The sequence below is a fragment of the Lissotriton helveticus genome, chromosome 3_2 (assembly GCF_964261635.1).
Source record: "Lissotriton helveticus chromosome 3_2, aLisHel1.1, whole genome shotgun sequence".
Lineage (NCBI taxonomy): Eukaryota > Metazoa > Chordata > Amphibia > Caudata > Salamandridae > Lissotriton > Lissotriton helveticus.
In genome coordinates, this window is record NC_136062.1 from 489,973,007 (window position 1) to 490,261,364 (window position 288,358).

General features: G+C 52.4%; 1 protein-coding gene across 2 annotated transcripts; it reads left to right on the forward strand.

Moving 5' to 3' along the window:
* The first annotated feature begins 32,274 nt into the window (after window positions 1-32,274).
* Window positions 32,275-196,509, forward strand: SPI1 (Spi-1 proto-oncogene). Of its 2 annotated transcripts, none has more exons than XM_078684450.1 (5): window positions 32,275-33,626; window positions 130,008-130,104; window positions 141,138-141,325; window positions 187,037-187,190; window positions 194,944-196,509. In XM_078684450.1, exons 1-5 carry the CDS (start codon window positions 33,582-33,584, stop codon window positions 195,258-195,260), a joined length of 801 nt encoding a protein of 266 aa, XP_078540576.1. In that variant the 5' UTR covers window positions 32,275-33,581; the 3' UTR covers window positions 195,261-196,509. The 2 variants fall into 2 exon arrangements, with proteins under 2 accessions (XP_078540576.1, XP_078540575.1); XM_078684449.1 differs by having other exon boundaries at window positions 32,278-33,626; window positions 141,138-141,385.
* The last annotated feature ends 91,849 nt before the right edge of the window (window positions 196,510-288,358 follow it).

The window sequence follows — 288,358 nt, forward strand, 5'->3', positions numbered from 1 at the left end:
GTAAAACACAGGCAGCAGAAGTGCAATGTTCACACTCACACAGCCCATGTAAAACACAGGCAGCAGCAGTGCAATGTTCACACTCAGACAGAGACCATGTAAAACACGAGCAGCAGAAGTGCAATGTTCACACTCACACAGCCCATGTAAAACACAGGCAGCAGCAGTGCAATGTTCACACTCACACAGACCATGTAAATCACAAGCAGCAGAAGTGCAATGGTCACACTCACACAGCCCATGTAAAACACAAGCAGCAGAAGTGCAATGTTCACACTCACACAGCCCATGTAAAACACAAGTGGCAGAAGTGCAATGCTCACACTCACACACAGACCATGTAAAATACAAGCAGCAGAAGTGCAATGCTCACACTCACACATCCCATGTAAAACACAAGCAGCAGAAGTGCAATGTTCACACTCACACAGCCCATGTAAAACACAAGTGGCAGAAGTGCAATGCTCACACTCACACAGCCCATGTAAAACACAGGCAGCAGCAGTGCAATGTTCACACTCAGACAGAGACCATGTAAAACACAGGCAGCAAGAGTACAATTTTTTTAAACATTTTTACATTTTATTGATTTTTCAAGACAAACACAACACTCATAATTACAGCACATGATAGCCAGGGGCACAGTTCTTGGTACTTTTGCATTGGCTCATATCCACCATCTGGAGTTGCTTAGACGGTTTGGTCTCCATTATGCTGTTCTTTCGGTGGCACCTACCACTGCATAACAGCCTCAATGTACCTTTGCACCATAACATCATGCATCTCTGTGTCAGCCAGGATCTGCGCTCCCCAAATTACTTGGCACCCCCCTCCCTTTTCCCTCCCTAGCCCCGTCCACCGGTGTGTTCTGGTTAACATAATCAAAGAATTATCCATTTTTGTAACTTTTCAAGGTTGTGTTGCTCTCCTACTCTCCCAGGGTGGCTACCTGGTCAAGAACATACATAATTGCGCAATATTGTCCTCCTGATCTTTAGGAACCCCTTGACAAGCTGTCAATTCAGGGGTTACCCATTGGTGCATCCAGTGACTCAATATCCAATTCTGGATCAGGCAACGTCAACAACGCGACCAGAGCTTCCCGCACTTTTGCCGTTTCCAGCGCCTTCTCATTGTTAACTCTCCTAGCTTGCTGGAACCAAACTACGCTCTCGCTGGCTGCCCAAGTGGCGAACTCCACCCGCCAACGCTCAATTCTGGGACCCTGCCTGGCTTTCCATTGCCTCGTTAATGCCCTCTTGGCTAGCAGCAACCCCAGGTCTAAGAACTTACTCGTGACTTTTGTCCGCACCGTGTGGGGAAACCAGTGTAATAAGCATGCTCCCATGTCAGGTCCTATCTGCCTATCCGTCACCCCGCACAGTACATCAACCACATACTCCCAATACGCTCCTAGCTTCGGGCAACTCCACATCATATGGAGAAAGTAAGCTGCATCCGAGTGACATCGGGGGCATTGGGCTGTATCCACATTAAAGTATGTATTTATCCGCGCTGGAGTTAAATACGCCCTATGTAATATGTAGAAATGAATACATTGGAATCTAGCATTACGCGTGCTCGTCCACGCTCTTTCCACTATCTTAGCCCACGTCGCTTCTTGAATGTCTTTACCCAGGTCTGCTTACCACCTCCCCTGCAATTGACTCAGCGGTCGCAGTCCCTCTTCCACCATTCGCCTATATAAGCACGTTATAGCTTTGACTGTCCCCGCTGCCATTGCGACATATTGACATGTTATAGACGTCTGCGGTTCCGATAACCCTCCTCCCCAATGCCGTTGGATCGCTGACACTAGGGCTGCATGCAGTAGGAAGTCGACCTTGGGTAGGTCACATCTATCTTGCAATGCCTGATAAGGCAAAGGGACTCCCTCCTCGTACAGGTCTCCAATCATTTCCAACCCCGCTCCTCCCACACGGCTAACGTGAACCAGTACCCCCGTGCGGAAGGGCCATACACATGCCCAAAGGAATCTCCGGGGCATATGGACAGGTAACCCCACCTCTACGCCTGCATCGGTTCCAGCATGATCTCAGTGCTCGCTCTTCGTGAGTCAACGATCTGATTCTCATTCGCTGGCAAAGGATCACAAAGGATAACACATGGCGTGGAAACCATTGGTCCATCGGGCCATCCGGGCCCCTGAACTCCCTAGCCACCGTTTGGGTAAGCCACTGCAATTGAGCAGCCAGATAATACAATTCAAAGTCTGGGACCGCCCATCCTCCCTCGGCCCAGGGTCGCATAATCATGGCCAGTGCTACTCGCCATCTGACTTTCCCCCATAAAACCCCCCGTCATGGACCGAAGCATCCCGAACACCGAGCCTGGAATCCAGATCGGGAATGTCCTGTAATAATATAGCAGTCTAGGCAGTGCTACCATCTTTAAAAGTGCCACCTGGCCTGCTACCGATAGCGGCAGCGTCCCCCAGAATGCCATGCTCCCTTTGATCCCTCTTACGGCCTTGCCCACATTACCCTCCAAGAGGTCCTCCTGCCTATCATAGATATTGGTCCCTAGATAAGGCAAGCAGTGAGGTTCCCATCGTATGCCTTCCAAATGAGCGGGACACTCCATCGCCTGGTGTACTGGGAACAGGCAAGTCTTTGCCCAGTTCACTCGAAGCCCTGAGATCACACCAAACCTTCGAAGGAGCATCGTCGCTCCCAATAAGACCTCTCCTGGGGCAGCCAGAAACATGAGTAGATCATCAGCATAAAGCGAAATATACTGCAAGTCCCCGCTTAACTCCAGACCGACATAATGCTTCCCTGACCTGGTTTGTGCGGCCAATGGCTCAATCACAAGCGCGAACAGCAGTGGAGACAGTAAGCAACCTTGTCGCATCCCGCACTCCACTAAACAGGGCGATGATACCATCGCCCCCGTGAGCACTCGGGCCATCGCTCAGCGGTATAGAATCTGGGTCCACCCTATTAATGCCTCTCCCAGACCCATCATTCGCATGACTTAAAAATGAAACGGCCATTCCAGGCTATCAAAGGCCTTCTCAGTGTTGACTGAGAGAACCATTGCGGCAGATGGCAAACCACGCTCCTCCTCTAGAAAGCGAAGTAATCGCCGCACATTAAGAGACGTGTTCCATTTAGGAATAAAACCCGCCTGGTCCAGATGGACTAGCTGTGACATGTACGGGAGGAGCCGAGACGCAAGGATCCTACTCAAAATTTTGTAATCAGTCGTCAACATTGAGAGTGAGCTATATGCCGTCATGTCAGAGGGTTCCCTCCCCGGTTTCAGGAGGGGAACAATGTTGGACTTGGCCCTTCTGGCAGGTTCACCCCTGAACTTTTTGCTTTTCATATGCGACCTGGGGATGGTGATTCTTGGTTTCTGCGCCCTTTCACTGTGTCCCAGTGGAAAGTGCGTGCGCACTCTGAGTGCATGTGAATTCTTTGTTAACAAAGTATCTTCAGTTTATGACTCTTTTAAAAGCCATAACACAGATATGGCAGATCAGGCCACCTTACACCCAATAAATCTAGTGGAACAGTCAGTTCAACCCATATTGTTCCATTTCATCCCACCGACAGCAGATCAAATCCAGAAAGAGGTGCTCACCACTAACTCAGGCAGCCCAATGGACCCTTGCCCACCCAAAGTAATGCAAATCTGCCCAGAACAGCTGAGCCTGGTACTAGAAAAACTATTTGCTCAAATTCTCGGAACTAACACCTTTCCAGATGACTGGAAAATGATTTCGATTAGGCCTCTATTGAAAAAACCAAATCTAGATTGTGAAGAACCAAGCAATTACAGACCAATAGCTAGGATTCCTTTCGCCGCAAACATTTTTGAGAAACTTTTAAACAAAGAGTTATCCCGCTACCTGATGGATGGTAACTGGCTGGACCATTCTCAGTTCGGTTTTCGCGAGGGACACGGAACGGAGACTGCTCTAATTACAGCTGTGGAGAAACTTAGGAAAGTGTTGGACAATGGAGCGAAGGCCGCCTTGGTGCTACTTGACCTATCGGCGGCCTTCGACACGGTCAGCCACGAGATTCTCCTAACTCGTTTGAGAGCAGCAGAAATACATGATTCAGCATGTACCCTCATCGCTTCCTACTTAGAGAACAGAACCTTCTCGGTAGAATTAGGAGGAGCTAAATCTAAACCATTCAACTCACCATGCGGGGTCCCGCAGGGGTCCTTGCTGAGCCCCACCTTTTTTAACTTATATGTTTGCCCTCTTGCAGAAATTATAAGGGACTGTGGCTACACCCCAATATCCTACGCTGACGATACCCAATCGTGGTGTCTATCAGCAAGGATGTGAAGGACACAGAAGAAAAATTTCAACTATGCATGATACAGGTCAGCCAATGGATGAAAAAGAATTGCCTAAAGCTTAACGGGGACAAGAGCGAGGTGATGATACTAGGGGGTGACACAAATATCTGGTCCCCGCTTGGTGGCCCAATAATCTGGGTAGATGCCCAGATTCATCAGAAAAAGTGAAGAATCTGGGCATTACTCTTGACACCAGTCTTTCCTTTGACGCCCAAGCCAGCAAGCTGGCATCAACACTCTGGTTCATCTTAAAAATGATAAAGAAGATATTGCCTTACCTACCACAGGATTCGTGTAAGACAGTGGTGACAGCTTTAGCCTTGTCAAGACTGGACTACGGGAATGGCCTATATGCTGGAGCGAGGACAAAGATCTTAGCCAAACAACAACGCCTGCAGAACGCAGCAGCCAGGCTGGTACTCGGCGTACCTAAGTTTGAGCCAATCAGCCACAAACTAAAAACCCTGCAGTAGGAAGACTTATAGAGGGGGCCCGGTCCGGTCTAACACGGTCTTTAACAGGCTCAAACGGGCCCGTCCTTGGCCCAGGCTTCGCCCGGGCTCGTCCCGCGTGCGCGTATATGGGCGTAACTAAAGTAGGTAGGAGGAGGGGTGCGGGAAGAGGCCCCAGCTGTGGCCAATGATGTCAGGCAAGGCCCGCTGGTCCTCGCAGTCCTGACCCGGCTGTTATTCCTGAAGTACTCTGCCCCTCGCTTGGTAAATGTTCTGTAGTCAGCCTTCCTTTAGCCGTGGTAAAAAGGAGAAATGAATCGCCCAGTGTCCGCGCCTGCGAGCGGCACCAGATGTGTGTATATTCAATACAACTTCAAGAATCAAATAATTTTTTGTGTGGAGTAACTGAAGTGTTGATGGCTTGCACTTGGTTTGTTGTGATTTTATTTAATTAGGGGTCCTTCCCGCTAGAAAACGCGCTGGCTCTGGTCACTGAATCTGATCAACATACTGGCCCACATGCATCATTGTGACATTTTGCACTTCCTAATTTGCGAAAAATAAGGAATCGCAAATTAAGAAGTGCAAAATGCTATGCATCATTATTTTCGGTATTCATTTGTGATTCGGTAAAAATCGCAATTTTTACCGAATCCCAAATGAATACCGAATTCTTACGTTAATTTTCGCAATTCCCATTGATTCCTATGGGCCAAAAGGCCTATAGGAGTCAATGGGAAGGCATTAGCAAATTGCGAGTGGCACTTTGAAAATTTCATGGGTGCACCCCTGAAATGTATTTTTCGCATCATGTTTCACACACACATGTCCTTAGGACATGTGTGTGTGAAACATGAATGTTGAAAAAAAAACATTTTCAGCATTTGAAACACTTTTTCCAAATTTGGCACCCTAATTGCGAATTTACACTTTGAAAAGTAATGATGCATTGCTTTTAAGAAATCGCACATCTGCGACTTCTTAAAAGCACCCGCAATTTTAGAACTTGCAAAAATGTTACGAATTCTAAAATTGCTTCATGCATCCCAAAAAGCACTTTTGCATTCGCAAACGGCCGATTTTAAGGAATCGCACCGTTTGCGACTACAAAAATGCTTGATGCATGTGGGGGACTGTATGTACAATATATTATGATATAAAAAACACGAACAGACAATCCCTTAATCAACTCAGTCTGATTAAACTAGGCCGTAGAAAACCAATGATAATCTGGTTTTAGTGATGAAAGCCTGAATAAGAAAGCATTGTTTTCTGAAATGTGTATTGACCCCCGAGGCGAACCCTCTCTCTATCAGTGATTATTACCTAAACAATGCAGTAAAAGACTTGGGAGCAAACCATGTGGCGTCAGGTTTGTCGAATTCCCTTTACCAGCTGTTCTTCAGATCGAAGTCAGTTAAGAAATGCAAAAAAAAAAAAATGTTCCCCCCTGTTGATTGGGAACCTAATAAAATAGTCATTTGCATTTGTGGCACTCTGCACTTCCTTAGGCTTGTCTTGCCGGGCAGTTTTTAACTTGATTCACTGGTAGCATGCAGTTGGCAGAAAACAGAAATTCCCAAAGCTGCATGTTCGCAGCAGTCTCGACCACCATCAGTACAGTTGCTGGGCAGTCACGATTCCCGACAGACATGTGCGGCCATATGTATCAAGCTAATTAGCATTCGCAAAGGCCGAAATTCTGCGAATTTCGGCCTTTGCGAATGCTAATTAGCTAAATGGTATGTATGTAACAAGTTTGATGCAAAATAAGGAATCGCAAAATTTGCTATTCCTTATTTTGAGATTGCACTTAAGGAATAGCAAATTTTGCGATTCCTTAAATGCAATGTATCAAAGAAAAAATATTCAAAAAATGCCATTAAGGATTCGCAAATTACCACCAACTTCTAGTTGGTGGTAAATTGCAAATTCTCTCAACAAAGCTTTTTTAAAAAAAAACCAAAGGTGCCATATGACGCCCATACATGCCCTTAGGGCATGTATGTGCGCCATATGCCCCCAAATGTCTTTTTCAGGGGTGCAGCAGGGTGTTCTTGAGACACCCCTGCACCCTTGAAAATATTCCTAATTTGTGATTAGCAAATTGCTAATCGCAAATTCCCCCTTCATTCCTATGGGCCTCCTGGCCCATAGAAATGAATGGGTAATTTGCGATTAGCAATTTGCTAATCACAAATTAGGAATGGTAAGGAATCGCTATAAAAATGCGATTTTGTACATACATACCGTTTTGCGAATTCTAAATAGCGATTCCTTAAAAATCTCTATTTAGAATTCGCAAAACGGAACTATGATACATATGGCTCCTAATTTCTAAAGTTAGTTAAAACCTGGTCAAGTTGAAAGTTATCGCATTGAAAAAGTTTGATCCGAACTCATTTATTTCAGAAAAAATTATAATCTGGGAATTAATCCGGCAAACAATATTTTAAATGCACGCGCAAGCAATACATGATATCTTTCCGTGTTTGTTATTGTGATTTGCTTTGATGAGGTCGACGCTTTAGACTTGGCCTAGCAGCTATCAAGGTCTAAATTTATTTAGAGGCAGGCCACGGAATGGAACGTTAAAAATGTTCTATGTTACATTTATAAAATACTATAATCAGCCATTGGAATAATATGTGATTTTGCAGATGCAGCCGTTTTTCGCATAGTTATGCATTTGCCGCATTTGTCAAACAATTCATCAGGACAGTCCCAGCACTTCACAGCAGCTCTATGGCGCTCTCAGTGGAAAGCACCAGCATTTCTAAGCATGTCTACAGTACCTTTAGAAAGAAAGACAGAAACAGCCTGGGTCAAGGCACAGAACCCGCCGTCTCCGCAAGGCAGTGAACCTCGCTCAGCTTGGAACACGATATTTACTGCCAACTTTACACAAACATTTCCTGCTCTGGGGAGTAATAGCTGCAAATTGGACAATAATCATCACCTGGGGGTGTCACCCCATGTGATGGTGTCACCCGGTGCGGCCCGCACCCCCCCGCACCCCCCTAGTGGCGCCACTGATTTCAACAAGTACAACTTCCATTCCATTGTTGATAACTCCTTCTTTTTAGGAGTAGAGTCTTCGAATGTTATTAATCTTTCTATATGAACCTACTGTATGGTAGCAAGAGGAGATCTGGTGCTACCCAGGAGCCCAAGCAGCCTACTATTGAGTATTGGCCACATATTGAGGTTTAACCAGATCAATTGAGACAAATCACTTTTCTTTCTTGTTCCTTCAATAGCCAAGACAGGTACAGGTGCTCTGTAATATGGTCCAAACTCTTTTTTGTCCACAATTTATTCTCTGGCGAGGTGCCCAATCTTTGGGACCCAGGTAGGTCTTGCAGGTAAATCTTTCACTTCTCCAGTGGCGCTGCATGGTGGACGTGCTACGGTAGAACCTTTCATCTGCTGACAGATGTTGCACTGAAGGCAAGCCTTTTTTCAGCTGTGCCACCCATTCCCAAAGCAACTTGTACTTTATTGTGCAACTTTGGACTCTCTAAACCCATTCTGGCCCTAATAGTGAAGATTTCATTGTATGACTGGACACAATAAAACAAATCACACACATAACGAGTGTGTTGAATTCCCGATCTGTATTTTTTAGTGGAAGTATCAGGGCTTTCAGTTCTGCCAGGCGGTGCAATCTACTAGAGACTGCGTCTGTGTATTGCTAGGACCCAACTTGCCGTCCCGCATACATCCTTTCACAATCGCACACACCGGACTGTATTGCTGTTTATCTTTCTACGGCAGGCTAGACAGATCCGTCTGTGATATGGTCCCGCTATCCTTCCCGCCAGGACTGGGCCCTCTTAGAAACGTACCGTTATCTTGTTCGCCAGGAGTAAGCTCCCTCAGACATTTCCCTGAGTCGGGAACCAGTCCCGGAGCAGTAACCATGACTATTAGACCCCCGCCCTTCTCTGTCTTGCAGGAACCAACCGGAGGCCGGCAACGACAGGAAGCAGTTCCCTCTGACCCCGGTAGTCCCACCCCCATGGCAGCACCAGAACAAGTAAAAACCAAACACGGAGCCCAGGACACCGTCGGAGCATCGTGGCAGGACACTCGGACTGGCGCAGAAGACGGAGAGCAGGCGAACACCGAAGAAGACGTGTGGACGGAAGATTGGTGGAGTCCCTAGGAGGTTGCTGCGGACCGTGTGAGTACCCGTAAACCCACCCTCAGAGCACGCTAGGGGCTCTTTGTACATACCCTGTAAATAACTCTCTTAGGCACAAGCGTCGTAATAGTTGCACTGTGTATATTTGTAGAGCACCCTCACTGTGTAAAAAGCCTTCCCCCCTCACAACCCTACCCGACACTCTTTAGCTGTATACCTATCCTTTCCCCCTCGATACCTCCCTTCCTCATGGTCTCTCTCCATCCCTCACTACACGGGTGTCGGTGAATGCTGTCTCTGGAGTCCCAGACAGGACTAACGGTACCTTTGTTTTCTCTTATTGCCCTCCTAGGATCCTCCCCAACGCCAGACCCACCATCTGTCCCGAAGAAAGAACCAGACACCAGCCCCGAAGAGGACCCGGACACTCGCCTTTGGAATTCTTCTGTTTAAAGCCTACCTGTCTTTTGACTTGTATATAATAAAACACCGGAATAGCCCACTATATCCGGCCTCCTTGCCTGATTTTCCAGCCTGCGGCACACCCAGGATCACACCGTCATTGTAAATTATGTATTCATATTGATCTGGAGGCATTGTTTCATTTGGGAGGGGATAGTCTTGTTCCTACTACAGACATGCTTGTGTTTTTAATGTAGAGTCAACTTTGTAATTGACATCTGTTGCAGTGAGAGAATTCGCCCATTGTATCCATCACGGATGCAGTGCTTTTGCATTGTGAACGCTTGTTTTGGTAACAGTCTCTAAGGTTGGTACTGGAGTCACAACAGTTATGCATTTTCCTTGAGCTAGTGCTCTTTCTCTCACTACAGCAGTCTGTATTTTTATTTGTATTTATTTTTAAAGTTTTATATAGCGCTAGCTTAACCCGTAGGTATCAGAGCGCTTTATATACACACAGTAAACAGCAGAAGGACATTACAATACATTGTAGGCAGGAAGTAAGGAAGCAAACCTCAGAAAAAATACAGCATGGGAAATAAATATGCAGTGCACCGGAGGGGGAGAGAGCAATAAAAGAAAAGGTGCGAATGACATAGTCCGGTCACCCACTATCCTTGAATGTCCAGAGAGACAGGAGACAACTCGGATAAGGAAGACTAGGTTAGTTGACTTTGGCGTTGTATCTTTTCTGTGGCTGCAAAACGCATTTCAACATTTGTGATTTGAATGCAATGGGTACAGTTTTGCCTTCATTGAAGGTGAGATAAGTGTACCCTGATTGTAAGCGCTTGGAAGCTATCATGACAGCTTGTACGAAGAATGTCTGTGTGTTCCTATGTCCAATGGTATATTGAAAAATCAGGTCTGATTAGGTCGTAGATGGGTTTTCCCTTTCCTGTCAAAATGTATGAATCCTAAAATGGATCATAAGCCTTTCAGTGTCTTTGGGGGTTGGAACAGAGCACATTTGTTTAAAAAAAAATAGCTGCCAGGCTTTTACTTTCACTTGATAACTCATATCCCAAAAATAGGACATTGCGGTGGGCAATTTTAGATTTTCTAAAGTTACATTTGTAGCCCACTATGGCGAATCCCAAAATAATGTTGTTTACCCTGTGCAAGTGATCCAATAATTCATCGTCTGTCAGATAAATATCATCTACATAGGACAATCCATCCTCATCAAGATTTTAAAGTAACTTTGTTACTGTTGCTGAGAACAACCCGGGGCTATTCCTATACCCTTGAGGCAGGTTGGAGAGTTGGCGGTGAGAGCCTAGAGCCAAGAATGCTGTCCAAATTTCTGATTCCAGGTGCTATATTTTGGCAGAAGAATCCATTTGAGATATCTAGTGTTGTCTTGTATTTGTTCTGCACAATGTTATTTATTAATGTGGCACTGTGTGTATTCCGTACTGCAAATGTTTTCGTGCATGTGTTCAAATGCCTTTAGTCTAAAACTAAACAGTATGAATTATCGGATTCATTACGGGAAACAAAGGATTATTTATGGAAGAGTTGCAATTCTCAATCACACCTTGGTACTTAAGTTGGTCTAAGATTTCCCAGACCTGTTTCTTGGTGTCATGTTTTATTGGGTACTGCCTCTGTGGAGTGGGAGTAGATTTTAATGGGATTTCATAGTGAGGTGACTCAGCATCTCGCAATACATGATTGCAGTATACTGTGGAAGCTAACGAGGTCGAAGAAAAGCCAGTAAAATGACATCTCCCCCTTTGGGCACTTCAAGAAATACTCCGGTGGCCTCTCTTTTTCAGCCAAAAGGATATTGTATCTATATATCAGGTTCTCCCAAAAGAGACCTTTTACTTTCCTGGGGATGTCCCTCTCTGATCGGAGCATACATTCGTGTAAACACTGTGGGGCACTCATCTCTTGTATCTGGTGTCTTCACTGTGATATGCTCATTCAACTCCGCTGTCACCAGAAATTCCATCAGATTCTGTCGAGCTATTGTTACTTCTGCTGAGCTGTCTAGCATTGTCAGAGCCCATTCCCCTTTCAGTAGTAGAGTCCTCAGTAGCCTAGGCATTTCTTATTTTAAGGCCAGCTACCTTCTTCTTTTTAAATTGAGGTTTACTTTTGGGTTTATCGTCTTGTTTGATAATGTAGTAAGCATGGGCCAAAAATCCGTTCCTCTCGCCAAATTTGCGGATTTTCGCCAATTTCGCGATCCGCGATTATCGCGAAATTGCAGAAGAATTTGCAAATTCGCTCGCGGGCGGATTTTTTTTTTTTTTTTTTTTGATGGCCAGCTCACTCAAGGGACCAAAGTTACAGCCGCACACGGTCACTGGAGGCAAATCTTCTGGCCCTTTATGCAGCTGCAGTGTAGGAAAAGCACTATACATTTACCCAACGAGGTGGCACTTACTGATTAGCCAGTAAAAGTACTCCAGTTGAGTAGAGGTATGGCACAACCGGTGGGATCATCGTGGCTAAATATGCAGGCAGGACTCATTCTGACACGATGCTTCTGTCACAAAAATTAAATCTCAACAGGAAGCACTTACAGATATTAGCAGGTGCCCGAGTTGAAGAGCTCAAATTCAGTTGCGCATTATAATCAGCCAAAACAATTAGTGAGCACGGTCCAGGTGTGCTTTCTCCCCATATCTACCGCCTACAATTAGATGCAATCCTTGATGGGGGTCTTTGCATCCACGAGTTTCTCAAGCGCAATCCCTGTGTACTTCCTGTGACCAGGAGGCTGCTTTCTTCTCATCTGCTGCTCTGATCGGTCTCTGCCCCTTATAAACAAGAGGCATGTGAACTCGCATAGATGCCCCGCCCTTTTGGCCCCGCCACACACACACTAGGGTATGCAACGTCTTCCCGCCCTTTCCTCACTGTGATGGACAGCTCACTCGAGGGACCTCGGCGCCTTTCGGCGTGGTGGCAAAGTTACAGACACACATGTCACATTATTTGTGCAAATGGCCCAAAAATCCGCGAGCTCGCGGGAAAATTCACGAACTCGCTGATTTTTTTGCCGTTTCGCGTGAATTCGTGGACCGCGAATCCGCAAAATTCGCCCATACTTAGTGAAGTGCGATGTGCATCTCTTCGCTTGGCTATCGCTTCTGATGTGTATCCTGACTGTCCTTCCCTCTCCAAGTTTTTTAATGAAGCCTGAAAGGAACAAAAGGAACATGTATGAGTATCCTGATACCTGTGAAGCTTTTTTGATATTATCATGGTTTCTGAGGTTGTGTTTTCTATCAGAGGGCTACTGTTGTGGAGACCTGGACCGGGATTGTGAAGCATTCTGCTTATTTGTTTTGATTGTTTGTTATCCCATTCCTTTTGTAAAAGAATTGGGTGCTTGCTTTGAGTTATCCTTTTCAGGATTGCTCATTATTTATGGTTTCCAAGGTATAGCTCCTAAATTATCTCTACCCAACAAAGCATAAATGTATTTGATAATCTTAGAAAGTTTTTGCTCCTGCTGTGCAGGAGTGACTTCCCTCAGGTGTTGGCGTATAGCCATCGCTGTTGCCTCCTCTTTTATGTTACCTAACATAATTGTTGCATTAAAAATGCCTATCAATTACCTTCCCAAGTCCATGACAGGTTCTGCCCCTACTCATTCTGTATTAGTTTCTTAAATGTGGCATCTCCAAGCATACACTGCAGAACACTGTTGGACCTGAGGAGGAACAGAAGAGAACTGGACCTGCTGTCTGCGACCTGAGTTGAACCCTGAAGGACTAGACGCGCCACAACTCGTACCCAGGACTTCAAGCTACTGAGATACAACAAGCTACGAGCAGTGGAACTGGAGCCGGACTGGACCCTGCTGTTGACCTCTGTCGGACATTGTGTGAGTCTCTAAAGGCCTCCTCTAAGGTTCTTGGGGGCTTTAAAAGTGTACTCCTGTCCTGTGGTGGATCAGGTCTAAAAGCACTAAGACTGAAGGTAAAATATTTGATAAGGATGAACTTGGTTGTAGTATCTGACCTGCTCTCCATTGCAACAAACCTCCAAATTGCACCTTGGTCCCAGTCTATTGCGACGATTGACTATCATTGGCACTTTGTTCTTCTTAGCTTTGTTCCTACTCAAAACTTTAAAAATCCATATCTCTGATTCCTCTTATTGGTACTTTTTGTTTTTGGTGTCATTTTGTTTATTGAATTGAAGACTATATTGTTTTATTAGGTGTAGGATTTGCATTGTTTTTTACTTTGCAATTTATTATTGCTTTGGTACTGCATAGCTACAGATTGCACTAAGATGGCCCTGTCTACTTCATGCCCTAGAAACCAGGCTAGTTTTGTGACTTTGGAGGTTCACTCTGACAAGCGTTGGGATTATTCTTTGAGATCGGAAGTCTCCCACCCCAAATCAAAATCTAATTTCTAACAAATAACATGGGCTGCCCTTGGCAAACTGCGCCATTTATAGAACCAGATGCAATATTTAAAAAGCCATAACGACCAGCACCCCTACTTATCTTGCAGACAAGCTCCCCATCTCTGGTGGTTCTCAGCACCCCTGCTTATCTTACAGACAAGCTCCCCATCCCTGGCGGTTCTCGGCACCCCTACTTATCTTGCATACAAGCTCCCCATCTCTGGTGGTTCTCGGCACCCCTACTTATCTTGCAGACAAGCTCCCCATCTCTGGTGGTTCTCAGCACCCCTGCTTATCTTACAGACAAGCTCCCCATCCCTGGTGGTTCTCAGCACCCCGCTTATGTTACAGACAAGCTCCCCATCTCTGGTGGTTCTCAGCACCCCTACTTATCTTAAAGACAAGCTCCCTTTCTCTGTTGGTTCTTAGCACCCCTACTTATCTATCAGACAAGCTCCCCATCTCTGGTGGTTCTTAGCACCCCTACTTATCTCACAGACAAGCTCCCCATCTCTGGTGGTTCTCAGCACCCCTGCTTATCTTACAGACAAGCCCCCTGTCTCTGGTGGTTCTCAGCACCCCTGCTTATCTTAAAGACAAGCTCCCCATCTCTGGTGGTTCTCGGCACCCCTACTTATCTTACAGACAAGCTCCCTTTCTCTGGTGGTTCCCAGCACCCCTACTTATCTTGCAGACAAGCTCCCCATCTCTGGTGGTTCTCAGCACCCCTACTCATCTTCAGACAAGCTCCCCATCTCTGCTGGTTCTCAGCACCCCTACTTATCTAACAGACAAGCTCCCCATCTCTGGTAATTCTCAGCACCCCTGCTTATCTTACAGACAAGCTCCCCATCTCTGGTGGTTCTCAGCACCCCTGCTTATGTTAGACAAGCTCCCCGTCTCTGGTGGTTCTCAGCACCCCTACTTATCTTGCAGACAAACTCCCCATCTCTGGTGGTTCTCAGCACCCCTACTTATCTTCAGACAAGCTCCCCATCGCTGCTGGTTCTCAGCACCCCTACTTATCTAACAGACAAGCTCCCCATCTCTGGTGGTTCTCAGCACCCCTGCTTATCTTACAGACAAGCTCCCCATCTCTGGTGGTTCTCAGCACCCCTGCTTATCTCACAGACAAGCTCCCCATCTCTGGTGGTTCTCAGCACCCCGCTTATCTTACAGACCAGCTCCCCATCTCTGCTGGCTCTCAGCACCCCTACTTATCTCACAGACAAACTCCCCATCTCTGGTGGTTCTCAGCACCCCTGCTTATCTTACAGACAAGCTCCCTGTCTCTGGTGGTTCTCAGCACCCCTACTTATCTCACAGACAAGCTCCCCATTTCTGGTGGTTCTCAGCACCCCTGCTTATCTTACAGACAAGCTCCCCGTCTCTGGTGGTTCTCAGCACCCCTGCTTATCTCAAAGACAAGCTCCCAATCTTTGGTGGTTCTCAGCACCCCGCTTATCTTACAGACCAGCTCCCCATCTCTGCTGGTTCTCAGCACCCCTACTTATCTCACAGACAAGCTCCCCATCTCTGGTGGTTCTCAGCACCCCTGCTTATCTCACAGACAAGCTCCCCATCTCTGGTGATTCTCAGCACCCTGCTTATCTCACAGACAAGCTCCCCATCTCTGGTGGTTCTCAGCACCCCTGCTTATCTCACAGACAAGCTCCCCGTCTCTGGTGGTTCTCAGCACCCCTGCTTATCTTACAGACAAGCTCCCGTCTCTGGTGAATCTCAGCACCCCTGCTTATCTTACAGACCAGCTCCCCATCTCTGGTGGTTCTCAGCACCCCTGCTTATCTTACAGACCAGCTCCCCATCTCTGGTGGTTCTCAGCACCCCCGCTTATGTTAGAGACAAGCTCCCCATCTCTGGTGGTTCTCAGCACCCCTGCTTATCTTACAGACCAGCTCCCCATCTCTGGTGGTTCTTAGCACCCCTACTTATCTCACAGATAAGCTCCCCATCTCTGGTGGTTCTCAGCACCCCTGCTTATCTCACAGACAAGCTCCCCATCTCTGGTGGTTCTCAGCACCCCTGCTTATCTCACAGACAAGCTCCCCATCTCTGGTGGTTCTCAGCACCCCTGCTTATCTCACAGACAAGCTCCCCATCTCTGGTGGTTCTCAGCACCCCTGCTTATCTTACAGAGCAGCTCCCCATCTCTGGTGGTTCTTAGCACCCCTACTTTTCTCACAGACAAGCTCCCCATCTCTGGTGGTTCTCAGCACCCCTGCTTATCTCACAGACAAGCACCCCATCTCTGGTGGTTCTCAGCACCCCGCTTATCCTACAGACAAGCTCCCCATCTCTGGTGGTTCTCAGCACCCCTGCTTATCTCACAGACAAGCTCCCCATCTCTGGTGGTTTTCGGCACCCCTACTTATCTAACAGACAAGCTCCCCATCTCTGGTGGTTCTCACCACCCCTGCTTATTATACCTTCGCCTCACCCAGAATCACCTAGCGTTCAGAAAGCAGCTTAAAACGTGGATATTTGACAAATAATCCTCCTCCCCTCCTAAGCGCCTTGAAACCCTCTGGGTACGTAGTGCGCTATATAAATGCTATGACTTGACTTGACTTGACAGACAAGCTCCCCATCTCTGGTCGTTCTCAGCACCCCTGCTTATCTTACAGACAAGCTCCCCATCTCTGGTCGTTCTCAGCACCCCTGCTTATGTTAGACAAGCTCCCCGTCTCTGGTGGTTCTCAGCACCCCTACTTATCTTGCAGACAAGCTCCCCATCTCTGCCGGTTCTCAGCACCCCTACTTATCTAACAGACAAACTCCCCATCTCTGGTGGTTCTCAGCACCCCTGCTTATCTCACAGACAAGCTCCCCATCTCTGGTGGTTCTCAGCACCCCTGCTTATCTCACAGACAAGCTCCCCATCTCTGGTGGTTCTCAGCACCCCTACTTATCTCACAGACAAGCTCCCCATCTCTGGTGGTTCTCAGCACCCCTGCTTATCTTACAGACAAGCTCCCCGTCTCTGGTGGTTCTCAGCACCCCTACTTATCTCACAGACAAGCTCCCCATCTCTGGTGGTTCTCAGCACCCCTGCTTATCTTACAGACAAGCTCCCCGTCTCTGGTGGTTCTCAGCACCCCTGCTTATGTTACATACAAGCGCCCCATTTCTGGTGGTTCCCGACACCCCGCTTATCTTACAGACAAGCTCCCCATCTCTGGTGGTTCTTAGCACCCCTGCTTATCTTACAGACAAGATCCCCATCTCTGGTGGTTCTCAGCACCCCTACTTATCTCACAGACAAGCTCCCCATCTCTGGTGGTTCTCAGCACCCCTGCTTATCTCACAGACAATCTCCCCATCTCTGGTTGTTCTCAGCACCCCCGCTTATGTTAGAGACAAGCTCCCCATCTCTGGGGGTTCTCAGCACCCCTGCTTATCTTCAGACAAGCTCCCCATCTCTGGTGGTTCTCAGCACCCCTACTTATCTTCAGACAAGCTCCCCATCTCTGGTGGTTCTCAGCACCCCTGCTTATCTTACAGACCAGCTCCCCATCTCTGGTGGTTCTTAGCACCCCTACTTATCTCACAGACAAGCTCCCCATCTCTGGTGGTTCTCAGCACCCCTGCTTATCTCACAGACAAGCTCCCCATCTCTGGTGGTTCTCAGCACACCCACTTATGTTAGAGACAAGCTCCCCATCTCTGGTGGTTCTCAGCACCCCTACTTTTCTTGCAGACAAGCTCCCCATCTCTGGTGGTTCTCATGACCCCTACTTATCTTCAGACAAGCTCCCCATCTCTGGTGGTTCTCAGCACCCCCTGCTTATCTTACAGACCAGCTCCCCATCCCTGGTGGTTCTCAGCACCCCTGCTTATCTTACAGACCAGCTCCCCATCTCTGGTGGTTCCTAGCACCCCTACTTATCTCACAGACAAGCTCCCCATCTCTGCCGGTTCTCAGCACCCCTGCTTATCTTACAGACAAGCTCCCCATCCCTGTTGGTTCTCAGCACCCCGCTTATGTTACAGACAAGCTCCCCATCTCTGGTGGTTCTCAGCACCCCTGCTTATCTTACAGACCAGCTCCCCATCTCTGGTGGTTCTTAGCACCCTTACTTATCTCACAGATAAGCTCCCCGTCTCTGGTGGTTCTCAGCACCCCTGCTTATCTTACAGTCAAGCTCCCCGTCTCTGGTGGTTCTCAGCAGCCCCCGCTTATGTTAGAGACAAGCTCCCCATCTCTGGTGGTTCTCAGCACCCCTACTTATCTTGCAGACAAGCTCCCCATCTCTGGTGGTTCTCAGCACCCCTACTTATCTAACAGACAAACTCCCCATCTCTGGTGGTTCTCAGCACCCCTGCTTATCTTACAGACAAGCTCCCCATCTCTGGTGGTTCTCAGCACCCCTACTTATCTTCAGACAAGCTCCCCATCTCTGGTGGTTCTCAGCACCCCTACTTACCTTCAGACAAGCTCCCCATCTCTGGTGGTTCTCAGCACCCCTGCTTATCTCACAGACAAGCTCCCCATCTCTGGTGGTTCTCAGCACCCCCGCTTATGTTAGAGACAAGCTCCCCTTCTCTGGTGGTTCTCAGCACCCCTGCTTATCTCACAGACAAGCTCCCCATCTCTGGTGGTTCTCAGCACCCCCGCTTATGTTAGAGACAAGCTCCCCGTCTCTGGTGGTTCTCAGCACCCCTACTTATCTTGCAGACAAGCTCCCCATCTCTGGTGGTTCTTAGCACCCCTACTTATCTCACAGACAAGCTCCCCATCTCTGGTGGTTCTCAGCACCCCTGCTTATCTTACAGACAAGCTCCCCATCCCTGGTGGTTCTCAGCACCCCGCTTATGTTACAGACAAGCTCCCCATCCCTGGTGGTTCTCAGCACCCCGCTTATCTAACAGACAAGCTCCCCATCTCTGGTGGTTCTCAGCACCCCTGCTTATCTCACAGACAAGCTCCCCATCTCTGGTGGTTCTCAGCACCCCTGCTTATCTCACAGACAAGCTCCCTTTCTCTGGTGGTTCTCGGCACCCCTACTTATCTTACAGACAAGCTCCCTTTCTCTGGTGGTTCTCAGCACCCCTACTTATCTTACAGACAAGCTCCCCGTCTCTGGTGGTTCTCAGCACCCCTACTTATCTTACAGACAAGCTCCCTTTCTCTGGTGGTTCTCAGCACCCCTACTTATCTTACAGACAAGCTCCCCGTCTCTGGTGGTTCTCAGCACCCCTACTTATCTTACAGACAAGCTCCCTTTCTCTGGTGGTTCTCAGCACCCCTACTTATCTTAAAGACAAGCTCCCCGTCTCTGGTGGTTCTCAGCACCCCTACTTATCTTACAGACAAGCTTCCTTTCTCTGGTGGTTCTCAGCACCCCTGCTTATTTTACAAACAAGCTCCCCGTCTCTGGTGGTTCTCAGCACCCCTACTTATCTTACAGACAAGCTCCCTTTCTCTGGTGGTTCTCAGCACCCCTACTTATCTTACAGACAAGCTCCCCGTCTCTGGTGGTTCTCAGCACCCCTGCTTATCTTGCAGACAAGCTCCCTTTTTCTGGTGGTTCTCGGCACCCCTACTTCTCTTGCAGACAAGCTCCCGGCACCCCTACTTATCTTACAGACAAGCTCCCCATCTCTGGTGGTTCTCAGCACCCCTACTTATCTTCAGACAAGCTCCCCATCTCCGGTGGTTCTCAGCACCCCTGCTTATCTCACAGACAAGCTCCCCATCTCTGGTGGTTCTCAGCACCCCTGCTCATCTCACAGACAAGCTCCCTTTCTCTGGTGGTTCTCGGCACCCCTACTTATCTTGCAGACAAGCTCCCCATCTCTGGTGGTTCTCAGCACCCCTACTTATCTTACAGACAAGCTCCCTTTTTCTGGTGCTTCTCAGCACCCCTGCTTATCTTACAGACAAGCTCCCCATCTCTGGTGGTTCTCAGCACCCCTACTTATCTTACAGACAAGCTCCCTTTCTCTGGTGGTTCTCAGCACCCCTACTTATCTTGCAGACAAGCTCGCTTTCTCTGGTGGTTCTTGGCACCCCTACTTCTCTTGCAGACAGGCTCCCGGCACCCCTTCTTATCTTACAGACAAGCTCCCCATCTCTGGTGGTTCTCAGCACCCCTACTTACCTTCAGACAAGCTCCCCATCTCTGGTGGTTCTCGGCACCCCTGCTTATCTCACAGACAAGCTCCCCATCTCTGGTGGTTCTCAGCACCCCTACTTATCTTGCAGACAAGCTCGCTTTCTCTGGTGGTTCTCGGCACGTCCCCAGCCAGGACACCTTCAGACTGTAGACTAAGAAGTACAACAAAGGAAAAAAATAAGACTACAGGCCTTTTCTATCGATGCACCCCAGATGTAGAACAGCACAGCACCCCCTTATCCATCAAGACGCCCAATGCTGCTCCAAAGGAGGAACACGTTGAAGACGCACCTCTTTAACGAGCCTTACGTCACCTCCTTAACGAGCGTTACGTCACCTCTTTAACGAGCGTTACGTCACCTCTTTAACGAGCGTTACGTCACCATGCATTCGCTGTCCACAACTCGGCTTTCGCTCCTATCACTCGTTGACTTTATGCTCGACTTTGACCCTGTACAGTGCTCCGCTGCCTTTTGGCTAGGTTTGAGTCTTACAAATACCCTATACGTACATACATACATACACTCCAAGCACGTATGTCGCACATAGAAGATAGATATCGCATATCTGCCATCCCTGTCCCATTAGATGAAAGTAAGGACCTGATTTCAAGGAACTGAAAGACCGATTTAGAAATACAAGAGCGGCCTGTAGGCAGCTCTTCCTGGGAGTGACCAAAGGCCTGGCCGGTCCCCGCTGCCAACCTTCATCCTCCCGGTGCACAGACAGGAGTATGTGAGCAGCCCGGTGGCAGTGGGCTTGCTTACAGGAGCTGAGAGCTGCGTCGGAGCATTATAGTTTTAGCGCGCTGTCACGCTGACTGAAAAGCGGTGACACGCATTAATTTTTAAATTGCGATTTTTTTGTCTAACCTGCACTGAAAATTCACAGGTACCCCCTAACTTCCTACCTTATCTTCTAGGGGCTCAGCGGGGCTGGCTGGCAGCTCATAACATCCGAGGCTCCCAGCGGTAGTGGCCGCCATCTTGGACCGGGCTGGTTCGTCCAACCCCACCCACGCCACTCCCCCCACGCTGCTCCTCCATTTAGGAGTGACCCTGACGTTTCCCCAGCGATTGTGAGCAGCCCGGTGGCAGTGGGCTTGCTTACAGGAGCTGAGGGCTGCGTCGGAGCATTATAGTTTTAGCGCGCTGTCACGCTGACTGAAAAGCGGTGACACGCATTAATTTTTAAATTGCGATTTTTTTGTCTAACCTGCACTGAAAATTCACAGGTACCCCCTAACTTCCTACCATATCTTCTAGGGGCTCAGCGGGGCTGGCTGGCAGCTCATAACATCCGAGGCTCCCAGCGGTAGTGGCCGCCATCTTGGACCGGGCTGGTTCGTCCAACCCCACCCACGCCACTCCCCCCACGCTGCTCCTCCATTTAGGAGTGACCCTGACGTTTCCCCAGCGATTGTGAGCAGCCCGGTGGCAGTGGGCTTGCTTACAGGAGCTGAGGGCTGCGTCGGAGCATTATAGTTTTAGCGCGCTGTCACGCTGACTGAAAAGCGGTGACACGCATTAATTTTTAAATTGCGATTTTTTTTGTCTAACCTGCACTGAAAATTCACAGGTACCCCCTAACTTCCTACCTTATCTTCTAGGGGCTCAGCGGGGCTGGCTGGCAGCTCATAACATCCGAGGCTCCCAGCGGTAGTGGCCGCCATCTTGGACCGAGCTGGTTCGTCCAACCCCACCCACGCCACTCCCCCCACGCTGCTCCTCCATTTAGGAGTGACCCTGACGTTTCCCCAGCGATTGTGAGCAGCCCGGTGGCAGTGGGCTTGCTTACAGGAGCTGAGGGCTGCATCGGAGCCTTATAGTTTTAGCGCGCTGTCACGCTGACTGAAAAGCGGTGACACGCATTAATTTTTAAATTGCGATTTTTTTGTCTAACCTGCACTGAAAATTCACAGGTACCCCCTAACTTCCTACCTTATCTTCTAGGGGCTCAGCGGGGCTGGCTGGCAGCTCATAACATCCGAGGCTCCCAGCGGTAGTGGCCGCCATCTTGGACCGGGCAGGTTCGTCCAACCCCACCCACGCCACTCCCCCCACGCTGCTCCTCCATTTAGGAGTGACCCTGACGTTTCCCCAGCGATTGTGAGCAGCCCGGTGGCAGTGGGCTTGCTTACAGGAGCTGAGGGCTGCGTCGGAGCATTATAGTTTTAGCGCGCTGTCACGCTGACTGAAAAGCGGTGACACGCATTAATTTTTAAATTGCGATTTTTTTGTCTAACCTGCACTGAAAATTCACAGGTACCCCCTAACTTCCTACCTTATCTTCTAGGGGCTCAGCGGGGCTGGCTGGCAGCTCATAACATCCGAGGCTCCCAGCGGTAGTGGCCGCCATCTTGGACCGGGCTGGTTCGTCCAACCCCACCCACGCCACTCCCCCCACGCTGCTCCTCCATTTAGGAGTGACCCTGACGTTTCCCCAGCGATTGTGAGCAGCCCGGTGGCAGTGGGCTTGCTTACAGGAGCTGAGGGCTGCGTCGGAGCATTATAGTTTTAGCGCGCTGTCACGCTGACTGAAAAGCGGTGACACGCATTAATTTTTAAATTGCTATTTTTTTTGTCTAACCTGCACTGAAAATTCACAGGTACCCCCTAACTTCCTACCTTATCTTCTAGGGGCTCAGCGGGGCTGGCTGGCAGCTCATAACATCCGAGGCTCCCAGCGGTAGTGGCCGCCATCTTGGACCGGGCTGGTTCGTCCAACCCCACCCACGCCACTCCCCCCACGCTGCTCCTCCATTTAGGAGTGACCCTGACGTTTCCCCAGCGATTGTGAGCAGCCCGGTGGCAGTGGGCTTGCTTACAGGAGCTGAGGGCTGCATCGGAGCCTTATAGTTTTAGCGCGCTGTCACGCTGACTGAAAAGCGGTGACACGCATTAATTTTTAAATTGCGATTTTTTTGTCTAACCTGCACTGAAAATTCACAGGTACCCCCTAACTTCCTACCTTATCTTCTAGGGGCTCAGCGGGGCTGGCTGGCAGCTCATAACATCCGAGGCTCCCAGCGGTAGTGGCCGCCATCTTGGACCGGGCTGGTTTGTCCAACCCCACCCACGCCACTCCCCCCACGCTGCTCCTCCATTTAGGAGTGACCCTGACGTTTCCCCAGCGATTGTGAGCAGCCGGTGGCAGTGGGCTTGCTTACAGGAGCTGAGGGCTGCGTCGGAGCATTATAGTTTTAGCGCGCTGTCACGCTGACTGAAAAGCGGTGACACGCATTAATTTTTAAATTGCGATTTTTTTGTCTAACCTGCACTGAAAATTCACAGGTACCCCCTAACTTCCTACCTTATCTTCTAGGGGCTCAGCGGGGCTGGCTGGCAGCTCATAACATCCGAGGCTCCCAGCGGTAGTGGCCGCCATCTTGGACCGGGCTGGTTCGTCCAACCCCACCCACGCCACTCCCCCCACGCTGCTCCTCCATTTAGGAGTGACCCTGACGTTTCCCCAGCGATTGTGAGCAGCCCGGTGGCAGTGGGCTTGCTTACAGGAGCTGAGGGCTGCGTCGGAGCATTATAGTTTTAGCGCGCTGTCACGCTGACTGAAAAGCGGTGACACGCATTAATTTTTAAATTGCGATTTTTTTTGTCTAATCTGCACTGAAAATTCACAGGTACCCCCTAACTTCCTACCTTATCTTCTAGGGGCTCAGCGGGGCTGGCTGGCAGCTCATAACATCCGAGGCTCCCAGCGGTAGTGGCCGCCATCTTGGACCGGGCTGGTTCGTCCAACCCCACCCACGCCACTCCCCCCACGCTGCTCCTCCATTTAGGAGTGACCCTGACGTTTCCCCAGCGATTGTGAGCAGCCCGGTGGCAGTGGGCTTGCTTACAGGAGCTGAGGGCTGCATCGGAGCCTTATAGTTTTAGCGCGCTGTCACGCTGACTGAAAAGCGGTGACACGCATTAATTTTTAAATTGCGATTTTTTTGTCTAACCTGCACTGAAAATTCACAGGTACCCCCTAACTTCCTACCTTATCTTCTAGGGGCTCAGCGGGGCTGGCTGGCAGCTCATAACATCCGAGGCTCCCAGCGGTAGTGGCCGCCATCTTGGACCGGGCTGGTTCGTCCAACCCCACCCACGCCACTCCCCCCACGCTGCTCCTCCATTTAGGAGTGACCCTGACGTTTCCCCAGCGATTGTGAGCAGCCCGGTGGCAGTGGGCTTGCTTACAGGAGCTGAGGGCTGCGTCGGAGCATTATAGTTTTAGCGCACTGTCACGCTGACTGAAAAGCGGTGACACGCATTAATTTTTAAATTGCGATTTTTTTGTCTAACCTGCACTGAAAATTCTCAGGTACCCCCTAACTTCCTACCTTATCTTCTAGGGGCTCAGCGGGGCTGGCTGGCAGCTCATAACATCCGAGGCTCCCAGCGGTAGTGGCCGCCATCTTGGACCGGGCTGGTTCGTCCAACCCCACCCACGCCACTCCCCCCACGCTGCTCCTCCATTTAGGAGTGACCCTGACGTTTCCCCAGCGATTGTGAGCAGCCCGGTGGCAGTGGGCTTGCTTACAGGAGCTGAGGGCTGCGTCGGAGCATTATAGTTTTAGCGCGCTGTCACGCTGACTGAAAAGCGGTGACACGCATTAATTTTTAAATTGCGATTTTTTTGTCTAACCTGCACTGAAAATTCACAGGTACCCCCTAACTTCCTACCTTATCTTCTAGGGGCTCAGCGGGGCTGGCTGGCAGCTCATAACATCCGAGGCTCCCAGCGGTAGTGGCCGCCATCTTGGACCGGGCTGGTTCGTCCAACCCCACCCACGCCACTCCCCCCACGCTGCTCCTCCATTTAAACGTCACCTATGTGTCAGCGCAGCGGACGAGCGCAGCGGGCGTGCCGTAGGCTCGCCGGAGTCACGCCAGAGTCCAGCCCGTCTGCGCCCGTCCGCGGCAGGCCGGGGCAAGGGGCGCCTCCTCATGTCGCACCGCTGTCATACTCATCCCCTGGCCTTCTCTCCTACTGGCTCCCAGGTACCATCAGTCCGCACGTGTCCAACTTATTGCAAAGTCTAAGTCTTCTTTCGAGTCCTTCGACTACTCCACCTACTGCTATATCAAGTTCTTCCCCCTTGTCCCGCGCTGTTACCCCCACACTCTCCCCCTCCTCTGTTCCCCTCACGCCGACCTTTAACACCACCGCTGCGCTTCTTAACACCAGATCAGCAGTCAGTCACCAGCATGAGCTATTTGATTACCTTGACACCCATAACCCGGATCTCTTGTTTTTAACAGAGACCTGGTTTAAGGCCGACTCCCTGCCTCACGTCTTAGCCGCACTTCCTCCCTCATATTCCATCATCCGTGCGGATCGACCGGAGGGCAGAAGAGGTGGTGGAGTAGCCCTGATAGCTCACACTGACTCTCACTTTCAGACTCTTCCTTCTCCTTCCATCCCTGAAGTTGATTGTCTGATAATTCGCGCTAGCTCTCAATCGGCCCCCCTTACCGTTGTCCTCATCTATCGCCCCCCACACCCCACCCCCACTTTTGTTTCCAGTCTCCAGGATGTCCTTGCAACACTGGTTGTCAACAACTCATCAGTGCTGGTGCTGGGTGACTTTAACTTCTGGCCCAACGATCCTGCCGAAAATCCCCAATCCAAAGAATTTACCGACCTTATGACCAGCCTTAACTTCACCCCCCATGTTCACAGCCCTACCCACGTGCAAGGCCACCTGCTCGACCAGGTGTGGACCTTGAATGTTTCCACTACTTCCCCTACCATCTCCCCCTGTTCCTGGTCGGACCACTTTTTAATTTCTTTTTCACTTTCCTTAGCTCCAGCTACCAAACCCCCCCCCCTTCCCAAGAACACCTGGGTCAGAAAATGGGGTAAGGCAGATATGCCAACTTTCTGCTCATCTCTAGTTAATTCCTGCCCCGACCTTTCAGGCCTCACTGCCACGGCCCAACTGGCCACTATCGATGGCTGGCTGACCCAGGCAGGTGACGACTTTGCTCCTTTGAGGCGGATCACGGTCAAGCGAGCTCATGCTGCTAACCGCTGGTTCACCTCTGACCTTAAGGAGAAGAAACTGGCCGCACGCAGAGCAGAGCGTGCATGGAGAAGAGAATACTGCCCCGTAAAAAAAACTACTTATCTCTCCGTGCTCAAGACGTATAAGCAAGGCATCCTCGATGCTAAGACCCTGTTTTACTCTAACAGGATACTGGAAGCAGAATCTCAATCTAAAGAAATCTTTGCTACAGTACACGAGCTTGCCTCATCCAATAGAGCCACGGTTTCGATCCCCCCTTCCCAACCGCTCTGCGACTCACTCAACAACTTTTTTGTTGACAAGGTCGCAAAGATGAAGGCCAATATCCCTCTCCCTTCCCCCACTTTCACCAACCCTTCCCCACCTGCTGCCACTTCCAAACTCACCTCCATTCCCCCCTTGACTGAGGCTACACTTTCATCCCTGCTTCAAAAGGTAAAGTCAGGCTCCCCCCTAGACTTTGCCCCTGCCCACATCCTGAGAGAAATCTTCCTAAACTGCTCTACTCCTCCCCTCACCCTTCTGAACGACTCACTCAGTAATGGAGTGGTCCCCACTGCTCACAAATTTGCGGCTGTTATCCCTATTCTAAAAAAGCCCGGTGCTGACCCTTCATCCCCTTCCAATTACCGCCCCATCTCCCTTCTGCCTTACCTGGGCAAGGTTCTAGAAACCCACGTAACCAGCACCCTGAGCACCTACGTGGAAACCAACCACTGCCTCTCCCCCCGGCAGGCGGGCTTTCGCCCCCTCCACTCTACGGAGAAGGTGGTGACCTCAGTGATGGACAACCTACGCGAAGGCATTGACACTAACCTACCGCAGGCCCTCATCCTTTTAGACCTGTCCGCCGCGTTTGACACGGTGGACCACTCCATCCTCCTCACCCGTGTCAGGGCGGCGGGCATAGAGGGCCTGGCCTTCGCCTGGCTTGAGTCCTTCCTGAGCGATAGGGCTCAGGCAGTCTATCTAGCTGGTTTTACTGCTGCCCCTCGTAAGGTTGTATGTGGAGTCCCCCAAGGTTCCTCACTCTCCCCTCTTTTGTTTAATTTATACATCTACCCCCTTATTTTTATGTTACAGCAGCTCGAGGTCACGGTGTTCAATTACGCCGATGACCTCCAGCTAATTTTTAACCTTTCCCACTCTTCCTCATCCTCCTTGAACGTCCAATCCGTCATGTTGTTCATCCAGGATTGGATGAACTGCAACCACCTCAAACTCAATCCGGACAAGACGGAATTAGTCCTGATCGGAGGTGGTTGCAGTCCCTGGTCCCCTTCCCATTGGCCTTCCTCACTTGGTGTCCCCCCGCTCCCTGTCCCCAAAGTCAAAACCCTTGGTATTTTCCTGAATTCTTCACTTTCTGTTCACTCACAGGTTAACTCGGTTGTCTCCTCCTGTTTTTTTCCCCTCAGAACCATTAGGAAGATCTCTTGTTTTTTCTCTCTACCCGCCCTAAAGATCATTGTGATGGCCATGGTGCTCTCGCGCCTTGACTATGGTAACATCATTTACAATGGCGCTCCAGCCTACGCCATCCACCGGTTGCAGCTAGTGCAGAACCAGGCTGCCCGCCTGATTCACGGCCTGCCCAAATTCCACCGAGTTACTCCTTTACTGCAGGCCCTGCACTGGCTGCCGGTGAAAGAGCGAGCCTTGTTTAAGCTTGGCTGTACCACCTTTCAGGCCAAAATGGGCACCGCCCCGGAGTTCATTTGCTCCGCCATCAAATCTTACACGCCGGGAAGAGAGCTTCGATCCACTCATCAGGCCCTGCTAACTACTCCCCGTTTCAGAAAGAAAAAGGCGGGCGGAACAAAATTCTCAGTTCTCGCTCCTGCGTTCTGGAACTCCCTTCCGATGGAACTCCGTATGACGCCTTCTTACATCGAGTTCCGGAAAGGCCTTAAAACCCTGCTTTTCTCCCAAGCCTATAATGTCTAGCCTCCCTCTGATCCTGTTTGTCTCCTTGCAATCCTAAAGCGCCAAGAAACCGCACGGTAGAAGCGCGCTATACAAATGTTTTTAAATTCAAATTCAAATTCAAATTAAAGATCAGCAAAGGAGGGTGCACGGGGGGTGCCTCAGACCACAGAGCTCTGCTGGGGGTCGCAGGTCGTGGTACATGAAACCCTCAATGCACGCGCGAGATTCCCAAATATACCAAGGCAAAGAACTCAAAAACGTACAGAACTCGCTGTGGTGAACTCAAGGCGGGGGGGGGGGCGGATCTCCAGACCCATGCAAGGGTACAGCGGCCAAGATCCATGCAGAGGTACACGGCTCCAGAGCCAGGCAGGAGTAAAGGCTTTGGAGGGACGCCGGGGTACACGCTCTCCAGACCCATGCAAGGGCTCTCCTAGAGCCATGCAGGAGTACAGACTATCCCCATGGCGCTGAGGTGCCCATAGGGGCACATGGAGGCCTCGGCACTCTTCACTAGTGCTCAGACCTCCATGGCGCTGAGGTGCCCATAGGGGCATTTGGAGGCCTCATTACTCTTCACTAGTGCTCAGACCTCCACGGCGCTGAGGTGCCCATAGGGGCATATGGAGGCCTCATTACTCTTCACTCGTGCTCAGACCTCCATGGCGCTGAGGTGCCCATAGGTGCATATGGAGGCATTGGCACTCTTCACTCGTGCTCAGACCTCCATGGCGCTGAGGTGCCCATAGGTGCATATGGAGGCCTCGGCACTCTTCACTCGTGCTCAGACCTCCATGGCGCTGAGGTGCCCATAGGTGCATATGGAGGCATCGGCACTCTTCACTCGTGCTCAGACCTCCATGGCGCTGAGGTGCCCATAGGTGCATATGGTGGCATCGGCACTCTTCACTCGTGCTCAGACCTCCATGGCGCTGAGGTGCCCATAGGGGCACATGGAGGCCTCGGCACTCTTCACTAGTGCTAAGGTCTCCACGGCGCTGAGGTGCCCATAGGTGCATATGGAGGCCTCGGCACTCTTCACTCGTGCTCAGACCTCCATGGCGCTGAGGTGCCCATAGGTGCATATGGAGGCATTGGCACTCTTCACTCGTGCTCAGACCTCCATGGCGCTGAGGTGCCCATAGGTGCATATGGAGGCATCGGCACTCTTCACTCGTGCTCAGACCTCCATGGCGCTGAGGTGCCCATAGGGGCACATGGAGGCCTCGGCACTCTTCACTAGTGCTAAGGTCTCCATGGCGCTGAGGTGCCCATAGGGGCATATGGAGGCCTCGGCACTCTTCACTGGTGCTAAGCCCTCCATGGCGCTGAGGTGCCCATAGGGGCATATGGAGGCCTCGGCACTCTTCACTAGTGCTAAGCCCTCCATGGCGCTGAGGTGCCCATAGGGCATATGGAGGCCTCGGCACTCTTCACTGGTGCTAAGCCCTCCATGGCGCTGAGGTGCCCATAGGGCATATGGAGGCCTCGGCACTCTTCACTGGTGCTAAGCCCTTCATGGCGCTGAGGTGCCCATAGGGGCATATGGAGGCCTCGGCACTCTTCACTCGTGCTCAGACCTCCATGGCGCTGAGGTGCCCATAGGGGCACATGGAGGCCTCGGCACTCTTCACTAGTGCTAAGGTCCCCATGGCGCTGAGGTGCCCATAGGGGCATATGGAGGCCTCGGCACTCTTCACTGGTGCTAAGCCCTCCATGGCGCTGAGGTGCCCATAGGGGCATATGGAGGCCTCGGCACTCTTCACTAGTGCTAAGCCCTCCATGGCGCTGAGGTGCCCATAGGGCATATGGAGGCCTCGGCACTCTTCACTGGTGCTAAGCCCTCCATGGCGCTGAGGTGCCCATAGGGGCATATGGAGGCCTCGGCACTCTTCACTAGTGCTAAGCCCTCCATGGCGCTGAGGTGTCCATAGGGCATATGGAGGCCTCCGCACTCTTCACTAGTGCTAAGACCTCCATGGCGCTGAGGTGCCCAAAGGGGCACTATGGAGGCCTCGGCACTGTTCACTATTGCTAAGGCCTCAATGGCGCTGAGGTGCCCATAGGGGCACATGGAGGCCTCGGCACTCTTCACTAGTGCTAAGCCCTCCATGGCGCTGAGGTGCCCATAGGGGCATATGGAGGCCTCCCCACTCTTCACTAGTGCTAAGCCCTCCATGGCGCTGAGGTGCCCATAGGTGCCCATAGGGGCACTATGGAGGCCTCGGCACTCTTCAGTAGTGCTAAGCCCTACATGGCGCTGAGGTGCCCATGGGGGCATATGGAGGCCTCAGCAATCTTCACTGGTGCTAAGCCCTCCATGGCGCTGAGGTGCCCATAGGGGCATATGGAGGCCTCGGCACTCTTCACTAGTGCTAAGCCCTCCAAGGCGCTGAGGTGCCCATAGGGGCATATGGAGGCCTCGGCACTCTTCGCTGGTGCTAAGCCCTCCACGGCGCTGAGGTGCCCATAGGTGCATATGGAGGCCTCGGCACTCTTCACTAGAGCTCAGCCCTCCATGGCGCTGAGGTGCCCATAGGGGCATATGGAGGCCTCGGCACTCTTCACTGGTGCTAAGCCCTCCATGGCGCTGAGGTGTCCATAGGGCATATGGAGGCCTCCGCACTCTTCACTAGTGCTAAGACCTCCATGGCGCTGAGGTACCCATAGGGGTACTGTGGAGGCCTTGGCACTCTTCACTAGTGCTCAGGCCTCCATGGCGTTGAGGTGCCCATAGGGGCATATGGAGGCCTCAGCACTCTTCACTAGTGCTCAGCCCTCCATGGCGCTGAGGTGCCCATAGCGGCATATGGAGGCCTCAGCACTCTTCACTAGTGCTCAGCCCTCCATGGCGCTGAGGTGCCCATAGCGGCATATGGAGGCCTCTGCACTCTTCACTAGTGCTCAGCCCTCCATGGCGCTGAGGTGCCCATAGCGGCATATGGAGGCCTCTGCACTCTTCACTAGTGCTCAGCCCTCCATGGCGCTGAGGTGCCCATAGGGGCATATGGAGGCCTCCGCACTCTTCACTAGTGCTAAGCCCTCCATGGCGCTGAGGTGCCCATAGGGGCATATGGAGGCCTCGGCACTCTTCACTAGTGCTAAGGTCTCCATGGCGCTGAGGTGCCCATAGGGGCATATGGAGGCCTCGGCACTCTTCACTAGTGCTAAGGTCTCCATGGCGCTGAGGTGCCCATAGGGGCACTATGGAGGCCTCGGCACTCTTCACTGGTGCTAAGCCCTCCATGGCGCTGAGGTACCCATAGGGGTACTGTGGAGGCCTCCGCACTCTTCACTAGTGCTAAGGTCTGGGTCTCCATGGTGCTGAGGTGCCCATAGGGGCACATGGAGGCCTCCGCACTCTTCACTAGTGCTAAGCCCTCCATGGCGCTGAGGTGCCCATAGGGGCATATGGAGGCCTCGGCACTCTTCACTAGTGCTAAGGTCTCCATGGCGCTGAGGTGCCCATAGGGGCATATGGAGGCCTCCGCACTCTTCACTAGTGCTAAGGTCTGGGTCTCCATGGTGCTCAGACTTTCCTAGGGCTTAAGCTTACATGGTGCTATGGCCTCCCTAGTGCTAAGACGTCTACAGGGCTATGGCCTTTTAACTGCACACTCCTCACTAGTGCTAAAACATCCATACTGCACTTGTGCTATAGCCTCCATGGTGCACCATCTTCACAAGTGCCAATTCATCCGTAGTGCACATTAGTGCATACTCCGCAGTAGTGCTGCGGCCTCCATGGTGCACCATCTCCACAGCTCTAAGGCCTCCGTAGTGCACACTAGTGATGGGGCCACTATTCCACATGACCTCGATGGGGTCTCCGGACACATCCACAGCGAACGCCCACCTGAAACCAGCATCCGAGACCCCTTAAAGACATCTTCTCCATCGACTCCCCACTCCCTGTTGATGGTAATTCTAGTCCGACCCCCCTAGAGCCCCCCTCCGTGACCGACCCTCTCTTGACCCCTTCACTGGGCCTCCGGTTATTGGTCCCACGGTGCATTAAGCCCTGTTAAGAACCCACCTCTCATTCAGGCGCCCTATGAGTGTCCCCCCTCCCCATACTTGACCCCACCTGGACACTGATGCACCCTGTAACTGCCCCCGCCCCTGTAGAAGTCTCCCTCCCACTAACCCCCTGCCCTGTAGATATCTCCCTCCCACTGCCCCCCCCGCCCTGTGGATGTCTCCCTCCCACTGCCCCCCCCGTCCTGCTGACGCCCCTCTGTGGTCCTTACCCCCCACCCTTTGCCCCCCTCTGCTGCCCACAGGTCGGGCAGCCACTGCCAGGCTTCCTGCCCGTCCCAGGCTTGATTGATGCGCCTGGGAGGCGCGGTGACGTCACGGGGGCCGAGAGAGCCTCCCTCGTGGTGCTCGGGCCCCGGCAGAAAAGAAGGAACTTGCTGGGGAAGCGGCGTCTTCCTCTGAATCACTGGGGCGAGGCAGAGAAGGAGAACCGAGCTCCCCTCCCCCCCGCACCAGCTCAAGGGGGGCCACTGGGCCGGGACCTCAGCTTTGGGGGTGCTGCTAAGGGCTCTCAGCCTCTGTGGGGTCCTCTTAGGCCTTTGGAGTCATGAGTTCCTGAGTGGTGGCCTTTGAGGTTTCGGGGGTGTCTCTGCGCGCCTCTGAGGGGCTCTCAAGCCCTGTGAGCTGTCTTGGGGGTGCAAAGGTTGTTGATAGAATCTTGTGGAGCTTTGAGGGCCTGCAGCGGTGTCTTCTGGGTCCAGAGGGGCTTCTCTGAGCTACAGTAGGGAGCTGTTGAGGTCCAGAAAGATGTCTTTAAAGTCCCGAATGGTGCTGTCGACGTCCCTTTGAGGTTTGTACGCCCTAGATGGTGTCTCTGAGGTCCCATAAGGTGTTGTTGAAGTCCCTTTGATGTTTGTTCGCCATACCTGAGGTCCCGTAAGGTGTGGTTGAGGTCTCTTCGATGTTTCTACTCTATAGGTGGTATCTCCGAGCTCCCGTGAGGTGTTGTTGAGGTCCTGTCAAGATTTCTACTCTATAGGTGGTGCCTCTGAGCTCCCGTAAGGTGTTGTTGAGGTCCTAGTGAGATTTCTACTCTATAGGTGGTGTCTCTGAGCTCCCGTAAGGTGTTGTTGAGGTCCTAGTGAGATTTCTACTCTACAGGTGGTGTCTCTGAGCTCCCGTAAAGTGTCGTTGAGGTCTATTCGATGTTTCTACTCCATAGGTGGTGTTGCTGAGCTCCCGTAAAGTGTCGTTGAGGTCTATTCGATGTTTCTACTCTATAGGTGGTGTCTCTGAGCTCCCGTAAGGTGTTGTTGAGGTCCTAGTGAGATTTCTACTCCATAGGTGGTGCCTCTGAGCTCCCGTAAGGTGTTGTTGAGGTCCTGTCAAGATTTCTACTCCATAGGTGGTGCCTCTGAGCTCCCGTAAGGTGTTGTTGAGGTCCTGTCAAGATTTCTACTCTATAGGTGGTGCCTCTGAGCTCCCGTAAGGTGTCGTTGAGGTCTCTTCGATGTTTCTACTCCATAGGTGGTGTCTCTGAGCTCCCGTAAGGTGTCGTTAAAGTCCTGTGGAGGTTCCTGGGCTCGCTGTGGGGTTTATCTTAGGTGCCTTGATCTGTGTGGTGCTTTTAAGCTCCGGTCACCCTCCCTCCATGGAGTTTTAGCCGCAGGGTCTCCCTGCCACACCCTGGAGTTGGCTGCGCTTGCTACTCTACGTCGTTGCAAATGTTACAGGCTCACTCGATGGAAGGGTTCACCATCATCTCACCGGTAAGTGCCTTGGTCTTTCTTCGGCATGAGTCCTTTTCAATTTTGGGAGGGGGCACAGAACGGTTGATATTACTAGGTGTTCTTAAAATGTATCTTTTTTCCACTAGTGTGTGTCAATGGGGTGTGGGGATGAACTCACAGTCTGTTTTAGGGAAGTTCTAGAAGGTGTTAATCTCTCGTGGAGGTCTTTTGAACATGCTGTGTCTTTTAGTGAATACACAGTGAGTACTGGCGGCTTTCTGGGGTGTGTTGCACATGCAGTGTGTTTGCGTGAGTTTGTGACTACATGGTGTGTAAGGTGTTTAAGTTAAAAAGAGGGATATTTATTTATTGACAATGAAGTAGGTGTTGAAGAAACTGGGGGATGTGCTGGTAGGCCTGAGGTGTGTGATTGGTGATGTTTGTCGCTGAACACGCAGCATGTTGTGTGGTTGAGGTGGGGTGTGCTGGTAGGCCTGAGGTGTGTGGTTGATGATGTTTGTTGCTGGACACGCAGCATGCTTGGTGGTTTTGGTGGGGTGTGCTACTAAACCTGGAATGTGTATTTGGTGATGTATGTTGTCAAACATGCTGCATGTTTTGTGGTTGTGTGTGGTGCGCTGGTAAACCTGAGGTGAATAAACACGCGGCATGTTTTGTGGTTGTGGTGTGCTGAAAAACCTGGATTGTGTGTTTGGTGATGTTTGTTGTTGAACATGCATCATGGTTGGTGGTTGTGGTGGGGTGTGCTAGTAAACCTGGCTTGTGTGTTTGGTGATGTTTGTTGTCGAACACGCTGAATGATTTGTGGTTGAAGTGGGGTGTGCTGGTAAACCTGATGTCTGTGGTTGGTGATGTTTGTTGTTCGAACACGCAGCATGTTGTGTGCTTGAGGTGGGGAGTGCTGATAACCCTAAGCTGTGTGGGGCGACATATGTTTTTGAACATGCAGCATGTTTTATAGTTGTGGTGGGATGTGCTGGTAAACCTGCAATGTATATGATGATGTATGTTGTCAAGCATGTGGCATGTTTGTGTGCTGGTAAACCTAAGGTGTGGTTGATGATGTTTGTTGCAGAACAGGTGGCATGGTTTGTGGCTGTGGTGGGGTTTGTAGGTAATTCTATAAGCCTAGGGGTGTGTTTGGTGATGTATGCTGTTGAACACACTGCATGCCTTGGGGTTGTGATGGGGTGCAATTGTAAAATTGGGATGTACGTTTGATGATGTATGTTGTTGAACAGGCAGCATGTTTTGTTGTTGTGGTAGGGTGTGCTGGTAAACCTGGAGTGTGTATTTGGTGATGTATGTTGTTAAACATGCAGCATTTTTTTTGTGGTTGTGTGTGGTGTGCTGATAAACCTGAGGTGCATTTTAGGTGATGTATGTTGTTAAACACACGGCATGTTTTGCTGTTGTGGTGGGGTGTGCTGGTAAACCTGGGTTGTCTGTTTGGTGATGTATGTTGTCGAACCCGAAGCATGTTTGGTGGTTGTGGTGGGGTGTGCTAGTAAACCTAGAGTGTGTATTTGGTGATGTATGTTGTGAAACATGCGGCATGTTTTGTGGTTGTGTGTGGTGTGCTGATAAACCTGAGGTGCGTATAAGGTGATGTATGTTGTTGAACACACAGCATGTTTTGTTGTTGTGGTGGGGTGTGCTGGTAAACCTGGGTTGTCAGTTTGGTGATGTATATTTTTGAACACGCTCCATGTTTTGTGGTTGTGGTGGGCTGTTTAGGTAAACCTAGGCGGTGTGCTTGATGATGTATGTTGTTGAACATACAGCATATTTGTGGTTGTGGTGGTGTGTGCTGAAAAACTTGGGAAGTGCTTGGTGATGTATGTTGTCAAACATGCAGCATGTTTTGTGGTGGGGTGTGCTGGTAAATCTGGGTTGTGTGTTTGGTGATGTATGTTGTTGAACATGCAGCATGTTTGTGGTTGTGTGTGGTGCGCTGGTAAACCTGAGTTGTATAAACACGCAGCATGTTTTGTGGTTGTGGTGTGCTGGCAAACTGGATTGCGTGTTTGGTGATGTATGTTGTTGAACACGCAGCATGTTTGGTGGTTGGGGTGGGGTGTGCTAGTAAACCTGGAGTGTGTATTTAGTGATGTATGTTGTCAAACATGCAGCATGTTTTGTAGTTGTGTGTGGTGCGCTGGTAAACCTGAGGTGTATAAACACGCAGCATGTTTTGTGGTTTTGGTGGGGTGTGCTAGTAAACCTGGAGTGTGTATTTGGTGATGTATGTTTTCAAACATGTGGCATGTTTTGTGGTTGTGTGTGGTGCGCTGGTAAACCTGAGGTGTATATTAGGGGATGTATGTTGTCGAACATGCGGCATGTTTTGTGGTTGTGGTGTGGTGTGCTAGCAAACCTGGATTGTGTGTTTGGTGATGTATGTTGTTGAACACACAGCATGTTTGGTGGTTGTGGTGGGGTGTGCTAGTAAACCTGGAGTGTGTATTTAGTGATGTATGTTGTCAAACATGTGGCATGTTTTGTGGTGTGTGTGGTGTGCTGATAACCCTGAGGTGCATATTAGGTGATGTATGTTGTTGAACACACGGCATGTTTTGTTGTTGTGGTGGGGTGTGCTGGTAAACCTGGGTTGTCTGTTTGGTGATGTATATATTTGAACACGCTCCATGTTTTGTGGTTGTGGTGGGCTGTTTAGGTAAACCTAGGCGGTGTGTTTGATGAAGTATGTTGTTGAACACACAGCATGTTTGTGGTTGTGGTGGTGTGTGCTGAAAAACTTGGGAAGTGCTTGGTGATGTATGTTGTCAAACATGCAGCATGTTTTGTGGTGGGGTGTGCTGGTAAACCTGGGTTGTGTGTTTGGTGATGTATGTTGTCGAACATGCAGCATGTTTGTGGTTGTGTGTGGTGCGCTGGTAAACCTGAGTTGTATAAACACGCACCATGCTTTGTGGTTGTGGTGTGCTGGCAAACTGGATTGTGTGTTTGCTGATGTATGTTATTGAACACGCAGCATGTTTGGTGGTTGTGGTGGGGTGTGCTGGTAAACCTGAGGTGTATAAACACGCAGCATGTTTTGTGGTTGTGGTGGGGTGTGCTAGTAAACCTGGAGTGTGTATTTGGTGATGTATGTTTTCAAACATGTGGCATGTTTTGTGGTTGTGTGTGGTGCGCTGGTAAACCTGAGGTGTATATTAGGTGATGTATGTTGTCGAACATGCGGCATGTTTTGTGGTTGTGGTGTGGTGTGCTAGCATACCTGGATTGTGTGTTTGGTGATGTATGTTGTTGAACACACAGCATGTTTGGTGGTTGTGGTGATGTGTGCTAGTAAACCTGGAGTGTGTATTTAATGATGTATGTTGTCAAATATGCGGCATGTTTTGTGGTTGTGGGTGGTGCGCTGATAACCCTGAGGTGCATATTAGGTGATGTATGTTGTTGAACACACTGTATGTTTTGTTTTCGTGGTGGGGTGTGCTGGTAAACCTGGGTTGTCTGTTTGGTGATGTATATTTTTGAACACGCTCCATGTTTTGTGGTTGTGGTGGGCTGTTTAGGTAAACCTAGGCGGTGTGTTTGATGAAGTATGTTGATGAACACACAGCATGTTTGTGGTTGTGGTGGGGTGTGCTGAAAAACTTGGGAAGTGTTTGGTGATGTATGTTGTCAAACATGCAGCATGTTTTGTGGTGAGGTGTGCTGGTAAACCTGGAGTGTGTATTCGGTGATGTATGTTGTGAAACATGTGGCATGTTTTGTGGTTGGGTGTGGTGCGCTGGTAAACCTGTGGTGTATATTAGGTAATGCATGTTGTCGAACACGCAGCATGTTTTGTGGTTGTGGTGTGCTGGCAAATCTGGATTGTGTGTTTGGTCATGTATGTTGTTGAAAACGCAGCATGTTTGGTGGTTGTGGTGGGGTGTCCTAGTAAACCTGGAGTGTGTATTTAGTGATGTATGTTGTCAAACATGCAGCATGTTTTGTGGTTGTGTGTGGAGCGCTGGTAAACCTGAGGTGTATAAACACGCAGCATGTTTTGTGGTGTGGTGTGCTGGCAAACCTGGATTGTGTGTTTGGTGATGTATGTTGTTGAACACACAGCATGTTTGGTGGTTGTGGTGGGGTGTGCTAGTAAACCTGGAGTGTGTATTTAGTGATGTATGTTGTCAACCATGTGGCATGTTTTGTGGTTGTGTGTGGTGTGCTGATAACCCTGAGGTGCATATTAGGTGATGTACGTTGTTAAACACACAACATGTTTTGTTGTTGTGGTGGGGGGTGCTGGTAAACCTGGGTTGTCTGTTTGGTGATGTATATTTTTGAACACGCTCCATGTTTTGTGGTTGTGGTGGGCTGTTTAGGTAAACCTAGGCGGTGTGTTTGATGAAGTATGTTGTTGAACACACAGCATGTTTGTGGTTGTGGTGGTGTGTGCTGAAAAACTTGGGAAGTGCTTGGTGATGTATGTTGTCAAACATGCTGCATGTTTTGTGGTGGGGTGTGCTGGTAAACCTGGGTTGTGTGTTTGGTGATGTATGTTGTCGAACATGCAGCATGTTTGTGGTTGTGTGTGGAGCGCTGGTAAACCTGAGTTGTATAAACACGCACCATGTTTTGTGGTTCTGGTGTGCTGGCAAACTGGATTGTGTGTTTGGTGATGTATGTTGTTGAACACGCAGCATGTTTGGTGGTTGTGGTGGGGTGTGCTAGCAACCCTGGAGTGTGTATTTAGTGATGTATGTTGTCAAACATGCAGCATGTTTTGTAGTTGTGTGTGGTGCGCTGGTAAACCTGAGGTGTATAAACACGCAGCATGTTTTGTGGTTGTGGTGGGGTGTACTAGTAAACCTGGAGTGTGTATTTGGTGATGTATGTTGTCAAACATGCGGTATGTTTTGTTGTTGTGGTCTGGGGTTTGCTGGTAAACCTGGGTTGTCTGTTTGGTGATGTATATTTTTGAACACGCTCCATGTTTTGTGGTTGTGGTGGGCTGTTTAGGTAAACCTAGGCGGTGTGTTTGATGAAGTATGTTGTTGAACACACAGCATGTTTGTGGTTGTGGTGGGGTGTGCTGAAAAACTTGGGAAGTGTTTGGTGATGTATGTTGTCAAACATGCAGCATGTTTTGTGATGAGGTGTGCTGGTAAACATGGAGTGTGTATTCGGTGCTGTATGTTGTCAAACATTTGGCATGTTTTGTGGTTGGGTGTGGTGCGCTGGTAAACCTGAGGTGTATATTAGGTGATGCATGTTGTCGAACACGCAGCATGTTTTGTGGTTGTGGTGTGCTGGCAAATCTGGATTGTGTGTTTGGTGATGTATGTTGTTGAACATGCAGCATGTTTGGTGGTTGTGGTGGGGTGTGCTAGTAAACCTGGAGTGTGTATTTAGTGATGTTTGTTGTCAAAAATGCAGCATGTTTTGTGGTTGTGTGTGGAGCGCTGGTAAACCTGAGGTGTATAAACACGAGGCATGTTTTGTGGTGTGGTGTGTTGTCAAACCTGGATTGTGTGTTTGGTGATGTATGTTGTTGAACATGCAGCATGTTTGGTGGTTGTGGTGGGGTGTGCTAGTAAACCTGGAGTGTGTATTTGGTGGTGTATGTTGTCAAACACGCCGCATGTTTTGTGGTTGTGTGTGGTGTGCTGGTAAACCTGAGGTGTATATTAGGTGACGTATGTAGTCGAACACCCGGCATGTTTTGTGGTTGTGGTGGGGTGTGCTGTTAAGTAGGAGGTGTGTGTTTGGTGAACAACGTGCAATTGTTGGTGACTCAGTGGTGTGTGTCTGAGGACACACAGTGTGTTTTGGCAGAGGTGACATAAATGATTGTGGGTCTGAGGTGAGTTAGTGAATTTCATGCAGCTGCACCATGAATTATGTGATGTGGGGGGCAACGTACAGCGCCCCCTCCTGGCTGAGGATCCCACGCTCTTAGCTAAACAGCAATGATGGACAATAAGTAATAGAAGCTGTGGGCTTCACCTTCTCAAAGGGAGTCTGCAGGCTCCCCCCCACAATCAACCTCCTCTGGGGTCCAGGCTCAAAGGGCAGCAATGGGGGCAGTCCTGGCTCCTGCCCTTCTCTCATTGGCAGATCCTAAGGGGATCAGTGGTCAAGAGAGGGGTGGGTGTCAGACCCTTCTGGGGCGAGGGCCCCTTTATAGTGGCACCGTTGAGGCCATATAGGGGCTGCGTAATGAGAGTTTCTCTAGCGCGTGGATCAGTCCTGAGAGCTGCCCACGGGCTGAGACTAGCTGACTATCCTGTAGGATTTGATGTGGGTAGAGGCCTGACATGGACTGGGAGGAATTCTGATAGTTGGGTCAACCCTATGAAGACTGGGGGAGTCTATGTAGGGTTCCGTAAGTGTCCGGAGAAGCCTGGTAGCTGCCTGAAGCCCCTATAGAGACTGAGGCTGGGGGGCATGTAGAGTTCCTTTTGAGTCTGGAGAAGCCTTCTGCCTGCCTGATGCCTCCATAGAGGCAGAGGCTGGGGGAGGGGGCATCTGTAGGGTTCCTTTAGGATCTGGAGAAGCCTGATGGCTCCCTGAAGGCCCTATAGAGACTAAGGCTGGGAGGGGGCATTTATGATTCCTGTAGGGTCTGGAGAAGCCTAGTAGCTGCCTGAAGGTCCTATAGAGACTGAGGCTGCGGGTCCATGCAGGGTTACTTTAGGGTCTGGAGACGTCTGGTAGCAGTCTGAAGGCTCTATAGAGGCTGGGGGCCCATATAGGGTTCCTTTAGGATCTGGAGAGGCCTAATAGCTCCCAGAAGGTTCTATAGAGAGTGAGGCTTGGGGGCGGGGGGGCATGTATGATTCCTTTAGGGTGTGGAGAAGCCTGATGACTTCCTAAAGGCTCTATAGAGGCTGGGGGCCCACGTAGGGTTCCTTTAGGATCTGCTGAAGTCTGTAGCAGTCTGAAGGCCCTATAGACTAAGGCTGGGGCTCATGCAGGATTCCTTTAGGATCTGGAGACGTCTGGTAGCAGTCTAAAGGCCGTACAGAGACTGAGGCCCGGGGAAGCCCATATAGACTGCTGCTTGTCACCCGTGCTTAATTTGAGCAGGCAGTTTCCCATGCTCAGCACCAACCCCTAATTGCCAACACCGGGTCTCAGGATAGTCTGCCACAGGGTGGCGCTGTTTGCATTTTTTAGAGATGAGCACAACAACAGTTGTTTATTAATTCAATATACATTAAAATGACTAATACCTGCCGTCCAATCCTCCTCATAGCTTTGGGGACTGCAACAGTCTGAAGTGCCACACTTGAAGTAGTGTGAAGTTCGTAGGTGTGTTTGTAGGGTCACCGGCAGCGCTGGCCGAGGCAATGGGTGCTGCAAGCTGCAGAGGCCGGCTGACGACAGCCCTGGCACTTACATTTTTACTAATTAAGCACGGGCCAAGCACTGAGTAGGCTGGGCAAAGGCCCTAGACTGGCTGAGACTGGGTAGGGTCCCATAGTGGCAAAGGCTGGGTCAAGAATTCAAGAAATGAGGAGAAGCACTGAGTGGAGGTCAGCCCAGGATTCGACAACTTTGAGGAGAATTATAGGGGCTGAGACTGGGTGGAGGCCCTATAGGGTCTGAGACTGGGTGGAGGCCGTATAGGGTCTGAGACTGGGTGGAGGCCCTATAGGGTCTGAGACTGGGTGGAGGCCCTATAGAGTATGAGACTGGGTGGAGGCCCTATAGGGTCTGAGACTGGGTGGAGGCCCTATAGGGTCTGAGACTGGGTGGAGGCCCTATAGGGGCTGAGACTGGGTGAAGGCCCTATAGGGGCTGAGACTGGGTGAAGGCCCTATAGGGGCTGAGACTGGGTGAAGGCCCTATAGGGGCTGAGACTGGGTGGAGGCCCTATAGAGTATGAGGCTGGGTGAAGGCCCTATAGGGGCTGAGACTGGGTGGAGGCCCTATAGGGTCTGAGACTGGGTGGAGATCCTATAGGGGCTGAGACTGGGTGGAGGCCCTATAGGGTCTGAGACTGGGTGGAGGCCCTATAGGGCCTGAGACTGGGTGGAGGCCCTATAGGGTCTGCGACTGGATGGAGGCCCTATAGAGTATGAGGCTGGGTGAAGGCCCTATAGGGGCTGAGACTGGGTGGAGGCCCTATAGGGGCTGAGACTGGGTGAAGGCCCTATAGGGGCTGAGACTGGGTGAAGGCCCTATAGGGGCTGAGACTGGGTGGAGGCCTTATAGAGTATGAGGCTGGGTGAAGGCCCTATAGGGGCTGAGACTGGGTGGAGGCCCTATAGGGTCTGAGACTGGGGGGAGATCCTATAGGGGCTGAGACTGGATGGAGGCCCTATAGGGTCTGAGACTGGGTGGAGGCCCTATAGGGTCTGAGACTGAGTGGAGACCCTATAGGGGCTGAGACTGGGTGGAGGCCCTATAGGGGCTGAGACTGGGTGAAGGCCCTATAGGGGCTGAGACTGGGTGGAGGCCCTATAGAGTATGAGGCTGGGTGAAGGCCTATAGGGGCTGAGACTGGGTGGAGGCCCTATAGGGTCTGAGACTGGGTGGAGGCCCTATAGGGTCTGAGACTGGGGGGAGATCCTATAGGGGCTGAGACTGGGTGGAGGCCCTATAGGGTCTGAGACTGGGTGGAGGCCCTATAGGGGCTGAGACTGGGTGGAGGCCCTATAGGGGCTGAGACTGGGTGAAGGCCCTATAGGGGCTGAGACTGGGTGAAGGCCCTATAGGGGCTGAGACTGGGTGAAGGCCCTATAGGGGCTGAGACTGGGTGGAGGCCCTATAGAGTATGAGGCTGGGTGAAGGCCCTATAGGGGCTGAGACTGGGTGGAGGCCCTATAGGGTCTGAGACTGGGTGGAGATCCTATAGGGGCTGAGACTGGGTGGAGGCCCTATAGGGTCTGAGACTGGGTGGAGGCCCTATAGGGCCTGAGACTGGGTGGAGGCCCTATAGGGTCTGAGACTGGGGGGAGGCCCTATAGAGTATGAGGCTGGGTGAAGGCCCTATAGGGGCTGAGACTGGGTGGAGGCCCTATAGGGGCTGAGACTGGGCGAAGGCCCTATAGGGGCTGAGACTGGGTGAAGGCCCTATAGGGGCTGAGACTGGGTGGAGGCCTTATAGAGTATGAGGCTGGGTGAAGGCCCTATAGGGGCTGAGACTGGGTGGAGGCCCTATAGGGTCTGAGACTGGGGGGAGATCCTATAGGGGCTGAGACTGGGTGGAGGCCCTATAGGGTCTGAGACTGGGTGGAGGCCCTATAGGGTCTGAGACTGAGTGGAGACCCTATAGGGGCTGAGAGTGGGTGGAGGCCCTATAGGGGCTGAGACTGGGTGAAGGCCCTATAGGGGCTGAGACTGGGTGGAGGCCCTATAGAGTATGAGGCTGGGTGAAGGCCCTATAGGGGCTGAGACTGGGTGGAGGCCCTATAGGGTCTGAGACTGGGTGGAGGCCCTATAGGGTCTGAGACTGGGTGGAGGCCCTATAGAGTATGAGGCTGGGTGAAGGCCCTATAGGGGCTGAGACTGGGTGGGGGCCCTATAGGGGCTGAGACTGGGTGAAGGCCCTATAGGGGCTGAGACTGGGTGAAGGCCCTATAGGGGCTGAGACTGGGTGGAGGCCCTATAGAGTATGAGGCTGGGTGAAGGCCCTATAGGGGCTGAGACTGGGTGGAGGCCCTATAGGGTCTGAGACTGGGGGGAGATCCTATAGGGGCTGAGACTGGGTGGAGGCCCTATAGGGTCTGAGACTGGGTGGAGGCCCTATAGGGTCTGAGACTGAGTGGAGACCCTATAGGGGCTGAGACTGGGTGGAGGCCCTATAGGGGCTGAGACTGGGTGAAGGTCCTATAGGGGCTGAGACTGGGTGGAGGCCCTATAGAGTATGAGGCTGGGTGAAGGCCCTATAGGGGCTGAGACTGGGTGGAGGCCCTATAGGGTCTGAGGCTGGGGGGAGACCCTTTAGGGGCTAAGACTGGGTGGAGGCCCTATAGGGGCTGAGACTGGGTGGAGGCCCTATATGGGCTGAGACTAGGTGGAGGCCCTATAGGGTCTGAGACTGGGTGGAGGCCCTATAGAGTATGAGGCTGGGTGAAGGCCCTGTAGGGGCTGAGACTGGGTGGAGACCCTATAGGGTCTGAGACTGGGTGGAAACTCCACAGGGTCTGAGACTGGGTGGAGGCCCTATAGGGTCTGAGACTGGGTGGAGGCCCTATATGGGCTGAGACTAGGTGGAGGCCCTATAGTGTCTGAGACTGGGCGGAGACTCTGTAGGGGCTGAGACTGGGTGGAAGCCCTATAAGGGCTGAGACTGGGTGGAGGCCCTACAGGGGCTGAGACTGGGTGGAGGCGTTCTAGTGTCTGAGACTGGGTGGAGACCCTGTAGGGGTTGAGACTGGGTGGAGACCCTATAGGAGCTGAGACTGGATGGAGGCCCTATAGGGGCTGAGACTGGGTGAAGGCCCTATAGGGGCTGAGACTGGGTGGAGGTCCTATATACGTTGAGACTGGGTGGAGGGCCTATAGGGGCTGAGAATGAGTGGAGACCCTGAGCTGGCTGAGACTGGCTTGAGACCCTATAGGGGCTGAGAATGGGTGGAGACCCTATAGGGGCTGAGACTGGGTGGAGGCCCTATACAGGTTGAGACTGGGTGGAGGTCCTATATAAGTTGAGACAAGGTGGCGGTCCTGTAGAGGCTGAGGCTGGGTGGAGACCCTAAAGGGGCTGAGACTAAGCAGCAGCCTTTTAGTGCTGAGGATGGGTGGAGACTTCCTAAGGTTTTACACTGGGTGGTACCGCCGAATGCGATGAGGCTGGGTGGAGCCTTAGAAGTGCTTTGGACTTAGGTTGGTGCTACAGGGGCTGAGACCAAGCAGAAGCCCGATGGGTTGTCGGGGTGCACGGGCTCAGGCTGGGTGGGGCCAAACAGGGCCCGAGACGTGGGGGGCGACTTATCTCTGGCCTAGTGCTTCATCCTGTTACCACTCACACTTTCTTTCTTCTTTTCTTCATCAATGGCAAGCACCATCTCTTCGTCCTTCCTCTATCTCCCTTTGTCTCCCTCTGTCCCCCTCCTCATCCTCTCTATCCCCCTCTTTGTCCGTTCTCAGTCTGCTTCTGTCCCCCCTTCACCCTCTCTCTGTCCCTCTTCACATCCTCTCTGTCCCTCCTTCTCCTCTCCAGGTCCCGATCCTCATCCTCTCTCTGTCCCCCTCTGTTCCGATCCTGATCCTCTCCCTGTCCCCCTCTTTGTCCTATCTCTGTCCCTCTTTGTCCTCGTCGTCATCCTGTCTCTGTCCCCCTCTTCGTCCTCTCTCTGTCTCCCTCCTTCTCCTCTCTCTGTCCCTTCTTCGTCCTCTCTCTGTCCCCACTATCCCCCTCTTTGTCCTCTCTCTGTCCACCTCTACGTCCTCTCTCTGTCCCCGTCTTCATCCTCTCTCTGTCCCATTCTTCTTTCTCTCTCTGTCTCCCTCTTCGTCCTCTCTCTGTCCCCCTCTTTGTGCTCTCTCTGTCTCCCTCTTTGTCCTCTCTCTGTCCCCCTCGATCCCTCTCTGTCCCCCTCTGTCCCCGTTTCGTCCTCTCTCTGTCTCCCTCTTCACCCTCTCTCTGTCCCCCTCTTCATCCTCTCTCTGTCTCCCTCTTCGTCCTCTCTCTGTCCCCCTCTTTGTCCTCTCTCTGTCTCCCTCTTTGTCCTCTCTCTGCCCCCCTCTTCATCCTCTCTCTGTCCCCCTCATCATCCTCTATCTTTCCCCTTCTTCATCCTCTCTGTCTCCCTCTTCGTCCTCTCTCTGTCTCCCCCTTTTTCCTCTCTCTGTCCCCTCTGTCCCCCTCTTCATCCTATCTCTCTCTCTCCCTCTCTGTCCCCCTCTGTCCCCCGCTTCGTCATCTCTCTGTCTCCCTCTTTGTCCACTCTCTGTCTCCCTCTTTGTCCTCTCTCTGTCTCCCTCTTCGTCTTCTCTCTGTCCCGCTGTTCCCCCCTTCATCCTCTCTCCGTCCCCGTCTTCGTCCTCTCTCTGTCCCCCTCTTCGTCCTCTCTCTCCCCCTCTTCATCCTGTCTCTGTCCCCTTCTTCATCATCTCTCTGTCTCACTCTTCGTCCTCTTTCTGTCTCCCTCTCCGTCCTCTCTCTGTCCCCCTCTTCGTCCTCTCTCTGTCTCCTTCTCTGTCCCCCTCTGTCCCCCTTTTCGTCCTCTCTCTGTCTCCCTCTTCGTCCTATCTCTGTCCCGCTGTTCCCCTCTTCATCCTCTCTCTGTCTCCCTCTCTGTCCCCCTCTGTCCCCCTCTTCGTCCTCTCTCTGTCTCCCTCTTTGTCCTCTCTCTGTCTCCCTCTTCATCTTCTCTCTGTCCCGCTGCTCCCCTCTTCATCCTCTCTCTGTCCCCCTCTGTACCCCTCTTTGTCCACTCTCTGTCCCCCTCTTCGTCCTCTCTCTCTCCCCCTCTCCCTCTGTCCCCTTCTTCATTCTCTCTCTGTCTTCCTCTTCGTCCTCTCTCTGTCTCCCTCTCGTCCTCTCTCTGACCCCCTCTTCCTTCTCTCTCTGTCTCCCTCTCATCTCTCTGTCCCTTCTTCGTCCTCTCTCTGTCCCCTTCTATCCCCCTCTTCATCCTCTCTCTGTCCCCTTCTTCATTCTCTCTCTGTCTTCCTCTTCGTCCTCTCTCTGTCTCCCTCTCGTCCTCTCTCTGACCCCCTCTTCCTTCTCTCTCTGTCTCCCTCTCCTCTCTCTGTCCCTTCTTCGTCCTCTCTCTGTCCCCCTCTATCCCCCTCTACGCCCTCTCTCTGTCCCCGTCTTCATCCTCTCTCTGTCCCATTCTTCGTCCTCTCTCTGTTCCCCTCTTCGTCCTCTCTCTGGCCCTGTCTTTGTCCTCTCTCTTTCTCCCTCTTCATCCTCTCTCTGTCCCCCTCTGTCCCCTCTTCATCCTCTCTCTGTCCCCCTCTTTGTCCTCTCTCTCTCCCCCACTTCATCCTCTCTCTGTCCCCCTTCTCATCCTCTCTCTGTCCCTCTTTCTCCTCTCCCTGTCCCCCTCTGTCCCGATCCTCATCCTCTCTCTGTCCCCCTCTGTCCTGATCCTCATCCTCATCCTCTCCCTGTCCTCCTCTTTGTCCTCTCTCTGCCTCCCTCTTCGTCCTCTCTCTATCCCGCTGTTCCCCTCTTCATCCTCTCTCTGTCTCCCTCTTTGTCCTCTCTCTGTCCCGCTGTTCCCCTCGTCATCCTCTCTCTGTCCCCCTCTTCGTCCTCTCTCTGTCCCCTCATCATTCTCTGCTCTGTCCTTCATCTCTTGCTCCGCATATTTTTCTGCTTTCTTCAAGCTCTTGCGCTCTCTCTTATTTATGCTGTTTCTCTCTCTTACCATCTCCCAGTCTCTCTGTTTCTGTCTCTTCATCCCTACTAGGAAGCACACCCTTTCTCCTTCTCTTGATACCCGCTGTATGCGTTTGTAGAGCGGTGTAAAAAGGGGACATTGCCTCGGACCACTCTCAGCAATCCAGCTGTGTGATGCTTACTGGAGGTACTTGGTGGGCTAGTTGGCCCCCTGAGACCCTCAGGACTCAAGGGGATATAATCTCCCAACCCAGAATGCACCAGGAGGCACGTTTGCAGAGTGGTGGAGAAAGGGAGTGTGACCTGTGTCCACCTGTCAGCAATCCCACTATCGGGGGAATACTGGCGGTATCAGGTAGGCTAGTTGGCTCCTAAGGAGCCCCAGCGGTGAAGGGGATTGTAATCCCCATCCAAGAGCGCACCAGGACGTGTGTTTGCAGAGTGGTGGGGAAATGGGGCGTGGCCTGCTGTGAGAACTTAGCAATCCCGCTGTGTGGAGCTTACTGGAGGTAGTAGGAGGGGTCGTTGGCCCCCAAGGATGTACTTGGGGGCCAACTACCCCTCATCTTACCTCCAGTAAGTCCCACACAGTGGGATTGCTAAGAGGTCTTCGGAGGCCACGCCCACCTTTCTCCACCACTCTGCAAATGTGCCTCCTGGCACAGTCCTGTTTGGGGGATCAAGTCCACTTTACTCCTGAGGGACTTTGGCAGACAAGTAACCCCCCTGGTACCTCCTCTAAGTCTTACGTAGCGGAATTCCTGAGCACTGGCCGGAGGCCCAGGCCCCTTTCTGCACCACTCTGCAAACGCGACTACCACGTTATAGTTAGCAATTAGCATTTGAAAAACCTTAGAAATTCACTGAAAAAAACACCGGTTTCAGGGACGTTATAGTTATAAATTAGCATTTTAAAAACCTTGGAAATTCACTGAAAAAACCACAGGTTTCAGGCACGTTATAATTAGTTGGACATTTCACTTATACAAAACCAGAGAAATTCGGCCGTTAATGTTAGTTGAGCTAACTATAACTTGTGCCCCAGCAATGCACTGCTGATTACGTCACATATTACATCACTCATGACATGGTCAGTGACATCAGAGGTATCTTATCGGTAAATCTTTGCACCTCGCTTCTGACTTTGGTTCATTGTATAGCTGTCCATAGGATTTATTTCATTTTTTTTTACATTTATTAAATACATACTTTTATTCAGAGAAAATCTTCTGTTTATCACCAAAAAGTAATTCAATTATATATGCAAAGATTTGTTAAAGAAACATACGTGTAAAAGGGACTTAAATTGTAATGAACATTCCACTGGTAAAGAATATATGTTGGAAGCTTAACATTTTCAAAAATACTAGGAACTCACTTTTAATTGCCTTTTTTATCCTGTGGATTGTTGAGCATGTTTTGATTACATTCCGCTGGGGCACAGGAAGTACCACAGATCTAGGCTGCCTTTTACACTCACTCTGGGTTTTTAAAATATCCACTGCATTTTTTTACAATATTTGAGAATGAACTCTAATACAAAGAGACTGGTGAAAGCTGTTTTTTTGTTTTATTAGCTGCTAGCATCACATGTAAATTTGTACAAAGATAATGATGCTGACGTGCAAATACAAAAATAAAAAAACAGTGTCACTTTCCTCACATACATGCAGTTTTATGTAGCACACACTTGACCGCAAGGCACTGGAGCGCTTAACAGGAGCACCAGATAACTTTACAAAAGGTCGAATTCATGTTTCTTAGGCTCAGGTAGATTAAGTGAAGTGCCCAGAATCACAGGATGTTGAGGTGACGCCGGGACTTGAACTGGTTCATCAGTTCCAAAGTCGCTGAGGCCACAACCTCTCCCCGTTGACGGCAGTAAGTGATACCAGCAGGCACAGGGGACCAGAAGAGGGTTATTTATCTTTGTCTGTCCCAAGGAGGTGAGGAGGAAGGAAGGAAACTGAGGGGCCCCCTGTTGGCCTCAGCAATCCCCACCACTACGCTTCGCCAGTGCGCCCCCCCGCCCCGTCCTCTTCATAGCAAGTGATAATGTCTTCCCATTAGCAGCTCCTCGAGGCCTCTGTAACACCTGGCAGTGCCAGGGGGCAGGGACACCCCTTGCTGGGAAGACCAGGAGCAGCGGTGGTCACTTTGCCTCTGACACTTACCCAGCCGTGCATCCCTCGCGGTTAGTAGAGGTACACAAGTGTGTGCTCGCCATGGAGATGGCCCAGGGGGGTGGGCTACTCATTCCACCAAAAGAACGGCCCACCTACTTTCCTTGGTCACAGGCCCATGGGCGTATGTCCTATTGCCCGCCCTGCCAATCCGTCTCTGATGCCTCTTCTGGGGATCTAGTACTTGCTCCTCTGTGAAGCCAGGACCACGACCTTGCAGTCGAATCCACATTATAGCGCCTTGTTTTTCCTCATAAGCAGGGTGTGCAGAACCAGATCACATCTTCTCGGCGGCCCTGGCCGCTTTGTTCGCTTCGGCTTCATTCTCAGATCTCCCTGAGTCTCCCTTGTTCCATCTCCTGCCCGTGACCTCTGACCAAAGGTTACAGAGAGGTGATACTTAGGAAATAGAATTTACAAAAACCTTATAAATTCACTTAAAAAACCAAAGGTTACAGGGACTTTATAATTAGGCTCACATTTCACTCCTACAAAACCAGAGAAATTCAGCCGTTATAGTTAGTGAGCGAACTATAACTTATGCCTCTGCGACACACTGCATATGGACTCACATATTACATCACTCATGACTTCATCAATGCCATCACTCATGACATCTCAAATAACATCACTGATTACATCATCTACAGAACCACCCAGACAACCACTCACACCTCCATAGACCCTCTCACACCCCTACTGCCACACAACCCCATTCACACTCCCATACCACTACTCACACAACAAATCACTCATCTAAAGAGCCACTCACACCCTCTCACTCACTCATAGAGCCTGGTCATACAACCTGCCACTCACCAATACAGCCACTCATACAACCACACACCCACACAGCTACTGACACACCCTAACCTATATAGCCACTCACACCCCACTCACTCACACATACCGCCTCTCAACAGAGCCACTCACTCACCCATAAAACCACTCACAAACTCACTCACACAACCACTTACATACCTATCCACACATCCATAAAATCACACACTCAGCCACTCACTCACCCATTCACACTCCCATACCACTACTCACACAACAAATCACTCATCTAAAGAGCCACTCACACCCTCTCACTCACTCATAGAGCCCGGTCATACAACCTGCCACTCACCAATACAGCCACTCATACAACCACACACCCACACAGCTACTGACACACCCTAACCTATATAGCCACTCACACCCCACTCACTCACACATACCGCCTCTCAACAGAGCCACTCACTCACCCATAAAACCACTCACAAACTCACTCACACAACCACTTACATACCTATCCACACATCCATAAAATCACACACTCAGCCACTCACTCACCCATTCACACTCCCATACCACTACTCACACAACAAATCACTCATCTAAAGAGCCACTCACACCCTCTCACTCACTCATAGAGCCTGGTCAGACAACCTGCCACTCACCAATACAGCCACTCATACAACCACACACCCACACAGCTACTGACACACCCTAACCTATATAGCCACTCACACCCCACTCACTCACACATACCGCCTCTCAACAGAGCCACTCACTCACCCATAAAACCACTCACAAACTCACTCACACAACCACTTACATACCTATCCACACATCCATAAAATCACACACTCAGCCACTCACTCACCCATTCACACTCCCATACCAGTACTCACACCACAAATCACTCATCTAAAGAACCACTCACACCCTTTCACTCACTCATAGAGCCTGGTCAGACAACCTGTCACTCACCAATACAGCCACTCATACACCCACACACCCACACAGCTACTGGCACACCCTAACCTATATAGCCACTCACACCCTCTCACTCACTCACAGAGCCTGGTCACACACCCAGTTATTCACCTATATAGCCACTCACACCACCACTCACTCACCAATACAGCCACTCATACACCCACACAGCTACTGGCACACCCTAACCTATATAGCCACTCACACCCCACTCACTCACACATACCGCCTCTCAACAGAGCCACTTACTCACCCATAAAACCACTCACAAACTCACTCACACAACCACTTACATACCTATCCACACATCCATAAAATCACACACTCAGCCACTCACTCACCCATTCACACTCCCATACCAGTTCTCACACCACAAATCACTCATCTAAAGAGCCACTCACACCCTCTCACTCACTCATAGAGCCTGGTCATACAACCTGCCACTCACCAATACAGCCACTCATACACCCACACACCCACACAGCTACTGGCACACCCTAACCTATATAGCCAGTCACACCCTCTCACTCACTCACAGAGCCTGGTCACACACCCAGTTATTCACCTATATAGCCACTCACACCACCACTCACTCACCAATACAGCCACTCATACACCCACACAGCTACTGGCACACCCTAACCTATATAGCCACTCACACCCCACTCACTCACACATACCGCCTCTCAACAGAGCCACTCACTCACCCATAAAACCACTCACAAACTCACTCACACAACCACTTACATACCTATCCACACATCCATAAAATCACACACTCAGCCACTCACTCACCCATTCACACTCCCATACCAGTACTCACACCACAAATCACTCATCTAAAGAGCCACTCACACCCTCTCACTCACTCATAGAGCCCGGTCATACAACCTGCCACTCACCAATACAGCCACTCATACACCCACACACCCACACAGCTACTGGCACACCCTAACCTATATAGCCACTCACACCCTCTCACTCACTCACAGAGCCTGGTCACACACCCAGTTATTCACCTATATAGCCACTCACACCCCACTCACTCACCCATCCAGCCTCTCAACAGAGCCACTCATCCATAAACCCACTCACAAACCCACTCACACAACCACTTACATACCCATCCACACATCCATAAAATCACACACTCAGCCAGTTACTCACCCATTCAGCCAATCCCAGACACTCACGTTCTATAAGACAGTCACACACCAACTCACTTAACCAAACCCCCACTCACCCGTACAGCCACTTATACACCCAAACAATCACTCATAGAGTGATTCAGACACCCATTCACCCACCCATGCAGTCACGGACACACACACTCACCCACCCATACAGCCCCTCACACAGCCACTCATTCACCCACCCATACAGCCATCGACACATCCACTCACTCACTACTACAGCTACTCACACAGCCAATAAGTCACCCACATGATTACTCAGACACCCACTTACACACCCATACAGCCACTCACATGCCTGTACAGCCTCTAAGACACCCACTCACACACAGATGCACCCACTCACACAGCATCTCACATAAACTATGTTTAAACAAGGAATCACTCATTAGTAGTACACAAAGTATACCAATTTAACTTTTGTGCCACCGTACTATAAACGTTAACACCCAAAATGTTTTAGAAAACACTCACGATCACTGGATGATGTCATCATTCAAATCACCAGTGGTGTCATTTGAGATGTCATCAGTGATGTCACTGACCATGTATGGAGTTATGTAATATGTGAGGTCATATGCAGTGTATAGTGGGGGCATACGTTATACTTAGCTCGGGTAGCACTGCTTACCCTGAGGAATAGGTGGAGGGACACTAGGGCAGGGGGGTTGGAATCCTCAACTAACAGGAGATGCCTGGGTTGCATTTCAAAGGTGGCATCGCCTTTGAGGCTTCCCGCTCTACAATACCATTCTGTCCTGGAGGAGGTGTGTAAACCTCTGCCCAGAGCAGGCATTGTTTCTGGCCTCTGAGGGTGTGGGCTCCCACCCCATGAGGTCAGACATGTCTGCGGTGGCAGGCTAGCAGGACTAGCAGAGACCACACCAGTGCTTGGTAGGCTTTCAAGGAGCACCTCTAAGTTGCATTCTGTGTGTATTTATTATTAAATACAACACTAGCATCAGTGTGGATTTATTAAGATGAGATGTTTGGTACCAAACATCCCTGGGTGCAGTGAAGCCATCATGGTGCTACGGAACTCGTAATGATGGGTGTCCAGCCCATGCACTCTGTATGACTTCCCTGTGCACTTGAAACATCCAAGACTGGATTTAGCTATTGTAGGGCCCTCTCTGCCCAGACTGATAGTATCACACATGGGATATAGTGCATCGTGTCCCAGGGCTTTAAGGCCAGCAGTAGGGGTGATATTAGGGCTTCCTGTCTTAAAGCTGTAAGGGCTGCAGTAGTGGTGGTTTACCTATGCCTTATGCAGTGTCTGTGGGCAGGGCACAGAGACGTGTGCCATGTCCACACTTCAGTTTTCTCTGCATCAAGGCATGCAGCTTGCAATGGCCGTGTGCGTGGTCTTGGTCAGGGGTCCCTGGGGCGGCTCAATATATGCTGCATCCTTAGTGGACCCTCTTCTGTTCCAATGCCCTCGGTACCAGGGGTACCATTTACTAGGGTGCTGAAAAGGTGCCAATTGTGGAAAAATCAATCAATGAATCATGGGCTTTTAAAGCAAAAACTACTCACCCGGAACAGGTCTCAAGGCGCTGGGGGGTAGGGGATGAAAGGTGGAGAGGGGGTTTACAGCAATCTGGATGGTGATCACTGAGTTCCATAGTAGAGCCATGCCTCAAGGTCCTTTAGGGACGTAGGTAGCGATGTGGTCTGTCAGAGGTGGAGAGGAGTTCCATGCCATGGCCGCGAGGAGGGAGAGGGCGTGTCCTCCTGCTCTGGTTTTTGTGATCCAAGGTAGCGTGGTGAGGGAGAGCTTGGCCGAGCGGAGAGAATGTTGGGGGTTTGGAACGTGAGGCGGTGGTTTAGGTTGGCAGGTTTGGTGTTGTGGATGGTCTTGTGTGCGTGGGTGGGAAGCCTGAAGGTGATTCTCTTCTCGAGGAGGAGCCAGTGTAGGGTCCGTAGGTGTTGGATGTGGCAGAGTTTCGGTAGGTTGAGGACTAGTCGGGCGGCGGCGTTCTGGACGTTCTGTAGTTTGCGGGTGAGGTCCTTGTTGATCCTGGCATAGAGTGCGTTGCCGTAGTTCAGTCTGCTACTGAAGAGGGCATGTGTGACGGTTTTCCTGTGGTCAGGGGGATCCAGTTGAAGGCATTTCGTAGCAGGAGGAGGTGATGGCGTTGACCCGGCGGTCCATTTTGAGTTCGGAGTCCAGGATGATTCCAAGATTGTGTGCGTGGACTGTGGGAGCAAGGGGGCTGAAGGCAAGGGTCCGCCAGGTCTTGTTCCAGGCGTTGGGGTGTGGGCCCATGATGAGCACTTCGGTTTTGTCCGTGTTGTGTTGTAGGCAGCTGTTCTTCATCCATCTAGCAACGGCTTCTATACCGACTTGAAAGTTGCTTCTGGTGATGTTGGATTGGTTGGAGAGGGAAAGGATGAGCTGAGTGTCGTCTGCGTATGATGTGATGTTAAGTCCAGGTGCTCTGACGATGCATGCGAGGGGGGCCATGTAGATGTTGAACAGGTTCGGGCTGATGGAGGATCCTTGTGGGGCTCCGCAGGTGGTTGGTGAAGGTTCTGAGTAAAAGGAGGGAGTCTGATTCATTAGGTTCTACAGAGAGGAAGGAGATGATATAGTTGAGGGCTTTGTTCCAGATACCTGCTTCGTGGAGTCTGTGGGCTAGGGTGCAGTGAGAGGCAGTGTTGAAGGCCGCAGAGAGGTCCAGGAGGAGAAGGGCCACCGTCTCTCCCATGTCGAGTAGGGAGCAGATGTCATCCGTAGCCGCAAGGAGAGTGGTTTCAGTACTGTGGTTCTTCCTGAAGCCTGGTTGGGAGGAGTCGAGGTTGTTGTTTTCTTCTATGAAGGAAGCGAGTTTACTATTGATGGCTTTTTCAATGACTGTGGCTGGGTATGGGTACACGGAGATTGGTTTGAAGTTTTTGAGGTCGGAGGGGTCTGCTGATGGTTGTTTCAGGAGAGCGTTGATTTCAGTGTTTCCAGTCGTCGGGGAAGGAGGCGGTCTCAAAGGATCGGTTGATGATTCTTTGGAGTTCGGGGCGATGATGTCTGCAGCTCTGCGGTAGACGTGGTGGGGGCTGGGGTCCATAGGGGCTCCAGAGTGGGTGGTTTTCATTATCTTCAGAGTGTTTTCTGTGCTAAGGGCAGTCCAGCTGTCTAGCATAGGTTGTGTGGTGTTGGGAGCTGTGGAAAGGGGCTCCTTGTAGGGGTTGTCGTCATCAAAGTTGCCGTAGGTGGTCTTGATTGGGTGATGGAAGAAAGTGCTGAGTCTGAGTGTCATAGAGGTCCTGGGAGGGTGGGATGCCTGTAGTCTCGCTGTGAGGTTGGACTAAGTCTTTGATGATGTTGAAGAGTTCCTTGCTGTTGTGTGCATTGGTGGAGACTCTGTCCTGGAGGGCTTTCTTCCTGGAGAGTCTGATGAGTTTGTGGTCGTCAGGCGGCAGCTGTTTTGAAGTTGTTGAGGTCTGTCAGGTTTTGGAGTTGTGGAGTTCCTCTGGAGTTCCTCCACAGTTTCTGAAGTCATCTACAGGTCCGTCTGGAGTCTTGGAGTGCGGGGGAGAACCGGCTGGCTTTCTTGGCATGAGGTTTTCAGGCTTTCTTGAGGGGGGTGATGGTGTTGGCACAGTCAGTGATCCTCTAGGCTGGGGATTCTTGGTGGCGATGTTCCAGGTGAGCTCTGTTAACCTGTGGCTTGTAGGGAATCCACTCTTTGTTCCTCTTGAAGCAAGCTACAGCTAAAGAGCTGTAGGCTAAGATAACGCAGCAGGCGCAGTCAGTCGGAATTCAAGGCCTGATGGTGCAAATCAAGTTTCCAGGTTGGTAAGCCTTCTCCTTCTCTTATTTTCAGGCAGCAGGTCTGAGAGGCTCTGCACCGCTCCCATATTTATTCAATGTTCTCTGGGGCCAAGCATAGGAGCTCTCCTGTCCAATGTGGTGCAGGGAAACACCCCAGAGCATGACCACTTCCTCGAAGGTGTGGCATAATCTTCTCCCAGAAAGCACTATTCCTCCACAATGCAGTATGGCTGAAATCTCAGCAGAGGAGCAAGAGCTAGGTAAACCAGCCTCCAGTATCACTCATTTCCATACCTCTCCTCCCCATGCCATATGCAAATTCCTGCTATAAGCCTGCCATCTGGCTGGGTCAGAGGACTGGGGGTCGATGGACGTGGCCTTCCCTGCCCGTCCTATTCTTTCTTTAACGCTCATGCTTTGCAACCCCTCCCCTGCTCTGGCATTCCTTTGTAGCAGAGCTCTCTCCATCAGACAGCCTCTCTTCGGGGTGAGCCACTTATCACTTCATCGAAGCAGCCTGGCTAATCCTGTTAACTCCGACCAATCAGGGAAGACCACTGGTAGGTTGAATTTGGCTTACAGACAAAAAAGGCTTATGACTTTTTTTCTGTATATTTTTGGATAAATTCAACAATAGCATATTGCTGGATTTATCAATACCCTTCTCTTAAGTCCTTGAATGATATTTTGATTAATTCCTAGCAATAGGTATGCGTTCATAGACTAGTGCAATGTTATCCTATGCGGCTGGAGATCTACAATAGAGAATATGTGCAATTTCTCCATCATCGTTTATAAGGACCCTGCTTATAGATACATGACCCCCCCCCCATCCCTAGGACACCTGGGGGAGACGTTAGGGGTCCTGAATATGATAAATGATTGTATATCCTCACTCCACAGTGCTCCTAGCACCAAAGTCGATTTTGGAAAGTGCTTCACTACACCTGGGATAGTGAAATGTTCAATTTCTCTAACCCCAGGGCATAGAAGACCTCTTTTTATAAGGGCCCCATTATAAGTACATGACCTCTCACCCCTGTGACACCTAGGGGAGGCCCTGGGGGTACCTAATATACCAAACTGTTGTATTCTATCACTTTTAAGTGCCCCTACCACCAAAGTCGAGTTTGGGCACAATCTGCATATTAAAAGCAGTCACACAGCCCAGGGCTGCTTTTACACTGACCTCAGGCCTCAGCAGTGCACACATGCAGGTGCAAAAGGGCAGCTGGCCTCTTAACGGCCCGGCTATTATGTACTAGGAACTTAAAGGGAGTTTTAATCCCCTGTCCTATTATCCACGAGGGCCTGCCAGTCAGGAGTGGACCCTAATATATAGTGTACCCTAAAGTATGCGGGTGTTTTCAGCAGAGCACTTGCCCCGGGCCTGCCCGACAGAGCCCAGGGCACTCGAGGAGTCGGAACAACCAGCACCCAGGGGTCTCACATGGGGCAAACATTGGGGGGACACTGCAAACCGGTCCTAGCTTCCGACACATGCACCATGTTTTGTCTGTATTGCTGTTGCGATGGGGCCCGTGGTCGCAGCGCTGCTCGGCGGTTTGGCGTTTATCATCTGTAAAAGGCTAAAGAAAGGTTTAAAGAAAAATGATGCCTTTCTCAGGACAAATATGAGACAAGTTCGAAGCTGAACAATAACAAAGGACAAAATGAGCTCTCACACTTCAGACCCCTGTAAACTCAAGCACAGCACAGCAAAGACCCAGTGCTGCATAAAAAGAAGGCAACGCGAAACACGTCACGTAGCACGTGTCCTGTTAGCAGATTTAAAGATTTGTGGCACAGAAAAAAAGGTGCAAACCCCACCTGGCCCAGCCTGGAGGGCAGTATTTGGCACGCTGCTTCACACACCCTCAGGGGCCCTCAGGGGACTTCAGAGCTGACAGAAGAGAGCGAAAGAAGGTTCTAGATCTTCAAGGACAGACTTGGCACCAGCCTCCGCCGCCTCTGGAGCAAGGTTGAAAGTTTGCTGGCCCTTGAATTAGCCGAGCTTTAGGGGGTCGGTTCGCCCCGGACTGTCTGTGACTGCTCACTGCTGCCAGACCCCGCGACCCCCCGACCCCCGCTCAATCTCAGCCTCTCATCCTTCAGGCACCTTGAAAGCCTCCCCTGTGCCCGCCTAAAGAAGTGCCCGGTGCCCGGGGCTGGCAGTGCCCTCGCCTCCCCTCCCATGTGCCCGCCTGCAGGGGTGCCCGGGGCTGGCAGTGCCCCCGCCACCCCCCCCCCCCCCCTCCCATGTGCCCGCCTGCAGGGGTGCCCGGGGCTGGCAGTGCCCCCGGCCCCCCCCCCTCCCATGTGCCCGCCTGCAGGGGTGCCCGGGCTGGCAGTGCCCCCCGCCCCCCCCTCCCCTGTGACCGCCTGCAGGGGTGCCCGGGGCTGGCAGTGCCCCCGGCCCCCCCCTCCCATGTGCCCGCCTGCAGGGGTGCCCGGGGCTGGCAGTGCCCCCGGCCCCCCCCTCCCATGTGCCCACCTGCAGGGGTGCCCGGTGCCCGGGGCTGGCAGTGCCCCCGCCCCCCCTCCCCTGTGCCCGCCTGCAGGGGTGCCCGGTGCCCGGGGCTGGCAGTGCCCCCGGCCCTCCTTTGATGTGGCCTCAGCAGCCGCCGCGCGCCCCTTGTGCGTAAAGTGCAGATGTCTGGAGCGGCCACTTGTGACGGCTTCAAAGAGCCGCTGTCCTGGGGACGACTGACAGACACTCAATATCTAAAGTGAAGGCTGAAAGACTGGGCCTGGCTCCTTTCAATAGCACCGCAGAGTGGCGTAACGGCCAGACCTGCCACCTTTGGAGCTGGGGAACCAGGTTGGAGTCTCAGCGTCAGCTCAACATCGTGTGATCCTGGGCAAATCACTTCATCTCCTGTGCCTCCCAAAAGTAATGACTGTGTCCTGGTGTGATGTAACTGGTGCTCATGTATGGTGCTCTGATACCTTCGGTCGAGTTTGTGCTATATGAAAAAACTGCAAAAAAAGGTTCATAATGAGGGGGTGTTCGGGCTTCGGGGGTTCGGAAGCAGCTGTGACCCGACTCACAGACACAGGTATTCTTGTGGTCTTGCGACAGACAGCCTCAGCTGCTTGTCGCAGGAAGTCTCTCAATCAATACATGAAATAGCTCCTCAGAGTGGGCTTCGGGTCTGCTCTGGACCGTGATTGGACAGCTTGCCTGTCTCTTTCAGCTCCCAGCTCCTGATTTGATGGCCTTCCACCCTCGTTTTAGGTCGCACCTAGGCCGCGTGCAGGCGTTGTCTGCTATAATCGCTATACATAATCGCTATACAGAGTGTAATCCCGCCTGCTGCTTGCAATTGGTTCAAACCATCGTTGCTTTTATTTCCTGGCTCCTTATTGGTTGGCGCTCCCAATACATCACTTCCGGTTTTAGCTAAGGAGCAATGGCCCGCTACAGTTTCCTTGCATTTGTAGGCGTTTATTTGTTCCTTTGGGAACTACTTGTTTCATTTTATTTCCTGCTAGTGTTACTGTGTGGCGTGAGTGCCTGTTCCTTGTACATTGCGCTGTTTACTTCATCATCTTGGCACCCACTTTATGGGCCACCGCACGCATAACTTGTATGTACACAGGTGCCATGCTTCATGTGTATTCACGGCGCCCTCTTTCATGTGTCTTTTGCACGTGCATAACTTTTATGCACATGGTGATGCACTTTATATTAAGCACAGTGCCTGATTTTATAATGTTTTGTATATCCTAGCGCCCACTTCATCGTCCACCAGAATCATACGTTTTAAGAACTCAGGTGTCGTGCTTTGAAACTGTTTGCCTGGAGTGAACATGGCGCCAATCCCTGGTGAGCTCCTATGTTTACATAATAGGATGAGTTTAAACCTGTTTGCCTGGAGTAAACATGGCGCCAATCCCTGGTGAGCTCCTATTCCCACATAATAGAATGAGTTTAAACCCGTTTGCCTGGAGTAAACATGGCGCCAATCCTTGGTGAGCTCCTATTCCCACATAATAGAATGAGTTTAAACCCGTTTGCCTGGAGTAAACATGGCGCCAATCCTTGGTGAGCTCCTATTCCCACATAATAGAATGAGTTTAAACCCGTTTGCCTGTAGTAAACATGACATCAATCCCTGGTGAGCTCCTATTCCCACATAATAGAATGAGTTTAAACCCGTTTGCCTGTAGTAAACATTGCACCAATCCTTGGTGAGCTCCTATTCCCACATAATAGAATGAGTTTAAACCCGTTTGCCTGTAGTAAACATGACATCAATCCCTGGTGAGCTCCTATTCCTACATAATAGAATGAGTTTAAACCCGTTTGCCTGTAGTAAACATTGCACCAATCCTTGGTGAGCTCCTATTCCCACATAATAGAATGAGTTTAAACCCGTTTGCCTGTAGTAAACATGACATCAATCCCTGGTGAGCTCCTATTCCCACATAATAGAATGAGTTTAAACCCGTTTGCCTGTAGTAAACATGACATCAATCCCTGGTGAGCTCCTATTCCCACATAATAGAATGAGTTTAAACCCGTTTGCCTGTAGTAAACATGACATCAATCCCTGGTGAGCTCCTATTCCTACATAATAGAATGAGTTTAAACCCGTTTGCCTGGAGTAAACATGGCATCAATCCTTGGTGAGCTCCTATTCCTACATAATAGGATGCGTTTAAACCTGTTTGCCTGGAGTAAACATGGCGCCAATCCTTGGTGAGCTCCTATTCCCACATAATAGAATGAGTTTAAACCCGTTTGCCTGGAGTAAACATGGCGCCAATCCTTGGTGAGCTCCTATTCCTACATAATAGAATGAGTTTAAACCCGTTTGCCTGGAGTAAACATGGCATCAATCCTTGGTGAGCTCCTATTCCTACATAATAGGATGCGTTTAAACCTGTTTGACTGGAGTAAACATGACATCAATCCCTGGTGAGCTCCTATGTTTACATAATAGAATGAGTTTAAACCCGTTTGCCTGGAGTAAACATGACATCAATCCCTGGTGAGCTCCTATGTTTACATGATAGAATGAGTTTAAACCCGTTTGCCTGGAGTAAACATGGCGCCAATCCTTGGTGAGCTCCTATTCCCACATAATAGAATGAGTTTAAACCCGTTTGCCTGGAGTAAACATGGCGCCAATCCTTGGTGAGCTCCTATTCCCACATAATAGAATGAGTTTAAACCCGTTTGCCTGGAGTAAACATGGCATCAATCCTTGGTGAGCTCCTATTCCTACATAATAGGATGCGTTTAAACCTGTTTGACTGGAGTAAACATGGCGCCAATCCCTGGTGAGCTCCTATTCCCACATAATAGAATGAGTTTAAACCCGTTTGCCTGGAGTAAACATGGCGCCAATCCCTGGTGAGCTCCTATTCCCACATAATAGAATGAGTTTAAACCCGTTTGACTGGAGTAAACATGGCGCCAATCCTTGGTGAGCTCCTATTCCTACATAATAGAATGAGTTTAAACCCGTTTGCCTGGAGTAAACATGGCATCAATCCTTGGTGAGCTCCTATTCCTACATAATAGGATGCGTTTAAACCTGTTTGACTGGAGTAAACATGACATCAATCCCTGGTGAGCTCCTATGTTTACATAATAGAATGAGTTTAAACCCGTTTGCCTGGAGTAAACATGACATCAATCCCTGGTGAGCTCCTATGTTTACATAATAGAATGAGTTTAAACCCGTTTGCCTGGAGTAAACATGGCGCCAATCCTTGGTGAGCTCCTATTCCCACATAATAGAATGAGTTTAAACCCGTTTGCCTGGAGTAAACATGGCGCCAATCCTTGGTGAGCTCCTATTCCCACATAATAGAATGAGTTTAAACCCGTTTGCCTGGAGTAAACATGGCGCCAATCCTTGGTGAGCTCCTATTCCTACATAATAGGATGCGTTTAAACCTGTTTGCCTGGAGTAAACATGGCGCCAATCCCTGGTGAGCTCCTATTCCTACATAATAGGATATGATTTTACCCTGCCATGAATCATAAGTGCCGTCACCAAAAGTTTCTTGAATCAATGGTGGCAACGTCTGAAGAGAAGAAGTAAACTGGGAAATTAAGTCTGGTTTGCACTGTCAGCCATTAATGCCTCATTTTATACCGAATAAAAAAATGCTAGCTATTGCAACAAGAATGTCCAATTTTATTACAGACACAGATGCACCTTACATTGACTCTGGAAACCTCCGAGCTACATTCTGGAACCTACTCTTGATACTGCTCGGAACCCGCAACACAAAATTAATGTGAGGTACCATTGCCATTCCTTACACTCTGATACCAGGGGCAAGTAAGTACACCACGTCACTATATACCAATGATAATTAAAACAAGCGGAGGCATGTAAAAACCGCATAACATGTATATTATAATATCGAATTAATATATTACGTATGAACCTGGGTGGGATAATCCTCGCCTCCGTGTCCTGAAGAGAATTGAAAGTTCTTGCTGCGATAGATGGCACACCTTTATTCTACGTCAGGACCAGAAGCGCTGATTATTCTTGTTTAAAGCTGATCCACCACCACTGACGCACAAGAATAATAGATTTATAATAAAAATGCTCAAACATTGAATCCGAAGACCAATCAGCTGCCTTCAATATGTAACCGAACATGGAACCCAGGGTGTAAGCTTTCGAGGCCAGGGCTCCTGTAGCAGGAAATCCTGAGTACTACTAGAGCTGCTAGTTGTATCTTCTCATCGGCGTCCCTCGCGATATCATCGCAAACGGGGGAAACGCATACTTAAGGTCTGTGGACCAGTCCTGTAGAAAGCATCCGTTGTCTTCGCCAACGGGTCCGGCCTCCAACTGAAGAATGCGTTCAGTTGCCCGCTCAGTCTGGATGCAACGAGGCCGATCCCGCACGGGCCCCGAGAGCTCCTGATCGAGGGAAACGCCTGCCGGAATGCAGCTGCCAGTGTAGCTCGAATGTGAATTCCCTAATATGTCATTAGTGGACTGCACATCATTTTGCTGCCATTACAATACTGTTGCTCAAATATGAATTTACCTTGAAAAAATGAAAGACAAGAAGCCTTTGGCAAAACAAGAACAGTTGGTTGGTTTAATTCAACGCAGCGACCGGGAGAGCAGGCGACAGTCGGGGTCTGAAGACTGTCTCAAAGCACATTGGTTTTGGCCACCATTTTATACATTTGCAAAAGTGTAATAAAGCAGGACACAACAGTTGTTTTTCTTTCATAAGAGGGTCTTTATGGCAAATGACCCCACCAGTACTGCCATGTCATTGATGTGTCGTTCAATCTCTGCCTGAGACCGCCTGTCTCCTGTGGAGGTGCTGCTGCATCTTGTGTCCCAACCCCACCGGCTGCCATCGTCTCGGTGGATTTTCGCGATGGCGGGCTAGCAATCAGCTCATGGATGTCCAGACATCGCCTCCAATTGAATTCCACAAAAATGGAGGTGGTTGTTTTTGGAAACGTATTATTATAATTATGGCAGCTTATAAAGGGGAATGGTTACTCCGATACGGAGTGTCCCCTGCCTGGTCCTCCTGCCGGTGGCCAGAAAAACGGGGACCTCCTCCTGAGCCAGTGACCGAGGGAAACAATCTGGGTGTCACCTTAGATGACAAGTTGACTTATAAAGGCCATGTCCACTCTCTGGTCTCCACTGGATTTTATATTCTTAGAATGGTAAAGAAACTGTTCCCTTTTATTCCAGTTGAAGCTAGGAGCACAAGCATTTCCGCTTTGGTTATGCCCTAAGTGGAATATTGTAACAGTTCATTGATCAGTGTCCAGGAATCGGTTTTAAAGAATCTACAGATGGTACAGAATGCAGCCCCATGAATGCTTTCTAGCACCCCTTAAATGTAATTCTGTTTCTAAAGTTATCAGACAACTCCACTGGCTGCAAGTTAGAAGCAGAATACAAGTTAAGGTGCTGGGCATTGCCTATAGGGCGATTACACACCCAGCAGATCTGCGCTCCTTTGGGGCAAACCTGCTGACCATCCCCAGAACCTACAGAACCAACTGGGGTGACGGAAGCTTTGTGATCGATACGGCAAAGTTACGGAACACCCTTCCTCCCCAGATCTGAGTTCGTCCCACTCTTATCGCCTTCAGGAAACAATTAAAAACCTGGCTTTTTAACAAGTAGGCTTTTTTCTGTACCAGGAGCAGTCAGCGCCAAGACACCTTTTTGGTATACGTGCGCTCTATAAGTTGTTTTAGCGAGGACAAGGGAACAGCACGCACGCGCGCTATGCTGCTGTAATTGTAGGCTGCAGCGCTGGTTATTTTAAAAATTACCGGGTTTTTATTTGCTTTCTTTTAAATTGTATTTAGCCCTGTTGTTATATCTGCCTGTAAGCGCCCACACACTTGCACACTAATTGTGCCCCTCACCGCGTTTTGAGCTGATTTGTGGTCTTTCTGCTGTCGTTCTGGCGCGTGGCCGCCATCTTGGGGGTGGCTAGTGTGCTACTTGTTGAGCGCTCTAGCGCTTATTTCATCCACAGGTGTGCCCTACTTAATGCTCGCTCTATCCGCGCAGCGGTAGCGCCTGGTCGGCGCCTGAGTCAAGCCAGAGTCCTGCCCGTCTGCGCCCGTCAGCGACCCGGAGGTGCGCGGGGCGCCGGGGCAGGCTCGGCCACTCATTATGTGCCGGGCAGGATCTTCATCGCTGCGCTACACTGCCGGGGAGCTTCACGCTCTCCACTCTGCTTCCAGTGGCTGCTGTACTGTCTTCCCTGGGCGTCACCGCGGTAAGTCCATCTGCCCCGGTTGCGGTTGGCGTCCCTCACGTGCTCTGCCATGGCCCCCTGGCAATACCAGCGCCAGTGTGAGTTATCCCTGCATGCTACTAAATACTAGATCGGCATGCAGGCATGCACAAGACATCTTTGAGCTTCTGGACACGGTCAAGCCACTGTGTCTCATGCTTACCGAGACATGGTGGGGAGATTTTTCGAATCCAGACGTCGCCATGGCAATCCCGCCTGATTACAATGTCTTCAGGAAGGACAGAGCTAAGGGTAGGGGCGGTGGAGTGGCACTGGTGGTGAGGAAAGGTACGGCTTGTACTATCTTGCCAGTGGAGGATATTCGTGGTTCGGAGGCCCTCGCTTTTTCCATCGCTTTGGCTCCGCATCAATCTGTCAAGGGGCTATTGGTCTATAGACCACCTGGCCCACCCGGAATGTTTTTTGAAGATCTTGACTCCGTCTTACTGAGATTGGCCCTGAAAGCAGAACACTGCATTGTGGCAGGGGATTTTAACTTCCGGATGGATGATCCTTTGGACGCGGCCGCAATTAAAATCTTAGAGGCTACGGCACCATTGGGATTGCTTCCCTATTTACATGGGCCGACGCACGACAAGGGTCACACTCTAGACCAGGTTTTCTCGACTTCCCCTTTAGAGGTGTTGGAGATTATCCCGGTACTATGGTCAGACCATCTGCTGGCTAAATTTTCAATCAAAGGCACAGTCAAATCGGCTACTGCCGCCCCACAGCAGTATGGTCGAACCCATAGGGCGTACCATCGAGTGACCCCTGAGATGCTAGCTCAGGCTGCTCTGGATCATCCCTGCCCTCTCTCTGGAGACCTGACGAAGGATTTGGAGTCCCTGCAGGTGTGGCTGGCTGATAGGATTAACGATCTTGCCCCGGAATTAGCCCCCCGTCTTACTCCCAAACGAGTTTCCGCCCCTTGGTTTACCGTAGCACTGTCGGCTAAGCGGCAGCAGTGCAAGGTAGCTGAAAGAGCTTGGCGGATAAAATATAATGCGGAGGCTAAGGTGACTTTTAAGAGCGTGGTGAAGGAGTATCACCGGGACATTCGCCTGGGTAAGAAAGCCTACCTGGCAGGGAGGATAGAAGCTGCCTCCAACTCCTGCAAGGAGATTTTCGCTATAGTCAGGGAATTTACATCTCCACGGATAAACACTGCTGAGGAGAGGCCCTCTGACTCTTGGGCTGCGGATCTTGCCGGTTTTTTCACTAGCAAGATCCAACTTATACAGGCTTCCTTTCCATCGGCTATACCCGCGGAGCGGACTGTTACTGAGGCTAATCAATCGCCCCCGGCTTCGCCTGGCCTGACACTGGGCGCATTTCCACCCATATCGGCGCCCGCCTCCTTAGCACTCATGGGCAATTTGAAATCTGGTTCGCCCTTGGACCCTTGCCCTGCTAAAATTCTGGCGAAATTGGCTGAGGTGATTAATCCATTGGCCAACCCGTTGCTGAATCTCTCGCTGAGCCAGGGAGTGGTCCCGCAGGCTTGGAAGCAGGCAATGGTCATCCCGCTGCTCAAGAAGCCTGGTCTGGACCCCAAGGCCCCTGTTAACTATCGGCCTATCTCTCTGCTGCCGGCTCTTTCGAAAATTGTTGAAAAGCACGTGCAGACAGTGCTTTCCAATTTTCTAGAGTCGAATGAGATTCTCCATGCCACCCAGTCAGGTTTCCGCCCTAATCTTAGCACGGAGACAGCGCTCCTCGAGGTCTCCGAAACAATCAAGGGGATTTTGGATTCAGGGGGCAAAGCCATGCTGGTGATGTTGGACTTGTCGGCGGCTTTCGACACCGTCCCCCATGAGGGCCTTCGCGCAAGACTCTATGAGATAGGACTTCGGGGGACGGTGCTCAGCTGGTTTTCCTCTTTTCTAGCTGGCCGCCGGCAAACGGTCTGGGCCTCGCCAGATTCCGCCGTGATGCCGCCTCTGGGAGTCGGGGTCCCTCAGGGCTCTATTTTGAGCCCGACCCTCTTTAATATCTTCATGACCCCTTTGGCGGCGTTGGCGGAGTCGTTTGGGGCCCGGATCGTATCCTATGCCGACGACACCCAGCTCCTCTTCTCTTGTAAGAGAGGTGGAGATTTTGAGGGGGAGAGTATCCGGGATTGCCTTGGGGCTGTGTTTCAATGGTTCCAACTGCACAGCCTCAAGTGCAATTCCGATAAGTCCGAGGTACTCTTCTTTGGGTGCGATTCGGAGCCAGACTGGCAGACTTGGTGGCCTATTAACATGTTCCCCCCAACATGTCCGTCCCAAATGGCTAAGAACTTGGGTGTTAAGCTGGACACGGGGTTGACAATGAAGGCCCAGATCCTGGGGGTGTCGGGCATTTGTTTTGGCCTCCTCAGGATGCTGCGGAGGTTTCTTCCCCTATTATCGGAGGAGCACAGGAAGCTGACTGTGCAGGCCCTGATAGGCTCCAGGTTGGATTATTCAAACGTTCTATACCTGGGCCTGCCAGAGTACCTGTTACAGCGGCTCCAAGTTGTGCAGAATGCTGCGGCGAGAGCAATCTATGGACTGAACAGACGCGCCAGTGCTGCGGGCTTGCTCCAGACTCTGCACTGGCTTCCAATCCGTAAGCGGATCGTCTTTAAGGCTCTGACCCTGACATACAAGGCCCTCCATGCGACGGGAGCTAAGTACCTCCAAAGGAGATTGGCCTTTTACCAACCGACTCGCTCCCTGAGGTCAGAATCCTTATTTTTGGCGACTGTCCCATGAGTGAAGAGAGCGCGCCTGGGAGGTCGCTCCTTTGGATTACTGGCGCCCCAATTGTGGAACTCTCTGCCTCTTTCACTTCGGGCAGCCACTTGCTTACTAGCTTTTAGAAAGGACCTTAAGACTTGGTTGTTCAGCCAGTAGGCCTTCTCTTTTGTTGTCTTTCGTCTGTGTTACTTTCTCTTTTAATGTGTTATGTTAGTTTACTGCAGCCTGTTTCAATTAAAAGCGCCGGGACACTCTTTTTGAGTAGCCGTGCACTCTACAAAAACCATTTTAACATAACATAACATAACATAACATAACATAGCATAGCATACTACGACAGGAGACTCCACGAGCAGATCCGAGTCCCTGCAGCAAACACCTTCGAAGGGGAAGCTAGGGGAATAAGGGAAGGCACTTTGTCACTCAAGGCTTTTTTCGGAGACCCTGTTCATCAGGCCGCGTCGCATCTGGCCTGACGGACAGGTCCAAACTACCAAATATGGGAATAAAAACCTATGCTTAGCCAATGATTCCAGGATGACACATCCCACAATAATAAGATACCATCAAAAATCAATCAATCAATCAATCACAGACATTTGTATAGCGCACTACTCACCCGGAGGGTCTCAAGGCGCTAAAAACATACCCTAAAATAGATAATAACTATCAGCAAAGTAAGGAAACTGGGCAGCACATATCTGGGCTGCCGAGCAGCAAAGAAAGAGGCAGCAAGATGGCGTCTTCCACTTTTGAGAACTTGTAAGGGTGATGATTGGTTGAAGTAGATGCTGTGTTCTTGATGTTTATGGGAGTTGTGGTTCTTTGTTCAACTTCTTCTGGCTGCTGTTTTTGTTAGTGAAGAAAGAGAAGTGAAATCTAGCCTCCAGTCCTGATATAGAACTTGGGGACATATTATCAAGAAAGGGCGATACATTATCACCACTTTTATTGGCAGGAAACTGCCGCTAAAGCGGCGATAATGGGCTTGATAATATGCCCTTGAGAATTCCCATAGAAGCCCAGGTTCTGGTGTTGATCCTGGGCTCCTGATCAACTGTATCTCCTCTCTAGGTATCAGGAATATGGCAACATCTCTGCTGACATCCTTCTTAATGTATAATATATAATATGTATAATAATATAATATGATAATGTATCGCCATTTCTTGATAATATGGCCCAAAATTTCTCCGACTAGCTGCCTCTTCCATTAACACGTTCCCCACTAGACTAACGTTCCTATGTCAATTCAAAGACCCAACAAAGATAAAACTCTTTTAAATACAGCACAATACGGGCAAAAAATAAATCTTATCAATCGCTTGGTTCAGGATCAACAAGAAGTGTCCAGGGTTAAGAGAGGAGTTGGCCTAAGGGCTAGGGCGGTCGACTTCCAATCTGGGGAACTGGCTTCGAGTATCGGCAATGATGCTGAACATCCTGTGATTCTGGGCAAATCACTTCATCTCCCCGTGCCTAACAAAAATGAATGCGTCCTTGTGTAACGCAACCGGTGCTATGTAAAGCGCTCTGATACCCGATACCCTCGGGTCACTTTCATACGATATAAAACGCTGTAAAATAAATAAAATAAAGTAAAGCGCTGCTCCAGACTTTCTTCTCTTGGTGATCATTGATACGTCAGCACCAAGGGAGCCTGATGGAAGTCTCGCCTAAGAGGCCTTCCTAAGGAAGGTCAGAGAGTGACTCCCAAACCCGACTTCAGAATCTTTAAGGGGTCTTCACTGATGCTGAACTGATGTCAGTCGTACCGCTTAAACACGCCGCGGTCCTCCCACTGTTCGTGAAACACTCGTCAATAGACCGCTGTCCCTGCTTCCATCCCCGCCAAAGTCCTAAAGAAACTCGACAGCAAACACCTCCCCAACCACCTCAATGACCACTAACTCCTCAAAGTCACACAGTCCAGCTTCAGACCCAACCACTGCTCAGAAACCGCCCTCATCCCCGACACAGATGACATCAGCATGATCATGGACAGAAGAGACGCGGCGGCCTTCAGCCACCTGGACGTCTCCGCAGCATTCGACACGGTCTACCACCCGATCCTCATCTGATGCGTTCACGACCTGCCGGCCGATGGATGTGCTTCTTCATGACGGGCACTTCACGAGCAGTCAACCCGGGCCCCTACTCTTCTGAGAGCCACAACCCCATCTGTGGAGTACCGCAAGGATCGTCACTCAGCTCGACCCTCCTCAACATATACGGGACTCCTCCGGCCAGTGTGCTCCGCTCTCACTACTTCAACATCCTCACCGTACGCCGATGACACTCAACTCAAACTCTCCCTTGGACAAGACGACAAACACCCGTAGCAAGGTCACCTCCTGCATGACAGAAGTCTCCAACTGGGTGAAGAACAGCTGTCTCAAACTCAACACTGATACAACACCGGTTGTGGTCTTCGGAACTCCACCTGGTGGCCGGCCGAGCCAGGACCCAGACCCACCTCTGGCAGCCAAGCCAAGAACCTCAGGATAGCCGTCGACTACAAACGCCACATGAGGTCAACACCATAACAGCCACCCGCTTCCACACCCTGAAGAAAACCTTCAAATGGCTCCTGAGAAGGGCCTGCAAAACCGTCACACAAGCCCTCATCACTAGCACGCTGGACTAGGGTAGCTCCCTCTACGCCGGGATCAGCAATCGACTCACCAGATGACTGTAAACAAAGTTCAGACACACTCCTGCCCTCCCATGCATCACACACGGAACGTCAGTTCAAGCTCCTCACCCACACCTTCAAAGCACTACACCACACCGGTGGAGCCAGCCTCAATAGTTGCATCTCTCGTCACTATCCAGAAACCTCTGGTAGCCGTTCTCATAGGTGCACACATTCCAAGTGTACGCAGAGCCAGATCAAGAGTTCCGCCCTTCCCCTACACCGCCTCCCACGCGTGGAAGGACTGCCCACTCCACACCCAAAGCTCCTCCCTTCTTGAGGTCTGCAAGAAGCTGTAAACCTGCCCTTCGAATAAAGGCGTGGCTAGACGCGCACCTTTTCCGCGCCAGGACCTGCCCTATGAATGAAGACGTGGCTAGACGCGCACCTGCTCCGCGCCAGGACCTGTCCTCTGAATGAAGGCGTGGCTAGACGCTCACCTGCTCCGCGCCAGGATCTGCCCTTCGAATGAAGGCATGGCTAGACGCGCACCTTTTCCGCGCCAGGACCTGCCCTCTGAATGAAGGCGTGGCTAGACGCGCCGCGCCAGGACCTGCCCTGCGAATGAAGGCGTGACTAGACGCGCACCTTTTCTGCGCCAGGACCTGCCCTGCGAATGAAGGCGTGGCTAGACTCGCACCTGCTCCACGCCAGGACCTGCCCTTCGAATGAAGGCGTGGCTCGACGATCACCTGCTCCGCGCCAGGACCTGCCCTTCGAATGAAGGCGTGGGTAGACGCGCACCTGCTCCGCGCCAGGACCTGCCCTTCGAATGAAGGCGTGGCTAGACGCGCTCCTGCTCCGTGCCAGGACCTGCCCTTCGAATGAAGGCGTGGCTAGACGCGCACCTTTTCCGCGCCAGGACCTGCCCTCTGAATGAAGGCGTGGCTAGATGCGCACCTGCTCCGCGCCAGGACCTGCCCTTCTAATGTAGACGTGGCTCGACGATCACCTGCTCCGCGCCAGGACCTGTCCTCTGAATGAAGGCGTGACTAGACGCGCACCTGCTCCACGCCAGGACCTGCCCTTCGAATGAAGGCGTGGCTCGACGATCACCTGCTCCGCGCCAGGACCTGCCCTTCGAATGAAGGCGTGGGTAGACGCGCACCTGCTCCGCGCCAGGACCTGCCCTTCGAATGAAGGCGTGGCTAGACGCGCTCCTGCTCCGTGCCAGGACCTGCCCTTCGAATGAAGGCGTGGCTAGACGCGCACCTTTTCCGCGCCAGGACCTGCCCTCTGAATGAAGGCGTGGCTAGATGCGCACCTGCTCCGCGCCAGGACCTGCCCTTCTAATGTAGACGTGGCTCGACGATCACCTGCTCCGCGCCAGGACCTGTCCTCTGAATGAAGGCGTGGCTAGACGCGCACCTGCTCCCCGCCAGGACCTGCCCTTCGAATGAAGGCGTGGCTAGACACGCACCTTTTCCGCGCCAGGACCTGCCCTTCGAATGAAGGCGTGGCTAGACTCGCACCTTTTCCGCACCAGGACCTGCCCTTCGAATGAAGGCGTGGCTAGACTCGCACCTGCTCTGCGCCAGGACCTGCCCTTCGAATGAAGGCGTGACTAGACGTGCACCTGCTCCGCGCCAGGACCTGCACTGCGAATCAAGGCGTGACTAGACGTGCGCCTGCTCCGCGCCAGGACCTGCCCTCTGAATGAAGGCGTGACTAGACGCGCACCTTTTCCGCGCCAGGACCTGCCCTTCGAATGAAGGCGTGGCTAGACGCGCACCTTTTCCGCGCCAGGACCTGCCCTCTAAATGAAGGCGTGGCTAGACGCGCACCTGCTCCGCGCCAGGACCTGCCCTTCGAACGAATGCGTGGCTCGACGCTCACCTGTTCCGCGTCAGGACCTGCCCTTCGAATGAAGGTGTGGCTAGACGCGCACCTTTTCAGCGCCAGGACCTGCCCTCTGAATGAAGGCGTGGCTAGACGCTCACCTGCTCCGCGCCAGGACCTGCCCTTCAAATGAAGGCATGACTAGACGCGCACCTGCTCCGTGCCAGGACCTGCCCTTCGAATGAAGGTGTGGCTAGACGCGCACCTTTTCAGCGCCAGGACCTGCCCTCTGAATGAAGGCGTGGCTAGACGCTCACCTGCTCCGCGCCAGGACCTGCCCTTCAAATGAAGGCATGACTAGACGCGCACCTGCTCCACGCCAGGACCTGCCCTTCGAATGAAGGCGTGGCTCGACGATCACCTGCTCCGCTCCAGGACCTGCCCTTCGAATGAAGGCATGACTAGACGCGCACCTGCTCCGCGCCAGGACCTGCCCTTCGAATGAACGCGTGACTAGACGCGCACCTGCTCCACGCCAGGACCTGCCCTTCGAATGAAGGCGTGGCTCGACGATCACCTGCTCCGCGCCAGGACCTGCCCTTCGAATGAAGGCGTGGCTAGACGCGCACCTGCTCCGCGCCAGGACCTGCCCTTCGAATGAAGGCGTGGCTCGACGATCACCTGCTCCGCACCAGGACCTGCCCTTCAAATGAAGGCGTGGCTAGACGCGCTCCAGGACCTGCCCTTCGAACGAAGGCGAGACTAGACGCGCACCTGCTCCGCGCCAGGACCTGCCCTTCTAATGTAGACGTGGCTCGACGATCACCTGCTCCGCGCCAGGACCTGTCCTCTGAATGAAGGCGTGGCTAGACGCGCACCTGCTCCCCGCCAGGACCTGCCCTTCGAATGAAGGCGTGGCTAGACACGCACCTTTTCCGCACCAGGACCTGCCCTTCGAATGAAGGCGTGGCTAGACTCGCACCTGCTCCGCTCCAGGACCTGCCCTTCGAATGAAGGCGTGACTAGACGTGCACCTGCTCCGCGCCAGGACCTGCACTTCGAATCAAGGCGTGCCTAGACGCGCACCTTTTCCGTGCCAGGACCTGCCCTCTGAATGAAGGCGTGGCTAGACGCGCACCTGCTCCGCGCCAGGACCTGCCCTTCGAATGAAGGCGTGGCTAGACGCGCACCTTTTCCGCGCCAGGACCTGCCCTCTAAATGAAGGCGTGGCTAGACGCGCACCTGCTCCGCGCCAGGACCTGCCCTTCGAACGAATGCGTGGCTCGACGCTCACCTGTTCCGCGTCAGGACCTGCCCTTCGAATGAAGGTGTGGCTAGACGCGCACCTTTTCAGCGCCAGGACCTGCCCTCTGAATGAAGGCGTGGCTAGACGCTCACCTGCTCCGCGCCAGGACCTGCCCTTCAAATGAAGGCATGACTAGACGCGCACCTGCTCCGTGCCAGGACCTGCCCTTCGAATGAAGGCGTGGCTTGACGCGCACCTGCTCCGCGCCAGGACCTGCCCTTCGAATGAAGGCGTGACTAGAAGCGCACCTTTTCAGCGCCAGGACCTGCCCTCTGAATGAAGGCGTGGCTAGACGCTCACCTGCTCCGCGCCTGGACCTGCGCTTCGAATGAAGGCGTGACTAGAAGCGCACCTTTTCAGCGCCAGGACCTGCCCTCTGAATGAAGGCGTGACTAGACGATCACCTGACCCGCGCCAGGACCTGCCCTTCGAATGAAGGTGTGGCTAGACGCGCACCTGCTCCGCGCCAGGACCTGCCCTTCGAATGAAGGCGTGACTAGACGCGCACCTGCTCCGCGCCAGGACCTGCGCTTCGAATGAAGGCGTGACTAGACGCGCACCTGCTCCGCGCCAGGACCTGCCCTTCTAATGTAGACGTGGCTCGACGATCACCTGCTCTGCGCCAGGACCTGTCCTCTGAATGAAGGCGTGGCTAGACGCTCACCTGCTCCACGCCAGGACCTGCCCTTCGAATGAAGGCATGGCTAGACGCGCACCTTTTCCGCGACAGGACCTGCCCTCTGAATGAAGGCGTGGCTAGACGCGCACCTGCTCCGCGCCAGGACCTGCCCTGCGAATGAAGGCGTGACTAGACGCGCACCTTTTCCGCGCCAGGACCTGCCCTTCGAATGAAGGTGTGGCTAGACTCGCACCTGCTCTGCCCCAGGACCTGCCCTTCGAATGAACGCGTGACTAGACGCGCACCTGCTCCTCGCCAGGACCTGCCCTTCGAATGAAGGCGTGGCTCGACGATCACCTGCTCTGCCCCAGGACCTGCCCTTCGAATGAACGCGTGACTAGACGCGCACCTTTTCCGTGCCAGGACCTGCCCTTCGAATGAAGGCGTGGCTAGACGCGCACCTTTTCCGTGCCAGGACCTGCCCTTCGAATGAAGGCGTGGCTCGACGCACACCGGCTCCGCTCCAGGACCTGCCCTCTGAATGAAGGCGTGGCTAGACGCGCACCTTTTCAGCGCCAGGACCTGCCCTCTGAATGAAGGCGTGGCTAGACGCGCACCTGCTCCGCGCCAGGACCTGCGCTTCGAATGAAGGCGTGGCTCGACGATCACCTGCTCCGCGCCAGGACCTGCCCTTCGAATGAAGGCGTGACTAGACGCGCACCTGCTCCACGCCAGGACCTGTCCTCTGAATGAAGGCGTGGCTAGACGCTCACCTGCTCCGCGCCAGGACCTGCCCTTCGAATGAAGGCGTGGCTCGACGCTCACCTGTTCCGCGTCAGGACCTGCCCTTCGAATGAAGGCGTGGCTAGACGCGCACCTGCTCCGCGCCAGGACCTGCCCTTCGAATGAAGGCGTGGCTTGACGCTCACCTGTTCCGCGTCAGGACCTGCCCTTCGAATGAAGGTGTGGCTAGACGCGCACCTTTTCAGCGCCAGGACCTGCCCTCTGAATGAAGGCGTGGCTAGACGCTCACCTGCTCCGCGCCAGGACCTGCCCTTCAAATGAAGGCGTGACTAGACGCGCACCTGCTCCGTGCCAGGACCTGCCCTTCGAATGAAGGCGTGGCTCGACGCGCACCTGCTCCGCGCCAGGACCTGTCCTTCGAATGAAGGCGTGACTAGACGCGCACCTTTTCAGCACCAGGACCTGCCCTCTGAATGAAGGCGTGGCTAGACGCGCACCTGCTCCGCGCCAAACCTGCCCTGCGAATGAAGGCGTGACTAGACGCGCACCTTTTCCGCGCCAGGACCTGCCCTTCGAATGAAGGCGTGGCTAGACGCTCACCTGCTCCGCTCCAGGACCTGCCCTTCGAATGAAGGTGTGGCTAGACGCTCACCTGCTCCGTGCCAGGACCTGCCCTGCGAATGAAGGAGTGACTAGACGCGCACCTTTTCCGCGCCAGGACCTGCCCTTCGAATGAAGGTGTGGCTAGACTCGCACCTGCTCTGCGCCACGACCTGCCCTTCGAATGAACGCGTGACTAGACGCGCACCTACTCCTTGCCAGGACCTGCCCTTCGAATGAAGGCGTGGCTAGACGCGCACCTTTTCCACGCCAGGACCTGCCCTTCGAATGAAGGCGTGGCTCGACGATCACCTGCTCCGCTCCAGGACCTGCCCTTCGAATGAAGGCGTGGCTAGACGCGCACCTTTTCCACGCCAGGACCTGCCCTTCGAATGAAGGCGTGGCTCGACGATCACCTGCTCTGCGCCAGGACCTGTCCTCTGAATGAAGGCGTGACTAGACGCTCACCTGCTCCGCGCCAGGACCTGCCCTTCGAATGAAGGCGTGACTAGACGCTCACCTGCTCCGCGCCAGGACCTGCCCTTCGAATGAAGGCGTGGGTAGACGCGCACCTTTTCAGCGCCAGGACCTGCCCTCTGAATGAAGGCGTGGCTAGACGCTCACCTGCTCCGCGCCAGGACCTGCCCTTCGAATGAAGGCGTGGGTAGACGCGCACCTTTTCCACGCCAGGACCTGCCCTCTGAATGAAGGCGTGGCTAGACGCGCACCTGCTCTGCGCCAGGACCTGCCCTTCGAATGAAGGTGTGGCTAGACGCGCACCTTTTCAGCGCCAGGACCTGCCCTCTGAATGAAGGCGTGGCTAGACGCTCACCTGCTCCGCGCTAGGACCTGCCCTTCAAATGAAGGCGTGACTAGACGCGCACCTTTTCAGCGCCAGGACCTGCCCTCTGAATGAAGGCGTGGCTTGATGCGCACCTGCTCCGCGCCAGGACCTGCCCTTTGAATGAAGGCGTGGCTTGATGCGCACCTGCTCCGCGCCAGGACCTGCCCTTCAAATGAAGGCGTGACTAGACGCGCACCTTTTCAGCGCCAGGACCTGCCCTCTGAATGAAGGCGTGGCTAGACGCTCACCTGCTCCGCGCCAGGACCTGCCCTTCGAATGAAGGCGTGACTAGACGCGCACCTGCTCCGCGCCAGGACCTGCCCTTGTAATGTAGACGTGGCTCGACGATCACCTGCTCCGCGCCAGGACCTGTCCTCTGAATGAAGGCGTGGCTAGACGCTCACCTGCTCCCCGCCAGGACCTGCCCTTCGAATGAAGGCATGGCTAGACGTGCACCTGCTCCGCGCCAGGACCTGTCCTTCGAATGAAGGCTTGGCTAGACGTGCACCTGCTCCGCACCAGGACCTGCCCTTCGAATGAAGGCGTGGCTTGACGCGCACCTGCTCCGCGCCAGGACCTGCCCTTCGAATGAAGGCGTGACTAGACGCGTATCTGCTCCGCGCCAGGACCTGCCCTTCGAATGAAGGCATGGCTAGACGCGCACCTGCTCCGCGCCAGGACCTGCCCTGCGAATGAAGGAGTGACTAGACGCGCACCTTTTCCGCGCAAGGACCTGCCCTTCGAATGAAGGTGTGGCTAGACGCGCACCTGCTCTGCGCCAGGACCTGCCCTTCGAATGAAGGCATGGCTAGACGCGCACCTGCTCCGCGCCAGGACCTGCCCTGCGAATGAAGGAGTGACTAGACGCGCACCTTTTCCGCGCAAGGACCTGCCCTTCGAATGAAGGTGTGGCTAGACTCGCACCTGCTCTGCGCCAGGACCTGCCCTTCGAATGAACGCGTGACTAGACGCGCACCTTTTCCGCGCCAGGACCTGCCCTTCGAATGAAGGCGTGGCTCGACGCTCACCTGCTCCGCTCCAGGACCTCCCCTTCGAATGAAGGCGTGGCTAGACGCGCACCTTTTCCGCGCCAGGACCTGCCCTTCGAATGAAGGCGTGGCTCGACGCTCACCTGCTCCGTGCCAGGACCTGCCCTTCGAATGAAGGCGTGACTAGACGCGCACCTTTTCCGCGCCAGGACCTGCCCTTCAAATGAAGGCGTGGCTAGACGCGCACCTGCTCCACGCCAGGACTTGTCCTCTGAATGAAGGCGTGGCTAGACGCTCGCCTGTTCCGCGCCAAGACCTGTCCTCTGAATGAAGGCGTGGCTAGACACGCACCTGCTCCGCGCCAGGACCTGCCCTTCGAATGAAGGCGTGGCTAGACGCGCACCTGCTCCTTGCCAGGACCTGCCCTTCGAATGAAGGCGTGGCTAGACGCTCACCTGCTCCGCGCCAGGACCTGCCCTTCAAATGAAGGCGTGACTAGACGCGCACCTGCTACGCGCCAGGACCTGCCCTTCGAATGAAGGCGTGACTAGACGCGCACCTGACCCGCGCCAGGACCTGCCCTTCGAATGAAGGCGTGGCTAGACGCGCACCTGCACTGCACCAGGACCTGCCCTTCGAATGAAGGCGTGGCTCGACGCTCACCTGCTCCGTGCCAGGACCTGCCCTTCGAATGAAGGCGTGGCTAGACGCGCACCTGCACTGCACCAGGACCTGCCCTTCGAATGACCGCATGACTAGACGCTCACCTGCTCCGCGCCAGGACCTGCCCTTCGAATGAAGGCGTGGCTCGACGATCACCTGACCCGCGCCAGGACCTGCCCTTCGAATGAAGGCGTGGCTAGACGCGCACCTGCACTGCACCAGGACCTGCCCTTCGAATGAAGGCATGACTAGACGCTCACCTGCTCCGCGCCAGGACCTGCCCTTCGAATGAAGGCGTGGCTCGACGCTCACCTGCTCCGTGCCAGGACCTGCCCTTCGAATGAAGGCGTGGCTAGACGCGCACCTGCACTGCACCAGGACCTGCCCTTCGAATGAAGGCATGACTAGACGCTCACCTGCTCCGCGCCAGGACCTGCCCTTCAAATGAAGGCGTGACTAGACGCGCACCTGCTCCACGCCAGGACCTGCCCTTCGAATGAAGGCGTGGCTAGACACGCACCTGCTCCGCGCCAGGACCTGCCCTTCGAATGAAGGCGTGGCTAGACACGCACCTGCTCCTTGCCAGGACCTGCCCTTCGAATGAAGGCGTGGCTAGACGCGCACCTTCTCCGCGCCAGGACCTGCCCTTCAAATGAAGGCGTGACTAGACGCGCACCTGCTACGCGCCAGGACCTGCCCTTCGAATGAAGGCGTGACTAGACGCGCACCTGCTCCTTGCCAGGACCTGCCCTTCGAATGAAGGCGTGGCTAGACGCGCACCTTCTCCGCGCCAGGACCAGCCCTTCAAATGAAGGCGTGACTAGACGCGCACCTGCTACGCGCCAGGACCTGCCCTTCAAATGAAGGCGTGACTAGACGCGCACCTGCTCCGTGCCAGGACCTGCCCTTCGAATGAAGGCGTGGCTAGACACGCACCTGCTCCTTGCCAGGACCTGCCCTTCGAATGAAGGCGTGGCTAGACGCGCACCTTCTCCGCGCCAGGACCTGCCCTTCAAATGAAGGCGTGACTAGACGCGCACCTGCTACGCGCCAGGACCTGCCCTTCGAATGAAGGCGTGGCTAGACGCGCACCTTCTCCGCGCCAGGACCTGCCCTTCAAATGAAGGCGTGACTAGACGCGCACCTGCTACGCGCCAGGACCTGCCCTTCAAATGAAGGCGTGACTAGACGCGCACCTGCTACGCGCCAGGACCTGCCCTTCGAATGAAGGCGTGGCTAGACACGCACCTGCTCCGCGCCAGGACCTGCCCTTCGAATGAAGGCGTGGCTAGACACGCACCTGCTCCTTGCCAGGACCTGCCCTTCGAATGAAGGCGTGGCTAGACGCTCACCTTCTCCGCGCCAGGACCTGCCCTTCAAATGAAGGCGTGACTAGACGCGCACCTGCTACGCGCCAGGACCTGCCCTTCGAATGAAGGCGTGACTAGACGCGCACCTGACCCGCGCCAGGACCTGCCCTTCGAATGAAGGCGTGGCTAGACGCGCACCTGCTCCGTGCCAGGACCTGCCCTTCGAATGAAGGCGTGGCTAGACGCGCACCTGCACTGCACCAGGACCTGCCCTTCGAATGAAGGCATGACTAGACGCTCACCTGCTCCGCGCCAGGACCTGCCCTTCGAATGAAGGCGTGGCTCGACGATCACCTGACCCGCGCCAGGACCTGCCCTTCGAATGAAGGCGTGGCTAGACTCGCACCTGCACTGCACCATGACCTGCCCTTCGAATGAAGGCGTGGCTCAACGCTCACCTGCTCCGTGCCAGGACCTGCCCTTCGAATGAAGGCGTGGCTAGACGCGCACCTGCACTGCAACAGGACCTGCCCTTCGAATGAAGGCATGACTAGACGCTCACCTGCTCCGCGCCAGGACCTGCCCTTCAAATGAAGGCGTGGCTAGACGCGCACCTGCACTGCACCAGGACCTGCCCTTCGAATGAAGGCATGACTAGACGCTCACCTGCTCCGCGCCAGGACCTGCCCTTCAAATGAAGGCGTGGCTAGACGCGCACCTGCTCCACGCCAGGACCTGCCCTTCAAATGAAGGCGTGACTAGACGCGCACCTGCTCCACGCCAGGACCTGCCCTTCGAATGAAGGCGTGGCTAGACACGCACCTGCTCCCCGCCACGACCTGCCCTTCGAATGAAGGCGTGGCTAGACACGCACCTGCTCCTTGCCAGGACCTGCCCTTCGAATGAAGGCGTGGCTAGACGCTCACCTGCTCCGCGCCAGGACCTGCCCTTCAAATGAAGGCGTGACTAGACGCGCACCTGCTACGCGCCAGGACCTGCCCTTCGAATGAAGGCGTGACTAGATGCGCACCTGACCCGCGCCAGGACCTGCCCTTCGAATGAAGGCGTGGCTAGACACGCACCTGCACTGCACCAGGACCTGCCCTTCGAATGAAGGCGTGGCTCGACGCTCACCTGCTCCGTGCCAGGACCTGCCCTTCGAATGAAGGCGTGGCTAGACGCGCACCTGCACTGCACCAGGACCTGCCCTGCGAATGAAGGCGTGACTAGACGCTCACCTGCTCCGCGCCAGGACCTGCCCTTCGAATGAAGGCGTGGCTCGATGATCACCTGACCCGCGCCAGGACCTGCCCTTCGAATGAAGGCGTGGCTAGACGCGCACCTGCACTGCCCCAGGACCTGTCCTTCGAATGAAGGCGTGGCTCGACGCTCACCTGCTCCGTGCCAGGACCTGCCCTTCGAATGAAGGCGTGGCTAGACGCTCACCTGCTCCGCGCCAGGACCTGCCCTTCGAATGAAGGCGTGGCTAGACGCGCACCTGCACTGCACCAGGACCTGCCCTTCGAATGAAGACGTGGCTAGACGCGCACCTGCACTGCACCAGGACCTGCCCTTCGAATGAAGGCATGACTAGACGCTCACCTGCTCCGCGCCAGGACCTGCCCTTCGAATGAAGGCGTGGCTAGACGCGCACCTGCACTGCCCCAGGACCTGCCCTTCGAATGAAGGCGTGACTAGACGCGCACCTGCTCCATGCCAGGACCTGCCCTTCGAATGAAGGCGTGGCTAGACGCGCACCTGCACTGCCCCAGGACCTGCCCTTCGAATGAAGGCGTGGCTCGACGCTCACCTGCTCCGCGCCAGGACCTGCCCTTCGAATGAAGGCGTGGCTAGACGCGCACCTGCACTGCACCAGGACCTGCCCTTCGAATGAAGACGTGGCTAGACGCGCACCTGCACTGCACCAGGACCTGCCCTTCGAATGAAGGCATGACTAGACGCTCACCTGCTCCGCGCCAGGACCTGCCCTTCGAATGAAGGCGTGGCTAGACGCGCACCTGCACTGCCCCAGGACCTGCCCTTCGAATGAAGGCGTGACTAGACGCGCACCTGCTCCATGCCAGGACCTGCCCTTCAAATGAAGGCGTGGATAGATGCGCACCTGCTCCACGCCAGGACCTGCCCTTCGAATGAAGGCGTGGCTAGACGCGCTCCTGCTCCGCGCCAGGACCTGCCCTTCGAATGAAGGCGTGGCTAGACGCGCACCTGCTCCGCGCCAGGACCTACCCTTCAAATGAAGGCGTGGCTAGACGCGCACCTGCTCCACACCAGGACCTGCCCTTCGAATGAAGGCGTGGCTAGACACGCACCTGCTCCGCGCCAGGACCTGCCCTCTGAATGAAGGCGTGGCTAGACGCGCACCTGCTCAATGCCAGGACCTGCCCTTCGAATGAAGGCGTGGCTAGACGCGCACCTGCTCCGCGCCAGGACCTGCCCTTCGAATGAAGGCATGACTAGACGCTCACCTGCTCCGCGCCAGGACCTGCCCTTCAAATGAAGGCGTGGCTAGACGCGCACCTGCACTGCACCAGGACCTGCCCTTCGAATGAAGGCATGACTAGACGCTCACCTGCTCCGCGCCAGGACCTGCCCTTCGAATGAAGGCGTGGCTCGACGCTCACCTGCTCCGTGCCAGGACCTGCCCTTCGAATGAAGGCATGACTAGACGCTCACCTGCTCCGCGCCAGGACCTGCCCTTCGAATGAAGGCGTGGCTCGACGATCACCTGACCCGCGCCAGGACCTGCCCTTCGAATGAAGGCGTGGCTAGACGCTCACCTGCTCCGCGCCAGGACCTGCCCTTCAAATGAAGGTGTGGCTAGACGCGCACCTGCACTGCACCAGGACCTGCCCTTCGAATGAAGGCATGACTAGACGCTCACCTGCTCCGCGCCAGGACCTGCCCTTCAAATGAAGGCGTGGCTAGACGCGCACCTGCTCCACGCTAGGACCTACCCTCTGAATGAAGGCGTGGCTAGACGCGCACCTGATCCGCGCCAGGACCTACCCTTCAAATGAAGGCGTGGCTAGACGCGCACCTGCTCCGCGCCAGGACCTGTCCTTCGAATGAAGGCGTGGCTAGACGCGCACCTGCTCCGCGCCAGGACCTGCCCTTCGAATGAAGGCGTGGCTAGACGCGCACCTGCTCCGCGCCAGGACCTGTCCTCTGAATGAAGGCGTGGCTAGACGGGCACCTGCTCCGCGCCAGGATACCCTGCGGGGTGACAGCACGCTCTACGGATACACAAAACGTAACATAACATGACATGCCCAATACAATACACCATAACAGAACATAACAAAGCCTAACATAACATATAACACAACACAACATAACACAGGCAACACAATACAATACAATATAACATAACATAGCATAGCATAGCATGGAATAGCATGACATAACCTAACATAACAGCATAGCACAACAAAGCATAGCATAATATAGCATAACATAACAAATAACACAACACCATACAATACAATAAACGATAATGTACATACCATAGCCTGTAGCGCGCCCCACGCCGCCGGCTTGGCAAGCCGTGCTCCATACTGTCTGCGGGAGGGCCCCCCCCCCCCGCCCCCCCCGGCCCCCCCCCCCCCTCAGCGTTACACAACAGAGAGGAAGCAGCTTGCTGGGCTGGGGTCCCTGGATTCTGTGACACAACCGCTGTCACGAACTGAAAGAGGAACAAGGGGGGCCTCAGGATTGTGAGGCTCGGACTTGAGAAACAGGAAGCGGCGCCGGCGGTGGATCCGGGTTACTCAATGTGGGACTTTCTGCACAGCATGGGGGGGGCAGGAGCAGCCTCACTGATGGGGAGGGGAGAGCTTCCCCTGGGGGACCCCCCCTCCCCCACCTCTGCTGCTCACAGGAACTGCACCCCTGGGGAGCCCTGTGCTCAGAGCCTGGACAGACCCCTGGGGACCCCCACCTCTGCTGTACACAGACAGGAGCTGCACCCCTGGGGAGCCCTGTGCTCAGAGCCTGGACAGACCCCTGGGGACCCCCACCTGCTGCTGCACACAGGAGCTGCACCCCTGGGAGCCCTGTGCTCAGAGCCTGGACAGACCCCTGGGGACCCCCACCTCTGCTGCTCACAGGAACTGCACCCCTGGGGATCCCTGTGCTCAGAGTCTGGACAGACCCCTGGGGACCCCCACCTCTGCTGCTCACAGGAACTGCACCCCTGGGGATCCCTGTGCTCAGAGTCTGGACAGACTCCGGGGGACCCCCACCTCTGCTGCTCACAGGAGCTGCACCCCTGGGGAGCCCTGTGCTGAGAGCCTGGACAGACCCCTGGGGACCCCCACCTCTGCTGTACACAGGAGCTGCACCCCTGGGGAGCCATGTGCTCAGAGCCTGGACAGACCCCTGGGGACCCCCACCTCTGCTGCTCACAGGAGCTGCACCCCTGGGGAGCCCTGTGCTCAGAGCCTGGACAGACCCCTGGGGACCCCCACCTGCTGCTGCACACAGGAGCTGCACCCCTGGGAGCCCTGTGCTCAGAGCCTGGACAGACCCCTGGGGACCCCCACCTCTGCTGCTCACAGGAACTGCACCCCTGGGGATCCCTGTGCTCAGAGCCTGGACAGACCCCTGGGGACCCCCACCTCTGCTGCTCACAGGAACTGCACCCCTAGGGAGCCCTGTGCTCAGAGTCTGGACAGACCCCTGGGGACCCCCACCTCTGCTGCACCCCTGGGGAGCCCTGTGCTCAGAGTCTGGACAGACCCCTGGGGACCCCCACCTCTGCTGCTCACAGGGGCTGCACCCCTGGGGAGCCATGTGCTCAGAGCCTGGACAGACCCCTGGGGGACCCCCACCTCTGCTGCAGACAGGAGCTGCACCCCTGGGGAGCACCGTGCTCAGAGCCTGGACAGACCCCTGGGGACCCCCACCTCTGCTACTCACAGGAACTGCACCCGAGGGGATCCCTGTGCTCAGAGTCTGGACAGACATCCCCTGGGGACCCCCACCTCTGCTGTACACAGGAGCTGCACCCCTGGGGAGCCCTGTGCTCAGAGCCTGGACAGACCCCTGGGGACCCCCACCTCTGCTGCTCACAGGAACTGCACCCGAGGGGATCCCTGTGCTCAGAGTCTGGACAGACATCCCCTGGGGACCCCCACCTCTGCTGCACACAGGAGCTGCACCCCTGGGGAGCCCTGTGCTCAGAGTCTGGACAGACCTCCCCTGGGGACCCCCACCTCTGCTGCAGACAGGAGCTGCACCCCTGGGGAGCCCTGTGCTCAGAGCCTGGACAGACATCCCCTGGGGGACCTCCACCAGTGTCAGACACAGGAACTGCACCCCTGGGGATCCCTGTGCTCAGAGCCTGGACAGACATCCCCTGGGGGACCCCCACCTCTGCTGCACCCCTGGGGACCCCCACCTGCTGCACACAGGAGCTGCACCCCTGAGGAGCCCTGTGCTCAGAGCCTGGACAGACCCCTGGGGGACCCCCACCTGCAGCACACAGGAGCTGCAACCCTGGGAGCCCTGTGCTCAGAGTCTGGACAGACATCCCCTGGGGGCCCCACCTCTGCTGCAGACAGGAGGGGAACCCCCTTGAAGAGCCCTGCCTGCTCAGAGCCTGGACAGACCTCTGGGGGACCCCCACCTCTGCTGCTCACAGGAGCTGTAACCCTGGGAGCCCTGTGCTCAGAGCCTGGACAGACCTCCCCTGGGGGCCCCCACCTCTGCTGCAGACAGGAGCTGCACCCCTGGGGAGCCCTGTGCTCAGAGCCTGGACAGACATCCCCTGGGGGACCCCCACCTGCTGCAGACAGGAGGGGAACCCCCTTGAAGAGCCCCGCCTGCTCAGAGCCTGGACAGACCTCCCCTGGGGGCCCCCACCTCTGCTGCAGACAGGAGCTGCACCCCTGGGGAGCCCCGTGCTCAGAGCCTGGACAGACCTCCCCTGGGGCCCCCCCCCCTGCTGCACCCCTGGGGAGCCCTGTGCTCAGAGCCTGGACAGACCTCCCCTGGGGGCCCCCACCTCTGCTGCAGACAGGAGCTGCACCCCTGGGGAGCCCCGTGCTCAGAGCCTGGACAGACCTCCCCTGGGGGCCCCCCCCTGCTGCACCCCTGGGGAGCCCTGTGCTCAGAGCCTGGACAGACCTCCCCTGGGGGCCCCCCCCTGCTGCACCCCTGGGGAGCCCTGTGCTCAGAGCCTGGACAGACCTCCCCTGGGGGCCCCCACCTCTGCTGCAGACAGGAGCTGCACCCCTGGGGAGCCCCGTGCTCAGAGCCTGGACAGACCTCCCCTGGGGCCCCCCCCCTGCTGCACCCCTGGGGAGCCCTGTGCTCAGAGCCTGGACAGACCTCCCCTGGGGGCCCCCACCTCTGCTGCAGACAGGAGCTGCACCCCTGGGGAGCCCCGTGCTCAGAGCCTGGACTGACCTCCCCTGGGGGCCCCCCCCTGCTGCACCCCTGGGGAGCCCTGTGCTCAGAGCCTGGACAGACCTCCCCTGGGGGCCCCCACCTCTGCTGCAGACAGGAGCTGCACCCCTGGGGAGCCCTGTGCTCAGAGCCTGGACAGACATCCCCTGGGTGACCCCCACCTGCTGCAGACAGGAGGGGAACCCCCTTGAAGAGCCCCGCCTGCTCAGAGCCTGGACAGACATCCCCTGGAGGAGAGGGGTGTGAGGGGGGGTGCCCAGTCCTGTAATGTGGCTGTGAATAGATTGGCATCTGTAGGTGTGTTAAGGTCAAAGATCAAAAGGGAATGGACCACTCGTACCTGTGTGACCAGGGTCATGGATGGTTGGTACCTTTATAAAACCCTCATACATGTACGCAGGTGGACAGGCGGTATATCTTGGTTCTCCGCCTCTTCATGACGTGACAGCATCATCATAGGGTTGTTTTTGGTACGCTGACCTCCACCAGGAGGTAGACCCACTGGCACCTTTATTCTATGGAGATGTGAAAAGTTTGAAACAGAGGTGTGCGTGTGTAGATAGCGTTACTAATCGTACGCACTAGTGAAGTCCATATATGAGGTCGACATGTTTCAGCCCCATTCTGCCCACCCGGGTCTGGGGGCCTTCTTCAGGACCTATAAAAGTGAGCTGTCGCTATTTATGAAATCGGTGCCCTCAGAGCGAGCACAAGCGAGCACTCCTGAAGTTGCAGTAGGCTGGGAGAGTCTCGCCGTCCCCCGCGGAGGCCCGAAATAAGGATCCTTCAGGTACAATTGACATGATCATCAAGTGGTCAGTCAACGACCCGATTCACACTCTTGCACAAATAGCGTTTTAACCTTTTCACATCTCCACACAATAAATGAATTCACAAAAATGAGCATGTAGACATGTTTGACCCCACTCCACTTGAGCACTTCACTTTTTCAAAATGTTTTGGTCTCTGGACGCTACTGTAGTACCAGTGGGTCTACCTCCTGGTGGGGGTCAGCGTACCAAAAACAACCCTGTTATGACGCTGCCACGTCACGAAGAGGTGAAGAACCAAGATATCCCGCCTGTCCACCTGCGTACGTGTATGAGCGTTTTTATGAAAGGTACCAACCACCCTTGACCCTGGGCACACAGGTACAGGTGGTCCATTCCCTTAAGATCTTTGGACATTATATGGAAGCTGAATGGACCATCGCTTCTCCCGCCCTCCCCTCCTTGTGATTCTACAGGGTGTGTGGAGGCCGCCAGAGGCCGGCGGCGGGCGCACTGTCAGCCAGGTCAATGTCCGTTCGCACGATGAGTAAGAACAGCCATAATGAGATTTAACTCCTTGCGTGCTGATGACGAGCTCAGCTGGTCATGAAGCACGGTGGCCGTCTGCTGATGACGAGCTGAGCACGTCATGACACGCACGGCGCTCACACGCGGGGCTAATTCCCCCGTGGTGCTGAGCGTTCTAAAAAACGGGCGTGGTCATGACGAGCCCAGCTCGTCATCAGCACAGCGCCACCGTGCAGCGTGACGAGCTGAGCTCGTCACGTGAACCGTGGCGATGCGCGCGCCCCCCTCACCCCCAGCGCCACGGGGGAATTAGCCCCGCGGCGAAGGGGTTAACAACGTGAAGGGGAATGACAGCGAAAAGGATGTAAGTTCCGATGGAGTCAGACTCTGTTGCTTTAGAGTAGAGGGGCGATCCTTGCACCCCCCCTCTCTGCTTCTCCCCCCAATCAATCACAGCATTTATATAGCGCACTACTCACCCGGAGGGTCTCAAGGTGCTGGGGGGAGGGGGGCCGCTACTGCTCGAACAGCCAGGTCTTGAGCTGTTTCCTGAAGGCGAGGTGGTTCTGAGTCAGTCGCAGGTGGACGGGCAGGGAGTTCCATGTCTTAGCCGCCAGGTAGGAGAAGGATCTTCCTCCGGCGGTGGCTCTCTGGATGCGAGGCACGACGGCGAGGGCGAGGTTCGCTGATCGCAGCTGGCGGGTGGGCGTGTAGAAGGTCAGGCGGTCGTTGAGGTACCTAGGGCCCAGGTCGTGGAGGGATTTGTGTGCGTGGGTGAGGAGTCTGAACGTGATCCTCTTGTTGACAGGGAGCCAGTGTAGGTCTCTCAGGTGGCTCGAGATGTGGCTGCGACGGGGGATGTCCAGGATGAGTCGGGCGGAGGCGTTCTGGATGCGCTGGAGTCTCTTCTGAAGCTTGGCTGTTGTTCCGGCGTAGAGGGTGTTTCCATAGTCCAGTCTGCTGGTGATGAGGGCCTGGGTGACCGTCTTCCTTGTCTCGGTGGGAATCCATTGGAAGATCTTGTGGAGCATGCGGAGTGTGTGGAAGCAGGATGAGGAGACGGCGTTGACTTGTCTGGTCATCGATAGGGAGGAGTCCAGGATGATGCCCAAGTTGCGTGCGTGGTCAGTTGGCTTGGGTGCGGCGCCTAGGGCTGGGGGCCACCAGGAGTCGTCCCATGCGGAGGGCGATGTTCCCAGGATGAGGACTTCTGTCTTGTCCGTGTTCAACTTTAGGCGGCTGCTGTTCATCCATTCGGCGACGTCTTTCATCCCTTCGTGAAGGCTCGCTTTGGCGGTGTCGGGGTCTCTGGTGAGGGAGAGGATCAGCTGGGTGTCATTGGTGTAGGAAATGATGTTCAGGTTGTGATTGCGAGCGATGGCAGCTAGTGGTTTCATGTAGATGTTGAAGAGAGTGGGGCTGAGCGATGATCATTGCGGGACGCCGCAGATGACTTCGGTGGCCTCCGAGCGGAACGGCGGGAGGCGTACTCTCTGTGTTCTTCAGGAGAGGTATAAGGTGATCCAATCCAGGGCCTTCCCCTGGATGCCGGTGTCGTTGAGTCGTTGGACTAGGGTGCGGTGGCAAACAGTATCGAATGCAGCGGAGAGGTCAAGGAGGATGAGTGCCGCTGTTTCACCGTTGTCCATCAGGGCTCGGATGTCGTCAGTGGCTGCGATGAGGGCGGTCTCGGTGCTGTGATTGGCTCTGAATCCGGACTGCGATGGGTCGAGGGATCCGTTAGTCTCGAGGAAGGCGGCCAGTTGCTTGTTGACGACCTTTTCGATGACTTTGGCCGGGAAGGGAAGGAGCGAGATGGGGCGGAAGTTCTTGAGGTCGGTGGGGTCCGCTGTTGGTTTCTTCAGTAGTGCGCTGAGCTCGGCGTGCTTCCAGCTCTCAGGGAAGGTGGCTGTGTTGAAGGAGGTGTTGATGATGTCCCGGAGATGGGGTGCGATGGTGGGGGCCGCTTTGTTGAAGATGTGGTGGGGGCACGGGTCGGTCGGCGATCCAGAGTGGATGGTGTTCATTATGCTTGTCGTGTCTTCGGGTCACGTGTTTTACATTTTAAGGCAGCTCTACTCATTACATGGCAAAGAATGAACATAAATATTAATGCCTTATGTGGGTTATTGATTATCATATGTAAATGGATTTCTGAATACGAAGTACAGGTTCACTGATGAGTTTAGCTGCTGCATTCGGTCAGCAGAGAAAAAAGATGACGCTCCCTCCCCTCCCCCCCCCGGGGGCCTCCGTCTCTCCTTCTAACTCCAGAGGAGGAGGCGTCGTTCTCCGCTCCCTGCATCTCTTTTCCAATCCTCTCCATTTTCCAGTCTCTTTACAATGAGTTCATTTCCCTCCTCAAGCGGCAGACACGGGGCAGAGTTACGTTTCCTGGAGCATCCCTGCAAATCAGCAGGATGCGCCAGGAAAGATGCGTGACGCAAGTCTACCCTCGCGCCACCACAGATGCACCGCATTTACAATGCGGCGCATCATGGCGCTTGGATGAGAAAATGCGTGTTGCATCTGCTGGCGTAAGGTTGGTGCAGCGCTGCGCGATGCAACTCCATCACTGTTCCAACCCCGCCTATGTCCAACATGGTGCGTCACGCCTTACGGCTGCTTCAAGCACGCGCAGGGTTTTAACGCAGCGTGGGCCCAAAAGTGACTGAGTGAAATCTTGTAGATATCACTCAGCAACTTTTAGGAGGCGTTCCTGCTTCGGAATGCCCACTCTGCGCCGGAACGCCCACATGAAACCTGACGCAGGGTTCATGTGGCGCCGGGCTTTACAACGTGATGCATCTTCCTAGATGCGTCACGTTGCAAATAGGGCGCAACGTGGCCCATGGTTTACGCCGCCGCTGCATCACAAAAGTGACGCAATGGCGGCATATAAGTGTCTTAAGGGGCTTGTAAATCTGCCCCACGGTATTTACTATTTCATGCCTGCTACGGGTTTGTTCCTTCTCCTGCTGGTATTTTGGGGGCCTTTATGGGATCGCCTGTACTATTGCTTCCCACCCCCTCCTTGAACCCTCAGAAGGCGCTCCTGCCTGCGGGGCCCTGATCTGGGGGCCACCCTTAGCGATGGTGACAACTGGACCATGAGTGGCCCTCAGAAGAGGACCGTCGTCATGAGCTAAATTAGAAGACTGGGGGCACCTGGAATGAGGCGAATTCTGGACAGGTCTTAAAACATTCAGGACAAAGGGTCGATTTTATGAACACATTTGAGGCGGAGGGGCTCCTTCTTACAATACATCATTAGTGCATTGATTTACACTTTATTTTTAGCTTTCTATCATTCCTTCACTGTGCTCTGTGTAGGATTGCCTCTTGGCGCTATATCCTTCTCCAATAGTAACCGATGCCCCAGAGCACTGTCAGGGGGCGCAGCACCCGCAGACTCCGCCCCGTCTTTCTTGGAGAGAAAGGAACAGCGACATTTTGATTCTGTTTCTAAACACTTTGAAACCCACAGGATAAAGTTCTGGAAACATTAACGTCTGGTAGTTAAGACGGGTTGAACAAAAATGTCCTCGCTGCCTCCCTGAGACTCTTGTGACTGCTTGCCCTCGCTGCCTCCACGGCTGAGGCCGGCAGACCCTGACTGCCTCAACGGTTGAGGCCCTGCAGACCCTGCCTGCCTCCACGGCTGAGACCGGCAGACCCTGCCTGCCTCCATGGTTCAGGACCTGCAGACCCTGCCTGCCTCCACGGCTGAGGCCGGCAGACCCTGCCTGCCTCCACGGCTGAGGCCCAGCAGACCCTGCCTGCCTCCACGGCTGAGGCCCGGCAGACCCTGCCTGCCTCCACGGCTGAGGCCCGGCAGACCCTGCCTGCCTCCATGGTTCAGGACCTGCAGACCCTGCCTGCCTCCACGGCTGAGGCCGGCAGACCCTGCCTGCCTCCACGGCTGAGGCCGGCAGACCCTGCCTGCCTCCACGGCTGAGGCCCAGCAGACCCTGCCTGCCTCCACGGCTGAGGCCCGGCAGACCCTGGCTGCCTCCACGGCTGAGGCCCTGCAGACCCTGCCTTCCTCCATGGCGGAGGTCGGCAGACCCTGGCTGCCTCCACCGCGGAGGCCGGCAGACCCTCCCTGCCTCCACGGCTGAGGCCCGGCAGACCATGCCTGCCTCCATGACTAAGGCCCAGCAGACCCTGGCTGCCTCCATAGCTGAGGAAGGCAGACTCTGCCTCCCTCCACAGCTGAGGCCCAGCAGACCCTGGCGGCCTCCACGGCTGAGGCCCGGCAGACCCTGCCTGCCTCCATGGTTCAGGACCTGCAGACCCTGCCTGCCTCCACGGCTGAGGCCGGCAGACCCTGCCTGCCTCCACGGCTGAGGCCGGCAGACCCTGCCTGCCTCCACGGCTGAGGCCGGCAGACCCTGCCTGCCTCCACGGCTGAGGCCCAGCAGACCCTGGCTGCCTCCACGGCTGAGGCCCGGCAGACCCTGCCTGCCTCCATGGTTCAGGACCTGCAGACCCTGCCTGCCTCCACGGCTGAGGCCGGCAGACCCTGCCTGCCTCCACGGCTGAGGCCGGCAGACCCTGCCTGCCTCCACGGCTGAGGCCCAGCAGACCCTGCCTGCCTCCACGGCTGAGGCCCGGCAGACCCTGCCTGCCTCCATGGTTCAGGACCTGCAGACCCTGCCTGCCTCCACGGCTGAGGCCGGCAGACCCTGCCTGCCTCCACGGCTGAGGCCGGCAGACCCTGCCTGCCTCCACGGCTGAGGCCCAGCAGACCCTGCCTGCCTCCACGGCTGAGGCCCGGCAGACCCTGGCTGCCTCCACGGCTGAGGCCCTGCAGACCCTGCCTTCCTCCATGGCGGAGGTCGGCAGACCCTGGCTGCCTCCACCGCGGAGGCCGGCAGACCCTCCCTGCCTCCACGGCTGAGGCCCGGCAGACCATGCCTGCCTCCATGACTGAGGCCCAGCAGACCCTGGCTGCCTCCATAGCTGAGGAAGGCAGACTCTGCCTGCCTCCACAGCTGAGGCCCAGCAGACCCTGGCGGCCTCCACAACTGAGGCCCGGTAGACCCTGCCTGCCTCCACGGCTGAGGCCCGGCAGACCATGCCTGCCTCCACGACTGAGGCCCGGCAGACCCTGCCTGCCTCCACGGCTGAGGAAGGCAGACTCTGCCTGCCTCCACGGCTGAGGCCCGGCAGACCCTGCCTGCCTCCACGGCTGAGGCCCGGCAGACCCTGCCTACCTCCACGGCTGAGGCCCGGCAGACCCTGCCTACCTCCACGGCTGAGGCCCGGCAGACCCTGCCTGCCTCCACGGCTGAGGCCCGGCAGACCCTGCCTGCCTCCACGGCTGAGGCCCGGCAGACCCTGCCTGCCTCCACGGCTGAGGCCCGGCAGACCCTGCCTGCCTCCACGGCTGAGGCCCGGCAGACCCTGCCTGCCTCCACGGTTGAGGCCCGGCGGACCCTGCCTGCCTCCACAGCTGAGGCCCGCAGACCCTGCCTGCCTCCACGGCTGAGGCCCGGCAGACCCTGCCTGCCTCCACGGGTGAGGCCCGGCAGACCCTGCCTCCCTCCACGGCTGAGGCCGGCAGACCCTGCCTGCCTCCACGGCTGAGGCCCGGCAGACCCTACCTGCCTCCACGACTGAGGCCCAGCAGACCCTGCCTGCCTCCACGGCTGAGGCCTGGCAGACTCTGCCTGCCGCCACGGCTGAGGCCCGGCAGGCCCTGCCTCCCTCCACGGCTGAGGCCCAGCTGACCCTGCCTGCCTCCATGGCTGAGGCCTGGCAGACCCTGCCTGCCTCCACAGCTGAGGCCCGGCAGACCCTGGCTGCCTCCACGGCTGAGGCCCGGCAGACCCTGCCTGCCTCAACAGCTGAGAATGGCAGACTCTGCCTGCCTCCAAGGCTGAGGCCCGGCAGACACTGCCTGCCTCCAGGGCTGAGGCACGGCAGACCCTGCCTCCCTCCACGACTGAGGCCCGGCAGACCCTGCCTGCCTGCAGGGCTGAGGCCGGGCAGATCCTGCCTGCCTCCACGGCTGGTGCCTGGCAGACCCTGCCTGCCTCCACGGCTGAGGCCCGGCAGACCCTGCCTGCCTCAATGGTTGAGGCCCTGCAGACCCTGCCTGCCTCCACGGCTGGTGCCCGGCAGACCCTGCCTGCCTCCACGGTTGAGGCCCTGCAGACCCTACCTGCCTCCACGGCTGAGGCCTGGCAGACCCTGCCTGCCTCAACGGTTGAGGCCCGGCAGACCCTGCCTGCCTCCACGGGTGAGGCCGGCAGACCCTTCCTCCCTCCACGGCTGAGGCCCGGCAGACCCTGCCTCCCTCCACGGCTGAGGCCCGGCAGACCCTTCCTCCCTCCACGGCTGAGGCACGGCAGACCCTGCCTCCCTCCACGGCTGAGGCCCGGCAGACCCTGCCTGCCTCCACGGCTGAGGCCCGGCAGACCCTGGCTGCCTCCATGCCTGGGGCCCGGCAGACCCTGCCTGCCTCCACGGCTGAGGCCCAGCAGACCCTGCCTGCCTCCATGGCTGAGGCCCAGCAGACCCTGCCTGCCTCCACGGCTGAGGCCCGTCTGACCCTGCCTACCTCCACGGCTGAGGCCCTGCAGACCCTGCCTACCTCCACGGCTGAGGCCCGGCAGACCCTGCCTGCCTCCATGACTGAGGCCCGGCAGACCATGCCTACCTCCATGACTGAGGCCCGGCAGACCCTGCCTGCCTCCACGGCTGAGGCCGGCAGACCCTGCCTGTCTCCACGACTGAGGCCTGGCTCCCTGCCTGCCTCCGCGGCTGAGGCCCGGCAGACCCTGGCTGCCTTCACGGCTGAGGCCCGGCAGACACTGGCTGCCTCCATGCCTGAGGCCCGGGAGACCCTGCCTGCCTCCACGACTGAGGCCCAGCAGACCCTGACTGCCTCCATGGCTGAGGCCCAGCAGACCCTGCCAGCCTCCATGCTGAGGCCCACCTGCCTGCCTCCACGGCTGAGGCCCGTCTGACCCTGCCTACCTCCACGGCTGAGGCCCGGCAGACCCTGCCTACCTCCACGGCTGAGGCCCGGCAGACCCTGCCTGCCTCCACGGCTGAGGCCCAGCAGACCCTGCCTGCCTCCATGGCTGAGGGCCGGCAGACCCTGCCTGCCTCCACAGCTGAGGCCCAGCAGACCCTGGCGGCCTCCACAACTGAGGCCCAGCAGACCCTGCCTGGCTCCATGGCTGAGGCCCAGCAGACCCTCCCTGCTTCAACGGTTGAGGCCCAGCAGACCCTGCCTGCCTCAACGGTTGAGGCCCTGCAGACCCTGCCTGCCTCCACGGCTGGTGCCCGGCAGACCCTGCCTGCCTCCACGGTTGAGGCCCTGCAGACCCTGCCTGCTTCCACGGCTAAGGCCTGGCAGACCCTGCCTGCCTCAACGGTTGAGGCCCGGCAGACCCTGCCTGTTTCCACGGCTGAGGCAGGCAGACCCTTCCTCCCTCCACGGCTGAGGCCCGGCAGACCCTGCCTCCCTCCACGGCTGAGGCCCGGCAGACCCTGCCTGCCTCCACGGCTGAGGCCCGGCAGACCCTGCCTCCCTCCACGGCTGAGGCCCGGCAGACCCTGCCTGCCTCAACGGCTGAGGCCCGGCAGACCCTGGCTGCCTCCACGGCTGGGGCCCGGCAGACCCTGCCTGCCTCCACGCCTGAGGCCCGGCAGACCCTGCCTGCCTCCACGGCTGAGGCCCAGCAGACCCTGCCTGCCTCCACGCCTGAGGCCCGGCAGACCCTGCCTGCCTCCACGGCTGAGGCCCAGCAGACCCTGCCTGCCTCCACGGCTGAGGCCCGTCTGACCCTGTCTACCTCCACGGCTGAGGCCCGGCAGACCCTGCCTACCTCCACGGATGAGGCCCGGCAGACCCTGCCTGCCTCCATGACTGAGGCCCGGCAGACCATGCCTACCTCCACGGCTGAGGCCCGGCAGACCCTGCCTGCCTCCATGACTGAGGCCCGGCAGACCCTGCCTGCCTCCACGGCTGAGGCCGGCAGACCCTGCCTGTCTCCACGACTGAGGCCTGGCTCCCTGCCTGCCTCCGCGGCTGAGGCCCGGCAGACCCTGGCTGCCTCCACGGCTGAGGCCCGGCAGACCCTGGCTGCCTCCATGCCTGAGGCCCTGCAGACCCTGCCTGCCTCCACGGCTGAGGCCCAGCAGACCCTGCCTGCCTCCATGGCTGAGGCCCAGCAGACCCTGCCTGCCTCCATGGCTGAGGTCCGGCAGACCCTGCCTGCCTCCACGGCTGAGGCCCGGCAGACCCTGCCTACCTCCACGGCTGAGGCCTGGCAGACCCTGCCTGCCTCCACGGCTGAGGCCCAGCAGACCCTGCCTGCCTCCACGGCTGAGGCCCGGCAGACCCTGCCTGCCTCCACAGCTGAGGACGAGCAGACCCTGGCGGCCTCCACAACTGAGGCCCAGCAGACCCTGCCTGCCTCCATGGCTGAGGCCCAGCAGACCCTGCCTGCCTCCATGGCTGAGGCCCAGCAGACCCTGCCTGCCTCCACGGCTGAGGCCCGTCTGACCCTGCCTACCTCCACGGCTGAGGCCCGGCAGACCCTGCCTACCTCCACGACTGAGGCCCGGCAGACCCTGCCTGCCTCCACGGCTGAGGCCCAGCAGACCCTGCCTGCCTCCATGGCTGAGGCCCGGCAGACCCTTCCTCCCTCCACGGCTGAGGCCCGGCAGACCCTGCCTGCCTCCACAGCTGAGGCCCAGCAGACCCTGGCGGCCTCCACAACTGAGGCCCAGCAGACCCTGCCTGCCTCCATGGCTGAGGCCCAGCAGACCCTTCCTGCCTCCATGGCTGAGGCCCGGCAGACCCTGCCTGCCTCCACAACTGAGGCCCAGCAGACCCTGCCTGCCTCCATGGCTGAGGCCCAGCAGACCCTTCCTGCCTCCATGGCTGAGGCCCAGCAGACCCTGCCTGCCTCCACGGCTGATGCCCGTCTGACCCTGCCTACCTCCACGGCTGAGGCCCGGCAGACCCTGCCTACCTCCACGACTGAGGCCCGGCAGACCCTGCCTGCCTCCACGGCTGAGGCCCAGCAGACCCTGCCTGCCTCCATGGCTGAGGCCCGGCAGACCCTGCCTGCCTCCACGGCTGAGGCCCAGCAGACCCTGCCTGCCTCCATGGCTGAGGCCCAGCAGACCCTGCCTGCCTTCATGGCTGAGGCCCAGCAGACCCTGCCTGCCTCCACGGCTGAGGCCCGTCTGACCCTGCCTACCTCCACGGCTGAGGCCCGGCAGACCCTGCCTACCTCCACGGCTGAGGCCCGGCAGACCCTGCCTGCCACCACGGCTGAGGCCCGGCAGACCCTGCCTGCCTCCATGGCTGAGGCCCGGCAGACCCTGCCTGCCTCCACGGCTGAGGCCCAGCAGACCCTGCCTGCCTCCACGGCTGAGGCCCAGCAGACCCTGCCTGCCTCCATGGCTGAGGCCCGGCAGACCCTGCCTGCTTCAACGGTTGAGGCCCTGCAGACCCTACCTGCCTCCACGGCTGAGGCCTGGCAGACCCTACCTGCCTCCACGGCTGAGGCCCGGCAGACCCTGCCTACCTCCACGGCTGAGGCCTGGCAGACCTGGCTGCTTCAACGGTTGAGGCCCGGCAGACCCTGCCTGCCTCCACGGCTGAGGCCCGGCAGACCCTTCCTCCCTCCACGGCTGAGGCCTGGCAGACCCTGCCTGCCTCCACGGCTGAGGCCCTGCAGACCCTGCCTGCCTCCACGGCTGAGGCCCGGCAGACCCTTCCTCCCTCCACGGCTGAGGCCCGGCAGACCCTGCCTACCTCCACGGCTGAGGCCCGGCAGACCCTGCCTGCCTCCACGGCTGAGGCCGGCAGACCCTGCCTGTCTCCACGACTGAGGCCTGGCTCCCTGCCTGCCTCCGCGGCTGAGGCCCGGCAGACCCTGGCTGCCTTCACGGCTGAGGCCCGGCAGACACTGGCTGCCTCCATGCCTGAGGCCCGGGAGACCCTGCCTGCCTCCACGACTGAGGCCCAGCAGACCCTGACTGCCTCCATGGCTGAGGCCCAGCAGACCCTGCCAGCCTCCATGGCTGAGGCCCACCTGCCTGCCTCCACGGCTGAGGCCCGTCTGACCCTGCCTACCTCCACGGCTGAGGCCCGGCAGACCCTGCCTACCTCCACGGCTGAGGCCCGGCAGACCCTGCCTGCCTCCACGGCTGAGGCCCAGCAGACCCTGCCTGCCTCCATGGCTGAGGGCCGGCAGACCCTGCCTGCCTCCACAGCTGAGGCCCAGCAGACCCTGGCGGCCTCCACAACTGAGGCCCAGCAGACCCTGCCTGGCTCCATGGCTGAGGCCCAGCAGACCCTCCCTGCTTCAACGGTTGAGGCCCAGCAGACCCTGCCTGCCTCAACGGTTGAGGCCCTGCAGACCCTGCCTGCCTCCACGGCTGGTGCCCGGCAGACCCTGCCTGCCTCCACGGTTGAGGCCCTGCAGACCCTGCCTGCCTCCACGGCTAAGGCCTGGCAGACCCTGCCTGCCTCAACGGTTGAGGCCCGGCAGACCCTGCCTGTTTCCACGGCTGAGGCAGGCAGACCCTTCCTCCCTCCACGGCTGAGGCCCGGCAGACCCTGCCTCCCTCCACGGCTGAGGCCCGGCAGACCCTGCCTGCCTCCACGGCTGAGGCCCGGCAGACCCTGCCTCCCTCCACGGCTGAGGCCCGGCAGACCCTGCCTGCCTCAACGGCTGAGGCCCGGCAGACCCTGGCTGCCTCCACGGCTGGGGCCCGGCAGACCCTGCCTGCCTCCACGCCTGAGGCCCGGCAGACCCTGCCTGCCTCCACGGCTGAGGCCCAGCAGACCCTGCCTGCCTCCACGCCTGAGGCCCGGCAGACCCTGCCTGCCTCCACGGCTGAGGCCCAGCAGACCCTGCCTGCCTCCACGGCTGAGGCCCGTCTGACCCTGTCTACCTCCACGGCTGAGGCCCGGCAGACCCTGCCTACCTCCACGGATGAGGCCCGGCAGACCCTGCCTGCCTCCATGACTGAGGCCCGGCAGACCATGCCTACCTCCACGGCTGAGGCCCGGCAGACCCTGCCTGCCTCCATGACTGAGGCCCGGCAGACCCTGCCTGCCTCCACGGCTGAGGCCGGCAGACCCTGCCTGTCTCCACGACTGAGGCCTGGCTCCCTGCCTGCCTCCGCGGCTGAGGCCCGGCAGACCCTGGCTGCCTCCACGGCTGAGGCCCGGCAGACCCTGGCTGCCTCCATGCCTGAGGCCCTGCAGACCCTGCCTGCCTCCACGGCTGAGGCCCAGCAGACCCTGCCTGCCTCCATGGCTGAGGCCCAGCAGACCCTGCCTGCCTCCATGGCTGAGGCCCGGCAGACCCTGCCTGCCTCCACGGCTGAGGCCCGGCAGACCCTGCCTACCTCCACGGCTGAGGCCTGGCAGACCCTGCCTGCCTCCACGGCTGAGGCCCAGCAGACCCTGCCTGCCTCCACGGCTGAGGCCCGGCAGACCCTGCCTGCCTCCACAGCTGAGGACGAGCAGACCCTGGCGGCCTCCACAACTGAGGCCCAGCAGACCCTGCCTGCCTCCATGGCTGAGGCCCAGCAGACCCTGCCTGCCTCCATGGCTGAGGCCCAGCAGACCCTGCCTGCCTCCACGGCTGAGGCCCGTCTGACCCTGCCTACCTCCACGGCTGAGGCCCGGCAGACCCTGCCTACCTCCACGACTGAGGCCCGGCAGACCCTGCCTGCCTCCACGGCTGAGGCCCAGCAGACCCTGCCTGCCTCCATGGCTGAGGCCCGGCAGACCCTTCCTCCCTCCACGGCTGAGGCCCGGCAGACCCTGCCTGCCTCCACAGCTGAGGCCCAGCAGACCCTGGCGGCCTCCACAACTGAGGCCCAGCAGACCCTGCCTGCCTCCATGGCTGAGGCCCAGCAGACCCTTCCTGCCTCCATGGCTGAGGCCCGGCAGACCCTGCCTGCCTCCACAACTGAGGCCCAGCAGACCCTGCCTGCCTCCATGGCTGAGGCCCAGCAGACCCTTCCTGCCTCCATGGCTGAGGCCCAGCAGACCCTGCCTGCCTCCACGGCTGATGCCCGTCTGACCCTGCCTACCTCCACGGCTGAGGCCCGGCAGACCCTGCCTACCTCCACGACTGAGGCCCGGCAGACCCTGCCTGCCTCCACGGCTGAGGCCCAGCAGACCCTGCCTGCCTCCATGGCTGAGGCCCGGCAGACCCTGCCTGCCTCCACGGCTGAGGCCCAGCAGACCCTGCCTGCCTCCATGGCTGAGGCCCAGCAGACCCTGCCTGCCTTCATGGCTGAGGCCCAGCAGACCCTGCCTGCCTCCACGGCTGAGGCCCGTCTGACCCTGCCTACCTCCACGGCTGAGGCCCGGCAGACCCTGCCTACCTCCACGGCTGAGGCCCGGCAGACCCTGCCTGCCACCACGGCTGAGGCCCGGCAGACCCTGCCTGCCTCCATGGCTGAGGCCCGGCAGACCCTGCCTGCCTCCACGGCTGAGGCCCAGCAGACCCTGCCTGCCTCCACGGCTGAGGCCCAGCAGACCCTGCCTGCCTCCATGGCTGAGGCCCGGCAGACCCTGCCTGCTTCAACGGTTGAGGCCCTGCAGACCCTGCCTGCCTCCACAGCTGAGGACGAGCAGACCCTGGCGGCCTCCACAACTGAGGCCCAGCAGACCCTGCCTGCCTCCATGGCTGAGGCCCAGCAGACCCTGCCTGCCTCCATGGCTGAGGCCCAGCAGACCCTGCCTGCCTCCACGGCTGAGGCCCGTCTGACCCTGCCTACCTCCACGGCTGAGGCCCGGCAGACCCTGCCTACCTCCACGACTGAGGCCCGGCAGACCCTGCCTGCCTCCACGGCTGAGGCCCAGCAGACCCTGCCTGCCTCCATGGCTGAGGCCCGGCAGACCCTTCCTCCCTCCACGGCTGAGGCCCGGCAGACCCTGCCTGCCTCCACAGCTGAGGCCCAGCAGACCCTGGCGGCCTCCACAACTGAGGCCCAGCAGACCCTGCCTGCCTCCATGGCTGAGGCCCAGCAGACCCTTCCTGCCTCCATGGCTGAGGCCCGGCAGACCCTGCCTGCCTCCACAACTGAGGCCCAGCAGACCCTGCCTGCCTCCATGGCTGAGGCCCAGCAGACCCTTCCTGCCTCCATGGCTGAGGCCCAGCAGACCCTGCCTGCCTCCACGGCTGATGCCCGTCTGACCCTGCCTACCTCCACGGCTGAGGCCCGGCAGACCCTGCCTACCTCCACGACTGAGGCCCGGCAGACCCTGCCTGCCTCCACGGCTGAGGCCCAGCAGACCCTGCCTGCCTCCATGGCTGAGGCCCGGCAGACCCTGCCTGCCTCCACGGCTGAGGCCCAGCAGACCCTGCCTGCCTCCATGGCTGAGGCCCAGCAGACCCTGCCTGCCTTCATGGCTGAGGCCCAGCAGACCCTGCCTGCCTCCACGGCTGAGGCCCGTCTGACCCTGCCTACCTCCACGGCTGAGGCCCGGCAGACCCTGCCTACCTCCACGGCTGAGGCCCGGCAGACCCTGCCTGCCACCACGGCTGAGGCCCGGCAGACCCTGCCTGCCTCCATGGCTGAGGCCCGGCAGACCCTGCCTGCCTCCACGGCTGAGGCCCAGCAGACCCTGCCTGCCTCCACGGCTGAGGCCCAGCAGACCCTGCCTGCCTCCATGGCTGAGGCCCGGCAGACCCTGCCTGCTTCAACGGTTGAGGCCCTGCAGACCCTACCTGCCTCCACGGCTGAGGCCTGGCAGACCCTACCTGCCTCCACGGCTGAGGCCCGGCAGACCCTGCCTACCTCCACGGCTGAGGCCTGGCAGACCTGGCTGCTTCAACGGTTGAGGCCCGGCAGACCCTGCCTGCCTCCACGGCTGAGGCCTGGCAGACCCTGCCTGCCTCCACGGCTGAGGCCCTGCAGACCCTGCCTGCCTCCACGGCTGAGGCCCGGCAGACCCTTCCTCCCTCCACGGCTGAGGCCGGCAGACCCTTCCTCCCTCCACGGCTGAGGCCGGCAGACCCTGCCTGCCTCCACGGCTGAGGCCCAGGTGGTGCTGAGAATCCCTCTAAGATGAGGGCCGGAACCCCAGAGGGGCCTGAAAGGAACAGACTCACTGCAAGAGCCCCTGACACTGGGCAGCCTCGATAACTGCACGTGAAGATACACGGCAGAGAGATGGCGTGGGAAAGGATCTCACACCTCACGTCTGGGTGTGAGATACCCACAACATGCTGTGGCCTAACACCCCAAGAGGGGAGGCTGCTGGGTAAGATGGCGTGCCGAGGACTCTGGGCCCGATTCACAGAACTAAATCAAGTACAAATTTTAAACTTACTACCAATTTGGTATTCACAGAAGTAAGGACTCTTCTGTGAATTTCGAAATGAGTAAGGGCCATATGTATCAAGGCAAAATGGGTTCGCAAACGCCGAAATTCGCAGAATTCTGGCGTTTGCGAACCCATTTTCGCTAAATGGTATGTATGAAACATTTTTGGTGCAAAATAAGGAATCGCTAAATTTGCCATTCCTTATTTTGGGATTGCATTTAAGGAATTGCAAATTTTGCGATTCCTTAAATGCAATGTATCAAGGAAAAAAACATTCCAAAATGCCATTAAGGAATCGCAAATTACCACCAACTTCTAGTTGGTGGTAAGTTGCAAATTCTTTTAAAAAAGCAATTTTTTTCAAATCAAAAGGTGCCATGTGACGCTCATACATGCCCTTAAGGCATGTATGTGCGCCATATGCGCGCACATGTCATTTTCAGGGGTGCAGCAGGGTGTTCTTGAGACACCCCTGCACCCTTGAAAATATTCACAAATTGCGATTCGCAAATTTCCCCTTCATTCCTATTGGCCTCCTGGCCCATAGAAATGAATGGGAAATTATTCCTTAATTGCGATTAGCAATTTGCTAATCGCAATTAAGGAATTTTAAGGAATCGCTAAAAAGAAGCGATTTCCTACATACATACCATTTTGCGATTGTTAAATAGTGATTCCTTAAAAATCGCTATTTAGGAATCGCAAAACGGAATGTTGATACATATGGCCCCAAGCGCCTTCTGTGAATTCCGAAATGGTAGTAAGTTTAGGATTTTGTCTTAAGTTAGTTCTGTGAATCGGGCCCTCTCAGAAGTGGGAGCCCCAACCACCAGACAAAGACACCCCAAGAGCAGGATGAAATGTGGATCAGATGGGAGAGCCACGTCAACTGAGGAAAAGGTTCAGTGCTTAAAAAATGTTTGAAAGGTTTTTCCCAGCACAATCCAGGAACATGCACCCCATGTATAATATGGCGCCCCCTCTTTAGAGTGATATCATGAGTGAATCAAAGGAGCTCATTCATTGTCCGGGACAGTCTCCAGGGCTCCGGACAGTCTCCAGGGCTCCGGACAGTCTCCAGGGCTCCAGACAGTCTCCAGGGCTCTGGACAGTCTCCAAGGCTCCAGACAGTCTCCAGGGCTCCAGACAGTCTCCAGGGCTCCGGACAGTCTCCAGGGCTCTGGACAGTCTCCAGGGCTCCGGACAGTCTCCAGGGCTCCGGACAGGATCCAGGGCTCTGGACAGTCTCCAGGGCTCCAGACAGTCTCCAAGGCTCCAGACAGTCTCCAGGGCTCCAGACAGTCTCCAGGGCTCCGGACAGTCTCCAGGGCTCCGGACAGTCTCCAGGGCTCCGGACAGTCTCCAAGGCTCCAGACAGTCTCCAGGGCTCCAGACAGTCTCCAGGGCTCCGGACAGTCTCCAGGGCTCCGGACAGTATCCAGGGCTCCGGCAGTATCCAGGGCTCCGGACAGTCTCCAGGGCTCCGGACAGTCTCCAGGGCTCCGGACAGTATCCAGGGCTCCGGGCAGTATCCAGGGCTCCGGACAGTCTCCAAGGCTCCAGACAGTCTCCAGGGCTCCAGACAGTCTCCAGGGCTCCAGACAGTCTCCAGGGCTCCGGACAGTCTCCAGGGCTCCGGACAGTCTCCAAGGCTCCGGACAGTCTCCAGGGCTCTGGACAGTCTCCAGGGCTCCGGACAGTCTCCAGGGCTCCGGGCAGTCTCCAGGGCTCCGGACAGTCTCCAGGGTTCCGGACAGTCTCCAGCGCTCCTGACAGTCTCCAAGGTTCTGGACAGTCTCCAGGGCTCCAGACAGTCTCCAGGGCTCCGGACAGTCTCCAGGGCTCCGGACAGTCTCCAAGGCTCCAGACAGTCTCCAGGGCTCCAGACAGTCTCCAGGGCTCCGGACAGTCTCCAGGGCTCCGGACAGTCTCCAGGGCTCCAGACAGTCTCCAAGGTTCTGGACAGTCTCCAAGGCTCCAGACAGTCTCCAGGGCTCCGGACAGTCTCCAGGGCTCCAGACAGTCTCCAGGGCTCCGGACAGTCTCCAAGGCTCCTGACAGTCTACAGGGCTCCGGACAGTCTCCAGGGCTCTGGACAGTGTCCAGGGCTCCGGACAGTCTCCAAGGTTCTGGACAGTCTCCAGGGCTCCAGACAGTCTCCAGGGCTCCGGACAGTCTCCAGGGCTCCGGACAGTCTCCAGGGCTCTGGACAGTCTCCAGGTCTCCGGACAGTCTCCAGGGCTCCGGACAGTCTCCAGGGCTCCAGACAGTCTCCAAGGTTCTGGACAGTCTCCAAGGCTCCAGACAGTCTCCAGGGCTCCGGACAGTCTCCAGGGCTCCAGACAGTCTCCAGGGCTCCGGACAGTCTCCAAGGCTCCTGACAGTCTACAGGGCTCCGGACAGTCTCCAGGGCTCTGGACAGTGTCCAGGGCTCCGGACAGTCTCCAAGGTTCTGGACAGTCTCCAGGGCTCCAGACAGTCTCCAGGGCTCCGGACAGTCTCCAGGGCTCCGGACAGTCTCCAGGGCTCCGGACAGTCTCCAAGGTTCTGGACAGTCTCCAGGGCTCCAGACAGTCTCCAGGGCCCCGGACAGTCTCCAGGGCTCCGGACAGTCTCCAGGGCTCCGGACAGTCTCCAAAGGCTCCGGACAGTCTCCAGGGCTCCGGACAGTCTCCAGGGCTCTGGACAGTCTCCAGGGCTCCGGACAGTTTCCAGGGCTTCGGACAGTCTCCACGGGTCCGGACAGTGTCCAGGGCTTCGGACAGTCTCCACGGGTCCGGACAGTGTCCAGGGCTCCGGACAGTCTCCAAGGCTCCAGACATTCTCCAGGGCCCAGGACAGTCTCCAGGGCCCCGGACAGTCTCCAGGGCTCCAGACAGTCTCCAGGGCTCCGGACAGTCTCCAGGGCTCAAGACAGTCTCCAGGGCTCCGGACAGGCTCCAGGGCTCCGGACAGTCTCTAGGGCTCCGGACAGTCTCCAGGGCTCCGGACAGTCTCCACGGGTCCGGACAGTGTCCAGGGCTTAGGACAGTCTCCACGGGTCCGGACAGTGTCCAGGGCTCCGGACAGTCTCCATGGCTCCGGACAGTCTCCAGGGCTCCGGACAGTCTCCAAAGGCTCCAGACAGTCTCCAGGGGTCCGGACAGTCTCCAAAGGCTCCGGACAGTCTCCAGGGCTCCGGACAGTCTCCAGGTCTCCGGACAGTCTCCAGGGCTCCGGACAGTCTCCAGGGCTCTGGACAGTCTCCAGGTCTCCGGACAGTCTCCAGGGCTCCGGACAGTCTCCAGGGCTCTGGACAGTGTCCAGGGCTCCGGACAGTCTCCAGGGCTCTGGACAGTCTCCAGGGCTCCGGACAGTCTCCAGGGCTCCGGACAGTCTCCAAGGCTCCAGACAGTTTCCAGGGCTCCAGACAGTCTCCAGGGCTCCAGACAGTCTCCAGGGCTCCAGACAGTCTCCAGGGCTCCAGACAGTCTCCAGGGCTCCGGACAGTCTCCAGGGCTCCGGACAGTCTCCAGGGCTCCGGACAGTCTCCAGGGCTCCGGACAGTGTCCAGGGCTCCGGAAAGTCTCCAGGGCTCTGGACAGTGTCCATGGCTCCGGACAGTCTCCAGGGCTCCAGACTGTCTCCAGGGCTCCAGACAGTCTCCAGGGCTCTGGACAGTCTCCAGGGCTCCGGACAGTTTCCAGGGCTCCGGACAGTCTCCAGGGCTCCGGACAGTCTCCGGGGCTCTGGACAGTCTCCAGGGCTCCGGACAGTCTCCAAGGCTCCTGACAGTCTCCAGGGCTCCGGACAGTCTCCAGGGCTCTGGACAGTCTCCAGGTCTCCGGACAGTCTCCAGGGCTCCGGACAGTCTCCAGGGCTCTGGACAGTGTCCAGGGCTCCGGACAGTCTCCAGGGCTCTGGACAGTCTCCAGGGCTCCGGACAGTCTCCAGGGCTCCGGACAGTCTCCAAGGCTCCAGACAGTTTCCAGGGCTCCAGACAGTCTCCAGGGCTCCAGACAGTCTCCAGGGCTCCAGACAGTCTCCAGGGCTCCAGACAGTCTCCAGGGCTCCGGACAGTCTCCAGGGCTCCGGACAGTCTCCAGGGCTCCGGACAGTCTCCAGGGCTCCGGACAGTGTCCAGGGCTCCGGAAAGTCTCCAGGGCTCTGGACAGTGTCCATGGCTCCGGACAGTCTCCAGGGCTCCAGACTGTCTCCAGGGCTCCAGACAGTCTCCAGGGCTCTGGACAGTCTCCAGGGCTCCGGACAGTTTCCAGGGCTCCGGACAGTCTCCAGGGGTCCGGACAGTCTCCAGGGCTCCGGACAGTCTCCAAGGCTCCAGACAGTCTCCAGGGCTCCAGACAGTCTCCAGGGCTCCGGACAGTCTCCAGGGCTCCGGACAGTCTCCAGGGCTCCGGACAGTCTCCAGGGCTCCGGACAGTGTCCAGGGCTCCGGAAAGTCTCCAGGGCTCTGGACAGTGTCCATGGCTCCGGACAGTCTCCAGGGCTCCAGACTGTCTCCAGGGCTCCAGACAGTCTCCAGGGCTCTGGACAGTCTCCAGGGCTCCGGACAGTTTCCAGGGCTCCGGACAGTCTCCAGGGGTCCGGACAGTCTCCAGGGCTCCGGACAGTCTCCAAGGCTCCAGACAGTCTCCAGGGCTCCAGACAGTCTCCAGGGCTCCGGACAGTCTCCAGGGCTCCGGACAGTCTCCAGGGCTCCGGACAGTCTCCAGGGCTCCGGACAGTCTCCAGGGCTCCGGACAGTGTCCAGGGCTCCGGAAAGTCTCCAGGGCTCTGGACAGTGTCCATGGCTCCGGACAGTCTCCAGGGCTCCAGACTGTCTCCAGGGCTCCAGACAGTCTCCAGGGCTCTGGACAGTCTCCAGGGCTCCGGACAGTTTCCAGGGCTCCGGACAGTCTCCAGGGCTCCGGACAGTCTCCGGGGCTCTGGACAGTCTCCAGGGCTCCGGACAGTCTCCAGTCTTCAGGCGAGACCGCCTGGCCTGGCAGTCAGAAAGATTAAAATGACAGACGAATACTGTCCGGTGAAACTTCAGTAACAGATGCCAGACATTAGGGAGCATTAAGGGACAGTAACAGACCGGTGGTCGCCCAAGAAATGAGCTAGTTCAAGTTGTAAGCTGTCCATATAATTCTAAAGAAATGTTTAACGTTGTGAAGGAAATGGAGAATTCTGGTTCCAGTGACAAGTCCCCCGGCTCCCCCTGAGCCCACGTCACTAGTCCACCCCCCTTGGTTTGCACCATCGCCGCCCCGGGGACGTACAAGTGGAGAAGGTTCCTTTGAATATGTGATGTACAGTGCAGCACACATGCAGAGTGGGAAAGTGTTCAAATGTGTCAAAGCACAGAATGTTGTGCCGGAGGATAAACCTTCCAGTGTTGAACCCAAGCCGCGGATTGGACCAGTAAGAGGCGTGGCCAAGCGCCACGCACAGGAAGAAGCACCTATAACCCTCTACAGGTCTCTTCATAGCTAGAAGTCCACACCTTACGGCACCTGCAGGGGGTGTTAGTGAGGTTGGGGCTGCACAGAGTGTATAAAAGTCCCTCGTTTGTGTGGGCCTCGCTTATATCTCGCTGTGTTATCTTGGTCTAGAGCCGCACTACCGTTCTCTGATCTGGGATCATTCATAGGATTTGATTTGATTTCATGTGATGTTATTATGAGATCTAGTACATGTGATGTCCTCTCCAGTGTTGTCCTCATTACTCTATTCTTAGGTGGAAGCCTCACGGTGCAGCTGACTGGTTTGTTAAAGACATCTCGGTGGCTTCCCTGGGAGTACTTTCCGCCCGTTGCGTACCACTGGCTTTGTGGTTTATAACTCCCATTTACTTTCTTTCTATTTGCTGTTCTTATTAAGGCTTTCCAGTCTGTCACTGTCCTTCCCATGGAGCATAGCCTGTACACTGTATGGTATGTAACGTTTACAACGCAACTTTTACAATGCACTACCATTAAAACGAAACATTTACAACGCAAAAACTATTACAACGCATACATTTACAACGCATGTTTTTACAACGCAGATACCTTTACAACGCATACCATTACAACGTAAGTATTGGTAAGTATATAATTATATTTAAAGTGTTATAGTTTTGGGTTTTTGGGTAAAGGGGTATTTTTAGGGTTCAGGGTCAGTTTGGGGTTTTTGGGTAAAGGGGTATTTTTAGGGTGCAGGGTAAGTTTTTGGTTTTGGGGTAAAGGGGTATTTTTAGGTTTCATGGTCAGTTTTTAGTTTTTGGGTAAAGGGGTATTTTTAGGGTTCAGGGTCAGTTTTTGGTTTTTGGGTAAAGGGGTATTTTTAGGGTTCAGGGTCAGTTTTTGGTTTTTGGGTAAAGGGGTATTTTTAGGGTTCAGGGTCAGTTTTGGGTTTTTGGGTAAAGGGGTATTTTTAGGGTTCAGGGTCAGTTTTGGGTTTTTGGGTAAAGGGGTATTTTTAGGGTTCAGGGTCGGTTTTAAGTTTTTGGGTAAAGGGTTTTTTTTAGGGTTCAGGGTCAGTTTTGGGTTTTTGGGGTACAGGGGTACAGTGTAAAAATAAAGTAAAATTACATTTAAATTAAATTAATTTAATGAAATTAAATTAAATTAAATTATATTATATTAATTTTAATTAATTCACATTAAAAAAATTATTATATACTTACCAATACTTATGTTGTAATGGTATGCGTTGTAAATGTATATGCATTGTAAAAACTTGCGTTGTAAATGTATGCGTTGTAATAGATTTCGCGTTGTAAAAATTTCGTTGTAAAGGTAGGCGTTGTAAAAGTATGCGTTGTAACGTCATACATCCACACTGTATACTTCCATGAGTACTTGCTTTATGTAAACAGGGATTTCAATGTTGTTTTTATCTGGTCACATTTGTTGTGCATTCAAAGACAGAGGTCAAATGTCAGGCTCTGTCTTCGAGGAAGCTTGGTGTTTACTTTTCTTTCTCTGACTTCAAAGTGAGAGGATTTTTCTGACAATCTGGGGGTATGAAAGAAAAGGCTTTTTTCAAGCACACTGCAAGATGTAAATGTCTGTAAATTAACTGTGCAAATGTTTCAGAATATATCAGAAGAGAGGAAAGCACAAATGGATCACACGTTTTGTAATTCTGAATTGTGGTGGAAACAAATATTTGAATCAATCAAAATAAACCAATGCACTAGGTGATGCCATGACAGACCATGGCCCTCATCCTACTGGATCAAAGTGCGGCATTCGACACTGTAGCACACACCACCTGCTACAGTGTCTGAATAATGGAGGAATATCGGGCACTGCACTTAGATGGCTCCAGTCCTTCCTGACGGGAAGAGGCTTCCAGGTCCGGCAGGGTGAATGCTATTCCGGGGAGATCTGCTTGGGACAGGGCGTGCCCCAGGGCTCGTCCCTGAGTCCGACCCTGTTTAATTTATATGTCTCCCCGGTGGCCTCTATTGTGGAGGGCCATGGTCTGAATATCGTATCCTACGCCGACGATACGCAGCTGGCAATCTCCCTCTCGCGCGCACCCGGTCTTGCGGCGGAACAATTTAGAACATGTATGCAGGAGTTGGCAACCTGGATGTCCGCCAATTGCCTCAAATTGAATGGCAATAAGACGAGGTGCTCGTGGTGGGGGGTGGTCCATCTGTGTGGTCGTCGGCGTGGTGGCCCTCTTGCCTAGGCGAGGTCCCAACCCCCTGCCGGGAGGCCAAGAATCTTGGAGTCTGGCTTGATGCCGATCTGTCCTTTGTACCTCAGATAGGCCGTGTGGTGGGTGTCTGTTTCAGCATCCTAAGAGGTCTGCGGAAGGTACTAGATCTTCTTCCCATGTCGGCTCGCAGGACGCTGGTGCATGCCCTCGTGACATCGCGCCTAGAGTACAGCAACCTGCTGTACCTTGGAGCTACCAGTAAGGTGCTAAATCGTCTCCAGGTACTGCAGAATGCAGCAGCTCGCCTTATTCTGAAGCGTCCTAAAAGATCGGCCTCCAAGGCAGCACTTCAGACTCTTCACTGGCTCCCGGTGAAGAGCAGGGTGGAGTTTAAGGCCCTCTGTACCTGTCACCGTATCCTTAATGGGAGGGCACCAGCACCACTCCAGAGTTTGGTCTCCAGATACGAACCCACGCGAGCGTTGCGCTCCTCCCATGGTGGCCTACTAAAGGTACCCAGGACGAGGAAGGCTCGCATGGGAGGCAGATCCTTCCGCTATTTGGTGGCGAAGGGCTGGAATACCTTACCCTTGGACCTTCATCTAGAAGTATCTGAAGCCGACTTCAGGAAGAAGCTAAAAACACAACTTTATGCACCACAAACCTAGCTGACTCTGTGGCCCGTTTTATGAGTTTCTATCTGTCTTAGCGCAGGGACACGCTAGCTTGCGTAACCGCGCGCTTTATAAAACTCCCTTATTATTATTATTATTAGTATGTCTACATATTATCTTTAATGAGCTGAATAATTGTGCCAGTAAAACGATGTCTGTTATAATGTAATGGTCATTTCAATTGAAAATGTGGTGTCTGTAAAGGAAGTGTGTTATCACACCATGCATTGTCCACCCTATGCAACTCCACTCTGTGCCACCCCACTCTACAACGCTATACTCTATTCTATGAACTTCTACTGTACGCCACTCTACGCCACTCCACTCCACACCACTCCGGGACACTCCACGTCACTGCACTCCACTCTAAGCATCTCCAATCTCTACCACTCCACTCTACAACACTATACTCTATTCTATGCAGGTCTACTGTACGCCACTCTACGACACTCCACAGCACTCCATGACACTCCACGTCACTGCACTCCACTCTAAGCATCTCCACTCTCTACCACTCCACTCTACAACACTATACTCTATTCTATGCAGGTCTACTGTACGCCACTCTACGACACTCCACAGCACTCCATGACACTCCAAGTCACTGCACTCCACTCTAAGCATCTCCACTCTGTACCACTCCACTCTACAACACTATACTCTATTCTATGCACGTCTACTGTACGCCACTCTACGACACTCCACACCACTCCACTCCATGACACTCCACGTCACTGCACTCCACTCTAAGCATCTCCACTCTGTACCACTCCACTCTACAACGCTATACTCTATTCTATGCACGTCTACTGTACGCCACTCTACGACACTCCACACCACTCCACTCCATGACACTCCACGTCACTGCACTCCACTCTAAGCATCTCCACTCTCTACCACTCCACTCTACAACACTATACTCTATTCTATGCAGGTCTACTGTACGCCACTCTACGACACTCCACAGCACTCCATGACACTCCACGTCACTGCACTCCACTCTAAGCATCTCCACTCTGTACCACTCCACTCTACAACACTATACTCTATTCTATGCAGGTCTACTGTACGCCACTCTACGACACTCCACTCCACAGCACTCCATGACACTCCACGTCACTGCACTCCACTCTAAGCATCTCCACTCTGTACCACTCCACTCTACAACACTATACTCTATTCTATGCACGTCTACTGTACGCCACTCTACGACACTCCACACCACTCCACTCCATGACACTCCACGTCACTGCACTCCACTCTAAGCATCTCCACTCTGTACCACTCCACTCTACAACGCTATACTCTATTCTATGCACGTCTACTGTACGCCACTCTACGACACTCCACACCACTCCACTCCATGACACTCCACGTCACTGCACTCCACTCTAAGCATCTCCACTCTCTACCACTCCACTCTACAACACTATACTCTATTCTATGCAGGTCTACTGTACGCCACTCTACGACACTCCACAGCACTCCATGACACTCCACGTCACTGCACTCCACTCTAAGCATCTCCACTCTGTACCACTCCACTCTACAACACTATACTCTATTCTATGCAGGTCTACTGTACGCCACTCTACGACACTCCACTCCACAGCACTCCATGACACTCCACGTCACTGCACTCCACTCTAAGCATCTCCACTCTGTACCACTCCACTCTACAACACTATACTCTATTCTATGCACGTCTACTGTACGCCACTCTACGACACTCCACACCACTCCACTCCATGACACTCCACGTCACTGCACTCCACTCTAAGCATCTCCACTCTGTACCACTCCACTCTACAACGCTATACTCTATTCTATGAACTTCTACTGTACGCCACTCTACGCCACTCCACTCCACACCACTCCGTGACACTCCACGTCACTGCACTCCACTCTAAGCATCTCCACTCTCTACCACTCCACTCTACAACACTATACTCTATTCTATGCAGGTCTACTGTACGCCACTCTACGACACTCCACAGCACTCCATGACACTCCACGTCACTGCACTCCACTCTAAGCATCTCCACTCTGTAAAACTCCACTCTACAACACTATACTCTATTCTATGCAGGTCTACTGTACGCCACTCTACGACACTCCACTCCACAGCACTCCATGACACTCCACGTCACTGCACTCCACTCTAAGCATCTCCACTCTGTACCACTCCACTCTACAACACTATACTCTATTCTATGCAGGTCTACTGTACGCCACTCTACGCCACTCCACTCCACACCACTCCATGACACTCCACGTCACTGCACTCCACTCTAAGCATCTCCACTCTCTACCACTCCACTCTACAACAGTATACTCTATTCTATGCAGGTCTACTGTACGCCACTCTACGACACTCCACAGCACTCCATGACACTCCACGTCACTGCACTCCACTCTAAGCATCTCCACTCTGTACCACTCCACTCTACAACACTATACTCTATTCTATGCAGGTCTACTGTACGCCACTCTACGACACTCCACTCCACAGCACTCCATGACACTCCACGTCACTGCACTCCACTCTAAGCATCTCCACTCTGTACCACTCCACTCTACAACACTATACTCTATTCTATGCAGGTCTACTGTACGCCACTCTACGACACTCCACAGCACTCCATGACACTCCACGTCACTGCACTCCACTCTAAGCATCTCCACTCTCTACCACTCCACTCTACAACACTATACTCTATTCTATGCAGGTCTACTGTACGCCACTCTACGACACTCCACAGCACTCCATGACACTCCACGTCACTGCACTCCACTCTAAGCATCTCCACTCTGTACCACTCCACTCTACAACACTATACTCTATTCTATGCAGGTCTACTGTACGCCACTCTACGACACTCCACAGCACTCCATGACACTCCACGTCACTGCACTCCACTCTAAGCATCTCCACTCTCTACCACTCCACTCTACAACACTATACTCTATTCTATGCAGGTCTACTGTACGCTACTCTACGACACTCCACAGCACTCCATGACACTCCACGTCACTGCACTCCACTCTAAGCATCTCCACTCTCTACCACTCCACTCTACAACACTATACTCTATTCTATGCAGGTCTACTGTGCTCCACTCTACGACACTCCACAGCACTCCATGACACTCCACGTCACTGCACTCCACTCTAAGCATCTCCACTCTGTACCACTCCACTCTACAACACTATACTCTATTCTATGCAGGTCTACTGTACGCCACTCTACGACACTCCACTCCACAGCACTCCATGACACTCCACGTCACTGCACTCCACTCTAAGCATCTCCACTCTGTACCACTCCACTATACAACACTATACTCTATTCTATGCAGGTCTACTGTACGCCACTCTACGACACTCCACTCCACAGCACTCCATGACACTCCACGTCACTGCACTCCACTCTAAGCATCTCCACTCTGTACCACTCCACTCTACAACACTATACTCTATTCTATGCAGGTCTACTGTACGCCACTCTACGACACTCCACTCCACAGCACTCCATGACACTCCACGTCATTGCACTCCACTCTAAGCATCTCCACTCTGTACCACTCCACTCTACAACGCTATACTCTATTCTATGCAGGTCTACTGTACGCCACTCTACGACACTCCACAGCACTCCATGACACTCCACGTCACTGCACTCCACTCTAAGCATCTCCACTCTCTACCACTCCACTCTACAACACTATACTCTATTCTATGCAAGTCTACTGTACGCCACTCTACGACACTCCACAGCACTCCATGACACTCCACGTCACTGCACTCCACTCTAAGCATCTCCACTCTCTACCACTCCACTCTACAACGCTATACTCTATTCTATGAACTTCTACTGTACGCCACTCTACGCCACTCCACTCCACACCACTCCGTGACACTCCACGTCACTGCACTCCACTCTAAGCATCTCCACTCTCTACCACTCCACTCTACAACACTATACTCTATTCTATGCAGGTCTACTGTACGCCACTCTACGACACTCCACAGCACTCCATGACACTCCACGTCACTGCACTCCACTCTAAGCATCTCCACTCTGAACCACTCCACTCTACAACACTATACTCTATTCTATGCAGGTCTACTGTACGCCACTCTACGACACTCCACTCCACAGCACTCCATGACACTCCACGTCACTGCACTCCACTCTAAGCATCTCCACTCTGTACCACTCCACTCTACAACACTATACTCTATTCTATGCAGGTCTACTGTACGCCACTCTACGACACTCCACAGCACTCCATGACACTCCACGTCACTGCACTCCACTCTAAGCATCTCCACTCTGTACCACTCCACTCTACAACACTATACTCTATTCTATGCAGGTCTACTGTACGCCACTCTACGACACTCCACTCCACAGCACTCCATGACACTCCACGTCATTGCACTCCACTCTAAGCATCTCCACTCTGTACCACTCCACTCTACAACGCTATACTCTATTCTATGCAGGTCTACTGTACGCCACTCTACGACACTCCACTCCACAGCACTCCATGACACTCCACGTCACTGCACTCCACTCTAAGCATCTCCACTCTGTACCACCCCACTCTACAACGCTATACTCTATTCTATGCAGGTCTACTGTACGCCACTCTACGACACTCCACTCCACAGCACTCCATGACACTCCACGTCACTGCACTCCACTCTAAGCATCTCCACTCTGTACCACCCCACTCTACAACACTATACTCTATTCTATGCACGTCTACTGTACGCCACTCTACGACACTCCACAGCACACCATGACACTCCACGTCACTGCACTCCACTCTAAGCATCTCCACTCTGTACCACCCCACTCTACAACACTATACTCTATTCTATGCACGTCTACTGTACGCCACTCTACGACACTCCACACCACTCCACTCCATGACACTCCACGTCACTGCACTCCACTCCAAGCATCTCCACTCTGTACCACTCCACTCTACAACACTATACTCTATTCTATGCACGTCTACTGTACGCCACTCTACGACACTCCACACCACTCCACTCCATGACACTCCACGTCACTGCACTCCACTCTAAGCATCTCCACTCTGTACCACTCCACTCTACAACACTATACTCTATTCTATGCAGGTCTACTGTACGCCACTCTACGACACTCCACAGCACTCCATGACACTCCACGTCACTGCACTCCACTCTAAGCATCTCCACTCTGTACCACCCCACTCTACAACTCTATTCTATGCAGGTCTACTGTACGCCACTCTACGACACTCCACTCCACAGCACTCCATGACACTCCACGTCACTGCACTCCACTCTAAGCATCTCCACTCTGTACCACCCCACTCTACAACACTATACTCTATTCTATGCACGTCTACTGTACGCCACTCTACGACACTCCACAGCACTCCATGACACTCCACGTCACTGCACTCCACTCTAAGCATCTCCACTCTGTACCACCCAACTCTACAACGCTATACTCTATTCTATGCAGGTCTACTGTACGCCACTTTACGACACTCCACTCCACACCACTCCATGACACTCCACGTCACTGCACTCCACTCTAAGCATCTCCACTCTGTACCACTCCACTCTACAACACTATACTCTATTCTATGCACGTCTACTGTACGCCACTCTACGACACTCCACACCACTCCACTCCATGACACTCCACGTCACTGCACTCCACTCTAAGCATCTCCACTCTGTACCACTCCACTCTACAACACTATACTCTATTCTATGCAGGTCTACTGTACGTCACTCTACGACACTCCACTCCACAGCACTCCATGACACTCCATGTCACTGCACTCCACTCTAAGCATCTCCACTCTGTACCACCCCACTCTACAACGCTATACTCTATTCTATGCAGGTCTACTGTACGCCACTCTACGACACTCCACTCCACAGCACTCCATGACACTCCACGTCACTGCACTCCACTCTAAGCATCTCCACTCTGTACCACCCCACTCTACAACACTATACTCTATTCTATGCAGGTCTACTGTACGCCACTCTACGACACTCCACTCCACAGCACTCCATGACACTCCACGTCACTGCACTCCACTCTAAGCATCTCCACTCTGTACCACTCCACTCTACAACACTGTACTCTATTCTATGCAGGTCTACTGTACGCCACCCTATGCCACTCCACTCCACACCACTCCATGACACTCCACGTCACTGCACTCCACTCTAAGCATCTCCACTCTGTACCACTCCACTCTACAACACTATACTCTATTCTATGCAGGTCTACTGTACGCCACTCTACGACACTCCACACCACTCCGTGACACTCCACGTCATTGCACTCCACTCTATGCATCTCTACTCTGTACCACCCCACTCTACAACACTATACTCTATTCTATGCAGGTCTACTCAACGCCACTCTACGACACTCCACTCCACACCACTCCACTTCACTGCACTCCACTCTAAGCATCTCCACTCTGTACCACTCCACTCTACAACACTATACTCTATTCTATGCAGGTCTACTGTACGCCACTCTACGACACTCCACAGCACTCCATGACACTCCACGTCACTGCACTCCACTCTAAGCATCTCCACTCTGTACCACCCCACTCTACAACGCTATACTCTATTCTATGCAGGTCTACTGTACGCCACTCTACGACACTCCACTCCACAGCACTCCATGACACTCCACGTCATTGCACTCCACTCTAAGCATCTCCACTCTGTACCACTCCACTCTACAACGCTATACTCTATTCTATGCAGGTCTACTGTACGCCACTCTACGACACTCCACAGCACTCCATGACACTCCACGTCACTGCACTCCACTCTAAGCATCTCCACTCTCTACCACTCCACTCTACAACACTATACTCTATTCTATGCAGGTCTACTGTACGCCACTCTACGACACTCCACAGCACTCCATGACACTCCACGTCACTGCACTCCACTCTAAGCATCTCCACTCTGTACCACTCCACTCTACAACACTATACTCTATTCTATGCAGGTCTACTGTACGCCACTCTACGACACTCCACTCCACAGCACTCCATGACACTCCACGTCACTGCACTCCACTCTAAGCATCTCCACTCTGTACCACTCCACTCTACAACACTATACTCTATTCTATGCACGTCTACTGTACGCCACTCTACGACACTCCACACCACTCCACTCCATGACACTCCACGTCACTGCACTCCACTCTAAGCATCTCCACTCTGTACCACTCCACTCTACAACGCTATACTCTATTCTATGAACTTCTACTGTACGCCACTCTACGCCACTCCACTCCACACCACTCCGTGACACTCCACGTCACTGCACTCCACTCTAAGCATCTCCACTCTCTACCACTCCACTCTACAACACTATACTCTATTCTATGCAGGTCTACTGTACGCCACTCTACGACACTCCACAGCACTCCATGACACTCCACGTCACTGCACTCCACTCTAAGCATCTCCACTCTGTAAAACTCCACTCTACAACACTATACTCTATTCTATGCAGGTCTACTGTACGCCACTCTACGACACTCCACTCCACAGCACTCCATGACACTCCACGTCACTGCACTCCACTCTAAGCATCTCCACTCTGTACCACTCCACTCTACAACACTATACTCTATTCTATGCAGGTCTACTGTACGCCACTCTACGCCACTCCACTCCACACCACTCCATGACACTCCACGTCACTGCACTCCACTCTAAGCATCTCCACTCTCTACCACTCCACTCTACAACAGTATACTCTATTCTATGCAGGTCTACTGTACGCCACTCTACGACACTCCACAGCACTCCATGACACTCCACGTCACTGCACTCCACTCTAAGCATCTCCACTCTGTACCACTCCACTCTACAACACTATACTCTATTCTATGCAGGTCTACTGTACGCCACTCTACGACACTCCACTCCACAGCACTCCATGACACTCCACGTCACTGCACTCCACTCTAAGCATCTCCACTCTGTACCACTCCACTCTACAACACTATACTCTATTCTATGCAGGTCTACTGTACGCCACTCTACGACACTCCACAGCACTCCATGACACTCCACGTCACTGCACTCCACTCTAAGCATCTCCACTCTCTACCACTCCACTCTACAACACTATACTCTATTCTATGCAGGTCTACTGTACGCCACTCTACGACACTCCACAGCACTCCATGACACTCCACGTCACTGCACTCCACTCTAAGCATCTCCACTCTGTACCACTCCACTCTACAACACTATACTCTATTCTATGCAGGTCTACTGTACGCCACTCTACGACACTCCACAGCACTCCATGACACTCCACGTCACTGCACTCCACTCTAAGCATCTCCACTCTCTACCACTCCACTCTACAACACTATACTCTATTCTATGCAGGTCTACTGTACGCTACTCTACGACACTCCACAGCACTCCATGACACTCCACGTCACTGCACTCCACTCTAAGCATCTCCACTCTCTACCACTCCACTCTACAACACTATACTCTATTCTATGCAGGTCTACTGTGCTCCACTCTACGACACTCCACAGCACTCCATGACACTCCACGTCACTGCACTCCACTCTAAGCATCTCCACTCTGTACCACTCCACTCTACAACACTATACTCTATTCTATGCAGGTCTACTGTACGCCACTCTACGACACTCCACTCCACAGCACTCCATGACACTCCACGTCACTGCACTCCACTCTAAGCATCTCCACTCTGTACCACTCCACTATACAACACTATACTCTATTCTATGCAGGTCTACTGTACGCCACTCTACGACACTCCACTCCACAGCACTCCATGACACTCCACGTCACTGCACTCCACTCTAAGCATCTCCACTCTGTACCACTCCACTCTACAACACTATACTCTATTCTATGCAGGTCTACTGTACGCCACTCTACGACACTCCACTCCACAGCACTCCATGACACTCCACGTCATTGCACTCCACTCTAAGCATCTCCACTCTGTACCACTCCACTCTACAACGCTATACTCTATTCTATGCAGGTCTACTGTACGCCACTCTACGACACTCCACAGCACTCCATGACACTCCACGTCACTGCACTCCACTCTAAGCATCTCCACTCTCTACCACTCCACTCTACAACACTATACTCTATTCTATGCAAGTCTACTGTACGCCACTCTACGACACTCCACAGCACTCCATGACACTCCACGTCACTGCACTCCACTCTAAGCATCTCCACTCTCTACCACTCCACTCTACAACGCTATACTCTATTCTATGAACTTCTACTGTACGCCACTCTACGCCACTCCACTCCACACCACTCCGTGACACTCCACGTCACTGCACTCCACTCTAAGCATCTCCACTCTCTACCACTCCACTCTACAACACTATACTCTATTCTATGCAGGTCTACTGTACGCCACTCTACGACACTCCACAGCACTCCATGACACTCCACGTCACTGCACTCCACTCTAAGCATCTCCACTCTGAACCACTCCACTCTACAACACTATACTCTATTCTATGCAGGTCTACTGTACGCCACTCTACGACACTCCACTCCACAGCACTCCATGACACTCCACGTCACTGCACTCCACTCTAAGCATCTCCACTCTGTACCACTCCACTCTACAACACTATACTCTATTCTATGCAGGTCTACTGTACGCCACTCTACGACACTCCACAGCACTCCATGACACTCCACGTCACTGCACTCCACTCTAAGCATCTCCACTCTGTACCACTCCACTCTACAACACTATACTCTATTCTATGCAGGTCTACTGTACGCCACTCTACGACACTCCACTCCACAGCACTCCATGACACTCCACGTCATTGCACTCCACTCTAAGCATCTCCACTCTGTACCACTCCACTCTACAACGCTATACTCTATTCTATGCAGGTCTACTGTACGCCACTCTACGACACTCCACTCCACAGCACTCCATGACACTCCACGTCACTGCACTCCACTCTAAGCATCTCCACTCTGTACCACCCCACTCTACAACGCTATACTCTATTCTATGCAGGTCTACTGTACGCCACTCTACGACACTCCACTCCACAGCACTCCATGACACTCCACGTCACTGCACTCCACTCTAAGCATCTCCACTCTGTACCACCCCACTCTACAACACTATACTCTATTCTATGCACGTCTACTGTACGCCACTCTACGACACTCCACAGCACACCATGACACTCCACGTCACTGCACTCCACTCTAAGCATCTCCACTCTGTACCACCCCACTCTACAACACTATACTCTATTCTATGCACGTCTACTGTACGCCACTCTACGACACTCCACACCACTCCACTCCATGACACTCCACGTCACTGCACTCCACTCCAAGCATCTCCACTCTGTACCACTCCACTCTACAACACTATACTCTATTCTATGCACGTCTACTGTACGCCACTCTACGACACTCCACACCACTCCACTCCATGACACTCCACGTCACTGCACTCCACTCTAAGCATCTCCACTCTGTACCACTCCACTCTACAACACTATACTCTATTCTATGCAGGTCTACTGTACGCCACTCTACGACACTCCACAGCACTCCATGACACTCCACGTCACTGCACTCCACTCTAAGCATCTCCACTCTGTACCACCCCACTCTACAACTCTATTCTATGCAGGTCTACTGTACGCCACTCTACGACACTCCACTCCACAGCACTCCATGACACTCCACGTCACTGCACTCCACTCTAAGCATCTCCACTCTGTACCACCCCACTCTACAACACTATACTCTATTCTATGCACGTCTACTGTACGCCACTCTACGACACTCCACAGCACTCCATGACACTCCACGTCACTGCACTCCACTCTAAGCATCTCCACTCTGTACCACCCAACTCTACAACGCTATACTCTATTCTATGCAGGTCTACTGTACGCCACTTTACGACACTCCACTCCACACCACTCCATGACACTCCACGTCACTGCACTCCACTCTAAGCATCTCCACTCTGTACCACTCCACTCTACAACACTATACTCTATTCTATGCACGTCTACTGTACGCCACTCTACGACACTCCACACCACTCCACTCCATGACACTCCACGTCACTGCACCTACACTCTAAGCATCTCCACTCTGTACCACTCCACTCTACAACACTATACTCTATTCTATGCAGGTCTACTGTACGCCACTCTACGACACTCCACTCCACAGCACTCCATGACACTCCATGTCACTGCACTCCACTCTAAGCATCTCCACTCTGTACCACCCCACTCTACAACGCTATACTCTATTCTATGCAGGTCTACTGTACGCCACTCTACGACACTCCACTCCACAGCACTCCATGACACTCCACGTCACTGCACTCCACTCTAAGCATCTCCACTCTGTACCACCCCACTCTACAACACTATACTCTATTCTATGCAGGTCTACTGTACGCCACTCTACGACACTCCACTCCACAGCACTCCATGACACTCCACGTCACTGCACTCCACTCTAAGCATCTCCACTCTGTACCACTCCACTCTACAACACTGTACTCTATTCTATGCAGGTCTACTGTACGCCACTCTATGCCACTCCACTCCACACCACTCCATGACACTCCACGTCACTGCACTCCACTCTAAGCATCTCCACTCTGTACCACTCCACTCTACAACACTATACTCTATTCTATGCAGGTCTACTGTACGCCACTCTACGACACTCCACACCACTCCGTGACACTCCACGTCATTGCACTCCACTCTATGCATCTCTACTCTGTACCACCCCACTCTACAACACTATACTCTATTCTATGCAGGTCTACTCAACGCCACTCTACGACACTCCACTCCACACCACTCCACTTCACTGCACTCCACTCTAAGCATCTCCACTCTGTACCACTCCACTCTACAACACTATACTCTATTCTATGCAGGTCTACTGTACGCCACTCTACGACACTCCACAGCACTCCATGACACTCCACGTCACTGCACTCCACTCTAAGCATCTCCACTCTGTACCACCCCACTCTACAACGCTATACTCTATTCTATGCAGGTCTACTGTACGCCACTCTACGACACTCCACTCCACAGCACTCCATGACACTCCACGTCATTGCACTCCACTCTAAGCATCTCCACTCTGTACCACTCCACTCTACAACGCTATACTCTATTCTATGCAGGTCTACTGTACGCCACTCTACGACACTCCACAGCACTCCATGACACTCCACGTCACTGCACTCCACTCTAAGCATCTCCACTCTCTACCACTCCACTCTACAACACTATACTCTATTCTATGCAGGTCTACTGTACGCCACTCTACGACACTCCACAGCACTCCATGACACTCCACGTCACTGCACTCCACTCTAAGCATCTCCACTCTCTACCACTCCACTCTACAACGCTATACTCTATTCTATGAACTTCTACTGTACGCCACTCTACGCCACTCCACTCCACACCACTCCGTGACACTCCACGTCACTGCACTCCACTCTAAGCATCTCCACTCTCTACCACTCCACTCTACAACACTATACTCTATTCTATGCAGGTCTACTGTACGCCACTCTACGACACTCCACAGCACTCCATGACACTCCACGTCACTGCACTCCACTCTAAGCATCTCCACTCTGTACCACTCCACTCTACAACACTATACTCTATTCTATGCAGGTCTACTGTACGCCACTCTACGACACTCCACTCCACAGCACTCCATGACACTCCACGTCACTGCACTCCACTCTAAGCATCTCCACTCTGTACCACTCCACTCTACAACACTATACTCTATTCTATGCAGGTCTACTGTACGCCACTCTACGACACTCCACAGCACTCCATGACACTCCACGTCACTGCACTCCACTCTAAGCATCTCCACTCTGTACCACTCCACTCTACAACACTATACTCTATTCTATGCAGGTCTACTGTACGCCACTCTACGACACTCCACTCCACAGCACTCCATGACACTCCACGTCATTGCACTCCACTCTAAGCATCTCCACTCTGTACCACTCCACTCTACAACGCTATACTCTATTCTATGCAGGTCTACTGTACGCCACTCTACGACACTCCACTCCACAGCACTCCATGACACTCCACGTCACTGCACTCCACTCTAAGCATCTCCACTCTGTACCACCCCACTCTACAACGCTATACTCTATTCTATGCAGGTCTACTGTACGCCACTCTACGACACTCCACTCCACAGCACTCCATGACACTCCACGTCACTGCACTCCACTCTAAGCATCTCCACTCTGTACCACCCCACTCTACAACACTATACTCTATTCTATGCACGTCTACTGTACGCCACTCTACGACACTCCACAGCACTCCATGACACTCCACGTCACTGCACTCCACTCTAAGCATCTCCACTCTGTACCACCCCACTCTACAACACTATACTCTATTCTATGCACGTCTACTGTACGCCACTCTACGACACTCCACACCACTCCACTCCATGACACTCCACGTCACTGCACTCCACTCTAAGCATCTCCACTCTGTACCACTCCACTCTACAACACTATACTCTATTCTATGCACGTCTACTGTACGCCACTCTACGACACTCCACACCACTCCACTCCATGACACTCCACGTCACTGCACTCCACTCTAAGCATCTCCACTCTGTACCACTCCACTCTACAACACTATACTCTATTCTATGCAGGTCTACTGTACGCCACTCTACGACACTCCACAGCACTCCAGGACACTCCACGTCACTGCACTCCACTCTAAGCATCTCCACTCTGTACCACCCCACTCTACAACGCTATACTCTATTCTATGCAGGTCTACTGTACGCCACTCTACGACACTCCACTCCACAGCACTCCATGACACTCCACGTCACTGCACTCCACTCTAAGCATCTCCACTCTGTACCACCCCACTCTACAACACTATACTCTATTCTATGCACGTCTACTGTACGCCACTCTACGACACTCCACAGCACTCCATGACACTCCACGTCACTGCACTCCACTCTAAGCATCTCCACTCTGTACCACTCCACTCTACAACACTATACTCTATTCTATGCAGGTCTACTGTACGCCACTCTACGACACTCCACACCACTCCGTGACACTCCACGTCATTGCACTCCACTCTATGCATCTCTACTCTGTACCACCCCACTCTACAACACTATACTCTATTCTATGCAGGTCTACTCAACGCCACTCTACGACACTCCACTCCACACCACTCCACTTCACTGCACTCCACTCTAAGCATCTCCACTCTGTACCACTCCACTCTACAACACTATACTCTATTCTATGCAGGTCTACTGTACGCCACTCTACGACACTCCACAGCACTCCATGACACTCCACGTCACTGCACTCCACTCTAAGCATCTCCACTCTGTACCACTCCACTCTACAACACTATACTCTATTCTATGCAGGTCTACTGTACGCCACTCTACGACACTCCACTCCACAGCACTCCATGACACTCCACGTCACTGCACTCCACTCTAAGCATCTCCACTCTGTACCACCCCACTCTACAACACTATACTCTATTCTATGCAGGTCTACTGTACGCCACTCTACGACACTCCACAGCACTCCATGACACTCCACGTCACTGCACTCCACTCTAAGCATCTCCACTCTGTACCACTCCACTCTACAACACTATACTCTATTCTATGCAGGTCTACTGTACGCCACTCTACGACACTCCACTCCACAGCACTCCATGACACTCCACGTCACTGCACTCCACTCTAAGCATCTCCACTCTGTACCACTCCACTCTACAGCGCTATACTCTATTCTATGCAGGTCTACTGTACGCCACTCTACGACACTCCACTCCACACCACTCCATGACACTCCACGTCACTGCACTCCACTCTAAGCATCTCCACTCTGTACCACTCCACTCTACAACACTGTACTCTATTCTATGCAGGTCTACTGTACGCCACTCTACGCCACTCCACTCCACACCACTCCATGACACTCCACGTCACTGCACTCCACTCTAAGCATCTCCACTCTGTACCACTCCACTCTACAACACTATACTCTATTCTATGCAGGTCTACTGTACGCCACTCTACGACACTCCACACCACTCCGTGACACTCCACGTCATTGCACTCCACTCTATGCATCTCTACTCTGTACCACCCCACTCTACAACACTATACTCTATTCTATGCAGGTCTACTCAACGCCACTCTACGACACTCCACTCCACACCACTCCACTTCACTGCACTCCACTCTAAGCATCTCCACTCTGTACCACTCCACTCTACAACACTATACTCTATTCTATGCAGGTCTACTGTACGCCACTCTACGACACTCCACAGCACTCCATGACACTCCACGTCACTGCACTCCACTCTAAGCATCTCCACTCTGTACCACCCCACTCTACAACGCTATACTCTATTCTATGCAGGTCTACTGTACGCCACTCTACGACACTCCACTCCACAGCACTCCATGACACTCCACGTCATTGCACTCCACTCTAAGCATCTCCACTCTGTACCACTCCACTCTACAACGCTATACTCTATTCTATGCAGGTCTACTGTACGCCACTCTACGACACTCCACAGCACTCCATGACACTCCACGTCACTGCACTCCACTCTAAGCATCTCCACTCTCTACCACTCCACTCTACAACACTATACTCTATTCTATGCAGGTCTACTGTACGCCACTCTACGACACTCCACAGCACTCCATGACACTCCACGTCACTGCACTCCACTCTAAGCATCTCCACTCTCTACCACTCCACTCTACAACGCTATACTCTATTCTATGAACTTCTACTGTACGCCACTCTACGCCACTCCACTCCACACCACTCCGTGACACTCCACGTCACTGCACTCCACTCTAAGCATCTCCACTCTCTACCACTCCACTCTACAACACTATACTCTATTCTATGCAGGTCTACTGTACGCCACTCTACGACACTCCACAGCACTCCATGACACTCCACGTCACTGCACTCCACTCTAAGCATCTCCACTCTGAACCACTCCACTCTACAACACTATACTCTATTCTATGCAGGTCTACTGTACGCGACTCTACGACACTCCACTCCACAGCACTCCATGACACTCCACGTCACTGCACTCCACTCTAAGCATCTCCACTCTGTACCACTCCACTCTACAACACTATACTCTATTCTATGCAGGTCTACTGTACGCCACTCTACGACACTCCACAGCACTCCATGACACTCCACGTCACTGCACTCCACTCTAAGCATCTCCACTCTGTACCACTCCACTCTACAACACTATACTCTATTCTATGCAGGTCTACTGTACGCCACTCTACGACACTCCACTCCACAGCACTCCATGACACTCCACGTCATTGCACTCCACTCTAAGCATCTCCACTCTGTACCACTCCACTCTACAACGCTATACTCTATTCTATGCAGGTCTACTGTACGCCACTCTACGACACTCCACTCCACAGCACTCCATGACACTCCACGTCACTGCACTCCACTCTAAGCATCTCCACTCTGTACCACCCCACTCTACAACGCTATACTCTATTCTATGCAGGTCTACTGTACGCCACTCTACGACACTCCACTCCACAGCACTCCATGACACTCCACGTCACTGCACTCCACTCTAAGCATCTCCACTCTGTACCACCCCACTCTACAACACTATACTCTATTCTATGCACGTCTACTGTACGCCACTCTACGACACTCCACAGCACTCCATGACACTCCACGTCACTGCACTCCACTCTAAGCATCTCCACTCTGTACCACCCCACTCTACAACACTATACTCTATTCTATGCACGTCTACTGTACGCCACTCTACGACACTCCACACCACTCCACTCCATGACACTCCACGTCACTGCACTCCACTCTAAGCATCTCCACTCTGTACCACTCCACTCTACAACACTATACTCTATTCTATGCACGTCTACTGTACGCCACTCTACGACACTCCACACCACTCCACTCCATGACACTCCACGTCACTGCACTCCACTCTAAGCATCTCCACTCTGTACCACTCCACTCTACAACACTATACTCTATTCTATGCAGGTCTACTGTACGCCACTCTACGACACTCCACAGCACTCCAGGACACTCCACGTCACTGCACTCCACTCTAAGCATCTCCACTCTGTACCACCCCACTCTACAACGCTATACTCTATTCTATGCAGGTCTACTGTACGCCACTCTACGACACTCCACTCCACAGCACTCCATGACACTCCACGTCACTGCACTCCACTCTAAGCATCTCCACTCTGTACCACCCCACTCTACAACACTATACTCTATTCTATGCACGTCTACTGTACGCCACTCTACGACACTCCACAGCACTCCATGACACTCCACGTCACTGCACTCCACTCTAAGCATCTCCACTCTGTACCACTCCACTCTACAACACTATACTCTATTCTATGCAGGTCTACTGTACGCCACTCTACGACACTCCACACCACTCCGTGACACTCCACGTCATTGCACTCCACTCTATGCATCTCTACTCTGTACCACCCCACTCTACAACACTATACTCTATTCTATGCAGGTCTACTCAACGCCACTCTACGACACTCCACTCCACACCACTCCACTTCACTGCACTCCACTCTAAGCATCTCCACTCTGTACCACTCCACTCTACAACACTATACTCTATTCTATGCAGGTCTACTGTACGCCACTCTACGACACTCCACAGCACTCCATGACACTCCACGTCACTGCACTCCACTCTAAGCATCTCCACTCTGTACCACTCCACTCTACAACACTATACTCTATTCTATGCAGGTCTACTGTACGCCACTCTACGACACTCCACTCCACAGCACTCCATGACACTCCACGTCACTGCACTCCACTCTAAGCATCTCCACTCTGTACCACCCCACTCTACAACACTATACTCTATTCTATGCAGGTCTACTGTACGCCACTCTACGACACTCCACAGCACTCCATGACACTCCACGTCACTGCACTCCACTCTAAGCATCTCCACTCTGTACCACTCCACTCTACAACACTATACTCTATTCTATGCAGGTCTACTGTACGCCACTCTACGACACTCCACTCCACAGCACTCCATGACACTCCACGTCACTGCACTCCACTCTAAGCATCTCCACTCTGTACCACTCCACTCTACAGCGCTATACTCTATTCTATGCAGGTCTACTGTACGCCACTTTACGACACTCCACTCCACACCACTCCATGACACTCCACGTCACTGCACTCCACTCTAAGCATCTCCACTCTGTACCACTCCACTCTACAACACTATACTCTATTCTATGCACGTCTACTGTACGCCACTCTACGACACTCCACACCACTCCACTCCATGACACTCCACGTCACTGCACTCCACTTTAAGCATCTCCACTCTGTACCACTCCACTCTACAACACTATACTCTATTCTATGCAGGTCTACTGTATGCCACTCTACGACACTCCACTCCACAGCACTCCATGACACTCCATGTCACTGCACTCCACTCTAAGCATCTCCACTCTGTACCACCCCACTCTACAACGCTATACTCTATTCTATGCAGGTCTACTGTACGCCACTCTACGACACTCCACTCCACAGCACTCCATGACACTCCACGTCACTGCACTCCACTCTAAGCATCTCCACTCTGTACCACTCCACTCTACAACACTATACTCTATTCTATGCAGGTCTACTGTACGCCACTCTACGCCACTCCACTCCACACCACTCCATGACACTCCACGTCACTGCACTCCACTCTAAGCATCTCCACTCTGTACCACTCCACTCTACAACACTATACTCTATTCTATGCACGTCTACTGTACGCCACTCTACGACACTCCACACCACTCCACTCCATGACACTCCACGTCACTGCACTCCACTCTAAGCATCTCCACTCTGTACCACTCCACTCTACAACACTATACTCTATTCTATGCAGGTCTACTGTACGCCACTCTACGACACTCCACTCCACAGCACTCCATGACACTCCATGTCACTGCACTCCACTCTAAGCATCTCCACTCTGTACCACCCCACTCTACAACCCTATACTCTATTCTATGCAGGTCTACTGTACGCCACTCTACGACACTCCACTCCACAGCACTCCATGACACTCCACGTCACTGCACTCCACTCTAAGCATCTCCACTCTGTACCACTCCACTCTACAACACTATACTCTATTCTATGCAGGTCTACTGTACGCCACTCTACGCCACTCCACTCCACACCACTCCATGACACTCCACGTCACTGCACTCCACTCTAAGCATCTCCACTCTCTACCACTCCACTCTACAACACTATACTCTATTCTATGCAGGTCTACTGTACGCCACTCTACGACACTCCACAGCACTCCATGACACTCCACGTCACTGCACTCCACTCTAAGCATCTCCACTCTGTACCACTCCACTCTACAACACTATACTCTATTCTATGCAGGTCTACTCAACGCCACTCTACGACACTCCACTCCACTCCACTCCACTCCACTCCACAGCACTCCATGACACTCCACGTCACTGCACTCCACTCTAAGCATCTCCACTCTGTACTCTTCTGCTCTATGCCTCTCTACTCCACATCACTCCACTCTACAACACGCCACTCCACTCTACTACACTCTACTCCACTCCATGCCACTGTGGACTCCCCTCCACTTTACAACACTCTACAGCACTCTACTATATGGCTCTCCGTGACACGCTACACCACTCCACTCTACACCACTCTACACCCCTGTACTCTATTCCACTGCACTCTACTCTCTACCCTACGACACTCTATGCCACTCCACTCTACTCCACTCTACTCCACTGCACTCCTCTTGAATCCTTATCTCACTGCTGCACTCTACTCCACTACTCCACACTGCTCCAATCTATGCCACTCTATGCCACCCTGCTCTAAGACACTCTATGCGACTCCACTCTGTGACACTCTACTCTACTTTACTCTATGCTGCACCACTCTACGCCTCTAACCTCTATGCCCCCTATACCACTCCACTTTACACTACTTCACTGTACACCACTCTACAAACACTCCACTCTACTACGCTCCACTCTAGGCCACTCCACTCTACCACACTCCACTGTAATCCACTCCACTTCACTGCAATCCACTGCACTCCACTCTACCACGCTCCACTCTAGGCCACTCCATTCTACAACACTCTACGCCACTCTCCGTCACTCTACTCTAATCCACTCCAGTCTAGGCCACTCCATTCTACAACACTCTACGCCACTCTCCGTCACTCCTCTCTACTCCACTCCACTTCACTGCAATCCACTCCACTCTACTCTACGCCACTCCACTCTCCTCTATGCCACTAACTTTTAGCCATGCTGAACAGCAGCCACGCTGGTGTAGAACATGGCTAAAACACATTGGCAAAGTCCATAGGTCTTGCGTAGGCACAGCCTGTTGGTTTTGCCAATGCTTATTTATGTTTGGCCCTTTCTGAGATGACAGCTGTTTGTCCACAGGCATGGCTGGTGAGCACCAGGGGACAGGGTTCTTGAGGGACTCATGTGTCTTCTGTCCCCTCTCCAGCCACACTCCGAGGACATCATTCCCTACGAGCACGAGCTGTACCGCCAGCCGCACGACTACTACCCGTACCTGAGCAGCGATGGGGACAGCCGCAGCGGTGAGTCCACCCGCAGGGGGCGCTGGAGAGGGATGGAGACGGGGCGAATGAGAGAGGGCATTGGAAGAGAGCAGAGGGGGAGATGAGCAGGGAGGGAAAGGTACCTGAGCAGCGATGGGGACAGCCGCAGGGGTGAGTCCACCAGCAGGAGGCGCCGGAGCACTGGAGAGGGGTGAATGAGAGAGGGCATTGGAAGCGAGGAGAGGGAATGATGATCAGGGTAAGAAAAGGGATGAAGGGTACTGAGAGGGAGAAGGATGGTCAGGGAGAGAGCAAAGGTGAAACAAACAGAGAGTGAGAAGGAGAGAAGAAACAGAAGAGTGTGAAAGAAAGTGTGTCAGAGTTTGAGAGAGAGAGGGCAGGATGGGTTTTGGAAAGACAGAGAGGAGAAGGGATAGAGGAGGGAGAAGAGCATACTGAGCAGAGAGGGATGGAGAGAGCGATGTGTCTGTGAGCTGAACTGGAGAGAGAGCAGAGGGAGGCAGAGAGGAGGGTTGGGAGAGAGAAGTCTAGGCCGAGAGGACGGTTGGGAGAGAGGGGTCTGGGCAGGTGCAGATAGAAGGGATGGGACACAGAAGTCTGGTCAGATAGAAGGGTTCGGAGACAGAAGTCTGGGCCGATAGAAGGGTTCGGAGACAGAAGTCTGGTCAGATAGAAGGGTTGGGAGACAGAAGTCTGGTCAGATAGAAGGGTTCGGAGACAGAAGTCTGGTCAGATAGAAGAGTTCGGAGACAGAAGTCTGGGCAGAAAGAAGGGTTCGGAGACAGAAGTCTGGTCAGATAGAAGGGTTCGGAGACAGAAGTCTGGGCAGAAAGAAGGGTTCGGAGACAGAAGTCTGGTCAGATAGAAGGGTTCGGAGACAGAAGTCTGGTCAGATAGAAGGGTTCGGAGACAGAAGTCTGGGCAGAAAGAAGGGTTCGGAGACAGAAGTCTGGTCAGATAGAAGGGTTCGGAGACAGAAGTCTGGTCAGATAGAAGGGTTCGGAGACAGAAGTCTGGTCAGATAGAAGGGTTCGGAGACAGAAGTCTGGTCAGATAGAAGGGTTCGGAGACAGAAGTCTGGGCAGAAAGAAGGGTTCGGAGACAGAAGTCTGGCCAGATAGAAGAGTTCGGAGACAGAAGTCTGGTCAGATAGAAGGGTTCGGAGGCAGAAGTCTGGTCAGATAGAAGGGTTCGGAGACAGAAGTCTGGTCAGAGAGAAGGGTTCGGAGACAGAAGTCTGGTCAGATAGAAGGGTTCGGAGACAGAAGTCTGGGCAGAAAGACGGGTTCGGAGACAGAAGTCTGGTCAGATAGAAGGGTTCGGAGACAGAAGTCTGGGCAGAAAGACGGGTTCGGAGACAGAAGTCTGGTCAGATAGAAGGGTTCGGAGACAGAAGTCTGGGCAGAAAGAAGGGTTCGGAGACAGAAGTCTGGTCAGAAAGAAGGGTTCGGAGACAGAAGTCTGGCCAGATAGAAGAGTTCGGAGACAGAAGTCTGGTCAGATAGAAGGGTTCGGAGGCAGAAGTCTGGTCAGATAGAAGGGTTCGGAGACAGAAGTCTGGTCAGAGAGAAGGGTTCGGAGACAGAAGTCTGGTCAGATAGAAGGGTTCGGAGACAGAAGTCTGGTCAGATAGAAGGGTTCGGAGACAGAAGTCTGGGCAGAAAGACGGGTTCGGAGACAGAAGTCTGGTCAGATAGAAGGGTTCGGAGACAGAAGTCTGGGCAGAAAGAAGGGTTCGGAGACAGAAGTCTGGTCAGATAGAAGGGTTCGGAGACAGAAGTCTGGTCAGATAGAAGGGTTCGGAGACAGAAGTCTGGTCAGATAGAAGGGTTCGGAGACAGAAGTCTGGTCAGATAGAAGGGTTCGGAGAAAGAAGTCTGGTCAGATAGAAGGGTTCGGAGACAGAAGTCTGGTCAGATAGAAGGGTTCGGAGACAGAAGTCTGGTCAGATAGAAGGGTTCGGAGACAGAAGTCTGGTCAGATAGAAGGGTTCGGAGACAGAAGTCTGGCCAGATAGAAGGGTTGGGAGACAGAAGTCTGGGCAGAAAGAAGGGTTCGGAGACAGAAGTCTGGTCAGATAGAAGGGTTCGGAGACAGAAGTCTGGTCAGATAGAAGGGTTCGGAGACAGAAGTCTGGGCAGAAAGAAGGGTTCGGAGACAGAAGTCTGGTCAGATAGAAGGGTTCGGAGACAGAAGTCTGGTCAGATAGAAGGGTTCGGAGACCGAAGTCTGGTCAGATAGAAGGGTTCGGAGACAGAAGTCTGGGCAGATAGAAGGGTTCGGAGACAGAAGTCTGGCCAGATAGAAGGGTTGGGAGACAGAAGTCTGGGCAGAAAGAAGGGTTCGGAGACAGAAGTGTGGGCAGATAGAAGGGTTCGGAGACAGAAGTCTGGTCAGATAGAAGGGTTCGGAGACAGAAGTCTGGCCTGATAGAAGGGTTGGGAGACAGAAGTCTGGGCAGAAAGAAGGGTTCGGAGACAGAAGTCTGGTCAGATAGAAGGGTTCGGAGACAGAAGTCTGGTCAGATAGAAGGGTTGAGACACAGAAGTCTAGGCAGAGAGGACGGTTGGGAGACAGAAGTCTGGGCAGATAGAAGGGTTCGGAGACAGAAGTCTTGGCAGATAGAAGGGTTCGGAGACAGAAGTCTGGGCAGATAGAAGGGTTCGGAGACAGAAGTCTGGCCAGACAGAAGGGTTGGGAGACAGGAGTCTGGGCAGAAAGAAGGGTTCGGAGACCGAAGTCTGGTCAGATAGAAGGGTTGGGAGACAGAAGTCTAGGCAGAGAGGACGGTTGGGAGACAGAAGTCTGGTCAGATAGAAGGGTTGGGAGACAGAAGTCTGGTCAGATAGAAGGGTTGGGAGACAGAAGTCTGGTCAGATAGAAGGGTTGGGAGACAGAAGTCTGGGCAGAAAGAAGGGTTCGGAGACAGAAGTCTGGTCAGATAGAAGGGTTCGGAGACAGAAGTCTGGGCAGAAAGAAGGGTTCGGAGACAGAAGTCTGGTCAGATAGAAGGGTTCGGAGACAGAAGTCTGGTCAGAAAGATGGGTTGAGGCACAGAAGTCTGGTCAGATAGAAGGGTTCGGAGACAGAAGTCTGGGCAGATAGAAGGGTTCGGAGACAGATGTCTGGTCAGATAGAAGGGTTCGGAGACAGAAGTCTGGTCAGATAGAAGGGTTCGGAGACAGAAGTCTGGTCAGATAGAAGAGTTCGGAGACAGAAGTCTGGTCAGATAGAAGGGTTGGGGGACAGAAGTCTGGTCAGATAGAAGGGTTCAGAGACAGAAGTCTGGTCAGATAGAAGGGTTCGGAGACAGAAGTCTGGCCAGATAGAAGAGTTCGGAGACAGAAGTCTGGTCAGATAGAAGGGTTCGGAGACAGAAGTCTGGTCAGATAGAAGGGTTCGGAGACAGAAGTCTGGTCAGATAGAAGGGTTCGGAGACAGAAGTCTGGGCAGATAGAAGGGTTCGGAGACAGAAGTCTGGTCAGATAGAAGGGTTCGGAGACAGAAGTCTGGTCAGATAGAAGTGTTGGGAGACAGAAGTCTGGACAGAAAGAAGGTTTGAGACACAGAAGTCTGGCAGAAAGAAGGTTTGAGACACAGAAGTCTGGCAGAAAGAAGGGTTCGGAGACAGAAGTCTGTCCAGAGCTTAGCATTGGGAGGGGCATCTAGGCAGACAGGAGGGTTGGGAGCGAGGAGTCTAGGTAGAGAGGAGGCTTGGGGGACAGAAGTCTAGGCCGAGAGGACGGTTGAGAGAGAGGGGTCTGGGCAGGTGCAGATAGAAGGTTTGGGACACAAAGGTCTGGGCAGATTGACTAGGGGAGAGATGCTGGACTGTCTTACGAGTTTTTCTGACGGAATCCTTTTGGTTCCTACTGGACTCTGCAGAGCAGTGAAGGCGGCGTTAGAGCCGAATGCAATGAAGCTTGGTTTAGAATGTTGAGCTCATAGTTCCACACAGAAGAAAAAAGAAGTAATATTAAGCTCTGTGTTTGGAGCAGTCATTGGCGGATATCCAGGTTGGGGTGAACGCTACAACTGGTGACGAGCTGGGGGATAAGTAACCCGAAGAATGACCCTGCTGTGCCTGAGAGTTTGCCGTGATCCAGGCAGACTGCTCATGCATGCCACACGTGTCGCTGTCGAAGTACAGAATTGACGCTTCATGCATGTGGAGTCAAAGCACAGCTCCAGCCGCTGTGTAGAAGTCGAAGATTATGAAAACAGTGCAAGGATACCCACGTCGTTGGCCGAGAACCGATCGCTCAAGCTATACATAACGGCATCGCGCTGCCACGCAAGGTAGATTTGTACATTATATAGAGTGATTCTGCTAAAGGCGGTTACATACAGACACCGAAAAGAAGCTCTAAAGACTGTTGTAGTCAAATGCTGACAAAATACGTAAAAGCTCTGGCTGACAAAATACATTTTAAAAAACGCACATGGTCATTGCTCATACCAGAGCCTCGATTAGCAGATCTGTACAATGTAAGTACCCAAGAAGAAGCACAAGGGTTGTGCTTACTGTTCGATACCTGAAGCGAACCACCAGTAAAGCTGCCAGGTGACAGCACAGAACTACTCTAGAGGTCTTCAGAAAGTGAAGGGTTCCGTTTGCAGAGCAAGGAGAAGGTCAGTGTCCAAGGGATCGTCCACATCGACAGTGAAGCTGGTTCCTCACAAGGATTTACAAATAGAGCGACCATGGCTCGAATGGACAGCAAAATGTATCAGAGAGAGCTCCGCCTTCAATGTCATCCACTCTCACAACAAGTTACCATGCTGCTGCCTTCCTGAAACAACCACCACCTTTCGATACTGCAAAATACTGGCAAAAGGTGGATTGCGTGGATTGAGACATCTGATGATTTCATTGATGCACTTGAAGAGTCTGATAACAAAAAGATTAGTATCTCAAAATCTTGCTGGTGATGGTGTGAAAGAAGTCATAAAGAAAATGCAGCGAGATGACGAAGAAATCACATACTGTCAATTAAAGAAATGCTGAATATCAAATTCAATCTAGTACCAAACATTGTTTACGAAAGATACAATTTCAGTCAAGAATGACAAAGTGTTTCTGAAACCATTGAGGACTTTGTGGAGAGACTCGATACTCTCATCTAACACTGTAAGTTCAATAAATTCAATGACGAAGAAGCTATGCTTCTGAGAGTCATTGATGGATGCTTATCAGACTCCTTCAGATGATGAATCACAAGAGAAACTCTTAGATTGGAGCAAGTGTTGATGGCTGCCAGAGCTGAAGAGTGAGCTGAAAGACTGGCTTCTGACATGGAGGTCAGGGATGCTCTGAGTAATAAGCGGAAAAAGTATTTCAAGGCAAAAGACAGAAGGACATAAAGTGATGTCTACATGTAAAAAGACGTTGTGTTTAGATGTGTATTTTCATTTCCACATGAAGGTAAATGTCCCTCCATTGGACATATAGGTATAGATGTAGGAAGGAGAACCATTTTGTGACAATTTACAAAGCGAGGAGAAAGTAAGTGTGTCACGTGTGAAGACAAAATGGCCACCAGAACTTTCCAGAAGCAATATTCAACGCAGGCTCACAAGGCCAAGCGGCAACATCAGTTGAGGCAAATCGACACTGAGTTAAGTTGATCGTCATCTAAATCATTGTCAAAAATTGCCTCACTATCGTGTGAAAGTGAAGAAGATGGGTGTGCCATGCCGAAAATTACCTCAGAGAAATGTGCACATGTTGGACTGATCGCATGTGAGTAAAAATGTCAGTCACATACAATTCGACATGCTAAAGCACCAATATCATGAAAACATTGTCCAATGCTTACATTGAAAGTAAATAGATGTTCAATACCTTTTATCATCGACAGTGGTGCCTCAATAAACATAATGCCTGAAGAGAAATATAATGAACTGTCTCCATTACTGTGACTCACACCATAAAAAACAAAAGTGCATACATGGGATACATCAACTTCCATAAAAAGTCACAGTTTGGTTGTTGCAACCAAGGAAAATAAGAAAACGAAGGTGTAAGGGCCCATCCATATGCTTCAAGGTACAATGTATTAAGTGCCTGTCTACGCAGTTTCAGCACAGCTGCTGATATGGAACTGATTTCCGTTAATTACAATATGAATGATGCTCATCACAAAATTGTAAGTCAATTCCCATAGTTGTTTCATGGGTTAGGAAAGCTTAAAACTATTAAAGTGAATATGCATATTTAAAGAAGATGTCCATCCTGTTGCTAAGAGACACAGACAATTTGCTTTGCACTTACAAAAAGCTGTTGAAAAAGCACTTGAGCATTACTTAAGAATGACATTATTGCGCATTCTACTGGTCCGTCTGCATGGGTTTCTAACATAATGGTAGCGCCCAAAAAGGACAGTGAAGGAGCTGTATGTATATGCGTTGACATGCGTCAGGCAAACAAGACAACTGAAAAAGAGCCACTTCCAGGTCCACATATTGCTGACATAATAACCCCAGCTAAACAGTGCAAAAGTGTTCTCTCACCTTGATTTAAATAAAGGTTTTCATCAGTTGGAACTCGAAAAAGATTGCAGGTACATTACAACATTTTCTACACATGTTGGTCTGTTTCATTATAAAGACTCCGTTTTAGTGTGTCATTGTCTGTTGAAATTTTCCAAGACATCCTTTCGAGGTATCATACAGTCTGTGATGAATTCATTCACATATGGGGATTACACAATGGTTTTCGGAGCTACACAGAAGGAGCACGATAAAGCTCTCACACAAGTGTGTTATTGACTTATAGATGCAGGTTTCACATTAAATGCAGACAAATGTGAGTTTCAGAAGACAAAGTTAAAATTCTTTGGCCACATCTTTTCAGATGGGGGCATGACACCTGATCCTGCAAAAGTACAAGCACTATCAAATATTGATACCCCACAAGATGTTTCTATGCTACATTCGTTTCTTGGCATGTACTGTTCACGATACATAAGAGACTTTGCTATTGTAAGTGCACCATTACAAGAGTTGAAGAGAACAAATGTTTCACTTGAGTGATCGCAAGAATGCACGAAAAGTCAAACAACTCATTGAAAGTGCTGCTGAAATGGCTTTCTTCATTCCAAAGCTTCATACTGAGGATGTTGTTGATGCGAGCCCTGTAGGGTTAGGCGCTGTTTTTGCACAGCATCGTGGACATCCAAATGCTCAAAGGCATATTGTGGCGTACGCAAATAGAAGTTTGTCTCTGTCAGAACATGCTTACCCACAACCTGAGAAAGAGAGTTTAGCTGTGTTACGGGCTAGTGAATACTCCCTGTGTTCTTTACATTGGTAACTGATCATCAAGCTTTACTGACTACATTTGGCAATCCAAAAGCCAAGATGCCTCCTCGCAGTGAAAGATGAGATTATGAATGCAAGAGTACAATTATACCATTGTTCATCGTACAGGAAAGGATCCGAATCCTGCTGACTACTTTTCCAGAGTGCATATTCGAGATCAAGATACTCCATCCAAGACGGCTGTGGACTATGTCAATTTCATTGTTAATACAAATACATCACCTGCCATATTGTTAGCCCAGATTGTCACTGCCACAAGTCATGATAGTGACATGCTGAAATTGAAAGAGAGAATCACACATCATTCATGGAACCGACACACTCGATCCCTCACCAATGATGGTGAATACAAAAAATATAAGAACGTTAAAGATTAACTGTCATTAACTGAGGACGGAGTCATACTAAGAGGGTTGAGAATCCTAGTGTCTGAGTGTCTGCGACAAAGAATGATTGAAGTGCTCATGAAGGACATTGTGGAATAGTTGCCACAAAGAGAGCTCCGTGAGATCGAGTTTGGTTCCCATGCCTAGATAAGTGAGTTGAAAAGGAACTCATGGCTTGTCACCTATGCAACTGCTTTTCTACAAATGTGACTCAACATACGTTGAATATGTCCAAACTCCCTAAACATGCTTGGGAGAGAATAGCCATTGATTTCTTTGGCCCACTTGATAACGGACATCATTTACGAGTAATTGTGGATGAACATTCCTGCTTCCTGATCATAGAAGCTCAGCTCGTCATGAGCGCACGACAGGTAAACCTCATGACGAGCTGAGCTCGTCATCGGCGCAGAAGGGGTTAATACACTATTCATGAACGAGGGATTAAGAAACTGGATAACATCTTTGCAACATGGGGCATTCCAGCCATTGTGAAGTCTGATAATGCCCTGTCCTTTAATAGCCAGGAATTTAAAAATTTCCTACAGCGTCTGAACATAAAGCATCCGAAAAGCACACCTTTATGGCCGCAGGCCAACGGCCTCATTGAGCATATTATGCAAGAAAGCGGTACCGCATTCTACTCTAGAAAGGCTCAAGTTGAAAACTGTACTGAACTCTACACTACGAGCCTATCGTTCAGCAACGCATTCGGCTACCGGTGAAAGTCCTGCGACTTTGATGTTCGGGAGAGCAAAGACAACCAAGTTACCTCAATGGACCAACCAATGAGAAAGCAGTGAAGGTACCACTTACATAAAGGACTTGGTTAACAAGCAGAAAATGAACGCCTATGCAGACAAGAGACAACGGGCAAAGAATCTCATGTTCCAAGAAGGAGACCTTGTGATAGCCCAGAATATGCGATGAAGGAAGTCTGATGCACCTCTAGATGTTGAACCCTTTCCAGTGGTATCCACCAAGGCACATATGGTAACTGCCCAGCATCCTCGGAAGTCTGTAACCAGAGACTCTTCTCACTTTAGACATTTAATGTCTGGGCAGAAAGATAGAAGGTTTAGGAGACTGTTGACGGGCAAATAGTAGGTTTGGGAGGCAGACGTCTGGATAGACAGAAGGGTTTGGAGAAAGAAGACTGGGCAGACAGAAGGGATGGAGACAGACGTCTGGATAGATAGAAGGCTTGGAAGACGTAAGTCTGGGCAGATAGAAGGGATGTAGACAGACGTCTGGATAGATAGAAGACTTGAGAGGCATAAGTCTGGGCAGACAGAAGGGTTGAAGACAGACGTCTGGATAGATAGAAGGCTTGGAAGACGTAAGTCTGGGCAGACAGAAGGGATGGAGACAGACGTCTGGATAGATAGAAGGCTTGGAAGACGTAAGTCTGGGCAGATAGAAGGGATGTAGACAGACGTCTGGATAGATAGAAGGCTTGGGAGACTTAAGTCTGGACAGATAGAAGGGATGGGAGACAGACGTCTGGGCAGATAGAATATTTGAAAGACAGAAGTCTGGGCAGATTGAAGAATTGGGAGACAGGAGTCTGGGTAGGCTAGAGGGAAGACAGATGTCTTGGCAGATAGAAGGGCTGGAAGCCCCACGTCTGGGCAGATATAAGGGTTATGAGACAAAGGTCTGGGCAGATTATAAGGTTTGGAATCAAAATCCTGGGTCGACAGGCGGTTTTGAAGAATGAAGTCTGGCCAGATAGATGGGTTGGGAGACAGAAGTTAGGACAGATAAGCTGGAAGACAGACTTCCGGACAGATAGAAGGCCTGGAAGGCAGACATCTGGGCAGAAAGAAGGGATGGAGACAGATGTCTGGGCAGAAAGAAGGGATGGAGACAGAAGTCTGTGCAGATAGAAGGGTTGCAGACAAGTCGGGGAAGAAAGGTTTGGAGACAGATGCCTGGGCAGATTGAAGTCCTAGTAGACATAAGTCTGGGCAGATAGAAGGGAAGAGATATATCTAAGAAGATGAAGGGTTTGCATGAGAACAGACTGAACAGGTAGAAGAACTGATGAGGAAATGGTTGGGTAGATATATGTATGTATGTGTCTTGTATAGGGGTTGGGAGACAGAAGTCTCGACAGACAGAAGGCCTGGGAGAGAAAAGATGTTGCAGGTCTGGGCAGATAAAGGCGTGGAGAAAGATGCCAGGGCAGATAAAGCGAATGTTACAGAGAAGTCTCGGCAGATAAGGGCGTTGTTCGAGAGAGGTCTGGGCAGATAAAGTGATTGTTAGAGAGATGACTGGGCAGATAAAGGAGTGGAGAAAAATGTCTGGGCAGATAAAGGGAATGTTACAGACAGGTCTTGGCAGATAAGGACATTGTTATAGAGAGGGCTGGGCAGATAAAGTGATTGGTAGAGAGAGGTCTGGGCAGATAAAGTGATTGGTAGAGAGTCGTCTGGGCAGATAAAGGCGTGGAGAAAGATGTCTGGGCAGATACAGGGACTGATAGAGAGAGGTCTCGGTAGATTGAGTAGTTGCTGAAGTGAGCATATAAAATGACTTGGACAGAGAGGATGCTGATCAGAAAGAAAGGGTATGATAAGGGGATATGATAGAAAACCAGGTTGGGAGGGAGAGGTCTGGACAGATATAAGGATTGTGAGAAAAGAGGATAGGCATTTAGTAGGGTTGGGAGATAGAAGCATAGGCAGATACTGGGGTAGGATAGAAGTCTGGGCAGATAACAGTATTGAAGGGACAGATTTTGACAAAAAGTCTGGTTTGGAAGAGAGATAGCTGGGCAGGTAAATGGACTCAGAAACTGAATGCTGGGCAGATAAAGAGGCCGGAAGGGAAGGTTGGGCAGATAGAAGGGGTGAGACCAAGACAGGTTAGCAGTGAATGTTGGGCAGCACCCGTGCTGGGAGATGTAACCCCACCTCTCCCAAGCACTCAATGATATTTGGAGATGAGGACAGGCCTGGGGTCTAACTTGCGATGGACAGCACTGGGGGAGCTGGGGCTGGAGAAGATTTTAAACCTGTTGTGACCAGGGCCGGACTGGGAATGCACACCCGCCCTGGCAATTAAGTCGGAAAGGCGGGAGTGGCGCTGGGGTGGTGGTGGGAAACACCGCTGTTGCACTTTTGTTAAAGGGGGCATTTATCGCAGCACTGTTGCAAAACTGGCCCCCGGTAACAAAAATGGCCCCCACCAGTCCAAAACTGGACCCCACCATTCCGGCCCACCGAGAAAACACCCGGTGCCCGCTGCAGCCAGTCCGGCCCTGGTTGTGACCCTGTAATGAGGCTTCTCATTGTAACCAAGAAGTGACCCCTCCCGTTCTCTCATGTACCCTAGATCACTACTGGGAGTGCCATGCCCCCCACATACACAGTGAATTTGACGTCTTCTCTGACAACCACTTCACAGAGCTGCAGAGCGTCCAACCACCTCAGCTGCAGCAGCTTTACCGCCACATGGAGCTGGAACAGTTGCATGTCCTGGAGCCTCCAGCATCGACCACCCACCTCGGCCTCAACCAGCAGGTACGCGCCCACATCTCAGCAAGAGGGCTTCGGGGAGCACACCTCAGCCTCAACCCGCAGGTATGCGCACACACCTCAGCAAGAGGGTTTCAGGGACCACACCTCAACCTCAACCAGCAGGTACGCGCACACACCTCAGCAAGAGGGCTTCAGGGACCACATCTCAGCATCAACCAGCAGGTAGGTGCACGCATCTCAGCAAGAGGGCTTCAGGGAGCACACCTCAACCTCAACTAGCAGGAATGCGCACACACCTCAGCAAAAGGGCTTCAGGGAGCACACCTCAACCTCAACCAGCAGGTACGCGCACATACCTCAGCAAGGAGGCTTCAGGGACAACACCTCAACCTCAACCATCAGGTACGCGCACACACCTCAGCAAGAGGGCTTCAGGGAAAACACCTCAACCTCAACCAGCAGGCACGCGCACATACCTCAGCAAGGAGGCTTCAGGGACAACACCTCAACCTCAACCATCAGGTACGCGCACACACCTCAGCAAGAGGGCTTCAGGGAAAACACCTCAACCTCAACCAGCAGGAACGTGCACACACCTCAGCAAGAGGGCTTCAGGGACAGCACCTGAACCGCAACCAGCAGGTAAGCGCACACACCTCAGCAAGAGGGCTTTAGGGAGCACACCTCAGCCTCAACCCGCAGGTACACGCCCACATCTCAGCAAGAGGGCTTCAGGGACAGCACCTGAACCGCAACCAGCAGGTAAGCGCACACACCTCAGCAAGAGGGCTTTAGGGAGCACACCTCAGCCTCAACCCGCAGGTACACGCCCACATCTCACCAAGAGGGCTTCAGGGACAACACCTCAACCTCAACCAGCAGGTACGCGCACACACCTCAGCAAGAGGGCTTTAGGGAGCACACCTCAGCCTCAACCCGCAGGTACACGCCCACATCTCAGCAAGAGGGCTTCAGGGACAGCACCTGAACCGCAACCAGCAGGTAAGCGCACACACCTCAGCAAGAGGGCTTTAGGGAGCACACCTCAGCCTCAACCCGCAGGTACACGCCCACATCTCACCAAGAGGGCTTCAGGGACAACACCTCAACCTCAACCAGCAGGTACGCGCACACACCTCAGCATGGAGGCTTTAGGGACCACACCTCAATCAGCAGATATGCGTACACATCTAAGCAAGGGGGCTTCAGAGAGCACACTTCAATTTTCAATTTCAATTCAATTTTATTATTATGTTTTGGCTCTCAGTGAGGGCCACATAAAATTTAAAAGACAAATACAGAGAAAAAAAAGAAATAGAAAAAATACAATCATACATACAAAACTGATTACATCCATAGAATCATTGACACGAGAAAGCAATATCCGGCCTCTCCGGATTCCTTAATAAATAGCTAAAAAACCTTTAAAAAAGTTAAAAATATAGAAGCAGAACATTTCATTTGGGGGGCAGTGTAAGAATAGTAGAAAAGTATTCACATCAAAAATACCCAATTGGAAACATATCGATTTTAACCATTTGAACCGCAATGGACGGAGTGCAGGACAAATCAACATAACATGCAATCGATCCTGAATACTCAAATTACAGAGGTTGCACATGGGAGAAGTTCCATACCATTTAGCTAGAAGTGAGTTTAAGGGCAATAGATCATATCTTAAAAGAAACCATAATCTACGAACACCATGGGGTATATTCCAAATGGCATAAGGTTGGGCCATCTTCATAGTATAAGAATTGAGGAGAAGATCACAACCCCCTTTTTCTTGTATAATATTCTTATCTATTTGATAACATAGTTCCCACGATGCCTGTTTTAACACAAGTTTTAGCTGTGACGATGAATATAAGAATAACACACTTTCATCTAGCTTTAAAAGTGACACAGCTCTTCTGAAATTCCTTACTAATCGTGAGAACTCTTTAAAGTTGCCCAGCAGTTCCTTTTTAAGAAGGGCTCTCATCGACCCTAGTTCGGCTTTAGCCAAGCAAGCCACCCATCTTACTAAGGCACATAGTCCCTGGACCCAGCTGCTCCTGTGGCCAAAATCAAGCCTGCATGCTGCCAAGGAGCACGAGGTATTAAGGGAAGATAGGGATCTTAGGAGTTTCCCCTCTTTTTTATTACAGAAATCCCAGTGCTTCAATTCTATAAGTTCTATGCCATAAAGTATCGTAGGGGGAATCTTAGCCCTAAACACTTCAAGAAGACAAGCAAAGTGTCTCTTTCCAGTGGCAGAATAAAGGGATTTTAAGCCTTTACCATGTGCAAGTGCTTTGCGTGAGCTGTGCTCGATATGGGGCCTCTCACTCAGATTGGCCGCAATGATTTTACCCAAGAAGGTGTAAGTTTTAACAACCTCTAGTTTCTGACCACCAATACGCCATCCAAAATTTACGGACCGGCATTTCTTTTTTCCAGCAATACACATAATTTTGCTTTTGGATATATTAATCTTCCTAAAATGTGCATCAGCAAAAATGTGTAAAGCTTGCAACCGGTTAGCGAGACCTTTGGGGGTTAAATCTAAAACAAGAATATCGTCAGCGTACATGAGACAAGAGATAGGAGTCCCACCTACCATTGGAGCTATACCCCCACAAGCTGACAGGGAGACAGGAAGATCTGCAGTGTATAAAGAGAATAAAAGCGGTGCTAAAAGACAGCCTTGTTTAAGGCCGTTCAGAGAGGGAATCTTATGCGAGAGTCCCCTCTCGCCCCCTTGGAGAACACTACACCATGTTTCCGAGTGAAGAGCTCGTAACAGCTCCAATAGATATAGTGGTAAACCAAGGGCTGCTAATTTTCTCCACAGCGTTCGACGATCGACTTTATCGAACGCCGTGGAGAAATCAATAAACGCAGCCTACACCACTCCTCCTCTTACACGTGAGTATTTGTCAGAGATCACATGAAGGGTAGTGAGATTGTCTAATGTACCGTGTCCCCTACGGAAACCAGTTTGTTCACAAGGTAGAATATTATTCTCCTCGACCCAGTTTTCAAGCAAGCTTAAAATACATTTGGCAAAAACCTTTCCAACTGAGTCGAGGAGAGCGATCAAACGGTAATTCATGGGGCAATCCCTGGCTCCCTTCTTAAAAATAAGGACCAATATACTTCCCTTCCAAGAGGCGGGGACAATTTTAGTGTCAAAGCAGGATTTGAATAATGGATAAAGAATCTTGCTCCATAGTAGAGGTTCCTGCTTTAAAACCGTCATGGGGAGTTCATCCGGTCCCATTGCGCCGGACGAACGCATGTTCCTTATAGCCGTTTCTATTGTTTTCTCTGTTGGGTAATTAATCGGATCCTGGAATGTTAGTTCAGGGACAATATCTGAAGCCGGGGCTTCGTTCCCTGCATACAGCTTCCTAACATAAGAGGACCATACCTCTTCAGAGATAGGAATAGGAAGAGGAATGCTTCTAGTGCCACATCCCCTCCCGACTATGGACCAAAATTCTCTAGTTTTACCATGCTCAACTGCCTCCCGCAGATTTGTCCATACTAAATCTTCCTTCTCCTTTTTTAATCTCACTTTTAGTCTGATTCTCCTTCTTTTTAACCTTGATATTTCCTTGGCTAGTTCACCTGATCTGCCTAGATATTGCATTCGCACTAATTTATTTATTTCCTTATTCAGGATGCGCAATGCACTAGGAACAAATGCCTTTTTCCCCGAGCCACCGACCTTTTTTGCATCTAGAGTGATCTTTCTCATAAATTTTTCAAAATTCTCAATTTCAGAACCATACCAGCCATTTAATTCTAGTATAGTTTTACATAGAATATCATGCACACCTCTTATGATAGTAGTGTTCCAACAACATCTACCCGAAGATCCCTGGAAGGAGACGCCATTATTACCAAGAGACCAAGATTCAATGGGTGGAGGTGTGAGAGAGAGAGTTATGGTAATTATGCTGTGATCACTAAGAGAGGTAGGGGCTATCATCAAGTCCTGAACGTATGGAAAAATAGCAAAGTCCGAGATCACATAGTCAAGGATAGAGGCACTGACCGAAGACTTATGAGTAAATTTCGCGGGCACGTCAGAGGGGAATCTCCCATTTAAAATAAGCCCCTCAACAACGGCTAGTTCCTCAAGGAGAATCTTCCCTCTTTTATTAGTTACTATTTTATCAGGGAGGAGCGATTGTGGGATAAAATGGGCCTCTTCTTTGGATTTATTTCTAAATAAATTTAGACTAGCATTAGAGATTTTGCAATTCAAATCTCCAACTAAAATAACATCAGGTGGAAAGGAAACATTCTTAATCTGTCCGATGTACTGAAATACATGCTTCAATAAAATATTATAACACCCTTCGGGAGGGATATACACATTAATAATTACGACACCCGATTTATTTGGAAAGCTGGGGAGATTCGATATTCTTATAGCTTGAAAGAGATTACTAGGGTCAATATAATGGGAGAATCTCCAGCACAGTTTATTGGATAACAAGCAAACTATTCCCCCTTTAGCATGGCCTTTTTTTGATGGGGCGGCGGGAGGTTCCAACACATAGTAATCCTTCCCTCCATAGATATTCTCAGTGCACCATGTTTCTTGAATGCAGATCACATTTGCTCCTAACGAGAATAAAAAATCAAGCTTATCAGGACTACTATGTAGCCCGGCTGCATTCCAGGAGATAATTTTTAATTGATTGTTAAAGATGGTGGAATAGTTTGGAATTGTCTGTGCTCTTTGTTGCCAGGGCACTATGCAGCCAATTCCACCGATAATTCTCCTCTAGTGGCACAGAGTTCTGGATTAGTGGAGGGAGCGGTGCCTTAGAGACTGACCGTTTCCCCTTAGAGACCAAGATCTTTAGATCCTCAAACGGAGAAGTTACCCCACCTAACTTATCTCCCTTTTGGGTCATCCCGTGGGGAGATGAGGTCATATCAGAACCGAAAATGGGCAGCACATCAATACCTCTGCATTGGAAAGTCTCTACTTGCTGTAGTATCAAATTTACAATAAATTTAGAATAGAATTTGACTCTTATACTGGTTACACTATCTTCACCTAGCAGGGAAACTAACTCTATATCCCTTGATTGAATAAGGTGAAGACTTTCCTGGTCATTAAGACATTTAAGCAACCATGATCTATTTAGAGGCAAATTTACATCAAATAGAGGAACAAAGTCCAAAACAAAGGTGTCCACATCAGTCATTGATTTTTTTGCCTGGGGAGATCGAAGTGGACCTTGACCAATCCCGACATTTAAAGCAAAAGAAGGAGCCAGAGGATTGAGAACCCCCAGTGCAGCCGGGGTAATGCTCCCTATCTCTGCCATAGGCGGGGCAGTCGGGCCATGTCCACCCCTCTGAGGCAAATCTTCCAGAGCCGAAGGCAGAATATTACTATTAGTCTCTGGGCCATGATGTACCTGGCAGGATTCATTTGCCAAAGTAGTGGTCACCAAGTTAAGATCAATGACATTCTCCTCATTATCAATTACAGCAATAGAGTCTTGAAAACGTAAGCGCCTTTGTCTTTTCTTCCTGTATTTACGCAGAGGTTTCCTTTTTTTCCCTTTATCGTTTCTATGTTTCCGGCTTTTTTTTGTTATTTCTTGATCATCATCTTCTTGTTGCCCTATTTTTCCGATTTTGAAAATTGGGAATAATTCCTGTGCTGCTGGACATAGTGAACCGGACAGGTTTTCTTCTTCTATTTCAAGATCAGAGTTATTTACACAATTAATTGCCGCAGAAGCGGATGGGGCCGTGGAGGTATTTTCTTGATCCATAACTAACGGCTTTATATCAAGCTTCTCTGAGGGCGCATTTATATTCCCCGTTACCTGGTTGGGGTCAGTCACAATCAAAGAAGCATTCCTCACTTCAGGCGCCTTGTGGAGCATCACATTCAATATTTTAGTAACTGAGTTCAAGATACAGTCCGAACTACCCACAAATTTCCCCAAAAGACATAATATAGAGGATAGCAGATGTTCAAGGGCAATCAAAGACTCCGATATTGGTTTTTCGCCAGCAACAACAGGAGGACAGATTCCAGATAAATTAAGCTCCGGGGTCATAGAAACGTTTAACAACTCGGACATACCCTGCACATATATGGAAGGAGTACTACTATATAATAATAGGCCAGAAGGGGTAGCGCCCACTAATGGCTTAGCGTCTTCCGAAGATTTCAGACTTCCTGCGCTCACATATCGGCCACAAAGTTCGAGGTCAATGGATGACAGAGAGAAATCTCCACCTGACCTAACATACGCAGAGGAAGCTCCTGAGAGTTTTTAATTTGTTTTCCTTCCGTAGAGTGAATATGAGACCTGATGGGACCATCATCAATACAGTGTGCAAGGCAGGTCCCTGCAATGGTTTCCATTTGAGACGGGTCTGTCCGTGTGAGTGGAGAGACCATCTTATCAGCCGCTTGAGATGTGCCGACCTGCGCAATAGATAGTAAACCATCATTTGTATCCACAGATAATTTCTTATCCTCTGCTTTTCCCCACCGGTCGAAAAGCTGACACTGTCCCTTTAACGAGTAATTAATCACTGATTTATTTCTTAAGGGGTTAGATTTTGTTTTTGCGCAGGTCCTTCCCCCCACTAATCTCCCAGAGCGAAGTTTCTTTGTCATCCTCTCAATTTTTCCAAAGGGTTTTCGCCGTAAAAAGAAGGTATATCCACTGATGTTATAATAATATAAAAATAATAAAATGGTGTAGAAAGTGGAGAGGCGAGATAAATTAACCTCCAGTCAATGTCTATGGGAACTTATAATTTGAGTTTGCCAGCTAGAGAACTACGTTATCCACCGGTGTGATGAGAGGTAGAAAATGTATATAACCGGGCCCAGCCCAGCCTACCTCAGTCACCGAGGGCCACAGAGGGCCCGCCCTTTGCCCGGGCTTAGCCCCGGGCGCTCCCGCGACGCGGGGATGACGCGCCTTTTCAGCGCCGCCTGGCGCGCTCAGGTGCCGAGGTTCCCGCCGCAAGGGCAGGCGGGATATGTAGTTTTATGCCCCCCTCTGCTCGGCGGCCGCGTAGATGTGAAAGGCGGCGGCGAGAGGGGGACAGACAGCAGACTTAGGCACACGAGGGTTTTCTTGGCGGAGTACAGGGCAGCAGCGTCCTAGAAGGATTTCCAAAGCGTCACCCGCTCCACCGGGATGACGCGCCTTTTCAGCGCCGCCTGGCGTGCTCAGGTGCCGAGGTTCCCGCCGCAAGGGCAGGCGGGATATGTAGTTTTATGCCCTGTTAGACGGGGACCTGGAGGGTCAGCCGAGCACAGTGATCGCACAGACAGGTAACTTCCCCCCCACAGATGGACACCACACAAAGCTTATGGTAACACCTTTTATAGGCACTTCGGGTAGTAGAGTGGTACGATACAGGGCGATCAGGACACGATGATCCTCTCAATTCTAGTCTCTAGTAAGGGAAGGGGGTAGCAGGACAGTCTTGGTACCCACGGGTACGGGTGTGTAACGGTGATAGCTCACAATCCTCGAGCTCGGTGTTCGGAGGGGTCAGACCGCGGCAGCGCCGGCAGGTCCCGAAGAGGTCGTAGGTGGCACGGGCCGCGGCAGCGCCAGCAGGTCCCAACGAGGATGAAGGTTACGACGGGCCGCGGCAGCGCCAGCAGGTCCCACGAGAATGCAGGTTGCAAAGGGCCGCGGCAGCGCCAGCAGGTCCCAACGAGGATGAAGGTTACGACGGGCCGCGGCAGCGCCAGCAGGTCCCACGAGAATGCAGGTTGCAAAGGGCCGCGGCAGCGCCAGCAGGTCCCACGAGGATGAAGGTTACAACGGGCCGCGGCAGCGCCAGCAGGTCCCACGAGAATGCAGGTTGCAGAGGGCCGCGGCAGCGCCAGCAGGTCCCACGAGGATGAAGGTTGCAGAGGGCCGCGGCAGCGCCAGCAGGTCCCACGAGGATGAAGGTTGCAGAGGGCCGCGGCAGCGCCAGCAGGCAGGACAATAGTTCACAAGTCAGGGCTGTGGCAGCGCCAACAGTCCGTCAAGGATGAGTTCGTCGCGGTGTCTCTCGACTCCAGGATACAACTGCCTTCCTGTCCTGGGGCTGCCTCAGTTATAGGTCTGGCGCCCTTTGATGTCCGGACCCTCGCTCTTGGAGGTCGGGAGGTCCGGGATGAGGGAGTCCAGACACCCAGCAGGGGGGTGGAGCCAGCGCCCGAGGAGGCTGGGGGTGCTCGGCACCTGGCGGGGGAGAGCCATCGACACTTCGTACTCCCATTGACCTGCCAAGTGGGCCGTTCACCTCCTGGGTGGAGGGTGGTGCCGGGATGTCGGGGCCTGGCCAGGCCCAGGGTTGGGGTCGGGCTGAGGCCGCACGGCCGCGTGGTGCCGTGTCCAAGATGGCGGCTGGGCCGGGCAATGGTGCTGACGGTGGCCCGGCCCCTGTCCTGCGGGGAGGGAGCGAGCCCTTCATGTGGCCTGTCCAACATGCGTCCCCCCCAGCTGAAGGCGGGGAGAGTCACCCATCTTCTTGGGGACTTTCCTCGTCGAGGCGGAAAAAGCGGGACAGGCCATCCGCGTTGGCGTGGTCTTGGCCGGGTCGATGTTCCACAGTGAAGTCCATCCCCTGCAGGGAGATGGACCAACGTAGTAGTTTCGGGTTTTCCCCCCGCATCTGCATGAGCCATTGCAGGGGTCGATGATCGGTCTGGACCCGGAAGTGGGTGCCGAAGAGATAAGGCCGGAGCTTTTTGAGGGCCCACACCACGGCGAAGGCCTCCCTCTCGATGGTGCTCCAGCGTCGTTCTCGGGCCAGGAGCCGTCTGCTGATGAAAGCCACTGGCTGGTCAAGTCCTTCGGGGTTCAGCTGGGAAAGGACTGCCCCAACGCCGTGGTCGGAGGCATCTGTTTGGACGATAAATTCCCGGCTGTAGTCGGGGGCCTGGAGCACCGGGGCGGAGCACATGGCGGCCTTCAGCTTCTCGAAGGCCGCTTGACAGTCTGGGGTCCAGTTGACCTCCTTGGGTTGGTTTTTAGAGGTGAGTTCCGTGAGGGGCCCTACGATGCTGCCATAGTCCCTCACGAACCGTCGGTAGTAGCCTGTGAGTCCCAGGAAGGCGCGGACCTCGGTCTGGGTGATGGGGGACTGCCACGACTGGATGGCAGCGATCTTGAGTTGCAGCGGGGCCACCAGACCGCTTCCCACCTGGTGCCCGAGATAGGTCACGGACCCCTGGCCAATTTGGCATTTGCTGGCCTTGATCGTGAGGCCAGCTCGTTGGAGGGCCTGTAGCACCTCTCGGAGGTGGTGGAGGTGGTCGGACCAGTGGTGGCTGTACACAGCGATATCGTCCAGGTAGGCGGCGCTGAATCCTTCGAGTCCTGCCAGGACCTGGTTTACTAGCCGCTGAAATGTTGCTGGCGCATTCTTCATGCCGAATGGCATGACCTTGAAGTTATAGTGGCCATCAGGGGTAGAGAATGCCGATCGTTCTTGGGCCCGGGGTGTGAGACCGATCTGCCAGTAGCCCGCTGTCAGGTCGAAGATGCTGAGGTAGCGGGCAGCTCCCATGCGGTCGATTAGTTCATCTGCTCGGGGGATGGGGTGTGCGTCTGTTCTGGTGACCGCATTCAAGCCCCGGTAGTCGACGCAGAACCGGAGCTCCGGCGTGGCGCCGGGGGCGGCCGCTTTGGGGACCAGTACCACTGGGCTGGCCCAGGGGCTGTCTGAGGGCTCGATGATCCCGAGTGTGAGCATCTTGGCCACCTCCTCTTGGATGCAGGCCCGTACCCGATCTGGTACGCGGTAGGCCCGATGGCGGATAGGAGGACTGTCTCCAGTGTCCACGTCGTGTAAGCACCAGGGGGAGACCCCTGGGGTGAGGGAGAACAGGGTGGAGAACTGGAGCAGGAGGACTCGGCAGTCTTGGCGCTGTTCCAGGGTGAGGGCCTCCGAGAGTCGGACCCCGTCCACGGAGCCGTCCTTCTCCCGTGACCGTAGGAGGTCAGGAAGGGGTTCGGAGTCCTCCTCGGTTCCATTGTCGGTTGCCATCAGGAGACTGAGTTCGGAGCGTACAAAGTGGGGTTTCAGTCTATTAGCGTGGAGGACTCGGAGAGGGTTTCGGGAAGATTCCATATCGATGAGATAGGTGACAGGGCTCTTGCGCTCGATTACTTTGAAGGGCCCCGTCCATTTGTCTTGCAGGGCGCATGGTTCGGTAGGAGACATTACCCACACTTGTTGGCCGGGTTCAAATTCGATGGAGGATGCATTTTGATCGTACCACCTTTTCATGTCCTCCTGACTGGCCTCCAGGTTTGCTTTTGCCATCTCTCTGAACCTTCTGGTCTGGTTGCGGAGGGTTAGGAGGTACTTGAAAACATCTGGAGTGTTCTTTAGAGGGGGCATTTCCCAGCCTTCTTTGACTAGGCTGAGCGGGCCTCGCACCGGGTGTCCATACAAGAGTTCGAAAGGGCTGAAGCCGAGGGACTTCTGGGGGACTTCTCGGTAGGCAAAGAGAAGGCACGGTAGTAGCACATCCCACTGGCGACGGAGGGGCTCTTCCAACCCCCCAATCATCCCTTTGAGCGTGCAGTTGAATCGCTCAACCAGTCCGTTCCCTTGAGGGTGATAGGGGGTCGTGAATCGGTAGGTGACCCCACACTGTTGCCAGAGGGACTTCATGTATTTTGAGATAAAGTTCGTACCCCTGTCGCTGACGACTTCCCGGGGGAAGCCCACTCGAGAGAAGATCCCCATCAAGGCTCGACCCACTACTGGGGCTGTTATCGTACGAAGGGGGACCGCTTCAGGATAGCGGGTAGCGTGATCCACCAGGACCAGGATGAAGCGATGTCCCTGTGCTGTTCGGGGGTCCAGGGGCCCCACAATGTCTATTCCCACCCTTTCGAACGGGGTGGTCACCACGGGGAATGGTTGTAGGGGTGCCTTGAGTTTGCGGCCGCTCTTCCCACTGGCCTGGCAGGTCGGGCAGGACCGGCAATGGTTGGATACGTCATTTCTCATTTTGGGCCAAAAAAAGTGAGTCACCAGGCGGTGGTAGGTCTTGTCTTGGCCCAGGTGCCCGGCCAGGGGGACATCATGGGCTAGGTTCAACAGGAAGTCTCTGAAGTGGAGGGGCACCACCAGCACTCGCCCGGCCCCCAGTTCTGCGATTTTCTGTTCGCTGTACAAGAGATCATTGTCCCAATAAACCCAGTGGGCCCCGGTGGTGTCTCCTTGGCTCTGGGCGAGCGCTTGCTGTCGCAATCCCTCGAGAGAGGGGCAGGTCTTTTGCTCCTGCCGGAATTGTTCCTGGGTGGGCCCCCCTTCTTGACGCCACTGAGCCAGGTCGGGAAGCTCGGGGGGCGGTGTGGACCCCTCTGGGGTGGGGTCCGGGTGGTCGGTCTGGAGGAAGTCTTCTTCTGGAATGATCGAGGGCGGAGGTGCTGCCCATTCTGGTTCTTCTGGTCTAGGGATGGTGCGGGTGGCCATGGACCGGGTGGTTACGCACGCCCAGTCCGGGAGACCCAACATCCCCAGATGCTCTCTTCTTTCCACAGCGGCCCACGGGGAGCTCTCGAGATCGTTCCCCAGGAGGCAGTCTACGGGGGCATCGTCACGGACAGTTACTTTCAGCATGCCGGACACTCCTCCCCATTCGAAGGGGACGCAGGCCATCCGACACAGGCTCTCCGAGTTATCTGCCGATCGGACGGGGCAAAGTACGTTTGGTAGGATTTGTTCTGGGGTCACCAGGTGACAGCGGACGGCCGTCACACTGGCCCCGGTGTCACGCAGGGCCTCGGCCTTGCGCCCATTGATGCTCACCCATTGGCTGTACTTCCGAGTGTTGGCGGGCAGGGGAGTCCGCGGGACCATGTCTCTTCCTCCTAGGCATGCCAGGGTCATGGCGGCGGGTTCCCACTCGAACTGCTCCGACTCATAGGTCTCCGTGTCTTCGGAGACTTGTTCTTCTCCCAGGGCGGCGGCCGCCATCTGGCGGGGCCCGGGGGCCTGGTTCTTCGGGCAGGTCGGGTCACTGGCATAGTGGCCGACTCGCTGGCATCGATGACACGTCACGTTAGCTCGGAACCCCGGGCGCATCGGGGGGTTTCCCCGGCCTGCTGGGGCCGGGGTGGCGTTAGTGGGTGCGGCCGGGGCGGCGTCTCTGCCCCGGCCCGGGCCTCCTCCTCCTCCTCGGGGACGATGGTGACCTTGGTTGGTTCTGTTCTGCTCATTCGGCCCACTCCGGGCCACTCGGGTGCTCTCCCACCGGTCAGCCTCGGTGGCGAGCTGCCGGGGTTCAGTCAATTTACTGTCGAGGAGGTGCTGCCTGAGCTCGACAAAGCAGTTGTTGGAGAGGTGCTCCCACACAATGAGATTGAAGAGTTGTTCGTAAGTGGTTACGTTGTTACCCTTGATCCACCCCTCGAAGGCTCGGCTGAAATAGTTCACGTATTCCAACCACGTCGTACCTGGGATCCTGGTGCAGTTGCGGAACCTCTGGCGGTACATTTCGGGTGTAAGTCCATATCGATTGAGGAGGGCGGCCTTCATGTGGTCATAGGACGTCATTTGATGGTCCGGAAGCTGCAGCAGGGCATCACGACCCTCGTTGACGAATCTCCCCCATAGACCGGCTCCCCAGTCACTTCGAGCGACCCGGTGGGCGGTCATGGCAATCTCATAGGCCTTGAACAACTGCTGTATGTCGTCGTTCCGGTGATATTCTCGGACCACATCCTTGGGGATGTGGACCTTCTGCTCGGTAGGACCCGGGGAGTGCGGTTGCTCGGGCACCCCTAGGTTTTTGTTCAGTTTGCGCATTTCGATCTCCGCTAGTTTGCACTCGTGCTCGTATGCCAGTCTTTTTTCTTCGAGGTCTCTCTGTCTCTGTTTTTCCTCTCGCTCTTCTCTGAGCCGTAAGTGTTCTAAGTTTATTTTTTGTTCCGCCAGTTTCAATTCTCCGTCTAATCTGAGTCGTGCCAAGTCTAACTCGTGTAATCTATTTTTTTCCCGCTCTTGGATCTCTTCATGGGAGGGGCCTGTTCTCCGTTCCTCCGTCCGGGTGGTGTTGACTTCCGGGGCTGCGGGGTCCCGGGGGGTTGCAGTATTTGTCTCTGTCCAGGCCTCTAGGGCGTTTTTGAAGTCTTCTTTTGTGCTTAGCCCGGTGGTAGCAATGCCTAAGTCCATGCAAAATTGTTTGAGCTCTCGGTGGTTGTATTCTTCCAGCTTTTCCATCTGGAACTTCTCCGCCGATCCGCTCTCTTTGGTCGTCATTGTGGTTTTAGTTGTAGGGTGAGTTACTGTCTGTACGGTACGCGTTGGTTCGGATCGCGCCGCTAGCCACCAATGTTAGACGGGGACCTGGAGGGTCGGCCGAGCACAGTGATCGCACAGACAGGTAACTTCCCCCCCACAGATGGACACCACACAAAGCTTATGGTAACACCTTTTATAGGCACTTCGGGTAGTAGAGTGGTACGATACAGGGCGATCAGGACACGATGATCCTCTCAATTCTAGTCTCTAGTAAGGGAAGGGGGTAGCGGGACAGTCTTGGTACCCACGGGTACGGGTGTGTAACGGTGATAGCTCACAATCCTCGAGCTCGGTGTTCGGAGGGGTCAGACCGCGGCAGCGCCGGCAGGTCCCGAAGAGGTCGTAGGTGGCACGGGCCACGGCAGCGCCAGCAGGTCCCAACGAGGATGAAGGTTACGACGGGCCGCGGCAGCGCCAGCAGGTCCCACGAGAATGCAGGTTGCAAAGGGCCGCGGCAGCGCCAGCAGGTCCCACGAGGATGAAGGTTACAACGGGCCGCGGCAGCGCCAGCAGGTCCCACGAGAATGCAGGTTGCAGAGGGCCGCGGCAGCGCCAGCAGGTCCCACGAGGATGAAGGTTGCAGAGGGCCGCGGCAGCGCCAGCAGGTCCCACGAGGATGAAGGTTGCAGAGGGCCGCGGCAGCGCCAGCAGGCAGGACAATAGTTCACAAGTCAGGGCTGTGGCAGCGCCAACAGTCCGTCAAGGATGAGTTCGTCGCGGTGTCTCTCGACTCCAGGATACAACTGCCTTCCTGTCCTGGGGCTGCCTCAGTTATAGGTCTGGCGCCCTTTGATGTCCGGACCCTCGCTCTTGGAGGTCGGGAGGTCCGGGATGAGGGAGTCCAGACACCCAGCAGGGGGGTGGAGCCAGCGCCCGAGGAGGCTGGGGGTGCTCGGCACCTGGCGGGGGAGAGCCATCGACACTTCGTACTCCCATTGACCTGCCAAGTGGGCCGTTCACCTCCTGGGTGGAGGGTGGTGCCGGGATGTCGGGGCCTGGCCAGGCCCAGGGTTGGGGTCGGGCTGAGGCCGCACGGCCGCGTGGTGCCGTGTCCAAGATGGCGGCTGGGCCGGGCAATGGTGCTGACGGTGGCCCGGCCCCTGTCCTGCGGGGAGGGAGCGAGCCCTTCATGTGGCCTGTCCAACATGCCCCCCTCTGCTCGGCGGCCGCGTAGATGTGAAAGGCGACGGCGAGAGGGGGACAGACAGCAGACTTAGGCACACAAGGGTTTTCTTGGCGGAGTACAGGGCAGCAGCGTCCTAGAAGGATTTCCAAAGCGTCACCCGCTCCACCGGGATGACGCGCCTTTTCAGCGCCACCTGGCGCGCTCAGGTGCCGAGGTTCCCGCCGCAAGGGCAGGCGGGATATGTAGTTTTATGCCCCCCTCTGCTCGGCGGCCGCGTAGATGTGAAAGGCGGCGGCGAGAGGGGGACAGACAGCAGACTTAGGCACACGAGGGTTTTCTTGGCGGAGTACAGGGCAGCAGCGTCCTAGAAGGATTTCCAAAGCGTCACCCGCTCCACCGGGATGACGCGCCTTTTCAGCGCCGCCTGGCGCGCTCAGGTGCCGAGGTTCCCGCCGCAAGGGCAGGCGGGATATGTAGTTTTATGCCCCCCTCTGCTCGGCGGCCGCGTAGATGTGAAAGGCGGCGGCGAGAGGGGGACAGACAGCAGACTTAGGCACACGAGGGTTTTCTTGGCGGAGTACAGGGCAGCAGCGTCCTAGAAGGATTTCCAAAGCGTTCAGAGAGCACACCTCAGCCTTAACCGTACATGCACACATCTCAGCAAGAGGGCTTCAGGGAGCACACCTCAGCCTCAACAGTACGCGCACACATCTCAGCAAGAGGGCTTGAGGGAGCATACTTCAGCCTCAACCCGCAGGTACGCGCACACACCTGAGCAAGAGGGCTTCAGGGAGCACACTTCAGCATTAACCGTACGTGCACACATCTCAGCAAGAGGGCTTCAGGGAGCACACCTCAGCCTCAACGAGCAGGTACGCGCACACACCTCAGCAAGAGGGCTTCAGGGACCACCCCTCAGCATCAACCAGCAGGTACGTGCACACACCTCAGCAAGAGGGCTTCAGGGACCACACCTCAGCATCAACCAGCAGGTAGGTGCACACATCTCAGCAAGAGGGCTTCAGGGAGGACACCTCAACCTCAACCAACAGGTATGCGCACACATCTCAGCGAGAGAGCTTCAGGGACAACACCTCAACCTCAACCAGCAGGTACGCACACACACCTCAGCAAGAGGGCTTCAGGGAGCACACCTCAACCTCAACCAACAGGTATGCGCACACATCTCAGCGGGAGAGCTTCAGGGACAACACCTTCACCTCAACCAGCAGGTACGCACACATACCTCAGCAAGGAGGCTTCAGGGACAACACCTCAACCTCAACCAGCAGGTACGCGCACACACCTCAGCAAGAGAGCTTCAGGGAGCACACCTCAACCTCAACCAACAGGTACGCGCACACATCTCAGCGAGAGAGCTTTAGGGTCAACACTTCAACCTCAACCAGCAGGTACGCGCACATACCTCAGCAAGGAGGCTTCAGGGACAACACCTCAAATTCAACCAGCAGGTACGCACACACACCTCAGCAAGAGGGCTTCAGGGAGCACACCTCAGCCTCAACCCGTAGGTACACGCCCACATCTCAGCAAGAGTGCTTCAGGGACAACACCTCAACCCCAACCAGCAGGTACGCGCACACACCTCAGCATGGAGGCTTTGGGGACCACACCTCAATCAGCAGGTATGCGTACACATCTCAGCAAGGGGGCTTCAGAGAGCACACCTCAGCCTTAACCGTACGTGCACACATCTAAGCAAGAAGGCTTCAGGGAGCACACCTCAGCCTCAACAGTACGCTCACACATCTCAGCAAGAGGGCTTCAGGGACAACACCTCAACCCCAACCAGCAGGTACGCGCTCACACCTCAGCATGGAGGCTTTGGGGACCACACCTCAATCAGCAGGTATGCGTACACATCTCAGCAAGGGGGCTTCAGAGAGCACACCTCAGCCTTAACCGTACGTGCACACATCTCAGCAAGAAGGCTTCAGGGAGCACACCTCAGCCTCAACAGTACACTCACACATCTCAGCAAGAGGGCTTGAGGGAGCACACTTCAGCCTCAACCCGCAGGTGCGCGCACACACCTGAGCAATAGGGCTTCATGAAGCACACCTCAGCCTTAACCGTACGTGCACACAACTCAGCAAGAGGGCTTCAGGGAGCACACCTCAGCCTCAACCCGCTGGTACACGCCCATATCTCAGTAAAAGGGCTTCAGGGACCACAACTCAGCCTCAACCAGCAGGTACGCGCACACACCTCAGCAAGAGGGCTTAAGGGACCACACCTCAACTTCAACCAGCAGGTACGCGCACACACCTCAGCAAGAGGGCTTCAGGGACCACCCCTCAGCATCAACCAGCAGGTACGTGCACACACCTCAGCAAGAGGGCTTCAGGGACCACACCTCAGCATCAACCAGCAGGTAGGTGCACACATCTCAGCAAGAGGGCTTCAGGGAGCACACCTCAACCTCAACCAGCAGGTACGCGCACACAACTCAGCAAGAGGGCTTCAGGGAGCACACCTCAACCTCAACCAACAGGTATGCGCACACATCTCAGCGAGAGAGCTTCAGGGACAACACCTCAACCTCAACCAGCAGGTACGCACACACACCTCAGCAAGAGGGCTTCAGGGAGCACACTTCAACCTCAACCAACAGGTATGCGCACACATCTCAGCGAGAGAGCTTCAGGGACAACACCTCAACCTCAACCAGCAGGTACGCGCACATACCTCAGCAAGGAGGCTTCAGGGACAACACCTCAACCTCAACCAGCAGGTACGCGCACACACCTCAGCAAGAGGGCTTCAGGGAGCACACCTCAACCTCAACCAACAGGTACGCGCACACATCTCAGCAAGAGAGCTTCAGGGACAACACCTCAACCAGCAGGTACGCGCACATACCTCAGCAAGGGGGCTTCACGGACAACACCTCAAATTCAACCAGCAGGTACGCACACACACCTCAGCAAGAGGGCTTCAGGGACAACACCTCAACCTCAACCAGCAGGTAAGCGCACACACCTCAGCAAGAGGGCTTCAGGGAGCACACCTCAGCCTCAAACCGTAGGTACACGCCCACATCTCAGTAAGAGGGCTTCAGGGACCACATCTCAGCCTCAACCAGCAGGTACACGCACACACCTCCGCAAGAAGGCTTCAGGGAGCACACTTCAGCCTCAACCCGCAGGTACGCGCACACACCTGAGCAAGAGGGCTTCAGGGACCACACCTCAGCCTTAACCGTACGTGCACACATCTCAGCAAGAGGGCTTCAGGGAGCACACCTCAGCCTCAACAGTACGCGCACACATCTCAGCAAGAGGGCTTGAGGGAGCACACTTCAGCCTCAACCCGCAGGTACGCGCACACATCTCAGCAAGAGGGCCTAAGGGAGCACACCTCAGCCTCATCCGTACATGCACACATCTCAGCAAGGGGGCATCAGGGACCACACCTCAGCCTCAACCGTACGTGCACACATCTCGGCAAGGGGTCCTCAGGGAGCACACCTCAGCATCAACAAGCAGTTACGCGCCCACATCTCAGCAAGGAGGCCCCAGGGAAAACACTCCAACATCAACGAGCAGGTACGCGCACACATCTCAGCAAGCGGGCTTCATGGAGCACACCTCAACCTCAAACAGCAGGTACGCGCACACACCTCAGCTAGAGGGCTTCAGGGAGCACACCTCAACCTCAATCAGCAGGTACGTGCACACACCTCAGCAAGGGGGCTTCGGGGATAACACCTCAAATTCAACCAGCAGGTACGCACACACCTCAGCAAGGGGGCTTCAGGGACAACACCTCAACCTCAAGCAGCAGGTTTGTGCACACACCTCAGCAAGAGGGCATCAGGGACAACACCTCAACCTCAACCAGCAGGTACGCGCACACACCTCAGCAAGAGGGCTTCAGGGAGCACACCTCAGCCTCAACCAGAAGGTACGCGCACATACCTCAGCAAGGAGGCTTCAGGGACAACACCTCAGCCTCAACCAGCAGGTACGCGCACACACCTCAGCAAGAGGGCTTCAGGGACAACACCTCAACCAGCAGGTAAGCGCACACACCTCAGCAAGAGGGCTTCAGGGAGCACACCTCAGCCTCAAACCGCAGGTACACGCCCAAATCTCAGCAAGAGGGCTTCAGGGACAACACCTCAACCTCAATCAGCAGGTAAGCACACACACCTCAGCATGGAGGCTTTAGGGACCACACCTCAATCAGCAGGTATGCGTACACATCTCAGCAAGGGGGCTTCAGGGAGCACACCTAAGCCATAACCGTATGTGCACACATCTCAGCAAGAGGGCTTCAGGGAGCACACCTCAGCCTCAACAGTACGCACACACATCTCAGCAAGCGGGCTTGAGGGAGCACACTTCAGCCTCAAGCCGCAGGTACGCGCACACACCTGAGCAAGAGGGCTTCAGGGAGCACACCTCAGCCTTAACCATACGTGCACACATCTCAGCAAGAGGGCTTCAGGGAGCACACCTCAGCCTCAACAGTACGCGCACACATCTCAGCAAGAGGGCTTGAGGGAGCACACTTCAGCCTCAACCCGCAGGTACGCGCACACATCTCAGCAAGAGGGATTAAGGGAGCACACCTCAGCCTCATCCGTACATGCACACATCTCAGCAAGGGGGCATCAGGGACCACACCACAGCCTCAACCGTACGCGCACACATCTCAGCAAGGGGGTTTCAAGGAGCAAACCTCAGCCCCAACCAGTAGGTGCGCAACCACACATCTTGGCAAGGGGGCCTCAGGGAGCACACCTCAGCATCAACAAGCAGGTATGCGCACACACCTCAGCAAGGAGGCTTAAGGTACCACACCTCAACCTCAACCAGCAGGTATGCGCCCACATCTCAGCAAGGAGGCCCCAGGGAAAACACTCCAGCATCAACGAGCAGGTACGCGCACACATCTCAGCAAGCGGGCTTCATGGAGCACACCTCAACCTCAAACAGCAGGTACGCGTACACACCTCAGCAAGGAGTTTCAGGGACAACACCTCAACCTCAACCAGCAGTTACGCGCACACACCTCAGCAAGAGGGCTTCAGGGAGAAAACCTCAGCCTCAACCAGCAGGTACGCGCACACACCTCAGCAAGGGGGCCTCAGGGAACACACTTCAGCATCAACCAGCAGGTACGCGCACACACCTCAGCCAGGAGGCTTCAGGGACCCCACCTTAGACTCAATCTTCAGGTATGCCCCCTCATCTCACAGAGGGCTTCATGGAGCACACCTCAACCTCAACCAGAAGATAGGCACACACATCTCAGCAAGGGGGCTTCAGGGAGCACGCCTCAGCCTCAACCGTACGAGCACACATCTCAGCAAGAGGGCTTCAGAGAGCACACCTCAGTCTCACCAGCAGGTACATGTACACTCCTCTTCAAGAGGACTACACGGAGCACACCCCAGCTACGACATGAGTGGGAACCAGGGGAAGGGGAGGCAAGAAGGGGCAATGCCATGGGAAGACAGGAGTGGGGAGCAGGAGGAGGGAGGGCAAGAAGGGGCAATGCCATTAGAAGACACGAGTGGGAATCAGGGGAAGGGAGGGCAAGAAGGGGCAATGCCATGGGAAGACACAAGTGGGGACCAGGGGGTGGCAAGAAGGGGTAATGCCATGGGTAGACATGAGTGGGGATCAGGGGAAGGGAGGGCAAGAAGGGGCAATGTCATGAGAAGACACGAGTGGGGACCAGGGGAAGGGAGGGCAAGAAGGGGCAATGCCATGGGTAGACACGAGTGTGGACCAGGGGAGGGAGGGCAAGAAGGGGCAATGTCATGAGAAGACACGAGTGGGGAGCAGGAGGAGGGAGGGCAAGAAGGGGCAATGCCATGGGTAGACACGAGCGGGGACCAGGGGAAGGGAGGGCAAGAAGGGGCAATGTTATGGGAAGAAATGAGTGGGAACCAGGGGATGGCAAGAAGGGGTAATGCCATGGGAAGACACGAGTGGGGATCAGGGGAAGGGAGGGCAAGAAGGGGCAATGCCATGGGAAGACAGGAGTGGGGACCAGGGGAAGGGAGGGCAGGAAGGGGCAATGCCATGGGAAGACACGAGTGGGGACCAGGGGAGGCTGCAGGGATCAGGGGCCGGCAGCGCATTGGATGGTGAAGGGGTACACGGATGAGTTACGGAGCTGTGAGCTGCTCCTCAGCCATGAGGGTGGTCACCTGTCAGCTGCCTTGTGAGCTCCATGGTATACAAGAGCCCAGAAGGCATGGTCTGTCCTGGAATCATCCCTTTCTTGGCATCTCTGCTGGGGTTGTCTAAGTGCTGCTACACCTGGTAACGACTCCTACCCCTGACCTCTCTCCTGGCGAGGCCCCCTGTGTAAGGGAGTGAAGTTACCTTCCGTGACCAATGCTCCATGCCATTCACGGTGCCCCTCTGGCTAGAAAAGTTTACTTAAATGTAAAGGGTGCATTCTACAACTGTGATCCTCAGAGAGCGCCTCTTGCATCTTCATTGAGGTGAAGGCAGAGCCCTGGGCTGGTTCTGGTACCCAGAGGGCAGCAGAGAGGGCTCAGGCTGCCTGTGGTACCCACTGAGGCATTCATTTTACAAGATGGGTAATGTTGGCACGGTAACCGGTCCTCTCCTGAAGCCCATAGTTGGTGTCACTGGGCCCGATTCACAGAATGAACTTAAGACTAAATCCTAAACTTACTACTATTTGGTATTCACAGAATGCACTTACTACTTTCGGGATTCACAGAGTGAACTTACTACTTTCGGGATTCACAGAATAAACTTACTACTTTCGGTATTCACAGAATAGATTTAAGACTACTAACTCTAAGTCCGAAATCGGGGAGTAAATTCCGGCCCGGAGGCGGAGCTTACGGCCCAGAGGCGGAGCTTACGGCCCAGAGGCGGAGCTTACGGCCCGGAGGCGGAGCTTCTGGCTCGGAGGTGGGGATTTTTGCCATGCTGAAATCTCCAACTCTGGGCCGCAAGCTCCGACTCCGGGCCGGAAGCTCCGCTCCGGGCCATAAGCTCCGCCTCCAAGCCGTAAGCTCCGCCTCCGGGCCGTAAGCTCCGCCTCCGGGCCGGAATTTACTCCCCGATTTCGGACTTAGAGTTAGTAGTCTTAAATCTATTCTGTGAATACCGAAAGTAGTAAGTTTATTCTGTGAATCCCGAAAGTAGTAAGTTCACTCTGTGAATCCCGAAAGTAGTAAGTGCATTCTATGAATACCAAATAGTAGTAAGTTTAGGATTTAGTCTGAAGTTCATTCTGTGAATCGGGCCCACTGGCATTGTGCACAGTCTGATAGAGTCCTGTCCTTCCGGGTATTCATGTGGTCCACCTCTTGGGGCCAGCATTGAAGAGCTGCTCCTCCTGGCTGGAGGGGGGTGTGATGGGGGCCCCACTCCTGCCCCTGGCTGCTCTTTCAGGAGTCCAGTGGTAAAGACATTTAATATGTACAATGAATTCCACTTCCCCTAATGTCTTTAAGTAAAGATTCTGGGCACACAACTCTCGGTCACATTAAACCGCTTGATGAGTACGGGCCCGATTCACAGAACTAACTTAAGACAATATCCTAAGCTTACTACCATTTTGGTATTCACAGAAGGCACTTACTCATTTCGGTATTCCCAGAAGGCACTTACTCATTTCGGTATTCACAGAAGGCACTTACTCATTTCGGTATTCCCAGAAGGCACTTACTCATTTTGGTATTCACAGAAGGCACTTACTCATTTCGGTATTCACATTTCGGTATTGTTGGACAGGCCACATGAAGGGCTCGCTCCCTCCCCGCAGGACAGGGCCCGGGCCACCGTCAGCACCATTGCCCGGCCCAGCCGCCATCTTGGACACGGCACCACGCGGCCGTGCGGCCTCAGCCCGACCCCAGCCCTGGGCCTGGCCAGGCCCCGACATCCCGGCACCACCCTCCACCCAGGAGGTGAACGGCCCACTTGGCAGGTCAATGGGAGTACGAAGTGTCGATGGCTCTCCCCCGCCAGGTGCCGAGCACCCCCAGCCTCCTCGGGCGCTGGCTCCATCCCCCTGCTGGGTGTCTGGACTCCCTCATCCCAGACCTCCCGACCTCCAAGAGCGAGGGTCCGGACATCAAAGGGCGCCAGACCTATAACTGAGGCAGCCCCAGGACAGGAAGGCAGTTGTATCCTGGAGTCGAGAGACACCGCGACGAACTCATCCTTGACGGACTGTTGGCGCTGCCACAGCCCTGCCTTGTGAACTATTGTCCTGCCTGCTGGCGCTGCCGCGGCCCTCTGCAACCTTCATCCTCGTGGGACCTGCTGGCGCTGCCGCGGCCCTCTGCAACCTTCATCCTCGTGGGACCTGCTGGCGCTGCCGCGGCCCTCTGCAACCTGCATTCTCGTGGGACCTGCTGGCGCTGCCGCGGCCCGTTGTAACCTTCATCCTCGTGGGACCTGCTGGCGCTGCCGCGGCCCGTTGCAACCTGCATTCTCGTGGGACCTGCTGGCGCTGCCGCGGCCCGTTGTAACCTTCATCCTCGTTGGGACCTGCTGGCGCTGCCGCGGCCCGTGCCACCTACGACCTCTTCGGGACCTGCCGGCGCTGCCGCGGTCTGACCCATCCGAACGCCGAGCTCGAGGATTGTGAGCTATCACCGTTACACACCCGTACCCGTGGGTACCAAGACTGTCCCGCTACCCCCTTCCCTTACTAGAGACTAGAATTGAGAGGATCATCGTGTCCTGATCGCCCTGTATCGTACCACTCTACTACCCGAAGTGCCTATAAAAGGTGTTACCCTAAGCTTTGTGTGGTGTCCATCTGTGGGGGGGAAGTTACCTTGTGGTAAATAAATAAATAATACCCTATTTTTTGACTAGACATATATCATAACAGATAGCTCAATAAATAAGAGTCAAGATTCGAGGTAGTAGGAGTTTTGCAGGTTTAATACAGCATAAGGACAGGAACAGGACAACCTGCATAGGAATAGGATGACAGGGCCCAGCAGCTGCTGGGGCTGGGTCTGGGATGAGCGCGCTGACTTTTAATAACAATACACGAGCATATATACATAGCGCGAACACATAACATTACATTGCAGTAGGCGTAGCAGTGGGTGGAGCAATAGCGGTGATGCGTAGCAGTCGCGAAAGATAAGAGTAAAAAGAGGTGTAACTGGGCGTATACATAGACATGTGGTGCAGACGTAACAGGATATGTCATGAATGGGCGGAAACATTGGAGGGGGCTACCTAAGGAGCCGGGACCTCTAACCTGGTGGTGCGCGCAAACTGGCAATGACGTGTTACTAGGAGAAGCTGGGGGCTATGAACTCTGTGCTAGGAGCAGAGACTAAAGTCTGGAGGGTCGGAGCGACATGTACCTAAACCCTATCTAGTATCTGATGTTTAGGGAACATGTTGATATAAACTAGAAGTCATGAGGGGAAAAGCTAATTGACTCTAAGACTAGAGCATGCATTTATTCTACATGTAGTGCGTGATGAAGAATATTAAATGACCATTAAATACAGTATTTCTCTTAACATGGAGCTGCATAGGCTAGACAATGACGGAAACTATTGATGCAGTTCAGTAGCTTAGGAATGCAGAGAAGGAGGACTAAACTGATAGCTGGAATCATAACATAGTCTTGGCAGACTCAGAGACTGAGCCAAGCTGCACCGGGCACTGCGAGGCAGGAAGTAAGTGAAGGGTCGAGGATACAGGTGGGGGCTGTATCGCTCCTCAGCGAGGCTTCAGGAGACAGGGGCTGAATCTGATGTCCGGGCCCTGTTGAGGCCTGGAGACGGGGACTTTATAATAGAATAACGTGCACATTAAGAAACGTGGCAACATTACTTTACATAAGCCTGATATTCGTAGTATTCACGGGGACTGGAAAATGACATACCAGAGGTGGACACAACTGTAATTGCGTCTTGAATCGGACATGGGGAGTACATATGCATATTGGTCATGCACACATAACATATGATGGATGACACGTAGTGACACAGAACATGGCAAAATTTACTTTTCCACATTCCCTCCTTGTCACTACGTTTCCATCAGGAAACATCAATATTCATGATACCATCTATCATTTCATACAGTACCATTTGTTCATCTCGAATTGTCTTGGAACGAGATTTAGAACGGGGCTTGGGACTAGGAATACAAGAGGTAGCACACATGCCGCAAATCGCAGGGCCACATTGTATACAGAGACAGCAGCTGAATATGATCGCTACTGCGATACCTAGAAAGGACAGGACTTTCCATCCCCAGGTGGAAATTATATTCCAGAACCAACCGGACCATGTCCAGGTGCCTGGATCTTGGTGTAATAGATGGGCAATTTTATGAAGTCTGGTTATAGCTGAATAAACAGACGGCGCGTTATTTGGAATGAAAATGCAGCAACTAGATCCGAGGACTCTACAGGCCCCGCCCCTATCGGCCAGTATGACGTCAAGGACGAGACGATTCTGGAGCACAACGATTCTCATAAAGGATTGCTCTTCGGTTAAGTTACCTAGAGCGGAGGCAGTCTCATCTACTACTGCTTCAAGGGTTCTTGTTAACCTACGGATTAGCTTACTATTTACGACTGTACCTAAATAAGGGAACACACCTTTATCAATATCAATGAATTGTTCTGCAGCAGTTTCAGTATAATCGACAATCGGGAGGTTTCTCTTGTGTCTAGTATGTACTAGGAAGGAATTCCTATGGTAGTCAGGTGGGGCTAGGAAAACAGGTGGCAGTAGGAAGGCAATGTAACAGGTTCCCTCCCAATCGAGGGGCAGACGAACATATGCAGTTTGACCACAAACAAAATAAGAATGACGTGAAGCTTTAAAAATAGATTTCCCACTGTCACTATACTGGATAATAGTAGTACAATCACTATGTCCTACGTGTACAGAACCATAATTACGAACACATAATTCGCCTTTGACTGGTAGTACTGAAATAGCAGGTGAGTCTGGAGTAGTATCAGACTGAACATTCAGGACCATGAAATTCGACGAATAGTTACCTAAATTGTACACTTCATTTTCTAGATCTAAACCTGTTCTGTGGGGGAAACCTTGCTTGTCTGGGAAACATGTGCTGTTAAGAAAAGACATATCTGTTAAGGATGACGTTAACGTGGACCATGCTCCACACGAACCATTATGTGAAAAAGGATAAGGAAAGAGTGGCAGAACTCCCTTCGACGTCTGGAAAGGGGGGAGTCGACCACACACCCAACAATTAGTGGCATTGCTGGTCTGGTGTGAATAATGCAACATACGGATGAAGGTATTGTTACGCATAGCGAGGCGGTATGAATATTCGTGAGGAGGCAGATCACTAAACGTGTGTTCTACTGTAACATTAGAATGCTTATTTACATGAGGAACTGGGAAACACAGGAAAAATGCGTAACTAGTGCAGGAAATCATTATGCTGATGAATAATATGAAACTCAGAAAAACGATACATCGAATTGAGTTTTGACTAACTCTCTCACTATGGGGGTCTATTTTATACATGTCAGAAACAGTCTAACCGTTTCACCTAGGGGAGGACTTATACAATCAAACTGACTGACTTATTTTACTAGACCGGAGTTTTTGCTTATACTCCTGCTGCGGAGTTTTCTCTACCAAGGGAGGGGTTGTATCAATGTCATTTGCGGGACAGTCCTTGAGAGCAATATTCTGGCAATCCTTCGAATCCTGGGAAATGTTCTTAAAGACGGGTTTCAGTCCTTTAAAAAGTTTAACATGAGAAAGGTGCACCCAGCCGCGGCGTCCTTCCAACTTCACGGCTGTACGGGTGGTGAGGAGGACCTGTCGGGGCTCTTTCCAACGAGGCTCCAGCGGACTTGATCTGTCGAAGTTCCGGACGAGCACCATCGAACCTGGAACGATCTCATGCGGTGCCACCTCGGTATTGTCTGGAAATGTGGCGGCAACCTGTGAACGACATGAGTTGAGGGCAGACATCAAGGAAGCTAGGTAATCTGTCAGCATATTACATGAAACATCAGTAATACTTCGGGGTCTAGGAGTACCCCACATGTTAGGGGGGCGGCCGAATACGACCTCATACGGGGACAGACCTGATCTGGAATGTGCGACCATGCGCATATAAAACAAAGCAACTGGCAGAGCTACTAGCCAGTCCACACCCTTATCTTTACATATTTTAGCAATTCGGATTTTCAGAGTCTGATTGTGTCTCTCGACTAGACCGGCTGCTTCAGGATGGCGTACACAATGAAACTTCCACTGGTACCCTAACAACAGGGAAACGTGCTTCATCAACTCAGATGAGAATGGCTGACCGTTATCAGAATATACGACTCTAGGGAGTCCATATCGAGGGAAGAATTCACGAACCAACTGTTTGGCAGTGGTCGCGGCTGTGTAATCTGGGACTGGATATGCTTCTGTCCATCTGGACAAAGCGCATACAACTACAAGGACATACTTGAAACCTCGACATCGCTCCATCTGAATATAATCCATCTGGAGGACCTCAAAAGGGTGGTCAGGGGGCTGGAAACCACCTTGTTCCACCGGGACACTTTTACCTGGATTAAACTGACAACATATCATACAGGTACGGACTTTCTGCTTGGCTGCAGCTCGTAAATGCTTGTTGAACCAAATGTTCTGGATACTATCTAACATTGCTTTTTCTCCTAAATGTGCTGGACTATGTGCGGTATTAATAATGACTTGAACCATAGAGTCGGGGAGAAACCATGTGGCTCTACCCTTTGTTAACCATCCTTGATCTGTCTGGACCCCTCCTTGTTCGGACCATTTCTTGATTTCTTCAGGAGTAGCATGTAACTGGATATCTATGACATCTTGTGTAGGGTCCTTAACTGTCATACATGTAGTCGGATCTGGAGTGTGTGTCATGTTAACTGGACTGTCTAGAGCCTGTGCTGTAAGCTTGGCTGTGCGATCTGCTAGATCATTACCTTGGGAAATAATGTCAGTGACTTTCGTATGTGCTTTGCATTTCATGATAGCGATAGATGTCGGTAAATGTATTGCATCTAACAGAGCTTGGATAAGGATACCATGCTGAATCTTGGTTCCATGAGAAGTCATGAAACCTCTCTCCTGCCAGAGCACTCCAAAGTCGTGTACAACTCCAAATGCGTAACGTGAATCTGTGTAAACATTAACTTTCAGGTTCTTGGCGTGTATACAGGCTTGTGTCAGAGCAACTAGCTCTGCTGCTTGAGCGGACAGGGTATCAATACGGTGTGTCTCAATAACTTCAGTGTCAGTAGTCACTGCATACGCGGCGACTAGTTCTCCTGTACTAGTTCTCATACATGACCCATCCACATAAAGTGTCAGGTCGGGATCTGGTAACGGAATGTCTGTCAGGTCTTGTCTTGGCTTTGTCGTAATGTTAACTACTTCCACGCAATCATGTGTGGCTGGATTTGAATTAACTGATGGTAACAGTGTAGCAGGATTCAGGATGTTGCAGCGTCTAATTTCTATGTGTGGTTGGAACAATGTCAATTCATAACCTGTTAAACGTGCAATTGTCAAGTGCTGTGTTTGTGTTCGGTTTAAAAGAACTTCCACGGAATGTGGGACTTGTACTGTCAAGGTATGTCCTAAAACTATGGAATCACTTTGTCTGATAGCTAGTGCTGTGGCTGCAACTGACTTGAGGCACACAGGCAACGCCTGGGCGACTGGATCTAGTGTGCTAGAAAAATAAGCACAAGGCTTGTATTGTCCTGCTTGGTCTTGTGTGAGAACAGATAATGCTGTACCTTCACGTTCAGTAACGAAAAGTGTAAAAGGCTTACTGTAGTTCGGTGTCGCTAGAACTGGAGCTTGACATAAAGCTTTCTTTAACTCGTTGAAACTAAGTGTATGTTCAGATGTCCAAGGGAGGACAGTCGATACGGCTGCCTCCTGTGTCGTTAACTGTATCAGTGGCTTGGCTAGAAATGCATACTGAGGAATCCATTGTCTGCAATAAGAAGTAAGGCCGATAAAAGCACGCACCTCCTTCTGGGTTCTGGGCTGAGGAAGACTCGCTATTAACTGGATACGGTCTGGTGTCAACTGCCTACCCCTCTTGGACAGTAAGTGTCCTAAGTAGACCACTTGCTGGACACAGAATTGAAGCTTCGAAGGGGACACCTTGTGCCCCATCTCGGCTAGGAAATACAAGACTGTAAGGGATGCTCGCTCGCAAGCACGTTCAGAACGGGCTGTGATCAGTAGATCATCGACATACTGGAGCAGGGCAGTGTCAGTTGGCATGTGAATGTGGTCTAGTTGTCTCTTGAGTGCTTGACTGTAAATACTAGGACTTTCTGTGAAACCTTGAGGAGCTCGTGTAAACATATAGCTCCTTCCATTTAAACAAAATCCGAAAAGAAACTGGCTGTCTGGATGGATGGGAACACTAAAAAATGCGTTCTTGAGGTCTATGACAGTGAAGAACGTGGCTTCGGAATCAATGGCTGTCAATAGGGAAGAGATGTCTGGGACAACTGGGTACTGTGGAATAATACATTTGTTAAGTTCTCGTAAATCAATCACTAATCGATATACTGGGGGTGCATTTGGATCAGTACGTTTCATGACTGGAATGATCGGAGAGTTACATACGTTGGAGTCAGTTTCTACAACTACTCCTTGAGCCATGAGCTCGTCTATAATTTTGGATAAGGCTGCTACAGCCTCAGGTGGCAATCTATACTGCCTGATTCGTGGTAACACTACACCTGGTTTGAGAGTCACACGATGGGGTGTGATTTGCATATAACCTACATCAGTTGGACCTTGCGCCCATAAATGCTGCGGAACTTTAGACAGTCTGGAATCAAAATCTCGTAATACATAGTGACCCTTGAAGTCACGTAGGAACAATCGTATTCCCTCTGGGGAACAACATATAACGGCACCTAACTCTTTCAGTGTTTTAATGCCTAATAGATTTTCTGGACATGACTTAGTAAGTAACAGATCAGTAGTGCGGGACAATGGACCTACTTCTAGAGTGACTGGCTTTGAGATCTCATTCACGATAGGCTTTCCTGAAAATCCAAGGGAAACATTTCTTGAGCCTGAGAGCGGAGCCCCTGGAACTTCGGCATGACTAATTGTGGTCCTACTTGCCCCTGTATCAATCAAAAACTTTCTGTCTTTCCCTAATACTTGACTGTGAACATAGGGACCTTCTTGATCTACAGGTATCTCGATGAGAGGCAAGCCTACCTCCCTCTCTAGGCTGTTTCATGAATATGGCTGGTACTCTGGATACTCAGACTGTGCATACTGGTACATCTGCGATGTAACATGCTGTGTTGCAGCAATAGGCTGCGGTGCTGTAACTGTCTGTTGTGCATTCTGTGGCTGAGGAGTCTGTGAAACTTGTTCTTGTCTAGGCGGACGTGGTCTTTCTTTAGTCTTACCAGTAGCTATGTTATGTTTCAGAACTGCACACTCATTTATAAAATGACCTGGCTGTTTACAATAATTGCAGTTCCCTTTAACGGGAGCTGCAGGATGACTGGCTTGATTCGGACCCCTCTTCTGACTGTCTTGAGGAACAGATTGTGCAACTAGCACTTTCATTTTCGTGTCTTTCATACGTTTTCTCTCGTGTTCTTGCTCTTCCCTGATTCTATTCTGGTGGTACTGAAGCATCTGGAGCATCTGGGACGGAGTATTTGCTTGCCAGGTGCTTTCGACTTTTAGAACTCGGTTTTTAACTTGTGGGCTTGAATTCTCGACTAATTTAGTAACGAAAAGGTGAGGATATGACTCACTACTTGTCTTGAGGCCACTGTTGATACTAAAGCACTTCTCAAACCTAGAATAAAAATCACTAATATCTTCATCTTGTTTCTGTTTACAGGCTGAGATTGCATCCCAGTCTTCTTTTCTCGTTGTTAATAATCTGGGTAAAACTTGAATCAATAATTCTGGTAATTCTTTACATTTCTCTCCTAGACCAGTACCTGGTACACGTATCTTATCTTCTGCTTCTAGGACTGCCCAATCTATCTTTTTCTCTCCCACCTCCCATTCTTTTTCCTTTAGCTTTTCATACACCCCTGCGGGTAGCAGAACCTTTAACATTTTAATGATATCTGGGTAAGTGTATTCTCCCATACGGAGCATGTCTTTTAATTCTCTATGGAACCCTGCTGGATCTTTATCATGACAGGGAATTAATTTCTTCATCTCGAGAAGTTCCATCTTTGTGATCGGAGTGTATACAAACACTCGTTGCATTTCGCCACCCGTTCCTCTGACTGGGTGGACTTCTCGTAACGGATTCTGTCTGTCTATGTAGAATGATTTACTTTCTGGGGGTGAGACATGAACAAAATGCGGGTTCAAGAATGTTCTATATTTATGGCGCTGTTCTAGAATGACACTAATTAAATCGGTACCTAGACCTCTCCATCTGTACTGGAGTAACTCGTTCAGGATATCGTGTAACGGACCTGGATCAGAATGTTGACCCTCATACAGAGTAATGAGGTGCTGAATCATATACATACCCACCAGTCGCTGCTCGGCTGGGGGCAATTTCAGGAACATTTGTGCCACTATTTCGTCTGGAAAAGTGGTAGAATCAGTAATCCATCTGACTGCTGACCGAACTATTTCTTGTTCATGCATGGTACTTAACTCACTATAACCGATTCGTGATTTCAGAATGTGATCGGTAGCTTGAAATACTTGTTCTAGGGAACCTTGTTCTGGTGCTGAATGATGGAAAGTTGACTTGTGTTCTAGACGTAAATGGCGATCTGGAAATCTAGGTTTTCCTACATACGCTATTCTGGCAGTATTCTCATCGTCTTCCTCTTCAGGATCAGAGGTACTTTCTTTCTCGCTTACTTGTGCGGCTTTACGCTGTTCGTGTATCTTTATTATCTCTCTACGGATTTTCTTGTACATACTTTCCATGGCACCAATGGTATTGTGCTTTCCTTCGGCTATATTATCACTCCACTTTGTTAGAGTTTTCATTTCTTCCGGGTCTTTAGACGGGTAATCTTGTTCTCTTATTAGACAGTTAATTAAGAACTTTAATATCATGCGCTGAATCTCGGCTTTTCTTTGAGACATGGCATCACTAATACTTTCTGGATCATCCCCTGTACGGATGAAACGATATATCCTGTCTAGATCTTCTTTCATATTCGGCAGGGTGACTAGATACTCGGTCACTCTCCTTACGCGTACGGAATATAAAACCATATTAAACTCGCCTGGAACTGGGTCATAGACACATTCGCCAAGGGTTTGCCTGATTTCTGCAACAGACTTATTACTCTTGGGAGTACGCTGTGATGCTTGAGCATGTAATTCGAGTGCTGATAAACGCTTGTATGGCGGCGGAGTTTGAGGAAGACCTCCTCCTGCGGCCCCTAAACTAGAATCATCAACTGATGCTTTTCGTCCTGGCAGGGTCGGTAATTGTAACGTGGGCTGGACTTGTATGGCGGGCTGACCCGGGGGGGCTGTTAAGGGCACCCCGGTGTCTGGGGGAGCAGGAATTACCTGATTTACAGGGACTGGCGGAGTGCGAACAGGATTTACATATTCGGGGACTGTGTCGTCCAGATAGGACGAAATTAAAATATCAGCTGCGGTCGGTTTGTGACGTAGCTTGGTCGGAACTAATGGTGGCGGAAAATTACTGGATGCCTCTGGGGTCGCTTTTGGCAAGCCCTCAGCAAGAAGAGGATACATACCCTTAATGAGGGCATTCCTCTGTCTGTCTAATTGCTCAGTTCTAACTCGTTCACCTATCTCGATTAATTCTCTTTCTTGGGCTCGTTCTTGGGATTCTCTACTTAGTTCTGACTTTCTGATTTCTTTTTCGGTTCTCTTATGAGCTTCTTTGCGCCATAACTCGATGGCGTCTTTCTGTGATTGTCTGGCTTTCTTTTTCCATAATGCTTCTTCTACTCGCATGATGCATTCGGCATCCCATGTACCCGATACGGGCCATCTATACTTTTCTTCTAACTGTTTGGTATACTCTACCCATAAATCTAGATACAATATGGCACTTATGCCATGTTTCTGATACATAAAGTGACCTGGACTGTCCCTGGGCGGGACGGGAACTGCTGCTTCCAGCAGACCCTTTCTAGTCTTTAACTGACGTAACTTGGAAAATATGGGCATGACTGAACTGTAATCTAGACACAATACAATACACAATAAACACGATACTTATTTCCCATTCATACCACGACATTAGAATACATGAAAAACATTTAAAATAACAGTTCGAACAGAATACCACCTGAAAATACTGAGAACAGAACACGTGAATTTTCTCGAGAACAGAAACTGACTAGAACAGAAACTAGATGCACTGCTGAAACAGTACGAAACTTACCGGTCTCATAAAGAGACACGTCAGGACCCGCATCCACCGAAGTGAACACTTCGTTTGTGGGACTGTGTACCACCAACCCACAGACCAGAGTCAATTAAATTGACCCTGTCTAGATACCACCCCAGTAACGGTACTCACCGGGCAGCAAGAACGGAAGGCCTCGGACTGGACTGGACTGCTACGACGACGAACTTCGGACTTCGGACTTCAGTTACGGGTGGACCTCCGGATACCTCGGACCTTGGACTCTTGGCTTGGGCTCTGGTCGGGACTCGCCGCGTTCCTCCACCGTCTCGTCTGGATGCTGGACCGCCTCCTCCGTCTCCTCCGTGGGCCTGAGGGATACTTGAGCAGAAATATCTGCCACTGCGCAGAAGAGTTCCGTCACGACTGCAGAGGGTCAGGGGGTCGGCGTGGCTTCACCGACGCGTGGGGAAAGGGCAAGTCCCTGTTCGGGCGCCATTATGTGGTAAATAAATAAATAATACCCTATTTTTGACTAGACATATATCATAACAGATAGCTCAATAAATAAGAGTCAAGATTCGAGGTAGTAGGAGTTTTGCAGGTTTAATACAGCATAAGGACAGGAACAGGACAACCTGCATAGGAATAGGATGACAGGGCCCAGCAGCTGCTGGGGCTGGGTCTGGGATGAGCGCGCTGACTTTTAATAACAATACACGAGCATATATACATAGCGCGAACACATAACATTACATTGCAGTAGGCGTAGCAGTGGGTGGAGCAATAGCGGTGATGCGTAGCAGTCGCGAAAGATAAGAGTAAAAAGAGGTGTAACTGGGCGTATACATAGACATGTGGTGCAGACGTAACAGGATATGTCATGAATGGGCGGAAACATTGGAGGGGGCTACCTAAGGAGCCGGGACCTCTAACCTGGTGGTGCGCGCAAACTGGCAATGACGTGTTACTAGGAGAAGCTGGGGGCTATGAACTCTGTGCTAGGAGCAGAGACTAAAGTCTGGAGGGTCGGAGCGACATGTACCTAAACCCTATCTAGTATCTGATGTTTAGGGAACATGTTGATATAAACTAGAAGTCATGAGGGGAAAAGCTAATTGACTCTAAGACTAGAGCATGCATTTATTCTACATGTAGTGCGTGATGAAGAATATTAAATGACCATTAAATACAGTATTTCTCTTAACATGGAGCCGCATAGGCTAGACAATGACGGAAACTATTGATGCAGTTCAGTAGCTTAGGAATGCAGAGAAGGAGGACTAAACTGATAGCTGGAATCATAACATAGTCTTGGCAGACTCAGAGACTGAGCCAAGCTGCACCGGGCACTGCGAGGCAGGAAGTAAGTGAAGGGTCGAGGATACAGGTGGGGGCTGTATCGCTCCTCAGCGAGGCTTCAGGAGACAGGGGCTGAATCTGATGTCCGGGCCCTGTTGAGGCCTGGAGACGGGGACTTTATAATAGAATAACGTGCACATTAAGAAACGTGGCAACATTACTTTACATAAGCCTGATATTCGTAGTATTCACGGGGACTGGAAAATGACATACCAGAGGTGGACACAACTGTAATTGCGTCTTGAATCGGACATGGGGAGTACATATGCATATTGGTCATGCACACATAACATATGATGGATGACACGTAGTGACACAGAACATGGCAAAATTTACTTTTCCACAACCTGTCTGTGCGATCACTGTGCTCGGCCGACCCTCCCGGTCCCCGTCTAACATTGGTGGCTAGCGGCGCGATCCGAACCAACGCGTACCGTACAGACAGTAACTCACCCTACGACTAAAACCACAATGACGACCAAAGAGAGCGGATCGGCGGAGAAGTTCCAGATGGAAAAGCTGGAAGAATACAACCACCGAGAGCTCAAACAATTTTGCATGGACTTAGGCATTGCTACCACCGGGCTAAGCACAAAAGAAGACTTCAAAAACGCCCTAGAGGCCTGGACAGAGACAAATACCGCAACCCCCCGGGACCCCGCAGCCCCGGAAGTCAACACCACCCGGACGGAGGAACGGAGAACAGGCCCCTCCCATGAAGAGATCCAAGAGCGGGAAAAAAATAGATTACACGAGTTAGACTTGGCACGACTCAGATTAGACGGAGAATTGAAACTGGCGGAACAAAAAATAAACTTAGAACACTTACGGCTCAGAGAAGAGCGAGAGGAAAAACAGAGACAGAGAGACCTCGAAGAAAAAAGACTGGCATACGAGCACGAGTGCAAACTAGCGGAGATAGAAATGCGCAAACTGAACAAAAACCTAGGGGTGCCCGAGCAACCGCACTCCCCGGGTCCTACAGAGCAGAAGGTCCACATCCCCAAGGATGTGGTCCGAGAATATCACCGGAACGACGACATACAGCAGTGGTTCAAAGCCTATGAGATTGCCATGACCGCCCACCGGGTCGCTCGAAGTGACTGGGGAGCCGGTCTATGGGGGAGATTCGTCAACGAGGGTCGTGATGCCCTGCTGCAGCTTCCGGACCATCAAATGACGTCCTATGACCATATGAAGGCCGCCCTCCTCAGTCGATATGGACTTACACCCGAAATGTACCGCCAGAGGTTCCGCAACTGCACCCGGATCCCAGGTACGACGTGGTTGGAATACGTGAACTATTTCAGCCGAGCCTTCGAGGGGTGGATCAAGGGTAACAACGTAACCACTTACGAACAACTCTTCAATCTCATTGTATGGGAGCACCTCTCCAACAACTGCTTTGTCGAGCTCAGGCAGCACCTCCTCGACAGTAAATTGACTGAACCCCGGCACCTCGCCACCGAGGCTGACCGGTGGGAGAGCACCCGAGTGGCCCGGAGTGGGCCGAATGAGCAGAACAGAACCAACAAAGGTCACCATCGTCCCCGAGGAGGAGGAGGAGGCCCGGGCCGGGGCAGAGACGCCGCCCCGGCCGCACCCACTAACGCCACCCCGGCTCCAGCAGGCCGGGGAAACCCCCCGATGCGCCCGGGGTTCCGAGCTAACGTGACGTGTCATCGATGCCAGCGAGTCGGTCACTATGCCAGTGACCCGACCTGCCCGAAGAACCAGGCCCCCGGGCCCCGCCAGATGGCGGCCGCCGCCCTGGGAGAAGAACAAGTCTCCGAAGACACGGAGACCTATGAGTCGGAGCAGTTCGAGTGGGAACCCGCCGCCATGACCCTGGCATGCCTAGGAGGAAGAGACATGGTCCCGCGGACTCCCCTGCCCGCCAACACTCGGAAGTACAGCCAATGGGTGAGCATCAATGGGCGCAAGGCCGAGGCCCTGCGTGACACCGGGGCCAGTGTGACGGCCGTCCGCTGTCACCTGGTGACCCCAGAACAAATCCTACCAAATGTACTTTGCCCCGTCCGATCGGCAGATAACTCGGAGAGCCTGTGTCGGATGGCCTGCGTCCCCTTCGAATGGGGAGGAGTGTCCGGCATGCTGAAAGTAACTGTCCGTGACGATGCCCCCGTAGACTGCCTCCTGGGGAACGATCTCGAGAGCTCCCCGTGGGCCGCTGTGGAAAGAAGAGAGCATCTGGGGATGTTGGGTCTCCCGGACTGGGCGTGCGTAACCACCCGGTCCATGGCCACCCGCACCATCCCTAGACCAGAAGAACCAGAATGGGCAGCACCTCCGCCCTCGATCACTCCAGAAGAAGACTTCCTCCAGACCGACCACCCGGACCCCACCCCAGAGGGGTCCACACAGCCCCCCGAGCTTCCCGACCTGGCTCAGTGGCGTCAAGAAGGGGGGCCCACCCAGGAACAATTCCGGCAGGAGCAAAAGACCTGCCCCTCCCTCGAGGGATTGCGACAGCAAGCGCTCGCCCAGAGCCAAGGAGACACCACCAGGGCCCACTGGGTTTATTGGGACAATGATCTCTTGTACAGCGAACAGAAAATCGCAGAACTGGGGGCCGGGCGAGTGCTGGTGGTGCCCCTCCACTTCAGAGACTTCCTGTTGAACCTAGCCCATGATGTCCCCCTGGCCGGGCACCTGGGCCAAGACAAGACCTACCACCGCCTGGTGACTCACTTTTTTTGGCCCAAAATGAGAAATGACGTATCCAACCATTGCCGGTCCTGCCCGACCTGCCAGGCCAGTGGGAAGAGCGGCCGCAAACTCAAGGCACCCCTACAACCATTCCCCGTGGTGACCACCCCGTTCGAAAGGGTGGGAATAGACATTGTGGGGCCCCTGGACCCCCGAACAGCACAGGGACATCGCTTCATCCTGGTCCTGGTGGATCACGCTACCCGCTATCCTGAGGCGGTCCCCCTTCGTACGATAACAGCCCCAGTAGTGGGTCGAGCCTTGATGGGGATCTTCTCTCGAGTGGGCTTCCCCCGGGAAGTCGTCAGCGACAGGGGTACGAACTTTATCTCAAAATACATGAAGTCCCTCTGGCAACAGTGTGGGGTCACCTACCGATTCACGACCCCCTATCACCCTCAAGGGAACGGACTGGTTGAGCGGTTCAACCGCACGCTCAAAGGGATGATTGGGGGGTTGGAAGAGCCCCTCCGTCGCCAGTGGGATGTGCTACTACCGTGCCTTCTCTTTGCCTACCGAGAAGTCCCCCAGAAGTCCCTCGGCTTCAGCCCTTTCGAACTCTTGTATGGACACCCGGTGCGAGGCCCGCTCAGCCTAGTCAAAGAAGGCTGGGAAATGCCCCCTCTAAAGAACCCTCCAGATGTTTTCAAGTACCTCCTAACCCTCCGCAACCAGACCAGAAGGTTCAGAGAGATGGCAAAAGCAAACCTGGAGGCCAGTCAGGAGGACATGAAAAGGTGGTACGATCAAAATGCATCCTCCATCGAATTTGAACTCGGCCAACAAGTGTGGGTAATGTCTCCCACCGAACCATGCGCTCTGCAAGACAAATGGACGGGGCCCTTCAAAGTAATCGAGCGCAAGAGCCCTGTCACCTATCTCATCGATATGGAATCTTCCCGAAACCCTCTCCGGGTCCTCCACGCTAATAGACTGAAACCCCACTTTGTACGCTCCGAACTCAGTCTCCTGATGGCAACCGACAATGGAACCGAGGAGGACTCCGAACCCCTTCCTGACCTCCTACGGTCACGGGAGAAGGACGGCTCCGTGGACGGGGTCCGACTCTCGGAGGCCCTCACCCTGGAACAGCGCCAAGGCTGCCGAGTCCTCCTGCTCCAGTTCTCCACCCTGTTCTCCCTCACCCCAGGGGTCACCCCCTGGTGCTTACACGACGTGGACACTGGAGACAGTCCCCCTATCCGCCATCGGGCCTACCGCGTACCAGATCGGGTACGGGCCTGCATCCAAGAGGAGGTGGCCAAGATGCTCACACTCGGGATCATCGAGCCCTCAGACAGCCCCTGGGCCAGCCCAGTGGTACTGGTCCCCAAAGCGGCCGCCCCCGGCGCCACGCCGGAGCTCCGGTTCTGCGTCGACTACCGGGGCTTGAATGCGGTCACCAGAACAGACGCACACCCCATCCCCCGAGCAGATGAACTAATCGACCGCATGGGAGCTGCCCGCTACCTCAGCATCTTCGACCTGACAGCGGGCTACTGGCAGATCGGTCTCACACCCCGGGCCCAAGAACGATCGGCATTCTCTACCCCTGATGGCCACTATCACTTCAAGGTCATGCCATTCGGCATGAAGAATGCGCCAGCAACATTTCAGCGGCTAGTAAACCAGGTCCTGGCAGGACTCGAAGGATTCAGCGCCGCCTACCTGGACGATATCGCTGTGTACAGCCACCACTGGTCCGACCACCTCCACCACCTCCGAGAGGTGCTACAGGCCCTCCAACGAGCTGGCCTCACGATCAAGGCCAGCAAATGCCAAATTGGCCAGGGGTCCGTGACCTATCTCGGGCACCAGGTGGGAAGCGGTCTGGTGGCCCCTCTGCAACTCAAGATCGCTGCCATCCAGTCGTGGCAGTCCCCCATCACCCAGACCGAGGTCCGCGCCTTCTTGGGACTCACAGGCTACTACCGACGGTTCGTGAGGGACTATGGCAGCATCGTAGGGCCCCTCACGGAACTCACCTCCAAAAACCAACCAAAGACGGTCAACTGGACCCCCGACTGTCAAGCGGCCTTCGAGAAGCTGAAGGCCGCCATGTGCTCCGCCCCGGTGCTCCAGGCCCCCGACTACAGCCGGGAATTTATCGTCCAAACAGATGCCTCCGACCATGGCGTTGGGGCAGTCCTTTCCCAGCTGAACCCCGAAGGACTTGACCAGCCAGTGGCTTTCATCAGCAGACGGCTCCTGGCCCGAGAACGACGCTGGAGCACCATCGAGAGGGAGGCCTTCGCCGTGGTGTGGGCCCTCAAAAAGCTCCGGCCTTATCTCTTCGGCACCCACTTCCGGGTCCAGACCGATCATCGGCCCCTGCAATGGCTCATGCAGATGCGGGGGGAAAACCCGAAACTACTACGTTGGTCCATCTCCCTGCAGGGGATGGACTTCACTGTGGAACATCGACCCGGCCAAGACCACGCCAACGCGGATGGCCTGTCCCGCTCTTTCCGCCTCGACGAGGAAAGTCCCCAAGAAGATGGGTGACTCTCCCCGCCTTCAGCTGGGGGGGACGCATGTTGGACAGGCCACATGAAGGGCTCGCTCCCTCCCCGCAGGACAGGGCCCGGGCCACCGTCAGCACCATTGCCCGGCCCAGCCGCCATCTTGGACACGGCACCACGCGGCCGTGCGGCCTCAGCCCGACCCCAGCCCTGGGCCTGGCCAGGCCCCGACATCCCGGCACCACCCTCCACCCAGGAGGTGAACGGCCCACTTGGCAGGTCAATGGGAGTACGAAGTGTCGATGGCTCTCCCCCGCCAGGTGCCGAGCACCCCCAGCCTCCTCGGGCGCTGGCTCCACCCCCCTGCTGGGTGTCTGGACTCCCTCATCCCAGACCTCCCGACCTCCAAGAGCGAGGGTCCGGACATCAAAGGGCGCCAGACCTATAACTGAGGCAGCCCCAGGACAGGAAGGCAGTTGTATCCTGGAGTCGAGAGACACCGCGACGAACTCATCCTTGACGGACTGTTGGCGCTGCCACAGCCCTGCCTTGTGAACTATTGTCCTGCCTGCTGGCGGTGCCGCGGCCCTCTGCAACCTTCATCCTCGTGGGACCTGCTGGCGCTGCCGCAGCCCTCTGCAACCTTCATCCTCGTGGGACCTGCTGGCGCTGCCGCGGCCCTCTGCAACCTGCATTCTCGTGGGACCTGCTGGCGCTGCCGCGGCCCGTTGTAACCTTCATCCTCGTGGGACCTGCTGGCGCTGCCGCGGCCCGTTGCAACCTGCATTCTCGTGGGACCTGCTGGCGCTGCCGCGGCCCGTTGTAACCTTCATCCTCGTTGGGACCTGCTGGCGCTGCCGCGGCCCGTGCCACCTACGACCTCTTCGGGACCTGCCGGCGCTGCCGCGGTCTGACCCATCCGAACGCCGAGCTCGAGGATTGTGAGCTATCACCGTTACACACCCGTACCCGTGGGTACCAAGACTGTCCCTCTACCCCCTTCCCTTACTAGAGACTAGAATTGAGAGGATCATCGTGTCCTGATCGCCCTGTATCGTACCACTCTACTACCCGAAGTGCCTATAAAAGGTGTTACCCTAAGCTTTGTGTGGTGTCCATCTGTGGGGGGGAAGTTACCTGCCTGTGCGATCACTGTGCTCGGCCGACCCTCCCGGTCCCCGTCTAACAGGTATTCACAGAAGGCACTTACTCATTTCGGTATTCACAGAAGGCACTTACTCATTTCGGTTTTCACAGAAGGCACTTACTCATTTTGGTTTTCACAGAAGGCATTTACTCATTTCGGTATTCACAGAAGGCACTTACTCATTTCGGTATTCACAGAAGGCACTTACTCATTTCAGTATTCACAGAAGGCCCTTACTCATTTTGGTTTTCACAGAAGGCACTTACTCATTTCGGTATTCACAGAACTAAGGACTCCTAACTTTACTACTCCTAAACTTTAAGACTTTCGGTATTCACAGAAGGAATTTAGGAGTCCTAAAGTTAGGAGTCCTAAATTCTGTGACTACCGAAATGAGTAAGTGCCTTCTCTGAATACCAAAATGGTAGTAAGTTTATGATTTTGTCTTAAGTTAGTTCTGTGAATCGGGCCCTGCGTTTGTCTCTGGGTGGTGACAAGCAGTGGGTGAAATGCATGGAATGTATTTTCACGTAAATTTCAGGAAAATTATGTGCAGTTTTGTTTAATTACACGAAATGCAAATCTGTAATTTACAGTTATATATTAGAGTGATATAAAACCTGTGCCATGAGGGGAGGCACATTGTAAATGCCACATGGTGGAGTGGATGCTGCGGTCCTTCGAACCACTGTCTGCACCCGTGTGTGGTTGCATCCTCACAGCCAGAGTGTCATCTGTCAATAGTTACAAGGCGTTTGTGTATTCCATCGTGACTCGCAAGGGGGTGTCCTTTCGCCTGCCTGGCAGGACACCCCCCAGCCTCCCTGGGGGGCACTTGTTAGCCTCCCTTGGACGGACGCCCCTTAGCTTCCTTTGAGGAGTTATCTGGAGCCTTTGTTGGGGGACGCCGCCTTCGCCTCCCTAGAGGTATGTCCCCTAGCCTGCCTAGGGGGTTCCCCTTGGTATTCCTTGAGGGGGACACCCTTGGGGGACATCCTTAAGCCTCCCAGGTGGAAGCCCTTTTAGCCTCTCTGAGTGGACGCCCCTTACTCTCCCTGGGTGGACACCCCTTACCCTTCCTGGAAGGCCGCCCTTTAGCCTCATTGTGGGGTGCCCCTAGGTCTCCATGCATGTCACACCTTAGCTTCCCTGGGTCCAAACCTTAGATTATCTGGGGAGGGCACGCGAAACATCCTTTACAACGCAACTTTTACCACGCAGTGCCTTTACGACGCAACTTTTACAACGCAAACCATTACAACGCATTGCGCAGGGGGGCGCTCTAGGATAGGGAATAGGTTTAATTTACTGTCCAACACCTTCCCTACTATTCACGGGGACTGGAGTTGGAATAGTAAATTAAACTATTCACTATCCAGCGCCCCAAATCACTATGCGCTGTAAAGGCATGCGTTGTAAAAACAGCGCTGTAAAGGCATGCGATGTAAAAGCATGCGTTGTAATGTCATACATCCGGAGTGCACCCATCCCCTTAGCCTCCCTAGGGGTGACAATCTTAATCTCCCACGATGGACACCCCTCAGCCTCCTTGAAGACCCCCACTTAGTCTTCTTGGGGGGTTGTTGCCCCTTAGCCTCCGTGTGGTGACGCCCATGAGCCTCCCTCTTACCCTTGTGGATTGCAGATGTTTCCTTCGCTCACATTAGGATTCATAATGTTAATGTTGAATCACAAACACTTTTGGGCATTACAAGTTGATTCTTTGTTTTTTAAGTTGGTTGCACTGCCTTCAGATAGATAGTTTTTGTGCATCAGGCCCCTGTGGATTTTAAGTATTGTACCTCCTATTGTGTGTTATTTATGTAATAATCTGTGTTCCTGCTGCTGGACCCTGCACTCCCCCCAACCCCCCAAAGAGTCGGGGCTCAACAAGTGGTTTGGCACTTATCCAGTCCTGCAGAAGGAGCCATCCTAGGCCAGGAAATGCTTGTAACACTGACTGCCCAGTGTCTTAGGGTCCCCTGGGAGCTTGCGGAAAAACCTGACAAGACCCTATGACACAGTTGTTACCATTCAAGTGCCTTGCGCTCTATCATCACCCCCATAAAATACTCTGATCCTCAGTGCCTCCCACGCCAATCAATAATGCATTGACCCTCATATGTCTTTCCATTGGCCCATGAAACATCCTGTGACCTTCATATGTCTCTGGTTCTCCTATTGGCTTCTTAAGCATCCTGTGTCCTTCATATGTCACTAGTTTAACCATTGGCTTCTCAAGCATCCTTTGTCCTTCATATGTCTCTGATTCTCCCATTAGCATCTCAAGAATCCTATGTCGTTCATATGTCTCTGGTTTTCCCATTGGCTTCTCAATCAGCCTGTGTCTTTTAAATGTCTCTGGTTCTCCCATTGGCTTCTCAAGCATCCTGTGTTCTTCATATGTCTCTTGTCATTCCATTGGCTTCTCAAGCATCCTGTGTCCTTCATATATTCTGGTTCCACCATTAGACTCTCAAGCATCCTGTGTCCTTCATATGTCACTAGTTTTACCATTGGCTTCTCAAGCATCGTTTGTCCTTCATATGTCTCTCGTCATTCCATTGGATTCTCAAGCATCCTGTGTCGTTCAAATGTATCTAGTTCTCCCATTGGCTTCTCAAGCATCCAGTGTCCTTCGTGTGTGTCCCATTGGCTTTTCAAGTAGCCTGCTTCTTTCAAATGTCTCTGGTTCTCCCATTGGCACGTTAAGCATCATGTGTCCTTCATATGTCTCTAGCTCTCACATTGGAGTCTCAAGCATCCTGTGTCCTTCATATGCCTCTAGTTCTACCATTGGCTTCTCAAGCATCCTGTGACCTTCATATGTCTCTGGATCTCCTATTGCCTTCCGAAACATCCTGTGTCCTTCATATGTGTCTAGTTCTCCAAGTGGCTTCTCAAGCATCCTGTGTCCTTCATATGTCGCTGGTTCTCCCATTGGCTTCTCAAGCATCCAATGTCGTTCATATGTCTCTAGTTCTACCATTGGCTTCTCAGGCATCCTGTGTCCTTCGTGTGTGTATCGTTGTCCCATTGGTTTCTCAAGCATCCTGTGTCGTTCAAATGTCTCTGGTTCTCCCATTGGCTTCCCAAGCATCCTGTGTCCTACATATGTCCCTAGTTTTCCCATTGGCTTCTGAAACATCCTGTGACCTTCATATGTCTCTGGTGTTCCTATTGCCTTCCAAAGCATCCTGTGTCCTTCATATGTCTCTAGTTCTCCAATTGGCTTCTCAATCATCCTGTGTTCTTCATATGTCTCTGGTTCTCCCATTGGCTTCTTAAGCATCCTATGTTGTTCATATGTCTCTAGTTCTACCATTGGCTTCTCCGGCATCCTGTGTCCTTCGTGTGTCTCTCGTTGTCCCATTGGTTTCTCAAGCATCCTGTGTCATTCAAATGTCTCTGGTTCTCCCATTGGCTTCTCAAGCATCCTGTGTCCTTTAAGTGTCTCTTATTGTCCCATTGGCATTTCAAGCATCCTGTGTCTTTTAAATGTCTCTGGTTCTCCCATTGGCTTCTCAAACATCCTGTGTTGTTCATATGTCTCTAGTTCTACCATTGGCTTCTCAAGCATCCTGTGTCCTTCATATGTCTCAAGTTTTACCATTGGCTTCTCAAGCATCCTGTGTCCTTGATATGTCTCTAGTTTTACCATTGGCTTCTCAAGCATCCTGTGTCCTTCATATGTCTCTCGTCATTCCATTGGATTCTCAAGCATCCTGTGTCCTTCAAATGTATCTAGTTCTCCCATTGGCTTTTCAAGTAGCCTGTGTCCTTCTTATGTCTCTAGCTCTCACATTGGCTTCTCAAGCATCCTTTGTCCTTCATATGTCTCTGATTCTTCCATTAGCATCTCAAGAATCCTATGTCGTTCATATGTTTCTGGTTCTCCCATTGGCTTCTCAATCAGCCTGTGTCTTTTAAATGTCTCTGGTTCTCCCATTGGCTTCTCAAGCATCCTGTGTTCTTCATATGTCTCTCGTCATTCCATTGGCTTCTCAAGCATCCTGTGTCCTTCATATGTCTCTGGTTCTACCATTAGACTCTCAAGCATCCTGTGTTGTTCATATGTCTCTAGTTCTACCATTGGCTTCTCAAGCATCCTGTGTTCTTCATATGTCTCTCGTCATTCCATTGGCTTCTCAAGCATCCTTTCTCCTTCATATGTCTCTGGTTCTCCCATTAGACTCTCAAGCATTCTGTGTCATTCAAATGTCTCTAGTTTCTACTATTGGCTTCTCAAGCGTCCTGTGTGTGTCTCTCATTGTCCCATTGGCTTCTCAAGCATCCTGTGTCCTTCATATGTCTCTAGCTCTCACATTGGCGTCTTACGCATCCTGTGTCCTTCATATGTCTCTAGTTCTCCCATTGACTTCTTAAGCATCCTGTGTCCTTCATATGTCTCTGGTTCTCCCATTGGCTTCTCAAGCATCCTGTGTCCTTCATATGTCTCTGGTTCTCCCATTGGCTTCTCAAGCATCCTCTGTCCTTCATATTTCTCTAGTTCTCCCATTGGCTTCTCAAGCATCCTGTGTCTTTCAAATGTCTCCGGTTCTCCCATTGGCTTCTCAAGCATCCTGTGTCCTTTGAGTGTCTCTCGTTGTCCCATTGGCTTCTCAAGCATCCTGCGTCGTTCAAATGTATCTAGTTCTCCCATTGGCTTCTCAAGCATGCTGTGTCCTTCATATGTCTCTGGTTCTCCCATTGGCTTCTTAAGCATCCTGTGTCCTTCATATGTATCTAGTTCTACCATTGGCTTCTCAAGCATCCTTTGTCCTTCATATGTCCCTGATTCTCCAATTGGCATCTCAAGAATCCTATGTCGTTCATATGTCTCTAGTTCTACCATTGGCTTCTCAAGCATCCCGTGTCCTTCATATGTCTCTTGTTCTTCCATTGGCTTCTCTATCAGCAGCGTCCATCATATGTCTCTGTTTCTCCCATTGGCTTCTCAAGCATTCTTTGTTGTTCATATGTATCTCGGTGTCCTATTGGCTTCTCAAGCATCCTGTGTCCTTCATACGTATCAGGTTGTCCCTTTGGCCCATGAAATATTGTTCCCCAAACATATGTCTCTAGCTCTCACATTGGTTTCTCAAGCATCCTGTGTCCTTCACATGTCTCTTGTTGTCTCATTGGCCCATGAAACATGAATCTGTCCTTCATATGCCTGTTGTTGTCGCATTGACTCCTCAAAGATACTTTGACCTTCATGTGCCTCTCGTTCCCTCTTTCTGTCACAAACAGTTGAACTATTTGCCCCGCATGTGCCTCCAGTACACCGTCCCGCCCAGCTCTGATGATGATGACGTGGAGAGGGGGCTGAGCCCTCCCCTGGAAGTGTCTGATGGAGAAGTGGACACCAGTGACCCAAGCCCTGTGAATATAAACCTGGACCCAGGTGAGGTGGGCAGTCGGGGGGCCCTGGGGCAAAGAATGGGCTTTCCATTCCACTGGGGGTGAGCAGAGGGATGAGCCTTCTTCAGTCGATAGGGCTGAGCAGTGCCAGGGTGGGGGAGGGGAGGTGGTGGAGGGGCAGCAGAAAGAGCTTAAAGAGGAAGTCACCTGGACACGGAAATACTGTGGGTTCTATCATCTGCCGAGGCCTGTCACTCCTTCACCATCCCCCCAACATCTCACCATTGCCTCAGAAGGTTGGCCAGGTCTCCCTACCTCACATCATTCCAAGGGAGGCACACGATCCCACCTCCTGATACCCCTCACTGTCTTATACCGCTCATCAATCCAGGAGGACCACTGGATTCCAACAGTTTTACACCTTCCATCACTCCTAGGGGGGGTGGGAGGGTCACAAGATTCCCACCTCTGGGTACCTCCCACTGTGTCACTCCCAGAGGGTCACAGTTCTCAACTCCTGACAGCCTCCAACTTCTTCACTACATCATATCACTCCAAATAAATCACTGACAGCCCACACCTTCTTACTCTTGCCTCCTCTCGCCTCTCCAAGGTAGTCCAGGATTCCCACGTCGAGGGAAGTGTCTCTTTTGCATGGTTAGCCTCCACTTTTTGCCTGATGTAATTTCATACTGTAAGGACACTCATTGGCAGCTGGCATGTGCCCAAGGTGGAGGGGGGCGGGGGGCACAAAAAAAAAAATATATATATATACTTACCTTCCTTTCTTTGCTGCGCCGTCTTCTGTGTGCCCCGGAAGCAGGAAACTGCACTACCCAATCCTGACGCTGCTATCACAGCATGAAAGCAGCGCTAGGATTGGATAGAGCAGCCTCTTTCAGTGCTCCTAAGAGCACTGGAGGCCCGGCTTTCTCTAACAAAGCTTTTTAAGCCACTGGGTTAGAGAACTTTAAAATGCGCCTGTCTGGCTGTCTGGCTGTCTGGCTGGCTGAAGACTGCAGGCCAAAAAGACATGCGTATTTTAAAGTGTATAGCTCTCTACTGCTACCACTCACCAGTGCAGGCCCCACCCCGTCCTGACACTTAATTCTTGAATTCCCCGTAGTATTAATTTGTTGTACAAAGAATTACCTTCTTACCACTCTCAACGCTTTTTGAAATTCCTTTAGTGTTTCTTTATAGACCAATTTGGCCAATAGACAGTATTCTTTCCTTCAGAGGCGTTCATTTTGTTTATAGTTAGTTTTTTTGGCTCTGAGTTCTTCAGAGAACCACGGGGCTGACGGAGAATTTCGCAAAAGGCTACCTAATCTAGCTGGTGCTATGTTGTCCATGGCTGCCAAAAACCATCCGTCCACGGCAGTCGAGTCTACATTAGGGTAATGTTTTAGTTGTGGCGGACTCTTCAACAGCACTGGGCCTAAGGACTCCAGCGTCAGTTTCTTCTAATTTCTTTTCAGCATGTGACAAGTTATTTCCTCAGGCTGTGGATTTACCATGGTGAATGAGAAACGAACTAAATAGTGGTCAGTCCAGACCATTTCTTGCAGTGCCAAGAGCTAGTTGGATGAGAGGCAACACATATATACACACAGTTTGTACACGGTCGAAAATAAAGCGATGGTATTGTTCCATTTCTGGTCTTTTATTTCCAGATGCAATTGATGCAACAAGCCAACGCGTCTCGCCCAAACATGGGCTTCTTCAGGGCAATACGTTTTATCAATAGAATGAGTCAAAAACGGGGATATTAGCCGTTCTGAATCATAATTGACAATTCTCTTGGTAGAGAAAGTTTATCAAAAAGAGCAAAGGTACCGTGTGTCAGAAGTGATCAAGGGTTAGAACAGAGCCATGTCCGGAACATGTCCTGTAGCCAGACGCTGGTTCCATCAATTGAATCTGGAAATAAAAGACCAGAAATGGCACAATACTAGTGCTTTATTTTCGGCTGTGTACAAACTGTGTGTATATATGTGATGCCTTTCATCCAACTAGCTCATGTAATTATTTTTGTGGTCTACGAGCAGCAGACCATTTGAGGTGGGCAATATCCATTTAATAACGTAGTGACTAGCCCTGGTGGTGCAGTCTCCTATGACCCAGCTGCTGTGTTCTGTGTATTTCTTGCAGTGTCTCGACAACCAGGGACGGGATATTCGAGAATATTAAATCTAAAGTATTGCCCACACAGTGGGTAGGAGCTTTTACATGTTGGGATAGATTTGCCCCACTGAGTGACATTATTAACTGTAATGCATGAGTACAACCACAGTCCATATTATGTAGATTAATATCTCCTAAGGCCATGTAGTTAGTGTATTGTAGTGATTTTTGGGCAATACCGTTGCATAAAATTGGAATTAGGCCAAGGGAAACATCTGGAGGGCGATAAATCAATAGTCCTGCAAAGGAGGCCGTGGGTCCAGTATTTATAAAAAAATTCAGACCTTCAGTCTGGCCCAGGTTTTGTAGCTCTGTAGTGGAGATCTCCGAGGAGTACCTCAGATAATGGCTACCCGCCTTCTCTTTTATTGCCTGTTCTGTTAGCACAACAAACTTTAAAGCCTGGTGGAATGGCTACTGTTGGTCCCCTTTATCCTCCAACAGCATCAGCGAACACATTTGTTCTGGTGGTACTGGATCATGTCACCAGGTACCCTGAGGCAATTCCCCTAAGGACCACCACTGCAGCTGCATTGGCCAAGGCCCTCCTTGGTATTTTTCCGAGTTTTGGCTTTCCTAAGGAGGCAATGTCAGACAGAGGTACCAATTCATGTCTATATGCTTGAAACACACGTGGGCTGTGTTTGGGGTGACCTCTATGTTCACTACAACATACCATATGCAGACGAATGGGCTTGTTGAAAGATTTAAAAAGACCCTGATAGGCATGATTGGTAGACTCCCTGAAAAACTCAGAAGGAGATGGGATGTCTTGCTACCTTCCTTGCCTATGTTTTGCCTACAAAGAGGTGCCACAAAAGGGAGTTGGATTTTCCCCCTTTGAACTTTTGTTTAGACACCCTGTAAGAGAACCCCTCTGCCTTGTCAAGGAAGGATGGGAGAGACCCCTCCAGGAACCAACGCAAGACATTATGGATTATGTACTTGGCCTTCATTCAAGGATAGCTGAATACACAGTAAAAGCAAACAAAACTCTCGAGACCTGCCAAGAGCTCCAGAAGTTCTGGTTTGATCAAAAGATTGCCGTGATGGAGTTCCAACCCGGGTAGAAGGTGTGGGTTTTAGAGCCTGTGGCACAACGGACCCTCAAGGACAAATGGACTGGACCCTACCCTGTCCTTGAGAGAAAAGGGGAGGCCACTTACTTAGTGAACCTTGGCACATATAGAAACCCCAAAAGGGTGATAGATATAAACTGCATTAAACCCTACAATGACAGAATGACAGGGCTGGCGTGACCATGCTTATGGTTACAGATGAAGAACAGGAGGCAGAGAGTGAGCCGCTCCCTGAACTCCTCTCGCACAGTCGTAAAGATGCATCAGTCGACGGAGTGGTCTTTTCGGACACTCTCACTGCCCAACAGCAGACGGACTGCAGGCATGTCCTGAAGCAGTATGATGAGCTCTTTTCCTTGACCCCTGGACAGACTAACTGGTGTATAACTGCTGTGGACACTGGAGACAGACTACCTGTCAAAAGCAAAATATACAGGCAGTCTGATCATGTCAAGGAAAGAAATAAAGCTGAGGTCTGCAAGATGCTGGAGTTGGGTGTCATTGAACCCTCAGAGAGTCCCTGGGCCAGCCCAGGTGTGTTAGTCCCCGAGCCTCATTCTCAGGGCGGAAATAAATAAATTAGGTTTTCTTTGGACTACAGGGGCCTCAATGCAATTACCAAGACAGATGCTCATCCAATGCCAAGAGCTGATGACCCCAATCAATCAATCAATCAATCAGGGGTGTGTATGGCGCAGCCACTCACCCGTGATGGAGGCGCTAAGCTCACTGACAGGTAAGGGACAGCCATACATCTTAGCACTTTGATCTCACATCAGGGTAAGAACAGACAGGTTTGACCCCTGAATCAAAAGAAAAGTCAGCATTTTCCACTCCAGGTGGGCACATCCAGCTCACTGTGATGGTCTTTGTTTTGAGGAAGGCCCCTACCAACTTCCAGAGGTTGGTGAATAAAGTCCTTTCTGGATTGAAGTCCTTTAGTGCAGCCTATCTTGATGATATTGCTGCTTTTAGCTCCACCTGTCAGAATCACCTGATCCACCTCGAAAAGGTCCTGGAGGCTCTGCAGAGGGCAGGCCTCACTATCAAGGCCACCAAGTGCCAGATAGGGACGGGCAAGGGTGTATACTCGGGCCAACTTGTGGGTGGAGGCCAGGTTCAACCACTACAGTCAAAAACCCAGACCATCCTGGACTGGGTAGCTCCAACCACGAACCCCAAGTCAGGGCATCCCTTGGCTTGACGGGGTCCTACAGGAGGCTTGTGCAGGGATGTGGGTCCATTGTGGCCCCACACAAAATTGAGGTCTAGGTCTAAGAAAAGGCCCAAAAAGGTAAACTGGACAGAGAGCTTTCAAAAGGCTTTTCACACCTTGAGAGAATCAGTGTGCTCAGCACCCAGCCTAAAATCCCCAGATTACTTTGAGCAGTTCATAGTGCAGACAGATGTCTCTGAACATGGGATCGGGGCTGCCCTCCCCCAGACCAATGATGATGGCCATGACCAGCCTGTTGTTTTTATAAGCAGGAGGCCTCTCCCCAGAGCACAGCATTGGAGTGCCATTGAGAGAGAATCCTGTGTTGTGGTTTGCTCTCTAAAGAAGCTGAGACCCTTGTGGAGAAGTGTGGCTCAATGGTTAGAGCGGCAGACCCTGATGCAGAGGTCTGGCCCGGGACCAGGGTTCAATTCCCGCCTCGGCGGGTCTTGGGCTCAAATTTCCTCGGACCTGACAATTCTCGTCTCGGTGCCTATTCTAATCATGGGCCCCACTCTGCAACTCTGGGCAATAGCTTGCTTAATCTCCACAACGGCCCCAAAAGCGCTGGGATGCCTGGTTTCACCCTGGGGGGTGCCCAGGAGTGGACACTCACAGGGAAAACCAGGAAGGGTTCCACAGCGGTATACGGACAGCGCCGGGACACTACCTTAGGGAAGTAGCTGTGCGCTCTATAAATACCGGTACATTTACAATTACAATTTATTTACCCTATCTGTTTCGTTCTCACTTCTTTGTCCAAACCGACACCAGGCCTCTCAGATGGCTCATGCAGATGAAAGGAGAAAACCCCAAATCGTTAAGTTGGTCCATATCTTTACAGGGAATGACCTTTACAGTCAAACACATAACCGGGACTGCCCGTGCCAATGCAGATGGCCTTTGCATGGTCTTCCCCTTTGAAGATGAAAAGTCTCTAGGGAAAGGTTAGTCTCATCCGCTTTTATTTGTGAGGGGATTCATGTAGGAAAGTGCCTCTTTTGACATGCTTTGCCCCCACTGTTTGCCTGATGTCTGATGTGATTTCGACCTGTACGTGCACTGGGTCCCTGCTAACCAGATTCCCAGTGCCAGATCTCTTTCCACAAACACTGTACCACTTATCTACAAAGCAGCAGGTTAGTCAGTCACGAATATTAAATCCAAATTAATTAGATGATGTCTGTCCACCAGCTGAAATGGAGACCCTGTCTAGGGGCGGCCTCTCTTGTAGGTGAACCCCCTTAATGAGGCCACTCGAAGCTATCCAGATCACGCTGGCTCTGCAGTATAACAACTTGAGGAGGACAGATGGAATCTGCGGAACTGGAGGAGAGGTCTACAGAAAGCCCCCTTCTTTAGTACTTGCGAACAGAAGGATGTCTGGTTTGGTCTGACCTGAGCCTTTCGTACCCACTCACTCGCACCATGAGGGCGCGGAGCAAGACCTTCTAGCCTCTTACTTCATCCCATCTTCTTATGGACGCCTGTTTGCACCCCCCGGTCGTGAGTGTACTGACCGTACCTCATAGGACCACTGCAACGTCCCGTGCTCTTTATCTGTACTCTCCTTCCTCCTCTAACTTACAATCTCACGATCTCACCACGGTTGAGACTCTCAATCTCGCTGTGTTGGGGTCATGTCCTCCTATCCCTCACCCCCTCTTCAGCTCTATTTGTGCTGCACCCCCATATCGCTCTCAACGTCTTTTCTGCTCCTGCTTGTTTGTGTATCGTACAGTTCCTACTATTTCAGTAAGACTGTGCATTTGGGCAACATGAGCGTCAAAACTATGTGGGACAAAGTCCGCGCATCACATCAGAATATGTTGGTCGAATTCCTGGCTCTGCAGTGCACCGTCTGGACCGCTAACCTTCAAGGTACCGGATAGTGTCTGCAGCCTCACAACATGACAACTCTGATTCCTCAAGGAAATCGTGGAAACAGATCTACCCTTTCGTTGTTAACTCAGGCATGCCCAAAGGGACACACAGGAAGTACACAAATTGGCATTTCAAATATTTATTGAAGCAACTGGATTCTTGTGTAAAATACGTGCACTGCAATGAGCAACGGAATGTAGTAAAACATTGTAACCAGCGTTACGAGAATGGTGAACAGAATTAACAATTCAACCATTGTGTGTTTGCGTTGATTAAATGAAGACATATAATTGTGCTCCTACCTGGTGCTGCCTGTCCTAGAGGGCATAGTGTGTGTGGGAATGCCATAATACCTTAGAGTTGTCTAACTCCCCATTAACTGCGGGTGAGTGTCACCTGGGAGTCAGTCTTGGTGTAGAACAGGCAGCTGTCCTTCTCAGGATAGTGACAGGATTAGCTGGGCTATAACTCCGGCATTGGTGACCTCGACAACCCATCGAAAGTTTCCTCTGTGTAGACAACGGTGCGGCGCAGTTTGTATAAGTAAACTGGACACATTTGTTCTGTGTCTGAGCTCTGCTCCGGCCACCACTGTTGATTCCACCCAGTGCTGTCGCCATACAGACAACAACAAACAACAACATTTTGCGCAGTGCACCCCGTCCTTGTACAGAATGGTCAAAGGGATGATAATGTGCCTACGAAGAAGTGTAACTGTAAGCAAACCAGTTCTGAGGACACTATGTCATGCGTGCGTGCAAGCATCGTTCAAAAATATGTCATTCTTAAACGTGAACATGTAAAATGGAGGTGTTTGTCCCCGGGGCCTATGTAACCTCATGAAATGTGCACCCTAATATTCATGCACCCCATATCACTTCCAATGTTTCTCCACTCCTGATTTCTGCGCCCCTTGTTCATGCACCCCAATCTCCATACACCCCGTATCACTCTGAAGGTCTTCTCTGCCCCTGACTCTTGCGCCCCTTGTTCGTGCACCCCAATCTCCATGCACCCCGTATCCCTCTGAATGTCTCTTCTGCTCCTGACTCCTGCGCCCCTTGTTCGTGCACCCCAGTCTCAATGGCCCCCTTATCACTCTGAATGTCTTCTCTGCCCCTGACTCCTGCGCCCTTTGTTCGTGCACCCCAATCTCCATGCACCCCGTATCCCTCTCAATGCCATCTCTGCTCCTGCTTCCTGCGCCCCTTGTTCGTGCACCCCAGTCTCCATGGCCCCCTTATCACTCTGAATGTCTTCTCTGCTCCTGACTCCTGCGCCCCTTGTTCGTGCACCCCAATCTTCATGCACCCCGTATCACTCTGAATGCCTTCGCTGCTCCTGCTTCCTGCGCCCCTTGTTCGTGCTCCCCAATATTCATGCACCCCTTATCCCTCTGAATGTCTTCTCTGCTCCCTTCCTCTCCACAGGCAACAAGAAGAAGATCCGCCTGTACCAGTTCCTACTGGACCTGCTGCGCAGCGGGGGCATGAAGGACAGCATCTGGTGGGTGGACAAGGAGAAGGGCACCTTCCAGTTCTCCTCCAAGCACAAGGAGTCCCTGGCGCACCGCTGGGGCATCCAGAAGGGGAACCGCAAGAAGATGACCTACCAGAAGATGGCGCGTGCCCTGCGGAACTACGGCAAGACCGGCGAGGTCAAGAAGGTCAAGAAGAAGCTGACCTACCAGTTCAGCCCAGAGGTCCTGGTGAAGGCCTACCCGGAGCAGAAGCACTTTCTGCTCTGAGGGGGGTGCCAGGGTGGGAAGCTTGGCAGAGGCCCCCAGCTCGCTTCTGCTGCTTCCCAATGGTGCCCCTCTGCTTCCTGAGGACATCACTGCAGCCTCATATTTCCGGTACGAAAGACTTCCTGTTTCCCCTGGGGCGCCACCGTGTCCAGCTGTAGAGATGGGTAAAGCTCCAGGGGTAACATATGTTCTGAACATTATTATGTGGTTAAAATTATAATGGAAGTTACAGAAGACATATTGTGAGACCTCTGCTTCAATGCGAAAGACGTCAGCGGCCTCTGACCAAATGGCGTGTGGTTGAGTCGAAACGTGTCGATGCCGATGAGCTATCTAGCAATGCATTCTTTTCTGAAATCTGTGGCTTCATCCCCTGAATAAGATGGAGTCTGCAAGGGGAGTGAAGGAGCCCCCGTATTGTAAATCACTTCAAGAACCAACCAGATCATTGCTCAAGACCTGCCTGAGCTCACACATGGTGTCCGCTGGGACTATGCGCTAAGATCCACAGCTCACTTTTCCAGAGCTAGTGCCTGTGCAGGTGACATGTAGCATTCCAGAGGGTCATGTATGTAGAAGCCCTCGTTCCGACAACCTGGATAGGGCACCTGTCGAAGGGCAGGGGAGCCCTTTTTGTGATGCTGCCATCAGCAGTCGAGGCCTGTGGCCATGAGAGGGGTTTGAGGTGGATGCACTCGGGGGTGCAAACCCTTGCCTTCCCTTCAGTGGCGGCTGGCTCTCAGGGCGCATCTGCTGGCCTCACAGGGATACCCCCTCCTTGACCTGCCTTCTATGAGCTTTAGCTTCAGTTAACTGGACCTGAGTTTGATTATAGATAATGAAATGCCGCAATAGAATCAAAGATTTACATGTGATAAAGAACAAAACCAAGGAGCTCTGGGAAAGTTCTCGAATGAAGCATTCTCAGCGGGATGCATGGTCCACCAGCAGCCTGCTGCTGGCTATGGATTCAGACAAAATGATTGAGGGTTTCAATACCAACATGCCGAAGTGATGTAAGTATTCAACATTCCATGAAATATTGGTAAAGTATCCCCGAAGTCCACCGGAATATAGTAAAAGCAGCTCCTGGCACGCGTTTCGCTTCCATAACGCGTTTCACTGAGGATTCTCTTTCCCAGAAATGGAGCTTTCCCAGAGTTCCTTCTCCAGGTTTGCATATTTTATGCGAGTTTCTAAGCTTGTGAGCCGTTTTCATTTATTAAATAAATGTTTTGCTTTAAGCTCAGATTGATTTCCTATTTTTCTGGTTTCTGACGTCATTGCCAGTCTATATATATAATCTTTATTGCTTGATTAATTAAAATCATTGCAATCCCTGCTGTATGTACCAGGTATATTCGTCAAACTTACGCAAGCCACTGAGAGTCACGAGGGAGGAAGAGATGTCATTGGTGGTGGTCATGAAAGTGACACAGGAAGGGGAGGGCGAGGGCGCGTGGCAGGAACCCAGGAGGAGCAAGAAAGGGCAGTGAGGGCACAGCAATGAGGGGCGGGGCATGGGGGGGTGACAAGGACTTCCAATGCCCCCCCCCACAGACACAGCAAACCACCCTCAGGCCCTGAAGGTGCAGGGGAGCCGCGGGGGTGAGGGGGGGGGGGGCTTCTGGAGTTCCACTGTGACATTAAAGTGTCAAGTCCTGCTTGAATGTCACAGCCTGCTTCACAGCTCTGCTGGGGCTTTTCGTGACACTTGGTACCAGGTCAAGGAAGTTTACTGGGACCAATAAAACAACAAGCATTTGCAATGCAATAGGTGTCGCAATAGGAAAGTTTGAGCTATTGGTATTGTAAATGACAAATTTGTTATTTGTGTGTTGGTTTTGAAAATAGCGAAATTAATTGCTTTGTCATTTACAATGCCAATAGTTATAACTTTCGCAAATGTGACACCTATAGCATTTGTAATGCAATATGTGTTGTATTTACGTGACTTAGATGTATTAATATTACAAATAACAATGGCTTTACATTTTTTCTAATAATTAATACTTAAATAAAAGTTATTGTAATTTATAATGGCAATAGCTTAAACTTTTGTAAATAACTTTTGTGAAGATTATGTTCAGTGTATTTTATTGGGACGAAAATCCAAGAACAGAAGTGAAATATTAACATCTTTTTGTGACATTTGTAATAAAGCTTGAAACATTGAGAGAACATATTTGAACCAGTTGTTGTTGAATGGTTGCACAGATTGATGCTGTGGTGGCGCTGAGCGATGTTGTGATGGCGACGAGTAATGCTGTGGTAAACAGTGATGCTGTGGTAGCGCATAGTGATGTTGTGGTGGCGCATAGTGATGTTGTGGTGCCCCTGAGTGATGCTGTGGTGGTGCTGAGTGATGCTGTGGTGATGCGTTAGATAGATAGAGTGAGGGCGACAGATAGATAGAGGGAGGGTGATGGATAGAGGGAGGGAGGGCTATAGAGGAAGGGAGGGCGATAGAGGGAGGGACGGCGATAGCTACAGGGAGGGAGGGCGATAGCTAGACAGATAGATAGAGTGAGGGAGATAGATAGATAGATAGATAGATAGATAGATAGATAGATAGATAGATAGATAGATAGATAGATAGATAGATAGATAGATAGATAGATAGATAGATAGAGTGATGGCGATAGAGTGAGTGCGATAGATAGTGTGAGTTCGATAGATAGATAGAGTGAGTGCGATAGATAGTGTGAGTGCGATAGACAGAGTGAGTGCGATAGATAGTGTGAATGCGATAGATAGAGTGAGTGCGATAGATAGTGTGAGTGCAATAGATAGATAGAGTGAGTGCGATAGATAGTGTGAGTGCGATAGATAGATAGAGTGAGGGCGATAGATAGAGTGAGGGCGATAGATAGATAGAGCGAGGGCGATAGAGTGAGGGCGATAGATAGATAAAGTGAGGGAGATAGATAGAGTGAGGGCGATAGATAGACAGATAGATAGAGTGAGGGCAATAGATAGATAGAGTGAGGGTGATGGATAGATAGAGTGAGGGCGATAGATAGACAGATAAATAGAGTGAGGGCGATCTATCGATAGATAGCTAGATAGATAGATAGATGGTTGTGTGTGTGGTTGTGGTTGTGTGTGTGGTTGTGTGGGTGTGTGTGTGGTTGTGTGTGTGTGGTTGTGTATGTGGGGTGTGTGTGTGTGGTTGTGTGTTTGTGGGGTTGTGTGTGTGGGGTTGTGTGTGTGGGGGGTTGTGTATGGGGGCTATGTGTGTGTGGGGGGTTGTGTGTGTGGGGGGTTGTGTGTGTGTGGGGTTGTGTGTTTGTGTGGGGTTGTGTGTGTGGGGGGTTGTGTGTGTGTCGGGTTGTGTGTGTGAGGGGTTGTGTGTGTGGGGGGTTGTGTGTGTATGGGGGTTGTGTGTATGGGGGGTTGTGTGTGTATGGGGGTTGTGTGTGTGGGTTTGTGTGTATGTGTGGGGTTGTGTGTGTGGGGGGTTGTGGTTGTGTGTGGGTGTGTGTGTGTGGGGTGTGTGTGTGGGGGGGTTGTGTGTGTGGGGTTGTGTGTGCAGGGTTGTGTGTGCGGGGTTGTATGTATGGGGGGGTTGTGTGTGTGTGGGGTTGTGTGTGGGAGGGTTGTGTGTGGGGGGTTTTGTGTGGGGGTTGTGTGTGGGGGTTGTGTTTGGGGTTGTGTGTGTGGGGGGTTGTGGTTGTGTGTGGGTGTGTGTGTGTGGGGTGTGTGTGTGGGGCGTTGTGTGTGTGGGGTTGTGTGTGCAGGGTTGTGTGTGTGCGGGGTTGTATGTGTGGGGGGGTTGTGTGTGTGTGGGGTTGTGTGTGGGGGGGTTGTGTGTGGGGGGTTTTGTGTGGGGGTTGTGTGTGGGGGTTGTGTTTGGGGTTGTGTGTGTGGGGTTGTGTGTGTGGGGAGTTGTGTGTGTGTGGGATTGTGTGTGGGGGGTTGTGTGCGTGTGTGTGTGTGGGGGGGTTGTGTGTGTGGTGTGCGTGTGTGGTGTGTGTGTGTGGTGTGCGTGTGTGTGTGGGGTGTGTGTGTGGGGGGTTGTGTGTATGCTGGGTTGTGTATGTGTGGGGTTGCGTGTGTGGGGGGTTGTGTGTGTGTGGGTGGTTGTGTGTGTGAGAGGGTTGTGTGTGTGGGATTGTGTGTGTGTGTGGGGTTGTGTGTGTGTGTGGGATTGTGTGTGGGGGTTTGTGTGTGTGTGTGGGTGTGTGTTTGTGGGGGTTGTGTGTGTGGTGTGTGTGTGTGGTGTGTGGTGTGTGTGTGTGTGTGTGGTGTGTGTGTGTGGGTTGTGTGTGTGGGGGGGTTGTGTGTGTGCGGGTTTGTGTGTGTGCGGGGTTGTGTGTGTGTAGTGTTGTGTGAGTGCAGGGTTGTGTGTGTGCGGGGTTGTGTGTGTGTGGAGTTGTGTGTGTGTGTGTGGAGTTGTGTGTGTGGGGTTGTGTGTGTGGGGGGTTGTGTGTGTGTGTTGGGGTTGTGTGTATGTGTGGGGTTGTGTGTGGGGGGGGTTGTGTGTGTGGGGGGTTGTGTGTGTGGGGTTGTGTGTGTGGGGTTCTGTGTATGTGTGGGGTTGTGTGTGGGGGGGTTGTGTGTGAGGGGGGTTGTGTGTGTGTGGGGTTGTGTGTGGGGTTGTATGTGGGGTTGTGTGAGGCCATGAGAGTACAGTAAACTTTGTTTAACCAGCAAAAATACTGAGCTGTGAACTGTCACAAGAAGGCACTAGTGCACCCTCCCAACTTCGAGAGGATTAGGTTAAGACCCATGACTTGCAAATAGTCAAGAACGTAGGCCTGTGCTCTCAGTGCAACAAGTCAGTGGCACCTCTGCCAAGATAATTCAGCTCGATCCAATAACGAGCCAGCAGCATGGGACCTCTGTGCCCAGATGCAATGTGCCACTCGGACCGATAGTACAAGGATGATGCCACCACTGTGAAAACTGAATCTAGCTAAAAGTGTGTAATTGGGGAATGTTGTGTAACCAGCCACATCCATCCTCCCTAAAGTAACTAGAACCACCTATTTAAAACAAAATGATCCCTTGATGTGAACCAGATGGAAAGAAGAAATAAGTGGCCTTCCAGGGAAACTCCCAGCAGCCAGCATTTAGAACCTGGGGATTTGCAACCATTTCGGTAGACTGATGTTCCTAAAGCTAAGGTCTTATGTTCCTATCCCCATTTGTTCAATGATGTGAAATATGTTCCAAAATAAGCAAGGAACAAATTAGAAAAGCTAATAGCTAATGTGTTTCTTGTTTATGTCGCCATGTGCACAGTCTCTGTAAATGTTTCCTTGCAGAATAGGTCATGATTAACGATGATACTTATGAGAACTATATTACAAATGTGGCATTTAAAACAAGCGATTTGCCGACTATCACACATTTTGGTGAAGACGGTCAGCCGGCACTAGGTAGGTCTCCCCTCCAGGAGGGACAGGAAAGGGATGGGGAGCAAGCCCTCTGGAAGTGTCATCGGCCGGGCTCACAACGCATCTTCATTAACCACAACATGTGAAAGAGTCATTGTGGCAGGAAAGGGAAGCACCAGGTCGTACTGAGCTCCCCCGAGGGAGGGGGGTCAGGTGGGAGAGAGGAAAGGGAAAGTCAGACGCAGAGAGATCAGGGGGAGAAGTGGGCAGAAGGGGAGGCGGGGGAGGAGGCAGGTGAGTGATTATGACGGAGAGAAGAGAAAACGGAGGAGGAAACAAAAGACAACTCGGGGGGAGGTGGTGGAACCATTGAAGGGGGATGAGAACATGAGAACGAAAGAGGAACAAGAAGGCAGATGGAGACCTCCTGCATAAACCGTTGATGACTACAGATTGAAACCAAGGGCATAAACATATCATCAGATTACAAGAATGGGCGACCCTCTCTGTCATGAGAACTCATGCTGGTAAGGTGCTGCCCCAAGTGTGTAGATGAAATGTTGAGAACACCGAAACACATTAATAATTTCGTTAACGCCCGAGAGGGACAATAGATTATTTTTTGTGAGTTTGTTTGTAATTCTTAAAGGGAAACATTTGTTGCATTTTAAAAGTAAAACAAACTGCGCTTTAAGCGACAATAGAGGTTCTGCGAGTGTCACGGTCTGCGTGCTAGTATTTATATCGGGGCAGCAACTGTGTTTAACTGTTGTCCCACAGCTGACGTGAGCTCCAGTTGCTCAATTTAACTTTGCTATTTAAAGGGCAGCGCTCATGTCTTTTACAATAAATCTCACCTTAGTGGCACATGAGCTGGGAAAATGTCAGAGATTCAGCTTGAAAACAACCAACATGTAGCTTCCGCTCTGTGCCCAAGGGCTCACCTCCCCACATGAAACATGGCAGCTTTTCATCGGAAGCCGCGAATACTAGTGATTGTCATGTACAAACGCACATCGCTAAGTTGAATGCCTATAACTTAGTTGAATGCCTATAAACATGTTTAAGGAAGGTGGCAATAGGGAAAGTAAATACATCTTTATTGTAAATAAAAGAGTGGTCTTGCGATGTGACAAACATATGTGCCTAACCTGACTACTAAACCATGTAATCAATTAGAAAGAGAAGAGACTCGCTTTGTTTTGGACTGGTGAACAAATAGTTTAAGTGCACCACGAGAGTGAAAATGGCCTGCTTTTCAAAGTGGTGGGGCGTAAAAGTTTAGGGGTGAGTGTTGTGCCGCGAGTCCGGCCGTCATAAGGGGAGTTCGGAGGGATTTTGACCACAGGAGCATCTGGAAGGGGAAAAAGTGCAAGCATTGGCCGCGACCGGGAGTTGTGTGCGCGCGAATGCAGTGAAAGGAGAAGGAAAGACAACAAGCTCTCGGCATTGCATGGTAGGGGGCAGGGGAGCGGCGTCATATTAGCAAAATGCTTACCGACTCCAAAGCGTAACCCAAGCTTCTCCAAATGTAAATGACGGTTGCACGCAACATTTGGAGAGAAATGCTGTGAAACACACATACGGTGACCGGCCGAAATGTACGCCACATCATGGGCATGAAAAGCAGACCACAGGAGAAACGAGAACACCATCGTGGAAAAGACTACAACAGTCACTGGCCACTAGCACGATACATCAAACCTCTTTAAGTAAACAGGTTGATGCAAAAATTGTACTGGAATAACAGAAAGCAAGATTAAACAAGTCGGGCGGCACAACAGGGGCAGAAAAAAAAACGCGGCCGGGTTTTTTACTTTCATTTCGCGGCCGCGATGCAGCAAGGGGCGGAGCGGATACCTTTGAAGAGCTGCTGGAGGCACCAAACTGGGGAACAGATGGCTGGCTTTGATGTGCACGCGCTTTTTATGTCAATGCGCTTGCGCATTGAGCTTGCTTTTCACGGGCACTGCATGGAATCGCCCGATGGTTAAGCTCTGGATAAGCCCCTATATTCTCGCAAGCTCAATGCGCAAGCGCATTGACAGGCGAGACCTAATTACAGTATAATATCAACTCAAAAACCCATGACCCCTGCCCCCCCCCGAGCCGCACAACGTATTCTAACCCAACCTTAAAACTCTGCTTCACAATAAGTATAAATCCTACAATCCCTACAGCAACATGAAGAAAGCACATTTCGGATAGAAGCCGCATTGCCTCCAACATTGAGAGTGTTTAATACTTTAAAAATAATGACCTGAAGACCTGACACGGGTTTGGATATAAAAAGCACAGCCCATAAGTAGAGGGGACAAGGAGCATTTTACATTCAGGGGGCACCTGCACAATGCATTACTAATCCAGAGAGCATCACACCATTCAGGGGTCAAAGAGACTGGGCTGCCCCCCACTCTGACGTTTAAAAGGCCATTCGGTGGCCTGGGGTCTGTACCAGGGCCAATCGAGGAAGAGCACGCGCTGACCAGGGGTGTTTAATGTGAGTCTGATAGAGGGGGGGGGCCTTTAGACAAGCCAGGTCCAAAGAACCGCCAAGCTTTCCCAAAGCTCCTCTCAGAGCTTGTTTGCTGGGGAAAGGGGATCGAGTTCCAATGTACCCCAAAGGGAAGGCATTTTTAAAAATCTTTTTACCCTGTCCTCGCTTCCCTGGCTCACCTCCTTTCACTACCAAGCATTTCTTCCCAGCATCATCTGGATGCCTTTAGAGCTTTGCTATCACCCAACAGCTTATTAAGAAATCCGAGAACCCAGGAGTTTGCAGCAAAGTCCAGGAAAGCAAACGCACTTCCCTCCTGGGGCCCTGAACCATGGTTCCAGGTGGCGGCAAGAGCAGCCTCCTGAGGGTGGCCCGCTCCAGCAGATCCCGATGCAGGCGGGGTCAGGCGCGGGTACCTCTGATCCATAGAGCCCCAGAGGGGGTATTTACTCTTCATAAGCCTTCACTCGCTGTGTAAGGGCCAAGCCCCAAATCTCTGGTTATATTTGACCAAACACCCGGCTTGCAGCATTGACCTCTGTCTGATGTTCCCCATATGAGTATTCTTTTTTAAGTTCCTATTAAAGGACAGCCACAGATACTCATAGGAATTCACCACGTCCATCTCTCGAGTGTGCAAGCACCATTTGGAGTTGTTCACTTTTCCCCCAAAGACCCCCACCTTTGTTTTATCCAGGTGTATTTTCAGCAAATGTACTTTCTATAAGCCTCAAGGAGTCTAGTTTAATTTTCAGACCGATAGGTTTGTAATCCAGCATAACTAAGTCGTCCTCATAAACCAGACAAGAGATAGGTTGGTTCCCAACTTTAGGAGAAAGCGAATTTGATAGATTCATGACTTGGGAAAGGTCTGCCAAGAGGGGGCTGAAAAGCGAAGGATCAAAGGCGCGACCCTGCCTTAGGTCATTCTGAATTGGGATCTTTTGCGACAGTCTGCCTGATTTATCGAGTTCGACCGTTATCCGTATGTAATGCTTGTCTTGCACTCAGGAGGACAATTGGAAGCTTCCATGAGTGGCGCGTGCCCCATAGGGGTCTCCTGTCTACTGCATCAAAGGCTGGACCAAAATCAATAAAAGCACAACTAGGTTCACTGCTAGGGGTCTCCGAATGAAGGACCAACGGGCAAAACAATCATTTGCGGCTGAGTGACTCTCCCGGAATCACCCAGCTCAGTCAGTGTGATCTTGGGCTCGCGCAGGAACACATTTAAGACGAGATGAAATCGATGACGTACCACAGAGGCCCTCTAAGCATGCGGCCCAAGTATCCTGAACTATCATACATGTTAGAGCCCCCCATGGGGGCCGCAGGATTCATTCCCTTTCATTTGCTGATAGACAGGATCAATCCACCCCTTCCCATTACCATGGCCCATTGTCTGAGACCCACATTTATTGATGTTTATACGTACACAGTCCAAAACCTCCTCTATAATCTCATTAAACCCCAAGATTGTGTTTCCTTATCCCACGAGAAAGCATCAGGGTCTTCAGTTAATTGGTGGGCGGCCGAAAGCTGGCGATGGATTGGATCAAGAGGTGTTGTGAGTCTCCAAGGGATGGGTACCCCAGAGGCAGCACCGTCTCAGAGGCTGCAAAGTCGTGAAAACATGCCTCCCCTGTCACAGGCAAATGTTAGCTGACACTTGGGCAGGGCCTTCTGTTGTCCTCCCAGCCAGTCAGGCCCCACTCACAGTGAGCCTTCGTTGTCATTACAGTGTCACCGCTTGATTGACAAGTCTGTTGGGTTTATATATAACCTTTGGGACACACTTCAATGGAGGGTACCAGTGCCAAAACAATGTGTGTATATCCACTGTCTGGTTCCTGATTGCTCAGCTTTGCTAAACCAAACTTCTGTCTCAGAGGTTGCCGTGGGTACAGGAACTGTATCAAACTGAATTTAGCTATTTGAAGTGGGGGGACACTGGGGTTACCATAGCACACTCGCAACACACACTCAAATATCAGAGTCCAACTTCAGTGTGGCTGAAGACTTTGCCCATCTTGAAAATGTCCAGAGTGGGTAGGGTTAGCCCCAGGAACCTTTACTCTATTGTTTGCAGCATCAACAGGGTCATTTATATGCAGTAGCTCATGCCAGGCATAATTGTGAGACCTCCAGGCACCTCCTTGACCCGTGGAAGATCAGGAGTGGCCTGAATCTGCTGCCTGAGACCTGAGAGCAGCTTAGAAGACTGTATCTGCGCTCCCTATTGTACCAAGGACAAAGAGGTGGACTTCAATCGCCATGAGGCTGACCTCATGTTAAAGCTGCAGGTACACAAAAAGCTGCCAGAGGCTTTTTGATTTAACCGGCCAGCTGACCAAAGTCAACTGGACCCTCCTGAGGCCTCGGCCCACCATGGTGTAAGCCTCTGAGAGCTTCCCCTGAGTTCCTGGGAGCTTTACAAGTGTACACTGTGATGGATCGCGACTTAAAGGGCTAAAGTCAGGAAGTAACATCTTTGACCAGGATGAACCTGGTTACTGTGTCTGACCCACGTTCTAGCACGATGAGCATTGAATTAACCCGAGTTCCTGTTCAACCGCTGCTTTTGACCATCATTGGCACTTAGTGCTTCTTTCACTCAAAATGTGAAATTTCACATCTCCGATTCGCTGGTTGGATTTTTGTCATTTCAGTGTCACTTTGGCTATTACATTTTACTATTATAATTGGTTTGGAGATTTTTATTGCTTTGCATTTCAACTTCCCGAAACTGCCCAAAATCCACTGCTACCCAAATTACAAAAAAGGGTTGGTTTTCATTTGTAAAATTTCAAGGGCCCTATTCACAAAAGTAATCTGAGATCCTAACTTTACGACTTTCGGTGTTCACAAAAGGCATTTAGGAGCAGTAAAGTGCCTTTTGTGAATACCGAAAGTCGTAAAGTTAGGGTTTTTTCTCAGATTACTTTTGTGAATCGGGCCATAAGTCTTCATATTGCATTTTGGGGACTTTCCCATCGTGAGCATAAGGCCCAGCTACACAAGTGCAGGACCATTTTGATTGGGAGACATTTGGGAATACGGAGACGTAGAATACCTGTTATTAGCATTGGATTTCTCTGCATCTGTGGCTTCCAAATGTAAGCCACTTTGTAAGAAAGAAAACATTTTGCAAAATAGCCTCTAAATCACGATAGTATGGGTAACCCCCCCCTTCAGAGGTAGACAAATAACCGCTGTTCCTAAACTCAGTATCTTGGGTACTTTTCAGAAGTACGGAGGTTTCCTTCATACCCATTTTTCTTCTTTTTATTTTACCATATGAATTGCTGTATAGTCGGTACACAATGAAACACCATTGTGAAGTGCTGCTCGGTTGTTGACTCTGGCCACCAAACGTTCTTGGAGAACCTACCAAACTGACATATCCCAGTGAGTACAAAGTTCTAGCGGACACAACGGTGTATTGTTTTTGTAAATCAGCCCTTCCACCACCTGCACAACCACTACCACCCCCTGACCAGGCACTCCCACCACCTACACAACCAGCCCCTGTCTACGCACAAACACCATCTGTAAATACTCCATCTGCCCCTGCACATGAACATCACCCTGTAGAGGCACATGCACAACACCCACCTGCACGGAGGCGACAAGCCAGGCCTGATCCCTCACAGCCATACTCACCTCCAAAATTGCGAAGTCGCAAGCACTATCCCCATTGATAACATCCCAAACAAGCATTTGCAATGCAATAGGTCTCGCATTTGCGAGAGTTTGAGCTATTGGCATTGTAAATGACAATGCCTTTTATTTATGCGTTTGAAAACCTGCAAGCTGTGCCTAAACAAGCACTTTGTACTTGTAGTCCTTGCTTATGAGTAGCAAGGCTGGTAGTCTCCTTTACTGCAAGCTTTGCTTCTCGTAAGCAAGGACTATACGTACAAAGTGTGTGTTTATCAAGGTTTTCAAAACAAATGAATAAAAGAAAGTGTCATGTACGCATGGCAAAAAGCAAGCGCAGGGAACAATTGTGTGTGACCCACAAAAAGAGAATTGAGAGAATTAGTGGACATTGCCTTTGAGCGAGTAGACTGCGTTTGACAAATTGGGGATGCTGCTCTGAAACCTAGTAAAAAAAAAAAAATGAACTAAAGCTGTATTTGAAGCACACTCCCTTAAAGCACACTTCCATTTCTGAAATGGCATTGCTCCGTGCACACGTTGCTTACTCAAGCTATGGCACTAGAAAGAAGCCACTTTTTATTTTGTCTCTTGACACTTGGTAAAAGAAAACACAAATAAAGCCGTATTTGATGCGCTCGCTGTTAAAGCAGACTTTCAAGACTTTGTTAGTAAAAAAACACAAATAAAGCGGTATTTGATGCGCACGCTGGTAAAGCAGACTTTCAAGACTTTGTTAGTAAATGCTTGTTAGTAAAGGGAGCAAGCGAGAAGATGAGTATTTGATGCGCACGCTGTTAAAGCAAACTTTCAAGACTTTGTTAGTAAAAAAACACAAATAAAGCCGTATTTGATGCGCACGCTGTTAAAGCAGACTTTCAAGACTTTGTTAGTAAATGCTTGTTAGTAAAGGGAGCAAGCGAGAAGATGAGCGGCCGGGAAACTGAAAGTACGGCCGGCCAGCCATGAATAATTAGGGGAGGAGAAGCCGCAGAGTGCACGCTGGGAGAAGCCCTTTGATGTGGTGGCGGCCGTGAAAAAATGCAATTAGGAGGAAGGGAGGGAGGCTGATGCGCGTGCTTGTTTGGTCACGTGATTCACGTGAACTCGAAGAAAACCGCACCAAAAAACCCTTGGTTTGACGAGTATTTTGAGCACTTGAATTCTCGCTCCGCTCAATGCGCATGCGCATTGATAGGTCGCGAGACCTAAAAACATTTTTTACCACTGTGAATATCCATACTAATATTATAAAGAGAGAGCCCAAACCTTTGAGGCGGGTAATCTCAGTAACCACAGCACCAATCGCAACACCCAATACAGCATTGGAAAGGGCAGTTGCAGCAGAAGGACATAGGCTATGCAGATGGCTACCATTTTTTTTTTTTGCAGCGTTTTATATAGCACGAACATGACCCGAACTGAATCAGGTATCAGAGCACTTTACATATCACCAGTTACGTTACATGAGGACACACATTCATTTTTGTTAGGCACGGGGAGATTAAGTGATCTGCCCAGAATCACAGGATGTTTTGCGTCATTACCAAGACTCGAACCCAGATCCCCAGGTCCGAGGTCGAGCGCCTTAGCCGTTAGGCCAACTCCTCTATACATTTAAAAGGTAAAAGAACCATGCCAGCAAAGTAGTCCCTTGTGGGCGTGTCTGCTTTGTGCTGTGGGCGTGGGCTGGGAGCGTGACTAACGCTGGGGGCGTGTGGTAGCCATCACATCGTGGGCTGTGGGCGTGTGCTGGGGGCGTGACAAATGCTGGGGGCGTGACAAACGCTGGGGGTGTGTGTCCGCCCTTCATGCCATATGAGTCGTACATACAAGCGCCAATTACGTTGCTGCGCAGCATCAAGGAGCACGCTGGGGGCGTGACACGCTGGGGGGCGTGAGAAACGCTAGGGGTGTGTGTCCGCCCTTCATGCCATGTGGGTCGTACATTAATCCGAAGATCGTTTGCTGTGGCCGTGTGCTGGGGGCGTGACAAACGCGTTCACCTGGAGGCCTGGTAAGTAACGTTACTGCAGCCTCTCCTGCGCGCTGTTACTGAACTCTTTCATTCAACAAAATGACACGCGCCTGCTACCATCAACCAGGGCTCAAGCCGGGCTCAGGCGGCGGATCAGTACACTAATTACACGAGCCTGCTAACATCAAACAGGCCTGCATCTGGGCCTCAAGCGGGGGAACACGCAAATGAGCGTGTCTGTGAGGACAATTACTGCAGCCTCTCCTACTCGCTGCCACTCAACTCTCTCATTAAACGGATTTACCCTCGGCTGATAACTCTCCCATTCAACGACATTACACGCGCCTGCTAAAATCAACCAGGGCTGTAGCCGGGCTCAGGTGGCGGATCACTACACCAATTACATGCGCCTGCTAACATCAACCAGGGCTGCAGCTGGCCCTTCTCCGTCCCTATTCTAATGAAACAAAAAATGTTGTCTACCGCGAGATTTTAAAATAAATTGCCCTTGCCAAATACACACATTCTATTTCATACCCGGACAACGTCGGGACGGGCGGCTAGTGTGTAAATAAAAAGTAATTCTCTTCACAAGTCAAGACTCTGTTGCGTATCATGTCCTGATAAGCAAATGTAAAGCAATATTGGAGGCCTAGAGATGTGAGGATGTATGTGTGTGTGTGTGTGACACATGTACAAGTGTAACCCCATAATTGCAACAAGCCATAATGTGCAGAGAAGATGACCCCTAAAATACATGTATGTATTTTGTACAAGACATTCACAATGAAGTTAAACAATATAGAGAAAGTCTGATTCAAAAATTGATTTCATGTAAATAAAAGTGTGGGTTTTGAAAAACAAAAACAGTCTGTTTGGAAGGGAGAAAGGAAAACAAATGATGTTCTTACTACTAAATTAGAAGGGAACTTGGATTGGGGTTGGGAAAAACACGTCAGGGATCGCCAGAGGAACCAGTCTATTTACAAGGGGAAAAGTAAATAATTGTCCACAATGAAACTTATGTCCAACCGGTCAAGTGTCCTTCTGGTCATCCTCTAGTATCACAATGCCCAGATCTGAGATCCTGGCTGGCCGGTGCAGGAACGAGCACCACATGGGGTCAGGACATACGAGGAGTACAGGGGGAAACAGTGAGTCAACGGTCAGGGGGAGACATTGACGGTGGTGTGGGAAGGAGGTTGGGATCCGAAAGACGACATGGCTGCAGACAGGGAATTGGCCCTGGCAGGGAGGGTGGCCAGAGCTGTGCAACATCCTCTTGCATCAGGTGCATCTCTAGACACATCTCTAGACACATCTGCAGCATGAAGCGAGAGGACATGTCTGGCCGAGCCCCACATGCCCACATCAAGTCCTCTGGTACAGCCACGAAAGGAACAACACAGGGAGGGGTTTGGGTTGAACCTGAGGGGTGTGGTGCCTCAGGTTCGGAGTCAATGTTGGTGTCGACCTCATAGCTACGATGAGGGGGACAGGTTGCAGAGGATGCAGCTGGAGGGGGTGATGGCAGTCCCAGGTTGGGTAGTGGCCTACCCCGTGGACTCCTCGCCAAAACTAACTGGTGAATGATCCGGGGGAGAGTAGCTCTCCACCCACCCCAGAGAGAGGTGTCCAGTACTTCCCCCCACTTCAATGTCCACAGCCTCCACCCGGTCCGTAGCACCAGAGTTGTCTTCATTGTCAGTGTTTATGAGCTTCAAGTACGTGGTGAATGTTCACTGTCATCACCTGATTTGAGTCTGACATGGACATCTCACGAGATTTGTGGTGGCTTACACATCTGTACTGGCCAAACCTCAACTTTGGCATTCTTGTGATCTGTGTGTCCTGTCACTGCTACATGGACGGGTTCCAAATCCAGTCTACAAAAAGAAATCAGAGGGAGTCCAGATGATTTTGCAAAGGGCATGTGATATGGAGTCTCAGTCCTTTTACGTCTGGACAAATGTTATTTGCTGGGTGGGATTGTATGAAACAAGACAAATGCCGATTGCGGGTCACACATCCATATAGGGTCTGGGCTTTTCGGTTTGCTAAGTTGTGAGTCTAACCTTTTGATAGTCCCTCACAAATGCTGACAATCCAGTGCCACAGTTTGGCTTCGGAGAATGATCAGGTCGTACTGTGCACCGGTGAACAGTAGTAGCTCGTTTTTACAGCTACCTGTACATGAAAAATGGCATACACGCCACCGAGGGTGAGGCGCGTGTCTGTGGACACACTTGGCTACATTGGAAACACTTAAGAGTGAGGCAAGGATCTCAAAGTCTGTCTGGAATCCATGGCACATGATGATCTGTCTCAATCAGAACCCAAACTCACTGACTGCAATGCGAGTCACAGCATCCAATAGCCATTGGCCTCTCATACACACACTGCACAGTGTCTGTACCATTCCCCAGTAAATGCACAGATTAGTTATGATTCCCTTGGTTTACTGTTAGTGGTGCTGGCAGTGCAAATGTCTGTACAAATGCACATGTGAGTCTCAATTCCCCAGTTGTCATGAAGAAACTACAACTCCCAGAATGCACTCCGCCCTGTACAGTCAATGTCCTACAGTGAGCCGTTTGTTTCAGGATGACTGCTGCATAGACACAGAATAGGTGAATGGAGGCATAGGATACATGATGGCACAGCTCTGTCTTTACTCACATCATATGTCCAGACACATATTGCATATAATGCACTTACCAGGTCTCTGCTGCTCATGTTCCTCCAGCTGAGCATGGAGGGTCGGCCAAGCTGTACGCAAGACCCTCCTGTACAGTCGCGAGAGGCGAGGACGATGCACATAGTGCTGGGAAGACTGGCCCACTAGCTCCTCAGCCTTGTGCCAGGTCTAGCATTTTAGGTCCTCCCAGCGCTTGCAGCCAGCCCTCGCCTTCCTGGTGTAAACTCCCACTGCACCGCAGCGCTCACCAATGTCGGCCCATAGTCTGGCCCACGCTGCATTACTCAGCTGGTCCTCTGGCCCCCCATATAGCTGAAGATATTTGGTCAGCACCCCTCAGCTAAGATATCTAATTCCCTTTCACTGAAAGGGGGTGCTTTCACTTCATAACCCTCAGCCATTTTGGGGGAAATAAGGTTGAAAAGAGCAGCAGGATGGCAGAGGACCTGATCTGTGAGAGAGGATTACACAGAATCAACACAAAATGGCTGTCAATAACTTCCTGTGATGTATTGCTTGTCTCTCACTTCCTGTATTTCATTTCCTGTATGAAATAATGGGTTCCTGTTTAATTTAGGAGATTACGGCCCAAAAACGTAATTTCCGGTTTACAGTTTTTCCTTTGCTTCCATAGATTCCTTAGGTGCATCCACTACACTGATCAATGACATGGGCACATGACCCGAAGCACGGTCAGTCTTTTGACTACTGTCAACGGCTGTGGTTTACATGCAGTTAGTGTGGCTTGCAAAGTAGTCTCAGGATGGAATTTTAGGACAGAGTCGTAACGATCCAACTTTCATCATTGACAACAGACTGCAATCCATATTTTGTCCATGACACAACAGGTTGCTCACGTGGCAACTAGCTGGTCACAGACTTGCATACCCCGACCTCTATTTTGTGCGATGGCCCGGTGTCCCGGATTCAGAGCTGTCCGAGGTACGAGAGGTATGTGTAAGCCATGCGTTAAAGCTGCATTGTGCAAAACACAACAGGCTCATATGACCTTGCACATGACGTCAGGGGAGTACATCAGCACACCCCCTGTACTGTCAAGACATCTGAATCGTGACTTCAACAGACCGAAAGTGCGCTCTATGATGGCTCGAGTCCGTATGTCTGCCCTATTGTATGTCTGTAAGGTGTGAGGAGGTGTGGGGAGAGTGCATACCCAGCGTCGCCTGAGGAGGGAAGAAAGGGCAATTGGTTACATTTTCCTATTTAATTTACACAGAACATGATCTATACTTTGGTGCATGGAGGGCCTCGAGACTGTCCGCCGGGACCGCAGGATCGGCCGCGCGGCACTGGGGGCAGGGTGAGGCGCTGCCTGCCGTCTGCTGATGCCGGAGGGCTCCGTGAGGTGAGGCTGAGCGGAGCGGTTGGGAGCCTCCGACCTCCTGAGAGACCTGCCGCTGTTGGTCGGTGAGCGCTGCCGAGAGCGCGGTGGGTCGTCCCCTGAGCTGGAGGGCTGGTTCGTGGCGGCTCGCGTGGATCTGTGGTATCTATTCTATTCATTCTGGCCTCCCCCTCTCGCTGGGCTATATGCAGCAGAGAGAGAGCTGGTCAGATTAGGGGACAGCGGATCAATCGGGAGCCTCGGGGCGTGTGGGAGAACTGGGGCTGCGGATCGGCTGGTGGACCCTGGAAGGATCGCGCTGTGACCCCCAGCTACCCACCTGAGCTCACCAAAAAAAAGCCAAACGCTACAAACACAATTTTCTGAAGGCACACCCTGAATTACCGTGTGTGGACACCTACTTTTCGTTGACCAACGGAGACACAAACAACGATATCATCTTTTACACTACACGGAGAGCACAATGGAGGAAAGCGTTCCTCTCCACTCTCACTATTCACACCACCAATAAATCCGCTCATGGCCTAACTCTTTCTATCACACCATCCCTAGTCTTCCCAGGCAGAGCCACAATCACCATCTACAACAATGGGACCATTCTACTCCAAGCCAATGATAGGAACCTTGACCGACTAGACAACCTATTCCCTACCTTCTTAGAACACATCGCCAGACGGCGGATCTCCATTCCGCACACATCAAGCTACACAACTCCTCCCAACACCAATATTCAAAATAACCCGCCTTGCCCACTGCAACATCGGAATGACATACACCCCTCCCATCCCCCCAGTGTTATAGTTAGGATCACACCTGACGTTACCCCCCCGCTCCCCTCACCCACAGATGTAGTTCATTCCCCCTCGCACATCCAACTTACCCCCACCCACCCTTCCCCCATCTCACACCTCACACGAATATCGCTGAATCCAACATCACCCGGAGTATATCTCCCCCCCCCGTGGCAGATCTTCTTCCCTCTCAACCCCCCCCATTCTCACCCCTCACTCCCCCACACTCCCAACTAACACCCCAGAACTTGCGTCCTCCCTACAATAACACCCCCCACCTCTCCCCCCCATTACTCAGTCCCCGCTTCCTTCTTACCACCCCTATTATCTTCGACCTTCACTCATCCCTCAACTCACCGGCTGCACCCCCCACCGACGCCCCCACCACTACTTCCCACCCTCCCCCTACTTCACCTACACCCCTCACCTACAACTCATCGCACCCACCGAATACCACCCCACCCTCTTTAACAGCAGAGCCCTCCACTAATGCTAGCATACCCCACCTCCCCACCCCAAATTCGCCCACTAACTCCCCTCTCAACGCCTCGCCCATGGCCCACATCACGAACACTAACACCAAGACACCTCTCGACCTGATTCTATCCACCCTCCTACAACTCAAAGACGAGCTCCGCACCATCAAAGAGTTTCTTCACACACCTTCCAGACAACATCGACCCACAACGACCACCACCGTGTCCAACAAACGACGCACTCTCCCCACAGTCCCTCGCACTCAACGCTCTCCACACTGGCCCTCTATCCCCGTTCGCAACAACACCCACCGTCCCCGGCGTGCCCTTAACTCCCTGTCGGACCACGACTTACGCACCCTCCTCCGCTCTTTTGGCCCAGGACCGGTAAAACACATAACCCCCACTCACCTCCCCATACCTACTATTCTCTCAAATCCCCTTAGGCACCCAACACTAAACATCAGAAGTTCTGTCCCAAACAACCTCAGAAGAGTCCCCCTATCGCTAGAACACTCGACCTCCCTTCTCACCCCCAGACTCAAATGCATCCTTCTCAACTGCAGATCGGCCCAGAGACACTCCTCCGACATTGCAGATCTCGTCACATCAATGGATCTTGACCTAGCCATATTGACGGAAACCTGGCTAACTGAAGCCTCCACGCCCATTATGGATATACTAGTTCCCCCCAATTACCACATCATCAGACTCGACAGGACCGTCAAGACGGGCGGTGGAATAGCATGCATTGTCAGGAGCAATCTATCTGTCACCAAAGTCACCTCCCCCTCCCTCACTTCCTGTGAACTCGTCTGCCTCGATATCTCCAGTGAGGGCAAACCAGTATGTGCTCTACACCTCATCTATCACCCGCCGGGGGACAACCTCATCTTCTCTCAACAACTCATGGACACTATTACTTCCAACGCCGGTCGGCAGATCACTCAAATCTACCTGGGTGACTTTAATCTCCACTGGAACGATCAGAAAGAAGCAGTGGTGAATAGTCTTAAATCTTTCCTTAATGCGCTTGACCTCACCCAAATATGCAACAGCCCAACACATGACAAAGGTTCGATACTCGATCTTATCATCGCCAAAGAGGACGCTACCCAACTGGGGTCAATCCGACCCTGTGATTGGTCAGATCACCACATCATCACCTTCTTTATCAATGAAAAAATCAAACCCTCCCTGGCTCAACCACCAAATGCAAGATCTGGAAAAGGGACATGAAGAATCTCAACCCTAACTCCCTACCGCCCCACACTTACAGGCTCCTCCTTCCACCTGCTGGCATCTCTGATGTTCAAACACTGACCGACCTCTACCTCGACTCTATGACCTCTATAATCAACGAAGCCGCCCCACTACAACTAAAGAGAGTCTCCACCAAGAGCTCGAACCCCTGGTATGACGGCAGACTCAACGAAGACAGGCGCGCTATGCGATTGACAGAGCGCACTTGGAGAACTGACCCCTCATCACTACATCGCAAAAAGCTTAAGAACAAGAGAAATGCCTACTTTAGGAAAATCAAGCGTGCGAAATCTGACTTCTTTCGCCTCCAGCTTGACCAAGCGAAAAACCGACCCAGAAAATTGTTCGAACTAGTCAAAAGTCAAACAAAGCCGCAACCCTTACCATCAAACAACCCAACAAGCGGTATCCCACACAGTGAAGACTTTTCCGCCTTCTTCAAGCTAAAGACCGACAACATAAGAAATGATCTCCTCAATGATGTAAGCCAACACCCTGTGCACATCAGAATGTCTAACGCTCAGCCAAAAAACAGCGCATCGTGGGCTTCCTTCGACATCTACTCAGAAGATGCAATACTCAAACTGCTCGGTACCCTAAAGCCCTCTAATCACCTCACAGACCCCCTGCCTGCTAACGCGGTAAAAGACTTCACCACCATGCTCCTCCCACTCTGGACTAAAATCATTAACAGCTCCCTTCAACAAGGTCTCATCCCTGACTCACTCAAGGTGGGGTAAGTCACGCCCATACTCAAGAAACCCACAGCTGACCCGTCTGACCTAAACAATTACCGTCCCATCACAAACATCCCCACCTTGGCCAAACTGCTGGAAAAATGTGTACAACTTCAACTAACAAAACACATTGACAAGTTTGATCTCCTCAACCCTCATCAATCAGGCTTCCGAGCGAAACACAGCACGGAAACGGCCATGACTCACATAATTGATGACGCCCTCCAAATCCTTGATCGCAATGATTCATGCCTCCTCATCCTCCTCGACCTTTCATCAGCTTTTGACACGGTCAAACATGAGAATCTCCTTGAGCTGCTAAACACTAGAATGGGTTTATCCGGGACTGTTCTCAAATGGTTCACTTCCTTCCTACATAACCGGTCTCAGAAGTTCAAGATCAACAACGTGCTGTCCTCACCTGTGCCAGTCGACTTAGGCTTTCCACAAGGATCTTCCCTCTCCCCCACACTGTTCAACCTCATCATGGAACCACTTGCCTCCTTGCTCCAAGCATCCAATGTACACTTTCATATGTATGCCGATGACACTCAACTCTACCTAAAGGTACAATCCCCGGATGATATCAAACTCCTGAACTACACTCTCACAAAGACCCAATCGTGGTTGGCCGACAACCACCTCAAACTAAATGCTCTGAAAACTGAGTTCCTTTTGATAGCACCCCCTGCGAAATCTACCACCACCCAACTTTGGCTCAACCACTTAACAGCACTCAATGTCCGGCCCACCATCGTGGACTCCGCGAAATCCTTAGGTATCACACTTGACGCAAAGCTCAACATGCAACAGCACATTAGCAAAGCAACGAAAGGAGCTAATTTCCAAATCAACACATTGAGAAAGTTGAAACCCTTCCTCCCAGCCAAAGACTTCCAAAATGCAGTACAAGCCCTCGTCATCCCCCGCATAGACTATGGAATGGTGACCCTCAGTGGTCTCCCTCTAGCAACAACTGCACCCCTAAGAGCCTCCTTGAACGCTGCCGCGAGACTCATTATGGGCTCAAGAAAACACTCTCATATAACCCCTGAGTTGAAATCTCTGAAATGGCTGCCCTTTGAAGCCAGAATACAACTGAAAATTGCTGTGATGACGCACGCGGCTGTACACCACAATGCACCTAACTACCTCACTCAAAAGCTAACTATATCAGGAGGGTCGAGATCCAATAGAAGTACAAAAAATCTACCCTTAAAACCTCGCAGATTCCGGAAGGAAAAAACATACAAACGCTCCTTTTCAGGAATGGCACCGAGGATCTGGAACGCACTCCCTCCCGAAACCAGGCTTATCTCCTCCACGGCCTTCTTAAAGAAAGAGGTGAAAGCCATCCTCATGGCTAAGTTCACCTGAACTTTAATGTCTGTCCCTCAGAGACTTTCGCGCCGCTTGGGTATTACTGGTTTCATGTTTGTCTAACGTCAAATAATGTCATACTTTGCATGATCTAGATTTGTTTATTCCTCTTGTTTGCCACAAGTACATGATGGTCAGTCGATCCTTCTATGCTACTCTCTAAATATCTATTATTAGACTATTCATGTTAGCCTACTGTATATCTAGGCCCCTTCCCCTTGCTCCCTGTAACTTTTAGATACTGGCAGAAGCCATCCCTTTAGCATAAGCTCTCCTGATTTTCATCGTAGTTGTATGAAAGACTCAGTATCGTCTTATATTTTCGCTTATCTGATTGTTTACTGACATTTTATTAGAACATGATTGCTATCCGATCATGCTACTGAAGTTTATATTGCACCCAATATTATGTCGCGTCACCCTGATGCTATCGTCACCCCCTGTTTCTGTGAAGCGCTCTGATATCTGTAAAGATCTTGTTCGCGCTATATAAAACTCTGAATAAAATAAAATAAATAACTGGAGACCCTTTGGAAAGACCCAGTTGCAAAGAAATGGAGAGCAGAAAGGATCTTGAGATATGCTGGTATTGCATGTGAGCAGCTGGTCACAGAGTCAAGTTCCTGCTCCCACTCACAGACCATATCTGTTGGACCCGGCCTCGTGGCGTGGTCCTGCTCCTCCCCGCATGGCGGGCCCTGAACAGGAACGACCCCTGTCCTCCTCGACGAACCTGCCTCTCAAACCCTCAACGCGAGCCGCCACTCCTGGCGACCCCCGGCTCTACCCCTCAAGAACATGGCGACCCCTGCTCACCCCACTCTGCTGGTCCAGGCCCTGCCCGGGCCGCCACACCAGGCCCCGACTCCATCTTGGACCCGCCACGTCATGACCACGTGGCCCCGGCCGCGACCCCAGCGAAGCCCCGACATCGAGGCACCAAGATCCGACCAGGGGGTAAAACGGCCACTCGACGAGTCAAGGAGGAGGAGAGTTTCGATGGCCCTCCAGCCGTCCCCGGACGCCTGGTTTCGATCGCCCTCCGGACTCCCTGGGCGCTGGCTCCACCCCCCTGCGGGGTGTCTGGACACCCTCATCCCGGCCCCTCTGACCCCCAGGCGCGAGGGTCCAGACATCAAAGGCCTCCAGACCTATATCTGGGGCAGCTCTGGACTGGGTCGGCAGTTGTATCCTGGAGTCGAGAGCCCTGCTGACGCTATCGCGGCTGACCCCGAGAAGAACTCACTGCTCTGAATCCTGAAATCATCTTTGGAGACCTGCTGGCGCTGCCGCGGCCCAACCTCGCTGAAACCACCTTTGGAGTCCTGCTGGCGCTGCCATGGCCCAACCTCACTGAAACCACCTTTGGAGTCCTGCTGGCGCTGCCGCGGCCCAACCTTGCTGAAACCACCTTTGGAGTCCTGCTGGCACTGCCGCGGCCCAACCTCGCTGAAACCATCTTCCGAGACCTGCTGGCGCTGCCGCGGCTCGACCTTGCAGAACCCCCCAGCTCGAGGATTGAGAGCTGTGCGTAGGGTATCCTTGTACCAGGCTGGTACTAAGACTGTCCCGCTACCCCTTTCCCCCAGCTACCGAGACTTTAAGGATCCCTCGATCCTCTTGTACATACTGCCGAAGGAACCAATCTTTATTGTTGATAAAGACCCTAAGAAATATTCTCTAGTGTGGTGTCCCTTTGTAGTGGTGTGATTACTCTGCTGTTACGATTCTAGGAGAGGAGCCTCACCCAGGAGGCCTCTCGACGGCACTCGGCCAACTCTATACGGGGAGGTGGGTCTCGGGGTGGTCAGTCAGACATCTTCTGCCGCCCCAAGGGACCGCCTTTCTAACATTGGTGGCAGGCGGTGCCATCCGAGCCGACGCAAATCGTACAGAGAGTGACTCACCCACTACTAACAGAAACACACCGCGACTATGACTACCAAGGAAACCAGACCGACCGCAGAGTTCCAGAAAGAACGATTGGAAGATTATAACCATAAACAATTGAAACAATTCTGCAAAGACCTGGGCATCGCTACCACTGGACTAAGCACCAAGGAAGATTTCAAGTCAGCCCTACAAGCATGGGTGGAGGCAGGAGCGACGCCACCCCAGGGCGAAGAAACCACGGCAGAGGAAAGAAACACCAACGTAGACACGGGCCTCTCCCACGAAGACGCCCACGAACGAGAAAGGAGCCGGCTCCATGAGTTGGAGCTCGCCCGACTCCGTCTGGACGGAGAACTACAGCTGGCCGAGAAAAAGATAGCCCTTGAGCAACTACGGCTGCAAGGAGACTTGGAGGAGAAACGAAGACAAAGTGACTTAGAGGAGAAAAAGCTCACGTTCGAGCACGAGCGTGGCTTAAAAGAACTTGAGATCAAGGCCAAAACTGGTGAGGCCAGCGCCTCCGGGAACCGGAGCCCGCCTCCGCCTGCGGACACGAAGGTCCACATTCCCTAAGATGTCGTCAAAGAATACTACAAAAACGACGACATCCAACAATGGTTTAAGGCCTACGAGGTAGCCATGGCCTCTCATCGAGTACCACAAAAAGACTGGGGGGCCGGCTTATGGGGTAAGTTCGTCAACGAAGGGAGAGACGCCCTGATAGAGCTCCCCGACGCCGAGATGACCTCTTATGAACATATGAAAGCCGCCCTCCTTACTCGCTATGGACTCACCCCTGAGATGTACCGGCAGCAATTCCGAGACTGTAAGAAACTCCCCGGTACTACATGGGTGGAGTACGTGAACTTCTATAGTAGAGCCCTAGAGGGGTGGATCAAAGGCAGCCAGGTCACCACCTATGAGCAGCATTTCAACCTCATTGTATGGGAGCACCTCTCCAACAACTGCTTTATCAAACTCAGGCAACACCTCCTCAACAGCAAGCTGACGAGCCACGTAAACTCGCCGTCGAGGCCGATCGATGGGTGAGCACCCTGGTCCCCCGGAGCCCGATGGGAGACTACGGCCGAGGTTCACCGGAGAACCACCGCCTGCGGGGTGGCGGAGGAGGCCAGAACAGGACCAGAGACTCCCCCGCGGGGCCGCTCCCGACCCCCACTTCACCATCCCTGGCCAGAAGAGGGGCCCCCCCAGCACGGCCGGGGCCCCGCCCGAACGTTACCTGCCACAGATGCCAGCGGCCCGGTCACTATGCCAATGATCCCCTCTGCCCGATGAACCAACGCCCCGCCCCACCGTTCCGCCAAATCGCCAGATCGCTGCCGCCACCCTAGGAGAAGAGAGGGGCGAAGAAGAAAACTACGACCACGACCAGACCGAGTGGGAGCCCGCCGCTATGTCCCTGGTATGTCTCAGCGAGAGAGACATGATCCCCCGGGCCCCGATCCCGGGTAACACTCAAAAGTACCGCCAATGGGTCACCATTAATGGACACCGGGCGGAAGCCCTCCCCGACACCGGAGCCAGCGTGACGGCCATCCGAGGCCACTTGGTGACCCCTGACCAAATCCTGCCCAATGTGCTGCGCCCAGTACGGTCGGCGGACAACTCAGAGAGCCTGTGCCAGATGGCCCACATCCCCTTCGAGTGGGGAGGGGTGTCGGGCCTGCTGAAAGTGACCGTCCAGGACGATGCCCCCGTGGACTGCCTCCTCGGGAATGACCTAGAGAGTTCCCCCTGGGCCCACGTTGAGCGGAGAGAGCATCTGGGGATGCTAGGCCTTCCCGAGTGGGTCTGTGCGACCACCCGATCCATGGCCGCCCGGGCCCCACCCCCGGCAGAAGACGCCCCGACTGAAGAACCGGAGTGGCCCGCACCTCCGCCGCCTGCCGTATCCGAAGACGCCGACCCAGAGCCCGACTCGCTGGGGCCCAACAGTGAGGGAATAGCTGAGCTCGGCAACCTCCCAGAACTAGCCCACTGGCGCCAAGAAGGTGGCCCCACACGAGAGCAGTTCCGGCAGGAACAGAAAACCTGTCCCTCCCTCGAGGGAATTCGACAGCAAGCAGCCACGCAAGCCGCCGGAGGCCCATCGGGGTCCCACTGGGTCTATTGGGACCATGATCTCCTCTACAGCGAGCAGAAGATTGCCGAACTGGGGGCCGGCTGGGTGCTGGTGGTCCCCCTCCGATTCAGAGACTTCCTCCTGAACCTGGCACACGATGTGCCCCTCGCCGGGCACCTGGGGCAGGACAAAACATACAGCCGCCTGGTGACCCATTTCTACTGTCCAAAAATGAGAAACCATGTGAACAATCACTGCCGGACTTGCCCCACCTGCCAAGCCAGCGGGAAGAGTGAAGGGAAGCACAAGGCCCTCCTCCAACCCTTCCCAGTCGTCAACACCCCCTCCGAGCGGGTAGGAATAGACATTGTGGGGCCTCTGGAGCCTCGCACCTCCCAAGGACACCGGTTTATTCTCGTCCTGGTGGACCATGCCACCCGCTATCCCGAAGCCATCCCTCTCCGGACTGTGGCGGCCCCCGTGGTGGGTCGGGCGCTGATGGGGATCTTCTCCCGGGTGGGCTTCCCCCGAGAAGTCGTCAGTGACCGGGGTACGAACTTTATTTCCCCTTACATGAAGTCCCTGTAGCAACAGTGCGGGGTCACCTATAAATTTATGACACCCTACCACCCTCAAGGGAATGGATTGGTGGAACGCTTCAATAGAACTCTCAAGGGGATGATCATGGGCCTGGAAGAACCCTTGCGACGCCAATGGGACGTGCTACTACCCTGCTTCCTCTTCGCCTATCGAGAAGTCCCTCAGAAGTCCCTGGGGTTCAGCCCCTTCGAACTATTGTACGGACACCCCGTCCGGGGTCCCCTCAGCCTGGTCAAAGAAGGCTGGGAGGTTGCAGTCAAAGATGCTCCCCCCGACGTCTACCGGTACCTCCTGACCCTCCGAAATCAGACTCGGAAGTTCCGGGAACTTGCCTAAGCCAACCTCGAGGCCAGCCAGGAGGAGATGAAATGCTGGTATGATCAAAACGGATGTACGACATTACAACGCATGCTTTTACATCGCATGCTTTTACAACGCGAGTTTTACAACGCATACCATTACAACGCATAGTGCTTTGGGGCACTGGATAGTGAATTATTTAATTTACTATTCCAACTCCAGTCCCCGTGGATAGTAGGGAAGGTGTTGGATAGTAAATTAAATATATTCCCTATCCTAGAGCGCCCCCCAGCGCAATGCGTTGTAATGGTTTGCGTTGTAAAAGTTACGATGTAAAAGCATCACGTTGTAAAAGTTGCGTTGTAAGTGATGTTTCCCGATCAAAACACCTCTTCCATTGAGTTCGAACCGGGCCAACAGGTCTGGGTCATGTCCCCGGTCGAACCCTGTGCCCTCCAGGACAAATGGACGGGGCCCTTCAAAGTGGTGGAGCGCAAGAGCCCTGTCACTTACCTGGTGGACATGGAATCCCCCAGGCACCCCCTCAGGGTCCTCCACACCAACCGGCTCAAGCCTCACTTTGTCCGAACAGAACTTAGCCTGCTGATGGCTACGGATGGCGGGGCCGAAGACGACTCCGAGCCCCTACCGGACCTCCTGAGCACCTCCGAGAAGGATGGCTCCGTCGAGGGGGTCACCCTCTCCTCCACCATGACCCCGACCAGCGCCAGGACTGCCAAACACTACTGGGTCAGTTCACAGACTTGTTTTCGCTCACCCCCGGAGTCACCCAGTGGTGCGTCCACGATGTCGACACCGGGGACAGTCCGCCTGTGCGACACCGGGCCTACAGAGTTCCCGACCGAGTCCGGACCTGCATTCAAGCGGAGGTCTCCAAGAAGCTGGCCCTGGGGGTAGTCGAACCCTCGGGCAGTCCGTGGGCCAGTCCTTTCGTCCTGGTCCCGAAAGCCGCCGCCCCTGGCGCCACTCCCGAACTGCGATTCTGTGTAGACTACCGGGGGTCGAACGCCGTCACCCGGACCGATGCTCTTCCCATCCCCCGGGCCGATGAGCTGATCGACCGCCTGGGGGCGGCCCGCTACCTGAGCACATTCGACCTGACCTCCGGCTACTGGCAGATCGGACTCACCCCGGGCGCCCAGGAGCGCTCCGCTTTCTCAACCCCCGATGGCCACTACCACTTCAGAGTGATGCCCTTCGGGATGAAGAACGCCCCCGCGACGTTCCAGAGGCTGGTGAATAAGGTACTGGTGGGGCTAGAAGGGTTCAGCGCCGCCTACCTGGACGATATTGCGGTGTACAGCCTCCACTGGGCCGAACTCCTCAAGCACCTCTGGGAGGTCCTGACGGCCCTCCGACGGGCCGGACTGACAATAAAAGCCAGCAAGTGCCAGATAGGCCAAGGTTCCGTGACCTATCTGGGACATCAAGTGGGGAGCGGCCAGGTGGCTCCCCTTTAACCAAGATTGACGCCCTCATGGCCTGGGAGCCCCCTGTCACCCAGACAGCAGTCAGAGCCTTCCTGGGGCTCACGGGGTATTACCGGCGCTTCGTGAAGGACTATGGGAGCATTGTTGGCCCCCTCACCGAACTCACTTCCAAGAAGCAACCACAGAAGGTGCACTGGACCCCCGGGTGTCAGGCTGCCTTTGAGGCCCTAACGACAGCAATGTGTACCGCCCCCGTGCTCCAAGCCCCCGACTACAGCCGGGAATTCATAGTACAGACAGATGCCTCGGAGCATGGTGTCTGGGCGGTCCTTTCACAACTCAATGCCGAAGGAGTTGATCAACCTGTGGCCTTCATCAGCCGACGTCTGCTGGCCCGAGAGCAACGCTGGAGCACCATCGAGCGAGAGGCCTTCGCTGTGGTGTGGGCCCTCAAGAAACTCCGACCCTATCTCTTTGGCACCCACTTTCGGGTGCAAACTGACCACCGGCCTTTGCGGTGGTTGATGCAAATGCGAGGAGAAAACCCGAAGTTGCTGCGATGGTCCATCTCCCTCCAAGGGATGAACTTCACTGTGGAACATCGCCCCGGCAACGACCACGCCAACGCCGACGGCCTGTCCCACTTCTTCCGCATCGACGAGGAGAACCCCCAAGACAATGGGTGACTCTCCCCGCCTTCAGCTGGGGGGGACGTGTGTTGGACCCGGCCGCAAGGCGTGGTCCCGCTCCTCCCCGCATGGCGGGCCCTGAACAGCAACGACCCCTGTCCTCCTCGACGAACCTGCCTCTCAAACCCTCAACGCGAGCCGCCACTCCTGGCGACCCCCGGCTCTACATCTCAAGAACACGGCGACCCCTGCTCGCCCCACTCTGCTGGTCCAGGCCCTGCCAGGGCCACCACACCAGGCCCCGACTCCATCTTGGACCCGCCACATCATGACCACGTGGCCCCGGCCACGACCCCAGCGAAGCCCCGACATCGAGGCACCAAGATCCGACCAGGGGGTAAAACGGCCACTCGACGATTCAAGGAGGAGGAGAGTTTCGATGGCCCTCCAGCCGTCCCCGGACGCCTGGTTTCGATCGCCCTCCGGACTCCCTGGGCGCTGGCTCCACCCCCCTGCGGGGTGTCTGGACACCCTCATCCCGGCCCCTCTGACCCCCAGGCGCGAGGGTCCGGACATCAAAGGCCTCCAGACCTATATCTGGGGCAGCTCTGGACTGGGTCGGCAGTTGTATCCTGGAGTCGAGAGCCCTGCTGACGCTGTCGCGGCTAACCCCCGAGAAGAACTCACTGCTCCGAACCCTGAAACCATCTTTGGATACCTGCTGGCGCTGCCGCGGCCCAACCTCGCTGAAACCACCTTTGGAGTCCTGCTGGCGCTGCCGCGGCCCAACCTCGCTGAAACCACCTTTGGAGTCCTGCTGGCACTGCCGCGGCCCAACCCCGCTGAAACCACCTTTGGAGTCCTGCTGGCGCTGCCGCGGCCCAACCTCGCTGAAACCATCTTCAGAGACCTGCTGGCGCTGCCGCGGCTCGACCTTGCAGAACCCCCCAGCTCGAGGATTGAGAGCTGTGCGTAGGGTATCCTTGTACCAGGCTGGTACTAAGACTGTCCCGCTACCCCTTTCCTCCAGCTACCGAGACTTTAAGGATCCCTCGATCCTCTTGTACATATTGCCGAAGGAACCAATCTTTATTGTTGATAAAGACCCTAAGAAATATTCTCTTGTGTGGTGTCCCTTGGTAGTGGTGTGATTACTCTGCTGTTACGATTCCAGGAGAGGAGCCTCACCCAGGAGGCCTCTCGACGGCGCTCGGCCAACTCCATATGGGGAGGTGGGTCTCGGGGTGGTCAGTCAGACATCTTCTGCCGCCCCAAGGGACCGCCTTTCTAACAATATCCAAGATGACTTCTGGAAGGAAACGGTACCTGGCACTTACATCTTGGCTGGACATCCCAAATAGGTTGATCCTCTGTCTGAAGATCCTCTCTACTCTCCTCCTCCTCCTCCTCAAGGGGCAGAGCAACACACACATTCAGCCACATGTTAAAAGAGTTTGTGTGTGTTTGCTCTGCTTTCATACATGGTTCAGGGCTGGGATTGACTGCAGTGTGTCAGCTGACGCATGGTGGGGGATGGTAGGAACTTGAGCAGGTGTTTAGCTTTTAGGAAAATGATCAATGGCCAGAGTACGGGTATTCTGGACAGAAAGCAGAGATTTCGACCCGGAAGAGAAGATTCCGGCCCGGGAGCAGAAATTCCGGCACAATTGCAGGATTTCCGCTCGAGGTGCCGAAACTCCGGCCCGAGTGCAGAAATTCCTGTCCGAGTGCAGACGTAAAGTTAGGAGTCGTAAGTGCATTCTGTGAATACCAAAAATCGTAAGTGCCTGCTGTGAATACCAAAAGTAGTAAGTTTAGGATTTTGTCTCAGGATGGTTCTGTGAATCGGCCCCATAAAGTTTACTCTTCAGTTAAATTTTCTCCCGTTTCAAAGTGTCACCTTAACACACAGCAGGCACCTTGATTCCAATGGCTGGTAGACACAGTGCCACATTCATGACTGAAAGACAGCCATTATTTTAAGTGGGAGAAATTTAAAGTGCAGAAAAAAATGCTCCATATCATGAACATTTTTGCAGAACATTCTTCTGCATTTCCCCGATTCAAAACAATGGTTGTGTGTTTGCATTGCACATGTATCGTGCCACATATGATGAAAGGTTTGTAGTGTGCCACAAGTACCTAGGACACATGCTCCCAGTCACCCAAACACATATATGCAATTCTTACAGACACGTGTTCATACATCCCCAAAGACCAAGCTCTCGCTGACACATGACAACCAGTCATAGTGCCTCTCGTCAAAGTATTTTGTTCACACCATAGTATCGGGCTCTATGGACATTAGGCTTAAAGTCGTTGATGGTGGGCGTGGGGGAGGGGACTGTGAACAATGCACGTGTGCCTTCGCCTTCAGTAACTCACAATGATTTTCACCGATGAGAATAATCTCTCACTACAGAAAAGGTTGGAGACATTATCCACGACACCGTCAGTACGAGTCGATCGCTCCAATCATTGCCAAAGATCTCTACAACTCCAGCCCGCAACACCCCCGGGCGAAGTCCCTAACACCAGCCAAGCAAAGCTCCTCGCGAGGCAGCAAGAGGCTTTCTTCTCGGTGGAACTCCAACATCAGAGCATCTCAACAGGCTCCTCGGAGACGGCAGCATCACTGTGTTTCTTCTTCCTAATGACACACACTCTTTTCCAAAACTACAGCAGGCAAGCTTTTCACTAAAAGGAAACAAAGCTCAGGTGTGTTTAACGCTCTTTATTTCAAGTCTCGGTACAACAGGACAAGAGGAGCCACCACCACCGACTCACACAGACTGACAACTGACAGCCCCTCTCTCAATCCAAGATACACTGCTCATGGAACCAGCTCAGAGCCCAACACTCCACAGCAGCCTGGATAAACACACAACAGAAGCCAACACACCTCCCTCTTGAAGGCATCCAGCTACAAAATACAATTAGAGAAACTCATTCACAAAGATTAACCACATTACACTATAATGATCCTTTCATGAAAATAGGTTTTACTGGGTTTCACTGACATCACAAAACCATGAAGTTTGCCTGGAAGGGATCTCTTCCTTTGAGAGACTCCCACTCGCTACAGCATCCTTTTTAGGACATCCTCATAACTCACTCTTCATCCTTACTTCTTATTCCTATTCCTCATCTATCATCCCTACCTCTCAGCCATCAACCCTGCCTCTCTTCCCCAGGTCCCTTCCATCATTCCTACTTCTCATCCATCATCGCTACTTCTCTTCCCTATTTTTATTCCATTATCCATACTTCTCATCCCTGCTTCTCATCTATCATCCCTACTACTCAGCCATCATCCTTACTTCTCATCCCTACTTCTCATCCATCACCCCTACTTCTCATCCCTACATCTCATCCATCATTCCTACTTCTCATCCCTCATCATCCATCCATCCATCCATCCATCTATCTATCTCCTCTGCTATCCATTCATCTACTGCCATTCACCCACCAATTCTGCCATCCATTCATCCACTCTACTATCCAATCAATCTACAATCCATCCACTCTGCCATTCATCCATTCATCCACCCTCTCATCCATCACTCCACTCTTCCATACCTCTATCCATTCTGCCATCCATGATTTCACTCTGCTATCCATCTACTCATTCATCCACACACCATCCATCCATCCATCCTTCACCCATCCACCCATCCATTCACCAACTTTTCCATCCATCCATCCATCCGTCTGTCTGTCTGTCTATCTATCCTTCCATTCATCCATCCAGCCAGCCATTACCCATCAATCCATCCATCCTCTCATTCATCCACTCTGCCATTCAACCATTCATCCACCCTCTCATCCATCAATCCACTCTGCCATACATCCATCCATTCTGCCATCCATGATTTCACTCTGCTATTCATCTACTCATTCATCCACTCACCATCCATCCATCCATCCTTCACCCATCCACCCATCCACTCTGCCATCCATCCATTCAACAGCTTTTCCATCCATCCATTTATCCGTCTGTCCGTCCATCTATCCATCCATCCAGGCATCCATCCAGCCAACCATTACCCATCAATCCATCCATCCTCTCATTCCTCCACTCTGCCATTCACCCATCAGTCCATCCAATCTGCTATCCATTCATTCAATTTGCCATCTATTTTGCCATCCATTAAGGTTGCCATCTACCCATTCACTCTGCCATCTACCCATTCACTCTGCCATCAATCCATTCACTCGGCATCCTGCCATCCATCCATCATCCACCCATTCATTCACTGATCTTTCCACTCACTCATCCATCCCTTATTCTGCCAATCTTTCACATGTCCATCCATATATCTATCCATCTATTTACTCGGCCATCCTTTCACCCGTTCATCCACTGATCCATTCATTCTTGTATCCATCCCTTTACTCTGCCATCCTTTCACTTGTCTGTCCACCTATCCATTCACTTACTCATCCACCCACCCATCCTTGCACCTGTCCGTCCACCTCTCATTCACTCATCCTTTCAGCCACTCATTCCTGGCGTGGAGGGCTGCTATGGGGAGCCCAGCAGTGAGAATAGACAGGCCCTGACCTCGAACACTGGGCACAACCCTGGGTTTCAGGAGCTCAGAAATCCAAGTTGTTAAGAGTATTTACATTACAGGGTGCAATAAAGACCCCCCCCCTCATTACATTTTGTCAAGTCCAATCTGCTAGAATTTAAAAGGGGGAAAGTGCATTTACTACAACATGGAGATGTTGCTGTGGTAACCACAAAAATCCACGTGTTGTTCCCCAAAACCTTGGATTAACTGATAATTATCGCATGAATTTTAAAAGCCTGAGTATCTCATCCAATAGGGCCACTCGTGATGACGTCCTAAAATACGGAAACATTGACAGCCCCCGCCCTTCACTGACTTATTGCTTTCCTCTTCTGCAAAGAGACATAACAGGATCAGAGGTGTGACCCCCCCACTCAACCACCTATTAACATAACATGTATTTTGTGAAGTGAATGTTCACCCAAAGGCATCTTGGCGCTAAAGAACAGATGTTTATCGTTATCCAACTCAGTGGTGTTCAATATTTCGACCTCAAAAGGATGAAAGGCTGAGTGTGCCCTCCGCGACTTGAACCAGTGACCATGAGGTTGAACACAGGCCCCTACAGTGGGCACATTAGTCCACTAAACCAGCAAACCCAGCTATTCAGAGAACAAGTCACAGTTGCTGATCCTAAAGCAAAAGAGACAGCACACGGGAGGACTTCTGGAGACAGTGGGTGTGAGAAGTTGGCCTGGCATATGCTGTCCACTATTCTAGTGGGCACCTTGCACCAGTCCAAACGACCCTTATTGATGGTAGGTTTAAAGACAACCTTTATAGAAAGCTATCCTAGTGGTAGCTGTGCAGAGCAGCCTTCAGGCTAAGTCGTGAAGTAATGTAAAGCAGCTTGTTTCACCAGTCTATAATCTCACGAATGACCAAATGAAAGGAGAACCACACCAGGTATATATATAAAATATATGTATTTATTCTAAACACATCCCTCTAGTCCCTTTATGAGGCTAGAGTCAAAAGTACATTCAATAAACTTAATAACACACAGTAAATTAGCACAATATACATTGAACCCTAGGGGCGTACCAAACCATATATAAAGAAAGTGGTATAAGAACCACGACTTGCCTAGACACGAAGCCTAGAGCCTGTAGAACAGCTGTGGGGCACCAGGAACCACCCAAGTCAGTGACACAGGGGACCCACGGGGGACGCGTGCAGTATGTGAACAAAGCTGCGAATCACCATTAACTTCTATGGGGAAAGTCGCGGTTGGAATTTTAAAGATAAAGGACACTTAGGAGATGACTTGGAGCAAACCCCCTTAGACTTAAGGGGTTCTAGAGCCAACAACCACTGGAGCACCGGAGTACTCGAGTTACCTCACCCTGGGAAGCCGGGTGCATAGGTGTCTTTTGGTGTCGGGTTTCGCTGTTGTTTTCAATGGCGATCTGCTGCAAAGTGCTGCTGCCGTCCAAGTGGAAAGTGTCCGGGATGATCCAAGCCTGGATCGTGGATGAGAAGAACCTCGAAGCAGAGGGGACAGAGTCTGGGTCACTTGCCAGTGACCATGGGCACAATAGTCAAATGCCCACCGATGTCGGGTGATTTCAGGTGAAGAAGGTGAAGGTTGACTCTTCAGCCACGAGGACCAGGAGGCGTCGATGATGACCAGGATCTGGAATCATGCTGTCCCACAAAGGATGTCGAGTGCTGCGGTGTCGGTGCCCGGATAGGACCCAACAAGTTTGGAAACAGCAACCCACGCAGGAATCAAAGAAATGCTTCAGTGTGGACCAGCAAGGTCTGAGGGACTCCCCACACAGTGGCAGGTCTGGAGCAACCAGGGAAACCCAAGGTAAATCAGAGTTGCTTTTGTAGGGACCCACCAGACGACAGACCAGGGATCGCAAAGAAGCCTCAACCTGAAATGCAAGAAGTGGGCTCACGGAACGCTCGTGGAGTGTAGGTCCACAATCTTTGGTGCAGATGGTGCTCGGGGCTTGGGCTACAAGTAACCCAAAGCACAACCTCAGGAAAGATCTGGAAGTCAATGCACTTAGCAAATGTGCACGGTGTCCAGGGCTTCTCGGTCCACGTCACTCGTGAGGGCTGCGGGTCTCAGCTTTGCTGGGGACTCGTGTCGGCCTCTGAGAAGTCTGGAAATGCTCTTCCTGCACTGCTAATACTTCGGAGTCCGGCGGAAACTTCAGAAATGCAGATCAGCAAGATGCTTTGTTGGTGCCTGCTTGAGCAGGGGAGTCACTCATTGACCCCATGGGAGATTCTTCCATCCTCCAGTTTTTATTAGAGCGCCAAAGTTCCAGGATTCCGTTTCAGAGTTTCGTCCAGGTGTAATCTAAAGTCTTGTTGCATGGGGTCCCTTGTACTGAAGAAAGGGGTTGGACATACTCTGGGAACCCACCCATGGGAGGGTCTGGAAAGAGGGGTGGTATCACCTATTTCCTTTGTCCAGTTTCGCGCCAGAGCAGGGGCTGGTTGCCCCTGAAACCGGTTTGAACTGGACTATGCACAGGGACACCAAATGTGCCCCCATTGCAGACTTTCAAAGCACTCTCAGAGTGCACCCACCAGCCCCAATACACTAAAGCCTGTCTGGGTGGTGGTCACACCTCCCTGCGACAGGAAACCTATTGTCCAGGCCTCCCCTGCCAGAGTTTTGTCCAGCAGCAGGAGGCCAGACTCGTGCCTGTGGCTGCAGCATCCATTTTGTGATGCCAGGACTCTTTTAAACTATTACTGGTTAGACCAGTGTGTACACATCTCTCCCTCTAGAAGGGTGGAATTCTACCCCCGCCGCCAGGACTCGCAGAGGGGTAGGATTCCAAAGTGTTTGACACCAAACATGAAATCTTTCCATGCAGCCATTCCAAAATTATCATTTACCACGAGGTTATAATGCACTTAAGAGTATATGGTCTGGCTGCATCACAGAACAGCCCCAGAGAATAGATTCCGAAGGCTGCAGAGGGGCTCAGTTCATGCTAGGGCACCCTCTCACACAAAACCAAGCACCCTGCCTTCAGGATTGATAAGGCCTGCCATAGGAGTGACTGGTAGGCTTATATGTGTCAGTGATTAAAGGTAGATATAGGTAAGGGCTGCATACACCACCTTACACCGGTTGCAGTAGCAGACCTGTGGTGCCATTTTGGAAAGCTTCCCAGGGGTGGCATAATACATGCTGCAGCCCCTGGTAGGCCGCAGGGGTACCTATGCCCTTAGTACCTAAGGCACCATATAGTAGGGACTCACAAGGGTTACCCAGTAACCAAACTGGAGTGTAGCTAAAATACAGGCAATCAAGTTTGAGAGGAAGCAGCTCGGCTGGGCTCCTGGATAGCAGGGCCGCAGCCAGAGTAAAGTCAAGAAACAGTGAAACACCAGCAAGTGGTAAGTGGGCAGTGGCAGTGTCCCTACCGCTTTTTTAACTGCGCTACCGGCGTATTTGTGAGCAAGACTGATACGCTGATACAGCGCTTGTGATCACTTTTACTTCACTTTTAAAACTTACTGTGCTTTGGTGTGGAGGAGAGCGGGTCTGTTCTGCTGAGGCATTCGGGAAGCAGACAGACAGCCACATTATCCAATCAGAAGGCACTGGACTCGCCCTTCCCTCCCGCCTCGTTCTGACGCCGGTGGTTAGCGCCGTTTGTGCAGAGGGCGTGGAGGGTCCGAGCCAGCTGCTTCCTGGAGTCCACCTGCAGCGCTCTAGTTGTTGGGACGCTGGGGGGGATATAAGGCACCAGAACCTGCAGTTTTTCGTGGTAAGTGGGCAGTGGCAGTGTCCCTACCGCTTTTTTAACTGCGCTACCGGCGTATTTGTGAGCAAGACTGATACGCTGATACACCGCTTGTGATCACTTTTACTTCACTTTTAAAACTTACTGTGCTTTGGTGTGGAGGAGAGCGGGTCGCTGTACCCGCGCTGCTTATATCGTGCTATTGCAGGATTTGTATCATAGGACTGGCCGCTTTCCATAGTCTGTTCTGCTGAGGCATTCGGGAAGCAGACAGACAGCCACATTATCCAATCAGAAGGCACTGGACTCGCCCTTCCCTCCCGCCTCGTTCTGACGCCGGTGGTTAGTGCCGTTTGTGCAGAGGGCGTGGAGGGTCCGAGCCAGCTGCTTCCTGGAGTCCACCTGCAGCGCTCTAGTTGTTGGGACGCTGGGGGGGATATAAGGCGGATGTGTACTCGGCAGCGCAGCGGACGAGCGCAGCGGGCGCGACGAAGGCGCGCCGGAGTTGCGCCTGAGTTAAGCCCGTCTGCGCCCGTCCGCGGCCGATTGCGGCCTAGGGCCAGAACCCCTGGCCCTCCCGCAGCCCATATCAGTTGGAGCCGAGAGGATTTACTTCTCCTCCGTCATGAGTATGTGGGACCCTGCTTACATAGCATGGAGGTAGGAAACAACGCGGCCTGCAACTACTGTGGCTTCGCCTTCTACACAGGGGAAGCTAAAGTTAGTGCCCAACACTCTCTGATATGTGGCTTGCTAAACGTACGCTCCCTACGTAAGCACTGCCTCGATATCCACGATCTACTCAGCGGGCTGCAATGGGATCTACTTTTCCTTACGGAAACTTGGTTAGATCAAGATTCCACGCCAGAAATTATCGAGGCAATCCCAGAGGGCTACTGTCTTCAAAGATTGGACAGAATAAAAGGGAGGGGGGGGGCATAGCCATAGTCGCTAAACAGGACTACCAATGTCAGCTGGAACGTACAAACATTGAGGGCAGTGAAGCTGGTGCCTTCTCTATCTCGATAAATGGCAACCTCACCTTGAAAGGCCTTTTGATTTACCGCCCCCCGGGCCCTTCTACAGCCTTTATTGAAAAGCTAGTGGAGGACGTTACAGAAGCTGCACTAAGTACGGATAAATATCTAGTCCTGGGCGATCTAAATTTACACCTAGACACCCCCACGGACAAGGCAGCAAGTGATCTTTGTCTGACTATGGCAAGTCTGCAGTTTGAACAGAAGGTACAACACCCTACCCACAAGATGGGCCACCTTCTTGATCCACTTTTTGCAAACTGGAACCAGGTGGACGCTCAGACTCCTATCCCTATCCCATGGTCTGACCACCATCTTATTCCTTTTACCATTGGGACACAGGGACCTTGTCGGGCCGACCCTCCTGCTGACAAACATCCTAGGCGAAGATGGGCGGCGTTCTCCCAAGCTCTTTTTAACCAGGCGCTAATTGCGAAGGACCATCCCGGGGGTGTGGGGGTGGAAGAAATTAATTCCAGCCTAGATCAACGCATCACGGAGGCCCTGGACCTGGTGGCTCCACTTGGTGCGGCCAAAATGGGGGGTAGAGTTATGAGATCAGCTCCTTGGTTCAATGAGGACATGCGGGTGGCTAAAGCAGCTTGCAAACGGGCGGAGAGGCAATGGAGGATTGCCTATTCAACTCCCGCCAAAGCAGAATACATAGACTGCAGGCGTAACTATCATAAGCTGCTTAGAAAGGGTAAATCAATGTACTTCTGCACTAAGATCGCCGAAGCTGAACAGTCCACCAAGGAACTCTTCTCTATTTATAAATCCATTGCAGTAGGGAAGCCCGCTGTGATGCCCACAAAACTCTGCACTACGGAGGGCTGCGACCGTATTGCAGAATTCTTTGCTAATAAAGTTACCAACATCTATAACTCCATTCCTCAGCGGGCAAACACCAACAGCCCCCCACACTGGAAGGTCACCATAACCAAAGGAGAACGACAGCTTACCACCTTCGCCACCCCCTCGACTGAAGAATTAATCCGTATTTGCGGGTCGATAAAATCGGGTTCCCCAAGAGACCCGACGACTCCCAGTCGACTCAAGGGTAGCCTGCAAATACTTGAACCCCATGTCCGCCACTTACTAGACACCTCCTTTAAATCTCAGAGTGTCCCCAAAGCCTGGAAGCAAGCAATTGTACTACCCCTACAGAAAAAAGCCAATGTCAATTTTGATAAACTTGACAACCTTCGCCCTATCTCCCTCCTGCCTTATATGGCTAAAGTGGCGGAAAAAATAGCCAATATTCAACTTATGCAGTACGTGGAGGAGGCCTCGCAATTTGGCTTCCACCCCCGTCATTCGACGGAATCGGCGCTTCTTGTGGCGGTTGAGGCACTGCGACAGGGCGTGGATGAGGGCCAAACCATGGCTCTGATCTTGCTTGACTTAAGCGCAGCATTCGACACTGTAGCACACTCCACCTTGCTAGAGTGTCTGAATGGCGCTGGGCTGGATCAGGTCCTTCCTGTCTGACAGGTGTTTCCAGGTCAGGCTGGGTGAATGCTATTCGAGGGAGATCAAGTTGGGCCAGGGCGTGCCTCAGGGTTCGTCCCTGAGCCCAACCTTATTTAATATCTACGTCTCCCCCCTAGCGGCCATCGTGGAGGGACATGGTCTCCGCCTGGTGTCCTACGCCGACGACACGCAGTTGGTCGTCTCCCTATCGCGTGCACCCGGTCTTACAGCGGACATCTTCAGGAACTGCATGCAAGATCTTGCAACGTGGATGTCCGCTAACTGTTTAAAACTGAACGGCAGCAAGACCGAAGTGCTCGTGGTGGGGGGAGGGCCCTCTGCTTGGTCGTCGGCGTGGTGGCCGCCCTGCCTGGGTGAGGTCCCTGCTCCTTGTCAGGAGGCCAGGAACCTCGGCGTGTGGCTGGACAGAGACCTGGCTTTTGGTCCCCAGGTTAGCCGGGTGACGGGGATGTGCTTCAGTGTCCTAAGAGCCTTAAGGAAAGTCTTAGATCTGCTTCCCATCTCTGCTCGAAGGACGCTGGTGCACGCCCTGGTCACCTCGCGACTTGACTATGGGAATCTGCTCTATCTGGGGGCCACGAAAAAGGTCATGGGCCGCCTTCAAGTCCTTCAAAACGCTGCGGCACGGCTTGTACTCAGGCTCCCCAGGAGATCACCCTCCATCCCTGCTCTTCAAGCCCTCCACTGGCTTCCTATGGAGAAGAGGGTTGAGTTTAAAGCCCTCTCCACATGTCATCGTATTTTGAGCGGTAAAGCCCCTGAACCGCTTCAGAATCTGGTGACCCACTACGAGCCTACTCGTAAGTTACGGTCTTCTCAGACCGGACTGTTGATGGTACCCAGGGTAAGGAAGGCCCGTATGGGAGGGAGATCTTTCAGATTTCTCGCTCCCAGATGCTGGAATGTTCTGCCTCCAGAACTACGTCTTGAACCATCCGAAACCCTGTTCAGGAAAAAGCTCAAAACTCACCTTTTCAGCAGGTAGCCTTTAATGGGAGGGAGGGCGGTCACTTCTCACTTACTACAGCGCGGGGACACGCCAGTGCCGTCACCAGGCGCTTTACAAATGCCCAAATAAATAATAAATAAATAAAAAGAGGGGGTAACCATAGTAAGCAGATCCTACTCTCCTACACAAGAGACACTCCTCAGAGTGAAGAGGATGTACTCCTCAGAGTGTAGATCAGACTCCCTCACGGTGTAAAAGAGACACCCTCTCAGAGTGAAGACCGCTTTTGAAGTGAAGAGGAGAAAGAAGTGACCTTCTGCGGCAGGAAGGCTGACCCCCACTCGAGAGTGTCCACGAGAGTGTGGAAGAGCCTGACCCCCTCCCAGGGATGCGGAGCCCCCACCTCCACCCCACAGGGAGGGACACACCTCTCCACCCTGAAGAGAGGAGACACTGATCCCCTGGGATGACTCCAGGAACATCAGGCCCCTGTGTTCACTGGTGTTCACCTCTCCTGTGGGCCCCCCCAGCCAGGGAGGGGTACCCTGCAGTGATGCCCCAGAGGCAGGACCTGAGGCAGAGGGGCTGCCCGGGGGTCTGGACTCAGGACTGCAGCCCCAGCACAGGGTACCATCAAGTCCCTTCAAGGAGTTAAGGGTTCATACTTGACGTCAGAACTCAGTGCAATAACTTATAAGGGGTAACTAGTGAAATGGGAGTAGGGCCCTGAGCAGACGGGCTCTGGTGACAGCTCCCACCTGTCCTCTCTCACTAATGACGCTGGGAGGCGAGACTGTCACTGCCAGGAGACGGCAGACTGGCGTCAGGAAACACGTGCGCAAAGAGGCAGGGTGGTGAGTGGCAACATTGACACCAGGCCCTGGCTATCACTGGTGCAGCAGGTGCAGTGACACCGCGCCCGGCTATCACTGGTGCAGCAGGTGCAGTGACACCAGGGCCTGGCTATCACTTGTGCAGCAGGAGCAGTGACACCGGGCCCCGGCTATCACTGGTGCAGAAGGTGCAGTAACACCGGGCCCCGGCTATTACTGGGACAGCAGCTGCAGAGACACCGGGCCCTGGCTATCACTAGTGCAGCAGGTGCAGTGACACCAGGGCCTGGCTATCACTGGTGCAGCAGGTGCAGTGACACCGGGCCCTGGCTATCACTAGTGCAGCAGGTGCAGTGACACCAGGGTCTGGCTATCTGGGGCAGCAGCTTCAGTGACACCGAGCCCCGGCTATCATGGTACCATCAGCTGCATTTACATCAGGGCCTGATTATCATAGGGCAGTAGTTGGAGTGCCGCCGAGGTCTAGCTATCATTGGTGCAGCAGGTGCAGTGACACCGGGGCCCATTTATCATGAGAAAGCAGTAAAGTAGTAAAGTTAAGAGTCCTAACTTTAGGATTCCTAAACTGAGAAAAATCCTAACTTTAAGACTTTCGGTATTCACAGAAGGCCTTTAGGAGTCCTAAAGTTAGGACTCCTAACTTCTGTGAATACCGAAATGAGTAAGTGCCTTCTGTGAATAACAAAATGGTAGTAAGTTTAGGATTTTGCCTTAAGTTAGTTTTGTGAATTGGGCCCACAGTGCTGTGCAAAACCTTATCTCTATTACCATAAACTTCCTTTCACAACTTCTGTTGAAGACAGCGCTGCAAATGTAGGGAAAGCTGAACAGAAAGCTGCAATAAACATTTCAAAAAATTACAGAAATGCACTTGCTATAAAATTAGAACAAATTTGATCTCTCAGCGTCAGGCTGTGTCAGGAATCGTCGTTCTGCCACCAACTTAGCTTGCTTAATTTGTCGTCATTTGAGTGGCACTGCCCTTGACCATATTTCTCTGTGTTCCCCTCTGATCACCCAATAATCTAAAATTGTCGCTTTTGCCAAATGTTGTATTTGCCAATGCTTGATTGCATGCTGTCTGGTAAGAAGACTTTTATTCCAGGTAAGGCCTGTGGTAAGGCCACGCAAGGTTTTGTGTTTTATGCATAAAGACTTCTGTTAGGGGAGTCTGATGTAGGCTCAGAATAAGCATGAAGAAAGAAGCTTTTCATGCGCATCAAAACGAGCCTTCGCGTTGATCACAAGGGCGTGCCTACATCTTTCTGCCAACCTATAAATAGCCACACCCTCCTGCGATCAACGCTTGGCTTTCCGTCTTGTTCCCGTGTGCCTCGTCCATCCTTCTCCTCGCGCAAGAACGGCATTCTTCTCCGGCGGCGTCTTCTTTTCCGACTCGGCGTGCTACAAGCAAGCGATGAGCCGGCTCGGAGATAGGACGGCTCAAGTTCAAACATTTCATGGGGACATATTAAAAAGAGGTTGTAATCCAAATATATAACAAGTTCAATTTATTGCAGCATGGTCCAGTGGGTACATATATCTTCAAGATCCAAGATTCAAATGAGGAACTTAGAACATCATTAAAAAAACGACATGTCGCTTGCAGGAGCATGCGACCAAATGACAGGCAAACGTAAAGAAACTGAGAAAAATGCTAACTTTCAGACTTTCGGTATTCACAGAAGGCATTTAGGAGTCCTAAAGTTAGGAGTCCTCACTTAACTACTCCTAAACTGAGAAAAATCATAATATTACTCCTAAACTGAGAAAAATCCTAACTTTAAAAACAAAGCATGCAATATAAAACATAGGATGTAACACATCTCCCTTATTAAATAAATACAAAAAAAGGAGAAAAAAAATACATTACATGAAATTATCATATCTTTTAGGGACATGTATAACACGTCTAGAATCTTTGAATCTGCGGGCAACAGGATTAAACATAGGACTCTTAGCCAACATTTTGACATTCCAAATCTTTCCATCTTGTGTCATTGCATTATTGGTAAATGTTTGTTTTAGTTGGATGGCTTTGCTAAACTTATTGGTACCTTTGCTCATCAAACCTGGTTTGTGAATTTTTCCCCAATCACCTATTTGAAAAGAAAGTGGTTTTGTCCTCCATTTGTTGTCATACCAATTCTTGTTTTTTAATTGTTTAGTCTCCACACATTTTGCAACATCATTGCGCCCTCATTGCAGCGACAGATGACATCCGAACGCTTCTGGACAACGGAGAAACAGTTGCCCTCATCCTACTTGACCTCTCCGCCGCCTTCAACACAGTCTGTCATAGCACCCTCATACAATGCCTCAGCAACGTCGGAATACAGATAGTTCAAAATTCTGCAGCCAGAGCAATCTTCGGTCTAACTAGAAGATCTAGGGCCAGCAGTCTCCTTGTCTCTCTACACTGGTTGCCGATTCGTAAGCGTATCTTCTTCAAGACCCTAACTACAGCGTTTAGGGCGCTTCACAATTTCGGCGCTGAATATCTGCAGAGAAGGGTCAATTTTTATCTTCCATCTAGACCTCTGAGATCTGCTGCCCAGGCTAAGGCTATCGTTCCAACAGTGAAGCGTGCTCGCTGTGGAGGTCGCTCCTTTAGTTACCTTGCTCCCCGCCTCTGGAATACATTGCCCCTGACGCTGCGGGCATGCACCAATCTCTCGGTGTTTAGGAAAGGACTTAAAACTCACCTGTTTGCTATGTAATGCTGTTATGGTTAATTCTGGTTTTATTTTCTGTTATGGCTGTGTGTTTGCTGCTGGTATCTGGTGTGATGATCTTAAGCGCCGGGGCGCTCTTTGGAGCAGCTGAGCGCTCTACAAAACAAACAGTAACATAACATACAAGGAAAAGCCTTGGACTGGATCATCTCATTCCTCGCCGGGAGAACCCAGAGAGTCCGACTCCCCCCATTCAAATCAGAAGCCACCGAAGTCATCTGCGGAGTCCCACAAGGATCATCACTCAGTCCCACCCTCTTCAACGTTTACATGAGTCCCCTCGCATCCATCGCGTGACAACACAACCTCAACATCATCTCCCACGCAGACGACACCCAGCTGATCCTTTCCCTCACCAAAGACCCTAACACCGCCAAAACCACTCTTCATGAAGGCATGAAAGAAGTAGCCGAATGGATGAAAAACAGCCGCCTAAAACTTAACTCAGACAAAACGGAAGTTCTCATCCTAGGATCTTCACCTTCTGCCTGGGACGACTCCTGGGCACAGCACCCATACCCACAGACCATGCACGCAACCTGGGTTTCATCCTAGACTCCTCCCTCTCGATGACCAGACAAGCTAACGCCGTCTCATCCTCTTGCTTCAACGTACTCCGCATGCTCAAAAAAATCTTCCGTTGGATCCCCACCGAAACAAGAAAGACGGTCACCCACGCACTGGTCACTAGCCGACTGGACTATGGAAACACCCTCTACGCCGGAACCACAGCCAAACTACAGAAAAAACTCCAACGCATCCAAAATGCATCTGCCAGACTCATATTGAACATCCCACGCCAAGCTCACATTACCGGCCACCTGAAAGACCTCCACTGGCTTCCCGTCAACAAGAGAATAACGTTCCGTCTCCTCACCCACGCTCACAAGGCCCTCTACAAACTAGGACCCGAATGCCTCAACACGCGCCTGTCCTTCTACACACCCACCCGCCAACTAAGATACTCCAACCAAGCGCTTGCCACAGTTCCGCGCATCCACAGATCCACCATGGGAGGAAGATCCTTCTCCTACCTGGCAGCCAAGACCTGGAATTCCCTCCCCAATAACCTCCGCCTCACACAGAACCACCTCTCCTTCAGAAAAACAGCTAAAAACCTGGCTTTTTGATAAGTAATGCAACCACCCTCCCTCAAGCGCCTTGAGACCCTATGGGTGAGTAGTGCGCTATACAAATCCTTGAACTTGAACTTGAACTTGAACTTGAACATCACTTATACACTCTTTATCAGAATTGAAATAATGTGATTTCTCTCTTAACCACCACAGGAAAACTTTTGACGCAGGATTTCTCCCTTTAAAGAGTTTAAAAGGACTCACCTCAGTGGTGGTGTGAGGTGTAATGCGGTAGATCCACAAACGTTCTCTTAATGCACTCACCCAATTCACACTAAATTTGAGAGAGTCAACAACAAAACCCTTCAAAACGCATCCTCCGTAAGACTTTCAAATGGATCCCCCTGACTACAGAAATACTGTCACCCACGCACTCATCACCAGAACTCAACTACGGCAACGCCCTCCACGCCGGAATCAACAAAACTCTTCTACCTAAGCTCCAGACCATCCAGAACGCTGCCGCCAGACTCATTCTAGGGACACCGCGCCAAGAACATATGACCCAACACCTGCGAGACCTCCACTAGCTCTCCATCAAGAAGAGGTTCACCTACAAACTGCTCACCCACACCTACAAATCCCTCAACAACATCGGACCCAAATACCTCAACGACCGAGTATGTTTTCAGGCACCCAAGAGGAACCTCCGTTCCGCCGACCTCACCCAGGCTGAGGTCCCCTGCATCCATAGAAGCAGGACGGGTGGCAGGTCGTTCTACACATCACAGCCAAGACCTGGAACGCCCTCCCTGTCAACATCAGATGCTCCCCAACATTGCACATGTTCAGGAACGACCTCAAGACCTGGATTTTCGATTGATCCAGAGCAGCTCCCCCCCCCCAGTGCCTTGAGACCCTCGCGGGTGAGTAGTGCGCTCTATAAAGCACTGATTAATTGATTGATTGATTGAGTTCATTCAATAGGTTAACAGCTGAGACTGAATGGCCGGAGGAGAAACGTACGTCTTTGTTTTATCGTGGGCTTCAGGATGAGCTCAAGGACGTTTTGGCACAAATTGTTGACCTTCCACATGATTGTGCTCATTTTATTGACCTGGTGGTACGATTGGACCTCGGAGAAAGACAAGGGGAGAAAGGACGAGGAGACACCACCCTGGTGCTTGTTGTAAAACAAGAAAAGAAAGAACCTGTTTCTGAACCCATGCAGATTAGAAGTGTGCATGGTCCTCTTTCTAAAGAGTAAAAAGTTAGGAGACGTTGAATGCAATTATGCTTATACTGTGGAAATTCAGGTCATTTTGCTCGAGATTGCACCTTGAAACCTAGCCAAAGAAAGACAATAGGACTAACAGATGTTTCCCCTGATACTACGAGTCAGGCAGAAAACTTCGCCGCTCGATGAGGTCTGAGGTTTCCATATCGGGCAAGTCTAAACAAAAGACCTCCACTCATGTTTTGACAAACACAATAAATCCAAACCCAGGACATCTCACTCTTATAGTTACACTACTCATTGGGTCCCAAATACGAAAAGTTATTCCAATATTTTTAGATTCAGGTGCTACGGGAAATTTCATGGACATTACTTTAGCTAACACCTTGAACATTTCTACAATTGAAAAAGAAATCCCAGAACCTGTTAGGTCCGTAGATGGATCAGAATTATCTTCTGGTCTTATCTTATATCAAACCACCCAACTGACCATGATTTGTGCAGATGGTCATTCAGAACAAATTCAATTCGATCTCATCGATACACCTGTGTTCGGAGCCCTTTTAGGTATACCATGGCTACAACTCCACAACCCAAAAATTGATTGGGTTAAGTGTACACCTACTTTAAATTCGAGACTGTAGGAAGGGGGAGTCTCTGGTTGGCGCAGTGCAGCACTAGCGACAAGCAGGGCCTCTCTCTTCCCCGTCAGGGCTGAGGGTTACCTTCAAGACAACCTCTGCTTACCCTCTAGGTAGTGTGGCTTAAGCAGTCTTAGGCTAATCTCTGGGGCATGTAAGGTTAAACATTTGCAATATTACACCGTCACAACCAACCCACCACACAATGACACCAAACTGTATTTGTAAAAATATATTCTCTTTATATAAATTTCAAGCAGGCTTGTAAATACAGTCTTGGTTATTTCAAATGCAGGTTCCAGTTACTCTTTAGGTTAAGTTGCCACAGTTCTTTCTCAGTAATAAGCAATCTTTGTTTAGTGTTATTCCCAAACAGTTCTTTCAGTGTTCTTTCCTTTCAAAGAGAAAGCCTCTCTCTGTTCTGGGGCTTTGGGACCCTCCCCGGCCTTCGGAGCGCCTTGCAGCGCCTCTCCTGCCTTCAAGGGTGAAACTGACTCGGCCCCTACCAACTCTCACGCATCTCGCGGTAGGCTTGGAATGGACACCAGAGAGGGGCTTGAAAAACCCTGGGCCTTTTCCAGAGGTGGGGGCTGAGCTATCGCCCCGGGCCTTTTCCAGAGGTGGGGGCTCCCGGCTGCAGTGAGGAGCAGGGAAGGGTGAGAGGAGCCTCTGGGGCCAAGGCACCTTCAGGGATGCTTTCTTTCAGGAATTGTCAGTGCAGAGGGGTCCCTTCTGACAGCGAAGGGTCTCCGGGAGGCAAGGCACCCTTCACAGTGCGGTGCGGCCTCTCCTGGGGGGCAGAGCAAGGCAGGGCAGCCGGGTGCAATTAGATGCCCGGGCACAGGCTGCTCGAGTCCCCGGGATTCCGGCGGGAGGGGCTGAAGTCTCCTCAAGGGCTCCGTGAAGCAGGCAGGGGTAGAGGAGCGGCCGGCCTTAGCCCTGGGGCAGAGAGCGACTCCGGGTGGAGCGAGGCTCTCAAGGGCAAGAGGGCAGGCTGGCTCCCGAGTACCACGGCCCTAGGAGGGGGCTAGAGGGGGCAGACTTCACCTCCGGCGGGAGGAAATACTCGGCCTCAGGCAGGGGACGAGCCAAAGCACAGGAGAACCCACTGGTCCTGGGGTTCAGTTCAGGGGGCAAGCTCAATCAAGCCCTTGGAGAATGTTTAGAGCACAAAGCAGCAAAGTCTTTAAAGCAAGTCTTCTTCCTCTCCTTTCTCAGCAAGGCAAGCAGCAGGCCAGTCCTTCCAGCGTCTCTTCTCCTTCTAGTCGGGCAGAGGTCCTTTGTGGTAAAACAGGATTCTGATTTACAAGGAGCAGGGCTCCTACTTTTATACACAGTTTCTTTTGTTCTCACTGGCCAGGGGGGCCTTTGCATAACTGCTCCAGTCCCTGAGCACTTGCGGTGGGTACTTCTGCTTCTGCATTCAGTGTGAGGGCAGGCACATCAGCCGCTCCCCAGGGGGGCGGAGCCGGCATTGTGAAGGCAGGAGTGGCCTGAGTACTTTGTTGACAAGCTTCGGTCCTTCCTGGGCCAGGTGCAGGCTGAGTCATCAGTCGCTCCCCAGGAGGGCGGAGCCAGCATTGTGGAGGCAGAGCACAGCCTGATGCATCATTCAGGGGAAACTCCCACCACCCATTAAGGGGTCCTCCTGCTAATCACTACCTGTCAACTCCCAGCCCTGTCACTCACACACACCAGACAGTCAGATCCACATCCAAGCAGAGGCGGGCTGAAATGGTTAGGCAAGCAAATGCTAACTTTCTAAAAGTAGCATTTGCAAACACAGGATATTAAAATAAACTTTACTAAAAGAAGTATTTTATTATTCTGAGTTCAGGCATACTAAACATGAATTTCTACCATGTTCCCTGAGCCTGCTGGGATTATAGAGTGTAATAATTCCAGCAGCCCATCTGGCCTAGAAGGGAACAGGTAGCCTTACAATAGTGAAAAACGAATTTGGCAGTAATTCACTATTAGAACATGCCACACACATCAGGGCATGTTCTACCTTATCCTTACAATGCACCCTGCCCTCAGGCCTACCATAGGGGTGACTAATATGAAGTTTAAGGGAAGGTTCAGGGGCTGGCAAGTGTGTGCACTTGCCCAGCCAGGGTGACAGTACCAGACTGCACGCAGGTTCTGCAATGGCAGACCCTAGACACATTTTAAGGCTGCTTCTGTGGGTGGCGCAACCAGCGCTGCAGGCCCACTAGCAGTATTGGCATTCACAAGCCCTGGCACTCCTGGTGCACTTTACTAGGGACTAACAGTAAATCCAATGAACCAATCATGGACATCAATCACATGTACACTTTACAACAGGGAGAGCATATGCACTTTAGCACTGGTCAGCAGTGGCAAAGTGCCCAGAGTCATTAAACCAACAAAAACAGGTCAGAGAGAGTATTGGAGGAAGGCAAAAAGTTTAGGGATGACCCTGCCAAGAGGCCCAGGTCCAACACAACCCCCTTCCAGCCAAAACGCAGGGTAGACCAATCACCACTGTGATGGGCTTCCCTGCTTTGGGCGATAGAACCTGGACCTGGCCCGCAACAGCAGGGGCACATTCCAGTTCTACGCCAATCTGCACCTCCTTCAAATCCTCTGTTCATACTCTCAGGGTCCACCAAGCCAATCCATGGGAAACCCTTCTCTACACCTGTGGACACCACCTGTGCAGCCTTGAACCTTAATTCGCTCACAGGTGTGTCCCAACAGGCAGACAGAAAAATGTCACAGTGGCCACTGACAGTAGTCAGGAATGAGACCCAAGCCTTACGCCTCTCAGGGCTCTCAAACCTCTGTGGCATTAGAGAGTGGGGGGCAGTAGCCCCAGGTGCTTGGCACCCTTTGTCCACTCTCCCTCCTGTCAGGTCAGGTATGTCATCCTGGCACTGACCCACCAGCCCCAGGTCTGTACCAGGCGGCTGTACCAAAGACTGGGGTGGCCTTTCCCACACCCGGTCCTCCTCCTTGGGGCTCTGTACCCTCCCACCTGGAGTGGTACCCCCTTCCAGAATTGTCAGGGCACCTGTGGCAGGTGACCTGCACAATTCGCCCACCAGTTCAGGGGTGCTATCCTGCAACTGGGGCACCAGGTCAGGGGGGACACCCTGCACCTGGCCCTTAAACCTAGGGTCTAAACCGTCAAACTGCACCGGGGTCAGAGGCGAGGACTCCCTCCCTCTGCACCCCCTTCCACAGTACTGCCCACTCCCAACTGGAGTGGTACCCCTAGAAGTGACATGGGCCAGGACACTGATTACAGTGGTCCTGCCCTCCAGGTCAGACAACACCTGACCCTGGCTTCTCAACTCAGGGACCCAACCCTGCAGTTGAACACTTGCCTGGCGCACCAGGACTTTCCGGGGAGCACGCCTGCCCCCCCTGAGGGTGGCACATAGCTCATGTGTCGTGCAACAGCCTGCCCGGCGCAGATCTCCCAACCCCTGTCCCTCTGACAGTGCGGGAAGATCCCCCAGGACAGAAGTGGTGTCCCCCTGGTCATTCACTGGGGACGCAGCCCTGCTGGCTGGCCCCTGACCCACTGGTTCTTCCACTGGGGACTCTTTCCCCCTCTCGCCCCTCTTTCTGGACTTCTGCACCCTCCCAACTGGAGTGGTACTGCCAGTCACCAGAACTACTGGAGCCCTGTTTACAGAGCCTCCACGTTCTCTAGCCACTGGGGGATCCCCCTCAGCGGGTGACTCATCCGGACAGCCTAGGCTCCCCACCTGGTGTTCCCTTAACCACTTGGCTGCTAAGGGTGTTCGATGAGCTCCATTGACTTTCCATTGAAATCAATGGAAAGTCCATGACGAGTTACCCTTGTCATTAGCGCTGAAGGGGTTAAAGAACCATCCAGGCTCTGAGACTGAGGTTGGGCACTACCGGGACAAAACCCATTCTCACTCCTTCCCCTTAAGGACAGGACGTGAGGCCCTACACCCATCTCACTACTACAGGACCTAGCTGGGCTACTCTGCGCCACTTCCACCACTCTGGGCTGGAAGATACCTGAGACACTCCCCACAGGATCACACCCCAATGCCTCTCCAGACCCTCTGGAATCCACCACAAGGTCTGCCTCCAATGTGAGCTCCCTGGGGCCAGAGAACTCACTCTCAAACAGGTGTTGGCATAGCTCTGGAAAACTGGGACTTAAAGTATGCTCTCCCACAATTGGATTACACAGCCCCCTAGTAGGGTTAACCAAATTATCCTTCACCTCACCATCCAGCGCCTCACACACATACTCCACACCATTCTTCTGAGACTGGCCAGACAGTAGCGAACTGTCTCTGTCACACAACCCACACTCTTCTGGGCGGTCCTTACACTCACCCACCAGGACCTCAACCATGGGGGAATCCCTCCCACCACTAGGACCATGAACTCCTACGCCAGCTACCCTATTCCCTTCAGGGACGCTGCGCACTACTGGAGCTACCTCATGCCCTTGAACCTCCTGGTGTATGTTAACCCCCTCCAAGTCAGGTGCCATATCTCTAGGTGCGCGCGCTATGCTGTCTGCACTAGATACCTGAATGTTGCTGCCACCATCTGAGCTGGACTCCACCTCCAACTCAGCAAAGCTCAATCTCTGAGCTACACACATTTCTTGTTGCTGGGCTGAAGCCCTCCTGGCCTCAAGCGCCTCGAGCTCCAAGTCAAGTTTCCTCATTCTTAAGTCATGCGCAAGCTCCATTTTCATTACTTCCAGGGCTAACCTCCTAGATTCTAGCTCCAGTTGGCAACTCAATTTCAGCTCTGCCAACTTCATTTCATGATCTCGGGTTGCCTGTCTGTCCGCCAGCTCCTCTGGCGACAGACCTCGGCCAGAAACACTGCTACCCAATGGGGAGGTTGCACCCCTACACTCTGGAGTCAGGGGTCCCTCCAGCTGCTGTTCTGCATCCTCAAATTCAAAATCCTTTCCAGGGGCATTCCTTGCCTTGACCCAGGCCCTCAGCGCCTTTTGGAACTGCTCCCTTCTGGAGAGTCCGGTCATGGAAATGTTCAAATTTTTGCAGAAGCTCCTGAGCTGTTTCCCAGTGTAGTTTTCTAGTTTCTCCCAATCACAGTCAATAGAAGAAATGGATGCTGCCTTTTCCATTTTCACTGACACAGGCATGACTTCAAAAACACATGGAGATCTCTTCTCGCAAAACATAAAAAAAGTCTGTGGCTTAGTTACTGGACTGTCATCACTGTGCAATGGTCAATAGTTAAGGCATGAACACTGCAAATGTAAATTCGCTATCCCACCGCTGCCACCAATGTAGGAAGGGGGAGTCTCTGGTTGGCGCAGTGCAGCACTAGCGACAAGCAGGGCCTCTCTCTTCCCCGTCAGGGCTGAGGGTTACCTTCAAGACAACCTCTGCTTACCCTCTAGGTAGTGTGGCTTAAGCAGTCTTAGGCTAATCTCTGGGGCATGTAAGGTTAAACATTTGCAATATTACACCGTCACAACCAACCCACCACACAATGACACCAAACTGTATTTGTAAAAATATATTCTCTTTATATAAATTTCAAGCAGGCTTGTAAATACAGTCTTGGTTATTTCAAATGCAGGTTCCAGTTACTCTTTAGGTTAAGTTGCCACAGTTCTTTCTCAGTAATAAGCAATCTTTGTTTAGTGTTATTCCCAAACAGTTCTTTCAGTGTTCTTTCCTTTCAAAGAGAAAGCCTCTCTCTGTTCTGGGGCTTTGGGACCCTCCCCGGCCTTCGGAGCGCCTTGCAGCGCCTCTCCTGCCTTCAAGGGTGAAACTGACTCGGCCCCTACCAACTCTCACGCATCTCGCGGTATGCTTGGAATGGAGACCAGAGAGGGGCTTGAAAAACCCTGGGCCTTTTCCAGAGGTGGGGGCTGAGCTATCGCCCCGGGCCTTTTCCAGAGGTGGGGGCTCCCGGCTGCAGTGAGGAGCAGGGAAGGGTGAGAGGAGCCTCTGGGGCCAAGGCACCTTCAGGGATGCTTTCTTTCAGGAATTGTCAGTGCAGAGGGGTCCCTTCTGACAGCGAAGGGTCTCCGGGAGGCAAGGCACCCTTCACAGTGCGGTGCGGCCTCTCCTGGGGGGCAGAGCAAGGCAGGGCAGCCGGGTGCAATTAGATGCCCGGGCACAGGCTGCTCGAGTCCCCGGGATTCCGGCGGGAGGGGCTGAAGTCTCCTCAAGGGCTCCGTGAAGCAGGCAGGGGTAGAGGAGCGGCCGGCCTTAGCCCTGGGGCAGAGAGCGACTCCGGGTGGAGCGAGGCTCTCAAGGGCAAGAGGGCAGGCTGGCTCCCGAGTACCACGGCCCTAGGAGGGGGCTAGAGGGGGCAGACTTCACCTCCGGCGGGAGGAAATACTCGGCCTCAGGCAGGGGACGAGCCAAAGCACAGGAGAACCCACTGGTCCTGGGGTTCAGTTCAGGGGGCAAGCTCAATCAAGCCCTTGGAGAATGTTTAGAGCACAAAGCAGCAAAGTCTTTAAAGCAAGTCTTCTTCCTCTCCTTTCTCAGCAAGGCAAGCAGCAGGCCAGTCCTTCCAGCGTCTCTTCTCCTTCTAGTCGGGCAGAGGTCCTTTGTGGTAAAACAGGATTCTGATTTACAAGGAGCAGGGCTCCTACTTTTATACACAGTTTCTTTTGTTCTCACTGGCCAGGGGGGCCTTTGCATAACTGCTCCAGTCCCTGAGCACTTGCGGTGGGTACTTCTGCTTCTGCATTCAGTGTGAGGGCAGGCACATCAGCCGCTCCCCAGGGGGGCGGAGCCGGCATTGTGAAGGCAGGAGTGGCCTGAGTACTTTGTTGACAAGCTTCGGTCCTTCCTGGGCCAGGTGCAGGCTGAGTCATCAGTCGCTCCCCAGGAGGGCGGAGCCAGCATTGTGGAGGCAGAGCACAGCCTGATGCATCATTCAGGGGAAACTCCCACCACCCATTAAGGGGTCCTCCTGCTAATCACTACCTGTCAACTCCCAGCCCTGTCACTCACACACACCAGACAGTCAGATCCACATCCAAGCAGAGGCGGGCTGAAATGGTTAGGCAAGCAAATGCTAACTTTCTAAAAGTAGCATTTGCAAACACAGGATATTAAAATAAACTTTACTAAAAGAAGTATTTTATTATTCTGAGTTCAGGCATACTAAACATGAATTTCTACCATGTTCCCTGAGCCTGCTGGGATTATAGAGTGTAATAATTCCAGCAGCCCATCTGGCCTAGAAGGGAACAGGTAGCCTTACAATAGTGAAAAACGAATTTGGCAGTAATTCACTATTAGAACATGCCACACACATCAGGGCATGTTCTACCTTATCCTTACAATGCACCCTGCCCTCAGGCCTACCATAGGGGTGACTAATATGAAGTTTAAGGGAAGGTTCAGGGGCTGGCAAGTGTGTGCACTTGCCCAGCCAGGGTGACAGTACCAGACTGCACGCAGGTTCTGCAATGGCAGACCCTAGACACATTTTAAGGCTGCTTCTGTGGGTGGCGCAACCAGCGCTGCAGGCCCACTAGCAGTATTGGCATTCACAAGCCCTGGCACTCCTGGTGCACTTTACTAGGGACTAACAGTAAATCCAATGAACCAATCATGGACATCAATCACATGTACACTTTACAACAGGGAGAGCATATGCACTTTAGCACTGGTCAGCAGTGGCAAAGTGCCCAGAGTCATTAAACCAACAAAAACAGGTCAGAGAGAGTATTGGAGGAAGGCAAAAAGTTTAGGGATGACCCTGCCAAGAGGCCCAGGTCCAACAGAGACATGGTTGGGGCAATTGTTATGAAGACAGAAACTATTAATACCTATACATTGTCCATATCTTTTCGAGGCTCCAAAGGAAGAGCCCGATAAGGTTTCTTAACAAAAATTATATGAAGATTTTCAGGACTTATTTTCAGAACAACAGGCTACCCAGTTACCACCACATCGGTCATATGATTGTAGGATCGACCTAGTACCTGGTGCCACCTTGCCTTGCAGCCATGCATACGCCCTATCTGAACCTGAGACGCGGTACTTGCGGGAATATTTAGATGACCTCCTATTGAAGGGATTCATTCATCATTCCACCTCCCCCGTGAGTTCTCCGTTTTTCTTTGTTTCAAAGAAAAACCACGAGTTACGAGCCTGCATATCCCAGTCCTACTTGGTCAGGTGCGCCATTCCACTATCTTCACAAAATTGGATCTGCGAGACGCATGCCACTTGATCAGGGTTAAGGAGGGGGATGAGTGGAAAACCACGTTCAGGACAAAATGTGGCTTCTATGAATATACGGTCATGCCTTTTGGACTATGTAACGCGCCTGCTGCTTTTCAATTTTTTATCAATGACGTGTTACATGAGTTTCTTGACATCTGTATGATTGTGTACATAGATGATATCCTAATTTTTTTATCTTCTACTGAGGAACATGTGGGGCTTGTTCGGGCCGTGTTACAAAGCCTTCTTCAACATCATCTCTTTGTTAAATTTGAAAAGTGTGTTTTTCACACTTCAAAGATTGAATTTTTAGGTTATGTAATTTCTCCTGAAGGAATCCTCAATGGATCAATATAAGGTTCAGGTCATCCTTCGGTGGGAGGTTCCACAGTCTGTGAAAGATATTCAACATTTTTTAGGGTTCGCCAACTTCTATTAGCGATTCATACCACAATTCTCCTCTCTTGTAGCACCCATTACTCATCTGTTAAAAAAAGGGGTAACATCAGCAGAACAACACCCTGATCCTAGTCAACCTTTCTTTGTTGAGGCAGATGCCTCTCAGATAGGATTAGGTGGTATTCTATCCCAGAGAAATCCTGATTCCGGCCATATTCACCCTATGGCATCCTTTTCAAAGAAACGCCTGCCAGCGGAGCAGAATTACACTGTGACTGAACGTCAGTTATTAGCTATTAAACTTGCCTTTCAGGAGTGGCAGCATTACCTATTGGGGGCCCGCCATACAATAACCATTTACCCTGACCATCGCAATCTACAATTTTTTCAGAGTATAAAAGCTCTCACACCATGACAACTGCGTTGGTTATTGTTTTTTAATGAGTTTGATTTTGTCATCACCTATAGACCAGGTAAAGAACAACAAAAAGACTGGTACTTTATCCCGCTTGTTTTTCCCAGAGTCAGACATAAATTCCAATCAAGTTCAACCTATCATTCCAAATAATGAGATCATTGTTCTTATTAACCCAGATGACTTTCTAGCACAAGTACAGGAGGCACAGAAGAAAGAAACTATCCCTCCAGGCACAATCAATAAATGAGGGCTGTTGTATCATGATGGCCGTTTATTTATCTCCACACAGCCATAACAACAACAAGACACTGTATTGTTTTGGACACACGATTCACCTTTAGCCAGTCACCCAGGATCTCAGAAAACTTTGGATTTATGTCAAAGGGTATTTTGGTGGCCTACATTACAACAAGACGTCAAAAACGACGTCCAAACTTGTTCTGCATGTTTACAAACAAAGGCTTCCCATGCCTCTCCACCTGGTCTCCTACAATTGATGCCTATCCCACCAGCCCCATGGTATACTTTAAGCATGGATTTCATCACAGATCTACCAAAATCCAATGGATATTCCATAATTTGGGTGGGGGTCGACTACTTAACAAAAATGACCCATTTTGTTACCCTCAAACATATGCCATCAGCGAAAGAACTGACTGATCTTTTTATCCAACATGTTGTCAAAAATCAATGCCTTCCTAACGCTGTTGTCTCTGATCGGGACCCCCAATTTGTCTCCAAGTTTTGGCGTAGTTTTTGCTCCTCCATGGGTATTGATGTCTGTCTGTCCTCAGCCTATCATCCTCAGATGGATGGACAGACAGAATGCAAGAATCAAACTTTAGAACAGACTATATGTTGTTTTATTTGTACTCAAACAACGGAGTGGGAAAATAACTTGCCGTTAGTGGAGTTTGTACATAACAATTTAGTGCATTCTGCTACGGGTGTCTCCCCCATTTATTATTTATTTGGTTATCACCCTCGAATGTTACCTATAATACCACAATCTCACTCAGAACCTGTTCCCGCTGTACATCAGCATCACACCCATTTACATCACATCCAAGCACAAGCTCAACAACATTTGAAGACATATCAAATACAAATTAAGGAACACGCTGATAAGCACAGAAAACATGCCCGTCATATACTGTTGGAGATTAGGTATGGCTATCAGCTAAAAATCTGTGACTTGATGGGTCTTGTAAACTACAACCTCTGTAGGTAGGTCCTTTTCCCATAAAATCTCTTGTAAATGTAGTCACAGTTGAACTTACCTTACCTCTGACGTTCCACATACACCCTGTATTCCATGTTTTCCCTTCTTAGGCCCTATTCACCAGACACTCGAACTGGACCACCACCCTCACCACTTAAAGTCGCTGGAAATTGGGAATTTGAGGTTGCAAAAATGTTGGACTCTAAATGCATGAATGGCATTTTGTATTATCTCGTAGCTTGGAAAGGTTATGGAGATGAAGAAAATTCCTGGGAGCCTGCTTCTGCAGTTCACGCCCCACGATTGTTATGGCTTTTCCACCGACAAAACCCCTTTAAACCACACCCAGTAGCGGGTGTCTTGAGGGGGAGGACTGTCAGGAATCGTCGATCTGCCACCAACTTAGCTTGCTTACTTTCTCATCATTTATGGGGCACTGCTCTTGACCATGTTTCTCTGTGTTCCCCTCAGACTACCCATAATCATGTTTCTAAATGTTACCCTCTGACCACCCAATAATCTATCATGTCGCTTTTGCCAAATGTTGTATTTGCCAATGCTTGATTGCATGCTGTCTGGTAAGAAGACTTTTATCCCAGGTAAGGCATGTGGTAAGGTCATGCAAGATTTGTGTTTTATGCATAAAGACTTCTGTTAGGGGAGTCCGATGTAGGCTTAGAATAAACATGAAGAAAGAAGCTTTTCATGCGCATCCAAATGAGCCTTCGCGTTGATCACAAGGGCGTGCCTACATCTTTCTGCCAACCTATAAATAGCCACACCCTCCTGCGATCAACGCTTGGCTTTCCGTCTTGTTCCCGTGTGCCTCGTCCATCCTTCTCCTCGCGCAAGAACGGCATTCTTCTCCGGCGGCGTCTTCTTTTCCGACTCGGCGTGCTACAAGCAAGCGATGAGCCGGCTCGGAGATAGGACGGCTCAAGATCAAACATTTCATGGGGACATATTAAAAAGAGGTTGTAATCCAAATATATAACAAGTTAAATTTATTGCAGCACGGTACAGTGAGCACATATATCTGCAAGATCCAAGATTCCAAAGAGGAACTTAGAACATCATTAAAAAAATGACATGTCGCTTGCAGGAGCATGTGACCAAATGACAGGCAAACGTAAAGAAACTGAGAAAAATGCTAACTTTCAGACTTTCGGTATTCACAGAAGGCATTTAGGAGTCCTAAAGTTAGGAGTCCTCACTTAACTACTCCTAAACTGAGAAAAATGCTAACTTTCAGACTTTCGGTATTCACAGAAGGCATTTAGGAGTCCTAAAGTTAGGAGTCCTCACTTAACTACTCCTAAACTGAGAAAAATCATAATATTAATCCTAAACTGAGAAAACTCCTAACTTTAAAAACAAAGCATGCAATATAAAACATAGGATGTAACACATCTCCCTTATTAAATAAATACAAAAAAAGGAGAAAAAAAATACATTACATGAAATTATCATATCTTTTAGGAACATGTATAACACGTCTAGAATCTTTGAATCTGCGGGCAACAGGATTAAACATAGGACTCTTAGCCAACATTTTGACATTCCAAATCTTTCCATCTTGTGTCATTGCATTATTGGTAAATGTTTGTTTTAGTTGGATGGCTTTGCTAAACTTATTGGTACCTTTGCTCATCAAACCTGGTTTGTGAATTTTTCCCCAATCTCCTATTTGAAAAGAAAGTGGTTTTGTCCTCCATTTGTTGTCATACCAATTCTTGTTTTTTAATTGTTTAGTCTCCAAACATTTTGCAACATCATTGCGCCCTCATTGCAGCGACAGATGACATCCGAACGCTTCTGGACAACGGAGAAACAGTTGCCCTCATCCTACTTGACCTCTCCGCCGCCTTCGACACAGTCTGTCATAGCACCCTCATACAATGCCTCAGCAACGTCGGAATACAAGGAAAAGCCTTGGACTGGATCATCTCATTCCTCGCCGGGAGAACCCAGAGAGTCCGACTCCCCCCATTCAAATCAGAAGCCACCGAAGTCATCTGCGGAGTCCCACAAGGATCATCACTCAGTCCCACCCTCTTCAACGTTTACATGAGTCCCCTCGCATCCATCGCGTGACAACACAACCTCAACATCATCTCCTACGCAGACGACACCCAGCTGATCCTTTCCCTCACCAAAGACCCTAACACCGCCAAAACCAATCTTCATGAAGGCATGAAAGAAGTAGCCGAATGGATGAAAAACAGCCGCCTAAAACTTAACTCAGACAAAACGGAAGTTCTCATCCTAGGATCTTCACCTTCTGCCTGGGACGACTCCTGGGCACAGCACCCATACCCACAGACCATGCACGCAACCTGGGTTTCATCCTAGACTCCTCCCTCTCGATGACCAGACAAGCTAACGCCGTCTCATCCTCTTGCTTCAACGTACTCCGCATGCTCAAAAAAATCTTCCGTTGGATCCCCACCGAAACAAGAAAGACGGTCACCCACGCACTGGTCACTAGCCGACTGGACTATGGAAACACCCTCTACGCCGGAACCACAGCCAAACTACAGAAAAAACTCCAACGCATCCAAAACGGATCTGCCAGACTCATATTGAACATCCCACGCCAAGCTCACATTACCGGCCACCTGAAAGACCTCCACTGGCTTCCCGTCAACAAGAGAATAACGTTCCGTCTCCTCACCCACACTCACAAGGCCCTCTACAAACTAGGACCCGAATGCCTCAACACGCGCCTGTCCTTCTACACACCCACCCGCCAACTAAGATACTCCAACCAAGCGCTTGCCACAGTTCCGCGCATCCACAGATCCACCATGGGAGGAAGATCCTTCTCCTACCTGGCAGCCAAGACCTGGAATTCCCTCCCCAATAACCTCCGCCTCACACAGAACCACCTCTCCTTCAGAAAACAGCTAAAAACCTGGCTTTTTGATAAGTAATGCAACCACCCTCCCTCAAGCGCCTTGAGACCCTATGGGTGAGTAGTGCGCTATACAAATCCTTGAACTTGAACTTGAACTTGAACTTGAACATCACTTATACACTCTTTATCAGAATTGAAATAATGTGATTTCTCTCTTAACCACCACAGGAAAACTTTCGACGCAGGATTTCTCCCTTTAAAGAGTTTAAAAGGACTCACCTCAGTGGTGGTGTGAGGTGTAATGCGGAAGATCCACAAACGTTCTTTTAATGCACTCACCCAATTCACACTAAATTTGAGAGAGTCAACAACAAAACCCTTCAAAACGCATCCTCCGTAAGACTTTCAAATGGATCCCCCTGACTACAGAAATACTGTCACCCACGCACTCATCACCAGAACTCAACTACGGCAACGCCCTCCACGCCGGAATCAACAAAACTCTTCTACCTAAGCTCCAGACCATCCAGAACGCTGCCGCCAGACTCATTCTAGGGACACCGCGCCACGAACATATGACCCAACACCTGCGAGACCTCCACTAGCTCTCCATCAAGAAGAGGTTCACCTACAAACTCCTCACCCACACCTACAAATCCCTCAACAACATCGGACCCAAATACCTCAACGACCGAGTATGTTTTCAGGCACCCAAGAGGAACCTCCGTTCCGCCGACCTCACCCAGGCTGAGGTCCCCTGCATCCATAGAAGCAGGACGGGTGGCAGGTCGTTCTACACATCACAGCCAAGACCTGGAACGCCCTCCCTGTCAACATCAGATGCTCCCCAACATTGCACATGTTCAGGAACGACCTCAAGACCTGGATTTTCGATAGATCCAGAGCAGCTCCCCCCCCCCCCAGTGCCTTGAGACCCTCGCGGGTGAGTAGTGCGCTCTATAAAGCACTGATTAATTGATTGATTGATTGAGTTCATTCAATAGGTTAACAGCTGAGACTGAATGGCCGGAGGAGAAACGTACGTCTTTGTTTTATCGTGGGCTTCAGGATGAGCTCAAGGACGTTTTGGCACAAATTGTTGACCTTCCACATGATTGTGCTCATTTTATTGACCTGGTGGTACGATTGGACCTCGGAGAAAGACAAGGGGAGAAAGGACGAGGAGACACCACCCTGGTGCTTGTTGTAAAACAAGAAAAGAAAGAACCTGTTTCTGAACCCATGCAGATTAGAAGTGTGCATGGTCCTCTTTCTAAAGAGTAAAAAGTTAGGAGACGTTGAATGCAATTATGCTTATATTGTGGAAATTCAGGTCATTTTGCTCGAGATTGCACCTTGAAACCTAGCCAAAGAAAGACAATAGGACTAACAGATGTTTCCCCTGATACTACGAGTCAGGCAGAAAACTTCGCCGCTCGATGAGGTCTGAGGTTTCCATATCGGGCAAGTCTAAACAAAAGACCTCCACTCATGTTTTGACAAACACAATAAATCCAAACCCAGGACATCTCACTCTTATAGTTACACCACTCATTGGGTCCCAAATACGAAAAGTTATTCCAATATTATTAGATTCAGGTGCTACGGGAAATTTCATGGACATTACTTTAGCTAACACCTTGAACATTTCTACAATTGAAAAAGAAATCCCAGAACCTGTTAGGTCCGTAGATGGATCAGAATTATCTTCTGGTCTTATCTTATATCAAACCACCCAACTGACCATGATTTGTGCAGATGGTCATTCAGAACAAATTCAATTCGATCTCATCAAAACACCTGTGTTCGGAGCCCTTTTAGGTATACCATGGCTACAACTCCACAACCCAAAAATTGATTGGGTTAAGTGTACACCTACTTTAAATTCGAGACATGGTTGGGGCAATTGTTATGAAGACAGAAACTATTAATACCTATACATTGTCCATATCTTTTCGAGGCTCCAAAGGAAGAGCCCGATAAGGTTTCTTAACAAAAATTATATGAAGATTTTCAGGACTTATTTTCAGAACAACAGGCTACCCAGTTACCACCACATCGGTCATATGATTGTAGGATCGACCTAGTACCTGGTGCCACCTTGCCTTGCAGACATGCATACGCCCTATCTGAACCTGAGACGCGGTACTTGCGGGAATATTTAGATGACCTCCTATTGAAGGGATTCATTCATCATTCCACCTCCCCCGTGAGTTCTCCTTTTTTCTTTGTTTCAAAGAAAAACCACGAGTTACGAGCCTGCATATCCCAGTCCTACTTGATCAGGTGCGCCATTCCACTATCTTCACAAAATTGGATCTGCGAGACGCATGCCACTTGATCAGGGTTAAGGAGGGGGATGAGTGGAAAACCACGTTCAGGACAAAATGTGGCTTCTATGAATATACGGTCATGCCTTTTGGACTATGTAACGCGCCTGCTGCTTTTCAATTTTTTATCAATGACGTGTTACATGAGTTTCTTGACATCTGTATGATTGTGTACATAGATGATATCCTAATTTTTTCATCTTCTACTGAGGAACATGTGGGGCTTGTTCGGGCCGTGTTACAAAGCCTTCTTCAACATCATCTCTTTGTTAAATTCGAAAAGTGTGTTTTTCACACTTCAAAGATTGAATTTTTAGGTTATGTAATTTCTCCTGAAGGGATCCTCAATGGATCAATATAAGGTTCAGGCCATCCTTCGGTGGGAGGTTCCACAGTCTGTGAAAGATATTCAACATTTTTTAGGGTTCGCCAACTTCTATTAGCGATTCATACCACAATTCTCCTCTCTTGTAGCACCCATTAATCATCTGTTAAAAAAAGGGGTAACATCAGCAGAACAACACCCTGATCCTAGTCAACCTTTCTTTGTTGAGGCAGATGCCTCTCAGATAGGAGTAGGTGGTATTCTATCCCAGAGAAATCCTGATTCCTGCCATATTCACCCTATGGCATCCTTTTCAAAGAAACGCCTGCCAGCGGAGCAGAATTACACTGTGACTGAACGTGAGTTATTAGCTATTAAACTTGCATTTCAGGAGTGGCAGCATTACCTATTGGGGGCCCGCCATACAATAACCATTTACCCTGACCATCGCAATCTACAATTTTTTCAGAGTATAAAAGCTCTCACACCATGACAACTGCGTTGGTTATTGTTTTTTAATGAGTTTGATTTTGTCATCACCTATAGACCAGGTAAGGAACAACAAAAAGACTGGTACTTTATCCCGCTTGTTTTTCCCAGAGTCAGACATAAATTCCAATCAAGTTCAACCTATCATTCCAAATAATGAGATCATTGTTCTTATTAACCCATATGACTTTCTAGCACAAGTACAGGAGGCACAGAAGAAAGAAACAATCCCTCCAGGCACAATCAATAAAGGAGGGCTGTTGTATCATGATGGCCGTTTATTTATCTCCACACAGCCATAACAACAACAAGACACTGTATTGTTTTGGACACACGATTCACCTTTAGCCAGTCACCCAGGATCTCAGAAAACTTTGGATTTATGTCAAAGGGTATTTTGGTGGCCTACATTACAACAAGACGTCAAAAACGACGTCCAAACTTGTTCTGCATGTTTACAAACAAAGGCTTCCCATGCCTCTCCACCTGGTCTCCTACAATTGATGCCTATCCCACCAGCCCCATGGTATACTTTAAGCATGGATTTCATCACAGATCTACCAAAATCCAATGGATATTCCATAATTTGGGTGGGGGTCGACTACTTAACAAAAATGACCCATTTTGTTACCCTCAAACATATGCCATCAGCGAAAGAACTGACTGATCTTTTTATCCAACATGTTGTCAAAAATCAATGCCTTCCTAACGCTGTTGTCTCTGATCGGGACCCCCAATTTGCCTCCAAGTTTTGGCGTAGTTTTTGCTCCTCCATGGGTATTGATGTCTGTCTGTCCTCAGCCTATCATCCTCAGATGGATGGACAGACGGAATGCAAGAATCAAACTTTAGAACAGACTATATGTTGTTTTATTTGTACTCAAACAACGGAGTGGGAAAATAACTTGCCGCTAGTGGAGTTTGTACATAACAATTTAGTGCATTCTGCTACGGGTGTCTCCCCCATTTATTGTTTATTTGGTTATCACCCTCGAATGTTACCTATAATACCACAATCTCACTCAGAACCTGTTCCCGCTGTACATCAACATCACACCCATTTACATCACATCCAAGCACAAGCTCAACAACATTTGAAGACATATCAAATACAAGTTAAGGAACACGCTGATAAGCACAGAAAACATGCCCGTCATATACTGTTGGAGATTAGGTATGGCTATCAGCTAAAAATCTGTGACTTGATGGGTCTTGTAAACTACAACCTCTGTAGGTAGGTCCTTTTCCCATAAAATCTCTTGTAAATGTAGTCACAGTTGAACTTACCTTACCTCTGACGTTCCACATACACCCTGTATTCCATGTTTTCCCTTCTTAGGCCCTATTCACCAGACACTCGAACTGGACCACCACCCTCACCACTTAAAGTCGCTGGAAATTGGGAATTTGAGGTTGCAAAAATGTTGGACTCTAAATGCACGAATGGCATTTTGTATTATCTCGTAGCTTGGAAAGGTTATGGAGATGAAGAAAATTCCTGGGAGCCTGCTTCTGCAGTTCACGCCCCACGTTTGTTATGGCTTTTCCACCGACAAAACCCCTTTAAACCCCACCCAGTAGCTGGTGTCTTGAGGGGGAGGACTGTCAGGAATCGTCGATCTGCCACCAACTTAGCTTGCTTACTTTCTCATCATTTATGGGGCACTGCTCTTGACCATGTTTCTCTGTGTTCCCCTCTGACCACCCAATAATCTATCATGTCGCTTTTGCCAAATGTTGTATTTGCCAATGCTTGATTGCATGCTGTCTGGTAAGAAGACTTTTATTCCAGGTAAGGCATGTGGTAAGGTCATGCAAGATTTGTGTTTTATGCATAAAGACTTCTTTTAGGGGAGTCCGATGTAGGCTCAGAATAAACATGAAGAAAGAAGCTTTCATGCGCATGCAAATGAGCCTTCGCGTTGATCACAAGGGCGTGACTACATCTTTCTGCTATCCTATAAATAGCCACACCCTCCTGTGATCAAATCTTGGATTTCCGTCTTATTCCCGTGTGCCTCATTCATCCTTGTCCTCGCGCAAGAACAGCATTCTTCTCCGGCGGCGTCTTCTTTTCCGCCAGAGCAGCGTGCTACAAGCCAGTGATGAGCCGGATCGCAGGAAGAACGGCTCAAGTTCATACATTTTGTGGGGACATCATTGCATTCCAAGAAGCTAAGTTAATTCGCTGTTTCTTGTTTTTTCCTCGCACACCCGTTTTCTGACTTAGAAGGTCAAAAAGTTAATATTTTCTTATTTTACCTCATTGATCTACGAAAACAAAGACAAAATACAAGACTATGGGGCACATTAGCAAGGAATTACGATATTTATCGCAAAACGCCCTTAGCGTGTTTCTTTTTATCGCTGCCTATCGCTGGATATGTTAGCGGAGAAAACATGCTATTAGCAACGTTTTTCTTCATTGTGCTAAAATATCCCGCGATAGCGGTGAAATGCGTGAATATCGCTGGAAATCCAGCGATATTCACCCATGAACGCCAATGGGGGCTTAACCTGACAATCCACCTCCCATTGAATACACAGGTGTAAGTCAACCTATTAGCAGGCGTTAGATTCTAGCGATAATCGTGCTAAGTGTGACTTTTTTATCGCTAAGCCTCCATTGCTAATAGATAATAGCTGTGTTAGCGACTGCTTTCAGTCGCTAACAGTTTGGGTATGCCCACTTCGCATGTCATTAGCGATAAGTATCGCTGATATGCAAAGCGGGCCCCAAACCGGTCGCTATCACCTAAAAGCTGTCACTAACTGCTATTAGCGACAGCGTGCTGATAGGGCGATTAAAATATCACTGCTTTAGCGGGATAAAGTCCCGTGAAGCGGCGATATTGCCCTTGCTAATATGCCATTAGGAGTTTTGAGGTTTCATGGCATGGAAGTGATGTGTGCTTAGAAGTATTCGTATTAAAGGGATTCATACCAAGACTGACAAGTGAACTGTGTACATGAATGTAATGTGCAACAATGCGCTAAATGGAAATAATGCTTTTGAAGATGTCTTTTTGAAATTCATATAACTAGTTATAAGTCTAGAATAAGATATTGCTACTAAAGGTAGGCTCCACTTATATTGGCAGATTATTTATACCAATATAATCATATAGACTTTGGGCTAACATTTTTCTAATATATCAGTACTGTGTTTAGATAAGAAAAGCTCTGACAGGTGTTCCGGAAGGGTTGGAGAGCTAGCATCACCTCTGCAAACGATCCTGGTTTTCAGGTGAGTGCTTGGTCTCAATCTAACAGGACTGTTATCTTTGTGATTGAGGCACATGAGGCATACAGAACAGAGGTGTTCTATTCATGTGTCAAATTCCCACCTGCAGATGCACGCACAAATACATTTCATTCATACATCCTGGATGAAATCCCTGATGAATACAATCTATACCAGGACACAGAAGTCCAATTATTGTACCAGGAATATATAAACTGGTTTAAAGAAGCACTCCCACATACTAAAGAAAAGGTGAGACTCGGTCCGCTCAGCAGAGACAGAGCGACTTGGCCGATTCTAGCTGCCTACACCCTGCACCCAGAAATTGACACATTGCCAGCAGCAGACTAATGTCCACTTCACAAAAAAATAATACAATTATACAGAAATCTTACACAGTTTGTAATGCAAGCACTCACACTTCAACCTACAAAGGTTACTCAAACAGATCAACTACAAGGGACCACAACTAAAATCCCCCCTCTAATGCTGAACGCGATTATGGGAAGAATGCCCACTAAATGTGAGCAAATGCCATTCTGGATAGCACCGAAAATAATACCGCTTGAGGCAGTTTTTCAACACACAGGCCCACAAGAAAAACACAGAATACTGCCAATCTGCTTGCCAATGGGGATAGCTCCCCTGATAGAGGAATGTACCACTTGGGGTAGTACTTATGGTACCACCTCAAAAGCAGTAAAACCAGATGTATTAAAACAAATACAGAACGAGTCCGGGGAAGAACCTACCCTGAACTTAGGGATGAAATTGATAGTCAATTTGTCCCAGGTATCCACGATTATATTAGCAAACATAAAAGGGGAGACAGCAGCCGTGGTTATACGCCAGTGCCTGAGGAAACTCACTCCTGCACAACGGGAGCGAGATTTACCTAAATCATCGAAGACACCTATGCTTCGCTGGGTAGAAATAATTTAGGAGCTAGTCCTGTGAAACTACAATGGGTAATCCTAAAAAGGACAACTAAAAGCAAGCATTCAATTCTTCTAAAAAGAAATGGGATAATAAACAAGCAAAAAAAGCAAAATGTGTCACAATCATTGGCGGGTCTCCTCAACAAGAGCCCTCTTACAGGAAATATAACCTTAGAAACCATGACAATATTAAGAAACCTGACAGGTATCAGGTCACTGACACACGTTCCTCTTATTCCTTTCAGGTTTCATCCAAAAACTCGGAGAGGGAAGGATGGTCAGAACGCAGATCAGTAGAGCATGCAAAGCGCAGAGGCACACATTTCACATCCGACTATATCATCAAACAAGAAGATAAACCAAAATCAAAACCTCAATCTAAAAAGAAGAATCAGCTATCTCAGAGACTAAATACTCAATCGAAGAAGTGTCACCAGGTCTGGGCTCCTAAGAAGAGAAGAAATGCCCAGGCTACTGAGGACTCAACTTCTGAACGGGGAATGGGTTCTGACGATGCTAGACAGGGTGGCAGAAGTAACAATGTTATGTTACTGTCCATTTCTAAAGCGTACGTTCACCGGAAGGTCTCTTGGCGCTAGATAGCTGATGCAGCCTTCATCTACAGTTACTGGCAGACCTGATTGAAGAGCCATGTCTTCAGGAGTTGTCTGAATCTAGTGTAGTTAGGGGTAGTCTGGGTAGTGTGTTCCATGTTCGGGGGCAGAGACGGAAAACCTACTGTTGGACTTGGCCCTCTTTCCCTTGAATTGTTTAGCTTTTTTTTGGAAATCAACATGTCATTTGAGGAATGTGAAATACAAATGTTGAATATGATGCAATGGTGTACGCACCTGTAATTCCAGAAGACTTTTATTCCAGGTAAGGCCTGTGGTAAGGTCACACAAGGTTTTGTGTTTTATGCATAAAGACTTCTTTTAGGGGAGTCCGACCTAGGCTCAGAATAAACATCAAGAAAGAAGCTTTTCTTGCGCATGCAAATGAGCCTTCGCGTTGATCACAAGGGCGTGACTACATCTTTCTGCCAACCTATAAATAGCCAGACCCTCCTGTGATCAATGCTTGGATTTCCGTCTTGTTCCCGTGTGCCTCATTCATCCTTGTCCTCACGCAAGAATAGCATTCTTCTCCGGCAGCTTCTTCTTTTCCGCCAGAGCAGCGTGATGAGCTGGCTTGCAGGTAGGACAGCTCAGGTTCATACATTTCGTGGGGACATCATTGCATTCAAAGAAGCTAAGTGAATTAGCTGTTTCTTGTTTTTTCCTGGCAACCCGTTTTCTGACTTAGAAGGTCAAAAAGTTAATCTTTTCTTATTTTACCTAATTGATCTACGAACACAAAGACAAAATACAAGACTAACGGGCATATTAGCAAGGAATTGCGATATTTATAGCAAAACGCTCTTAGGGTATTTCTTTTTATCGCTGGATATGTTAGCTGAGAAAACATGCTATTAGCAAAGTTTTTCTCCATTGTGCTAAAATATCCAGCGATAGCGGCAAAATGTGTGAATATCGCTGGAAATCCAAAGATAGTCACCCATTAACGCCAATGGGGGCTTAACCTGACAATCCACCTCCCATTGAATACACAGTTAAGTCAACATATTAGCAGGCGTTAGATTCTAGCGATAATCGCGCTTAGCGTGACTTTTTTTATCGCTACGCCTGTGTTGGTAATAGGCGATAGCGATGTTAGCGACCGTTTTCAGTCGCTAACCGTTTGGGTATGCCCACTTTGCACGTCATTAGCGATAAATTTCACTGACATGAAAAGCGGGCCCCTAACGGATCGCTATCGCCTAAAAGCTGTTGCTAACTGCTATTAGCGACAGCTTGCTGATACGGCGATTAAAATATCGGTGCTTTAGCGGGAAAAAGTCTTGCTAAAGCATCGATATTGCCCTTGCTAATATGCCCCTAAGAGTTTTAAGCTTTCATGGCATGGAAGTGATGTGTGCTTAGAAGTATTCGTATTTAAGGGATTCATACCAAGATTGACAAGTGAACTCTGTACATGAATGTAATGTGCAACAATGCGCTAAATGGAAATAATGCTTTAGAAGAGGTCTTTTTGAAATTCATATAGTTACAAGTCTAGAATAAGATATTGCTACTTAAGGTAGGCTCCACTTATATTGGCAGAATATTTATAATCATATAGACTTTGGGCTAACCTTTTTCTATTATATCAGTACTGTGTTTAGATAAGAAAAGCTCTGAAACTAAATATTCAATCGAAGAAGTGTTACCAGGTCTGGGCTCCTAAGAAAAGAAAGTACTTAAACTGAACAATTGTTACAATAAGATTAGAGAGTAGACTTTCAGAAAGTATACCCTATATTTATACTGTGATTATCTTATAGGTAATAGAAGAGAATCCCTGACACAAGTCTTCAACAAACCGCGGCTGGTCCGGGTGAAGGAGCTGTACACGTGCAAGGTCTCATGTTTCTTGTTTCTTTCTCGGTCCAATTCCCCTTCCCCTTTGGGACACCTGATCAGGCTCCTGTTATACCAGCAGCTCTAAGAGGTGTTCCGGAAGGGTTGGAGAGCTAGCATTACCTCTGCAAACGATCCTGGTTTTCAGGTGAGTGCTTGGTCTCAATCTAACAGGACTGTTATCTTTGTTATTGAGGCACATGAGGCATACAGAACAGAGGTGTTCTATTGATGTGCCAAATTCCCACCTGCAGATGCACGCACAAATACATTTCATTCATACATCCTGGATGAAATACGAGATGAATACAATCCATACCAGGACACAGAAGTCCCATTAATGTACCAGGAATATATAAACTGGTTTAAAGAAGCACTCCCACATACTAAAGAAAAGGTGAGACTCGGTCCGCTCAGCAGAGACAGAGCGACTTGGCTGGTTCTATCTGCCTACACACTGCACTCAGAAATTGACACATTGCCAGCAGCAGACTAATGTCTTCAACATACAAAGGTTACTCAAACAGATCAACTACAAGGGACCACAACTAAAATCCCCCCTTTAATGCTGAATGCGATTATGGGAAGAATGCCCACTAAACGTGAGCAAATGCCATTCTGGATAGCACCGAAAATAATACCGCTTGAGGCAGTTTTTCAACACACAGGCCCACAAGAAAAACACAAAATATTGACAATCTGCTTGCCAATGGGGATAGCTCCCCTGATAGAGGAATGTACCACTTGGGGGACAGTCTTCACTGCTGTCTAAACCAGGACTCATGGTACCACCTCAGTAGCAGTAAAACCAGATGTATTAAAACAAATACAGAACGAGTGCGGGGAAGAACCTGCCCTGAACTTAGGGATGAAATTGATAGTCAGTTTCTCCCAGGTATCCACAATTATATTAGCAAACATAAAAGGGGAGGCTGTAGCCGTGGCTATACACCAATGTCTGAGGGAACGCACTCCTGCACAACAGGAGCGAGATTTACCTAAACCATCGAAGACACCTATGCTTCGCTGGGTAGAAATAATTTAGGAGCTAGACCTGTGAAACTACAGTGGGTAATCCTAAAAAGGACAACGAGAAGCAAGCATTCAATTCTTCTAAAAGGAAATGCGATAATAAACAATTAAAAAAAAGCAAAATGCATCACAATCATGGGTGGGTCTCTTCAACAAGAGCCCTCTTACAAGAAATATAACCTTAGAAACCAAGACAATATTAAGAAACCTGACTGGTATCAGGACACTGACACACGTTTCTCTTGTTCCTTTTAGGTTTCATCCAAAAACACGGAGAGGGAAGGACGGTCAGAACGCAGATCAGTAGAGCGGAAGAAAATGCTAAATATCTGTGTCCCAGATGTGGGACTGGAAGCTGGGTACGGAGGAGACGTGATTCTTGCCACCACGGACGTGCACACACGGCCTATCAAAGCCCATTCTCTCTGTACTGTGATTGGAACATGGTTTTAAATGATGACTAATCTCGTGGGACACAGATATTTAGCATTTACTTCCATCGTGGCAATGCTAATCTGACAATTAACCAGAAATCCAAGTCTTGCGCCAAATAGTGAGACTGTATATTTTAGAATAGTAAAGAAACCGAACATTGGGGTATGGATCAGTCCCTGTAGAAGCGCCCGTGTAAATATTGGGGCCTTTTGAACAATTGTGAGAAGTTGGCCTTAAGTATGATGTCTCCAGTTCTGGGGGCTCCTTATATCAGTCCAATCAATCCCTTATGGTGGTGGTTGTAAGTCAACCTTAACCCCTTCCATGCTCATGACGAGCTCAGCTCGTCATGAACAATGGGATTCAAAAAAGGGCAGCACCAAAAGGGAATTGCCTTAGCATTCATGTGGTTAAAGACAAGCTATCCTAGAGGTAGCATGGACTAAGCAGCCTAAAGGCTTAACTCAAGAGGACATGTGAAGCGAGCTGTTTTACCATATGCAATCCTGTAATATCAAATGAAAGGACACCACACAAGTTATATATTATAAAAATATATGTATTTATTCTCAGAATAATCCCCTGTACTCTTTATGAGTAATGAAGCACAAGCGTTTAAACAAAAGCACAGTATAACATATACAAGTTGCACAATTACGGATGAGGCCGGTGGCCACTCAAACCATATATCAAAAAAGTGGCACAAGAATCACTAATCGATCGGGGGTAAGGCCTAGGGCCTTGGAAATCGCTGGGACTACACTGGACTAACAGCAGTTAGGACGGGAGTAGCCCGCGGGATTCGGGTGCAGTGCCTAAAGCACACGCAAGCACCAATGCAAAGTCAATGGTGCGTAAAAGTTATCGAGTTACAGTTTTAAGAGTCTTCCGACTGGACTAGAAGGACAAAACTTTAGACTTAGACACTAGAGGTGTAAACCACTACAGGAGCACCGGCGTTCAAGAGTTACCTCACCCACAGGAATCGGGTGCACAGGTGCAAAGATGTGTCGGGTTTCGTCACGTAGATCTATGGTGCCTGGAGATGAAGATGCTACAGGCGTCCAGAAGAGAAGTGTCCGGTCTGATCCAAGGGTGGATCGAAGATGTAGAGTACCTGAAAGCAGAGGGGACAGAGTCTGGGTCACTAGCCAGTGACCAGGAAGGAACCAGGAGTGAACCAGGCAATGTCGGGCGCAATCAGGTCGATGTTGTGTAGCTTCTCTCCGCTGCCACATATTCTCTGGGGCACCGAGGATGTCCTGGAGTGAATCACGAGCTGTCCCACAAAGGCTCTCACTGTCGGCTGTATCAGCTTCAAGATCGGAGTCAACAGGCCTTGGCAAATGCAACCCATGCAGGAATCGAAGATGGCTTCTTACTCGGACCAGCAAGGTCTGAGCGGGTGCTCCTTTTCAGGGGAGCGAGGGCCAGTCTGGAGCAACCAAACTAGCAGAGCAAATTCAAAGGTTCGCCGGTACTGGGGCCACTAGCCAACAGGCAAGCGACCGGACCAACGTGTCAAGCAGGAAAATGCAAAAGGGCCCCACGCAGCACTTGAGGAGCGTGGGGGGGGGGAGCTTCAGTGCCAACACTGCTCAGGGCTGGAGCTTCTCAAACTCCAATGCACAGCTTCGAGGGAGACTCGGATGCTGCACGGTCAGCGCTTTGTAGTTTTTCCAAGATGGCCGGCCCCATGCTTCAGGTCGCCTTCACGGGTCTCAGCTCTGCAGGGACTGTGGATTGGGCTGTTAGAAGGCAGGCACGCTGGGTCTTGTTGATCTCTGTTGCTCGAGTTCTGGCGGGAACTGCAACAAAGCAGACGTCGAGGTGCTGGATGGTGCCTGTTTGCACAGGGTGGTCACTCCTTGACCACAAGGGAGATTCTTCAGTCTTCCACGAGGAGTGGGATGTCGAAGGGTCCAGAATTTTGTTTCATAAGTTTCAGTCAGGATAATCTGATGTGCATCTGCACAGCTCCTACCTTTATTCCAAATCAAGGGGCTGGATTACCTGCTAGGTCCCTCCTATGGGTGGGACCTGAGAAGGGGGTGGTTACACCCCTTTCCCTTTGTCCAGTTTCGCGCCAGGACTGGGGCTGGAGTGCCCCAGAACCGGTTTGACTGGATTTTGCCTGGGACACCTTGTGCGCCCCAGGCAGTGTCTAGTTTCTTTCAACCCTCCCTGCTACAATCCACTATCTCCTGTCTGGGGTGGTGTAGCACCTCCCTGTGACAGGAAACCCTTTGTCCAGGCCTCCCCCAGCAGCAGGAGGTCAGACTTGTCTCGGGGCAGCAGCGTCCATTTTGTGATGCTGGGGCTCTGGTTAGGATTAACCGCGTTTTAAGTAAAGTAACATGTCTTCTCCCTCTAGAAGGGTGGAATGCTACCCCCGTCGCCAGAACTGGTGAGGGGGTAGTATTCCAAAGTGTATGACACCAAACACGACATGTTTTGATAAAGCCAAACCAAAGTTAGCATTAACCGCGAGGATTATAATGCACTTAAGAGTATATGGTATGGCAGTACCACTGGGACAGTAGTAAGGAAATGGTTCCGAACACTGCAACAGGCTCAGCTCATGCTAGAGCACCATCTCACATAAAACCAAGCACTCTGCCTCCTGGATTGTAAAGGCCTGCCATAGGAGTGACTTATGGGTGTCCAGATATAGGTTTAGACATAGGTATACGATATCTAAGCAAGGGGTGAGTACACCACCTTGCCCCAGCTGTGTGAACAGCCAGTTGTGTTGATTTAAGTACCAGCCAGGGGTGGCAAAAGATATGCTGCAGCCCCTGGTAGGCCTTGGATGCACCTATGCCCATGGCACCTATTGTGCACTAGATAGGGGCTGACAAGGTGTCCAGTACCAAATTGGTTATGTACCTATAGTACATGTCTATGAATTTAGAGAGAGAAGAGCAGGCTGGGGGTCTGATTAGCAGGCCCACAGCCACATTAAGTCGAAAACCAGTGAAGCAAAAAGCAAAAATTGGGGTGACCATAGGATATCAGACCCTACTCTCCTACAACAATCCATAGCAATTGTGTTCTGTACTTCCGACTTTGGGTATTTTGAGGAGGGAATACCTATGCTGCCTTTCTTCTTGATCAAGATAGACGGACAGGATTAAATCTGACCACCTAAAATTAGACTGACAATATCAATGATCAAAACGTTATAGTGGTGACGAACGAAGAACAACACAGGCCAAGTTACCACATTCTGATTTTCGGGGAACCTAGAAGCCTTGAGAAAGTCACATGACGTGACGAAACACGTGTCGGCTGTTGTCGCTTGTGGACCTGGAAGATGAGGACATAAAATTATCATTAGTCCTTTATAATATCTATCATCCTCTGCTGGTCTTGGATCATTTAAACTTTTTGTAATACCTTATGTTTGCCTTCAAATATGGAGATGATTTATATTTTGCTTGGAAATAAAATATATTTTTTTGTGAGAACCTACATTGTTGGCTGTTTATGACATTTGGATCAATGCATAGTAAATGTCCTTTGTGTAACAAATATTGACCTAAATAGCTACAGTGGAGTGCCGGGATATTCTGTGTATAAAAAGAGTGTTACATAGGGCATGCCTTTGGCATGCCTTATGTTGTTGTGCACCTAGGTAGTAGGGTGTGTATATATCCCGAGAGGCACCGACTCCAAATGATATTGTAAAAATTGTAGATACTTTTGAATCCCCCAAATTTGTGTTCCGATCTGATTATACATGTATATGAGGCACGCCTCCGTTACATTACTACCAGTGAAATTGTACTAAAGTAGTCTGGGTAGTGTGTCCATGTTCGGGGGGGGGGCAGAGACAGATAACCTACAGTCTCCAGTCCTTTGTTTTTTATAAGAGGGAATGACTAGGCGGAGTAGGTGACCGGATCTCAGCTCTCTGGTGGGGCAGTACTTAGTAATCCGAGACTTTATGAATGCCGTACAGTTCAAGTGTAGGGTCTAACAGACTGTACAGCACACCTTGAGCCTAGTTGTTTGTGCCACTAGCAGCCAGTGGTGGTCCCTGGTCACCCGAGAGATGTGGCCATATCTAGGCCTGTGGAATATCAGCCGGAGAGACTGATGTTGAATTGGCTGGAGTCTGCGCAAGAGGAAGTTGGGGAGACCCACATAAAGGGGTTTAGCGTAGTTGTTGGAAATGGGATCCCCGGCTGGCCAGGGCTTTCGCCAAAGTCAGTCAGAGACCACCACACCCAAGTCAGGGCAAGGGAGTTACACGCCAAGATAACCCCTACTCACCCTCTAGGTAACGTGGCGCGAGCAGCAAGGCTAAACTTGGAGGCGATGTAGGCTAAGTATTTGCGCACGCACCCCAGCAACAACAACCAAAGGCCCACCACAAAGGAAACTCCACACAAGGTTATATAAAAATAGCCTTTGTATTACACCAAAACACATTAGATAAAACACACACTTTACAATGTGCCAGAGGCACGGGCAGAATTTACAAGGGATTATTTACAAGACAGGGCCACCTGGACCACTGTCAGGAATCAGAAGTAGCACTTTCAGAAATAGCACTTAGTACATAGAATATAGCACAAAATAGCACACAACCAGTAATCACTGGTAACCAGGATCACACTAGCACCACCTGTACTAGGGAGAAAACAACCACCTATGTATTACAATACCTGTAGGGGTGTAAGAGGAAAACACATGATGCAATGCATAACATTCATTCAGAGGTGTAAAGGCACATGACGCATAAACAATACATTCAGAGGTGCATAGAAAGTACAATTGCGCCAAACTCACGTAAGTCACCACCTGTGACTGTCCCTGTGTCCAAAGTGTCAGGGCCTAAACGTGGCAGTTGCCCACAAAGTGCTGGGCAACTGGAGCAGGGGAAGTTAGGGCAACGTTGGAGCCTCTCTGGGCTCGAAGAACCACCACTGTGGCACTGGTGAGCCTCTCTCAGGCTCTCTTACACAAGTAAGGGGGCTGCTGAGCCTCTCAGGGCTCCAGCAACAAAAGGTGCAGCCTCGCTGGGCTGTGGGGTCCCTCGCTCTGGGGACCCAAAGCAATGATGCTTGCCAAGAGCCTCGCTGGGCTGTGGGGTCCCCCTCTCTGGGGACCCAAAGGGATGAAGTTTGCCCAGAGCCTCGCTGGGCTCTAACTCAACTGGTGCCCCCGGGGCCCCTCGTGACTCAACAGGAGCGCTCCCACTCGTTGGAGCCTCTCTTAGGCTCGGGACGCGGTGCCGGCAATCGAGCCTTGCAAGGCTTTGCAACAGAAAATGCCCCCAGAGCCTCTCTCAGGCTCCAAACACGTGGGCGCGAGGTCGCGCTGCCGAGGGCGGCAGGGGGGGGGCGGACACCGACAATGTGTCCCGGCGCCCCTCCCTCCAGAACGGCCACACTCACCGGCTGGTCTCCAGCGGAGGCGGGTCTCTCCCGCTGGTCCCGGGGCTCTCCTCTTCACACGGGAGCCTCGGGGACCCGGCCGGCAGCTTCTCTCTCCCCGGCTCGTCGGAGGAGGCGGGACTTCCGGTCGGCCTTTCCTGGGCCGCGCTGCGATTGGCCGGGCGCTTTACTACTTCCGGGTCGCCGCGGGCAGCGCGGCGGCTCGCTTCTAGGCAGGCAGGCGGCTTCCCAGATGATCCGAGGAGTGGGCTCCCTCGTAGATCGATAACCACGGGCACAACAAAGCGGCGAGGAGCGGGGTGGCACCCGCGCCGCCAAAGCAAATATAAAGCGAGGTAGGCACTCGCTAGGCCACCACGAGCAGGGTGGGCACCTGCACAGCAATTGGCGCCCTCCCAAGCGCTAGGCAGATAATCACAGCGCTCCAAGCGCTATAATTCAAAATAAAGCGCTCTCAGCGCTGGGGTGAAGGCACAGCGCTCCCAAGCGCTACAAGCCAAATAAAGCGCTCTTAAGCGCTATGAGTAAAATAAAGCGCTCCCAGGTGCCCTCAGCAAGCAGGGCAGATTCCCAGCAGTCCTTGGGCAGGCAGGGGGGACAAGGCTGGGCCCAGAGCCAGCACACTGGGTCTCCAGGCAGGGAGACAGCCCAAGTGGCGGTCCTCTGACCCAGCAGCAGCAACAGCCCCCTCAGGATCCTGGAAGAGAACAAACTCTGTGGGGACACAGCCCCATTTTTATACAGTGCATTCCTTTGTTCAAGGGTGCAGAGTGGGGGCGGAACCAGTCGCAGCTGGTTCTTGAGTACTCTGTTTACCTCAACCACCCTCTCTATTCACTGGCAGGGCTTGGGTCATTAGACACACCACAGGGGGGCGGAGCCAGCATTGTGTGGGGAAAACCCAGCCCATCCAGGACACAGGTACACTCCTCCCACACATCACTCATGCTAATCTCCCACTCACCACCGGGCAGACCCATCCAGACTTCCTGGAGCCTGGCATGCCAGCCAGCTCCAGCCAATCACACGCCAGCACCCTCACAGCACACGTACAGCCATGTCTAGAAATGGCGCTTCGCTACTAGACACATACATGCTGCATACACCATCTTGCAGCATTCACTCTCACGAGTTCACACATACCAGACTCAAGCCTGTACACCCCACGCATCAGGAACTACCAGGGACACATACATTCCCCATGCATTCCTATGGGCGGGCAGGCCTAGCTCAGCACATGCACTCAGAGTGCGCACGCACTTTCCACTGGGACACAGTAAAAGTGCGCAGAATCCAAAAATCACCATCTCCAGGTCACCATTTCAAGCAAAAAGTCTAGGGGTGAACCTGCCCTAAGGGCCAAAGTCCAACAGTAGTCAATTCAGGACATGACTAGGACTAAAATTACATAGGTTAGACCGGTCACCCATCCCATCCCTTGTACACACAGGGTGCAGAGTCACCTATCCATCCCTTGTACACACAGGGTGCAGAGTCACCTATCCATCCCTTGTACACACAGGGTGCAGAGTCACCTATCCATCCCTTGTACACACAGGGTGCAGGGTCACCCATCCATCCCTTGTACACACAGAGTGCAGGGTCACCCGTCCCATCCCTTGTACACACAGGGTGCAGCGTCACCCATCCCATCCCTTGTACACACAGGGTGCAGGGTCACCCATCCCATCCCTTGTACACACAGGGTGCAGAGTCACCTATCCATCCCTTGTACACACAGGGTGCAGAGTCACCTATCCATCCCTTGCACACACAGGGTGCAGGGTCACCCATCCATCCCTTGTACACACAGGGTGCAGCGTCACCCATCCCATCCCTTGTACACACAGGGTGCAGCGTCACCCATCCCACCCCTTGTACACACAGGGTGCAGGGTCACCCATCCCACCCCTTGTACACACAGGGTGCAGGGTCACCCATCCCACCCCTTGTACACACAGGGTGCAGGGTCACCCATCCCACCCCTTCTACACACAGGGTGCAGCGTCACCCATCCCATCCCTTGTACACACAGGGTGCAGGGTCACCCGTCCCATCCCTTGTACACACAGGGTGCAGCGTCACCCATCCCACCCCTTGTACACACAGGGTGCAGGGTCACGCATCCCACCCCTTGTACACACAGGGTGCAGCGTCACCCATCCCACCCCTTGTACACACAGGGTGCAGCGTCACCCATCCCACCCCTTGTACACACAGGGTGCAGCGTCACCCATCCCATCCCTTGCACACACAGGGTGCAGGGTCACCCATCCCACCCCTTGTACACACAGGGTGCAGCGTCACCCATCCCATCCCTTGTACACACAGGGTGCAGGGTCACCCATCCCATCCCTTGTACACACAGGGTGCAGGGTCACCCATCCCTTGTACACACAGGGTGCAGCGTCACCCATCCCACCCCTTGTACACACAGGGTGCAGGGTCACCCAATCCTTGTACACACAGGGTGCAGTGTCACCCATCCCTTGTACACACAGGGTGCAGCGTCACCCATCCCTTGTACACACAGGGTGCAGCGTCACCCATCTCATCCCTTGTACACACAGGGTGCAGGGTCACCCGTCCCATCCCTTGTACACACAGGGTGCAGCGTCACCCATCCCACCCCTTGTACACACAGGGTGCAGGGTCACCCATCCCTTGTACACACAGGGTGCAGCGTCACCCATCCCTTGTACACACAGGGTGCAGCGTCACCCATCCCATCCCTTGTACACACAGGGTGCAGGGTCACCCGTCCCATCCCTTGTACACACAGGGTGCAGCGTCACCCATCCCACCCCTTGTACACACAGGGTGCAGGGTCACCCGTCCCATCCCTTGTACACACAGGGTGCAGCGTCACCCATCCCACCCCTTGTACACACAGGGTGCAGCGTCACCCATCCCATCCCTTGTACACACAGGGTGCAGGGTCACCCATCCCATCCCTTGCACACACAGGGTGCAGCGTCACCCATCCCACCCCTTGTACACACAGGGTGCAGCGTCACCCATCCCACCCCTTGCACACACAGGGTTCAGCGTCACCCATCCCATCCCTTGTACACACAGGGTGCAGGGTCACCCATCCCATCCCTTGTACACACAGGGTGCAGCGTCACCCGTCCCATCCCTTGTACACACAGGGTGCAGGGTCACCCATCCCATCCCTTGCACACACAGGGTGCAGCGTCACCCATCCCACCCCTTGTACACACAGGGTGCAGCGTCACCCATCCCATCCCTTGTACACACAGGGTGCAGGGTCACCCATCCCACCCCTTCTACACACAGGGTGCAGCGTCACCCATCCCATCCCTTGCACACACAGGGTGCAGCGTCACCCATCCCATCCCTTGTACACACAGGGTGCAGGGTCACCCATCCCATCCCTTGTACACACAGGGTGCAGCGTCACCCGTCCCATCCCTTGTACACACATGGTGCAGGGTCACCCATCCCACCCCTTGTACACACAGGGTGCAGCGTCACCCGTCCCATCCCTTGTACACACAGGGTGCAGGGTCACCCATCCCATCCCTTGTACACACAGGGTGCAGCGTCACCCGTCCCATCCCTTGTACACACAGGGTGCAGGGTCACCCATCCCACCCCTTCTACACACAGGGTGCAGCGTCACCCATCCCATCCCTTGCACACACAGGGTGCAGCGTCACCCATCCCATCCCTTGTACACACAGGGTGCAGGGTCACCCATCCCACCCCTTGTACACACAGGGTGCAGCGTCACCCATCCTATCCCTTGTACACACAGGGTGCAGGGTCACCCATCCCATCCCTTGTACACACAGGGTGCAGGGTCACCCATCCTATCCCTTGTACACACAGGGTGCAGGGTCACCCATCCCATCTCTTGTACACACAGGGTGCAGCGTCACCCATCCCATCCCTTGTACACACAGGGTGCAGCGTCACCCGTCCCATCCCTTGTACACACAGGGTGCAGCGTCACCCGTCCCATCCCTTGTACACACAGGGTGCAGGGTCACCCATCCCACCCCTTGTACACACAGGGTGCAGCGTCACCCATCCCACCCCTTGTACACACAGGGTGCAGCGTCACCCATCCCATCCCTTGTACACACAGGGTGCAGGGTCACCCATCCCATCCCTTGTACACACAGGGTGCAGGGTCACCCATCCCACCCCTTGTACACACAGGGTGCAGCGTCACCAATCCCATCCCTTGTACACACAGGGTGCAGCGTCACCCATCCCACCCCTTCTACACACAGGGTGCAGCGTCACCCATCCCATCCCTTGTACACACAGGGTGCAGCGTCACCCATCCCACCCCTTGTACACATAGGGTGCAGAGTCACCCATCCCATCCCTTGTACACACAGGGGGCAGGGTCACCTATCCCTTGTACACACAGGGTGCAGCGTCACCCATCCCACCCCTTGTACACACAGGGAGCAGGGTCACCCATCCCATCCCTTGTACACACAGGGGGCAGGGTCACCTATCCCTTGTACACACAGGGTGCAGCGTCACCCATCCCACCCCTTGTACACACAGGGTGCAGGGTCACCCGTCCTGTCCCTTGTACACACAGGGTGCAGGGTCACCCATCCCATCCCTTGTACACACAGGGTGCAGGGTCACCCATCCCATCCCTTGTACACACAGGGTGCAGCGTCACCCATCCCACCCCTTGTACACACAGGGTGCAGCGTCACCCATCCCATCCCTTGTACACACAGGGTGCAGCGTCACCCATCCCACCCCTTGTACACACAGGGTGCAGCGTCACCCATCCCACCCCTTGTACACACAGGGTGCAGGGTCACCCGTCCTGTCCCTTGTACACACAGGGTGCAGCGTCACCCGTCCTGTCCCTTGTACACACAGGGTGCAGGGTCACCCGTCCTGTCCCTTGTACACACAGGGTGCAGGGTCATCCATCCCATCCCTTGTACACACAGGGTGCAGGGTCACCCATCCCTTGTAGACTCAGGGTGCAGGGTCACCCATCCCATCCCTTGTACACACAGGGTGCAGGGTCACCCACCCCTTGTACACACAGGGTGCAGGGTCACCCGTCCTGTCCCTTGTACACACAGGGTGCAGGGTCACCCATCCCATCCCTTGTACACACAGGGTGCAGCGTCACCCGTCCTGTCCCTTGTACACACAGGGTGCAGCGTCACCCATCCCATCCCTTGTACACACAGGGTGCAGGGTCACCCATCCCATCCCTTGTACACACAGGGTGCAGGGCACCCATCCCATCCCTTGTACACACAGGGTGCAGCGTCACCCATCCCACCCCTTGTACACACAGGGTGCAGCGTCACCCATCCCACCCCTTGTACACACAGGGTGCAGCGTCACCCATCCCATCCCTTGTACACACAGGGTGCAGGGTCACCCATCCCACCCCTTGTACACACAAGGTGCAGGGTCACCCATCCCATCCCTTGTACACACAGGGTGCAGCGTCACCCGTCCTGTCCCTTGTACACACAGGGTGCAGCGTCACCCATCCCATCCCTTGCACACACAGGGTGCAGCGTCACCCATCCCATCCCTTGTACACACAGGGTGCAGCGTCACCCATCCCATCCCTTGTACACACAGGGTGCAGCGTCACCCATCCCATCCCTTGTACACACAGGGTGCAGCGTCACCCATCCCACCCCTTGTACACACAGGGTGCAGCGTCACCCATCCCACCCCTTGTACACACAGGGTGCAGCGTCACCCATCCCATCCCTTGTACACACAGGGTGCAGCGTCACCCATCCCAACCCTTGTACACACAGGGTGCAGCGTCACCCATCCCACCCCTTGTACACACAGGGTGCAGCGTCACCCATCCCATCCCTTGCACACACAGGGTGCAGCGTCACCCGTCCTGTCCCTTGTACACACAGGGTGCAGCGTCACCCATCCCACCCCTTGTACACACAGGGTGCAGCGTCACCCATCCCACCCCTTGTACACACAGGGTGCAGCGTCACCCATCCCATCCCTTGTACACACAGGGTGCAGCGTCACCCATCCCACCCCTTGTACACACAGGGTGCAGCGTCACCCATCCCATCCCTTGCACACACAGGGTGCAGCGTCACCCGTCCTGTCCCTTGTACACACAGGGTGCAGCGTCACCCATCCCACCCCTTGTACACACAGGGTGCAGCGTCACCCATCCCATCCCTTGTACACACAGGGTGCAGCGTCACCCATCCCATCCCTTGTACACACAGGGTGCAGCGTCACCCATCCCACCCCTTGTACACACAGGGTGCAGGGTCACCCATCCCATCCCTTGTACACACAGGGTGCAGGGTCACCCGTCCCACCCCTTGTATACACAGGGTGCAGGGTCACCCATCCCACCCCTTGTACACACAGGGTGCAGCGTCACCCGTCCTGTCCCTTGTACACACAGGGTGCAGCGTCACCCATCCCGACCCTTGTATACACAGGGTGCAGCGTCACCCATCCCATCCCTTGTACACACAGGGTGCAGCGTCACCTATCCCACCCCTTGTACACACAGGGTGCAGCGTCACCCATCCCACCCCTTGTACACACAGGGTGCAGCGTCACCCATCCCATCCCTTGTACACACAGGGTGCAGCATCACCCATCCCACCCCTTGTACACACAGGGTGCAGCGTCACCCATCCCACCCCTTGTACACACAGGGTGCAGCGTCACCCATCCCATCCCTTGTACACACAGGGTGCAGGGTCACCCATCCCATCCCTTGTACACACAGGGTGCAGGGTCACCCATCCCATCCCTTGTACACACAGGGTGCAGGGTCACCCATCCCACCCCTTGTACACACAGGGTGCAGCGTCACCCATCCCACCCCTTGCACACACAGGGTGCAGAGTCACCTATCCCATCCCTTGTACACACAGGGTGCAGGGTCACCCATCCCATCCCTTGTACACACAGGGTGCAGGGTCACCCATCCCATCCCTTGTACACACAGGGTGCAGGGTCACCCATCCCATCCCTTGTACACACAGGGTGCAGGGTCACCCATCCCACCCCTTGTACACACAGGGTGCAGCGTCACCCATCCCACACCTTGTACACACAGAGTGCAGCGTCACCCATCCCACACCTTGTATACACAGGGTGCAGGGTCACCCGTCCCATCCCTTGTACACACAGGGTGCAGCGTCACCCATCCCACCCCTTGTACACACAGGGTGCAGCGTCACCCATCCCACCCCTTGTACACACAGGGTGCAGCGTCACCCATCCCATCCCTTGTACACACAGGGGGCAGGGTCACCCGTCCTGCCCCTTGTACACACAGGGTGCAGCGTCACCCATCCCACCCCTTGTACACACAGGGTGCAGCGTCACCCATCCCATCCCTTGTACACACAGGGTGCAGCGTCACCCATCCCGACCCTTGTATACACAGGGTGCAGCGTCACCCATCCCATCCCTTGTACACACAGGGTGCAGCGTCACCCATCCCACCCCTTGTACACACAGGGTGCAGCGTCACCCATCCCACCCCTTGTACACACAGGGTGCAGCGTCACCCATCCCACCCCTTGTACACACAGGGTGCAGCGTCACCCGTCCTGTCCCTTGTACACACAGGGTGCAGCGTCACCCATCCCATCCCTTGTACACACAGGGTGCAGGGTCACCCATCCCATCCCTTGTACACACAGGGTGCAGCGTCACCCATCCCATCCCTTGTACACACAGGGTGCAGCGTCACCCATCCCATCCCTTGTACACACAGGGTGCAGCGTCACCCATCCCACCCCTTGTACACACAGGGTGCAGAGTCACCCGTCCTGTCCCTTGCACACACAGGGTGCAGGGTCACCCATCCCACCCCTTGTACACACAGGGTGCAGGGTCACCCGTCCTGTCCCTTGCACACACAGGGTGCAGCGTCACCCATCCCTTCCCTTGTACACACAGGGTGCAGGGTCACCCATCCCATCCCTTGTACACAAAGGGTGCAGGGTCACCCATCCCACCAGTTGTATACACAGGGTGCAGGGTCGCCCATCCCATCCCTTGTACACACAGGGTGCAGGGTCACCCGTCCCACCCCTTGTACACACAGGGTGCAGGGTCACCCATCCCCCCCTTGTACAGACAGGGTGCAGGGTCACCCATCCCACCCCTTGTACACACAGGGTGCAGGGTCACCCATCCCACCCCTTGTACACACAGGGTGCAGGGTCACCCATCCGTTCCCTTGTACACACAGGGTGCAGCGTCACCCATCCCACCCCTTGTACACACAGGGTGCAGCGTCACCCATCCCATCCCTTGTACACACAGGGTGCAGCGTCACCCATCCCATCCCTTGTACACACAGGGTGCAGGGTCACCCATCCCACCCCTTGTACACACAGGGTGCAGCGTCACCCATCCCATCCCTTGTACACACAGGGTGCAGCGTCACCCATCCCATCCCTTGTACACACAGGGTGCAGGGTCATCCATCCCTTGCACACACAGGGTGCAGCGTCACCCGTCCCACCCCTTGTACACACAGGGTGCAGCGTCACCCATCCCATCCCTTGTACACACAGGGTGCAGGGTCACCCATCCCACCCCTTGTACACACAGGGTGCAGGGTCATCCATCCCACCCCTTGTACACACAGGGTGCAGCGTCACCCATCCCACCCTTTGTACACACAGGGTGCAGGGTCATCCATCCCTTGCACACACAGGGTGCAGCGTCACCCGTCCCACCCCTTGTACACACAGGGTGCAGCGTCACCCATCCCACCCCTTGTACACACAGGGTGCAGCGTCACCCATCCCACCCCTTGTACACCCAGGGTGCAGCGTCACCCATCCCATCCCTTGTACACACAGGGTGCAGGGTCACCCATCCCACCCCTTGTACACACAGGGTGCAGGGTCATCCATCCCTTGCACACACAGGGTGCAGCGTCACCCGTCCCACCCCTTGTACACACAGGGTGCATCGTCACCCATCCCATCCCTTGTACACACAGGGTGCAGGGTCACCCATCCCACCCCTTGTACACACAGGGTGCAGGGTCACCCATCCCACCCCTTGTACACACAAGGTGCAGGGTCACCCATCCCACCCCTTGTACACACAGGGTGCAGGGTCACCCATCCCTTGTACACACAGGATGCAGCGTCACCCATCCCACCCCTTGTACACACAGGGTGCAGGGTCATCCATCCCTTGCACACACAGGGTGCAGCGTCACCCGTCCCACCCCTTGTACACACAGGGTGCAGCGTCACCCGTCCCACCCCTTGTACACACAGGGTGCAGGGTCACCCGTCCTGTCCCTTGCACACACAGGGTGCAGCGTCACCCATCCCACCCCTTGTACACACAGGGTGCAGCGTCACCCATCCCACCCCTTGTACACACAGGGTGCAGCGTCACCCGTCCTGTCCCTTGCACACACAGGGTGCAGGGTCACCCATCCCACCCCTTGTACACACAGGGTGCAGGGTCACCCATCCCATCCCTTGTACACACAGGGTGCAGGGTCACCTATCCCTTGTACACACAGGGTGCAGCGTCACCCATCCCATCCCTTGTACACACAGGGTGCAGCGTCACCCATCCCATCCCTTGTATACACAGGGTGCAGCGTCACCCATCCCGACCCTTGTATACACAGGGTGCAGGGTCGCCCGTCCCATCCCTTGTACACATAGGGTGCAGGGTCATCCATCCCACCCCTTGTACACACAGGGTGCAGGGTCACCCGTCCCATCCCTTGTACACACAGGGTGCAGAGTCACCTATCCATCCCTTGTACACACAGGGTGCAGGGTCACCCATCCCATCCCTTGTACACACAGGGTGCAGGGTCACCCGTCCTGTCCCTTGCACACACAGGGTGCAGGGTCACCCATCCCACCCCTTGTACACACAGGGTGCAGTGTCACCCATCCCACCCCTTGTACACACAGGGTGCAGGGTCACCCGTCCTGTCCCTTGTACACACAGGGTGCAGGGTCACCCATCCCACCCCTTGTACACACAGGGTGCAGCGTCACCCGTCCCATCCCTTGTACACACAGGGTGCAGCGTCACCCATCCCACCCCTTGTACACACAGGGGGCAGGGTCACCCGTCCCATCCCTTGTACACACAGGGTGCAGGGTCACCCGTCCTGTCCCTTGCACACACAGGGTGCAGCGTCACCCATCCCACCCCTTGTACACACAGGGTGCAGCGTCACCCATCCCACCCCTTGTACACACAGGGTGCAGCGTCACCCATCCCATCCCTTGTACACACAGGGTGCAGCGTCACCCATCCCACCCCTTGTACACACAGGGTGCAGGGTCACCCATCCCACCCCTTGTACACACAGGGTGCAGGGTCACCCATCCCATCCCTTGTACACACAGGGTGCAGAGTCACCTATCCCTTGCACACACAGGGTGCAGGGTCACCGATCTATCCCTTGTACACACAGGGTGCAGAGTCACCTATCCATCCCTTGTACACACAGGGTGCAGGGTCACCCATCCCTTGTACACACAGGGTGCAGGGTCACCCATCCCTTGTACACACAGGGTGCAGGGTCACCCATCCCTTGTAGACACAGGGTGCAGGGTCACCCATCCCTTGTACACACAGGGTGCAGGGTCACCCATCCCTTGTACACACAGGGTGCAGAGTCACCCATCCCATCCCTTGTACACACAGGGTGCAGGGTCACCCATCCCATCCCTTGTACACACAGGGTGCAGGGTCACCCATCCCACCCCTTGTACACACAGGGTGCAGGGTCACCCATCCCACCCCTTGTACACACAGGGTGCAGGGTCACCCATCCCGACCCTTGTACACACAGGGTGCAGCGTCACCCATCCCGACCCTTGTACACACAGGGTGCAGTGTCACCCGTCCTGTCCCTTGCACACACAGGGTGCAGGGTCACCCATCCCACCCCTTGTACACACAGGGTGCAGGGTCACCCATCCCATCCCTTGTACACACAGGGTGCAGGGTCACCTATCCCTTGTACACACAGGGTGCAGCGTCACCCATCCCATCCTTTGTACACACAGGGTGCAGCGTCACCCATCCCATCCCTTGTATACACAGGGTGCAGCGTCACCCATCCCGACCCTTGTATACACAGGGTGCAGGGTCGCCCGTCCCATCCCTTGTACACATAGGGTGCAGGGTCATCCATCCCACCCCTTGTACACACAGGGTGCAGGGTCACCCGTCCCATCCCTTGTACACACAGGGTGCAGAGTCACCTATCCATCCCTTGTACACACAGGGTGCAGGGTCACCCATCCCATCCCTTGTACACACAGGGTGCAGGGTCACCCGTCCTGTCCCTTGCACACACAGGGTGCAGGGTCACCCATCCCACCCCTTGTACACACAGGGTGCAGTGTCACCCATCCCACCCCTTGTACACACAGGGTGCAGGGTCACCCGTCCTGTCCCTTGTACACACAGGGTGCAGGGTCACCCATCCCACCCCTTGTACACACAGGGTGCAGCGTCACCCGTCCCATCCCTTGTACACACAGGGTGCAGCGTCACCCATCCCACCCCTTGTACACACAGGGGGCAGGGTCACCCGTCCCATCCCTTGTACACACAGGGTGCAGGGTCACCCTGTCCTGTCCCTTGCACACACAGGGTGCAGCGTCACCCATCCCACCCCTTGTACACACAGGGTGCAACGTCACCCATCCCACCCCTTGTACACACAGGGTGCAGCGTCACCCATCCCATCCCTTGTACACACAGGGTGCAGCGTCACCCATCCCACCCCTTGTACACACAGGGTGCAGGGTCACCCATCCCACCCCTTGTACACACAGGGTGCAGGGTCACCCATCCCATCCCTTGTACACACAGGGTGCAGAGTCACCTATCCCTTGCACACACAGGGTGCAGGGTCACCGATCCATCCCTTGTACACACAGGGTGCAGAGTCACCTATCCATCCCTTGTACACACAGGGTGCAGGGTCACCCATCCCTTGTACACACAGGGTGCAGGGTCACCCATCCCTTGTACACACAGGGTGCAGGGTCACCCATCCCTTGTAGACACAGGGTGCAGGGTCACCCATCCCTTGTACACACAGGGTGCAGGGTCACCCATCCCTTGTACACACAGGGTGCAGAGTCACCCATCCCATCCCTTGTACACACAGGGTGCAGGGTCACCCATCCCATCCCTTGTACACACAGGGTGCAGGGTCACCCATCCCACCCCTTATACACACAGGGTGCAGGGTCACCCATCCCGACCCTTGTACACACAGGGTGCAGCGTCACCCATCCCACCCCTTGTACACACAGGGTGCAGCGTCACCCATCCCGACCCTTGTATACACAGGGTGCAGGGTCACCCATCCCGACCCTTGTACACACAGGGTGCAGCGTCACCCATCCCGACCCTTGTATACACAGGGTGCAGGGTCACCGATCCCATCCCTTGTATACACAGGGTGCAGGGTCACCCATCCCATCCCTTGTACACACAGGGTGCAGCGTCACCCATCCCATCCCTTGTACACACAGGGTGCAGGGTCACCCGTCCCACCCCTCGTACACACAGGGTGCAGGGTCACCCATCCTATCCCTTGTACACACAGGGTGCAGCGTCACCCATCCCACCCCTTGTACACACAGGGTGCAGGGTCACCCATCCCACCCCTCGTACACACAGGGTGCAGGGTCACCCATCCTATCCCTTGTACACACAGGGTGCAGGGTCACCCATCCCATCCCTTGTACACACAGGGTGCAGGGTCACCCATCCCATCCCTTGTACACACAGGGTGCAGGGTCACCCATCCCACCCCTTGTACACACAGGGTGCAGCGTCACCCATCCCACCCCTTGTACACACAGGGTGCAGCGTCACCCGTCCCATCCCTTGTACACACAGGGTGCAGCGTCACCCATCCCACCCCTTGTACACACAGGGGGCAGGGTCACCCGTCCCATCCCTTGTACACACAGGGTGCAGGGTCACCCTGTCCTGTTCCTTGCACACACAGGGTGCAGCGTCACCCATCCCACCCCTTGTACACACAGGGTGCAACGTCACCCATCCCACCCCTTGTACACACAGGGTGCAGCGTCACCCATCCCATCCCTTGTACACACAGGGTGCAGCGTCACCCATCCCACCCCTTGTACACACAGGGTGCAGGGTCACCCATCCCACCCCTTGTACACACAGGGTGCAGGGTCACCCATCCCATCCCTTGTACACACAGGGTGCAGAGTCACCTATCCCTTGCACACACAGGGTGCAGGGTCACCGATCCATCCCTTGTACACACAGGGTGCAGAGTCACCTATCCATCCCTTGTACACACAGGGTGCAGGGTCACCCATCCCTTGTACACACAGGGTGCAGGGTCACCCATCCCTTGTACACACAGGGTGCAGGGTCACCCATCCCTTGTAGACACAGGGTGCAGGGTCACCCATCCCTTGTACACACAGGGTGCAGGGTCACCCATCCCTTGTACACACAGGGTGCAGAGTCACCCATCCCATCCCTTGTACACACAGGGTGCAGGGTCACCCATCCCATCCCTTGTACACACAGGGTGCAGGGTCACCCATCCCACCCCTTATACACACAGGGTGCAGGGTCACCCATCCCGACCCTTGTACACACAGGGTGCAGCGTCACCCATCCCACCCCTTGTACACACAGGGTGCAGCGTCACCCATCCCGACCCTTGTATACACAGGGTGCAGGGTCACCCATCCCGACCCTTGTACACACAGGGTGCAGCGTCACCCATCCCGACCCTTGTATACACAGGGTGCAGGGTCACCGATCCCATCCCTTGTATACACAGGGTGCAGGGTCACCCATCCCATCCCTTGTACACACAGGGTGCAGCGTCACCCATCCCATCCCTTGTACACACAGGGTGCAGGGTCACCCGTCCCACCCCTCGTACACACAGGGTGCAGGGTCACCCATCCTATCCCTTGTACACACAGGGTGCAGCGTCACCCATCCCACCCCTTGTACACACAGGGTGCAGGGTCACCCATCCCACCCCTCGTACACACAGGGTGCAGGGTCACCCATCCTATCCCTTGTACACACAGGGTGCAGGGTCACCCATCCCATCCCTTGTACACACAGGGTGCAGGGTCACCCATCCCATCCCTTGTACACACAGGGTGCAGGGTCACCCATCCCACCCCTTGTACACACAGGGTGCAGCGTCACCCATCCCACCCCTTGTACACACAGGGTGCAGCGTCACCCATCCCATCCCTTGTACACACAGGGGGCAGGGTCACCCGTCCTGTCCCTTGCACACACAGGGTGCAGGGTCACCCGTCCTGTCCCTTGCACACACAGGGTGCAGGGTCACCCATCCCATCCCTTGTACACACAGGGTGCAGGGTCACGCGTCCTGTCCCTTGTACACACAGGGTGCAGGGTCACCCGTCCTGTCCCTTGTACACACAGGGTGCAGGGTCACCCGTCCTGTCCCTTGCACACACAGGGTGCAGCGTCACCCATCCCATCCCTTGTACACACAGGGTGCAGGGTCACCCGTCCTGTCCCTTGTACACACAGGGTGCAGGGTCACCCGTCCTATCCCTTGTACACACAGGGTGCAGGGTCACCCGTCCTGTCCCTTGCACACACAGGGTGCAGGGTCACCCATCCCGTCCCTTGTACACACAGGGTGCAGGGTCACCCGTCCTGTCCCTTGTACACACAGGGTGCAGGGTCACCCATCCCTTGTACACACAGGGTGCAGGGTCACCCATCCCGTCCCTTGTACACACAGGGTGCAGCGTCACCCATCCCACCCCTTGTACACACAGGGTGCAGCGTCACCCATCCCACCCACCCCTTGTACACACAGGGTGCAGCGTCACCCATCCCACCCCTTGTACACACAGGGTGCAGGGTCACCCGTCCTGTCCCTTGCACACACAGGGTGCAGGGTCACCCATCCCGTCCCTTGTACACACAGGGTGCAGCGTCACCCATCCCACCCCTTGTACACTCAGGGTGCAGCGTCACCCATCCCACCCCTTGTACACACAGGGTGCAGCGTCACCCGTCCCATCCCTTGTACACACAGGGTGCAGCGTCACCCATCCCACCCCTTGTACACACAGGGTGCAGGGTCACCCATCCCACCCCTTGTACACACAGGGTGCAGCGTCACCCATCCCACCCCTTGTACACACAGGGTGCAGCGTCACCCATCCCACCCCTTGTACACACAGGGTGCAGCGTCACCCATCCCACCCCTTGTACACACAGGGTGCAGCGTCACCCATCCCACCCCTTGTACACACAGGGTGCAGCGTCACCCGTCCCATCCCTTGTACACACAGGGTGCAGAGTCACCTATCCATCCTGTTAGACGGGGACCTGGAGGGTCGGCCGAGCACAGTGATCGCACAGACAGGTAACTTCCCCCCCACAGATGGACACCACACAAAGATCAGGGTAACACCTTTTATAGGCACTTCTGGTAGTAGAGTGGTACGATACAAGGCGGTCAGGACACGATGATCCTCTCAATTCTAGTCTCTAGTAAGGGAAGGGGGTAGCGGGACAGTCTTGGTACCCACGGGTACGGAGGTGTAACGGTGTTAGCTCACAATCCTCGAGCTCGGTGGTCGGATGGGTCAGACCGCGGCAGCGCCGGCAGGTCCCGAAGAGGTCGTAGGTAGCAACGGGCCGCGGCAGCGCCAGCAGGTCCCCACGAGGATGAAGGTTACAACGGGCCGCGGCAGCGCCAGCAGGTCCCACGAGAATGCAGGTTGCAAAGGGCCGCGGCAGCGCCAGCAGGTCCCACTGTGGAAAAGTAAATTTTGCCATGTTCTGTGTCCCTACGCCTCATCCATCATATG

Bases quoted from the DNA above. Each gene is read 5' to 3' on its own strand.
- SPI1 (XM_078684449.1), top strand. From the start codon at position 33,582: ATGTTACAGGCTCACTCGATGGAAGGGTTCACCATCATCTCACCG. The intron at 130,105-141,137 runs GTGAGTCCACCC...CATGTACCCTAG, and splicing joins CGATGGGGACAGCCGCAGCG to ATCACTACTGGGAGTGCCAT. The intron at 187,191-194,943 runs GTGAGGTGGGCA...TCCTCTCCACAG, and splicing joins GAATATAAACCTGGACCCAG to GCAACAAGAAGAAGATCCGC.